The sequence below is a fragment of the Embiotoca jacksoni genome, unplaced genomic scaffold, assembly GCF_022577435.1.
Source record: "Embiotoca jacksoni isolate LCO1_2020_lvr unplaced genomic scaffold, fEmbJac1.0.p SCAF_1, whole genome shotgun sequence".
Lineage (NCBI taxonomy): Eukaryota > Metazoa > Chordata > Actinopteri > Embiotocidae > Embiotoca > Embiotoca jacksoni.
In genome coordinates this window covers 24,706,560-24,993,211 of record NW_027185229.1, presented here as the reverse complement: position 1 = coordinate 24,993,211, position 286,652 = coordinate 24,706,560, and the positions used below count along the sequence as shown (strand labels likewise).

Genomic DNA, 286,652 nt, shown 5'->3' with positions numbered 1-286,652 from the left:
GCAGCGGCTCAGGTAGAAAAAGCTTCCCTTTGTCATGCAGATGACAACGCAATCAGCCCCGCTTTGTCTCGGCCCGATGGGCTCCGCTCCCGGGGACATTGAGAGACAGACACTAATCCGGTGGGTTTGTGTTCTCCGGGCGCGCTCATAAAGGCAGTGTCACAGTACCTGGGGTGAGTGTGGATGAGGGTCTCTGAAACAAGGTCTGACCTCTCTCAGGGTACAATCCCTCCGCCTCCTCCCGGCTCTCTTTCTCCCAGCGTCCAAAGCTCGGTACGTGGCTTTGCTGGCTGGAATATTAGAAGCGCCATATTGTTAATGCGCGCGAGTCGTCGTTCACGTGATGGACATGAAAGGAACAGGGGTCACCACTGATCCATTAGGTCCATTTTTCTTTTCAGAAAACTCGCATATCATTTTCAGACTTATGAACTGCAATCTTATTGTCCGGGAAAGACATGAAAAAATACACAGTGACAAATACACCAAATTCACAGATCGCACATCAACAAATCAAACTGCACAAAGAGTTCAAATTCGGCCTAGATGTTGCGGCGCCATTTTGATTGTGAGTGCTTCCACGTTTCCTGTTATGAATAATGTCTGAAAGTACATTTCGCTGTCCCCTAATGATTTCCATTCCCAACGGGTTAGGATGAATCAGGCTCTCCTTAATAAATATGACTTACCAAGAGACTGCGCGCTGCCAATTAACATGTGCTAATTAAGATAGCAGGATATAAGAACATCCTTGATCTAGATTCCTATGTGAAATATCAGAAAGGTTACAGAGAGGTAAAGCAAGTTTCTTCCATAACTATCCAAACTAGTCTTTTCCAGTCAGCAAGAAAACAACATACGCCAACTTTATTCCACAGGTTTGAACCGGCCCGTTGATTTAATTTAATCGTAGACTGAATTAATTCATCACCCGTCTCCAAACTTGATGACGTACGACGCATGACAGATGCTTTCCGTACGAGCAAGAAAATGAACAGAAAAATCTGCTCTACCGCCCTGAGTTTGATTTTTATCTTCGTCCTATATTAAACAGTTAGGATTCGTAGTCCTGTTATGCAACCTAACAGTTATAATTTCCTTAGTCATACTCTTTCACTTTCTGACCACATTGTTTTGCCAACTACATGCTGGAACAATTACAGCCCTCCAATCAAAGGGCACACCTATCCTCAAAGCCCTGCAAAGAACAACAACTCTCAAGACCCATAATTCACCTGATCCCTACTAAATAATACATTTATATGTAATGCATCGCTTCACCATTCATAGCACACACACCACCTCCAGTGTTGTGCGAGAACCAAGTTAAATAGAAATTCTACACATTGGATGTTTTGAAATTGATATACTGTTTTCTGAATAGGGACTGGATTGTTCTTGACGAGGCCTCGCGCAACACTTCTTCAGTGTGCATTTGCTGCGTTTGAAACGCTGGTGGTGGAGTCTATTCGATTACGCTTGGTTTTAGTATTTGGAGACATTTTGTGTTTTAGCTTACAGCCACATGGATGGAAAACATAAGTGCCACAAACAGGTTTGTAAAAGTGCATGCCACCTATTAAACACTTTAAGAGACTACATCAAATGTTGAGTTATGTGTAGCTATTATATCCACCATGCAGGCTCTTGTTTTGATATCGCTAATCCTAGTAGGAGAGTGAAAGTAGGTGGGTACAGTTTATCCTCATCTGGTTATAGATTTAATCAGATTTGAGATTACTGTATCCCGTCAAATTTCTTTCACCAAGTAAAACATGCTGTTTCTGCACTTGTGACATATTTTCCTTACTAATTTCGATCCATATGATTAATATCTGTGCTATTACATGTAAAAAAATTATAGCTCTCAAATGTAATTCTTGAAAAATGCAAGCTATATGCACGACATTAGCAATGTGACTAAAGTACATGGCAATTTCAGACTGCAGTAAACATAATATACTGAACGGATAAGCTGTCAGCTATTGTTTGATTAACCGAAATTGTCTTTTTATGTACTTTTTAAAGCGTTATTTCAACAACACGAGGAGCAGAATCCTAGATTGGGAGCAAATATAAAATGGTATAAGGGAAACCTTATAGTAAGCTACCTCAGTACAGTGTCACTCATCTTTTCTACAGGTTCTGTGCATCTATCACAGATTACCAGTTGCTATATAGGAGTTACAACCCAACTTCTATTTGTAATATACACATTACAACATATCCTCTATGCACAGACATCTACAATTCACAGTAGAATAGCCCCAACAAAAAACAAAAAAAACTATTATTATAATTCATTTATATTAATTTAGGAGTAAGTGTGTTTTATATCAAAATTATGCAAGTGTCCTACTAATTAGGATTGAGCTATACAACTGATTTTATTTTTACTTTTTTTTTTATTTACATTCCACTTTTTCTTGTGCTACTTAGAGGCGAAAAGGAGACAAATGCTGGTCATATTTACTTCTACATAAATCCTCTGTTTTCAGTTTCAGTTGCTAGCCGTGCTCTGGCAGCATCGTGAAGTGTACTGAAAGATCCGAAACACCTGTCGACTGTGAAAATATTTTCATTTTCAGATAGCATCAATAAGCAACCGTATCGGGCCATCTGGTCTCTGCACACTAATCAGGGCTGATTAGAGACCAAAGTGACACCTGTTCCTTTTTAAGGAGATAAAGCAAAATTTAAAAGTCCATGTAACTGCAGTAGACCTGCAGTATATGAAGATTTTTTTTTTTTGATGAAAACACCACATTTGATGCAATTACGGCTTTACTGTAGAGTCCCTTCAACACAGCGTATACATGTCCATAGCAGCAATAAGTATTAAACCACCAAGTAGAGTCTGAGGAGGTTGTAAACACACTTTTGGCTTCGTTACTGGTTTTTTTTTTTGTATGTATAATGTAGTGCTACCCGGTGTGGTAGTTAAATTCAGAACTCAAGTAAGCTGATCCTGAGACACTTCCACTCTTAACTCTGAAGTGCACTCGTGGAAGTGAACATACGCAAACGTGCCTCAAAAATGAAACAAAATCCCAGCTTGTGGATGTGTGGGAGTCGAGCAACAGGGGCAACCGAAACGGTCACTGTGACGATGTGTAGACTTTCAGTGAATTCTGGGACGTTGTAACGACTTTCCATATTAACCTGCTGTGTCAGCCGACACAGTAAACACATCGGTTGTCTCGTCGTTGTCATTTTGGCCAACATGTCATTATTTGCACCTCACTCGGTTTTAGCAAAGTGCAACGCTGTCAACAAAGAGAAGCAACAACATGGCCATTCATTTCAGAAGTATTTCTGGCACCGCATACCCCAAAAGCCTTATCAATACTACTGCTACTCAACACCGTTTTCAATCCACCACAGAATTTCTTAAAACTTCAGTTCTTACATCCAAAATGTTCCCCAAACTAAAATGACATTCTGGGCGTCCCGTCTGCAGGGTAAATGTGTGTGGACTGGAGCGGCAGGGGAGAATGAGGAGTTAGCACATGACAGTGAACCGCAGCAGTCGGAAACAGCGTGGAAACAGCATCAAACAGTCCATCACGTGTTCAGCTGAAACCTAAGTTAAATTGGCTAAACAAGCTGAAGCCAGGAGCGACGTGGCCAACTATTTTGCTCGCAGAGCCAGCGACATAATAGCTGTAGAAATCCCCTGTGTGAAGCCAACTTAAAGCAAAACATCCGACTTTGTTGTTTCGCCTCCGTAACGTTTAGGTAGTTACCTTTGTAAACGCATTCCTACCGCACGTTAACGTGACCAAAGCTCTCGGTCGACGACGTACGGTGAGGCGAAGCAGCGCGGTCCCCGGGGTCTGCAGCCTTACGCAACGCTGGGAGCACACGAGTTCCGTCGTCAAATCAGTGATACTTCTTCCTTAATCTCACCCTAAAGGTAGCTGTAGACGTCTCTGAAATGTGACACACACCCCCCCCCCCACCCCCCCTTCAAGTGAAACAACTGGTACCAGCACTAATTGAAATTTTGCATGCAAAGTGACAATGCCCGGGCCCTCGGCAGCATGGATTAGGGCTTGAATAGAGACAGATTCTTTGTGAAAGCCTACTGTGGCGGTTGGCGTGCAGGCCAGCTCCCTGCATCTGCCCATTGGGTGGACTGAGAAAACACTGGATTGTATACGGTCGCTCATTTTACCTTTATCTAATCCCATTTCAGAACCCGCCTCCGTCTGTCTTTTGTTACTCTTCCACAAAACATAATGCTTCCATGTTGCACTCGCACCGTCTTTGCCTTACGAAACAATTCCGGTCAGAAACAGCTACCGGATTTACATATGAAAGCATCTTTACCAAACTTGGCAGGATTTTCTAACCATTAACAATCATACTGTGTTTTGAACTGTCAGGCTGTCCTATATTGTGTGAGAAAATTGTACTGAATAAGTAATGCAATATGGAGTGTGTAGTTTACTAAATAAGACGAAGAAAAAAAAAAAAAGAAAAAAAAAAGTAAAACGTCAACTTGGCCAGTGTTTGCCAACCGAGTGGGCTCCAGTGCTCAATAGAGCACTGAAGGAATGCAGCACATATTGAAATGCAATCAAATCTGCGAGACATTTTTTAAAAGCTCCATGCTGTGATCTCATTCTACCCCACTTCACCATCCTCGACTGTGGTTTCTGTCCCATTATGTTTCCTTCAAAGAAAAAGAGCAGAAAAAAAAAATGTCGTATCAAAGTGATCTATCATCCCACTGACCCCGACGACGACTTGCATACAAGCCTGGAGGAGGTTGTTTTTTTTGCATCATAGCAACACCAAACCTCCCAGAAAACGTTTGCTGTGCACAGTACAAACTGTAATACCGCAACAGAAAAGGGTGATGGGGTGGGGGTGGGAGGGAGAGGGTTTTTTTTTTTTTTTTTTTTTTTTTTTTTGGGGGGGGGGGGGGGGGTAGCGGAAAAGCCAAATGATCCGTCTTGTAAATTTCATCTCCTCCGAACAATACAGGCTACTAGAGTTTTATGGCCGGGGATGAATCGGAGAATTTCCACTCAACAGAATTAGATGAGCGCCGCTGCTGTTAGTGTGGCTGTCAACTGAGCCTTGATGACAATGAATGGGTAAACTAATGAAGGGATAAATCCACAGTGTGTTTTCATAGACATGTTTGACATAGTTAGGCTAATTTCCCTGGCAGTACTACGTCCATTAATTTTTGAGAAGAGGCTGTCTGTTCCCGTTAACTAGACCAATAAGACATGGCATCATCTTACATTAACACTAATCAACAATTTAGAGTTGCTTCACAGGGTACATTAAATGCCTTTGAAAAATGGTTCAATGCGACTGATGAATGAATACCATTTATAGCTGTCCAACATGGCGACGAGAGTGGGGTGGGGGGTGGGGGGTGGGGGGGACACGCAGTATAGTAATCTGAATAGAGACGAGATGCTGATGAAAAAAAGCCGTAGACTGAATCATTGCAAGGCCGGTTTCCAGTACTGAAGGCCTAGAATGGTTTGCATTGTTGTATACCATTTACGAAATGGACACTTGGGACACGGCTGGGATTTTCTTAAATTTGGCCCCAGTTTTAATCCGCTAATCCTCTTCAGCAGTGTCCCTGCCTGATTGATTGATTATTTGTATAACAAGTAGCCCTTTCATGTTCGCTCCCCAGATATTAGGTATAAAATGATTGCGGGTGTTATCGTTCTGTGAGGACTCCATTCAGTTTATAAAGTAAATTCTGATAAATAAAAAATAAAAAAAATTTAAAAAAAACTTTTCTGACATTGTACGTTTCTTTGGGTGATTGCCAGTTAAATTTGGCGGTACAGTATTATTTAGGACACCGATAGTGAAATTCAAAGGGTAGTGTTATTTAGGACACATTCAGTTCGTAACGTTCATCAGTACGAAGTAATACAAGTGTATGAGCATGTCACTCTCTATTAACCGAAAATAACAATGGAAGAAATGTAGCGTCCCGGCACTAAACGTGTCAAAAAGATCCAACGGAGGGTTCTTTACGGTTGCATGCTGGGACGTTTTTTTTTTTTTTTTTTTTTTCGGATTAGAGCTGCAGTGACCTCTTTTTCAACTCTTTATTTTTCCTACGCAAGCCATCCTTGCAACATCATTGGACAGTCGGCTAGGGTGATGCACAGGGTAAAATGGAAGGGGTGGGGCGGAGGGGTCTGTACTGAGTTGGCGAGGGGACTAGCTCTTTTTTCAAATTAAAAAAAACAAAAATGGAAGCACCGGAGGCCCGAAAGATAGTTCTAGAGTGCACGCCGTTTCTACCGAGTATCAACAGCATCATTCTTAAACAAGCAAGAATCGTGTTAGCACAACCGAAATAGCTATTTGAGGAACGTGCCAATCGGTGTTTGAGGCAATGTATGCTCTCAGCTTACACATGTTCTTCACAGTACATTTTTACAAGTAGACAAACAGTAATCGTGGCCATGTTTGCATGTTATAGACAAAGAGAAAACGAGGAAGTGGGACACCGGGCGGTGTGAATTTGTTGGTTATTTTTGGCATTTTTCACATCCTGTGTTTCCCTCGCTCTTGGACAGAATAGCGGGGATTTCATCAAAAAAAATAAATAAGCAATATAATCGCAATCGTGCATACATAATATCGGTAATTAAACAAAAACAAAGCGTTGTGCATGTCGTATATATATATATATGTATATATATATATATACACAGGATAACATATATACACAGGATAACAATATGGAGTTACCTATTACGAGATTTACAGTTTTTACTGAATATATTTGACCTAAAAACAGCATGTACTCACAGTACATATTTAATATACTGTTTAAAAACAGTGTGTGGGACATGATGACAATTTAGACAGCTTTAACACGCGTGGCTGCACGCAAAATAGGACGGGGGGGGGGGGGGAATGGACAATATATACATTAATACGTAAAAATTAAACATAAGATGTATGTTGTACAGCGTTCCCTGTATTTGTGGAAGTGCGAAGATATCGGATCGCACATATAATTTGCCAAAAATAATAAGGTTATCCGGGATCAATCTAATCTTGAACATACATTTTAAAGCTCCCAATGTGGAACGTAATGTCGGCCGTGGAGGTTGCTGTCTCTGGGCTTCAAACTGGTGCCGTCAGAAGTAGTCTGCATGAATACACGTGACGTTTGTCAAAGTCTTTGTCAGTCCTACAAGCTCGCTTATATATCTGGGATGTTTATACAACGTGTACAAATGATTATACAGTAAACACGGCTGATTTGTTTATTTTTTTTCCTCCGTTTTTTTTTCTTTTTGTTGTCGTTTTATCCTGCGGCTACGTTCGGTTTTGAGTTTTCAAATAGTTTCTTAGCTCCACCTGTAATTATGAGGTTTAGTTAAACTGACCAGAGGAAGAAGACACATTTGTTTTCTGAGAGCATCCTCAAAATAGACTGAATAAATGACTGGGCTGACACTTTCCACCCCTCAGTGTGGTGAGTGTCCCCTGTCCTGTCACAGAGTGCAGCTACACAAAATCACCTGCAAATTATAATTTAGAGTAAAAAAAAAAAAAAAAAACTGAAAGCCCTTAAATTAAAAGGAAGCAAGGCTTCCTTAATCTCCAAATCATGTTTTAGGGATTAAAGGGCAAATCTCCCAGTTTCGTGCTCCCTGTGTGTACCACTGACCTTATTTTGAATACCGTCACAATAGGTGAGGTAAAAAAAAAAAACCTTGGCTGTGCAGTGAGCGTCGCAGACATACCCACTGTAAATAATGAGTGTTATTTCCATCATTCAACCTCGTTTCATTGTGCGCTGAGCCACTGCTGCCCTTCACTGCTCGGCAAAGCACTGCGCACAAACGACAGCACGGAGTGAGCAAGACAAGAGACTTTTCGAAGTTAAACCGGACGATGTCCAACATGTATATATCTGCACATCCAGTATCAGGCGCACCGGAAAGGTTTCAAACGAGACGTCCTCGTTTTGTCTTTTATCGGCAACTGTTTTGACAACTGATACGGACACACCTCCCGAGGACACACACGGGATATGCGCCTTACCTGACTTGAGATTGAGCGTTTTTTTGTTTTTTTTTGTGCAACACAAAGCACCCGCAATAGTTCGTTTTTGTATGTTCCGCAATTTAACGTCACGGACGCGTAAAAGCGTCCGTGGAGCACACCTGCGAGATGCGGGACCATATGTTTTTGTGTCCCACGGTCATCCCCCCCCTCACCCCCCACCCATCCACCCCTTGCCTGCGCTGACTCCACGCTACATTAAATGCAACAGTAAAACCACGCTAGAAGATAATAAAGAGGAGCACGAAAAAAAAAAAAAAAAAAAGTTTTGGGGTTGTTGTCTTTTTTTTTTTTTTTTTTTTTTAATCGGAATAAGAAAACATCCCTGCACGCGCTTTGTCTCAAACTCCAAAGCCGGCAAGAAGGATGCGGCTTTAAGCGTTTTGGATGCATACAGTAAGTACCTTACCTTCAACAGCTATTACGGCCGGTATGCTCCATAATATCCATAGAATATCCATAATTGGTCACTTGGAGGGCCCAGACATTCAAATAAAATACGTCCCGAAAGCCATTGACAGCGAAAGCAGAGAGGGGACAGTCGGTCCTTCACCTCCAATAGAGCGATCCCAGATAGCAGAGAAAAACGAACTCAAATCTGAACCAAGTTTGGGCGAGACCAAAAAAACCACAGACGGAGGGGAGCACCGGGCGACACAGAAACGCAGCCGCGCATTTTAGAGCTACATTTACCTAGTCAGTTTCACGCAGGATAAAAAATAACCATTGCGTTTCGGTGTATAATAAATAATAAGGCGTTTTAAATATTTGTATCATCGATGCAGACGCTCGTCAAGGGGGTCGTTCATCCCCTTCAAAGCCACTTCAATTTACCTCGCTGTCAATCATCGACGGAAGGACAGTCCACACTGCCTTACCAAGCGATAATTAAGTGTTTGGGGACCATGCGGGGCATTTATAAAAGATGGAGCAACTCTGTTTCGCTGCCGCACCGCTCCAAATGGAAATACTGGTTCTTCTTTTATCAGACAAGGCTTAAATGTGTCTTTGGGGTTCCCTGCTCTTTCTTTTTTTTGGCGCTGTAACAGGTGACCAGCACGAGAGAAACATTAAAGTAAGTTCAAAGTTTTCTTTTCCATATTTTGCCTCTAATATTTTATGGTTTGACCAGATATCGTTTTAAAGTTGTCCACTTGTCTGTCTCTAACACCAATTTCAAGCTGTTTTGTCTCTTTCCTTTGTTTGTTTATTGGAAAATTGATGTAATGATTTACAAAGGTGACTGTGTGTAAACATTTATATCTGAATTACAACCATATGCTTTTATGAGATAATATTGTCTTCTGTATGTTTTTCAGTTTTAAGTGGTGTTTTTAAATTCTTGGTTAATTACCCATCTTATTAACTTACAGTTTATATAGTCAACTTTTTCTGCATTCAGCATTCATAATATTAATGATGACTTCATTTTTACATTAATCTTAATGTACGTATTTAAACAAATGCTGAAGCAAATATGGCTAAAATAGAAGGAAAAAAAAAGGTTAAAAAGATTGATAGATTAAAATAAATAAATGTTAGTTTGATTTTGTAGCCTTCATACATAATTATATATGTTTAGTCTTTTTTCAAGACTTTTATGATGATTCAGTTCAACAGCTAAGAGTCCTGTTCCCATAAAAAGGAGAATAGGAGACTGCAAACTGTGGTTCCTGCAGTTTTTCTCAAAACCAGTGCACGTTTTTAGGACTAACTTTGGGAACTGGTCATGCAAAGTAGCTTTCGGATGAACTTACTTAAAAGCAGTAATTAAGTTATTCAAAAGAATTGTTAGATGAAGTTGACTTTGCTAAGATACAAAGTCTACATGCTGTTTCTTAAGCAGTTTATTAAAGGTTTATATCTGAGGGAGAGTCATTTCAAAAAAGTGAAAATAAATGAACAGTGAATGTGTAATCAATGAAACTTGGCTGCATTGATTCTTCTTTCTGCATGCATAACATTTGCATAATGTAATACAGCTGCAAAATGAGTTTCATGTTAATTTGATCAGTCAAGCTGGAAGTGCTTTAGAAATATATTCAGATATTTGATTTTATCAGCTTCAGTAGTTAAGTAACTAACCACCTTTCATACATTGCTGTTCAGGTCTACCTAATTGATAACTATGGCTGTTCACTCACATGACTAATCCCATGCAGTTATTTTCCAATAATGGAGCCACAGAGCTAAAGTGAAATGTGACTTCCCCCAGAATACAAAAACTTTTTTTCTCCCTGTGCACAAATCATCATAAAACAATAATCAGTTGATGTGATGTTGGCTCGCAGTGCTTCAAAATTTCAAAACATGACAGTTAATCTTCCAGAATTATTAATATTGAGCTGTGTTTGCACTAAGTTGATTTAAGTTGGCACAATGGAGTCTGGCAGCAACATTACTGGCAATCATTTCCCAGCAATCAATAAAACTGCTATACGAAAAAATAAATATGCATATCAATAATCACAACACATTCAACTTTTATGAGTTTCTGCTGTTTTAATGGAATTACTCTTTACCAAGCAGGTCCAAGTCGTCAGTGACGGTTGGCATTAAATCTGAATTTATTGAGCTTCTTGCGAGCTATAGTCATATTTTTCGAAATTTCCTCAGAGCAGTATAAAACCTATTTCCTGCTCCAGAAGCTGCTAGTAAAATCCCAGTATCCTCGCTCATGCTGTGTAAAAAATAAAACACAGACGGGTTTTATATGACACAATGACAGGCATGGAGACAGACAGGGATACACTGAAGCAGCTGCAGATATTACAGATATGCACAAAAAAAAAAATTACTGTTTTGTTTTAAATATAAATATGTTACATGATATACGTGGAAAGATAACAGAGAGAGAAAGTATGATTAGATCATTTCAATATACAATTTTTTTTTTTTTAAATTCAAATTTCTTTTGGTGGGACAGACAACGAAAGCTGGCTTGCAGATGTGCTCAAGATGATTCACAGCACACAAGAAAAGGTTAAACATGCTAGAGGGGGGGGGGAGAGAGGATTACCTCCTGCATATGAAGTATGAAGTTACTAAAACTGGCTGAGAAACAAGAATTTAGAATAAATTGTTTGTCATCAAACATGCCTCTCCCGTTACGTGCCGCAACACTGGAGCTGTGCAGCAGGACTCTCAGGGGTTAAATGAACCAGGCTGATTTATGGGCCTCCACTGGGCTGGACTGTATTGATTCCAGGTCACTGGACTGGCTGACTTCAGATCATGTTCAGGTGACTACAAAACAGATGGAACAAAACGCCAAGGCACTGAGAAAGCCGCTTTTGCTCGCTGTAATGAGTTCCATGCAAGCTTAATATTGACTCGAGCCAGAAGAGAAGTGAAAGATGTTGAAGAAATGATATTAATACTCCTCTAATATTGCCCACAGAGATCTCTCTGCCACGCTATGTTATATTGGCTACGATGTCTGCAATGGCTATAATAAAATATATATAATGCAAAGCAGAAACGTGGCAGAAATCCGCGCTTGTTCGTCTGTGACTGTGATCCAAGCAAAAGCAAAACATACAGTACTGTGGCTACAACGTTCTGGAGCCCAGCGCAGCGTACAGTAACTCCCGACGACAGCGGTCTACACTGAGCACAAAACATAGCTCATAATACATGCAACAAATTACCCGCAAATGATCTGCTAATAACGCGTACAAGATGCACCGAGAAAATTATGTAAACTTGGACAGCGTTAAGAAAGTGTAGCATGCAGCTGAGGGCTATAAACACTGTCTATATGATGGAGGGCGTCACTGCAACCAACTGCACTCTGTGAAGTAAAGCTACGTAACGCAGACCTCCATCTTTCAATGAAACCATTTTTCTTTAAATATCTGTATGATTATTTTTCATTTTTGCGCGCGCGTCTGTTTGTGTTTTAACAAATACAAAGTAATCACGATAACGTTTTGACATATGTGTACTTAAATGTGAGATTCATTAATACAAAACGTTTACTATAGAATTAGCAGCATTAATTTGAGATGATTGCGATGATTATTTTATTCTTACGTAAACATATATTGCCACGCATTTTTTTTTAAATTTGTTGCATATTTAAAATCACGAAAAAGATTCATTTTTATTTTACTCTTTAGAACCTTTGTTGTAACCCGAATGTAACATTTGCATTGTTGTTGTAATTTATGATTTGATTAAAAAAAAAAAAAAAATGCAGCGAATGATTTAATAACAGTTCATATAGGCCATCAAAACTATAATTCAAAATACCCAGTTTATTCTTAGCATTAATGACATTTTAATCGCTTAGGTTTGAAATATAATTAACAGGACTTTAAGTTTCCTTAAGATGTGTTTATTTCTTTAAGCTTGCAGGACAATTTTATTTTTGTTGGAAAAGTTTATATCATTGTGTTTTGTTTAAATGAATCCGATTTATTAGAAATAATTGCATTTTTTATTTTTTTATTTCTCTAAATTAAATTCCACATATGTAAATATAAGCAATTTTGATGTTGTATACATTAAAAATAATTTAGATATTATTAGGAATAAGAATATTGATCTCTATGAGGCTGTTCAGACACAATTTGCAGGGATTTATTTTTTTCAAAGCTTATTATAATACAAACAAAGTCAAAGCAAATCAAGTGCAAAACTTGTTCGAGAAAATAATGAAATGCTGCAATATTAAAAAAAAATGATAATGTAACTAAGCCGTGGTATATAACTACCACTACTAATAATGTATTTTAATGTTTTGGTTAGTAGTGGATTTCTTTTCGAAAGCCATGTAATGTGTCATTGCATCAATACTGCCACCTAGAGTGTAAAGGCTGAACATTCACGGATGTCTGATTGAAGACTTTGGACATTTTCTACAAAAACAAGTCAGTGTGATTCTTTGTCCGAGTTTCGTTTAAGGTCTTTTTTTTTCTCTAAATGACTCAATTACCAGTGCAGCTTTTCATGAAATATTAGTTTTGGTATCTTTCCAATTGAAAATCATTATTTTGAAATTAGATTTATAAATTAAATAAAAATGCCCTTTAAACAAAGATGAGCTTGTTCTTTTTTTTTTTTTTTTTTTTTAAAACATTTCAAATAAATTTGCAGAAATAATTAGGATTCAATTCTGAATAAGCTTTGGAATGAAAAAAGGTTTATTTGTAATTAAAAAAAAAATTTAATCAAGTGTTTACAAGTTGAATGTATGAGCTGATGGTCACAGAGCTCCACATCAGTAAATGTTCATTGGTGTAGATGCGTTTTTCAAACACATCTTAATTCAAATGAATGGTTTAGCTGTGTGGTCAGATGAGATCTTGTGATAATTATTTACCTAAATGGATTTCAGCTTGAAATGAAGATGAATTTGACCCCTGCCCATCACTTAAGTTCAACACGTCCTTTTATTTGCCGGGGAGGGATGAGGCGAAGTTGATGAGGGTGACAATGAGTTCCTGCAGTTCATCAGCTTTTCTTATCCTCTGGAATATTTAGCTTGAATTTAAGGCCATTCAAAACGGCCACCCTGGGCTGGAGTCGATTTCCCCTCGAGCCTTAAAGGGGCTTACGGGGAAGTATTGCACCCAGTCGGCATGCGCAGCTGGATGAGGAGCGGGGAAACAGAATGGCCTGCTCTCCATAAAAGTTGGTGTGTGATCCCTGACCCTTCGCTGAGAAAGAGCTATGGACTCCTCTAATCCCGAGACCTTTTGCACGTGGATTAACCTTGGCTGAGACCACATCTTCACAACCAGGCAGAACAGAGTCGGCTGGATTGAACTCTGACAAGCAGAGGAACCAAACCTCACTTGGACGACCAGGCTTTTATGTTTTAAATTGTCTTAGCAGAGAAGGCGATTTTTTTTTTTTGCTTTTGACTTTTTCCTTTGATAAATTAAATCTCGCTGCCACCAAGGACACAAAGACATTCCAAGTTGTTTTGAAAAGAAAATATTTATTAAGTAGAGTTAGAAAAAAAAAAAAAAGAGGGACTCAGTGCTTATCTTTCATGAATAGTCTGCCCCACCCCACTGCACTCCAACCACCCACCGCCACCACCTTCCCAGCGTATTGGTTTACCCCTGCCAAAAATTTAATTCAATCCCACTAAGTTGCTTCAGCTTTAATTAAATAGACCAAAAGCCTCGGCAGGATTTAATTTACTTTCTTGTTAAGTGAACTTTACAGACACTGTAGAACTTTCACTAGTGTACTGCTGGAACCTGAAGGGAAGCACTTAAGTTCTTTCCTTCCTCGTATTTAGCATTAAACCGCACCGTTTTCGAGCACTAGCTTGTGTTTTGCTCGGGATATGAGGCTATGCTGAAGTCAGTGTCTCCTTTGGTTTATAGAGGGCCACCGGCTTATAGCTAAAGAGAAATGTCTTTGAATGGTGTACGCCTGTCAGAGGGCAGACAACACTTTTTATCATCATAATAAATCTAAACTATTGCCATAAAACAGAGGCCCAGTAAAAAGTGATTCAGCTGACAGTCATGACGAAATGAATGCCTTGATAAAATGGCAGTCGTCAATCACGGCTTTGGTTTTGTATGCTAACATCCCCTCTAAGCTCTCTACTAATTGATATGAACCATTCACATAAATCTGCCGCTGTGTGTTGATGCCTCGTGCTGTTGACGCTGTGGTTTGCATTTGAGAACCAAACATAAATTTTTTCCCCGAACACATGCTGAGCTGAAGTCTACATGTGTTATAGTCATTCTCCGATGATGTCAATAGTTTTTGTTATAACTGAAAAAAAAAGACTAAGATATGGATATGAAATGTTAAAACCGTTTCCTTGCATAAAAGTATGGGTTCTCTCATGTCTTCACTTCTCGGTTCGGGTTTGTAAATAAGTTCAGACTTCAAATTTGAAATGATTGTCAGCAGTTTTTTTTTGTTTTTTGTTTTTTTTTTATCTCAGGAAGGGGCTTTGTGCAGATCTAGGCTTCCAAATAAACCGCTCTCTCACGCAGGGAGGAAATGTGAACGGAAATACGGCTCATGAAAACGGTTTATTGACAAAATAACAGTAATGAGATCAATTTTGTGAATTTATGGCAGCTTTGTCAAATTCTCCAGTACATCCTGAGAGGAGGGGCTTGGACACCATACATCTCAAAATTGGTACTTTTAGATTTACAATTTTTATTGCGCAAGTAGGGAAGAGTCGGCTCGCTTTAGTCTTATGTAGGTCCTTTTCTTCTCCTTTTCGCTCAATAATTTGATAAAGGATTTTTAAAATCTGTGGTAAAATACAATATCCAGTGTCGTGGTAAACTGGGAGCCTTTCTTTTTTTCTTTTAAGCAGAACATCCGAACACATCACCGTGGGCACAGGGAACTTGCAGTCGGCCCGTGTCAGTATTTACTGACATTTTATAGCCAAAACACTTAATTATGAATGAAAATAACCAATAGTTGCAGTCCGAGCGAAGAAATGTAGCTTACGTTTCGTTAAACATAGCTCGTGTTTCGTAAGAGGCATAATTTAGCAGGACAGAAATGTGTTCTGAGTGCTACTATCCAATAAATCAAATCTACACAAATATTCGGTATTTTGCATTGGCTTTGTAGCAAATTAAACACTTGAAACCAAAGCTCAAATCCTGCATGTTTAAAATCTGTCTTTACTCAAGGAAACCCTGAATACTGCTCCTTCTTATCATTTTCTGCTTTCTCTCCATCTAGACCGCCGGTCATCAAGGAGCAGCAGATGGAGGTGCACAACAGGACATTACCACTAAGAGGATTCCTTTTTTTTCTTTGCCCGTCACTCCGGACTTTTCTTCTTTTTTTTTTTTTTTTTTTTTTTTTTGCAGGGACAGAGTCTTTCATCGTGACCCAGCTCGACTAGCTTACTGGAACTGGTGTAGAGTTGTCGGTTAAGCCCCCCCGAAACACGCCACTAGCCATGTTGACCTGCTTGGCAAACAGAAATCCCTGATCAAGTCTGCTGTGAGTAACATTAAAATAAGGAAGCAGGTAGGATTAGAAAGTTCTCGTGGTGTCCTGGGTCTCTGAACTCTGACCTTTCGCTCAGAACTCGGAGGTATGTGCCAGCTCTCAGTGCGTGAATGGCCCGGTGTCAAATTTACTCACCTGAGTACTACGACAGTAATACCCTTACAAGAAGCAGTGGGAGCCTCCCACGGGCAGGTAGATGTTAGAATTTCATTTGCAGAAATGATACGGTAAAAAAGCAACAACCCTGCTTTAAAATAGAATAGATTATCTCTAAGATTCCTTAATTCAATTGTCGGATTCTCTAAAATTCCCTTGCATTCAAAGAATTCATGGAAATAGTAAACAAAAAAAAAAGAAAACGAGCACTTTCACATGACAAGAAGTCATGGATTAAACACCACGTACTGAGATTACAAAAACAGATTAACCGTCAGTTGTTTACGCTCAATAAAATCACAACTACAGAGTAATAATGAGAATGAGTTTGGTAGCGATAACACAGCTTAACCCTTCTCAAAATTAATTTATTAAAAAGCATCTGAAATTGTGGCAACACGTGCTTTAGCAGTAACATGGGCCACTAAAAACAAAATGTAAGGTTTGATGAGGTTGTTTAAAGAACTTGCATATGTTTCGCTGTATTTAACCTTCCACGTCTACATTGCAGTTTGTTTTTTCTGACTAGAGCGAGAATTTTTACTGTACAGTATAAAAGGGATTGACTGATTCATAAAAACAAACATTTTGATACCACAAATGATCAAACCACTGAAAGGGTCCTTGAAAATATGAATTTATAGAAACTAAAAACGATCGACAGCGGCAGTTGGGTTCCTTCTCTAAACATCGCTGTGCCAGCGTGTTTCAGAGAACTGTCTCCTTTCTCATGGCTCACAAAACATGCTGACAACACACACACACACACACACACACACACACACACACACACACACACACACACACACACACACACACACTGTAAGTGTGCACATAAGGATGTTGGTTCCCTTGTGCTTTATACACACACATATATATATATATATATATATACACATATGGATTATATAAGAGACAGTTCTCTAAAAAGCTTTGGGAACACATAACACATTTGTTTGGACTCGAGTTGCCGTCCATCAAGTAGTTTTACCTTTTTTTTTTTTACTTTTTACTTTTGTTTTTGTGATTCCCGCAACTTGCAGCTTGCTGTGTATATCGACATCCAGGGAATGTCTTTTATCTTTTTTGTTTTGTTTTATGTTATAGCTTTTAGATGATGGTATTTTGTTTATTGCTGTGTATTTACCATAAAGACACATCCATCATACTGTTAATTGGATTGTTGTTGCTTACCTGTGAGTTTTTGTGGTGACATTATGAATTATACAAGTTGTTCAAAGTGGTGCATCAGTTCCCATACTCACAGTGTAGCTGCAGTCATGTCCGATGTAGTTTGTGTATCGTGAGCAACATTTTTCACTCCCTGAATTTACTTTTCTAGCCGTATTTCTCAAGCCATATCGTGTAAGTGGTTGCACACAGAGAATGGCCTTTAAAGGTAAAAGTAAAGGTATTTCATGCTTGCACAGTTCAATAAAGATCTAATAAAAATCCTACAGTCACTTAATGACTTAATGGGCTTTTAGATGTAGGGGCAGTCTCTGTTGAAAAACATAAAAATGGTTAATTTGACTTGGTTGCTGCTCTGAGGGATATTAGCTCTTTATTGTGTTTCCTTTGTATTTAACCTCAACCCTGAGAGGAAGGAGGGAGAGACACTGGGAATCTCCACGGAGACCCAATTACATTTAGTCCCGTCTTCTCTGCAATAGAATGACTTGCAGCGAGATCTTTCTCCGCTTTTTTGTTTGTTTTTCTCCCAGATTTGATCTCAGTGGACTTAAGAAAAGACGTTTATTCACCCCAAAGGACCCTCTACATTTCTTATCCTTTGGACATTTCACAATTTAAACCTAATGAACAGCATAACAGTAGAGTAGAATATACTTGCCGGTATAATCAGGTACCAGCTTAATGCTTGAGGTAAATCATCCTATTTAAGCGGTTCTACTTGCTGCTATAAATATCTAATTGTTGTCTTTTAATGGTTGCCTGGTGCACCCTAAAATTCAGAGGTGGATGTTTCCCCTGCAGAACATCATGTTGAATTCAGCCATGCACGTTTCACGTAGTCGTTCATGAAGCTTCGGCATGAACAGACATCGTATCTCTCCGAGCCCAATAGCTCCTGGCAAGAATTTGTCTTTGGAGTCTTGCACAAATTTGTCACCACAGATCCAAATTTGTCTGGAGGCTTAAGGATCCTGAGACGTTCAGCTAAGTTGGCTTACCCAAGAAGAATGACATTTTATGTTTATGAAGCACTTAAAATGGGACGCAAAGATAAAGGCAAGAAGAAGCACACAGGAATGTCCTGGTTTGAACATCCTGACCAGAAAGAGTGATGCATGTTAGAGTTTGGCTGTGTCGGTGTCGCTGCACGCACACACACACACACACACACACACACACACACACACACGTATGTGTACGCATGCGGGCAAATATCCTTAATGCCAATGCACGTGAGCATCTGTGTGCGAACAGGAGACAGGAGGGAGCTCCGACCGCGGAGCCGAGTGAGGAAATAGAGCAGAAGAATTCGGGCCTGACATAAAGAAATCCTGGAAAATTCTGCCCTGAGAGGCGCGAGGGCTGCAAAGAGCGGAGCGAAGCATCCAGAGGTCGTTCCCATAGCAACCTTTGCCCAGGGAGATCACTGACCCTCCCGCCCCGCAGTACAAGCGGAGCACAGATTGTAGGTCACATATGGCACCAGCGATCCAATCAGGCCTAATCTGGTTTGACTTGCGGGTCATAAAATATACTGGAAAGATGGTTTGCACTCTGGTTTATCTCATGACGAGGCTCAACTGTATGATAATGGATTTATTTATGGCGTGTTGATAAAGTGACCCATGAAATGTAAATGTCAACAAATACATGTTTTGTCTGTCCGAGAAGGGAAAACGTAGCTCGGGAGCATATGCTACCCCGCATGACACCGGCCTCTTAAAGATTTATTGGTTGAGATTAATGGTTTATATTCCTGAATAAATGTTTTATATTTTTCCTCTGACTGTTAATTCTATTAAACAGCTATTCATATTCAAAACCTGTTCTAACTGCGTGAATATTTCATATCCAACATTACAGTAAAAACAAATGTACAAATATTCTCACACAAATGTACCTATTTTCACCCTAAATCTAGATTACAGTATTCAAATAAAAATATATATTAAAATCTTTTTTAAGCACTTTTCATGTTGGCTGAAATTCTTGACAGTTCTTTCCAAGCGTAATATTTGCAGCTATTAGAGTTGGAAAGGTTACTTTTGAAATGTAATAGGTTACAAATGACTTGCTAACCTGTTAAAAGAGGTCAAAGTTACGGATCAATGTTTCCAACAAATGTTTTCAACTTTTCAATGAAGCTAAAAAGCCCCAAAAAATAAATGAAAAGAAGGCATCGTAAACCTCACAACAGAAACTGATTGCAGTTACATTTATTTTGTAGTTTCATCAAGAACCATTACATGTACCTAGTTACTCCCCAACACTGATTATACTTATCCTTGTGTTCTTTTTACAAAAATCTTGTTTAAATTAATGATAAGTGCAAATTGACGTTGAAACAATGTTGTTCTTTGTACATTGAAAGATGTGGAAAATAAATAAAAATAAAACCACGGATGATAAAGCAGTGTTTCCAATAACAGCAACAGAAATCCCTTTTTATGACAGTTATTTTGGATTTGGGAGGGTTAGTGCTACTTAAAAAGCACCATTGATTAAAAAGCATAACGACCTTTCGCTGATGTGTTTTTACAGTTGGGATCTCTGAGACGCTAAACGTTTTGAGCATGTTTATTTTTTTTATAAAGTTAGGAAAGGGCAACATAACGAAATAATAAAGTTGTTGATAAAAAAAAAAATAAAGTTCCTATTGAGGCCGTTAAAGAGAGAAGTCTGAGCGACCGCCGGGAAGAGCAAAGCGGGGAAGGATGCTCAAATGCAGGAGAATAATACGTTTCTTCACTTCTCTCTCGATTAAAAAATATCACTGCTGAAGTTTTCTTTAAACACGCACGTGATTCATGATTCTGACCTCATGCAAAGTCATCAGTGCGAGAAACCGCGGTGGAAGCACACTTATCAGGATGTGACGGCCATGCAGCAGAAACACAGATATGACGTGAATGATTTATACGCCATGTTTTCTGGAGTGTGGTGGGATAGTGTGGATCGCCAACCTCAATGGGGCTTTCCAGTTTTATGTGTCTTTTGTAAAGGGTTTCCACACACACACACACACACACACACACACACTCTCAACACCGTGGGAGCTTCAGACGCGCTCCCATTCTCCGAGAGCTGTTAAATCCTAGTTTACGTCAAGTCAGCTTCATCGTCTGGGTCATCTAAATTCTTAACTCACTTATGCATTAATAAAACTGTGAATTGTGTGCAGGAAAAATACTTTTTCTGCAGGCATGGCAGCAAGAAACTATCTTTTTTTTTTTTTTTTTAAATTTCACTTACACAATTCATGAATCAGTTCAGTGTTCACTACACACTGATAAAAACACCAGTTCTAATCTGGATGTAATACCAGAATGCTGGAGGACAAAACTCGGGGGGAAAAAAAAAAAAAGCTTCTCAGTGGAATGTAAATATTTCAGGCGCGTGAATTCAGAGGAACGGCATTAGCTGTGGGAGATAGGAGGAAGCAGAACATTTGCATGAGTATTTTCAAATTGTATCTCTTATTTTTTTTGTCATTAGCTGGTGTTTGTGAGGTGATGAGGAAGCACTCAGCGCGGGGAGTCTGGTAGGAGACAGCTCCTCGTCCTCGTCTCTCCTCGCTCTATCACTGCCCCGTGGTTCACGATTTCATGAGTGAGCTGGTAATAATCATGGGTGACTGGATATTCACCTTTTTTTTTTGCTGAGATCTATAAGTGAAGGCGCAGCTACACTTGTGAGACCTTCAGCTGCCATGTGGGAATGCCTGAGGTCTGAAGTCAGAGGAATCCTTACATCTGCTTCTCGTTGCCTTTATCTGCTTCTTACATGCTTCCAAGTTGAGGAAATAACAGCTGTAATTATTTTTTTTTTTTAAATGTAAATGCGACTTAATATGTAGTCCCAGGTCGGTGTGCACGTTGCTTTGATGATGGGAAAATTGTTTTTTTGGGAGTTTTTTTTTTTTTTTGGGGAGCTCTTTGAAACATATTGGAAAAGGATGACCATTTAAATAGCGAGACCATGCAAATATAATTTTACACATCTTGAAATATTCAAGAAAAGTACTAGCAGGTGTTAATAAAATGATTGTGTGCGCAGTCTAGAGTGAATCGCTGCTTCACACGCCTTTTTTGTTTGTTTCTCCTTTGAGGCAAATACTTCCGAGTAAATTAGAGTATTTCAGTTATTTAATACAGTTTTGTTATAATATGAAAGTAATTCAACACAGTGAGAGGGTTATTACTTTATGCAGCTGCTGTGGAAACAGACCCAAGACTATTTTGCTGTATAAAAGTATACACTGCAGTGGAATTACGGCCGTGACTCCTCCCTGTAAACTCAGACTTTCTTTCAGTAGTAGCTTCTATGATCCCCGATCTTAATGTCTGCCTCAGCAAGAATAATTTATACCATACACGCCGACCCTGTCTGAGTGAAAAAAAAAAAGTTAAAAAAAAAAAAAAGACTGAACTGTCCAATTTCTTTTCCCTCAAACTCCTCCAACGGTCTTTTATGCTTCAGTCATTTTCATTTGCCTGATACACTTGAAATCATTTTAATATATTTGAATAAAGGAAAACATCACTGTCAGGAAACACACACTTCATGTGGCTTTATAATTCAAATGACAAGAGAAGGACTTTACTATTTAGCAAGTTGACAGTCTGCCAAAAATGATAAACAAAATCTAAGAATCTAGAGAATTCTAAAGAAAACTAATTATGGTAATTTTCTTAATAGGACAGTCAGCAAAGATTTAAGTCGTTTCATATGATTAGTGGAAACGCTTTTTGGTGTGGTGGTTATGAAAACAGTAGGTTATTTCAAAGTTATTGAAAATGATTCACATTTAGTGGAATACATTTTCTACTGGACTGCCCTGTATTAAAACTTGTACTGGTGCCGTCGTGATTGATCTTATTGTTAACAATTTATATTAAATAAAGGTTCAAAAATGTGCTTTAATTTGTAAGTTTTACTTTACCAATCATTAAGTTGTTTGCATTTAGTTTTGTAAGCTATTATAGATAGACAGTTAGACAGTGTACACTTTTAATCTCGAAGACAAATTGCAGTATTACAGCAGTCAATTTATATAAACATATAAATAAGTAAAGACTAAACATGATTAAATTAAGTAAAAAAAAAAAAATTTTAAAAAAAAGGAATGTAAGAGGAACAAAACAAAATAATGTCACACTGATGCTGTGTACTGAGAATACACTGAACAATATGATTATTACAAACATTAGTGGAACTTAAGCGAATATTCTGGAGAAAGTTGTGCAGTAAGGTTGAACATTGTCCATGAAAGTTGAGCAGAATTATTTTTCACTTTCATTGCATTCCTTTCTAAAACATAAAATCATGTTTTGGTTTATTCTAAATGTAATTTTCACTGTAGCATTCGTAATTGTCAAAATGCTGCTGGCCAGACTGTAAACAAAGTGTCTCTTGAATTAAAGTTGTCTGAATTTAATGAGAGAATAACGTAAGACTGTAAATCTGACCAGTTGCCATCTGGTTCAGACATAACACATGTCAGTCCAGACAGTTTCTAAATCCCACGTTGTCCTTCTGAACTCTGCAGCTGTATCTTTAAAATGTCTTCAAGGTTCACCGAGCTTGATGGAACTTTCTGGTACAGTCAAGCGCACACAGCGTGAGTGATCAGGCCTTTTCTTGTTACTGAATCATGCAATGTTCAACCTCTCAGACTGCTTGTTTTAGTCCTCGCCGTCTGAATGCAAGGAAGAGGGGTACGACGGGAAGGAGGAGGAAAAGGTGACAAGAGCAGAACTCTGACACTAATGAAACCTGAAATGGCCTGTAATGCGCCGTTTCCAAATTGGAAAAATTGACCTTCCTCAAGAGAGGTGATACAAGCCTGCACTCCGAGATGTTTCAGGGGCTAAGTGGAGGTTTCAGAGCAAGCTGCAGCGGAGCCTGAAGGCCAAGCAAATATTTCATGAGTAATTTAATATCTGGAACATGAGAGCGCGCTCCACTCAGGATGCTGTCCCGGATATAGACAGTGATCTGGGAAGAAGGAGGGGGGACAGAGTCGAAAGGGCAGGCCAATGAGCAGTTAATACTGTAAGACTTCTCCTCCGAGGATGCTCGAGGGATGCATCAGCAGCACCCCCTCCCCCCTTTCAACGGTAAAAAAAAAATTAAAAAAAATCGGGCTTTCTGTAGAGTGCGACACTTATGGGAGCCCCCTGTTGAAAGGGACGTTCACAATTCGTTTACATGAAGCAGTTTCTTCTTTAAACACTACTGTGGGTCACAAAATATTGAGCACGTTATAATGAAAAGTACATTGATTAGTACACGTAGGGTGACACTATTATTACAAATAAAAATAAGACTACTCTGCGTTTGCTACAGCCAAGCTTACGAGCTTTAAACCAACAACTATTCAAAAGATTTTTAAAGACTATTGAAATGTTTTCTTTCACTACAAGTTTTGAATATGACAACTCATTTGAAAGGAAAAATAAATAAATATTCTCTTCTTGTGCATGAATCTTGCTTTGCACTCCATCCATGGGGCGTGTTGGGACATTTTTTTGGGGGGGCGGGGCAATCTTGGGTGCCTTACTTCATGAACTGGATCTCATATTTGGTGCATCATAGGCTATGATGCTGGCACAATTGACTGAATAGACTTTTTTTTTTTTCCCCACGGCAGACATGTAATTGGCTGAGATTAAATGTAAATACTCAGGTTACTAATACTTTTCAATTCTTTTACAACCTGATTTTATGTGTTATTTGTTGAATATGAGCCACAAACCCTGTATTAGCTATCAGCTATGTCACGTAATTACGACCAGTCTGTAGTAAACTGTATGATATGTAGCTGCAGCACCGGAGATATAACCTGACAGTAACATTAGCACAGTCACTCGGGTATTAATACGATTTGTTATCCGATTAACATTGAAAATACGAATCTACCGGATGGAAGACAAACGTCACAAAAAACACAATGTATGCCGGGACATATGACATCTATTAAAGTAAGTTTAAACCATGTTAAATGAAAGATAACTCAATATTTATACCTCTCTGTTAAGCACGGTGCTGCTGCTGGTGGCTATTATCTATCTGATGAGTCTAATATACCCGCAGGTGCAACAGTACAGTTACTGTATGCAGGTAATAATGACAGAAGTTTAATACTTAAAGCAGGAGAAGAGAAATTATTAAAATAACATTAAAATAGGGTCTATTTCTCCCTCATACATCTGTCTGTTTCACAAGAATAACTACTAGTTGTGGGTTTCATCACAAGGTGCACACACACACATATCTTATTACTTCTTAAATTATTATTTGGGATCTGTTGTCGCTGCAGGGAGTGCTTAAAGATTCACCAGGCAATGTGTTTATGTAAAAATACTCCATCAATTGTTCGACCTAACAGCATGTCCTCAAGGTCACATTTGCAAAATACTTGCTGTTCACAACAGTATTGTTATCAGTTAATGATTTCTGAGTTTTTATGAAGTTCGAATAGTTTCCAGTCCTCCAGACAACAATATGCAGTTCTCTCAGCATTAAATCTGAAAAGGATTTTGCCTCTTCTGAAATTATTTTCCTCATTCTTTAAACATTTAAAGGTTAATAAGGTTTCTCAAGGACTGTAGTTGTCATCAAATAATAGATTGGTAAATTGTATAAAAGTGATAACAGTTTAGCTGCTCAGCAGATGAGCCCTTCGAAAACACAAACGAACAAATATTTGAGATCAGCAGAGGTGGATCTGATGGAGGTCTCCAAAAACAGTGATTCATACTAATGAAAGCCAAGTGGCAAAAAGTCCTGGGGCATCATTTGGTACTGCTGGAACACACATACACAGACACGTATTGTTGTATGTATTCATGGAAGACTGTTTCCAGGACACAGAATGTCAACGCCTTGTTAAAAACAGAGATGTGAGTAACTAAGCAGACTTGATGTGCAGCTGTGTGTAACACGACATGACGCTGTGATATGGAGGGAGAAAATCTGCATAATAGATTTTGAAATAATGCATTTTTGAGACACATTTTAAACCATAATTTCTCAAAAGTGCAGCATACAGAGTAGTGTTACTTAATTGAAAGCCAGTACATTTGATTTTTTTTTTAATTAATAACATTTCCAAAGTCATGTTTCACTAATCCATTACAACACCAATGCCAAAGCCCGCAGCTTAAAGCATATAATGTGACGATAACTGGCCATTCGCTAAACTCGGAACAGAACACAAGAATTTTCACCGGTAATTTAACGACACCTAAAGAAATGCATCTTCAGAGAATATAACCATTGACATTAGGCTCTTTTTGATGGATTTGATTCTTAATTTCTATCAAAAAAACAAAACATGACTTGTTCTTTAATCTCACCAGTTGCGCCAAAAGTTACCGTTGATTTATTCCACAATAATATTGACATTGTCTTCAGTATTTGTTTTCCCACATTATATTATTTTAGGACAATCTGACATCTAATATATTTAGTCAATCTCAGTGTAATTATGGGAAAATATCACACTCATTTATCAAAGTATAAAGGCATCAACCCCTAATTGACCTTGTTTAGGATTTATTTAAATTATTTAAATGTGTAACAAACAAACCAAAAAAAAACACAAATTTATAGCTATGTCTATGTAGTATTATCTTAAAAGAATGTGAAGGGATGCATGATATTCATGGTTTGCCAAAGTAAATCTGAATAATAGCTTATTGATATTGATATGGTAGGTAGGTAGGTAGGTAGGCATTTACTTTATTAATCCCCGAGGGGAAATTTTTATATATATATATATATATATATATATATATATATATATATTATTATTATTATTATTGGTGAATATATGCCTGTGTGTGTGTGTGTGTGTGTGTGTGTGTGTGTGTGTGTGTGTGTGTGTGTATTTAGAGGTGTTTTCTCACATGCTGGTGTTGTTTGGTATATAATATGTTGTTAATTAGGACATTATTGTCAAAAAAAACAACTAACAAGGCACAACAGGTCTGTAAAGGTTTGTATTTCTCCACATAGTTAATCCGCTCTAATAAACTGGGTGTTGTCGATTAGCTTTTACAAAACAAAAACTGCATGAGCAAAAGTGTTTGTCCGCTAATAAACCTGCAAATGTGTGCGTGCACAGCAAACCGGCTCCCTGCCTGCATTAGTAAGCTGGTGTTACACATGTTATCAGTGCCAACATTATTTTATGGGGTTATAGGTTACATAAAGAAATGACCGGTGGTGGTAAAGATGCTCTAACGTTATATTCACATGTATGCAGCCATGTTGTGTGTATATATACGCTTTTATAAAACTCTCTATTTGAAACAAGTCAGCTGAAAACAGCCAGAAACCCATCTGCTACAGTGTTTTCGCCAGTTCACTGAGTTTAGCATGAGCGGTAGTCAGGGATGTGATTTCGTAAGTCATCGGTTGCACGAAGCGAAATTTGTATTGTATCGCTTTTGTTGTAACGGTTTTAAAAGACTAACTTGATGTAGATTCATTTCAGGAGATGAAAGTAAATGACAGATGTGTTTTAATTCACTCTTGTTAAAACAATATTGCCAGATAATCTTTGTTTACAACTGACATTTCCCCGTTTCTTTGTCCATATGATAAAACAAAACAGCCTTACGGCACTATGTTGATGTAGCATTAGTTTACAGGAGCTGGAAAGTTCTGTTACAATATTGGTTTATTAAACACTGTAGAGTTGAAGTCTGTTGAATGTCTCCCTTATTGGTAAGAGACGGTTTTCACAGCATTTGGACTGATTTGAACAGGAAAAGATGTAACACGTAGGATGCTCCATTTGTGTTCAGAGTCCTGGTGTTGCGCTCTGTGGCTCTGTGGCTTACAGAGATACCTCACGCAAAGCAGTTCCATATGGACCCAACCAGCCCTGTGTCACAATGTGATTTCCAAGATCAGAGCTCTTCTCTCTTCACCAAGTGGCTCTTCAGCTGGTGACTCTCCACGAGGCTGTGAAGCTGCTGACATTAAAATCGATCGCTGTCAACACGCTGTCGTTCCCGATACCACGAGGGACATTGACAAGTGTGGCTGGTGGGAAGACGTGCGGACAAGGACGGCGAGAGGAGCTGAGGGTGGAAGGGGTTTACAGGTTTTCACATATTTACCCGCCGCTTCTCAGTCCAAGGTGCTTCTTGATGTGACGTTAAAGGACACAGTTGGTTTATAAACCAGCGGTGAGATGAGTAAATAAAGGTACCAGCTACAGTTTCTGTTGAAACTGAAGTTCATACGATCACCTGAGTTTGGATGTCAGAGCCAGTTCGACTTCAGGTTCTGATCTGGTGAATTTGTCTTCCCGAGACCATCCAAACTGCTTTGTTGGGGTCGAGCCATTTGTTCTTAAGAAATGTCCTCAGAAAAAGTCTGCGTCATATTCACGCCGTGTTCTCGAACCCCGGATTTGTTCTCACCTCTGTTCTTAGACTGATGAATCCCAGGTCCTCCTAAGTTGAAAGCGTGTGGCAGTTGACCCTAATTAGCATACGTAAACACCCTGCCAATGCCCATAAAAGGACATGAGCCTGCAGGGCCGTGTGCACACAGTCACAGACAGCGAGTGAGAAGAGAGAGGTTGAGAGAAACCTAAATAATGCTGACAGACGGTTGTTGTTACGTAAGAAAAAAAAAAAATCCCAAATAAGAAAACATTGATGAATGCCAGAATCTTTGTCAAATCTGCGTAAGTGGGGTTTAAGAAGACATTTCTTCTTAAGAACGGTTGGTGAATGAGGCCAAGGAAGGACGGATAGAGGCCCACTGCCACAGGAAGGCCGAATATGTCGATCTGGTGGCGGAATATTTGGGTGGAAGACACGGCGAGAGCCCGTTGAGGTGGGCTGCAGGGGCTTTTACAGGTGAGTCTTTACATCGGACACTCAGGCTCCTTGAATCAGAGGACTGTGGGAAAGAAAAGCCATCAAGAAAATCATCAAAGCTGCAGAAACATCTGTGGATCGAGAAGGGTGATCCCTGTTACAGCGAGCTTAGACACAAGCTGGTGACTGGTGACACCGGACTGGGTCGCACGGGTAATGGTGCCTCGACTCATTATAAGTGGAAAAATATCTTGTTTTACTTTCTTATACTTAACATAATAATTTGAGACAAATAAGTGACTCAAATTAACATTCTACTGGAGAGTTTTACTGGCTTTTTCTTTTGTCGGAAAAAAAAAAAAGCAAATACAGATCTCAGTTTGATTTACAAACCCAATATATCAAAATGATATTCTCTAATTTACTGAACCACGTGATTATCTGACTAGATAATATCAATCAACCACTTTACAACTGTGTTTGTGTGAACTGAAGCATCCAAAAAATTCAGCATCCAAACTTCCATTTCCACTCGCAATGATCCGCTTCAAGGCAAGTGGGAGTTTCAAGCCCGGAGCCTGTGTTGCTTGTGGTCGTGGGTTATGTTGACAGCCAGCACTAGATGGTAAAGTGCTTGTTCCCCCTCAGCTTTGAGCCATGCCATACGCCATGGCTGGCTGGATCGGGAGTGTCACACTGGGGTCATGGAGAGTTTTGGTCCTCTGTACTCTGCGATGTTAGTTGAAGCATGTCAACATCGACGCCTGCAGCCCTCGAGGCTAAATCTGTTGCCAACCTACGTAAAAGCCAACGCATCTCCTCTGCGGTGCAAAAAATCACGAGTCGCATCGGCCGTTCGCCCCCGCTTGTTGAGGCTGATCAATGGGCCTCCCACAGTTATTATAAACAGCGTAAATGACAATCAACAAGCTCCTGTAAGTGTGAAATCACAGGAAGGGATCGGGATGGAACAGATAAAAACATTGAATGACTTCGACTTTGCCGTGTGTGACCTGATTTTTGAACGCCAATGAAATCAATGTTTACGCAGCCTTTTTGTGACGTGAAAGTCGAGGAAGCCAGGGATATTACATAATACGTTTTAATATCAACTCTGAAATCAATCCTGTGACGTAAGAGCTCCCATTAATCACAATCCGACGAGGAACTGACACCACTTTCTGCAGATTGATGTGTTTTTTGTTTTGTATTGTTGTTGTTTTTTAACACTATATAACAAGTCAGTTCTTTCTCTACAATTTTTTTTTTTGAGTTGCTATGTAACTATTAATAGGATGGTCATTTCAGAGAGAGAAATGTATTTGGTATTAAACCTGAATTGTGAAAGTTAGTTTGGAAATCTAATAAGTTACATATTGCTGGTTAGAAATGGAATGAGAAATATAAATATTTTAACTACTTAATCAAAGTAATGTGACATATTAAATTTGATTACATTTCTGAAAAATGTTTTAAACTGGGCAATAAAGCTCAACAAATAAATGTATACAAGGATGTGTAAACCTCGCAACAGTACTCAACACTGATTACTTAAAAATAACTTGAATTAAGAGGTGAAAGTTTTGATTTTAAAACAACAGCCACTGAAACAAATCACAGGTATGTGGGTCACAGGAAAAAATGTTCACATTAACCTCAAACCAAGTCTACATTCAGGTCAACTTCACGCTGAATGATGAGAGAAATATTAACAGGGCACCACCACACGCAGTCAAGATGGCTGCTCACCGCCTGATTCAAACGGCAGATGAAGAAAAACAGACCAAGAGCTGAACCTGATCACAACCTGGCATGACTATTGGATAAATTGTGAGAAAAAGCAATCAAATTAGGATCGAAACGCTGCTTCTTCCCTTAATATTAAACTTTGCAACATGAGCCATTTATAATCCCTGTCAATATTGTTGTGTGAACTTTACTTCGGGTCCTTTCTGCCCCCAAGAGGGCAAAAATATCAAAATTCTGCTTTCACCCTAAAAAATCCGAAAGGTCTCAATGAACAGCGAGACAAATAAAAAGTATAAAAATAATTTTTCCAAGAATACAAAAAGCTTTCAATAGCATTTAAGTCAAGGAATGCATGTCAAAAACAAATAATTACAGAAACCCTATGAATGGCTAAAAAAGCATGAAGCATGAAGAAGCACTGGCAACAGACGGAATTTTCCCTCAGCGCGGGAACATCCCATGAAAGGCACATCAACCCTGCAATTAGTCGGCTATACTCCTCTACCACAGCAACACACACACACACACACACACACACGCAAACTTTCATCCATTCTCGATCTGTTTATGGTTTGCCAGTGACACCGATGGCCATTTGGTGACCTACATAGACGGCGGTGTTTGAGTGGCCCGTAGTGGGAACGCCGCGTCCAGATGCCCTTCTCTTTGCTCTGGGCTGAAAATAGGTCGGAGGTCGGGAGAAAACCAATGAATAGAGGAGGACTCGCACAATCGACGTCATTGAGGAGAACAAAAGGCCTCCGGGCTGCTTGTTTACGCCGCGTTCGCTGCAGGCTCGGTTCGTCTGCGGCCACGCGTCACACCGAAGGCGTGAGCCGTCGCATCCGCGCGGGAGGCCGGCGGAGGGCGGCAGAGCAGGAAGGCTGACGGAGCGTCGCACTCACTGGCTCGGCACGCCTTAGAAATGTTCATTAGTCAGTACTTTAAAGATCTGACCCTGAGTGGTTTCTAAAGCTATTATGATGGACTCGGTGTTACACATTATGCTGCGCTTGTGGTGCCGAGATAAAGTGTTATTGCATGACTGCACATTGCAGTCAGGGCCACCTTCGGCATATGTTCAGCAATTCCTGCCGGAGCGTTGGGGCCAAATCCAATATTAGGAAGTAAAAAGAATTCAGATATAACAAATTCAAATGTGGTTATCAAACACTCAGAGAGCGACAGAGATATGTATCGGAGGCCGGGTATTTTAGTTTAATGAGGGAATTTATTGCGTAAAATGACATCAGTGCATTGAAAGAGTAAACGTGACTGGGAATGTAATAATTACAAATAAAATGGAATAAAACAAACGTGAATGGTATGAGAGTAATGAACAGTTTTCATATCGTGCAACTCAGACTGGGCATTTCAAGCAAAACTACGATGCGATATTCGATAGGAGCTATTTGTCTATTATTCAAAGACCCGCCCCCACTGCCACACGTATACACACACACACACACACACGCGCGCACACACACACACACACACACACACACACACACACACACACACACACACAGGAAGACAGAGAGAGAGTCCTTGAACTATTCGAGGGTTGTAGTGGTCTTTGCGTGTTTCTCCTGTTCGTACGGCAGCATCTAATCTCACAGCACCAAACGTTTGATCTGACAAAGCTCAAGCAGCCTGGTAGCAACAAGTTCTTCTTCCCCTTCTTTTGTCGATTAATGCGGCTGGCAAACAGTACCAGGCGCCCCTGCAGGACAGCACTGGTAGAACAAAGGGAAATACAGCGATACAGCTGCATTTGTGATAAACCGATGCCAGCTTATAATATCGGCCAAGCAATAAATCCTTCAAGCTCGCTAGATTGATCCTCCAAAATTTCTGCTGTATCGACAATTCCAGTCGTGCACCAAAACAAATAGCGTCTGCGATGTAGTTTGTGTACAGAAGAACTGAACTTTATTGTAGCGCGACACCGCAGCTGTCAGTGATGGAGCAAAATGATGATGATGATGATATTTAAGGGTCTGAAATATGAGTTCACTGCTCATTACCCAGCTCACCACTGAGACACACAGCTTTCCTCTGTCCCAGGCTCACACTAAATACTACGCTAAGCTGTTTTGTTCACCAGGAAAATCAACAAAATCTAGTGCACTCAAAGATGTCAGTATGGATTCTCATCTAAATCTACTTGAGCTTTTAGGCGTGTCGTTGATGGACGCTGGTGTCGAGCAAAGCGTTTCAAAAAGAAATTTTAAGATCCACGAACAGCTGCAAAAAGTTAAACTGCAGAAGAAATAAAGAAGCTCGGCCGTGATCTTAGAAAGTAAAAACGGTGGTGGAAATTGTTTGCGAAATCCTCATTTGGCCGCTCTCATTTCAAAGTCAGTGTTTTTAAAGAAGTCAATCAGTAATCGTTACGGCGTGTTTTTCTATTCGAACAAAGTAGAAGAGGACATTGATTTCTTGTGCGTTACCTAGAAAATCAGTTTAAAGATCTGTAGTGAATTCTTAGCGGGGAGAGACTAAAACCGAGACCTGACTCAATCAACGAACAGACAACGAGTACTTTTCTGTTTTTTACAGCAGGTGAAGACAAACTGAGAGCTCGGTGTTTTACTCACAGATGAGAGGAAATCGATCGATCTGCAGGAGCTCTGTTCCTCAACGTCCAACTGTTCAGACTCGAGAACACAGCTAATCAGTTCCTGGGTGTTTTGTATGCACAGTGTCCTCAGGTGAACTCCTTTAAAATGTTTGTCGTGTTGAGGCAAGGACAAATATTTGTTAAATTCAGCATCATTTAAGCTACTTAAAGGGAAACAACCTCCAGCGGAAACAGTTGCACAGGTGAGGTCACCGGGAAGATTCAGCTCACCTGATCTGACTGCCTTTTACACTTCTTCGTTAATGTATTTTGGTTGGTACGCATTTTTCAGACGGTAAAATAATAATAACAATTTACAAGACATCTGTGTATCCTTGCTTGTTTCTGACATTAAGCGTGAAAAACGTAAAACCAAAAATTATATATATGATTTATATATCATAGCAAGACAGCAGTAACGGAGAGAAATCCCCAAAGCTGTGTTGAATTTTGGTGTAATGAGGCCACTGCTGTTGGATAATTGTTTATCTCTGACTCCTCTGCAGTGGATTCTTTGTCTGATTGCTGATCATTTGTCCAGAAATGTTGTTTAGAAATAAAGTCTTTGCTCTTTGAAATTGAGGTTTCTTTCTTTTTTTCTTTTTTCCACCCCTACGTGCTCAAATAGTTCAAGGTCGATTTCCCCCTTCTTCTTTTTTTTTTTTTTTTTTTAATAAGAGCCCTGAAGCTCACTGTAATTGTTTCATTATCATGTCTGACCTTCAGTGTGCTGCGTGGGTTGTTTATATAGTTTGTGAGGTTTCCAAAAAAGTAAAGAAGAAAAACCGCCGAAGTTCTGTGTGATACTGTAATCGAGTCACATGCACGTTCCTCACGCAAAACCGTCCTCACCACAGCTCCCCGCTCACATGTGTTGCAGTCTCGTGATCATTCTGGCAATTGGCACCGGATAATTTTCCCCTTTTCCCTCTCTCGTGCTCCTGACTTGACAACCTGGCAGGCAGCACAGCAGTTTATTTTTTATTTCTTTTATTGCCATCCACAGAACATTACAAACGGAGACACTGCGCCCTGACTTTTCCCCAGGGACCAAACTTGATTGTAATTTTGCATCAAGGATGGAAAATCTTGTGGGTTTTGTGTTGGTGGCAACTGTTGGCAAGACTGCAGAGACTTGGCACACAACTATAGGCTATTAAAAAAAAGAAAGAAAGAAGGGAAGCCAAGATGCAACACAAGCCAACAGTGTTATTTACTTTAATAGTGTTTTCCTCTCTGCTGGGAAACAGATGATAGAAATTACCTGTATATTAACAATACAGACTCGTGAAAATTCATCACGCACGTTTTCTGTCACACAGCGTAGTTATGTTCTCCTGAGTTTACCAAAAGCACGGTGATGTAAGCCAGTCCAAGGTATTTACTCTCTTAAAACTTTAAACTCGTTCCCACTTCGTTTGAGGGCTCAACATTGCTGGATTAAAGGACCCCTGATTCAGAGACTGAATAGTGGAGTGGAGCACCAATGCCCTCTAGTGGTGAGAGTTTGTCATTGCAAATCAAGATTTCAGTGAAGACGTTGTCTTGGAAAGACAGCAAAAATATGTTATAGTGATGCAATAATGTCTGCAGAAGGCATCAATCTTTCATTTTTATTCTAAGCTTGCATGCTTGCAGTTATCAAAAACTCAAAACAGCCTTTTTCCTGTGCAAATTTTGACTTTTAAAAGCAGGGAATTCACAGGAAATAATATTAACGACAACACCAATCACGTGTCCTAGTAAGACACGACAGAGTGAACAAAACATTGGGACCTTGAAACTGAAGCAGTAAAACAAATTTCCTCCATAATCAATTTGTTTGCTTGCGCTGGTGCTCTCCCAACAATCAAAAGGTCTGTTGATGATATCGATTATTGCTGTCCGTTAACAATATTTAGTGAAAAACTCGGATTCTGGAATCTTAAGGCTGCTTTTCCCCGTCTGTGAAGCCTTTTTAATGCGGCGCTAGGCGGCACTTTTGTCAACTCTAAATCAACTTCACGTAATTTAAGTCTGTCAAAACTTAAACTACATCTGCGGCTCATCTTTGTGACACAATGATCTGATACTGACCTCAACTGAACTCACATAATGATGATTACAAATTATAGCATTAGATTATCTCTGAAAATGTCAACCTGAAAGCATAACTGAGTTAAGCAGGAATTTTTATACCAGTGATACTTTTCACTTGTTTTCCCATTGTTTATATTTATTGACTTTAATTTATAATGCCGATTTCAAGATACACATTTCTTGTAAAAAAAAAAAAAAAAAAAAGTTAAAGGAAAAATTGTGAGTTTAACATGTTTTTTTCTTTTACAAACAAAACTTGCCAACTAGTACCGAACAAGCTGAAACACGTTGGAGAGCTTTAGTGCCTCGATAGCTTTGACGTGCTGGACTGCCATCAGGAGCAACTTAAGGTTCAGTGTTATTTCCTTTTTCCCTGTTTCCAGTCTTTAAAAGCTAAAAGTCATAACATACATCCTTCAGTTATTTTAGCGTGGTACCCGAAATGTGGATCAGTTTTTTTTTCTTTCATCATATTTATATAGGTAGAATATAAAAGGACTGAAATTGTGATCTAGATTTGATCAGATTACATGTGATTTTGTTTACATCTTTTTATTTATTTCTTAAAATTAAATTGTCATGTTAAATTTCTATTATTCTGAATGAGCTCTCTAAAATGAAGAAGTCCAGATCCAACACTTTATGTCTTGTGGAGTAGTGAGCTGAGAACTGAAAATGCAGGAACAAGACAAAGACATCCAGCTTTTGAATAATATCGACGTTACGTCAAATGAATATTACTTGAATTCTTTAACCGAAATGAAAATCTATTTCAAGACATTGTATTAACTTTAATTATGCTTTAGAAGCTACATCTTAGACTTTGCAAATTCAAGGCGAGCCTGAAAACTGTAATTTATTGGCCTCTGATGGCATCAATCTGATCATTGAGCTCATAGAGACGAGACACCGACAGGCAGGCGTAAAGAGAAGCCAGATCAATCAGTCACTACAAAGCAGGAGGAATTTCTCACAAGTAATTCCTCAGTAGTTCTGACATTTGCTTTGAAATTCATCAAAGTTAAGACAGGAACCGCCTCGCTTCAGTCATCTTTTCAACCTTTTAGGACAGAGAACTTGAATAAATCCAGCGACATCTGACCGTCCTGTCATTTACAGCTCTGTTTAATATAAAAGTAAATGTTAAATATTACTGAGGCTGACCAAGGAGGCTACAACTGCATTATGATTAAAATGACTGATGTAAAGGTCTCAGACAGAGAAGGGTGTAGTATGCACTTTGTCCACAAGAGATCGGTATTCCCTCTTCAAGGCACAACAGACAGTTTGTGGACAACTTGACTTCTTCCACAGCTTCTACACTACTATTCCTCTGCCATAATGTGGAGGTGAACTACTACTTTCATTCAACCACCTCTAACCTCCGAGACTTTATCACTCCTTCTACTTTGTCACATGACCTCCTTCTTGGACCCGGGTCACACATGCGTGTACTTTTCACACTGAGGCGAAGCAAAATGTGACACTGACACGGTTTATTCTGGAGGATGTAGGGTTTGCAACCAGCAACAGAATATCTACTAAAACGAGCTACTGAGCAATTTGCAACACGTGCTACAAAATAAATATTTGTCCTTTGTTTGTTTTTTTCGCATGAAAAAAAATCACCTGTACTTCTTCCAAAATGGCAAATTTTTTATAGTTTAGATTTTGTGGTACTGAAACTATCACCCTTACAACCATGTCATATTTTCTAACAATCAATACAAATTTTATTTTAGTTTTCTACCTTTCTGATATCCCAATGGTCAACCAAACACCCCTCGTCTCAGCCTCCTCTTCCCTGCGTATAGGAGAATCTATGGTGGCTGTTAAACTTTAAAAAAAATTTAAAAAAAGAGGACCTGCTCTGCATGTCGCTATAAAGGGCTTAATTCTAATGCAATAAAAAAAAACACATGGACTCTTAGTTTCAGGTTAATTTTACACTAATGGCAACATATTTATGAATATTATATTCAATTTCTGCCAATGGATCCTCCTAAATCCTTCACACTAGTCAGTTAGGTTAACGGGAAAACTGAATTTGTTCGAATGATATATAAAATGTATGTTTTCCCACCAGTTTAGTAATGCACGCGACCATTATCTGTGATCGTTGATGGAAAACAAAGGATTGGATTTTTCTTTAGTATGTTAATGCTCAGTTCTGAGGATTGCTAACATCACCTGGAAAGACTAGACAGTAATCATACATTACATATAGTATTTCATGAACATAGAATTCATTAAATTGATTACAGTTAAGAAGTGGGGTGATGTTTGGCACTACGTAAGGTTTCGACATAGATTTACACATTATTAATTATCGATCAGACAACTGATGCTCTTCTGTGGATACAACTGAGGGGGAACATTATTCATTAAACACAACTCGTGTTTTCCGCTGCCTTTTTTTTTTTTTTAGAACAGTATTTAACCCGTTTGTAAGAACTTCACCAACTTAAATTAAACTGTGCAGTATTTAAATTTTTGTATTACATAAGAGTATTTCCAAGCTAACAGCCTTAACTTCTTCCTCTTTGTCCACAGCCTCTAATGTGATCGATTCCTGCAAACTACTTTTATCATCAGATGAGGTATTAGTGCGGGGATTGTGTAACACTCAAGTCATAGTGACCATTTAATACAGCCGACTCGTATCACGAGAGATCTTGTACATAATCAAAGAGCCGGCGAGCACAGCAGCTTGCGGTAAGCCTGCGACTCGACACAATAAGCCGCATGCACTAAAGAGAGCTGCCTACATATTCACCCACTTACCATGTCTGCTGAAAGTCCCCCCGAGAGCATTTAATTATTTTTAAAATGTACAAATCCATGCAGGCGCCATCATGCTTGTGGCCATGAGACGGTTTACAGATCATGTCTGCTCTGTGCGTTACTGTTGTCACGGACAAGAGGCCAACCCGAGCCCTGACACGTGTTCATCTGGGTTTAAATTCAAATGCACCTGACCCACAAGACAGTTTCCATGTGCCTATTCAACATGAAACAAAAGCATTGCGGATAATTAGGTCAGAGGTCGTCCGTAAATCCAAAACAGAGGCGGAACCGCAGGGGCAAAGGGTTTGTACGTCTTTAGATTCTTTCTTTTTCTGCCAATTTCTTTTGCATACGTTCCAAAACACGGTTCCAAAATCACGAGGCGAAGGAATATGCCGTTAAAATGCGCCAGGAATATTAACGAAACTCAGACAATATACAGCTCTTGCCCGAAAAACTACTTTGGAGAGTCTGCAGAAACCGACCAACATGAGTGAGCCACCAAAAGTTCTGCCACTTTCTATTCTAGGATTTATCAAACCAACAACCTCAAGACTCAAAACTTTAAATGGGCTGCAATCGTTCCTTGTCAGTAAATTTTCAACTCGACAAATAGCTGCAGTCAGCTTGTATTTTGGTTGCGTGAACTCGCGCTCCAAAAACCACACGCATGCAAATGAAAAAAAGAACGAAAAAAAAAAAAAAAAAAAAGAAAGAAAGGAGACACAAATGCTCACAGAACGCACGCCGCACACACTGCAAGGGCACCTATTTATGAGCCACGGCAGATGTGTCCATTGGCTGTGATGGTTAATCCAGAATACTGGGTTTGATACAAGCAGGATTTAGCCACAACCATGATACTAACATCTGTCAGGAACCCTTTTTCGAGCTCCCAAACCCGCACAGAACAAAAGCGGAATAATTTTGTCCCATCCTTTTGATAAAGATCGAGCAAAAAGCAGCTATTGGATTCAGAAGCTGAGGTAAGTGTACAAGGAATGAATCAATGTAGGATGTTTCATGGCCTAGAAATGAGGTGCTTGGTTCTCTGCAGCTTATGTAACATGTTTTCCCACAGGCTGGATGCTAGATGCGTCGTGCATGTGGCGCATTACTTTATTTACAAACGCTCTGTATTTCATATGAGCTCGTGAATATGATTTGAGTTTAATAGTTTCTGATTTCAGTTTATTATTACTTACTTTCATGACTGCACTTTGGAGAATACAACAAAGAGAACACAACAGAGTTGCAAATATACTGGGAGAAATTGTAGTTATCAGTGTTAAATTATTTGTATTGTTCATCCAGTGCACTGAAATATAATGTTGCAATAATAATGAATGCTACTCGCTCTCATAATCACTACATTGTTAACAAAGTATAATTTAAAGACAAAATGTTTTTCTTTTTTGGAGTGAAGAGGTTATTTGGTGTAAAGGGCTGAGTCGACAATTTGTTTTAAAGCTTATATTTAATCAGTTGATACATGCTTTACTTTAGTCTTATAAAGGCTACGTCTGATTAAATGAGAACACTCTGTGCTAAATATCTGCCTTTATGATTAACGGCACTGAAGCTAATGAACATACAAATCATTTGAGATTTGCATCTGCACAATTAAATAAAAATCATGTGAAGAACGAGTGTTTATCTTTCTCGAACAGTCTCTTTTGTAGACTGCGTTTTGCATTCTGGGATGTTGATTGAGGTACTTGCCTGTCATCACACAAACCTGCTATATTTTTTTGATTGGCTTTCATACTTTGCGGCAGCAGAATAAAGATTGGTTAAACGTTGAGCACACAATATGAGAATTTGCCTCGTGAACGGCATAAAACGGAGGGGAAAAAAACTGGGGTTGCCAACGGACATCATGATTTTATATTGAGTATTTATATTGAAATTTGAATGATCCTTGAAAGAAATTGGATCATCGCTGCTGCAGACAATAAAGGAAGATCAAGAACAGAGATACAAATGCTGACCACAACCTAAAAGGCAATCAATCCTTTCATTCCAACGTCATGCAAATTGATAGAAGATGCATAATGTGCTCAAAATCAATATGATATATCAATCATAAAAGCAAGCCAACGGCTGAGATATCAGTAAGTAAGATTACTGATATATGAATCACTTGTAAAATGTCAGCATATTCAACCACACGAGTGGTATCACAGTAAACTTCACTCTTATTTTAAGTGTCGTACCATTTTTTTTTTTTTTTGGTGTATCTCAAGCTGATAGCATGAAGGCAGATTAAATTGGTTTAGCGTGATCTTTTAGGTTACAGTAAGTACAGCCGTATCAAAACACAGCTGTCTAGCAAAAAAAAAATAATCATATCTGTTAGCCGTGTTGTTGATGCGGCTCTGAAGAGGGCATTGCTGGTCGAGTTGATCAAATTTTCCCATTTCTGAAAATGTCAGCACAGACATAAACTTGGTGCTTTCCAAAAAAAAAAAATCCAAGGTTATGAACACCAAAAGATGACCTTTTCTTGTAAACACAGTAAACACAAGCCAATTGGAACGCATCATATCCCACGTCAAACATCAACATATTGGTATTGTCACTGTGAATGGGTTAGCATGCTGATGTTGGCATTTAGCTCGAAGCTAAAGAGCCTAAATACAGCCTCAGGGCTTCAAATAGGCTATTGGTTTAACCATATATCGGTCATCTCCAGCTATTTGTTAACGTTGTTTTTAGCCACATGTATTCTTCTCTATATGACAAACTTGGAACATGAAAATATGTGTCTGAAAAAGCCCTTTGTTTTTTTTTAGCAACAGGAACATCCCTTTCAACATGAAGCTAATGACGCAGCTGAAATGAAGCAGCCCGGTCATTTAGCTGCCTTGGATAGAAGCAACGCATTTCCGCTCATTACCCTCGGCACATCGACTAAGTACCGAAGCGGCAGGTCAGGTTTTATCATGGCGCTGAATATCTGATGGATCTTTAATTAGTTTGGAGAACGAGGCATGCATGGCAAACTACAATCGTTCACTCTTGTGCTTCTGTGCAGTGGGGTTAAAGGTACACATGAATAATCCAGTTAATGGTTTGACCTGCTGACCTTACAGTCACACCTAAAACATTTTGCTCTGGCTTTGCAAGTCCGATCTGCAAAAATCATTTCAGCAAGAAAGCAACATCCAGTCGATATATTCTGTGAGACGTAGCATGTGCAGCCCAGTTTGTCTCCCGTTCAATTATCACGAATGACTGACTTTCATCTTGTATGTCATGTCAGTATTTAATAGCAAAAAAACTATTTTTTTTTTTTTTTCAGTCTTTTCATGAGCAGCTTTTTGTGATTTGCTTCTGCTTTGAAAAATTCCAAACGTACGCTTTTCAGACGTCCGGTTGAATGAAGCATTCACTGACGCAAAGATGAAGACTTCCTTCCTCTAGTTCGAAGAAAGCTACTGAGACTTCATTTTGTTTCTGTTAGGTTGAGTCTCTGCTTTTCATAATTACAACACTAGTCTCATGAAGGTCAGTCCATTTCAGAATTTCGAAACCTTTATAAGACCGGTGTGTCTTTGTTTAAGCAAATTGCTCCCACTTAAATACTAAAGCACAGAAAAAATAACCCTGAAACTCCCTTGCACTTAGAAAATAAAACTGCCAAGCAGACTCAAAGCTACTGATTGTGCTTTGTCTCTCAAGATCCTTGAGCTTAGTCACTGGGTTGTACACTATGAACAAATCATTCAGAACAGTTTCTGTTGCTGATATATTTGATGCAGTATAGTTTCTAGTTGATGCTGTTTTGTGTTCATGTCTTCATCTATACCTCAGGGAATGCTTCTCAGGAAATTCATTCAACCTGATGTCTGAAAAGGATATGTCAACCTTTTAACCTATACTTATTTAATCATTTAATATCTCCAACGCAACCAAAGCAAAAAAGAAACAGCAGTGTACTTCCAGTCTTGCCAATTGACGACATTAATTTGAAGGTCATTTGATGACGGCTGACAGACAAGGAATTTTTCTAAACACAATAGAAGCAAATCACATTTGATTTTGATCAAGAGCTGCTCATGAAAAGACTGAAAAAGACAAATAAACCCTGTGTAGTTTTTCTTCATACGGTTAATACAGTATCACAACCATAGTGAATGGCTCAAACTGCCAAGGAGCCTACAATCATCAAACATATCAGCATGCATTTTATTCACCTCTATGAAAATGTAGGACATTAAATACACTATTTTAAAAAAAAAATCAAATGACACTATACAGTGAGCCATATGAATGACGTATAAAACGTCTCACATAGCCAGATCGATCTTGAATGAGCTTTGCCAGCAATAAAGAAAAATGTAAACGTAGCAAATTGAACTCATTTACAAATACTGACAACTACAAAATGAGAGCGCGTAGCTGTCTTACGTAAGGCATTTCGGGAACATCTGTAAATAAAAACATCTGGGGAGAGATTACATGCGAGGTGTTTAGGGGAAATCTGTAAATTCAAGCATCGTCAGATTGCATGCATCTGAAGCATTTAGGGAACATCTGTAAATGATTACATTGAGGGACAGCTTGCATCCGAGGCGTTTAGGGGACATCTGTAAAACATAACATCTACAGACAGCATACATGTGAGGTGTTAAGAGGGCATCTGTAAAATGGAAAACCGAGTGACAGCTTGCAAAGGAGGCATTTAGGAGACATCTGTAAATCATAGCATTTGGTGACTGCTTGCATGTGAGGCGTTTAGGGGAAATCTGCAAATCGTAGCATCTGGAGCTCTATCAGTAGTCTGCAGATTAGTTGTTTAGGGGTTACAAGCTCGCCCTCTAAACTGCATGAAAACTTGTTCCCCAATGTTACATTTTCTTTTTCCCCAAATGGATTTAATTAAACTGTCAATAAAAAAAATATATTGCTAAAGAACCAGTATCAAAGTCAACGTATTGGTACGGCAATCAAAACTTTGTAAACAATACCCATCTCTACGCACAATAATCAAACAACGGTGCTAGGTGGTCTCTCTCGGGGCAATTGAGCTCAACCCAAGGTCGCCTGTAATTTGAACACTCCCTTTCATGATTCTGGTTTAATGCCTAAATGATCTGTTCCCACTGATTGATGTCCCGTTCAAAGGCACAGAGGCAGCAGAGGAGCGGCCGCTTTTTGATGTGTTTCTGCCCTTCATTCTGGGTCAGACAGCAGCAAAAGGTAAATCTTTCGGTGTCTGGCTGTCGATCACTGGGGGGGCTGTTGTGTACTTCCTGCTAGCGGTGGCCAAGCGGGAGCAGTTCTCTATCACGCTTGTTGACAGCGCGAATCATCCAGACTGAAGTTGGCCTCATACAAAAGGAAAGAAATTGCACCAAAAAAAAAAAATCTAACTGCCATTGATAGCATAGACATATTTACAGTCCTTCAAAAGATGCGCTGTGAATTCTCTAGATGATCTATAAGGTTTTTTGTTTTTTTTTGTTATGTACGTATGTCAAAGCAGATGCTCCATCTGGACAAAGATCAACGTCACAGAATGCATTTCAGCACAATACATGTAAACCTCCCATCTCACAGTAATAAAGCAAAGGACACCAGATTTTGAGCAGAAGGACTAACCGCTTGTTTTTGCTTTTCACGCAGCGGCTGGTCCGTTAAAACCATGGGTAAGACGGGGAGTAAAGTTCTCAGAGAAGCCTCCGTGGATGGGGTTCAAGCGCAGGTAAGAGCGGCCACAATAAACATGTATAGAAGCTGTACAAAGTCTTGCATGCGCACACACAAAACCCACACCCGCAGGACCTAACTGGTAAATCGTTTTTGTTTTTTTTGTTGTTGTTGTTTTTTTTTTATTCCAACCTGAAGTGTTTTCTACGAAAGTGGTTATTCCGTTGTAGAGATTCAAGGAAATGAAGAGTCGTGCAGAACAGTGCGTGACCGGCATTTATCGGGGCGACAAAGTGAGAGCTCTCTGCAGCTTTTCAGTCTTGACCGAAGGTAAACACAGACATTAGCACGCCTGGGACGGATATTTTGCAAAATCAAACGGAAGATGAGACGTTGTGGACATAATCAGAGGCAGGACAAGAGTATGCCCCGAAAGACAACGCCTGTCAGGAAATATCAGGTCTGCTGCCGATGGGGGAGGGGGAAGAAAACTTTTACCGCAAAGAGTTGGACCTGTTAATGCCAGACTTGGAAAATCTCAATGCGTTCATGGATGAATGTAATCCCAGCTGTGTTTCTATATATAATGAAAATACAAATGCCAGTGGTTGAAAAAGTATTCAGATCATTTACTTGAGTAAAAGTACCAATACAGCAAAGTAAAAATACTCCATTACAACTGAAAGTCCTGCCTAAAAAAAAAATCCTACTAAAGTAGAAATACATACGTTTTAGCAGCATGTTGTTAAAGTGTTGAAATACAAGTTAAGGTTTGGTCCCTCTGACTGATATATTATTACATATAAATAATATATGTATGAATATTTTGATGACTAATACTGAAGCATCAGTGTGTACGCAGCATGTTATTGTTACTGTTGGAGCTAGTTTGAGCTCATTTACATAAAGTATAAAACCCAGGGACTAATCTGAGGGGCGTCAGATGATTAATAGGAGAGGAGAGAAGAAAAAAGAAAAGTTCAGATTCACAAATCTAGTTTAATCTTTAACAATGTGTTGTAAAATCTTGTTATATTACCTAGAGTATTAAATCTTAAGTAACTAAAGCTGTCAAATGAATATAGTGGAGTGGAAGTATTTGTAGGAATAAAAATGGAAATATCTCAAAACTGTTCCAACTTTCCTGCTGGCCGTCACACCACGTGCTCAGTAAATAGTCACCTGTTTCCTCATAATTATAGTACAGCAAACAAGAAAACACACAAATAACGAGGGTCTGAACCAACATCACAGAGAAAACACCGCCACGGGATGCACAGCCGCCAAACGGCATGCTGTTATAGCGAGCTTACACCCAAAGATGAATGAACGTCAAAAACACGTCCACGGACAAAACGCGAGCCAAAGAGAAACACAAAAACGAATTACTAACAACATAAATCCATAAATCCAAAGGGAAGCGCGTCATTTCCCACGAAAGCAGGCCAAGTGCTAGCGGTCAGTGTAACTGACGATTAAAAAGTATTCAACGGACACAGCAACATTTGTAACCGGCGCTTAACGTGAGTAAAGGCTGCAGAAAAGTCTTACCTGCGCTCCCGGAGAGAATTAAGGGCTCGGTGCGTCACTGCGTCCTCCTCCCCGTCCTCCTCCAGTCCTCCTCCCCGGTCCTCAGAGCGACCCGCCACCACCGGAGTCTGTTTGTTTTTATATCGCGCAGCAGCCTGTCTATGAAAACCGCACGGTGAGTATCGCCTCGTGTTACTTTTGAAGCATGCTCGCGCCATTTTTTTTTTTTTTTTTTTTTTTTTTTTGGCTACCTTTCCAGAACACGCGCCAAAAAAAAAAAAAAAAAAAAAAAGGGACGCTACACTTAGCGTCACACCTGTAAACAAACCGGCACGCGCGGAGGAATTTGCTGGTTATGGAGATGCGGATATCACCTGTGCGTGACCTCGTTGAACTTCTGCGTGCGTCCGTGCGCGTGCGTGTGCGTGCGTGTGTGTGTGTTTTCATGGCCAGCCCTGTTTACTAGAGCCTGCTCCTGACAACCCTGTCTCTCAACAGCAGAGTTTTGCCTTTGATAATAGTCATCAATGCTAAGATGTTCCATTTCATGTCTTATCAATTTAATTTGTATTCGGTTTAGAAAAAAGGCAAAGACAGAGAAATGTTTAAAAACTAGCGCCTCTCACCAAATGTTCTGGTAACTTCTTGATATGCTAATTATAGCCTACATTGGGTACTTCTCTGAATGATAGCAGCCTCCACTTTCTCCTTTAATAACATGTTTCTGTTAATCAAATGAAAGATAATAATAATAATAATAATGAAACACTCAGATTGACACTGCAGTGAAAGGTGTCCATTCTGTGATGCTGTTGGTGTGATGTTAATATGACTATCAACAGATCTTCTCACCAGCGGTGGAAGAGAGAATCGGATCCTTTACTCAAGTAAAAAGTACCAACGGTCTGCACACTAAAACTTCAGATGACAAGTTGACAGCCGCGAAGCTTAAAAGTGTGCGACAGTTGTGCGGCCGTCGGGTGAGGTAAGCTGTGTGGCACGGGACTAATGCAATTAGCAAAATGTTTGTTAAAGGCAGCTCAGGTCTGTGTTCACTTTCAGTTGGACTCGAAAACAAACGATTAAAATGATTTATGTAAAAATGTGCTTTTTTTTTTTTTTTGGAAAGCTGCAGGGAGCTCATGCTCGTCGATAAACGCTATTCACACCGTGGGTTGTGCACCTTCTCCTTCCCCGAATGTAAAGTTGGCACGATAGAGCCACAGCAGCCACATTCATGGGAAATACTGCAGTTTGAAATAAACCAGAATTCTCCTTTAAACTAAAAACACATTAAACTGCTGTGTGTGTGTGTGTGTGTGTGTGTGTGTGTGTGTGTGTGTGTGTGTGTGTGTGTCCTGGTAAAATGGGCCAGCTGCTGTGCTCTCCAGCTATCACTATGTTATGCAACCAGGATCAGTCGCAGCTTGCTTTCACACTTCATTTCCCCACACGGCATCATCGTACCTATAATCATCAAAATACATTACTGAGCTTTGGACAAACTATTTCAGCCATTAATAGATTAGCGCGGACTGAAGGAGCGATAGTCACTGGATGTACCCAGTGATGGACGGATACTGTTTTCACCAGCAAGATTTTCAGAGGATCCTTTATAAAGACTGTATAAAGTGTTCACTATGGTTCATAGATGCTGTTACATTAATTTATCTGGAAATACAGTTGAGAAACAATTTTTTTTTTTTTTTTTAAATCTTAAATACATAAAATAAAAAATTTAATATCTTATTCCAGGTCCTGTGTAGTTGTTTGACCATTTAATTAATTAAATACCTAATGGAACAACTCTGGTCGAACTAAATAACGGCCAAGCATCATACAGATGTCTTTTTAAGACTTATTTGGTCTCTCTCTCTTATTTAATTAGCAGACATGACAGAAAATACAATATAAATGTTTAAAATATTCATTTCTGAGCCCCTTTCAAGCCTTTAAAGCGAATGTAAAGGCACACCAACAGACATTATACGCAAATATATCAACATATAAAAAAAATCTTTTACGGTGTGCATCTCTTGGACCATGTGCAGAATAAGATCAGCTTGGGGCTGGAAGTCTTTTCTTTGCATTACCCACAATGCCACAGCTTTGCTCTGAGATAAACTCTGGTCATGTGACCCATTAAAGGCCACATCACAATGAGCCTTTACCTACAGGACGACTTATGTTGGCATATTTTTGTCACATTTTTCTCAATGTTATCCTTTCAACATGTTACTTATTATATTTTGAATGGCTGTCTGAACTGAAATAATCATGAACTTGTCACAAACATCTCAATGAGACGGTTAGAGCTAACCTTTCAAAGTATCAGAATAATGCAAAAACCTAAAATTTCCCTTATTTCTTCCTGCTGGTTGCCTTCACACAAAAATGTGTTCTGCTCATTGTTTCTAAATTTAAATCTCTGGTTTCTCATCTTAAATCTGACTTTAACATCTGCTGGTATGAGCAGGATTTTATGACATCACAACTTGTTTGGAGCCGATCGTGATCCAGCTTGCCGCTTTCACAATTGTAATCTGGAACCTCGAAAGCTCCAGTTCACATTAAACTAAAAACGACTGTTCAGTCAAATAAGAAACAAATTGAAACCAGCAGATAAAAAAATATATATATATATTTGGACATTAATAAATATGAAGTATATTTTTAAAGAAGTGAAAAGATGTAAATTTAAGAATTTTTAATTTAGCCAGAATTTGTAAAACGATGGGTTGATTGGTATAGCAAATCCCTGTGATCTCATGGTATGGATCAGCATATTATCCAGCCGTCCTGCTGCATAAGAAGATAAAATGAGCAGGCTTAGCAACCAGAAACATTAGTTTTTAATCAAATAAGGTTACACTTTGAGTAATACTGGCACAGTTTGAAATAGTCTTACCAGAACATGTCATTTTTGTTTTTATTTATCTTGTATAGATCAATATTTTAACCAGTTTAAATGTATCATTGATACTACCATTTTGCTGGCCAATAAGGAACTAATAATTCATCCTTAATAGACGAGTGACAGGGTTTTTTTCACTATGCTTTGGTCAGTATTATCTATAAACAATTAAAGGGATCCATATCAAAAAGTCTTTAAATATTGTATTGGTCAATCTGATACTGGCCGTGAAAATCCAGTGTTGGGCAGGATGTCAAAACATTCACGTTCAGATGTTGTATCTGTGCGGTGTGTATGTCAGCAGTGGTTAGAGTGAAGAAACTGGAGTGCATGTTATCCTCAGTCATTATCTAAATTCCCTTCAGCATACCAAATTGTCTGTCATTTCCAAACTCAGTTGACCCAGATTTGCTGCACCCGAGTGGTTGTACTTTTCAGCTTCATGCTCTGGCTCCAAAGCGCACCCAAACACCCCTTCACAACTTGTGTTGGCTGAGCGGGTGCCATCCTTGTCAGCTTGTGCGGCTTGCTGGTGGGCTGCACAAGGCGAAGCCGGACTGAAGTGAATTGATTCACGGGGATTAGGGATTAAGATTTCCCCGGCCGCTTCGGTGGAGTAAATCTGGGGATTATGATGTCAACAGCCCGTGGCTGCCGGGGAGGAAATTGAATTGTGAGGGACAGGAGCGCCGATGGCCCAGGATTAAACTACAGTCAGTGAGAAATCAGAGATGGGAGTCCGTGCCTGTGCCCTTTCCCGGCTCAGGGAAAACCTCCACAGGGACGCTGCTGACTGCCTTTGTGGTGTAGGAATGCTTTACAAGGTCGAACCAACTTTGGGTAAATGTTTAGGATGTTGATTGAGTGATAAGAAGATTTCTATGTCACTGGTAATCCCGCCCTGACCTGTGAAGCATCAGGTGGCGAGTACCGTTAACAACAGGGATCACTTACACACTGAATGCAAGGTGACACAGATATCTGACTTGTTTACAACCGGAATCAACCTGGAGGAGAATATCTTGTCACAGGCTGAGACAAACAAACAAAGAATTTCATACATTCAGTATTTTGCTGCGGAACTTTTTGCCTATATGTCTCTACTTAAGCCAACTCCTGTGGTGGTGGCTCCTGCTGATGGCAGTAAACTGGAAGAACCGGCCAAAACCAACAGGATGAAGGTGAAATGGACGGAGATGGGTTTGGTGTTCTTCCTCGTTCTGTCACTGGTGATGACCGGATGCTTCTTCTGGCAATATCGTCTTCCGAAGGTTCTGCCAGGTAAGACCGACACCGTGATGGACCATGTTGTGTCTGGTTAATTCCACTGAGATGTTGTTGTAATAAGGAAAGTTTGAGGGGTTTCTGATTTGCGTTTGAGGTATTAAGGTGTTGTATACTGCCACATTGATAATCGACCGATTATTTTCTTATAATTAGGAGATAGAGATATTGTAATTAAGAGATAAAACGATCTGCAAATTGTATGATCTTTATCTTGTAATTATAAGATAAAGCAATAGCTCGCTGAAATTTTAGTTTTAGGCTGTTGAGCATGGCAAAAGTGTGTGTAAGTGGCAACATCACAAGTTCACTGAAGGTAGCATCAGGTTAAAATAAGCCAGACATTAGCAACTTGATAGAAAGTTGATTATTTGAATTTTCTCGCTGAATGCATGTTGGGTTTGAAAATTAAAGAATAAAGACAACATTCGAGACTGACGTGTGAAAATCGCATTAAATCCAGTAAAATCCGAGTTAAGGTCAAAACACAGTTGTCCAAGTGTTGCTTTAGATCATACGTTTAATTTAAATCTGCTGACATTTAATTACATCACCCCAACAGGCTCTCAGGTGTAATTTATTTAAAAAGAGCACACGAACAAAACACTTTGTCTCCAAAACACCGAGCAGGCTTTTTGATGTGATTCTGCACGAGCCAAGAAACATCAGGTCATACGGTACTATAAACTGGAAAAGAAAATGCCTTTGCGGGCTCTGATTCATATTTTATAATATGGATTGAGACACCTTTTTATAGTCCAATTATTTTTTATTTTTTTCATGTATAGCACTGCTTTAGAATGAAAATGCAAATAGTGGCCCAAGACTACAATGAGAGTCCCCAGCAGGACCGGGCCACATATCTTTTGATCCGCCAGTTATACACCATACAACCTGCTCGAGTCTATCCCATAAGATCAACGGGGTTCATCGGAATGCACAGAGATTTAATGATGCTCCAAACCAGCCAAATATACCACAACCCCTTTGTGCTATTGATAAATGAATGTTATCAAGTACCAAGTGGGAATTTCACTCCCCCCGTGTTCCCCTGTGGCTCTTTTTCTTCCTTTCTGTCTCTTTTTCTTATTTCCCATCAACCCTCCAGATGAAGCGATGGGTCGCAATGGCAACTTGGAGATGAAGTGCCCCCGCTTCCCCGAGCCTCTCCCTCTGGAGCATCCGATCCCCAGTCTGAAAGAGGCGCTGGAAAAGGTGAGAGAAGTTCACCGTACACAGGCCTTAATCTGCGTGTTTTTTTTCCATCATGCCCACTCAAGTCTGAGGAAATTTACCAGCTGGTCGGAGTAATCCTTCACACCAAATGTTGTTTCAGTTGACAGATGGAGATTAAAGATATACTGGATGAAAAAAAAGGTAATGTCTGTGAGCAAAAGGTTGTGTTTCTGTGCTCAGGAAGCAGCACTTTAGCACCCAGGAGAGACTCTGACGATATAGAGTAGTGGATACACATTAGTAATGAGCATGTAACTCCATTTGGAAAATTAATACATTGATATTAGAATAAAATTTGGATAATTTATTCAAAGGTGAGCAGAGGTCTGCCACTTACATGTCAGTTTGTACTTTCCATCCGTCCATTATCTTTCGCTTATCCTGGATCGGATCACAGTTTGTACTTTTTCCATCTTCTAAAATCAGCTGCTTTCACTCTGCAGCCATTAAACACTTAAAGCCAAACTCAAAATCAGTCGTGTGCATATTTTATATTGATTATAGTGAAAGTTTGTCTCGTGGAAATATCTGCCTTGTGAGCAAATATCGAAAATACATTCAATCTTGATTCCATTCATTTCTAAGAATAATATTTTACCTTCCTAAGTTAGTTTCAGTTATTTCTTCTGACAAAGTTAGAAAGTGGAATATCAAAGTAATATTTCTGTGATTTCATGTTGCATCAAACAAGTTACATATGCCAAAGTAAAAGCACACAAAACAAAACGTGAAAATATGTCCAAAAACAGTACATTGAAGCCATAATGATTATTCTAAAATACAAATGTATTATTTACCTGTAGGTTTAATGCAAACAGCATGACTGACAGATTTGACTGTCACTTTAAATAAGTTGTTTATGTGTATATAAAGAATTCATAATTTAAACTACTGTATGTTCAGCAAGAGTGGAGTAAATATTCCTTTATTCGAAGTACCAATACAGGGTATCGGTACTTAAAGTCCTACTGAAGTAAAACTACAGAGGTGTAATCAGTGAAAGCATCCAAAGTCAATTTCTGTTCTACAGTAAAATAGCAGCTGTGAATGATATTTTATTATGGCATTATAAAATTGTTAAAGTAACGCTGATGTGACTGTTGTTTGAAAGAAACTTAGTTTGCGGTTGGTTCCCATTATCGGGTTTGTGCGAACATGAAGGGTCACCAGATAAACCTGCGGGGTTGTGAGATGATGAATTGGCTTGGAAAGAAGGGAAAACAAACATTGTGCTTGTGCTACAAACAAATGAAACAATCTGAGATGTTTAAATGAAAAGTAACTTGCGGTTTTTTTGACACATGACCACAGCCAAACATCTGTTTGTTTGTTTGTAAGGGATCACAACCCAAAACAGTTGGAAGCATTGGTCTAATCTTGAATGATATATTGTGTTTTATATACGACTGGAAGCATATTGAAACAGCATGTCTTCCTTTAAAGTGTCTTTTTTATTCAGTTGTCTACATATACATTCATTTACTCTCGAAATATTTGTTGATTTTGTCTCTTCCAGGTGGACATTTTGCTTCGGAAGACCATCAACCCCATCAGCCTTCCTTCTCTGTCGGCCATCGTGATCTTAAACGACACCGTTCTGTGGACTGGCAACTTTGGGAAGAGGAATGGCAGCGACCCTCTGTCAGGAGCACCAAACGAGTACACAATGTACAGGTGGGTGCTGCTCAGAAAGACACATCACAGATGTCACGGACCTCCCTGTCAATCAACTTGTAAACTTCATTAAACCAGCTAAAAGTTTGATATTTTGTTCAGGTAAAATCAATATGCTTTTTGCATTGATAATGCATATATGATTGCCAAGGCAGTAGCCAAGATTTAAGAAACACTAAGGTCATGAGCAGAAGTCCTCCATGGTTCCCTCAAAAAACAAAGACAACAATGCAGTTAGGTGTCAGTTAGCTCTTTAAATATGAAGATAGTTAAAAAAAAAAAAAAAAGTGTTTTGAGAGCAAATTTCTCACACTGCAATCACAAATCAAGTTTGTAAGTAAAAATATATGAACTGAGAATAAAATTAGGACCTGCCCATTACACATCCATCCACCTCAACTCATTACCAAAGGATTTTGACTTGCAACCAAAGAGGTCTGAATTGCAACTAAAACATTTTGTGACACGAGAAAAATTCTCAAGTCTTTGACCAAAACAACACAAAGCTATAAGGGAGAGTTTGTTTGCAATACAATTAGTTTTATTATCAGTTCATATATGTCTACGTACAAACTTGATTTGTGACTGCAGTGCGAGAAATTTGCTGGGTTTTTTTTTGATAGCATAAAAAAGACACTTTCATTTTCAAATATATTTATACAATGGTAAACAAATGGAGACTTTTTGTAGTTACATTTCATATTTAAGCATTACAATTTAAATACAGAAAATCTAAAAATATTGTAATCATAAATCAGGAATGTGTAGGCTTATGTTTTGAAATGTGAACCTCCAAGCTTTTTTAAAATTGCAAAAATCAGAGAAATAATACAGAGGACACGGATCTCATCGTCTTCCGTGTTATCACTCGTCAAACGGCTGCTGTCTTCTTTACATGAACCCATTGCCTTCTGCGCAGCAAGGGAAGCAATGTGTTTTCATTATGGGATGAACATTGCTACATAATGTTGATTCATTGTAATGGGACCATAAACTCTGGATATAAATGTAACTCAACCAGCCCACGTCTGCGCATGTAGCCCCTGACTATAATGTGTAATTGATGGTCATCCTTGGTGTTACAAACCAAAGTCTCCAGAGCAAGCATTTGTAAGAGCAGATTGTTTTGAGTTTTTGAAATACTGAAAAACATGATTAACAAACCAAGTCATTTACAGTGGAGAAGGGGGTCTGTGTTGCCAAACCCAAGAAATAAAAAGTCTACTTTTCCATCTAAAGTATAATGGAAAAATAAAACCTCGCCTGACTGAGCTCCAACCTCTACTACTCTCCAGTGTACCACAGAGTGCCTCGGATTCACGCCCAGTGCAATTAATACATATAAAAGAAAAAGGGGACCCTGCGGTGAGCTGCTCACACTAGAGCTGCCCTGTGTTCAGTGTGCGAGTACGACACTGATGGTGTAATTGGTAGTAATTGCAGAGCTGTGCCGGTTGGAATGACTGTGGTTGTGTGTGTCAGAGTGGCACCAGGGCCGACGATGGACAATGTGTCAGTGGCAATAATCATTGACATGAAACCACAACAACATTAGGCTGTTTGAACACAAAGCTCAGGCACATGTAGTTGCATGTGGGTGTCACTACACACAAGATCTTGTTCAGACTGCCAGACCAAATCCAATTTTTGTATATCCAAATTGTATCCAGATTGAATTGTGAAAGTCTGGTCAGCAAAAGAAAATACATGAAATGCAATTTTTCCAAATTGCATTTCATGTATTTTCTTTTGCCTTTGGAGGTCTCAGTCCGGATGCTCTGGTTGCTGTGATTGGATTTGTTGTTTCACTCTCAATGTGACACACAATGATGACTTTATTTCCAGAGTGACACAGTGAGCAGAATCTATGCTACCACCAGCAGAGTTCTATCGAAGAGTGTAGATTTCGGCACTATGGTGGACAAGGAGAACATCAGTCTGTGGACAGACGCAGAAATAAATTGTCCCTTAGCTTCCCAGTTGCTTCCCTGTGCATGCGCCACTACCACGGCAACCCATGCAGACAGGTTGGCGATGTCTGGACATGCCAAATCCGCTCCGCTCACTTGCAAACAACAGTTAAGATCTGATCTGAGAAACAAATCCAATTTGCCTGCAGTCTGGGCAAAGCCAAAGAACGGTGGTGCTTTGAGCTAAATGCTAACTGCAGCATGCTAGCATGGTATCAATGATCATGCTAATAGGCTGATATTTAGTGTGTAAGATGTTTATCTTGTTAATCATCTTAGTTTAGCTTGCAAATGTGTTGATTAGCACTAAAGTACTGCAGAGGCTGATGGGAAGGTGCCATCAAAGTAATTACACTTCATTCTCTGGTGATCATGCTTATCTCTACTGTATAATCCATCCAACAGGGATTTCAGATTGGATCAAAGTGTTGGGCAGAGGGATCCTCATCCGACCCGGTGATGTAGTAACACTGAAAAACTCTTTTCTGATTACCTCGCTAAATCATTTGAAGAGGTATAAAAGTGGAGGATTTGTAAAAGACAGATTGATTAAAATCAAAACATTGGAAACCGAGATATGCCGACTTTAGATCCCCATAAGCTTCGATCCTTCACTTTTACTTTGCCAATTTAATAATGTATTTCATCAGATTCTCTTCGCCTTAAGAATGCACATCTCAAACTCTAATGCTTAGGTTTGTAAAGCCCAATCCTAGAAAACCCCGGTGACATGACAAGGGATTATTTTCTCAGACATTGGAAAGCTCTGCTGGAGCCACAGACGAAATCATAAAACCGTGCTTGCAGCCTGAGTAGTAGTTGTCGTTTATGCGTAAAATTACTGATAGATAAACAGTGATATTATCCCCACGTGTTGAAAATCAATTACAAATTTGATGAATGCCCACATTATATTGACCCTAAAAAAAAACAATGCAAACATCTATTAGGACAGTTTTTGTTCCAAACACACAGTATGCACACAGATAATGTGAGATACAGGACAAAACCAATATTCACAGCAGCAGTCTCCAGCACATCGTGTACCATAGCACACTTTTAGGTCTTAGAAAACAGGACATTTGACAGTAAGCACTCAAAGATTTATTGAATACTTTCAGGCGTATAAGTGCTATGTGGAGTTCACAGCTGCGGCTGAAAGGGCTGATGCTCTATTCATGTCATTTTTCCACAATTAAACAATTTTGTCACAGCTGGCATTTTTGTTCAATGCAGGGCGACACAGTCGAATTTACGCCTGTGAACTGTCAACATGAATGAATCTTTGAAAGGGAAGAAACGCTCACTACGAGGATTACATTGCAACTTTTAAAAATATAAAATGTGTTTCGAACCGTATTTGCCTTCAAACTGTGACAGCTGGAAGTTTGTGTATGATTGATGCTTTTGAACCCTTTTATGACCGACATACACTTCAATTTATTCTATTTATCTTGACGAATAATTGTTAGAATTCTGCATAGATATGTCTCAGATCATAAAAATTCACACATTAAAGTGTTTACAATTTTTTTTATAATACTTGAGAAAAGGGATTTCTTGCCTTTCTGTGTCTGTTTGGTTTAAACCAGGAGATATTGTTTTTTAAGTGACACTTCATTTTATTCTCTTTATTTGAATTTACGTTGTTTTTGTTTCCTTCTAGTCAACACATTTAAAATGAGTTTAACCTTTTCATTATTTCGGTATAACCATTGACACATGCTTTTTATAATTACCAGTATATCTCAGGACATTATGGAATAAAACCCAATTAAATACAAAACCAACAGGCAAAAACTCAAAATCAAAATACTCAAAATTCACACAATGCAACCAACAAAGACTGCAGTTAGTTACTGAGCCCGGCCAAGAAATATTCTGACATAACTCCCAATCAAACATCAGCTTAGCTCATTATTTATACGTGAAATAAACTAAGTAAATAAGATGAAACATAAAACTTTTTAGGACCAGTGTGTAGGATTTAGGGGGCTCTATTGGCAGGGATTGAATATGATATTCTTAAATATGCTTTTATTCGTGTAAAAGCGAAGAGTTTTGTTGTCATTATGCAGGAATGAGCCCTTTATATCTACATAGGTAGCTTCCACGGAGCCCGCCATGTTGCACCACCATGTTTCTAGGGAAGCCCAGAGGGAACCCACCAAACACTGGCTCAAGAGAGGGGCTTTAAGGTTTTTTGCGAGTTTAACTGCACCAGTAGATTCTCTTGCGCGCTTTAAAAGAGAGGGAGAAGCAAGTGGTATTAAATTGATTGCCATCTGCAACCTCACCACTAGAAGTCACTGAATTCCCTAACACTGCTCTTTTAAAGCTGCTGGTGGATAGATTTTTTTTTTTAGCTTTGGACAGACTGGTTCCAGTATTGGTGGGAAGCTAAGTTATCTGGCTGCTACACGTTGCTTTATACCTACAAGACTCATATAAATCCTCATTTGTAATACTAAGAAGGAAAGCATATACGTTTATATCCCACAATGTGGAACTGTTCCTCTAAGAGTCTTTAACTGTCCATATCATGTTCTTCTGACCAAAACAGTGAATAGTTCTGGTCTGGTCCTACAATACTTCAGATACATGATACACTAAGTTACATGTTTCTGCTGGGGAAAATTTGTAGTGTCTATATTAAGTACAGGCTAAATATATTTAACTTTGGCGCAACATATTTAGTTGTTTTTCACTTCTATTCAACCAGATATATCCACAATGAGTTCTTTTACCCTGACGGAGGAAAAGCAACATGTTTATGGAAAAGCACAGCAGTCAAGAGCATAAACCAGAAGTGTGCATCTGTGTGCCATCTGAAGGAAACTCTGGATGTATGTTCTGCCAAATTGAAAAGCAATCTCGGTTTAATATCTGTTTTTCAGAATTGCCAGTCTGTCCAAAATTTTCCCGACACTGATGCTGTACAAACTGTGGGAGGACGGGAAGATCGGCTCCCTCGATGATCCCCTGGAGAAATACGTGGAGAACTTTACCATCAAAAACCCTCTGGGGAAGATGCGGGACTCCGAGCTGAAATATGTGACAGATGGTCTGATATTTCTGGACAGCGGGGAGGTTCAGATCCGCTCCTCCACCGTCACCCTGCGCAGGATGGCCAGCCAGCTCTCAGGCATGTAGCAAATCACAATGAATGAACTTTAAATATCACTGAACCCCAGACAGCCTTGTATTGTCACCGGTGACACTAGTTTTTGAGATGTAACTAATCTAAAACAGCACTGAATGTACTTTTGCTCCTATCTGTATCCCGCGGTTAGTTTTGTATAGAAATGCCGGTGGTCTATTAGCCTCAACAAAAAAGAGAGACTGCAGTTTAGAAACTGTAGATATCTTGGATTCATAACTCAGGTGTGAATACAGACATGACTGAAACCACAGAAGCTGATTCAAAACTGCAGGGAGGATGTAAAAACAATGACTTGGACAAAAGAGAAAAAAAAAGATCTGTCATGGATTTGCTTGTTTACAGAGACAATATTTCTGGGGATTCAAGTTCTTTCTTTCTCTTTTTTTTTTTTTTTACTGATATTCAGTCTCTACATTTTTTAATTCAAATTCCAAACAATAGAAATTTCAGGCTTCTCCTGTTGGAAAACGTGTTATTTTTCCATGTATTACACTACGATCAATTTAATATGTTTGGCTTTTAAACTAATGGTTAGAAAAGCTTTTGGAAATTGTAACTGGAATTTTTCACTATTTCATGAAATTTTGTAAATCAAACAATCAATCAATTAATAGAGAAGATAAAGTCGGGAAAATCACCTGTACTAAAAAAAAAAATCATTACAGCTTTATTTAGTTTCACATTTACTTGCTTGCTACCATTTAAAGCCGCCAACATACAAAGAGACCCCAAACATCTTTAAAAATGTTTTGTGTTCTTTTGCATGAACCTGCTGTTTTAAACCTTCTCCTCCTCCTGTGCTGGTTAAGGATGAAAAAACAAGTAAATCCCCAGCATCTGTGAGATTTTCATCATGTTCGACGTCACAGATGACTCGCACAGCCACTGAGCTGAGCAAATATTTAACAAGAATAGGTCAAAGTGTCTGGCTAGAAGGCGTATTAAGCGCAAGATGGTATAATGGACTGCACTTGTTTGGCACTTTATCAACTGAGAAGTCTCAAAGCACTTTACAGTTTGCCTCCCATTCACCCACACACCCACACCCACACCCACACACCCACACACACACACCCACACACCCACACACACACACACACTCACACACACACACACTCACACATTAATGGCAGCAGAGCAACCGTGCAAGGTGCTCGCCTGACATTGGGAGTTCAGTGTCTTGCCCAGGGACGCAAAGGGTCCAACTACCAACCTTATGATTAGTGGGCGACTGTGTAAGCGTGCCACAGAGGGCTTTTAATTTGAAATTAGGGCTTTTATTTTGAAAACTCAGTCGGACATTTGGCTGTAACTTCTTCACTCACAGACAGACATTCAGGTTTGTGAGTCTGTCCCAATCGATCCAGCTCAGAAGCAGAACGATGTACCTGCAGTAGAGATGCAGTAAAGACATTAATCATTTAGTATCCGAGCTGTGCATATCCATAACATCCTGGAGGTTTTCCGCACACAAGAGTTGCAACATTCATGCATAAACAAGCATCTGACAGACTTTTTAGTTTGTAACGCTTCACTCTGTCTAATGAATCAATAATAAAAGCTGAGAGAAACACCTGAGGCATTAAAAATCCTGCAGTTTTTCACCAAAATATCAAAGCTGAACATAATAATCATGTCGGGAGAAGAATATCTGTCATGTGCTGCTGCAAGACAAGTAAAATAACCAACGACAAAGAGACATTTTTGAGGATTTTAGAGAGAGAAGAAGACATGCAGACAAATACAATTCAGCTGTTGCTATATTTACACATTTTAGTCTTTTTTTTTTACTGTGGGCTGAACCAGGCCTGCCCAGGAGACTCCGAGCCACCAATCTGCTTTGGAAAGGGAAAACACAATCTGCAATCAATCTTCTACAAGATGATGTTCTCGTCGCTGACCCAGGCACCAAGTGAGATTTGTTTTTGCTGTGTTTACTTCAGTGTTTTTAAAATGTACATTGTCGTTGTGCAAATAAGGATTTGCACTGATAAAAAATTTATTATATTTCTTATTTCTCACATTATTGCCATTTTAGGGCTTTCGGATTTTGCCGTTATTTTACAAATGAGACCAAAACAGTATAATCAGCAGTCAAGATATGTCACATAGAAGTGCATTATTATCTATAAACACATCCCACTAGAAGCAACAGTTATTTTGCACAGTCTAATTGGCACAGATCATTCTACACATTGTGTATTTTTACATATACTTGTGCAAAATATCAGACTTTTAAGTGCTCTGCATGGTGTGGTGGATACATTCAAATTCATAGCTGTTTTTCTTTTTATGCTCAGATTTGTGTCCAGATTAAGCAAATAAAATATAACGTCTTAATTAGTGAGCTATAGGACACAGAGAATAGTTCCTTTTTCTTCCTTTTCAAAACGCTCTCTGTTAATGTGCTTCCCTCCAGATGCCACTACAGTAACCTCGCCTTCTCGCTGCTCGCTCACGTGATGGCCGAGCGAGTGGCCGGAGTTGAGTACCAACGGTGGATCATGGACAACATCCTGGACCGGCTGGGGATGGAAGACACCGGCTTCGACCTGACCCCGGAGCTGCAGACCCAGTTGGCTGTGGGAGTGTACTCCAGTGGGAAACCGGCCCCGCTCTATGACCTGGGCTGGTACCGGCCGTCGGGTCAGATGTTCTCCACGGCCGCAGACCTGGCCAAGCTCGCCATGATGCTGCTGGGCGCTTATCACCGCAAGCTCCTGGAGCCGGACTCCTTGAAGATCATGCTGACGCCGCTCTTCAAGTGCGATAAGGACTACTTCGCCAACCGAACCGGGACACCGTGGGAGGCAAACGAGCTGTTGGGCTACGAGGTGGTGCGTAAAGACGGCGATCTGGACGGCTACTCCGCCACTTTCTCCCTCATTCCCAAGCTGAAGCTCGGACTGGTTGTACTCATGGCAGGCAGCCGCTCCCCGGGCCAGGATGTGGTCACGAAGGCCTACAACTTAATCATCCCGGCCGTAGAGAAAGCATTCAGGGAGGCCAAGAGGTTCCTCGTCCCTCCCCCGGTCCCAAACCCTTACATCGGCTATTTCACATACAGCAACATCACCTTCTACGAGATCAAAGTCGGGCCGGACGGAGTTCTGGTCATGCAGCAGTTTGGTCCTCAGATTGAAGAGCTGATACCAGAGAAGTACAGGACAATAAAGCTCAACTACCTGGTCGATCGTGTGTTCAGGGTGGTGTTTGAAAAAGAGTACCCTTGTCTTCTGCGAGTCGGCACGGCCTCGGTGTCCCTGGAAGCACAAGACGGCCAATTGTTCAACTTCTACGTGTTTAATAAGGCGGGTTTGTCCCCTGGTTTCGATGCACCGGGACTAAACACATATAATGTGGTGAGAATAGCTCGTAAGCCAACCTTCTCCAGCTGAAACTGCAGCAATGCAGTTGTCTAAACATAAGCGGTGTCTCCTCGGGACTGAAAACAGAAGGAATGCTGTGAATATTAAAAGACTGGATGTGAAAGTCTGGGTCACGCCGGTGATCGCGAAGAAGATTATGCTCCTGATTTACAGAGAAGGACAGCATTACATTTATTCAGCTGTATAATGTCTTTCACAGAAAATTTTATTAATTTCTCTGCTGAATGATGCATACGAATGTCCTCTTCACACCGCTCCTTCATTACGCCTCCGGACTGATCATTCACGTCGATGAACTGCTCGTGTCGTAATCTCTTCTGTTATTGAGTTTCCATCCGAGAGAAATGGCAGAACAACTCCTGTCACGGTCATTCACATGAATATTTAAGCACATTTTATTTCAAATTTTCCAACTATGATTGCATCAAACCCTTATCTAATTTTTATTCATCTTCTATCGGTGAGGGAAATAAATGATTTATCTATCATCTACTTCTTTAGGTAAAATCAGGACATTTTCATGGCTATTAAATCGTGACGCCGCCACAGTTTTGGAACTGCTGATTCAATGTCAACGATCATGTAATTATTTGTAACTGAGATGCAGATTTCTTTTGGCTCCGTAATAGGAGGCGATTAAGGACAGGAAGGCCTCTGGTTGCATGTGCGACTCCCTGCTATATAATCACCAAAAATGGACTCCAATTCATCCTGACCTCTTAACAGCAGTATGAATAATACACTCCTCTGACTGCTGCGGGGAAATGACACACACAAGTGAACAAAAATAACCCTCATAACGCAAAGGCTGTTGTATAGCTTGTATGACGATGCTCTGGAAATGGAAGAGGGAATTGAAAATCTCGTTTGGCTTTCAAGCATCCAAGTGCAACGAGTGCAATCGAGGAAATGAGAATGCAAAGCTGCAGACAGTGTGAACACATTGAAACTGTCATTCTGCTACGCAATGCAATGTTGTCAAAGCCGACAGACTAATGCTTATCGAGATGGGTGGCGGGAAGCAAAAGTGTGTTTGGCTCATGCCATACTGGAACGAAACAGTACTCGCATGCTAATTATACCATCTGTTGATCCTCTGTTGCTGTCGAAGCTTGTTATTTGGAATAAATAAATACATGTTGGATGAGGAAACAATCACGCAATGCAATCACGGCGATGACTAAAGCCCTTCGGCATTATGATATACTCGTGTTTCAATCCCCGAAGTCACAAAGCTAATCTAAAGTCACACATGAAAACTACGTATGTATGAACAGCTCTACATTTATTTTTTTTTGTCACAATTAGGCATCGCACAATAGCCAAAATCACTTTTTTAATCTTTGCAATCACAGTGAACAAAGAGCTTACCACTCATTAAAATTTTGATGTCTGGCCATATGAATAGAAACAAAAGAAAAAAAAAGCTCACAGTAAAGCTTTACATTCTTTGTTTACATGTTCCACTGAAACACAGAGAAATATTTCACGTCTTTTTTTTTTGCTGATCAGCAAATAATTAAATACAACATGTTGACATTCCACTCAGATCTGATTGTCCAACATTCCCACTGGATTCACCCTCTGAGGCGTAAAGAGGTTTCACAATAAGACAGCAGGTGGAATACAGGCACTGTTGAACGATATTTTTATAGAAACCAAAACGACAAAACCAAGATCAAATTATACATACGAGCTCTTCAATGACATGTAATAAATTTAGGAGAACAGTGCAGATTTTGAGAAATATGTACATTCACTTCTTTGTCCAAATTTATGAGCTACTACTGTCCGTCTGTGTTCAATATGAAGCTGGCGCTAGGAGACAGTTATCTTAGCTTAAACACTGTAAAAAAAAAAAAAAAAAAAAAAAGGGAACAACTGGCTTGGCTTGGCCAAAACGTTAAGAAAAAAAAAAAATCTGCCTTTTAGCAACTTTGAAGCGTACTTATTAAATCATATTTAATGTTAATCAGTACAATGAGGTGCAAAAACTTCAAGTAGTGGTTTTACAGAGGGTTACTGTGTGTGCTGGGATGTTTATAGGCCTTGTAAAAGTCATCACTGTTGCACTTCGGGCAATTTTTGTTAAAGCAAATGAGCTGTAATGTCTCAATATGGGAGATGAAGCCAGTTTTGTTGTTTGTCCAGAGCCAGGCAAATTATTTCCCCTTTTCCAGCATCTATGCTAAGCTAATCTAACTGTCTATTTCCGTCATATCTGTCATATTTACCATTCGGAAATGAGAGTTCATTTTTCAACCTTTTCCACGACAGCAAACAAACCTGCGATCCAAAATGTCCGCCTGTTCGTTTGAAGCGGTTCCTCTTCAGCTGCTACAAAGCCACAAATCAAATCTCAGAACACGGAGGTCTTGCAAGTTGTCTCTTTGCAGACACACGTGAGCATTGCGGTGTCCATGCTCAGCGTCATGTTGGGAGACAGCAAAGGGATGAAAGCATTGGAGTTCTTACCCTCCGCCTGCGCTCTGGAACTGGAGATGGAGCAATCCAGTAAAATCTTAGGGAAAGGTGGGGAGTCCCTGACGGAGCTGCTGTCCTCGCTGTGGGAGCACACGAGCTCCCGGAAACACTCCCTGAATCGCGTGGAGAGCATGCTGTAGATGACGGGGTTGACCGCGGAGCTGAGGTAGAAGAGGACGCCGGACAGGATGTGGACATACTGGTAAACGTTGTGCATCAAGTCGGTCCACTGGCTGATGGAGCTCCACAGGAGGCGCTCGATGTGGAAGGGCGCCCAGCAGACTCCGAACACGGCCACCACGATCGCTGGAGGATCGGGCCAGAGAGAGAGAGTGTTGTCACCAAATATCCCAATTGGAAAAAAAAAAGTTTTTGAATACTCTTTGTGAAGACTGTGTGGACCTTAAAGTGATACCGAATACACTTTCAAATAACTTTCCTTGTTTAACTGCCTATAAGCTATGCAATATGTTAAATAGTCAAACAAAAGGAAAATTAATAATAACACACAAAGTGTTTGTGTTGTAAAAGACACAAGAAACGTTTTATACCTTCTTGTTGGTGCTACTATTGGCAGACATTGAACCTCGTCTAACTCACCGGCTGTAGCCACAGGAAAAGATAACAACCTTCGAGTGAGCAACATATATGGTATAAATGACAAAGAATGGCTCATGCAGTGAGGCAGGCCTGCTTCAAAAAGTCTTCCGACCCATTCAACCACAGGTTGTTTGTTCCGACCCTATAATACGAACCGCAGGAGTGTTTCCTTGATAAGCACTCCAGCTCGGGGTTAGATTCAAAAGCCACAGGCTTAAAGGAAATGGTTTGGATTGAAATGATGAGTTGATGCTAGTTGTGCATATAAATGACTACTTCCTTTAAGTCGTGCCACCTTCGTCATCATGGCAAGCATAAACCTGGCTTTAAAAAAGCCCTCCGGCTCATGGTCGGAAACCGGGACAGCGGCCTCCTGCACCCAGCCTTATGCAATCCTCGTCATCATGGCAACAGTGAATGCAGCTTAAAAAAAATTGCTGAATTCACTGTTGTATGGAACCACCCACCCAACCTGCCTCCACCTAACCAGGTAAAACTCTTAATATATACCAGATTGTCCTCGCTTATACAAACGCTAGAACTGCTGGCACACAAATGGGCGTTTGAGGACGAAGAAGACAGTCTTGTCTACATTGGTATTTTTGGATTCAGCCATATTTGTGCCAGGGTTCGCCTCCCCACATCCAAATGTTCCACCAAAACAAGTTCCCACCACATTATTTTGACAGAACTGCTTCCTGGGCTTGGAGCCACCCAAGATGACTGTGACTGGTTTAAAGACGTAGCCGGAGCATTTTTTTTTTTTCCCCTACAGCTCAATGATGCACAGGTGCAGCAAGACCATTCTCCAGTGCGGGCACAGCGCAGTGAAGACAGGTCAGGCAATGCAAAACAATTCCTGTATCAGTTGTCTTGTATATAAGCATGTGACAACGTATGCACCATAAGAAAAAAGGTATGATTTTAGAAAATAGAAGACGTTTTAGCCAGAAGTTAAAGAATACATCAGACCAGAAGATGGAGAGGAGGAGGATGGGAACAGAAGTATTGAGATTGAGCAAATCAATTCAAACATTGTGTGCGTGTTTTTCTTTTTCTTATTATACAATTTAAACTTTATCCCGTTTTTCAACAAATATCATTTAAGAAATAACAAGGGAGTTCATGATAGAAGTATGGATTTGGAAAATGACAAAAACTTGCAGTGAAGCCTTTTTCATCCCTGGCAAAAACAGAGAAAGCAATTTCTTGTAAAAAAAAAAAAATACCGGTAGTGCACTTTAATAATGGGAAATAAAATGCATCACTCGTAGTAAAAAGCTATTTAGGAAAATGGGTTTTCAGACCTACTACTGCTTTAACTCTTTACCAGCGTTTGTCGAGAGTGGAAGAGTTTTTCGATGATGGATATGAATGTCGATAATTAAACTCCACATGCAAAGCTGTCTGGTTAGAAATAAAAAAAAAACGTAAAAGCATCTTAAACTGAGTATATGGACTGTCTACTGTAAGAACTGTGCTCACGTGGAAACTTGTCGAGCCACAGAGATTAGAGTGTATGAATCGATTTGACAGAAAGTCGCTCAGAATACAAATGATCCACGCATTACTCTGTTTTCCTCACGTTCAGTCTTTGGGAACATGTCTCGGCATTGCTTCCATAGATCAGAGGAGATATGCTTTCGGTTTAGAGCCGTCTCTCGGAGCAACGCAAGAGAGAAGAAGAAAAAAAAACACAACTCACAGAGCATCTTGATGACCTGTCTCCTGCGCCCGTTCTCCACGCTGATCTTCCTTCGACAGAAGTCCTCTCCCAGGTTCCTCCGGGACCGCCGCCTCTCTCGGCCCAAATGAAGGCCCATCACGAGGTACAGTATGCTGATAACCATCATGGGTACGAAATAGAAGCACACCGTTGTGATTTGCATGACCATGTTATAAATCCACAGGGGCTTCAGCACAGTGCATATGGCCGAGTCCTCCATTTTCTCTGGCAGGTAGAAGATGCCGTGCAGCGAGGTGTTGGGGATTGCACAGATCATCGACACCACCCACACGATGGTGATGACCCGTTTGGCGTGGTGGTTAGTCAACAGGTAGCGCGTTTTGAGCGGATGCACCACGGCTATGTACCGCTCCACGCTCAGAGCCGTGACGTTGAGGATGGAGGCGAAGCAGACCGTCTCAAAGAGGAAGGTCTTGAAGTAGCAGCCGCCCTCGCCGAAGGGAAACGGGTAGTTCTGCCACAGGTCGTAAACCTCTAAGGGCATCCCGAACAAAAGCACAAGGAGGTCCGACACAGCCAGGCTCACCAGGTAAAAGTTGGTGGGGTTGCGCATCTTCTTGTGCTTCGCCACCACTGCACATGTGAGTAGATTTCCGGACAAGCCGGTGAGAAAGATGAGAAGGTAAACGGTGGTCACTGGGAGGAAGAAGGGAGACCGCTTTGGACCCAAGATTTCAAAGAGGTTGACTTCGGTGAATTGGTCGTTGGTGTAATTTCCGGTGGCATTAACAGTCATGCTGGTGTTGTGGAGCAGTTTGGATGCGTTCAAAGAGAGCTCCATTGCAGAGAGGAGAGCTGGAGGAACGACGGGAGATGTCAACACATCCTGGGCTGATTTCTGGGTTTCTTCACCTCTGGGGGGACAGTTATGAAAAGAGAAACAGAAACATAAAGCAAACAGTACGATCAGATGAGAATTCCCTATCATGATGTTTATTGGGGTCAAACTTCCGTTTAGGCAAGGCAAAGCAAGGCAAGTTTATTGTAGAGCACATTTCAACAACAAGGCAATTCAAAGTGCTTCACATAAAACCATTAAAAGCATCAAAACATAAGGTAAAGGAAAAGGACATTTAAAAACAATTAAGAACAGTGATTAAACATTAAAAACAGTCATTAAAACATTAAACGAGCTAAAAAATATAATAAAAGTTACAGTGCAGTTTAATAAATAAATACAGTAGTAAAATGCAGAAATGCAAGAACTGAATCAACATCCTTAAATCTGGTGCAGTGAAAGGCAGCAGCAAACAGAAAAGAACATTTCTTTAGCATTTCTTCTTGCATCATTCATAAATTCATAAATTCCCACAACTTGAGACCTAATTGTATATTCGTTTTGTTTTTTTTATAAGTGGAAGATATGTTTCACTAGACTGGGGCTGCAACTAAAGATTAGTATCATTGTTGACTCATCTGATGATTATTATATGATATATATAATTATATATATATGTATATCAATCAAATCCCCATTTTGTTCACATCTGAAAAAAAAAAGAGAAATAATCAAAACAAGACTATTTGTTAAAACTTTTCTTATTTCTCCTAGATAGCAGAACTTTTGACATCCTAAAGATCTAGAACAACAACAGATGCTTCATTTTTCAGGGGAATAACAACAAGCAGGCAATGTAGGAGCCAAGTACTTCTAATGTCAGGAACCCCTGGTGCATTCATGCATTACTCATAATAATTCAAAACACGCTTTGAGTTTGGTTGTGTAGCATGCAGGGTATACACAGATTTATATTTCCAGCATACTTTTGTTAAAAGAGAATCATATTCGCTTTAATCTTTTTATTTTCAAAAAATAGAAACAATGAGGAAACTCAAAAAAACAAATAAGACCTAATGTTGTCCAAAATATGTCATTTTTTTGTGCTTCAGGCTATCACACTCTTAATGACAAAATATATTTCCTGTTGATCACACAGCGTGAAGAAACAACGAGAGCAAAAACTAATTTGTCCCAAATTGCCCTGCAGGTTGGACAATTTTGCTCTTACTGCAACAATAAAGTGGTTCAAACCATTCTTATCAACTAGTGAGGAGAAACTGCCATTACACACTGCACTGATAGATGCAAAAGACATTTTCTGGGAGGTTAATTATGTTGCCACATATCATGCATCACACTGCGAATGCAAGGTTGTGACTATAATGGTGTGAGCTGCATTGTTGGAGTTAACCTTAAAGACAGTTCACAGACTGTTCATAATATTAATTTCGGTGGTAAAGTATGATCTGCATGAGAGTAACAATGAGATTTAATGACATTTTGATTGCTATCTTTAAAGCATATTGTATATATTACTGTTATTTTCTTATTTTAAATAAGTTAAAGTTGACTCATGTAATTTTTGCTTTTCAAAAGCATCAGTTGAAAAGCAAAGAAAGATGACAAATACAACTAAAAATATGCCCAGCAACATAAACTCGACAAAAAATTAGCAGTGTATAATTTTTTTATATATATATATATATATATATTTACATCAGAAATGAATCCTCACCTGGATGCTGCTGGTCTGCAAGTCGCTTCTTATACTGCGCTCACTGTGCGGTCATGACTGCAAATGAGGAAACTAACAACGCAAATGAGGGAAATCAAAAGAATATCAGCTGAATGCAAAAGTTGGTGGACGTGCTTCTGAGAGAAGAAGAGACAGATGGACGGGTCCACAGAGGAGGATTGTAACTGCGCTGCAGCCACGTCCCCCTTCAGACACAGACTAATCTGGCTGGATGTAAAGAACAGAGAGATACAGAGAGGAGGAGAGAAAGGGGGGAGAGAGAGAGAGAGATCACTGACTCATGCATTTGCCTAATGTCTTCAATTTATATGGTTTCAATTAGAGAGGGCATAAAATCTCATTCACAGACACGAAAGAGGCAAGTAAGAAACAACGCACTAATCACATCATAAGCATAACATGCTGCAGCTACTTAATTTGTCAACAGGAATACTGTAGCAGTAGTAGGATTTCGGAAAAAGTCCAAAAAATACTACAAAAACATTTAAAAATGATCAAGAGGGAACGTATGGTGAGAAAGGGGAGAGGGTTGGTCTATTATTTCACTTTAGGGAGAATAGTGTTTAATTTTGAGACAGCAGAGGGGGGTGTTTTTGCTTTGTTTCACAGCATTAAAACCCCTGACAGTTAAAGCTGAGTATAATACCACTGTAAGTATAATACAACAGCCAAAACAACAAACACTCCCATCATGAGGATTATAATGTTCAGTTGTTATTCATACTGATTCAGAGAGGTGTTGATTTATTTTAGTTCTGTGGTGCTGTTTTAACTAACTTGGATTACACTAAGAGGCGTTCCTAATATTCTGCCAACCTAATTCATTTAAATGGGACAGGCAAAAGCTATACAATTCATTCCCCAGCGTTGTTTCTGAAAACTAAATCTCCAGCACAACAAGCTGGCTATAAAACACGTCTGCCATGCAGCATTTAGTTTGCAAACTCATTAGAAGACGACAGGTTTATATTTCTGTAAAGTAGTTGCAATTAATTCAAACAAGCCCTAATTGAAGTTAGTAGCACAATGACTGGAGAAGTAAGGCCTGTATGATGATGATTAATCTCGTTGTCATGGGCAAACGAAGTCGTAAATGTCAGGTAAGGTACCTGGCTTGCACCTCCAAATAAAGCAAGGAATAAATCCAAAATATGGTTAAGTCAAAGTCTCATGTAGCTCAACTTTATTTGATAATTTACCCAAATAACACACGTGGTATAATTGTCAAACCTCCTGGTTTTTCCATGTAATTATTAAACTTAACAATTTGTCCTTTATTTTGTTGTTGTTGTTGTTGTGAAAGTAGTGCTTGGTATTGTTAAAAAATTTGAAGATACACTATTGATAAAGCAAGGAAGATACTTTAGGTCTGGATAATCACGACCATTTTTGAAAGCACATTAATTCAAGTTTATAAATCACACCAGTTTAAATCACTTGGTTTTGAATCAGCTATAGCTCGTACAACATACTGATTATATTTTGGGATTGTAAATGACAACAGTTTAACGTGCAGGTGTTAAATATGTCTGCACATTGTAGAAATATGACACAAACATTATAGTGTTTTAGAGACTCGGATTTGAAGTGAAAGCAAGGAATGGCTGCACATTTTTATTTATATTTAACCAGGTAAAAAAAAAAAAAACAGTTAAGATAAATCTCTTTTTAAATGGTGACCTGGCAGAGAGGGCAACAAAGTTCCCTCAAGTGCACGTCGATTACATACATTTGATACATAGATAGTGTATGAAGCCCGACGGTAACAAAGGTTAAATCATTTTTTTGTGTCGTTTTTGAAAACCAAACATTAACCGGTAATAAGTGATGTGATGTGACCTTTGATGCAGTGCTCGTCCTGCCGGATTGCAGAGAAGCCAAATATGTGTATGTGTGCACAGTTTGTCAATAAAAGCCAAAGCCTTCATGGAAAGTGTAAAACTAAAATAAATGTCCAGCAGTTCTGGAGGAGATTTAGATTTCAACCAGCTCTTTGGGGAAATTGCAACCACGGTGTGAAGTTGTGAGTATCTCGCAGCACAGACCGGCCTCTCGGTAGGCTGCTGCGACACATCGCACCGACCGCACAGATGTTTGATTGTACCTGCTGCTGTGCGGAAAGCTTTAAGTTACTCTGATTTGCGGATTCGCTTTCTGGAATTTGTTGATTGCTAAAAACAAACAATGCAGGTAACCTATCCTCATCTTTTGTTTCTATGTAAATATGTCAGAAAATCCACTTTTACAACGGTTGGGCATTTTTTTAACTGAAGACCAAATAAACAACATCAGTGGAGAACATCCACAACCCATATTCATGGATGTCCCTCCCTGTCTGGCTGAAATTCATTGACATCGAGCCCTTGACTGATAACGTCTATTCTCTCTTTCTGACAGAAAAGGTTGCATGCAAAGGCGCAATCAATTCAGAAGCATCCATTCATACATAAAACATTAGTCTGCTTTGTTCCAAGTTCACTTCAACACTCAAAAAGCAGGTCGTGCCCAGGTCTGCTCCGTCAACACTTTGGAGTCCATTTGAAATAGACTAATGCGTGTATGTATGTGTGGGCTTTAATTATTCAGTCTGCGTCTTTATTTTGTGATGAGCATTCTACTGACCTACTTACTTCAAATTCATTCTCTCCTAAAAAAAAAAACCCATCATGATTTTCTAAGTAACGCATATAAAAAGTTGTGATTTTTATTCAGTGCTGGTACTACTTTCTATTTTCTGTGACGACTACGTTCCTACCTGCAGTGCTGCTTTCTCAAAATCCACACCTCAAAATAGGTTAACTGTTTGTTTTTTTTGAATAAATTCGTAACTGCTTTTTTTTTTTATTAATTAATTCAGTCATTGCGAAAATGCAGTCTTGAAGATAGTTCATCTTGGCGTAGCTCTAAATGGTTTGTTTTCCTTTATTTATTTTACATTAAAAAAAAAACAAGACAACAGGGAGTATCGAGAAAAAGAATTAAAGAGGGAAATATATGAGTTCTGCATGCTTTGTTGTGTAATAGGGTTTTTCTATTAGGTCTATATCTTGTGCACATTGACTTACAATCTTACTCAGAATTCATGCTGAACACAAAACAATCAAATCAAATAATAACTAACATTTAGTAGTGACTATATCGCCCCTGCTTTGATTAGTTGCATATACAGTGGGTACGGAAAGTATTCAGACCCCTTTACATTTTTCACTCTTTGTTTCATTGCAGCCATTTTCTAAAATCAAAAAAGTTCATTTTATTTCTCATTAATGTACACTAAGCTGTTGACAGAAAAAAACAGAAATGTAGAAATTTGTGCAAATTTATTAAAAAAGAAAAACTGAAATATCACATGGTCATAAGTATTCAGACCCTTTGCTGTGACACTCATATTTAACTCACATGCTGTCCATTTCTTCTGATCCTCCTTGAGATGGTTCTACTCCTTCATTGGAGTCCAGCTGTGTTTAATTAAACTGATTGGACTTGATTAGGAAAGGCACACACCTGTCTATATAAGACCTTACAGCTCACAGTGCATGTCAGAGCAAATGAGAATCATGAGGTCGAAGGAACTGTCCAAGGAGCTCAGAGACAGAATTGTGGCAAGGCACAGATCTGGCCAAGGTTACAAAATAATTTCAAAACCTAAACCCAATTGAGCATCTCTGGAGAGACCTGAAAATGGCTGTCCACCAATGTTCACCATCCAACCTGACAGAACTGGAGAGGATCTGCAAGGAAGAATGGCAGAGGATCCCCAAATCCAGGTGTGAAAAGCTTGTTGCATCATTCCCAAGAAGACTCATGGCTGCAGTAGCTCAAAAGGGTGCTTCTACTCAATACTGAGCAAAGGGTCTGAATACTTATGACCATGTGATATTTCAGTTTTTCTTTTTTAATAAATTTGCACAAATTTCTATATTTCTGTTTTTTTCTGTCAAGATGGGGTGCTGAGTGTACATTAATGAGAAATAAAATGAACTTTTTTGATTTTAGCAAATGGCTGCAATGAAACAAAGAGTGAAAAATTTAAAGGGGGCTGAATACTTTCCGTACCCACTGTATACACAACACCAATAAAACCACGCAGGTAGAGTGAGTAACATTGATTATTTGATTTAAATGGCACCTGTCAAGGCGGGAGACGTATGCGGTAACAAGTGAACAGTTGGTATTGATGTTGAAAAACGGTCAAATTGTCATTGGGATCTTCAAAACGGCGTGTCTTGTATAGTGCTCCCAGCATGCATTGGTGCTTCGTATGTGCGGGGAAGAGATGACGGCAGGATGCAATATAGGAAGAAGGTAAACTGACGGAGGCAGTGTGATACTCTGGATGATGGTCTGGTAGGAAACATTGGCATTCATGTGGATTTTATTTCATACATACCACCCACCTGAACATTGTTCGAGACCATACACAGACATCCATGGCAACGGTGTTCCCTTGATGGCAGTGGCAGCTTTCAGCAGGATAATGAACCCTGCAGATATTTTTCAGGAATGCTCGGAGGGAAAAAGACGAAGAGCTTAAGGCGTTGATTTAGCTTTGAAATATTCCAGATCCCAGTCCTGTCGGGCATATAATTCAGTTTCAATTTTATTTATTATAAAGTGTAAAATCCTCAACATGCTCCCAAGACAGTTTACAATTTCAAAGAGCTATAATAACATAAGTAGGGATAAGGTGACCTGAGCCAGCCCGAATACGAGCTTTATTAAAAAGGTGAGTTTTAAGCGTAACCTGTGGGATGAATTTAAAACCTGAATAATTTAAAATCTGCTGCTTACATCTTGATACCTGATGCAGCAAGAAAGATGGTGACCTACAACATAAGAAGGAGAGTCAATAACAGTAGTAAAGTTGCCATAATACCAAATACAATGACCTCATTGAAGTAGAAAATCTCCCGTGCATCTACAGACTTGGGTGTTAATTTCTATATTTTCATCCCTTTGAGTGACCCTTGATGGCAGCTATAAATTGGTCCTGTTTGAATATCTGATTTTGAAGAAAGCTTAAAGGCATTGATTACTTCACTTCTGTGCTTGTGCATAGTTTGAAAGAATGTTTAATCAAAGTACCATTCTGCAATCTGGTGCCATGTAATATTTTAGCATAAGAAAGAACGACGAGAGGGGAAATCTAAGAACGAGTGCGTATCAGGCGGCTCTCCAGCTTCACCAACTCAAAAGGTGAATTTTTGTCCTGCACTTACTTTTTATATTAACTGCCGTTCGGTATGTTTTGATCACACAGGAAGTGTGACTGCATTATGACACAGCTGGAAAAACTGGAATTGTTGATAGGTAATATATCAACAATTACAGTCTCAATAACATTTTAATATAACCTTTAAAAAAATAAAAAAAATGTCATTAAACATAACGCTCTGCACAGTTACATGGCAACAAGAAGCACATGATGCCACAAAAACCTTTGATAAAGCAATCGCACAGAAATTATGCTCTGAAATGATTGCAATAAAGGACACTAAAAAGATCCATGGTTCAGATTTTTGCAATTCCCTGAAAGATAATGAAAAAATAAACACGATTTCTTATCCTGACATATTCAGGCTTCACATGGGTCTGCAGCAGCTGAACAGGCAGGTGGTCTTCCAGATACAAAAACAAACAAAACAGTTGTTGCCCTCGACACCTGAGCTTGCCAACAGAGGGCACAATAAGTTCAGGTTGTGACACTGACTGTAAAGGCCTCCACAGAGAGTAATACATTTGTGTGCATGACGTGACTGCTGTGTGTTATTTAGAATCAAATGTATTGTAGTTATTATTGTCAACTGTTTATCAGTGAGGTGGTACTAGTAGTGACAAACTCACACAGCTCCCTTTCAGTTCTCTGTCTCGCAAATTTCATGTTAGGTTTTGGTTCACACTCGTTCCATCAGCCTCGTTTCCAGCTGTGGCAAGCAGCTGTGCTCAGTAAAAACAACAGGTTAAGTCACTGTACACTAAGCTCAGCATGCAAACATCAGACAAAGTTGCAGATATTCTAGTTTGTGGACATTTAGTAGCTTTGGAGCCAGATATTTCCCTCAGTTGATTCTTGAGACCATAAGAGATTTTTGTTGTTGTTGTTGTTGTTGTTGGACAAGTGCCCCTGAAACACAACCCAAAATGGATGTGCTGTATGTGTAAATGTTTGTTAATATGTTCGCAATATAAATTGTACACTCAATGTTGTGTTTTCAGCTTCTACTGCCGTCTACTCCCGAAACAACCAGTTAATTCAGGGTAAATGCTACAGCATGCAGTATTATTATGGACAGCAGTGCTTCTACATTTGTGGCAACAGTTTGGAGAATTCCCTTTTCTGCTTTCTGCCCCACACAGGAATAATTTTCCTCAGTTCAATAAAAGTGAAGAACTTGGGTGGCTTGCCAGATCCCTGACCTCGACCCCATCCATCCCCTTTTGGATGAAACAAAAAGTGGACTGTTTTTTATCAACCAACATCTGTGGCTAACCGAAGTAAAGCTCGTGGTTTGACACACTTTGAGGCCTATTATGACAAGCTCAACCTACATTAGGCTTAACAAATAATACCTCCGGCTAATGCAGGAAATGTCCCCTGCTTTACTGCTGCCAGATATTATAATTGATGCCCTAAAATGATTTGCTTGTATAAGACATCTGTGTTTCACATGCAGCAGGCAATAATTCAATTAGTATTAAGGCCGATGAAAGGTGCTTTTTAATATGCACATTTATACAAATGAAATTGTTAAATATTTTTGGTGAACGAAAGGAAAAAAAAAAAGAAAAGGAAAACAAGCATGTAGCCTCATTTCCTTTTCGCAGAGGTAAGCTGCCATGTCCTGCTCGTCATTACCAAGCAGTGTCAGGCACAGTAACATGTGCAACGCGTGACTGAGTGCACTGAGACATCAAGTTTAACCTTCCATTTTAATTCAAGAAAGTGTAACCGATGTAAAAGACCTCCTTCAACACGATGCACTGAACTGCCTGCAGAGTTATTCATCCTCCAGTTCCTCTTATCTTTATCATGTGAATACGTTTCACCAGTCACCACCCAACTGTTTCCACAGGTGTCCTTGAAAATGGTCTGACATGCACATAAATCAAAACAGCTGTGCTCTCTGCTTTGAGGTGATGATTTATAGAAGAAACAAAAAAAACTACCTGGACTGTGCCTGAAAATGTATGCCTCTATCTGCTTGGCATAATGCATGTTTTTCCTCAACCAAACAATAATAATTCTCATAATTGTATCACACGAGAATATGATAGTTTATGCAGAAGCAAGCAGCCATCAGCTGACACAGCCCCTCAGATGAGACCTTGACCTTGACATCAAAGGCTTAAACTGTTTTACTGTCATTTTGTGTTTAAAGGCCAACAAATACATTTTGACTGTGTAGCTGTTTTGTTTTATTGTGTGCGTGATCTGTAACCGCAGTAACACAGGACAAACCGACTGAAATTCCTCGGATAGATACTATAGATTTGAAAAGGTTAACCTGATGGAATTTACAGTTCAAATTTAACAAGAAAACGTAATCAGGCAAAGAACATGAAAGGAGGAGACGAATTACACGTCAGAGCTGATAAATGCAGAACAGCAAATCTGCAAGAAAATGCAATGAGCTAGAATAAGTTACGGTAGACGCGGGTTGTAAATCTTTTGATTCATTCATGCTTGTTAATCACTGTCATTTTAGAGAAGATGTCAACGTCCTAACCTTGATTTGTTGTTTTAAGTGAGAAAAAGCTGAAAAAATGATTTGATCAAATTAGAAACTTTATTAAAAGTTTTGTTGTTAGGTTGGATATAGTAGCACTAGAGTTATGAGTATCTGTCTGGAGGTAGTTTGCTGACTCTGGAAAACCATCTTGCTGTGCATGCCATGTTTACATTTTGCTGGTCACATCACGGTTTATATATATATATACATGCTTGTTTTGCTTCTACCATGAGAAATAGACATCAATTTTTATGGCATATAAGGTTGGAACGTGTTTGGGTCATTACCTTCGAAATGTGCGTCCATTACTTAGAAGAGCTAAACTACTGAAGGTGCGCCGAAGGGAGATGTGGTACTTAGCTGTTGAGTTCATATATCATAAACAACATCTTTCTCCAAAATCGCAGACTCCACCTTTAATGCCCTCTACGGACTCACTTGATCACCTTCAGATTCTCCCACTCAGTCCAAACCTCTTCTGCAGCACCATCACTCAAATGTCCTGTATTTGAGATACTGATTAATCAAGCTGATCGTCAAGTTATACCCTCTTGGTCAGAGCATGCAAGTTGTCACTTGTAACTACAGTTTATTATGTTGTTATTGTTGAGTGGCATTTCTTTTCGTATTTCACTTGCTTTGTTCATTCAAAACAATCCACTATGGCCTAGACTGACTTTGTACTGATTGACAATTGGGTCAATAAATTATTGAAGTGATTAATATGTAACTGAAATATCAGCAGCACAATCACACATCAAAACAGAGGAAAATTCCAATGCATTTATTGGCCTTGATGAGTGGTCCTAAGTACTGTAGCTGCTAATTTGTTTCTTGTAACTGAAAAGAAAAAGATTGAAACGGTTGAAATGACGGGTGGTCCAGATGTGTTGGTGCCTCCAAAGAAAGTTTTCCAAAAAGGCACCGTCTGGCTCTGATTAGCATATTATCTCATATCCAAACCGGGTCGTGAATGTAGGTCAGACAAGCATCAACAAATACCCAAACAAAAGCCCACTGCAGTCTGTGTATGAGTCTGACCGACTGATGCAAATGCAGTCTGGCTGCAAAACATCTAATCAATGCAGCTAGATAATAAATTACCTCATTTGGCCAGATTGTTGGACTGTGACTGTTCTGTGCTACGTGTATACTGGCACAACTCTGTTTTTAATTCCAATTACAGATACGATAGTATCAAGCGTGCAACCGGATCTGCTACTCGTCAAAAAGTACCAGTGATGATTCGAAGAAAACCATCACAAACAAACTGTTTTCTCAGACAAGGCCCTCAGTTTTAACCTGCGTGGAAAGTTATGTGAATGTAATATAGTTACAAGTGAAAAAAAAAATTTAAAATCGACACTTTTGCCTCTGGTTGCATATTTCTAGTATGTTTACCTATATTTTATATGCCAGTTATGTTGCGTACCCTGTGTTTTGTTTTTTGTTTTCTTTAAATGTAAGAAAAAAAAAACAGGAATTTGCCCATTGCATTTAACTCATCTGCAATTAGTGAAAACACAGACACCTGGAGCAGATAGTGGTTAAGTGCCTTGTTCAAGGGCTGAGCAATTACACTGGTGACCTTTTGATCCGAAGCCCTCGTTTTCCACCATCAGGCCATATCTGCCTTCACAGTTCAATCTGTGTTTTTTAACCCTTTTGTTTATATTATCAGTCTAAAAGGTCCATTCCAGTAAACGGGGTACAATTATTTAGTAATTCATAATAATAAAAAGATCACAGGAAAGTCTGCGAGTGTAAACCTCCATTTTATTTTAGAGAAATACATTTTGCTGTTTTTGTAATCCTGTAATTTCTGACTCCAACATAAGAAAGCATTAAACTAGATCAGTCATCAGTCATTAAATTCAAATTATTTTTATCACCATGTTAAGCTGCCATACAGTCTAATTGTGACTTCAATTATGACAACAACTTCCATCACTTTCATGATTAGTATATCCAATTTGTATAACTTTTCACGAAAATCACAAATCCTCAAAACATGACATGACATGGCATTTCGGAGTTTCTAGTGAGATACAAGGGAAAAGCAAATAGATGGGAACAGTGGCAGGAGATGCAACGCTGACAATGAATGACATCCGAGCTGCAGGTGAAGTATACAGTGTTGATTTATTGGCGAGGATTAAATCAACCGAGCATAAATCTGCCACTGCTGATAAATCTACACACGCTTAGTTTGCAGGAAGTAGTCGAACCCTCAAAGTCAATTTATGGCTCTGCAGTAAAGCTGCCACTGTTGGTCCTGCTATAACAAAAGGTTTGAACTAAAGCGTGAGACCAATCATCAGCATTGACAGACCTTCAGAGCACTGTTGATGAAGACCGGTTGTGAGCAGAAATCTGTAAACATTTGTAGAGCAGCATATTTGAAGTCCCAACAATTGTGTTTTTATACTGAATCTTAAAGTTTGAACGATATTTCTGTTGTGTTGTTTTGTGTTATAGAGCGCCCTTAGAGAGGACCAGGAATTACATTGCAAGAAACAGAATCCGATAAATATAATATTGCACTTCCAATCATCACAATTATAAACAGAAGCACATTTAACATATTAATTTACAACAAAATGATAAGGCAGTAAACAAAAAAAATACGAGACATGTACCTTTATTTCACAAATTTTCTCTGATATTATCTTTACTTGTTCGACTAATCCTGAAAACATATTGTTTGCATTCACGTCCGTTCCATGTCATTATCAAGCCAATGGATCAAAAGTGCTTCATTGGTTTTTCAAGTGTTTTAGTGTGGAGTTCATTATCTCTATATTGGCCCTGCTGTGACATAACATGTTTGACAGGGATGATTTGCCCAGTTTACAGCTTTGGGATGCGTCAGTGAAAGTTTGCTTTAAAATTAAAAAAAAAAAACACGGCTCAGATAAGAAGAGATCTCGTAAAAAAAATACAAAACTTCTGACACCTCGTTCATTTCTTATATCTTGATTGATTTTATGTGTTGACATTCAGTTAAATTAAACATCAAATCTATGATTTCAAGGATCATAAAAAAAAAACTCCTGAATGAAACCGATGTTTAAATGATGCAATGTTTCTTTGCATCATTTAAACATCACTTTTACCAGACAAGATATTCTGCTTTAAAGTTTAAAGGTTTAGATTTTGGGATCTACACTTTAGTCACAGACTTCAAAGACACTAGCAAATACTAAACTACAGCCAGCAGCTCATTAGCTTAGTTTTGCATAAAGACTTGAAACAAGGGGAGACCACTTGGTAATAAAATACCAGCACTTCTAAAGCTCACGTGTAGTTCTTCTTTAATCGTTTAAAAGAACAGAATTATGTAAAAAAAACAAAAAAAACAAAAACAAATTGTGCTAAGACAACTAGGACCATTGTAGCTCATATTCACCCTACAGATGAGAATCAATCTTTTCATCAAGCTCTCAGGAGAAAAGTGAATAATAATAAAACTATATTCTTATCTTATATCAGTTTGTAACCACGCATAATAATAATCACTGTCTGGTATTATCTGTTTCAATCATGGTTTTTGCATATCTATATGTTGACCGAGGGATAAACACTGTATACAAAACTTTTTGTATACTTTATTCTGTTGTAAAATGATACATAATCAATACAATTTTAATTTTCCATTAATTTACTAATGTATTAATAGTCCAAATCAGAAATCTCTCATTTAAAAAAAGTTTGCCGCGTCCTTCTCCAAGTAATCAGCTGCATCCTGTTGGCTTTAATTGAGCTTGACGTGTGTCCAGAACTTAGCGGCGTCAAACTGAATGAACTGGACATAATTTAGAAATGCACACACTTGTGTGTATAAAGTCCCACAATTCACACTGCATGTCGGAACAAACATTGATGTCCAAAGTCTAAAAAGTGAAGGAGTCTGAATACTCAAACATGGTAGCGTATTAGAACATGTGCACCATGTGACAAACAAGTCAGGCTGAGGAAACTGAAACTCATAACAAGGTTTATAGTCCTACTTAATCACAGGCAGCAGATAATTATTGGAGCCTGAGCACTGACTGACAGTTATAAACTTTAAGGAGAGTAAAGTTTAACACTATTTTGAATAAAGAAACGGACAATAAAGCGGACGAACCTTTTCAGAAACAGGTTCAGTATCTTTGAAATTAGTATTATATCTGCTTCAGTCACTCTCACTTTTATAAATGTCTTTTATCTTGCTGATAAAGCTGCTCCTTTCTGGCTTTGTCATAAAGGGTGAGTGTTAGAGAGATTTTGAAGGTTTTGTCTTCCGGTGCAGTAAAGCACGGATCCGTTGACGGGTCCGGAGGTTTGAATCCAAAAAGAAAAGTGAGACAAGGTCCATTTTAAGTACATTAAATGTGAAAAGTTTTTGCACTTCTTTGCTTTCTTTTTTTCCCCCCTCTTTCTAAGAAAGCATGTAAAATTGTTTCACAAAAATCTACGAACATATACTTCAAATCTTTTTTAGACTTTTTACATGACTTTCACTCCTGTGAAATGTCATTTCCTTAGTGAACATCAATTTGAATAAAAGTTCAAAATAATTGACCACAATTAACCTCCAATTTAAATGAAATCATAGGTGATATTTCAGCATATTTTGGGAACTGCTCGTGGACATTTTGGCATCGCACTGCTTTATTGATCACATCCCTCACACCAGACATGACTTCTGTTTAGAACATCTAAATAAACAGAGGGATTTACGCTTGGTTCAAATGGGATCGCATTTACTGTGTACTCGAGAAGAGTCCGCAAGAATGGCCTCCTCTTCTGGTATTCACTACGTTGGAACCCAAAATCTTCTCTAAGCCCCGAGTTCACGAGTTGTGACGTGTTTGCTGACATTTACAGAAATGTCAGAGGAAGTTCATTTTTTTTTTAGTTGGATGTTAAACTAATATATTCATTCATTTTAGTCATGTCTTCATAACTTCGACAACAGCCTACGTCTGAGGAAAACGTTGATCTTCCCAACGGCCTCATCTTTTCCCTCAGTGCCTTTGCATTTCCTGCATTACGTCGCTCCCACATCCACTTAAATTGTTAGCCTCTGTGGCTTTCAGACGCCGTCAACTTTGGTGTAGCGACGGTGAACCCGACTTTCAATGTTGTAACCACAAGCTCACGAGTTCCATTTGAACGCAGCAGTAGATCACTTTTAGATCACGGTCTACACCGGATGGGGTGGTGTTGCTGTCAATGCAGCTAATTTATCAGCCAATAGACATTTGAATCGGTACTTTCTTACCATTGAGTGGTCCATCTGTTTATCGGGTAGAAAAACTGTGACCTGTTTTTTTTTTTTTTTTAGTAATAGTTGAATCATGACTGAAGCTCAAAATGCAGTTTTTGTGCCCCGCAGATATTTGCATTCACAGGGTCACTGGTTCGAACCGTTTCGGGCTTTGTTCACACCTATCCTGCGTTAGACAATGCGGCGCCCTTATTCATTTAAATTCATTTCATGCAGCCGAAAGGTCACAACAGAAATAAATAAATAAATTTAAAAACACAATGTCGCGTGGCACAAAAAAGAAAAATGTAACCTGGCTCACCTTTTGCAATGTCACTTGGAAAGTACAAGAGTCCTACTTTCAGGCACCTTCCCAACAGTAGGTGACTTTGTGACGTGAATGACATTTTATGGTCTTTGCAACAGAACAATTGCAGCTGTGATGCTTTCCACATTTGAAAAACCGTCATAATATTATCATCCACTGGAGCGTATTTGACGTTTGTTAAGACCGAGACGTCTCAACAGCTTGAAGGAGTGCGACAGATGCTGCTTGCTGTTCCTCTTGACTGTCAGGTGTCCGTGGTGAAAGGATGTCAGATAAACACTTATTCAGATATTTTCCTTCATGCTCAGACTGATGATTTACTTCCCTCCGCCCTAAAATGGTTGCCATTCATCTTAGCTGTCTGAATAATTGCTCGCTCATGACTTGGAGACTATTTTTCACTTCTTGTCACAAAAGTAAAGTGTTTGTCCAGACAGACAGTTTTGACAAACGTTAGCAAACGGTAAATTTACTCTGAGATCAGTAAGCCTTACATTTTTGACCACCGATAACCGAGAAGCTTCTAACAACAGCACAAACTGTTTAGGTGAAGATGCACAGAGTTTCCTGAATGCAGTAAAATGGTGGATTCAGTCAAATAGATCAGCTGTGACCTTGAGCTCAACACTTCTTCACATCAGACAGTGAAAATGCTGAGTTTTAAATATTTCAAGACAAGTTTACCGTCACGCTGTACCGCCCCCACATTTCCTCCAGACAGCCTCCCTGTCGGCCCGATTTCAAAACTGATTGGCTAAATCCTTTCCTGTCTTGAGTGAAGATTATTGATTAACAGTGCAATCTCTCTGCTCCCACCTGTTTACGTTGGCTGTATGATGCACACAGTGCAACTTCTGATGACTAATACTGGTTTACAAGCATGACACAGGCTTTACTTTAGCTTTTCATTCATTCTTAATTCATGAATTCATTCTTAATCCATGCTTATCTGGTGTGAAGTCATAAGGAGTTGGAGTCTATCGCATCGTTATCTGGGTGAGAGGCAGTGTCTGTCATAGCAGTGACACATTTCGATTGCCAACCATTCACACACACCCACCATGCATTACTTCAGACTGGAGGCAGAAATCAACGTATCTACAGGTTAAAGCCCCCGGGGGGGGGGGGGGAATAAACGCTCTACGACTCCTTGTGTAGTGTGTATGTAGTTAGTGATCAGTAACTTGTTGGCGTCAACATTAACCTATTAGCAGACACGTATTCATTGCGTGAATATACGCGTCCGGTCACCCTCATGGGTGTAGATCTCGGGTTAATTTGGAAACTATTGGAGCAGCTTTTAAGCAATCAGCATTGACCACCATATGACATTTGCTGTGTGCCGATAATCACCGAACTGTAAACAACAGTAACTTTTCAACTGTCGCCGTCTTGTCCTCGTAGCCGTTTGGAGCCAGAAGTGACCATATTTGGAGCAGGGGAGAAGCGAGAGGTATCTGACTCAATCCAACTGGAAACCTGGCGATAGGACGTCCCGCCCACGTATGGCGGAAACCTGATTTCACCACAGGCCTGTCAAATTAAACAAACTCGCCTATTTTCTAATTAATGACGGTATTTTTTAAGAAACTAATGAGAAGGAGGGACTTCAGCGAACAACATCGTTATGACTTGTGGAAAATATTATTCTAAACGGAGTGCTTTGAATATCACTAACTATGAGATATGTGATAGATGTTGAAGGTTGCAGAGTACCAGCTCTTCATCGCGGTTCCTACTACAGAGTGATGGTCAGTCACGTCTGCATGTTGCAGAATATTCAGATGCTGCAGTTGTTTACTTCGTAGCAACCCCACCGGAGTAACTCTGGGGGAAAAAAAAACTTCCAACTGTGATGAAGAAAATTAATCCATTTATCTGTAAAATCCTGCGGTATTACTTTGTATGTGTTTTCGGAACATTTTAGACAAAAATCCAGAGACTTTGACGAATCACATTAAAGTTTGAGTTTTCTCAGGGGAGCCAATGATAATTAAGAATAGATCAAATGATACCATTCTCATCCTGTATTGGTTAAATCAACGGAATAACTGCAACTTCAGACATACTTATTAGATTTTACGCAATTAGACTCCTCTGTCTCGCACTATTTCTGTCTGCCTAAAGTTAAAGTGGAATGACTGCCACTGCCCGTCTGTTGGTTATATCGATGGGTCTTTCATGCTCGGCGTAGCAAATTGTGTTTAATGGGCTCATTAAGAGCCTCCCAGATGTGTCGCTGTCATGTTACACACTAATACTGCTGTGTGTGTGTGTGTGTGGACGCACGTTTGGTGCCACCCCGGGGCGAAATCAATTGATTTTTTTCGCATCTCCCTGCCGTCCTTGAGAAGTGCAGCTATTGGATCCTTGTTTCTTTACCGGAAGGTCACAGGTTTCAGCCGACGCATCTGTGTGAGCTCGACCACTGAAAGGAAGATGTTGTAGGCACTGCAGGGAAAAGCATCCATAGATTTTTTTTTTTTTTTTTTTTTTTTTTTTTTGCAGCAACTGAGCAATCCTCAAACGTCTTTTCCTATTTATGATTCACCGCACATCCACTTCCTGAAAGCTTTTACTGCTGTTGCACTGCACATCCAGTGTCCAGCAGACCTCAAAACCTCCAATGAGTGATATCCCACTTCTTTTTTTTTTTTTTTTTACATTTTTACTGATAATGAATTCCGATCTGGGCAGGCTAAATAAGAACACTGAACTTTGTTTTCTGCAGAAGAAGCAGGAACAGCAGTCAATTAATGCGCCAGCATTCAGTCAATACCATCTGAGTATTCTGCACCCCAGGCTAATGAGAACTTCGCAGGCATCTCACATGGGATAGAATAATATTTCCATAGAGATTTAATGGTTTGCTTTAGCCTAGTTAGGTACTTTTGGGTGTGAATTTGTCAATAATAAAAGCGAAAATGTGACACGAAAGCATTTGGCATTGAATTTATGAACCCTTTCTCTGTAAAAATGCAATATATTCTCTGATGTTGTGTAGCTCAAAGAAAAGAATATATTCTCATATAAATAGACTTTTACTTAACATAATTTTACCCACGCCTGGGAAAGCATTTCCCCATATCAAAGTCAATATTAAGTGTGTGTGTGTGTGTGTGTGTAACCAGACTTTCTAACAATGGGCTGGAGTGGTGCTCGTGGTAACTCTTTAACCCACCAGAGGTGCGATCAATTCAAGTCAGCAAGACAGGTGGGCGAGAGATCCATAAAAATAATGATACAGGTGATGAGGTCAAAGAAGGATTTGTGAATCCCCGTTTACGACCTCGTTAAACCTCGTCACTACTCATTAACCCGTGAGAAAAACCGTGCTCCCATGGGATGGCTGGCAAAACGGTTTAAAAGGAGGCTTGTGGACGGAGGGAGAGCAGAAGCACCGAGTTGAGCACCTGCTGAACATATCAAGAAACAAAGAGGCTGCAAGACCAACTGCTGTCAACTGTCACCATGAAGACCACACTCGCCACCGTTGCTCTCCTCGTCCTGGCTCTCGGCTGGACCTCTGAAGCCGTGCAAGTTGAAGTAAGTACCTGACCTGATTTACTCCAGCCTCCACAATGATATTTATTATACATACTAATGTTATTTATGATATGACTCTGACGGATTGCAAACTAAACTAAAGCTCTGCCAACTCATTGCCACGCGTTGTCATAATATATTTCAACCTGTGCTTTTGGGTTAAGTTCTCTAATGCAACGTGTGCTGCTTCTTCCAGGAGAATGGATTGTCTTTCTCACTGGAAGCCGTCAAGAGGCTTCAGGAGCTGACGGAGAGCAGCGATGACAAAGGACAACACAGCCCGCGTCTCAATGCGAGCGCCTTGTCCCTGTGCGCCCACCCCATGCTCCCACAGGAGCTGCTGCCCCTCTGCAGGCAGAGAGGAGCATCTGCATCCCTCGTCAGACTAGGTGAGGCGATTGTCAAGCGAACAGTCTGCCTGAGTTTGGAGGCAGCATGTCAGGTCATGAATATTCAGTTTACGGGTGATTCATCAGTGCAGCTGATCTGTCTTCTTCTTTGTCTTTGTATTAGCTGTGGTTCCCATTGACGTCTGCGAGATCTGCGCATTTGCCGCCTGCACTGGCTGCTAAACAAACACAGCAAGCCAGGAACACCTTGCTCAGCTTACGTCTTGTGATTTTTATTTTTTTTTCCTTCCATCCCCCTCAAACCTATTTGAATCTGCAAAGTTGGCCACTTGACACATTTTGTCACCAAAAATGTCCCCAAAAAGAAAAGAATCAGACAAGCTCAGGAATGTCTTGCAAACTGTTACTTAAAATCATATTTAGCCTTTTATTTTTTTTTTTATAGGCAGTTCTTCAGCATACATTTTAATTTTTGATTCTATAATATTTGTTACATTTCTATCTTACCTTGCTTTATATACGTTTTTAAAGAGATGTTTTCTTTTTTTCATTTTTCATTAATATTGTTTGGAATAAAAAGCATTCAAGTATAGATCATGTGTACATTGTGCTCTTTCCTACAAATGCAAACACTCTGGTACTATTTGTAGTACTACAGTACACGGTAACAACATGTTCTTAGTTGTGGAAAATGTGTCTTCATTTTTCTGTCCATAAGTGAGGGAAAACATGAAAAACTGACATTGTCCCAACCGTATTATCACCATAATGTATATATTATTACCAAATACTCAGAGCAACATTAACGCTCATTTTAACATTGTGTTTGTGGTCAGTTGATGACTCCTGAAAACCTCATCTAAATATTCTTTCTCTACTTTCTTTCTTTCAATGTTCCGGACAGTGAGTAATTTATTTTATGCAGCTAAACTATCTCATTACACAGATTTTCCATGGTGCCAGTGGACTATCAAAATTTAAAAAAAAAAAAAAAAAAAAAACAGCTCTGAAGCCTACTATATGTTTACTGGCTTGATGCCTGAATAATAATGATGTGATAAACTAAAAAAAAGATGCACACAAGGCAGAAGTTATCAATTTGAAATAACGTGATGCGTATAAAATGGAGAGAGAGGCTTTACATGGTTTGACTCCTATTAAACATGATCAAGGTGATAAAAACCGTCAAACATACCAGCAGCCATGGTGAAGAACTTAAAGTTCTGAAAAACAAATTCCTCGTCCAAGCATCAGTCAAACTAGGTTTACATGAGGAGACAAACTACACTGAGAAAGCCTAAAAGCTTTGCACAGTAGTGTACACCGTCCAGCCAGTTTACAGTTACACAATACATCCTTGGGAAAAAAGCCAATGAAAAGTTATCACTGTCTTTATTGATTTTTCAACCAATACTTGGCTTGTTACGTTGTTTTTATTGACAGACAATTATAGTCATTGTGTCGATGTGTATTTTAATGGAGACAGAAAATTGTGGTGCCACAAAACCCGTATTACAAAACATATCCTTATACCACTCTTACTTCTGTCAACTCCATAGTGAGTGATTGTCGCAATAGTTGCTTTTGCATTTAGCTCATTTTCTTAAATAGGATTTTGGAAATCATTTTTCATATAAACATGGGAAAAAGACAGGTCTAAAATTCTTGTTGTGATTAGAAACTTGTAATGCTGCTGTCCTGTCCAGGTGTCCTTTGAAATTGAGGTTGCTAATATCAATGGGACTTATGGGGTAATTAAAGGTTAAATTGAATAAACATGTATATACATTTTGAATGTCCTGTTATCCATCTTGTCCATTTTCCCACAGTGCATTGACAAAAAACTATTTAAATCATCAAAGGATTTGGGTCTCTCACGTAGGCTTTATATAAAACTGGTCGTAGTCTCCGGTTCTGAAATGAAAAGCCGATGCAGAAATGCCTTAAAGTGCAATACCACCAAGGGCCACGAGGGGGCCGGCCAAAAAACCTCTGGCTTCATTAGACCACTATTCAAAACAAGTAAACTCTGGGTCAGCAAATGTTTTCGACTAGTCACGTGACATCAGTCACTAAATTCACTGTTACTTGTCAACATTGTGGGGGTCCTTCTGAAAATAATTATATAATCAATAGCAAATGAGATATTAGGCCTCAAACAGAGCTATGTTTGGAGGCGTGCCTGGTTTGATTGACAGGCCTGGGGTGCAGTCAGGTTTCTGGCATCTTGTGCTCCAGTCACTTTATTCTCTTTGGTGGCAGCTATGGTGTTGAGGAGTACTTGCAGCTGTGTTTTTGGACTTAATCTCCCACAATTCAAAACAGTGTCTTCTGTATGATGTCTGTGTTCTTGCACTCGTTGTTGAAGTTTCATCATTCATGTAGTCATTGAACTTTTCTTTCTTTGTTCAGCCTTTTACACCGTTTACTTGCCACACAAGCAGAGAGCAAAATACATGTTCTTTCTTTTCTTCTTCATCTCTTTCTTCTTTTTCTCAATGAGTTGCTTCACCAGCAGCAAATGCAAGTTCTTTCATCAGTGGGCCACAGGCTCAGTCGCCATTGTTTTACCTAAATGGCGATAAATAGTAACTTTAGTGACAATTATATGAATGAAAGTTTTACTTCAAAGTGCACATTTGGGCAATTTTTTTGGGGCCCACTATTAAATGTTTTAAAATAAACACAGTGATGGTTTTGGTCTGTTGGCCGGTCCTCCGTGGCAGCATCACAATTGAACCCCAGTTCGAAACAGTCCTTTTTCACTCTCGCTTCTCAAATCAGTTGTTCTCAGTTTGGATCAGCATAAGAACAAACAGTCTGTCTTAAGGTTATAACCAAGAAGCACACATATCGAGGTTAAAACATTGATTTCCTCCTTTGACTCAGCGAGAGTGAAGCCTGTAAAAACAGGTCGATTGTGTGACTTTGACTTCTGAAACAATGCCTGCGGCTTCATACATACAGTCAGCCTGCAATTCACTGTAGATGGAAGAGCTCTTGACTCTGACTCACAATGACATCGTAAATTTGACCCTGACTCAATGTCGAACTTGGGAAGAAAGCAGCTCCCACACACCAACGTCATCTTATCTGTCTCACTTCTTACTTTTCTCATTTTTGCTTTTATTATTTTGAAATAAGTAACTTTTGACCTGGCTGTTTTTAGCATTTTAAGCTTGGAGGAACTTTGCGAGATCTACAAGTGTATAAGGGAACACATTTCAACTCCTAAATATAACAATTCAACTTTCTTAGAGGATTACTTATATTGAGGCAATTATTTTTTGTATTTCAAATTTTCAGAAATTTTACATTTTAAAGTGCAAAAGAGGGTTTGTTTACACATCATGCATAGACTGATTTATATAACATTTTAATATGCAAACTTTTTTGTGATTTTAGGGGGAATTTACAGAAATATATGGACAGTGTGGTAAGATAAACACCTAAATATGTTGTTTGGGATATTTTCTTTCCACGAGTCTGAAAGAGAACATGTTGTGGACACAAAATGGCCCAAAATATAAGAACTGACCGGTGCATGAAAAAACAGTTTCAGCCTTGCGCGTTGCCTTAAAGTGAATATCTCTGTCCAACCAAACCAAACAAAAAGTTATAATTTCTGTCCCGAAAATGACAACACATTAGGCCGAGTGAAAAAGCTCTGTACATACATGGCAGCTTCCTTATCAAGACAGCCCTGTGACGTCTATCTGGGAGAGAGAGAGGCGAGGTGATGAGATTTATTAGGTGGCATTGAGACATCTGGTGCGTTAGTCTAAAACCCAAAGTCAATAATGAAATTTCGTGCTGCCGGAGGAAACAACACGGATGGAGGCTGTAAACAAATTACAGAAGACTGGATGGGAACCAAACAAAAAAAGAGGATCCACGGCACCTGCAGTGTGGGAACATGTGGTTATATCTGACCAGTCGCTGCCCCTTCTACCTTTGCTCCCTCTCACACTGACACTCGTCTTTGTTAATAAATGACAGACTAATCTGTCTGAACACTTTATAAGAGGCAGCGCAGGTGTGCAGCGACCACAGAGGGAAAAAAAAAAACACTCCACTGAGCTGAAAGGCGTCTTGCATCATCTGAAAATGAGAGTGCTCAGTGTTGTCCTGGTTGTGCTGCTGCTGTGTGTGTGCAGGGGAGCTCTGGGTGTGCAGGTGAAGGTGAGTACAACTTGTTCTTAAAAAATACTGCTGGTTTATCAGTTCTTATATGAGAGTGTATATAATATCCATAGCAGCTGACCTGAAGGGGTAATTGTTTTGGACAAGAATGCACTAAAAGTGTACTTTTTATGTTCTCCAACGTATAAGTTTCTTGTCCCTGAAACTTCATCCGGTTGCTGCCTCTCCAGGTTGGAGACAGGAGCTTCCCCCTGGAGGCGGTGAAGCGGCTGAAGGAGCTGATGGATTTGAACCGCAGCATTATTCCTCACCTCTCCGGGACGAGCGTTGCAGCCGTTTGCAGCAACCCTGCCCTGCCGCAGGTCTTTAGGCCGGTGTGCCGAGAGAAGGGAGCAGGAACCGTTTTCTCGAGGCTGGGTAAGATTGAGCCGGACAACAAATTATTAGACATGGAAATGCAGGGCATATAGAGATTGTTTTTTTGTTGTTGTTGTTTCACAAGCAAACACATATTGTATAAAAAGGGTCTCCCGCTCAAGGCTCCATGTAATGGGTTTTGTAATTCATTTCCTTAATTGTTCATGCTTTTATTTTGAAGGCACAGGGCAGCAAGGGCACCTCAGGTGAATCTACATATATGGGTGTGTCAGACCAAATTCATCCCCTCAGAAAATGTTACTGTCAGAGCTTTGAAAATACTGGAGGTCACTAATAGCTTAATTTTTTTAGAATAAGGCCGCCTGATTACATCAAACAGTCTGGCATTTGCTTTTAGAAAACGTTTCCTCAAACAGGAAAGTTCGTCGAAAGTTTGGCTCAGAGGTTCTGGTTTGGACAACAAAGGCATCCACATTGATTTTTCTTGACATTGATTAAATTCTTTTTAAAAATCACCAGACTTTTCTTTAAGCTGTCTGGAGCCACAAAAAAATACAGTTTATCACAAAGTGTGGAAACAGAAAGAAGTTGACTGTCCTAATTTAACAAAATCTGCCTCCCAGCTACTCTGAAGCTCCCAAATCAGCACGTTAAATGTTGCCAGACCGTTTCTTTGCGAGCTGTTTCCCCCTGTTTTTGAGTTTTTGCGTTAATCAAAACTAACTGGCTCCACACAGCTTCATATTTGCCAAACAGACACAGGAGTCGCATCCGTCTTGAAAAATGAACTAGTGCGTTTCCCCACTATGTCGGACTACTAATTTATTTTACTGACTTTACTTGCCTCTTTTTGAGGCAGCGTTTTGAGGCAGCATTACATACTGTAAACTGTCGCTCTTCAAGTTGCTGTTTAACCTTTAGTTTTATCACTCAGGCGCACACACTCTCTCCCAGACTGGAGATTAAAGACATCAACAGCAGACGCAGGCTTCAATTACTTTGCTCGAATGGATTTCTAGAGTGCATTGTTTACAGGTTGTATAAAACACATCCTGTAACTGCTGCACCTTGAAGTGGCTCGATGACGATGCCAGATGAGAGGTCTGTGGAAAAAGTTGAGCCCTGTGTCTTTGGAGGCCGTTAAACCTCCTTAAACACCATTTGTTGCTACACTGAGATGGAAATGAATCCAATTATCACCATTAGCAGGATTTAATGTAACTTGTGTTGCATAAAAACATATTTTAGGTCAGAAGAATATTTATGTTTCTATCTTTTTTTTTTCTTTCTTCTTTTCCTTCACTTTCCAGTGCATATCATCTTGTCTTCAGATCTTTGTGAAATATGCGCCAACCCCTCCTGCTATGGGTGTCTGCTCTGAGGCTGCCATCTGCTCAAAGCACAAACGCGTCAACGGAGATCCTCCACGGGCTGCATCCTCTGTAGTTTTTCCACATCTCTATGTATAAAGCATCCGTGGACATAACAAAGCATGTCCTGTCACCCAGCAACCGGCGTACTGTTCAGCGTACTGCATTCTGGATAACAGTTACATCAAAATCTGACTTGCTTTACATTTTTATATTCGTTGGCAGATGCTGATATAATCCTTTTGAAGTGAACTCAGAACGTTTAATTTATTTTGTTTTGTGATTTTATTTTCCTCTAACCCATCATCATATTTCACATTTGCTGGTCTCTGACATCGATATACATGACATCTGTGACCTGCTTTCCGACCCCAGTGTTTCACAGCCATCACAGGTGTCACACGTGGTCGTTCGTCATCAAGGGAACTCTCATTTTCACTCTGCTATTCTGCGCAGTGTTTGGTTTTGTTTTGCCCTCCATTATCTATAAAACCCACAATAGTGCTTCCTTAACGGATTGATTCAATGGAAGTGATCAACCACAATAAATGCTGTTTTAAACCCTGGTGACTGGTGAGCTAAACTATCAATCTAAACTGTGTATTCATTTTACTTTTTTTGTCTTAGTGGTGGCCTATTGACTCCTGCAAACAATGAAATAAACTGCAATCTACAACAAAAAAAAAAAGTAGTGTGTATTTTGTTTAAACTCTGTTATTAAAGCATTATTGTAGTTTTTGCTGATTTGAGAAAAAAACAAACAAAAAACTGGCAAAAGGAAAAGAACAACAAACTAAACAAAGAAAGAAAAGCTTCATTCATTATTACATGATGCATAAAACAGAATCAATGTCAATGTAGACGTGGAAAACGGAGTACTGTAAGACTGAAGTTAAAACTGAGGGGGAAAAAAAAAAAACAATCTGATGAAAGAACAACAAATTAAAGTATTCTCATATTTAAAAGCCTCATTAAATAAATTTAAATTAAATAACACGTTGATTAAAAAAATAAAAATAAAAGACAGAGGCACAGCCGGACTTTGCAGCCTCGTCTGGTTAACTCTCGTCTCGTTTGGATCTTCTTCTTGACAACTGTCGACCTCTCGCGGTTTTTTAGTGACGTTGCAACAAACGTGCCAGTCAAAATTCAAATAACGGGATTTATTTATTTTTTATTTGGTCTGTTTTTTTGAAACACGTAACCGTTGAAACAATGTGCAATTTTTGGTGAGTATGTTGAACGTTGAGCTTCGCTTCGAAGAGTTAAAGTGAAGTTTTGTTGTTTATATGTCATGCCGTGTTTTCGGTTTTCGGAGGAAAATGAAACACTAAATCTTTGACGACAGCCCCGATATGACAACGTCAAGCACGTTAAAAAAAAAAAAACTATTAACCGAAAGTGTTAGTGTTTAATGAGAAATATTGCGGCTTAGACATGGTTTCGGGTCAGGGTGGTTGCTGTATTTTGAAGGAACCGTTTCTTTCTCAATATTTTAATCATTTTTACCACTAAAGTTAGCTCGTGAACTGTCGTCTCCTTCATGTTTGAATTTGTAAACGTGACGACTTGACGTCACGCGGCTCGTTGGTCTAGGGGTATGATTCTCGCTTAGGGTGCGAGAGGTCCCGGGTTCAAATCCCGGACGAGCCCTCCCTTTTCGCTTTGATAAATACCTCCACAAACACGGGATATAATCCAGTTTCTTAATGTTTTAAATTTCCATCCCTTAATAAACATGTTTTCCCAATTATTTCCCATTAAGTAACATAGTTTCACACTAACATGCTGTATGATGGTATAGGATGAGTGAAACAATTAAAATCAAACACATACTTTTCAAGGCTGCACAATGAAATCAATATGAATAAATTATAATAATATACTGTAGATAATGATTGTGCATAACATTTTCCCCAAAATTCGGACCGACAAATTTGGTATCTTTGCAAGCTTCATTATCTTCACTAGAATTTGAAATAAGCTTCCGAAGATTTGACAAGTAAATATTGATTTGTTCTTAAAGACTCAATTTTATCCCTATGACGCTGGATATTAAATGGTAATTATTAAGTTCACAAGTAAATTAATAATTAATTAAGGAAAACAACTGAGAATAAAAGGAAATAACAGACAGGCAATTGAAACAACAGTTAAAACTAAACCCTTAAAAATATCAACTCTTTCACAAATAAGTGTTTGGTTTCTTTTTTCAGCAGATATCTTAGTTACAACAAGATTGAGCTTAGCGAAGCAGTTTTGCGTTTCTGTGTGCTGCATTTATTCAGTTTGAGAAATCGTCTCCGTTGCTGGGTTGCTAAGGGTCAGCCTGCTTGGCGGAGCAGTAAAACATTGCACACGTTGCATACGTCTACCGACGGGACCGATTGTTTTCCAGTTATTAGCCATACCCCATGCATTGCCGTGGAAACGGAGATTGCGCTGACAAAAAGTTATATTTTATTAAGCTGGTAACATCTTTTTGTTTAAGGTGGTGGGTGGGGGGTAAAGGTGAGGGGTGGGTGGGGGGGGTAAAGGTGAGGGGTTGTTGAGGATTGGGTCGTCATGTTTTCTGGCTCCAGAAGTACTTCTTCTGCTTCTTGTTGACTGTGATCGTCTGTAAAGAAAAAGAAAACAGGTCACCGTGTGAAATGTGTTGTTAAAATCATGAAGTGAGATTTAAGCCAGTTTACCTGAGGGTGCAGATTTTCCTCGGCGAGGCGCTGAACGTCTTCCTTCCTCTCTGCTTCCTGTTGGAGACAGAACGTCTCTTTGTCCAGCAGCTTCTCCTCCAGGTCCCTTTTTTCCTCCTCCAGCTGCTCGAACTTCACCTTCAGACTTTTGGAGAGTTTGGTAAAGTCCCCTCTGACCTTCAGCAGCTCATCAGAGAGCTCCCTCAGACAGTTTTGGTCTTTCAGCTTGTTTTCGGTGTCTCTGAGTTTCTCCTCGAGAGCTGTGCACGCCAGCTTCCTTTTTTTCAGGGCCGCCTCTAAGTCGTTCAGCTGGACTAAGGTGTCCACGTGCGCATTTGTGCGTCTTCGCCGTTTCTCCGTTTCCTTGCGGATCACTTGCTCCTTTTCGTCTCTCTCCCTTTCGGTTTCTTGCTTTTGGGTGAGCAGGCTTCGGTGCAGAGAGCTGATTTCTTTCAACTTCTTTTCCGTCAAAACGGAGACGTGCTGTTGCAGAGCGCTGATCTCCTCGTCTCTCGTTGCCTCCAGAGCGGAGAGACGCTGTTGAAGAGAGCTAATCCTCTGTTCGCTGATATCCATCTCCCTGCGTGCCTCTTGGAGGTCGGCCTTTAGCCGTCTGTTTTCTTTTCCTGTGACGGACAGCTGCTGTTGTAGATTTTTATTTTCACAGAGAAGCTGCTGTCGGTCACTTTTCCAAAACGATCTTTCTTTCAGGACCATGAATTTTGCTGTGGTCCTCAGGTTCTCCTCCATCTCCTTCATCTTTTCCTCCATGCGGTGCCTCGTGACTTCCATCCCCCTGTTAAATTCCTGTGCAAAATTATGTTAAAAGAAATACATGAATTAATTGTATGTTTCACAGAGCAGGCGATATGTTAGTGAACTAACAGAAACACCTAAAAGGAGAGAAGTGTATATCAGGCGTTTTTAGTTCGACATTCACAAAGATTCACGTTTTCACTAAATATTTAAAACAACTTTCGAGTTATGACCACATGTAACTCATTAATTCTTGGGAAAGTAATCTTAAAATTGACTGCAGGTAATCAGCTGTAAATATGAATGCTTTTGAACAAATATATTAACACATTTGAAAGGAAAAGTGGCGTTGTGTATAGCTGCAGAATAAAATATGTCCAGCGTCTCCTGGTTTTCTCACCCTGCTGGCTCTGCTCTCTCTTGTTGACATGTTGATGGCTGGTGACGGTGGGAATGATCCAAAATGTGCGATAGTTGTGAAATATTGTGTCACGTATCTGACAAATACTTCTCCTCGAAGACGCCGTACCTCTCAGTTCAACCGCTGGCGCTCTCTGTGAGGGGTTGTTCTGGCTCTGAAAGTCTGTGACAGCCGATATTCTGTAGAATGTCTTTGATGACATCACAAACGCAACATTCTTCATCAGTTTTAAATGTAAACATCAATAGCGATCAAAGGACACTGAGAACTTCTTAGTGTAATGCAGACGTGCCCCAATTCTTTCCTATGAGGGCCCAAAAACTGATCTTGATGGAGGTCGGTGGGCCGGAAATAAATGTTTCTTATGTGAAATTACATTTCCTTAAGATGTAATGTATTTTACAGACAATTTTACATCTTAAATCTAAAATAAAACGTCAGATGAATTAAAACACTACTCTTTAATCTTCTTATTAGTGATTCAGAAGTTATAGTCAAAAGCACAAGGCATCCACATGATTCCTTTTGGGGAAATATACACCGAAACGCTGCGGTGGAAAGTAAAATAAAGTGTTTTTCATTCTACATCGGTAGAACGAGACAGGAAGGAGGAGAAGAACCAACACAGGGATGGAAAACATTTCTTTCTCTTTGACCTTCAGGGATGTTACTTTCTTGACACATACTCCCTGTGCTACCTCTTAAGCAGGTATTTTCAGACTGAAACCAGGCATATAAGAGTGCCAGGAAAACATGTGTCGGGAGCTGCAACGATTTTCTTTGCCATCTAACGTTTCAAACATATGCAGAGCAGTTCCCAGGACTCATTTCTTTAAGTGCTCTCAGCCATTCTGTAAGATTTGTTTGGCTTTTCAGAGTGCCTGTTTTGAAACTCTCCTCTTTGGACTCCTTTGCGCTGCTTAAAAATGTTGCTCACAATCTTTTGAAAAGCTGAAGATTGTTGCTCTGCACATTGCATTCAGGATCAGGGGAGCCTTAACATGCAAAATGGGACTGATTTTAAAATTTGCATCTATTATGAAAGGAATTATTCTACACTTTTGGCAATGCACATGTTTGACGTCTTTTCAACAGTGAAATGAGATGGCTGATAACATTCACATATTTAAGGTTAACAATAAACAGTTAAGGACATCTCCAAAAAACACAACATTGTTGTTTTACTTTTTTTTTTTTTTTTTCAGTTTTCAGTTATTGAAACGGTTTCGGGTGCATTTTTAAACAGGCAGTTTCCCCATTTCCAGAATGTGAACTAACTCTGCTTAAAAACAGACATGAAAGTAGAAATGATCTTCACATCTAAAGCTCAAGCAGCGTGGCTCACTGAATGGCAGATCGGGTCCCCCATTTTCCTGAAAAGGGTTTAAAGGGTTACTATAATTTTCTATCGGAAATCTCTCGTGTGCTTATTCCACTCAACACCCACCAGAGGGCGCATTTCACCAAACTATTTTACAACATACTGCTGAATTCACAGCATGTTTAGAGGATATGAATACACCCCAGGCATAAATCTTTTGTTTTCATTGAGTGTTGGTAGGATTTCAGTAATGCATTGAGCTCACTGTGGCTCTTTTTTTGGGGGGGGTTGTTGTTTTGTTATTATCCCAAAAGAGAAACAGCTGCTGAGTTGCATGATATCAGGCAAATAAAATTAAGGTTTAAAAATAGCTCACTCCTGTGGCACAGAAGTACCTCAAATACCCTATTTTGCAGTGTGCTGTTTATCATGTGCAACATAGAGTGAACAATAAATAAATACCGTGCAGTAGTTAATTGTTAATTTGCGTGTGGCTCAAGAATGTTCCTAATGTCTCATTTACAACGTCTTTTATAATGTCTACTTTACGACGTCCACATGTCCTTATCTTGTGACCTACAACTGAACTCAGATGTAAAGGGAGTGGGGGTGAGTGTCAACCACTTGTCACGCCATATAAAAGCTGACCTACGGAGGAGTGACGTTGAGCAATGCTGGACATCCTTCTTTGGGTGTACATGTATTTGCTCCTTCTTGCAAGAATATGTTTGATTTTGAATCCAGCCTCTGAGTAATTTTTCTAACAATTGCACTGTATTTATCTCTGACATTCAGGATCAGTGGTATCGGTTTCATCTGTGTACCCATGCCTTACCAATATTTCACTGGATTACCTTAAATTAATAATGATAATTAGATACTTGATTTAAAGAGAAGAAACGCTTGCCAAATGTGTCAACAGAAGCAGTTTTGTACTTGGTTAAATGTCCTTAGTGGCACATAATGGTCAGATCACAATATTGTTTCTGTTGTTTTACTTTGCCTTTGCAAAGGCGAACTTCCCAACGAATATTTAATTGTATTTTTGCTTAAAATATTCATCCCTTTGTTGGGCTAATTTGTAGTTTCATTTAAAGATCACTCTTGGCTAAGATTAAAAACCAGCCAAAAAAATAATAGGTCTTTCTTTGTCTTAGTCATTCTTTTGGTTTAGGACCCACTCATCCATTTTTTTTTGCCGCTAAAGACAAACATACTTACTTTGAACATCTTTATTTTGGGGCCTTTTGGTGTGATTATGTTCCCTGCTAGCAGAACATTTGTTTAGATGCTGCAGAGGTATTTGTGAGCAACCCTGGGCAAGAACACATTGTGACACAATGTTCTTGTAGAAATGAATGCATACAGCTTCATTGGCAATGGCTGCATGACCTGTATCATCAAATATTCACAAACTATATCCCCGCCTGTGTCTATTATCTTTCTTATATCAGAAGCTTTTTGTTCTGCCACTATTTTTTTCATATGATCTGTAAATGTTCTCAGTCATCCAGGTCATAGTCAATTTAAGTTTTATCCAAAGGCAACTGGACTTCTTTAGTTTCTTAAAGACTCATCTGAAAGGCTTCTTCAGTTCTAAACGACTGGAGGGAGTTTCAGGCTTGAACTTCTTGTGGGGGTGGTCAACACCTTGAGAGTCATTTCAGTCACGTGGGACCCACCGGGCCGTCCTGTGGATCATTATGCTCTCAATAGTGTGAATGGGTTTTGGGTCGTTGGCTCACCCGGCCATCATGTGAGTCGATAGGGTCCTGGTGTGAATTGTTTTGATCTTCCTTGGCAGGGATCTCAGGACTGCTGACAGTAGGTGTCTGAGACCAACTCTCTGTTCAGTGATGGTCTTTCCAGTTTGACGCACACGGCTCTCTTCACTCTTTCGAACCGTCGGTCTTGCCTGGCCAAAACGTGCACATTACCGTCCTCAAACGAGTGTCCCTTCTCCTTCGGATGAAGATGGACTGCTGAGTCCTGTCCTGAGGAGTTGGCTCTCTCGTGTTGTGCCAATGCGTTTGGAAAGTGTTTGTCTTGTTTCCGCAATGCACGAGTCTGATCATTCCTCGCCGCATGCACTACATTGCTTTACTTATGCCTGGGCGCTCTGTCCTCGGGGTGAGCGAGCTTCTGCCTCAGAGTGTTACCAAGCTTCAAATATACAGGGATGCAGAGTTTGTTGAAAATCCTCCTGAGTTTTTCAGACACTCCCGCAACATGATGCCTCTGTTCCCTTTGTTGTCCTTGTCCTCTCTGTTCTGTTCTGTTCTGTTCTGTTTCTATTCTTGGTTTTGGTGAAGGCCCAGTTTGGGTAACCATGAGCTTCAGGAGTTTCCTGGATGTGCATCTTCTCCTTCTCCTTTTCCTCATCCCAGTGGGCACATTGTGGGTTCTGATGATGCAGAGTTTTTCTGATTAACTCCAGCTGGTGATCCAGAGGGTAGCGAGAGTCAAATAGTAATGATCTGTGTGGCTTTCTGTATACCTCAATGGGGAGACTCCTCTTTTTCATGTCATTGATGATGATACTGTCAGAATAAATACTAAATAATTACTGCGGTATAATACACTGATTCTGCCATTGCCCAGTGTCCATGTCACATGTCGTTCCTTTTGGTACAGACTCCTCTTTATTAAAAACAAAACCCATTTAAAATGTCAGGACAGCCTAAAGGACCAGCACGTCAAATTTACAAGCATCTAGCAGTGAGGTTGAAGATTGGAACCAATTTCACACCCCTCCTCTCACGCCTCTCTTTCCAAGCATGTAGGAGAATCTACAGTAGCTTTCAATTCAATTCAATTCCATTCAATTTTATTTTTATAGCACTAAATAACAACATAAGTCAACTCAGGGTATTTAAGATAGAGAAGTCTGTTAACAGATCCTTTCAACAAAATTTTAACAATTCCCACATGAGCGGTAGCTGGAAGGAACATCTCACTTTTAAGAGGAAGAAAACCTCCGTCCGAACCCAGAGTCAAAGGTGGGCAGCTATCTGCCTCCACTGGTTGGGGCGAGGGGAGAGCGTAGAGAGAAAAGAACAGCACAGAAAGACAGCCAACAATAAACAATGGGAAGGTTGGTGGTACAAGTAACCACAGATCAGAAACGTTCAGAGACCTGCAGAATAAAGTATAAAGTTATAGAGATGCAAGGGTGGCATATAAATGCATGGAGGGTGAAAGAGAGAGGAGAGGAGCTCGGTGCATCATTAGAAGTCTCTCAGTAGCCTTTGCCTATAACAGAATAACTGAGATGGGTGGCTTAAGGTCACCTGAGCCAGCTCTAGCTTTAAGCTTTAACTAAAAGGAAATGTAAAAATGTGAAAGTACATCTAGAGTCTTTTGGTTTGTCTCTTCTGGACCAGAGTGGAAACATAGCGGTGCAATATGGGTTTGTGGACGAGGTCTTGCTCCTTACGTAGATATGAGGAGATCGTTCTTAAGCCCGAGAAAACACGAATGACAACATAATTATGAGTATTATATTCCATATTTGCCAATAAATCCCCCCCTAAATTATACACACTGGTCCTTTAAAAGCGTGCGTTGCCAACAAGAGTACAACTTCACTCTGCATGCTTTCAAAGATCACATTAACCCCAGTCCTGTTTCCTGTCGTAACAAACCATAAGAAATCCTGAGACTCTCTGGAACACATATCCACAGTTTCTCCTTTTTTTCCTGGAGGAGTATTTCGTTTTCACAGTTTGTTTTTTTTATGGATAAGAGAAACAATTCATCCGGCGGTTCTTCTTTCTTATCCTGTTCAAGGTTGAGCTGCTGGACCATATCCCAGGATACGCTTACAGAGGAAGGCGTGTTTACAGTCCATGTCAGGGCCAACAAACCTACAGACCGATAAGCACCATCACAATCTCCCATCGGATTTGGGAAAGGCATCCTCATGCTAATGTCTTGGGAGACCCAAACTGTGGGAGGTCCAGCGTCGCTGTTTGGGTCCGGTTCCAAGTGATCATGGAAACCAAGTGAGTTTATGTGAGTTTTTCACTTTGAAGTGTTTTCAAAGCCCTTAAGGCCCAATCCTCAACCCCGTTATCAGATTTAGAAAACTTCCAACCATTTAGGTAGGTAGGTAGGTAGGTATTTACTTTATTAATCCCCGAGGGGAAATTTTTTCGCTGGTTTACAGTGATGAGTTACGTGTTTTTGTGTTTGTGCCTTTCATAAATTGATGTCATTAATTTAATCAGAAAAATAAGAAGTCAGTCTTGATTTCAATATGTTGCTGTTGGTCAAATGAGTCAACCTATTACACTTCACCCATTTTCTCCATTGCTACTAATCTTAGATTAATAAATTAAATAGGTTACTGTTGCATTAAACCCTTCCTCCTTCAGTTACTGTCAACACACCTGTTAAACTAATTTCCCGTTCTCGTGTGTACAACTCATTTTAAAAAGAAGTAGATAAAAGCACACTGTTGTTGGTCTTGTTATCTTTTTACTTTTATGTTGTCAAAAAAGAGAGAGAACGAGGACTAGCCAGTGTGTTTTGTAAAAATTAGATGATAATAATGTTAAAACAGACAAACACACAATTTAATCCATTATTTACAGTTTTACTTTCGAGTTTGAAGACCACCAAACTCTAAAAGCTAAGTGTTTTCTCTCGGTAGAGCCTCACGAGGTGTTCATACATCTCAAATTTGACTGGTCTGCTCAGTGTCAATAAAGTTGCTGAGCTGTGATTGGATACCTGCTGTTTGGGGGAGGGATTTAGAAAATGGTCAGAATCCTGTCTTCATGTAGGAGGTGATGTAGGAGGTGATCATCTTTCACTTTATATCAGTCGTAGAAGTTGGTAACACAGTTTAGGCCTTTTGAGACACATTAAGGCATTAGCATCTAAAGTCTCAACACATCCACTAATTGTCAGCATGTATTTAACCGTGTTGATTCATTCTTCAGTGGATGTTTTCCAGATTAAAGGCTGAAAGATGAGCACATCAAATATATAATTAGTCCCGTGTGAGGCTATAACTTTTGCTAGTACTTGCTTGAATGTTGCCAGAAGTATCCAGAGTCACATTTATCCAGCTAAATGTTTTTTTTTTAGCTTTTTTAACTTAAAAAAGTTTATACTGCTAAATGTGTGATTGTTCCCTTTGTGACAGTCTGCAATAAGTGATTGCTCTATTGGTGGTTATCGCCAATACTCAAGGTTCTGTGCAACATTTTATACCCGTATTTTAAATCCTGCTCCATGCCGTCTGATTAAAACTTTTTTCACTTTTTAGAATTCAACTGGTTCAACTACCACCTTTTTGTCCACTGTGAATGTTTATTTTGTTTTTCTCGATCAGATCTTTTCTTCAGGGAATTTCCGAATTTGAGCAAGCTCCGAGTTCCTCCACATCCGACAGTCTTAATAACTCCGTATTACTCATTTTCCAGGAAATGCATACAATTACCTAACATGTTATGACATTGTGAAACGTCTCAATCTGCCAGACACTTAATTGTTCTCAGCTTCGCTTTCCAGTCCAGTGTTAGCAGGGCTTCATCTTGGCAATTATAATAACAACAATTCTTGTTTCAAAATATTCCGAATTTTGACTTTGTCCATTTCGCCTTGCCATATCAAGAAGTGTTGAGTTAGATATTGAAATACGGTCAAACCTCAGTAAAACAGGGCCACAATGCTCTCTAGAAGTATCTCTTCATCTTATAAGATTTATCCAAAGGAAAGCTTTGCAGCAGCACCACGAGGAGGATGTTTGTCTCTTGAATAATAATCACGGACTATGTGACCAAGTGTAATGTCAGATCCATCTGTAGTGTCTGTTACCTTACCTGCATTGAAAATGAATGTTGACTCACAGAAAGGTTGTTTGTTGCTAGAACAACAGCAAATCCTCCAAAAAGATACTTGTTTTCAAAAGTAGGCCAGCCTGTACCCGAGGTATTACAACCCAAAAAACAGAACATTTCTAAAGTCTGTCCTTGATGTAGTGGGACCGGAATGAGAAGCAGTGAAGCTGAAGAGGTGACGGTTCAATATAATACAGCTGCTATTCTTTTTCTAAATATAAAACATTGTGAATTTAAATGATTCTGAAAAATTTTGCTTTAATAATTGTATCCTTGAATGAATTATTATTAATATAATTATTAATGTTTTGGGGGCGAGATGGGCCGTCACCGACTTTTAGTGACAGAAAAGTGCATTAGCAACTCTCACACTGAGCTGGATTGAAGCGGGTGCACAGGAACTAAGTAAGGGGTAGATATTGGACGTAACTCCAGTTCTGTGAGTACATTCGTATTGTATTTCTTTCGGGGGCCCGCCCTCCCAAGACAATGGGTGGGGGGGGGGGGGGACATTGGTTATAATGAGTAATCTTTATTTCTGTGTTTACTATACAGGAATGAGGTGCAGAGTGGAACTTGGCAGCTTCATGTTGCAGATGTCTTTTTCTGAATTTTGTCCCATCTAATTAACTGGTAATTAGGTCATATTTCCTCGTGTTTTTCCCCCAAAACGCTAACTTGAGCCAATAATCAGGCAAACAACCTTTTTGGCTTTATTTCGTTTGGCAGGCTGAGACGTCCTGCCAGAGGTTTCACAGCCATAACTTAAGAAAAGGAAAGTGGAAGCCGTACCGCCCACATTCTCCCAGCGCAAATAGTTGTTCTCCTTTCCTGTAGAGTTCCCGACAAGAAAATATGTTTTCCTACGGAGAGAGATCTGAGATGACAGATCCAGAAAAGTGAGACAGAGAAAGCTCTTTTGTGTTTTACCTGAAGTGAACAACCACTCAGACAAATAAATGGCTCTTTTGAGGCAGAGATTTATAGAGATTTTATGTGATTTTTGTGTTCATGGTCGTGTAAGGACGAAGTCGATTGAGTAGTGCCGTCATGTGGTTGACAGTTTTGAAATTACATGCGTCAGCCAGCGCTTGCTATCCGGTGCAGAGTTCTGTCATATTTTCTACACAGCTACAATTACAGCAGGAATAACCTATTGCGCTATTGTGCTTCAGCTGTTTGGAGAAAGGCTCTTTTGTATGAAAAGGATCTCTGAGAGGTTTTCTGCATGAAGAGCTGCTTGTCTTTACTCTTTGCTTTAATTCAGCTCGATGTGAAATTAAAGGTAAAATTTCACAAAAAACAGTCATTTCATTCATTCATTAAAAATGTTTTCGTGAAGCTGTAATGTGTTTTTACCATCATATAGGTGTATTTGGGAAGCAGTTTTTGGCAGAAAAAATAAAACCACCAAGGGAGTCTGACCCTATTAAAGCTGTTGTAATGCCAGCTTGAAGTATCCACTGGTATTCTCCTTGATCCCTGATTTATTTATTTTTTACTTTTTAGGAAAATAGCAACAATAAAAGCATGCCATATATAAACAGCTCCATCTTGTACCCATGGATGTACAGGCATCTGTTATGATTCTGGTGCAACTCGTGAGGTGAAGATGAAAATAACAATGATCCTCATTTAGTGTAAGCCACACTAAATGGTGTCAATACGTTTTATATCTTTGTATTAGGATTTGACTGAGTTATGACTCAGTGTAAGAGTATTATTTTTGTCTGAATTTAAAGTATGCACAGTATGTGACTCAAGTCGCATCTGTCTGTCTGTACCTTCCTTTCAACTCTCACAGGGAGGGTTTTGCTCATACTTTAGGTTTTATGCGTGTATTTTAAAGACCATGACCCGTAATTTTTTAACGCTTAATTAGTGAAATTGCAGAGGAGTATTGTAAAACATGCTTTCTGCACTTTGCCCTGTAAAGTTTTGCACACATAGACCCTAACTGGGAGAAATCTGGCATTGCTAATCTTCATTTATATTTACTTCTACCATAATCAATGGTTAATTTCATTTTATAGCCAGATGCACAGACAGGATGTCTTGTCTTCAGCGGTATGGGATTACATTGTGATTAACAGGCATGTTTTGTAACTCCTCCTCTATAGCGGCCTTTTAACTCGCTCATTCTTAGGCGAGATGGAGGAGATTAAGCTGAAGAAACAATGCGTCTAAGGCATGAGGCTGATGAGAATGTCGGGAGACTTGTCTGTAAAACCATAATCTTGCAGCGTCCACAAAAAACAAAGCCTTCATGGTCCAGAGGGTTAAATACAAACAGATGAGTGTCTGAGTTTATACTCGACAGAAAACAGTATATTTGCTTTCATTGATGGCTCCAGTCTGTCGAAGGGAAGAATTTATATACAATGTTCAACACTCAAGGTTTGTTTGGGAATAAATGGATTCCAACAGTCACTCATTACCTCACATCAAAGAGTCCTCTGTTTCATCAGAATGTCAAGCAGCCATTCATATGCTGCCGTATTGAATAAGCAACTAGGAGCTATATGCTCGAACGAAGAGCGACTGGACCTCCTGGTAATTACCATGTAACAAGGCAAAGGCATCAGCTATTTTCTTTTAATTGGGGGCATTATCAACAGTAGAAGCTTGTGGGAGATGAGATTTGGGTTCAGCAATCAGGTTAATTGGATATTAACTGTACTTGGCAAGTAATTTTATTCTGCAACCATCAGATGAGTACAATAGTTTTGAGAGATCAGTCAAAGTATGACAGGCAATAATTGCCAGCTCTAAAAGATGGTGCAGTCCAGATTGTGATCCAGAAATGTGTGATTACTCATCAGCAAAACTGGTGTTGAGGGAGCAGAGGATGATGGATTTTCTAGTCCTGAAAGTCTCTTGGGAATTTGTCACCTTGTAGAACAGATCGACGTTGAGTCATGATGAACAACACTTCATTCTGTGAACGTCACAGATGAAACCACCTTTGCTTTGGCTGTCTGGTTAAAGTCAGATCCGTGTGACAAACCAGAATCCAGAAAATGTCACGTGCAAGATTAAAAAGACGCTGTTCTTGTTTTAGTTAATCGCCTGTCGAAACCCCCAAAGAATTGTTGTTGTAAAGCTGGATGAGACCAAAAGGTCACTTCATCTTTTCCGGATAAAACGACTAAGCTACGACCGACGGTGTGTTCGCTCCGCTGTTTATCTGTCATGCAAGACGTGTTGTATTGCAAGCAGGTATTGACATAACCACTGCCTGGCCTGCATCATTCTTTCATTCAGTTTAAGTAATATAGATTACAAAAGTGGTGATGAAAACCTTGGTGTTTGTGTTGCTCTTGAACGAAATCTTCGACCGTCGTTAGTCTGTTTTTCTGCCGCTTTCCTTATGATGTGCTCAGTTAAGTGCCTGCTACTCTAATGTACTGATGCGGTATGCTGAAGAATAGTAATATCCTTGGTGAATTCAGTGGAAATCTCCAGTCCGGTGTTGTGAACAGGATCTATCGGCCGATCTGCAATCGCAAATGTTCCCGGACCTCGAATACAGCTATCTCAGATTTCTATCTTTCGTTCCTCCTTCATCAATAGCAGTTACCGCTTCCTGGCATAAGAAGCTCATTAAAGGTTAACCTGGCGTCCTGACTCCTACTGGGTTTTTCAAGGTACAGCGCTACGTACGCATACACAATCAACTTATTCATGCAGCTGTGGAGGAGAGTCAAGCTGGTGGGTGGAGGGAGGTGATGGAGGACTAAAAGGAGAGGGCAGAGGGGATATGTGGGAGCCAGGAGACTACAAAAGAGATCAGCTCTGCTTCATTTCAAAGCTCTGCTCTCAGGAAACGTAAGAGAAGTGAAAGCCGGTGCAGAGATGAAGAATACAAGCCGAGCAGTTCAATTTGAAACAAAAGTTCCAGCAGTTCTGCGTCTTTTTATATGGACTTGTGTCTCTTTTTAATCGTGTCTCAATATCTTATGTAAAGCACTTTGTATTGTGTGGTTGTTGAAAGATGCCACAGCAATAAACCTGTCTTTGAATTTGAAAATAAAACATCTGAAACCATAAGTACACTTAATAGCTTCCTTAAGGACAGAGTGTTTGTTAGTTCTTACCAGACTTGTCAGTGTTTAAGGGGCAGGCTGCTCTTTTTGACTCCTTGTTCCACTTAGTTTCATGACAAACTTTGCGTTCAACGGTTTTTTTCATCAGTTCCCTATCTGAGGAAATTTCAAAATTGCAATATCAAATAGAAACTGTTGGGAGCATCTTGAAAACAGGAACAGACAATTAAATCTTTGCCAATTGTACATCTGCTCATAAATTTGCTTAATCAGGGAAGACTTTAGCCAAAAACCTTCTCAGCACATAAATAAAATCCAGTTCAAGATATCAGATGAGGGAGAGAGGTTGGTGTAAATGGATTTTCCTCAAAGACTTCTTTTGAACATGTGTTTTTCATGAGAGTGGACGCACTAAGATTCCTGCAGTCATATTACAGCTTTGGTATTCCTATACATCCCCTTTTTACTGCTTCTGCTTTATGAGTGTTTTTATCTGGGTTTTTTCCAGTTCCTTTTGTTATTTTTCAGACGTTTTTATCATTTTTATTTCTGTATTCGCAGGATTGTTTTGTATTGCCTCACTGCTGCACAGCAAAAGGTCTTTCGGGGATGATGAATATTTACTGTATTCTCTCTGTTCTGTCTCTCGCCCTCCCTTCATTTTCTAAAGGGCTACCACAATGGTTAAGTTATATTTAATGTGAGACAACTTACGGTGAAATTAATGAAAAACATCAGTAGGACACAGAATGCGGACCCTCAATCTCCACCGTAGTCACACAGTTTTCATCAACTCTACCTAAACCGTCTAATGCTTGGTAAAAGCTTGTATGGGAAATACACAACCCAATAGATACATTCAGGGTCATAACGGTTAAAAGAGGCCCACAAAACATTTCCCTGGAAGTAGATGACGTCACAAATTCCATCAGATGATTGTTTGAGACGTCAGAACAATACTTCTACTGCTACTGTGAAGCTGTTTTTAATATATATGATAAAGAAATACTCATGCATAAAGAAATAAAGAACTCAAAGAAATATTGCAACAAAAGTGCAAAAATGGCAAAAAAAAAAAGACCTCAATAAAATAAAATATCAGACTCATCTTGAATTTAAAATAAGGCAGACATTTCTTAACGGCACCAGAGCTAGAATTGCTCGAAGGAGAGCGAACTACTGATGTGAAATGTTGTTTTGGTTGTTAGCCAACTGACATCTGCAGCAAACAGCTAGAGCATGCACTGTGTCATGGGAAACCTTTGTCATCCATCCATCCATTATCTATACCCGCTTTATCCTGAACAGGGTCACGGGGGGGTTGGAGCCTAACCCAGCTCACTTTGGGCGAGGGCGGGGTCCACCCTGGACGGGTCGCCAGTCCGTCACAGGGCCGACACAGAGAGACACACGGAAACAAAGACCATCCGCGCTCTCATTCACACCTAAGGGCAATTTGTAGAACCACCAATTAACCTGAGACGCATGTTTTTATTGGACGGTGGGAGGAAGCCGGAGCACCCGGAGAGAGCCCACGCAGGCACAGGGAGAACATGCAGACTCAACACAGAAAGGCCCGGGCCCGGATTCGAACCCAGAATCTTTTCACTGTGAGGCGACAATGCTAAACGCTGTCCCGCCCAAATTCTGTAAACTCCCAAATATATGTGTTTGGTTTTTTTTTCCACGTGCACATCTGTGACCCAATCAAAATGGCCTCACCACCCACGTTTGAGTCACGACGCACAACTTGAGAACCACTGCCTTATAGTGAACAATTGAAAGAGATGTCGACACTCACCCAGTCAGATCAAAATCCAAAACCTTTCAACCCAAAATGTACTGCTTTTCTCAAAAATCCAGGAAAATGTAAAAGCAGAAGACATGTTCTTTTTTAATCCTGGTATTTATATACGTGGAGAGTTTCCAGACAGTAGTCCGTGCTGCCATCAATCGACTGTCTCTCAACTTGTTTCATCGACAGTGAATGGGAGACTGACTTTGCACAGGCTGTGACCGTTTGATAAGAGACAGCAGGGCAAAAAATGAAAGTGTTACTTTATGAATGGCTGCAGTTAGTGAGCACATCAGGGGGAAAAGGATTTGGCTGCCACACAGACAACATAAACAAGGATTCTCAGGCAGGAGGTCAGTCTCAACGTTTAAAAAAGTGGAAATCTACTGTATAATCACTGACGGTGGCTCGCTCAATTATTTATTTCCCAGCAGGACAACTAGCCAAAGAATAGGGGCTTTTTTTGATTAAATACCTCCAGAAGAGAGAGACCAGCCACCGACATAAAACATTCATGTATAATGCAATGTTTAATGATATCCATTATGGATAATGTTACTTTGAAAGAACTTAAATCTTTTTTTTTTGTCGGCTCTTTTGTAGGGAGATTAAAGCACGGTGCCATGTGTATGTAAATCTGCTGCACACACCACTTCCTGACTTTATTGCAAATTTTTTCTTCCATAAAATCGACCACTATGGTCTCACGCTCAAGTTCCCTCATTTCCTGAAGGCTGCCTTCCCTGCACATTTTTTTTTTTTTTTTTTTTTTTTTTGGGGGGGGGGGGGGGGGGGGGGGATTTTAAACCCTTATATTCATGACTTTTGCAGCTATACGGCGGGAGAATTGGAGAAACCAAATGGAAATGTGTGCAGAAGTCATGGCCTAGACCTGATTCTTTCTGCCCTCATTAGCTGCAGAGAGGATTAGCCCATATGGTCGCTGCCCTCAGAGGAGCGATGGAAGCGGTGAGGGTGTAGAGAAAGACGTGTTAGGATATGTTCACCTCTTCCCTGTAGGAACGGATAAGGGACAGATTATGAACAAATTCAGAAATGTGCAAGAAAATGTGGAGTACAGTCAGCATAGCATCCAAAGAATTAGCAAGTGTAATTACCTCTGTGAAATCCTCATGAATACACAACGTTAGATCCAAATTCATCACAATTTGGTGAGGAAGTAAATACCAAACTCGCTGCTTTGCATTTATGAGTAGGTAGTTTGCGGTAGCGAATTAGGTTGTGGATCATTGTTGGTTTTATGAAATGCACTCAGCTGAATTAGATCACCAAAGGGAGCGGGGTCATCAACCTCATTTTTGCCCTGAGAAAGATCGCTGCTTTGAAAAGGGGAGAATTAGCATCTTCTTGCAGCCTCACTGCTTCTTTTATACAGCTGCCCCATAGCTGTCAGCCTCGCCTTGCTTTCTTAGTTTGATCTGTCTGAGCCTCTGAATCCCCAACACACTCCTTTTTTCTTTTTTTCTTTTTTTTTTTCAATTATTCAGCCATGCTCGCAGGGAATCCAAGTTCTACAGATCATGACACAGATTGGAGACAGGGTTCCTTATACAGAGGCGGGGAGATTGATTGATATAAAACATCATAAGTCAAAGTAAAAGTGACCGAATCAAAGACGGGGAGACAGACAGAGAACATCGGGGGTGAAATGGAAAGCATCGAGCTGTCACAGCACTCTATTCAGCGTGATTGAGGTGAGGTCTTTGATGAGCGATTTCATGTCAGTCGTTTCAAGGCGAGTGACACTTTGATGACACAGACAGAACTTTTCAGGATGAATCAAGATCTCTATCTGCAGCAGAACATTTTCGGGTTTTTCTATTAGATCGAGACGCTCAGGGAAATCTCTGAGGCTCCATGCAAGCGATTTTTTTTTACATCTTGACTAAAACGAAGGTCAGAGAGGACAGAGATCACACCGATATCTGAAAGAGGTTTTTCATATTCATAAAGTGTGAGTTGAATTAAATGTAGCCTCTTAGATTTAAAAAAAATAAATCGTGAATGATATGACTTCGTTGCAGCTACATTTGTGTACATTTTATTGACATTTCTGCAAAGTTTTCCCCAGACGTATTTGTCAACTTCACAAACTGTAAATTCTTAGAATTAAATATAAAGTTCTGTGGTTTTGAACAATTTACAGCTGCACCACAAGTTTGTAATGAATGGCCCAGTGGCATTAATGTATAAAAGAACATAGCACTATGTACACATGTTTTACATATTTGCAAACCATTTTCAAGTGCAGTCTATAAAGATCTTTGGATATATTTCTACCGCGGTTGCAGAAACTGTGCGATTCTGTGCTAGGTTATGTTTACAATAATACAACATATATATATGCCATATCATATTACTTATATATAGGTCGTATTATCAACTATTAATCCTAAGGGGTAGACGAAAGGCTGTGTTTGTGAATGAAGGTGTAGACAACAGGGTGTGGTTGTGAATGAAGGTGTAGACGAAAGGTGGTGAATGAAGGTGGAGACAACAGGGTGTGGTTGTGAATGTGTGAATGAGAGTGAAAGTACTGCGCCAAACCAAAAGGTCACAGGGGGAGGTCTGCAACCTGCGGGGTCACATACTGTTGTTCTTTGAGGCATAAACAGGAACAGACGGATGTCTGGAGGACTGCAGGGTGTGAAGGAAGACAACCACCACCTCCACCAACCAACAAAGGACACATCAATACACGTGACTTTTTGGTGTCTGGACTATAAGAAGACTGGGTGAGGGAAAGTCAGGAGGTCAGACTTCGTGAACTGACACATACTCTGTTGCGGTCAGGGAAACATAGTCTGGACCCAGAGCTCTGTAAACTGGTTATTCTGCTGCTGTTAAATAAATATCTTGGAGCCTGACATATTCTCCTATTGCCTCATTAAAGAACACGCAGGACTGGGGGCTGACACATATTGGCTTTGTACTAGCAGGAGCCCAAGTCCAACAAAACCCATAAGTGATATAAGCGCATAAGTAACACTTCACATTGACAACACTGTACGTCTGCAGTATTTTAGGCCAATGTTCCAATAATGTAACATCAAGCAGACAACTGTCGCCGACACGGTTTAGTCAGGTTAAAACAACAAAGTTATTTGAATCTATTCTATTCGATTGAGCTCTATTCATATAGCGCCAAATCACAACACAACAGGATATTTCAGGGCACTTAACACAGTAAAGTCCTTAAAACAGATCTTCGCAACACTATACAACAGAACCCAACAATTCCCACGTGAGCATCTGGGAGAAAAAAAAAAAAAAAAAAAAAAAAAAAAAAAACTCCCCTTTAAGGGAGAAAAACCTCCGTCAGTATGAAGGAAAAACTCCATTTTAACAGGAAGAAACCTCAGACAGAACCAGGCTCAGAGGCGGGCGGCCGTCTGCCTCGACTGTCGGCGGGGCTTGTAATCGCAGACCAGAGACATGTGGCTCCATGGCCGGGGACATCCGCAAAAGAAAGCACACAAACTATGCGAGCGAGGGAACTGAATAGAGAGGCAACAGACAATGGGAGAGAGAAAGCATGAAGGTAGTGAGATATAATGGTGCTATATAAGTTGAAAGAGAGAGAGAGAGAAAAAGAGCTCAGTGAGTCATTTGAGGTCCCCAAGGAACCTGGAGGTAGAGGCTAGTGTGTGAATCTTTAGTCTGATTTTATTCAGGGGGTGCCTACTTTATCACAACAAATGACATTCTGGTGCAATTCATTAATTCACCTTAACGATGGTCACGTTAGGCTGATCGGGTAACAAACTGTAATAACAACATATTATTGTCATTGTTCTGCAAATATATGCTAGAAGACAGTTTCCCTTTTGAACATCCAGCAAGTACAAGCACAACAGAAGCACTCTCTACTTCACCCTCCTGTCTTCACCCTGATCTCCGCTAAACCCCTGGAGCTACGTGAAGTCCCCTCCCGCTTCAAACACACCCCGATCCCAAAGACACCCTCCATCACGGGGCTGAAAACGACCGCAGGTCTGTAGCTCCATCGTCTGCGGTCCTTTTGTGAAGTTGTCAAGAAGACTGGTATTGACCCACCCGAAGGACATCGCAGACCGCATGCTGCTGGACTCCCTGCAGTTTGTCCACCAGGTAAACAGGTCAGTGTATGATGCGGTCAGCATGAGACTGAACTACATCAACCTCGACTCCTCAGGGGGGTACACAACGATTCTGTTTGTGGACTTCAGCTCGGCTTCCAACGCCAGAAGTCCTGCTTTCCAAACTCAACCACACTTACTGTGCCTGTCGTCACCAGTAGATCAACAGTAGATCAACAGTCGGTAGATCAACAGTCAGTAGATCAACAGTAGATCAACAATCAGTAGATCAACAGTCAGTGGATCAACAGTCAGTAGATCAACAATCAGTAGATCAACAGTAGCTCAACAATCAGATCAACAATCAGTAGATCAACAATCAGTGGATCAACAGTCAGTAGATCAACAATCAGTAGATCAACAGTCAGTAGATCAACAGTCAGTGGATCAACAATCAGTAGATCAACAGTAGATCAACAATCAGTAGATCAACAGTCAGTGGATCAACAGTCAGTAGATCAACAATCAGTAGATCAACAGTCAGTAGATCAACAGTCAGTGGATCAACAGTCAGTAGATCAACAATCAGTAGATCAACAGTCAGTGGATCAACAGTCAGTAGATCAACAATCAGTAGATCAACAGTAGCTCAACAATCAGATCAACAATCAGTAGATCAACAGTCAGTAGATCAACAGTCAGTAGATCAACAGTCAGTGGATCAACAGTAGATCAACAATCAGTAGATCAACAGTCAGTAGATCAACAGTCAGTAGATCAACAGTCAGTGGATCAACAGTAGATCAGCAATCAGTAGATGAACAGTGGATGATCAGTCAGTAGATCAGTCAGTAGATGATAAACTCTCTGACTGACAGGAAGCAGCAGGACCGGACTGCTGTTCTCCAGAGATGTGTGCTCACCCCACTTCTCTTCTCCCTTCACACCAACGACAGCACCTCAGGAGACCGGCCTGTTAAACCCCTGATATATGCAGATGACACAACGGTTCATCAGATGAGCCTGCACACAGACAGGAGGTTAAACAGCTGCCGATGACAGTAGACTTTAAGAGGAGCTCCTCCAGCACAGCCTTCTCTTGGACAGCTCAGGAAGTTTAACCTGCTTCAACAGCTGCTGATCCAGCTTCGCACTGCAGCCATCACATCTGTTCTCGATCTCTATCTCTCTATCCATCATGATCTGGTTCTGGTTGGCCACAAAACAGGACAAGAAGAGGCTTCGATGGACACTCAAGTCTGCTGCACACTGTCAAGCATGCTCGCATATACTGTCGAATCTTTATTTCAGCACTCCATGCACACTCACATCTTTGCACTATTTGTATAAAATATATAGAAACAGTTTCATCTGCTTATTTATGTGTGTATATCTGTTTGCATGTTCTGTAACTCCGTAAGCACAAATCATGTGTGAAAGTAAACTGAGAGACATAGACCCAGAGTGAAATTCCTTGTATGCAAACATACTTTGTCAATAAAGATTCAATACAATTCCAGTTGTGTTATGATGGACCTGGGAATTTGTAGGTCTCTGCGTTGTTCGGTCTCCATAAGCAGTAAAACTTGTAGGTCATAAAAGCCAAATAGAACAAGCTGAAATACGCCGATACACTTTATGAAGTCTGGTCATTATTCTCTGTGGGCTGATCATCGCCAGCAGGTGAGTCAATATCAGAAAAATCATTTGATATGAAAAAACGATTATAGCTGCTAATGTTTTTCATATTGATCAATGAAATGTATTGATTTAAGAGTTATTTTTATCCTATCTACGCTTGTCGCCATGTTTTTAGTTCGTCTCTTTTTCTTTCTTTTTTTTTTTAAAGAACTGTACAAAGAAGAACTGAATCGTAAATGGCCGAAAATATATGAAACCACAGGTCAGGCTAAACGGGGAGAAGCTTGACACAGAAAATTACGGTGCTAGGGTTACAGCCTTAAACATGGCTGTGTATTATGAATTCACTACAGACCGTGACTTGCCAAAGAAAATTATAGTCTTGAAGCCACCTCGAGCGTTTCTTCCAGCTGAGACACGATACGGACTTCTGGCAGGAACCGTCGCCAGCTTTTTGTTCTTCATCTGAGCTGCTGGCCTTGTTGTTTCAGGATTGAATGGCGGTGCTCTGCCGAAGCAATCAATTCCGGGTACCATACACATAAGATCCCACCAAAGGGTTTTTCTGATTTCATCATCCGTTTCATCATTTTACAAAGCAGAAGGTTTTATTATTCTGGTAAATAAGAAGCACAGTGAGTCACGTACACACAGAGGGTATGAGGGGAAAGTTGGGGGTTGAAAGCCCACTCGAATATTCATGAAACACGATGCGATACCAATCATCACTATCTCTAAATATAGGATACAAAAGATAAAACAGGATTACAGGACAGTTCTAAGTTTGCCAAGAGCAACAGAAGAAAAATCCTAATCAGCAAAGAAAGTTCACATAAAAGCATGAGGTGGTCCCCGAGGCCCTTAAGCAGCCATTTTGTGTGCTCATATTGAGAGTGCACAAGTGACTTCATTACATACTCGCTTAATCTAAACCTCCCTTTTCATGCTTCAGCCAACGTGAGTCCTCTGTTTTCCCAATAACCGCATGATGCCAAGGAATGAGTGGCTTTGGTCCATTCACATTCCTCACACAGCACAACACAGTAGATGGAAAACTGTCAATTCTTTTTGTAACTCTTCGCTCTTAGAACTGTCAAATGTCAATAAATGTGCCTTTATTTCAGGGGAAGGTATCAAACCCAAATAAAATCTCATAAAAAAAAATAACATTAGGGGAAATTTGCAACAAAAATGACAACAAGAGACTCAGAAAACAAACATTTAATTTATTGGTGAAGAGATTTTACAACTTGTTGCTGGACACAATGGTGGGTGGGTTTTCTCATTGCTTTTTGCAAGTGTTCACGAGATGTATGACAACAATTCCAAGTATATTTTACTATTTTGTCAATTGTACATTCAGCTGCCTCTTGTTCAGCACAAACTTTAGTTCTTTCAAGGGTGTCCTTGTGAACGCACCATGAATTTAAGTGTTCTTTTGAAAGCCTGTGAGGTAGATTCTGTTGACTGCACATTTATAATATGAAACAAATTCAAACATTTGGAAATTCAATCTATCTATTTAAACCAAAAGAGTTCACATTGAGCAAAGAGATTAAACAGGTCCTAAAACCCTTGATAAAAACTATTCAATAGACAAATCACAATTAGATTCTCTGGTTTCAAGGTGATCTCTGCAACACCATTTTTTGTGCATCAAGGGTGATAGATTATTTTCTGATGTTTTACATATTTGGTTGAATAAACTAAAACGGATATAGTTGTGTTTTTGTCAGTCAAAAAAGACAAAAAATAGTCTCGAGAAGTGGTCCCGAAATCAAAATAGTGAAAAGAGAAATACAAAATTTAAATTGAATCTTGAAATGAAAGACTGGTTAAAACGGGGGCATGAACAGGAAGGTCAGCACAGAAGTCGGGTGATTGTGAGAAGGGCGGCGATGCTCGAGAAGACTGGGCGTAAACCGGCCGTCCCGCCGGTTGACATACAGTGTTCCCTGTTCTGCCCGATACAGGCTGCGTATGCCATCACGTGGGGGATGTAGTTCTGCTCGTGGACCCCATGCAACAGGTGAGCCAGGGGACCTTTAGCAAACACAGCCACATCCTCTCCTCCGTGGGTCTCCATGCTCAGAGGGACAGCTGCCTGGGCCTGGTAGTTGTTGTTCTCTGAAAGAAAAGGGCCACGGAGGACAGAAGTGAAAAAAGACATTAGTGTGTTTAGCTGCTGTGGAACTGAAGGAAGAATCCCTCCTAAAATAATGCATTCATCTCAGGAAAATCTCTCAGCTTAGTCCAATGTAACAAACAAGTAACTACTGAACTGAAGAAGTAGATTTTATTTTTTTACTGACATCTAAACCAAGCGGCAACCAGCAGTGATTTCACCCATTGGTTGGTGAACGGCCGTTTTGAAGCCTCATGTTCGGATTTTGAAGATTTTTTTATTTATTTTTGAAGCTCTTGTTTTCTCATTACTGGCAGAATTATTTTCAGATGGACTGCCAGAAAATTCATGAGAAGGAGTAACTTTAGCTAACAAAACAGAAATAAATGGTGGAGAAATTTTATTGACTTCGAATTTTATGACACTAGTTGAATGGGAGTCTGTGGAGCAAAAGTCTTTTGGAGCCAACCTCTAGTGGCACTCGGTGGTATCGCAGCTTAAGCTTCTGCATCGGCCTCATTTGTCAGACCCGGAAGTTACCACAACTTTTGTATACAGTCTACGACCTAAACACATATCCTGACCCAGTGTGGTTCAAATGTTTACTTACGGTAGTCAGTAGTAGAGACGTTTTCCCTCACACCATTGACAAGTTTGTAACCTGGACCGTTCCCATATACAATTGAGGTGAAGGGCTTCTGATCGACATCACTCAACATAGGGGCCAGACCTGTCGGTAGACGAGTGTTAGACGTTGTTATCACAACCAAATCTGCCTGCAAGCTCAACATGCAGCACTACAAGTCATGCACCACTACAGTGTGTATACATACCAAATATTGTATTTCCTCTGAACGTGTAGCCTCCGAAATTGAACACGTGAGAGTGGTCAGCAGTAACTACGGTCAGTGTATTGTGGATGTTGGTCATGAGATCTGCCCGGCCGATGGCTCGGTCCATTTCCACAGCTTCGTGCAGAGCCTGCTTAGCCTTGCCCTCGTGGTGTCCGTGGTCAATACGACCTCCTGGCAGAAGGGATAAACGGCTCCAGTTAAGGCAGAGGTAGTAGTTTGTATGACGTGTAATTCCACTGCATCTGTTTGTACACGCTGAAAGTGCCAACGTAGTTGTTAAGGATGACAGAAGACAGCGAGCGTGAAGCTCAAGCAATAGTTTCTCCTCTCCGCAACCCTGGCCAAACACCGCGTGAAGAGGGCATGCTCGTCACATTTTTGGTTTCAGAAAACGAATTAAAACCGTCAAATTAATCTCCCCAATGCCGGCATCATAAAGACGTAGAGGCAGGGCTTTCAGACGCTGACAGGAACTTACTTTAAAGCATGCAGACCTCTTTATTTTACCTGGCTGAGCAGTCGTATTGCAGAGTAATCATCGTTATCAACAACAAACTTCCTGTTTCTACTATATCTAATATTGTGCTAAGGCTCGCTGTGGAGGTTGGCATTTAATGTCAAAATAAATGATAATTTTGAGTCCAGAACAATGCAGAAAGTTTCTAGAATAGTAGATTCTACATGAACTGCCTAAAATAAAGAGCAAATTATATAAACAGCTCTTAATACCACTAGTTATTACATGTTTGTTTCCTATTTTATTTTTTTGTGTTCTTATGTCTTGTTATTTTTAGTAGACGCTTTTATCTCACTCATCTGCTTCCACTTTCCTGTTTACTCCAAACGTATTCCCTGTACTCCTCCAATTGCGTAAGTTTTTGCATAATTTCCAAATTCCTTTTTCTGTTCCTGTTGTAAATTTCCAATGATTAAATGCAGGGTTTTTTGTTGTTGTTGTTGTTGTTCACTTCTCTTCAACTTTTGAGTCCTTAACTGTTTGTCTTTTTGAACTGGCTGAGTTTTTTTTTTTCTAACTATTCAATGTGTAAATTATTTCTTACTGTATTTTGTAACAACTTGTGCTAAATTAGTTAGTCCAAAAGTAGCTGTTCCACTGTAAAAGTGAATGATTTATTGAAATTAACTGCTGAGTGGTAAATTGTTCAGAAAAGTACGTTTTCCAATACCCAGTCATGTTTAGAAGGACCTGAGTGGTTTATGATTTCAATAGACCCCGGAGAAATGTTGTTTCCATGGGAACACTACATATCAGTCGAGTAGCCTTCCCCTCTTGTAGCCAATATAAAAGAAAGTGAAGTCCTCCAGCTGAAGGGCAATCTCACTCATCACCGGCCATCCTGCTCTCTTTCCCAACTGTCCCTCATCTTTTCTCCGTTTTAAACTGCTGCGGGGTCGACGAGACCACGACACAAACAGGACATGATTTCACAAACAAAAGACTCGTAACTTAAAGGTGTGAAGCTCTTTTGACATTTTAGGAAAACAACCAAGAGTATATTAGCTTCACATTAACTTCAATTCTCCCAGAAAACTAAGGATCACAAAAAGATGCATCCTCAAGGAGCCACAAATATCTTTACACTATTTCATGATAATCCATCCAGGTGGCGGGCCGACCAACAGGCTGAGAGACAGCTCTACCCCGCTGCTACCGTGGCGAAAAAAGTAGACAAATCAATGCTGAATTCAGTTCCTGTTTTTTCTTATAAAAGCACCAAATGATTTTGAAAATGTTTTAATGGAAAAATGACAACCAATTTTTCCTTTCCTGTCTACGATTTTTATTTCTACAGATTTGTCAGCAGACTGCAAAAACGGAGACATGTTTTCCTCCTTCTTTTTTGGTCCAGCAGGTGAAATTCATTGACTGACTTCAGTTGTGTGGAACTGTCACATCAGACCTGAGTAACATAACAACACGAATGCAGATAGTTGATGAACGACTATACAAAAACCTTCCAACGCAGTACTGTATGTAGCACATTAACAGCCAACCTGACTCTGTCCAACAGGAAAAAAAAAAACACACCTGCTAATACCTTCTGAAGCTACAGTAACCTGCTCTATGGTGTTTGCTTAATCTTCACACAAACCAAAACATAAAAAGTATTTGGTTCAAGTATGTTGATCACCAACGTGGGAGTGGAGTTAGAAAGAAGAGGCCTCTTATCACCCACTCCTCATCTCTGCTCAAGGCTCGAAGCTACATTAACTTCCAGCACAACAGGACTGAATCAAACTGTGGTCAGTCAAGTTACAAGAAGGAAGGAAAAAAAAGATTAAAAAAAAAAATATCTCTGGTTAATCTGCATCAGTTTTGAGCTTTTTCTTAAACTATCTATCGTCGGTCCCACAATATAAGTTTCACTATTCTTTTAATAAACCTAATAACAGTATCAGGTCAAAACTGTGTCAAAAGACAAACAATTAAAACACCACACTCATCACTCATGATACCCAAAACATACACAGTCATAATTGTAATCATCTTGATATGAAAGCATATATCCTATCTTAAATTCACAGTTCAAACGGGCAATATCTCTGATTAAAACTACGACTTAACACAGTAAAACGTTTAAAATTCTGCCGTGAATTTTAAACGTCACTGGGCCCGATTAAAAGTAATTCAAAAGCAAAAATATAGTCCATATACTGTGGACTATTCTCACCGTGCAACAAACAAAATGCTTCCAAGATTTTGGTGTTTTTTTTTAAAGAGGGGGAGTGTAAGAGTTTAGTCACTCAGTACACCTGTCAGACAAATCATTGTCCAACCGGCTCCAGAAGAAAGACAAATGTGCAATTGCTGTCGTAAAAGAGACGACAAACTCACCCTCCACGAGCAGGTAGAATCCACTGGGGTTCTTCCTCAGGATCTTGATGGCCACCTCCACCATCTCCGTCAGTGAAGGATCCGTGTCAACGTTCCTCTCCAAGTCGTACGTCAGATCCCCAGGTTCGAAGAGACCTGCAATAACAGGAGGCGTAATTCAAGGAGAAATAGGTTATTACACGCAGAAAAGAAGCCTAAAGCAAATGCAGACACTTGTGGCTCTTCATTTACACTTCAATGAGAGTTTCATAATAACAGTGAGACTCACCCAATAAGTAATCCACGTTGGCAGGGTTTAGGGATAAGAGCTGCTTTTTGTCCCATACATAATGGCCCTTCTGTAGAAAAGGTAAAGCGCAGCACAGCGTTGCAGTCACTTTTAACTTCAAAATATGAAAATGTAATTGGGTCGATAAGGATGAAGCAAAGACACGAGAAGAGCAAAAGAAGAGGGTGAGTAAAAATGTACTTTAGCCGTCATTTTGTCAATCCACTCCTGCACCAGGTTCCGTCCGTCTTTCCGTGTGCCGTTGTGCTTCGCCATATTTGGGTATTCTACATCCGACTTGTTTTTGGGGAACATATATTTCCTTCCTCCCCCCATAACCACCTGAAAATCACAATAGGACCGAATATGTAAACAAGTCCTGTGTACGAAAGAGCAACGATTAAAAACATCAGCAGTAAAATCACAGCCGGCTTCTCGGGGCAGTTTCACTGTTTGGTTAGTTCATCGTCGATAGAAACCTAGATCTTCAACAAAATGTCTGTTTGGGCATCTTTTAGGTCAAAGCAAACCCAAATCACCTGAAAATCCACTGAACTTCTGAGAGCTTTTAGAGTATGAAAAATAGATGAAAATCATTTTTTGCAAACAGTCCATCTGTTAATTGTTAGGTCCATAAAATCAACAACAACAACAACAAAAAAAAGAAAGGAAAAGTAATCGTGCTCGTATCTAAGGTGATGTCATCAAATTATTGTTTGTTTAACGGGACAAACACCGAACAAAAGCGGTCGCTAATTATGTGAGATTACATTTAAGCAGTGGTACTTTTAACTAAACGCTAACACGTGCGCAAATCTGGACGGTTGTATTCCCATGTAAAGACTTACTTCCATCACTCACGCTGTTTAATGAGCCATTACACAAGGCGAATTAAGATCCTGCAGCCATGCGAACAGTTTTGTGAGGCTGGGCACCGCAGCACCTCCAACTCAAAGCCAAAATTAGCACGCCAACACCGTCACAACGCTGACGTGCTTGTGTTGCCGCGCGGAGCTATAACGCTCGCCATGTTTAGCCTGTCAGCATTTCACATCGTTCTGTACGGCTTCATCGGTGCAAATGTCATTTCTTGTGCAGTTATTTGGTCACAGTACAAAAAGAGAAACTGAAAATTTGGACTTGATGACGTTATTGAAGACATTTTAGAGGACCGAGTCATGGCAAGTCATTCTGAGTAAGACATAAATGTCTGCACCAGTTAACTGGGCGATATATTGCATAGTTTTTGGTTATTTTATCCATTGCAAACACTAAATGTGAACCTTAAGGTATTGCTAGACCGAGTCATGGGAACCAGGAAGTGTTTTGATTTTTGTTTTGTTTTGTTTTGTTTTTTTTGCTAGGAAATGTGCAATGACTCACATCAATGTTGGGAATGTTTTCGAAGAGTTGCCTGGCGATGTCCTTGCAGCCGGCCTGCAGTGCTTCCGCTGGCATCTCGTTGTCGGAGTACCAGTCTCTGTCCACAGAGTGGGCATAAGCGGCGCTGGGAGTCGCATGGTTGACGCGGGTCGTCGTCACTATTCCCACTGACTTGCCTGCAGAGTACACACAGAAGCAGCTGTCTGAATTTGGGCTAAGTTTCTGATTAATATACAGATTCAGACTCTTGATAAGTTGAACCCTTTTAAGTACAAATTCCCCCCCCCCCCTTTGTCTTCAGCGTCTCCTTGCTGAGCTGCAGTGGAGGCACAGAAACACAAAGAGGCACTTCTACGCTAACTCAAGACTGCAGCCTTGTATCAGCCTTGGCAAGAGCTGGAATGTATTATGGAACAGCAGGGACCAAATGGATGGACCAGCGTTTTTTTCCCCCTTGAACGGAGTTGTCTTCCAACAACTCACAGGGGTGTAAAAGAAAAAAAACATCAATGCAAAAACCAGCAGTGGCCAGCGTTAAAAAGTTCTCTTTTCCGTCTATTTGCGTTGTGCAGGAGGTCAGCCGCCACCAGGTATGTTCCCTGAAGAATGATTGGATTTCTAATCATCCGTGACCCCTGAACCCACACATCCTGATCCTCGCCCACCCTGAGCTTACCCCCACCACCGCCCTTTGAAAAACCCTGCTACTCATTCCTTTCACATCTGTCCTGTCTTCTGCGGTGCCTCTTATTGTTCGGTCTTTAGAGCGTTGGGTTACACAGCACGTGTTCGGGCAGCGTGCATACCGCCATGATGTATCCTTAAAAGGTAAAAGCGCATTTCTACAGAAAATCCCATCTTTCACTGGGATCCAAAGGTAGTTATCCTTCAAGCTTTTGATCACAACGGTGTGCACGAGAAGTGTCTTTTTGTTGCTTTCTCGCTCTATGAATACAACATTGAACTTATCATTGAACTGAAGCAACTCATAAACCAAAGGTGAAACGCTTTCATACATACTGACGGGATAACTTTAAAAAAAAAAAAAAAAAACTTTTAATTAAGCGGTACGGAGAAATGATGCTCAGATTAAGAATTTTGTGTAATTAGAAGTCACCTCCTGTCTCAAAAAATAACTCTTTTGGTCAAGTAAAGTTCACTTATAAATTTCCCAGAGGGTAACTTTGGTTAAAAGGATGAACAGCTGAAAAGGAGAATAAGCGAAAAATAATGAGAACATCGCTTTCAGGAACACTTCAAAGTCATTGCTTTGAGCGATCAAGCCGCGTCGGTGAGTATTCCCACTTCACATTTGCACAGCATTATCTTCAGACATAATTTGGTTACTTCAGACATGAAATGCATGAAATTCTATCATTAAAAAAAAAAAAAAAAAAAAAAAAAAAAGACTTCGGCATCCAAGTAGCTTAAAAAGAAAATCTGTGAAAATGGTTTGTGTTTTGTTAAGTTTCATTAATGTCCCTCTACCTGCTTCTTTAGCCCATTTGAGGATGGAGGTGACCTCGTTGCCCACCGTGGTGTTACACTGGGAGCGGACAGCGGCTGCACTCACGCCCACTGTGCCCTCGTTGGCTTTCACCCCGCAAAGGTACGCTGTGGCTGTGCCAGCGCTATCTGGCACCTGGGCGTTAGTGTTGTACGTCTGCAGAGACACAAAGCATTGACATTAACTACACTGATGTAAAGCAACAATATGGCAAAAAAATGTTTGACGGCGTTAGAAGATTGCCGACAGCACAGTCAGTAATGCATCAGTCCAACTCTCACTCTTTTCTAACTTCCGTTCACTTCATGTGGCTCTCAGCCCTTAAATGGGTCATAAAAAATATAATTGAATCCAAAGCGATGGGTATTAATGTGCTTAGCAGATGTTACCAACAGAAAAAGAAGCAGGATATTTGTGGGGACTGTTTTCAATCATGGATCAATGGACATCTGGGCTACTTATTCCCAAATTATATTTGGTTTGGCACAAACTTTAGCTGGGACTTTTCTATGTGAAGTTTGAATGACCTCCAGGTGCCTGTGTGAGTGTTCTCCCGGTGCTCGAGCTTCCTCCCACAGTCCAAAGACCTGTGTTGGCTTAATGAGTGATTCTGAATTGGCTGTAGATGTGAGAGTGATGGACTGGCGACCTGTCCTGGGTGTACAGGCTTCACCCTCCCCCTCCCCCTGACAGGATGATGTAGGTACTAGATAATAGATGGACAGCAGCTTTGTAGAGTGGGCAAAGTTCGTTAAATCCCTTCAGCCATTAGCAGGAATATGTGTGTTGCATCTGCAGTCTCTAGTTTTTTAACCCGTGTGTCATTTTACACACACTTTAACTACTGCAGGTACCTTCAATAATTAGGCCTATTTAAATCTGCAGACGCATTGTTTTTGCATGAGCTGTGCCATACAGATTACATGTTTTTACACTGAGATCATTTGAATTGTGTGCTATTTTTTTTTACTTTGAGCAGATCTCCTATCCCTGCGTCCTTTGGATAATCCTAATACATTCTGTTTATCAGTAGCAATATTACATTATTCTATGTTTATTTAACTATTTCATATAAGGCCATATAAGCTGCTGACGATTTAAGAAGCATGAATAATTTAAAACTATTTTGTGTTTTGTCGACTGCCTTTTTTTATCAAATCTGTAAAGTCTACACATCCAGTGTGATGTCACACACTGAATGACCTCGTTTACAGTCACAGTCCTGGTCAGGAAGCCTTTAACGAATGCAGCTGGATCGTTTACATTGTGCCATACTGTATAGTTGTTAGACCTTGGCCAAAGATACAAAAGGGAACTTGTCCATCTCCAGCTGCGTCTCTTCCCCGCTCTGTCCGCTCAGCTGGCCCTTCAGTATCCGAGCGGCCGTCACCGTGGGAACACCCATCCCTAAAAAACAAAAGCAGGTTGAGTTTTAGGATTGCTTTTCTCTCAGCGGGGACAGAGAGACTTCACATTTCAAACATTAACACGTTTCATTCACTGTAATTGGTTTGCAACACACGAACATTCGTTGTTTTCACTGACATATTAGAACAAGGTGGCTGCTGTGAGATAAAACATTTTCTAAAGATGCATATTACTTCAAAAAACAGATACTAACAGATTCTTCTTTGACTAAAAGTAAAAGAAGAAATATTGAGAAAATATTGAGAAACAGTGTGCTGTACGTTTTAGGGCTTAGCAAGCAGCGATCACTTTTAAAACCTGTGACCTGCTAGACTTGAATGAATTTAATTTTTCATTAGTTTCTGTTGTTCGGTTTCCAAACATGAATGCCTGAAATTAACTGCAAGTGACAGACTACTGTCGTATTACCTCACTCTTCTTGTTGTTCATAGTACATTTGGCCCCAGGTGTAGTTTGATTGCTTACATTAATGTTGAAACCTGCCCTGCATGTTTCACAACAGGGCACTTAAGAGGTCTTCAGAGGAAACCGTTTACTGTGCTGCAGAGTCTTGTGACTTCACCAGAATTCTGTAATTTTCCTGGGATAAACTAGAACATGCTCATGAAACCATTTCCAGTGACACAGTCACGTTGTGTCGTTCCAACTTTTCATTTTAATTTGAAAAAGTATGTTGCTTGTTATTCTGTAACTACGCTAACATGACCGTGAAGGCAGCAGCGTGCAAGAATGTCGTGTATGTAGTACAAACAGGGGGAGAGAGAGCGAGAGAGAGTGATAGAGAGAGCAGAGGCCTGATGGAGGATAAAAAATGTTGTGTGACCAACGAGTGACCCAGCACAAACAGAAGCCCAGTGATCTGGTGCGCTTGTTTAGTCTGCTGCTATTCATTCACCTCACGTTAGAAAACATCTCATTCATCTTCTGCTGCATTACAGGATCATATCATCCCAGCTTAAATGCAACAGCTCGTACTTAATCTTCGCCATTAAAGCGTTTGAGGCTCTGCACTGTCAGTTTGGGTCTCAAATCCTTTTGCGGCAACAGCTGACTTACACCTTTAGTTACACCGCATTTGTGGAGATTTCATACCTTTATGCCACAAATCAGGATGAAAAAGTAATGTTGTCGTGTCTTACCATCTCCCAGGAAGAGGATGACGTTCTTTGCTTTGTTTCTGTTGAGACTTTGCAGCGTCAAAGCGTTCTTCAGGGTCCGCTGGGCCCACATGTTCCAAAACTTTGGATCTTTCTCTTGCTCTGTATATTGCAATGAACAAGACTGGCTAGATTGAGATAGTTACAGAATCAACAGATGCAGGTTTTGGCAGTTGAAAAAGCTTGAAGTGTAATAAATGTGGAGGAAAACCATACTTATATGAGATCATACAGGGACACCTGACTGTCAAAAAATGTCCAAAAAAATAAGTGATTGCAGCTTCTCAAAAGTGAATATTTGAGGTTTCTTTGCTTTCCCATGATAGTAAAGTCAATATTCTTGTTTTTGGCACTTGTTCAGACCAAATAAGTTATTGTGTGTTAATTGTGCTGACACATGATAAATACACAAATATTTCCAACCGGGCAGCAGGTTGAATAGATTGTAAAATAGTACGTAAACTGTAAATTCCTGTTACTTCCTGAGGCACCTCCAAATTGAACACAGCAGCAAAAAAAATATCCAGTTTTCTAAAAAACAGGAAATCCATTCTGATAAACTTCCTTTAAAAGTTCTAAAATTTCTCCTGCAGGTTCTGGAGTCTGCCATGTGTGCTGGACACCTCTGGTCAGGTTACATCATTTATTTTTGGCCCCACAAACAAAGAACGCAGCGACTTACCAGGGAACTGTGGCTTCCCCGGACTCCCCAAGATCAGACAGGAGCAAACGATGAGCAGGGCTGTCACCTTCATGTTGTCGTCTGTGTGTGGCTGACGCGTCACTCTAGACAGTCATAACATGCCACTCTGAGAAGCCAGAGGAAGCCTGTCTGCAGTCGTGTCACAACTGCAAGGAAAATAAGAACACGCACTATCAATTAAGTGTGTGTCATGCGCTGACTCTGACATACTCATTTAATATTTATTTACTCCATGTTGATTTTTGACAAAGCCTGTTTCAGCCAAGTATCAACTCTGTGGTTGTGGCTGATGTGTATTATTAGCATTGCTGGTGGGTTTATATTTGTGTGTATTTCTTGAAAACCATATTGAAAACATTGTCCATAAAAGGAAGAAATTGTGAAGCTAAGCGATTCTAATACTTGTTTCCTTCTGTCAAATATGCATGCCAAATAAAGGAACAGGTAAAACACAATAAGGCCGCAGGGGGAGGCGAAAGGCGCAATAAATAGATCAGTTTTCTTCTCATCGCAGAGGCGTAAATGAAATAAATCTCTTTGATTTGTTGGTCTGACTTGTTCAAAAGTAGATCTCTCTCAGCCCACAAACACTTCGCAAGAGAAACAAAAGAAGTTAAGCTGGAGGCCTTGCTGTGAATGTAAGTAGTCACAACAGGGGCCCATATGGGTCCTGGCCAGTCAGGCTTTCATCCATAATTATCCACACCCTCCGCCTTTCTTCCCCGTGCTTATAGTCAAGGTCATTTTAATGGGATTGAGCTCCATAGCACTGAGAGGTTTAAGAGCCATAACAAAGCCGATTAACACCAAATGATTGACTGGACACGTCCACCCCAGAGCAAAAAAAAAAAAAAAAACGCAATATGCACAGGCTTTTATCACAAAAATCTTTTAACTATGCAGTTCTGACAAAAGAGGCTCCTGATTATTTCTGTAGGTACAGACTGTGTTGCATTCAAACATCTATGATATCCTCTTCATTGCAAGCATAAGTACAGCATTATATGGTGAATCGCTCTTTGTTTTGTTAACTGTCATTTCCCATCAACCCCTGGCCTGTTGTCAACTACTGCTGGAACTCCTCCTTTCCCACTAGCTTTCAGAGATAACCTCATCAGCACCTCAGGAAGTACGCTCACACTACAAACTGGGCCAAGCTCCAGAGTTACACAGGAAACAGACAAGTCTGAACCAACCAAGACATATCAAAGAATATTTTGGCACCAACCCCGCAGATGTTGATGGATACATAAGGCACAGTAAAAAATTCCAGGAGGTAGTTCCATTTCCATGCGGTGAGCCATTGGTCGTGAGTGGCCTCAAAATTTGCCAGGTCCACCCAGAGGCAGCGAACCGGCCAGCCTGCAGGTGAAGTAGCAGAGCACTGCCACGACTGCCACCACCAAGGCGCCGGACAGTGCGGTGGTCAGTATCACATGATATCCCACTTCAGTCATGGTGTCACCAAGCATTCGGCTGCTCCAGTGCGTCCAAACTGCTGTCAGATGGAGCGAAGTTTCCCAACACCACACGGCTTCATCCCCTCTGAGCTCCTTCCCAAAGCTGTCGTTGAAGCCTGAGGCAGGTCACGCAGCAACTTAAATATGTCACTCCAGCAGGTAGCAGCGCCAAAGCATGGATTAGGCTTTTATTATGTTCATAAGAGGACAGATGACAGATTAAAGCTTCAAAATATCCCCCAAACAAATGAGGGGACGAGTGTTGTTTTTGGTTTTCAGACTATGTTTCTGTTCCCTCTGATTAGCAAGGACACTACACACTGTTGCCTGTTTTAAATAGGCAACTTGTTTTGCTTCTCACACCAGGCTGCCTCATCCAACCTCTTGTATGCACACAGAATAACAAACTTTTCCATGGAATTTCACACACAGGAGGGTACACAATTGCCTTTTATTGCAGCATCTATACATTAAAGGGGTTTAAGAAATGCCAGTGGTGGAAGAGATCCTTTTGCTAAAGTACAACTACCAATGCAGTAATGTTAAAGATACTCTATTACAAGTAAAAGTACTGCATGAAAAATCCTACTTTAGTAAAAGTGCAGCAAAAACTAGTCAGGTTAAAGTACCGCTTTGGTCCATCTGACTGATCCATTTTTATATGACATCATTAGATTATTAAAACTGAAGCATCAGTGTGTCCGCAGCATGTCAATGTTGTAGTTGGAGGTGGAGCTACGGTTGAACTACTTTATTATGTTCAGGGACAGCAGAGGGGTTGAGAGAGTTTACTGGTAGATGAAATAAGAAAAAACACGGATCAAGGGCACACATCTGTTTTCAGTTTTTGGATTTATTATTTATTTTTTTTCCTCTAATCTTTGATTTTTGGTATGATGTTTGATTCTTTGAACCTTTGCTGGAATTAAAGAACGTTTTCAATTGCAATTTATCTGACTGTGACCCCAAACACACTGCTTTTTGTAAGATTTCAGAAGACAAAAAGATTGAAATCCACTGGTTTAATCTCTTAACAATATGTTGTATTTCAAAAGCGTGTTATCCATTGTGTCAAATATTCATCTGAAAAGTAAGTAAAGATGCTGCAGTGGAGTGGAAAGTAGATTATTTCCCATGTGGTGCAGTGGAAGTATAATGTAGCATTAAATGGAAGCACTCAAGTAAAGAACACGTACTTTAAAATTGTACTTAAGGACAGTACTTGAGTAACCTAAAATGTACTCAGTTACTTTCCACCACTGAGAAGTACCCATGAATCAATCACATGCATTTCTACAATCTGTAACTGTCTAAATGACCTCCAGGATTTTTGCATCATAAAATTCCGTAATAGCCTAATTAAAAAAAAAAAAAAAAAAAAAAAAAAAAAAAAAGAAGAAAGTCAAGGACCAGCCCTTAATCTTGGTGAAAATGTGATAAAACGAGGTGGTTTGGGTGCAACAGTTGACCGGAAAAAAAACAACAAAAAAAACCCCTCTTTTTCTAAAGTCCAGAAATGGATCATTTAACAAAGCTTTGCGCTCAGAATTAACCGGCAGCAATGTGAAGCAGATACCCGAGAGGAAAGATGCAAAGAGGGGAGAAAAAACAAAAAAAAACCTGGTTGATCAACCAATTTTCAGCCTGTTCTCCGACAGCGTGGTTCCTCTTGAAAGCAACCTGTTATGTGTGTGTGTGTGTGTGTGTGGGGGGGGGGGGGGGGGGGGGGGGGACAAACCAAGACAAAAATCAAGAAAAGTTCTTTGTAGTTTGACTTACTGCAGGTGGCTCCGCGGGGCACAAATCTACATCCAAACGCGCGTACAGTCCATTCAATCCTTCACCTTGAAATGTGTGTGTGCCCTTGTCGCTGCTTTCACGGTCCTTTTGATGAGGCCACACTTGTTCGACTGTGGCTCCTGGGTCTGAGAATAGCGGTCTGTATCCCACGAGGGGGGGGGGGATGGGGGGGAACCAAAAAAAAAAAAAAAAAAAACCCACCCTTAGAAATAACGATGCCCCGCCGCTGCTGTGGGAGTAGATGGACCGAGAGCTCCGCCTGCCTGACGACCCATGTGGTGCTTCGAGGACAGATAATTAAAGTGTAACTAACTGATTTCAGCAGTCAGTATATTCTACTGTAGTGGACCACAATGAAGGCATACTCTACTGCAAAGTTCGGGTATTCAAAATTTTGTGAGTACAGATGTCAGCAAAATGTATTAAAATGGAAGTGTTGATGCAGAGAATATACCCTGAAAGAAGCATTTGTTGTACAAATATAAATATATATACATGTGATATATAAATTATATATAAATATATAACAACGTTAGTATGTTGTTCGGGAGGAACTCATTTATATGTAAGAGCGTGTTTTTTGGGTTTTTTTTTTAAGGGTAGCATGGACCAATCTCGGGTATTTATGAGCTAAACTTTATGCCCACACGTCTACGGACCTTTTGAAATAGACAGAACTCGACAATAAATTATACAAACATCAACAAATTACATAATGAAACAGTAACCTAACAATCCAATAGAAGACGAACAGCTTGAACAAATTTACAGTAACTCTCCCCGAAAGGTAGCTGCAGACATCCATCACAAAGAGGGTCTATTTTACAACCTGATCATTTGTTTCTAGTCTGAATCTGTGACGTTAAAACTTCAGCAGTCAGTTAAATAATATGAAAGTGCAATTTCTTTTTTGAAATGTAATCGAATGAAATATAACCAGCTACTCCAAGTATTTTATATCAGATAATTAGAGGTTACGTGTAGGCTGTTGATTATAGCGCTGCTCAACGAATAACTAATACATTAAAATGAACAATTAAAAGAATACAGTTACATAAATACCCCAAAATAACATCCTGGCTATGTGTTGGTTTATTAAATGCGCCTTGCTGTTTCCCGTGACTTCCTTCAGATGTCGCTGTAAGACCTGCCGGTGCAGGTGAAACAGTCCCGATGACAACTCTCGTTCTTTTTAGTCAATATGTAAATATATGTGATTATATATAAAAAATGTATATATTCTGTTTACGTCCCTCCAACTCCCATTAGCAACATGAGCATCAATAAGTCAAATAGCCCCGAGCGCACATCCTGTGTTTGGACAACCTTTCTGCTCATTAATGGAATCCTTTTTTTTTTTTTGACCCACTATTGTCTTTTAAAACCCTACAGGATTGATTTTTTATTTTTTTTTTTTCACATTTCGATGGCTTTTGAACCCAACGCGCCCGGTGTTTTTGTCCTATATTCAGTCCTGTCCCTCTGTACAGCGCCGTGTCTGTCTGGAAAATCAATATTTACAGAGCAGACGCAGCCCGGCCGGTCCGGTCCGGTCCGGTCCGGTCGAGAGCTTTCACCGGAGCTTCTGCTGTTCTGACGCTCACGTTCACCACAGCTGCTTCTGGACGGATGTAGTCCATTTTAAACTTACTTTAAAGTTTATTGGAGCGTCCACAAAAAAAAAAAAAACCAAAAAAAAGTGCCGGCACATTGCTTCGCAGTGAGACGGTGGCTGATGGTCATAGCTCCTTTATGTGCAAGTCTAACATTTACGGTTTTATGCGACGGCACGGTGGGACAATTTGAATTTGCTGCGTTAACCGCGGGCAGCCGAGAGATTAATGCAAAAGTAAAGACATATATAATCCGTATCCACTTAAATGAACAGTACTTCGAAAGACAGCCATAGTTTAGACACGTGGGATGATGGGGGGGGGGGGGCTACTGTAGTTCAGGTGTGCAACCAAAGTGCCTGAAAGTGAGGTGAGCCGAGGTAAAGTTGGGCAGCAGGTCGTCAATTATTAATATGGTGCCACTAATGTGTAGAGCGGGGGGGGGAAAAACGCACCGCCGCGTATTAAAAATTAAATTTGCTTTCAGGTATTCGTATACATTAAACTTTAAACTGGAGCCCAAAACTTTTTCCACGCTCGATATCTTTTTAAAGCGACAACCCCCAATGGTTGAAAGATCGGCTTTACGTCGACGGTCCACCGCCTCTCCATTTAGCTGCAGAGTGTTTATTTTTGTATTTCTTTCAAGAGGTTTTTTTTTTTTTTTCTCTCTCTCTCTTGTCGGTGAGTACGTGATGATTTCCGGGGTAGCGGTGCGGCGGAGAGAAGTTTCAGTGGGCCGTGAACTATCTTGACAAGTGAAGCGCGCAGTCTCCTTCGGTCGTTTTTAAGTTGAAGCTCGCTCGCTGTGCGGCCAGAAAAGCGCACCGGAGTCACGGCGCAGGCGGCGGAACCTTTGACGGCACGGTAAGAAAACGCAACGTCCCCTTCTGGACACCGACCGTTTAAAGTCAATCCGTAAACGTTTAATTATCTTTATTTTTTTTTTTATTATTTTTTTTCGTGGAATCACACAACATCACGTGTGCTCAAGTTGCAACGCGGGGATTTGATTATCACAGGCTCGTGCGAGGTTGTTGACATGAGAACATGTTTTTCTAACGAAACAAATGTAAGTCTGTGTTTCTATTTTCTTAATACAACTACAGCTGTGTACCCCTTGCACGGAGATCGAGTGACCTTATCGGGGCTTTGCTGTTAGATTTGGTCTGACTTGTTCTGATTTCTTTTAAAGTCACTCAATTTCATTTCCAGAGTTGAGGTTTTGCTGCTGTATAAGTGTCCTTACATTGAAAGCAGTGCTTTGCTTGCCATCTCTAACTTGTCAGTAACATTGTTGCTGTTTGATTTCTTTTGTAATTGTGATTCCCAACTATGACATGACACCTATAAGGTTTGAGCCATCGCAGCTTTTGTTCATAGTGGTATACATCATATCCCACCTAATAGGTTTAATGTGCCTGCTGGAACCACAACCTCCTTTTAACCTTAAGTCTGTAGCCAAACCACAGCTGGATGTTTGTTTTGCTGTATTTTATTGTACCGGGTTAATATTTACCTTTTATCCTCTAAATAGTAGCTTTAATGACCGTGCGTTGCGTAAACTTGTGTGGTCTTGAAGGGGAGATTTTCTAAGCAACTACATAAATGAGATCATCAGTCAAAAATATTGGCAAGGAAACACAAACTTTGCATGTATTCCCACTTGCATCAATAGCAGGTCTTAACATTTGAGCTGCTGGTTTGTTTGAGTGCTTCTCTAAAGTATGCTTGGGAACATGAGCTGCCCAGAAGAGAAGTTACAAAGTGCTTTACAAGAAGACAACATTTACGAGAAATTGCGTCTTTACACATGAGCAAAGACTCTGTCACATATCCTCTCTGTCACATAGAGCCAATTTCTTGCCAAAGTAATGGTTGCATCACTTTTAAGTAATCTTTTTGAACCCTGAAATTTCTTCTTACAACAGGCTGGCGTTTCATTTACTTTTGCTTTGTGTCATGGCTTTTTTTTTTTCTTCTCTCTCCCAGGGCCAGTTCTGCTTTGCTGTGTGTTTTGATAATTTATAGGGTAACTAAAATGTCAAAAGTCAAGTTGATATCCATCAATAGGTTGTTAGATATATTGCTGGAATGAGTGCAAACACAGAAGACAGCAGATAGCTAATTGTGCAATGTCATGTCTGAATTATTGACCGCTATAGAAACGTTACACTCCTCTGGATGCTTCACACAGCGAGTTTGATTTATTCTGCAGTTATTCATTACGTCGGTGTGATCAGGAGGGAGCTTCTGGGCGCCATAACAACAGCAAGAACAGGTAATCTCCTGTTATCTGTGTGGGCCTGTGCAAGCTTTCCTGTGCCACTCCTTTAATCCTGACCTTATTCTGAAAAAGATTTCGTTTCGGAGCCATGAAGTTATATTTTGGAGACAGCTATTTTGAAACATAACGATGTACAGATTCTAAATATATATGGAAATATAAATTATTGCGACATGTTTTACTGTGCCCTGCATGCAGAGTTGGGCTGATTGAATGTAAAACGGTGCATCGTGGTAACATGAGACCAAGATGGGTGACATTTGATCATCGCACATACGTCAGAGTACCTGAAACGTGCACAGAATAATGACTTAGTCTGCTAACCAGGAATCTGAAGAATTTCAGGGCAGCAGCCTGCATATTAAAAACCATGTGAGAGAAAATGCAAGCTCTTTATTTTTTCAAAGCAACAGTGTACACAAAACCCTAAAAATAGAATAAAGTGTTACGAGCACCTCAGCTCCGTTCAGAGCGGGATAAAGCCGATTGCCTTGGAAAGTAGCTTTTTTTTTATTTTTTTTTATTTCATTATCAGGGTGTTTTCTCCAAAGGAAAAAAATTTCTGCTCCGTGACAAAAAGAAAATTTCCAGCGCCGTCTTGACGTCAGAGGTCAGCAGTTGGAGCCTGAGACAACTGTGTCTTATCTGTCGCCTTTAGGCGGAAAACAAGGGTGGACTGAACACAAAAGATAAATAAGAGTTGGAGCTGAAGTGGCTCAAGGATGCATCTATGAACGTCTGCACGTAGAGTCATCGTCCCAATTTATTTGTTTGCTTCATTTGATATGTAAACGTACGGACAACTTACACACACGGGCACGTCCTGTTCGCGGCACACGGTCAAAACCCCGCATACAAGTCAAGGGGGTCAGTACATGGCAGCGTGGGTCAGCACATGCCACTCCAGTCAACAATCGTACCCTTCTTATTACAGTTGCTGTGTGTGCAACCGGTTTACCTTCAGGTGGCGTAATGTTGAACTGGATGAGATTGTTTGTACTTGTTTTAAGAAGTGGAGTCACGTTTGTGTTTCACGTCGTGGTATTCCGGGGATCCTTTCCCAACCTCGGTGCTCTCTTTTGAGAATTCACGTGAAAGGGTTAACTAAATGCTTTAATTGTTGTTGTTTTTTTTCTTGTTGTGCTGTAGTTGTGGTTTGTGGGTCATCTATACGTGACCCAGAGAGTTGATGTGCATGCTGTTGGTGGAAACCGAGAAGGAGAAGTTGGATTTCAACAGAAATCGCAGGAGATCCAGTAACTTGTACAGAAGATGAGGCTCAGATTGTCACTTGTTCTTGCCATGCAGCTATTAATTACTGATCCCATGCGGTCCGGATCCACATCGAGCCGAGCATCTCGCTGGCTCACCACGGTGGTTGATGGTGGTCGCCTTCCTGCGCCTGCCGAATGTCTGCACTGTGAGCTCACGTCAAACACGCATAAATCATTTGTAGTCTCCCTTTTTCAACTTAAACATTTCACAAATGTTTTTCTTTTTTTGTTTGTCTATACATTCTTGTTCTCATTTCTCTCTTCAGAAAGAAACTGTCAAACACCGTACACCACAGTACGAGCAGCACCCAATCACCAAACACAAACATACTCCAGTTATTCTTGGAGACATGCCCCCTGCGCTGCAAACGATCGTCTGGTTTGCAGGATCAGTGACAAATTACTGACGCATGTTTGAGGTTTACAGGCTGTGGCCTCGCGTGATAGGATACTAACATTGCATACTATCAGCTCGTCTTTGGGAATACTTCCTCAGGCCATTTGGGACACTATGGGAGATTTGTCTGTCCAGAACTGACCTTGACCAACGACTGGTCCCGAATAGCTCCCACTTGTCCCTTAGCGTGACTTCCCGTAATTGAAGCCATCAACAGGATTCTCAGCTCCCTGCAGTTTTTACAGATTATATTTGTCGTAGCTCTCGTACCATTGCAGCTGATAATGTCATGCTGATAATTTAAGATGAATCTGTAATTTGTAAACAGGATTCGTGCTACAGTCTAGTTGAGGAAATTGTGACCAGTTGCATCAAGTACAAAAGTTAAAAAAAGAAAGAAAAAAAAGGCTTATATTAGTCAGCGACATATTAACAGGAAAAGGGGAGGCAGTGCTGTCACCAAGAAGTGATTAGGATGAGGGTGGGGTGGGGTGGGTGGGGGGGGGTAACATCTGCATCGACAGCAATGCCAGGAAAAGTGTTCAAAAGCAGTGGATGTGCAGTGAGGAATGTTAGTGCAACAACACGGCCCGTTCCAGTAGATCCTGCTATTTGTGGCTCTGCATTGTGATTCAGAACACAACACATGATCAAATAAGGCTTGTTTTTTTGGGGCACAAAATACTTTTGAAGGGTAATCATCAGTTTGAGTAAATCAGTAAGCACCCTTTGCTTCAAATCGAACAGCCGTAGGCCTTTAATGAAATGGAGGTTAAATATTGATTGAGCAAAGGCAGGATGTGTGCCAAAAGAGAAGAGCATCCTATGTGAGTTTCCCTATCAGACCCTTAGGTCATTTGAAACCATTTATGTAATTGAAATTGTCCCAGAACTATTGGTGTCCTCTCACTTTACTAAACCCCTCCCCCTCCCCCGTAGGTCCTTTTTCATAAGCTGATTGTGTGACTTGGCTGGCCAGCTGCTGGGCTTTAAAAGAGTTTATAAACACACACCAGCTCAGGAGGTTTTGGACATATGCATGATTTTACTTGTTGTTGTTGGCATTTAAGAGTTAAGGCTAAAGGCAGGTCCCTCCTCGCTGTGTTATTGCGATTGATTTGCGACATCTCGTCTGACAGAGAACATGATTTACCAGGAATCTGCGCTCCCAGTTTACTCGGAACTTTCTGGGATATTTGCGGTGGGAACATCATTTCTCTTCTGCGTCATGTTTACACGAAACAAGTGGGAAATAAAATAAAGTACGGATCTGCGACTGGATAGCTTCTTGCTGTGTTTACGGGAAAATCTAATCTGTCTTAATCAAGTAAACATTTATATTTTCGGTCTTCGGTTTTGGCGTTCAAGGGATTAACATGGGAAGACGTGAGCCAGAGCATGGAGGTAATTGTCCAGAGGGATGCAGCCTGAAAGAACGAAGGCTATTCTAGTGTATGGCTGCACATGTGATCTGTGTTCAAAATATTTAAGATCTGGCAAAAATATAGATTGTTTTTTTTCTCAGAGTTTCCTCTGCAGTGAGTTGCATTGTGTTGAGCAATCAGTTGAGAATAAGCTGTGTCTCTGTCAGTCTGACAGGCAGCTGAGGATAATTATCGTGCATTGTAGTAGAAGAATATTAAATGTGCCTCTCTTGTGTCTCATGTTTCGGCTATGAGACCTTTGTTTACTCTTGTTGAAATTTTCAGTAGTTTGTTGACCAGATAAACAGCGGGTCTTTTATTTACTAATGAAGGTTTTTTTGTTTTTGTTTTTATTATTTCACTTTATTAATCCCCGAGGGGAAATTTCTTCGCTACAGCAGGGGGGCTCTCAAGGGGGAGCTGCTGCAACAGGCTGCCACTAGCGCGAAGGTTGACTTAGAAATAAGAATTTTGTGTAAATAGGTTGATTATACAATCAAAAAAGACAGAAAATGTGTTTTGCCTGTGCTTACAAACATTACTGATGTGAATAAACCTTCAGCAGCATTAGAAAACAATACAAACTTTGTTTACGTTGTTGTCTAATGATATTTATAGTATTAAAAGATGTGTTTCAGAATTTTTAGGAATTCTCTCTTCAGTTTAGGACGTTTCTCATTTGCTTCAAAAAATGGACCGAAGATTATCTTCTTTAGAATAACCAGGGCATTTGTGGGCACATATGTTCAGTATGAATAATTGAATAAAGAAATATTGTAGATTATATAAAAGTGGAACCTAATATCTAAAAGATACAAAAGAGAAATCAAACAAATCCTTGTTATTTGTAAGTATTTTGGTAAACGTGACAGCAGCTATGGACTAACATCAGCTTTGTGAATGAATAACAGGTGAAAATATATAATGATAATATATGATAATACTTTCATTCATTCAAAGTAGCCTTTACTCAGGTTTCACTCAAGTCAAACCGAATCACTAACCTTTCTGACTTCTTAGTCAAAGGTCAAATCATCGAAAGCATATGCTCCAACTATTTACACGACAACTAGTTGGACACAACAAAAAAATTATGATGCACAAATTTTGCATGGACACCCTCGTATGGGCTTACAGCCAGGCTAGTCAGATGTTTACTTATAAACAAATGAGTTAATTTGCAAGCCTCTCAGCTAAACATCAGCCAAAATCATTCCACTAGGTTATAGTTTTCGGCATAGTATCGTCACGATCGTGAAATTTAAACTGACAACTAATTAACATGCAAAAGAATAATTTTAATTGACTGTCTTTTTCTGTCCATTTTATGCCACATCCGTAGTATAATTTTCATCATAGTTAGTTAATTACGTTTTCCCAAACCTTTAGCAAAGAAGGAATTAGTCATTTCTTTCTACTTTGTCCTGTGTATCAGTTAAACTTAGAAGATAATTGTGTTTGACATGCACTTTCTTTTGCTTTTTTTAGCGCACACATTTCAATCCTCTAACTGTTTTAGCATTTAATGAGGAGAAAACTATTTAAAAATGCAGTGTTTGGATGTCCCCTCTGAGGTGAGGGCTTAAACAGGAGAAGAACTCCCCACCACGCTTATCAGATAACAATTACCACGGCAAGCGACTACAACATGGGGTGGGCGGAGGATATTCTTTCTGTGCTCCTCCCCCGAGTGTATTGTGTCCTATAGAAAAGACAGTGGGTGTTAAACACAACTGTGAAATTCCCTCCCATAATCTAAGTGAAACCACATTTGGGGAACACACTCTCATAAACACACACAGAGTCACACAATCACTTCCACACACTCAGTCCTACTCATGTGAATCGCTCAAGCCGCAGCTCCTTCCTGTTTTCCACAAGTTCCGTCTTCTCTCGTGCCGTGTTTGCATGGACTGGGCTGAAAAGGAAGTCCAGGGAAAAGTTTGCCCAGGAAAAGAGGGAGCGAGGACCCACAAGGAGATCTCACGAGGACTTTCGGGAGGAGGCTTTTTGTTGGTGTTGTGAAGTTTGTGCCTGAAGCCATGGGGGGCTGTGAAAGGTGTTGACGGGGTTAGAAGGAGCGGAAAAGTGCTTTGAAAGAAAAGGACTGACGCGTTCTTTGAAAGCAAACTCGGTGTATGAGTAAAAGAACTCCAACCAGACAAACCAGATTCCTCCTGATGGATTTTAGAGGGCAACCCTACTCTGACGCCTCAGAGCCTGCTGAGGAATAGACGTCGGACACGAACACTCTCTCACACAACAGTGGGAGGACGGAGACTTGAGGGAACATGGAAGCACTGAGAGAGTCTTTTCTTTATTTGACTTTTCAGATGTCAGCGTATAAGAGAGCCACGCTGGACGAGGAGGACCTGGTGGACTCCACCGCTGATGATATCTACCCATCGTCACCCATGCAGGTAAGCGCGCAAACACCCTGTGCTAAAAATAATCATCGCTGTAGTGTGTGAAAAATGTCTAGGCCTTTGAAGGCTTCAGGAAACCTGTCAAAAGGGTGTGAAGTTACATAAAGCATTCAACAACAACACATGAACATCCACGAACACTGTAGAAGCTGCTTTGAAAAGTTTTAACCTTCGCACAGGCTCCTAAATCTAGCTGAACTCATGAAGAACCTGTGAGGCTTGTGACATAATATTAAATCTCTTTTCGAGTTAAAACATGCGTCGCTGTTTACAGACACCTGAATTCCTGAAATCCTCCATGAATTATTATATCTTGGCCAAACTGCCTCACAGATGATTGATGCTGCACTGCGAGGGTTGAAACAGGTGAAGTAGTGGCCGTTAATTGGCTTCACTGCTAATACAGTAATTAAATCATGTTAACTTGACATCACAGCTAGGAAACTTTTTTTTCAGAGTATAAGATAATAATAGCTATACTTCAGACAATTTTTCAGACGGTATAAGCCGTCTAGATTGAAGTTATTGAGCCATCGCAGAGCATCAAAACTAACTCACTGGCTTTTTCCAGATGAAATATTGTTGTATTTTCTGACTGACTTTTTTAAGAGACCGTTCAGTCACACAGCACAGCCAGTACACACACACACACACACACACACACACACACACACACACACACACACACACACACACACACAACTACTACAACACATTAATTTAACTATTAAATCCAATGCATTTGTTATGTTTATGAACACATAGTCTGAAGACTTTTGCTGATAATCTTGAGATTGCAGATTTGATCCAAAATGGAAAGAAACAAAACATTTTTGCCCAAGTCCCACAGTGCTTCAGAACATCCCTCTATTGTGTAGTTCATCCCTGCAGTTCATTCATTCCTGAAATATTTTATCTGACCAGAATCCCTCCTGAAGAGCTCAAACTGGGCTCTGATTTAAGTCTGATCCTACCTCCATCATTCTGCAGAGGGTTTTAGGGTAATTAAATGTAGCTTCCAGCGACTTTGATAAACTACAGATGGAAAGTGCACAGGCCTTGGCAGAGAGATTCTCCCAATCACGCTCAGAAATGCAGTTTAGGTCCAAACCAACCCAATGTGCTGAGCTCGGGTTGGATTAAGAAGCCACTGTGGCTTTGGCATTCACTTTGATCACATTAAGTTTGACTTTTGACCTCTTATCCCACCTAACAGCAGTATCGGATCCTTATATAAACACTTCAGGCATAATCGACTTCCACTGCCTATATGTGAGGTCCAAGATCTTGCATTTATTTACAGCAGGAATACTTTAAAGTCCGACCACAGTGCCAAATGTGCCCATTGAAGGATTTGTGAGTGGCTCTTAGACTCATTCCTGTAGAAAATAAATTCCCTTGGCAGCTTTAACTAAAGCAACATTCAATAGAAAAAAGTGCAGGAGCTGCGTGTGCTGGCGTAAAATTCACTTTACCGAATCAATGATTTAAATAATTTGATCACCGGCCACAAAACATGGACTTCTTCCATTTATGAATACTTTCAAGCTGATTTTCTCAGAAGCTCTGTATCATTTTTCAGAAGGTCAACATCTGTAAACAGGTCCCGTCTGTTCCGTTTGGTGTCCTCATCATTTACAGGTGAACCGCAAAGAGCAGCAGATATGGTTCAACAGATTTTCCCAATCTAGGCCAAAAGTAAAATATTGTTTTGTAAGTGAGCGAACAATAGAAGAATGCTTAACCTTTTCAGTGTGAGAGGGTTGAGAAAGCGGATAGAGAAGCAATTGTGCTCTGAAACCATACCCGTCATCCAATCCCTGAGAAACTGTTTGACTTTAAGCAGTATTTGCCACACTGTATTTGTTCAACCATATAACATTATCAAGTGTGTTTATGGATTTTAAAGCCGCGATAAACCACTTTATTACCGTTATCCTTGACCTGATTGATTGATAAAGGCACTTAAAGGATTTCTGTTTGTGTGCAGGTGACTCTTCTGCATGGCCGGGTTCCCTCATGTTGGCCCGACCGGACCCAGAGAGAGAGGAGGCTGCTGTTTTTACTGTGTCTGTTGTCGGTGGGCCTGTTCATATCTCTCATCACAACTGGGGTCTTCTACAAACAGGGTGAGCTCTAGCTTTTATTTACACTCGGTGAGACACACCGAAAAGAAACACCTGCTGTCTCTGTGAGTTACAATGATCAGGTGACTCCAGGAGAAAACTAATTAAATAAAAAGCAACCTTCACAGATGAATAAGTTTACAATAAAAACACAAACATACAGAAGGAGAAAGGCTTAAGGGGCTACTTTAGGATTTATGGAAATACTTCTACTTGCTTTTTGAAGATGTTCACTCTCATGTCTATCCAGCTATAGCTGCAGTATACATATTAAAACAGTGGGAAGCAAACCGAGTCAGCAAAGTGCCTAACAACACCTCTGAAGCGCACTAGTCAAATTATATGTAGTTGGTTTCTTTCTTTTTTTTAATCTGCACAAAAACAAAGTGTAAAATCTACAAATTGCTATTCTATTTGGGGTATTATGTTTATGTATTTATTGTTTTTTGTCACCAGATTTTGTATCCTTGTTTTCAGTCCTTATGTTAAGCTACGCTAACTAACTGATGGTTTATGATGATGAACCAAAGCTAGGTTGTGTCTATAAAGCTGCTCAATACAGAACAGGTATTGTAACAATTAATTTTTGAAAACAGATGTTTTTAATTTTTCTCTGGTCTCAGTGTATAAGAGGGAAGGAATAAAAAAAAGAACGTGTCCAAGTTAGAAGATGATCTGTAACCCCCCCTAACCCCTCCCCCCCCCCCCATTTACCTAGCAATCAAAATAATTCAATTTGGTGTTATTTTAGATAGAATAGGTGGTTCATTTATTTTTTTAGCTGAAGCCACACATTTAGCTAAGCTGCCTGAAAACAACCCTAAATCTCTCCCTGGAGCTTGTTCCTTACGGAAAGTGGACTTGTGGATTTACCACCCCACCCTGGTCGCGTCTCATCAGTTTTGGTTTCCTCAAATTTACCACGGGAAACATAATACCAGATCCTCCCATTTAGCTCCACATGTCAAATCACACTTTGAAATAATAAAAGGAACAAGGACAAAATCTCCTCGGGGTAGTAACCTCCTCACTGCTCGTAACTTTGTCTCAGTCTCTGTCTCATATCGTACATGGACAGATGATGAAAGTCTTGCAGTATGTCATGCGTTAGAGGTGAGTTGTGTCCTGGAGCTGTTTTTAGTTCCCTACTGTGACCAACACTTGCACTTCTCTAAACACTGGAGGCTGTTAAAAGCTCTTCTCGTTAAACATCTTTTGCGTTTAGACTTTAAAAAGTAACACAGATCAGCCAAGGGCCGCGTTGCTTCCCCTTCAACTGCTTCCTCCTGACATAATTCTATAGAACACGACACACAAAATATCCATTCATGGAAAAATGGAAGTCGCAGTTCGATGGTTACACAAACCCAAAAGGGAAATGGTATAAGCCATACTGTAAAAGTGAAATGATTCACCGGTACTTTAGTCTTGACACATTCAGATGTAATCATGCAGGATCCTTCCTCATCTGTTAATCTATTTTCTACTTAATAATCAGACAGTTACATAATCACTTGGCGATAGTTAACATGTGACATTGTCTATTGAGGAATTTTCCAAGGAGAAGTATTTCCTCCAGGTTGTATATCTTGGCTGTTACGACTTTGAAAATAATATTTTCGTGTTGGGCTGGAAACCCTCACGCATACTCGCCCCACCATGACATATTTTCAGATTGTCCACTGTGGTCGTGTTTCCCACTAGCTGAAAGTGAAGTACCTATAAATTTAACATGTTCTTTAACTGCTTTTTTGTAGCTCACCCGGGCCTGTGCCTAACAGAGCCGTGCATTACTGTGGCCAGTGCGGTAATGGGAGCGCTGGACCGATCCATAGACCCTTGCCAGGACTTCTACAACTTTGCTTGCGGGGGCTGGGTGAAGAACAACCCCCTCCCCGAGGGGAAGTCCCGCTGGGGTCCTTTCAGCAACCTGTGGGAACGCAACATGCTTGTAATGAAGCATTTATTAGGTAAGGGCCCTAAGTTGAGTACTGTTAAGTGTCCTTAGCTGCCTTTACCCCCAAGCAGAGGCGTACTGTGTCTTTTCCACCTCATTTTCCTGGGATGGAGGATACCAGCTTGTTTTTCATTAACAAAATTTTATATCCTTACTTTGGCAGAAAACTCAACAGTGAAAGGTTTGAGTAAGGCTGAAGAAAAGGCCCAGCGATACTATCATGCCTGCATGAATGAGGCCAAAATTGAGGAATTAGGAGCTAAGCCCCTACAGCAGCTAATCACCCAGGTATGCTTATTTCCTGTAGAAGTCAAACATCAAACATTGATTTTGATTATTTTTTTTGAAACAAATTTCCTTGCATTCATTAGTCTCTGAATGTCTGATTAATCCATCTCCGTTTCAGATAGGAGGATGGGCTCTTACTGAACCCTGGGACAAGGACAACCTCCAAGAAGTTCTGCGAACAGTGTCAGCCAGTTTACGTACTTCTCCGTTCTTTACTGTGTTTGTCAGCACAGACTCCAAAAACTCCAACAGTAACATCATCCAGGTGAGAGAGTCGCATTTGTATAAAGCGGGGGTCTCCAACCTTTTTTCCTCTGCGAGCTACTTTGACAAAATGAAACTGTCCGAGACAGTACTCGTGTTTAGTAACATTTATTCATTCACGTAGCTGAGCTCCACCCAAACCAGCTGAATCAAGTATTCTAATATAAGATTTAACCAGGAAAATCCAGTGTTTCCCCATTACAATGGGACCCCTTCCCCCACCTGGAAGAAAAGGATGTCTAGGTCAAAACCTGGTATATAGCTGGACCCTGTTTGAAACTGGAGGACTTTTAATTTGAAAAGTCGCTGCATTCCGCTGAACTGCGGTGTAACTTTGATCTCTCGCTCACTCAGTGACAGACACATGCTTTATAGCTCTGGACCCGCTGTTGTGGTCCAACCGAAAATATTCTATTTATTTTATTTGCCCAATTTATGAGTTCCCGTTTGTTTTCTGTCCTCTGATCTTTGTGTGTTTAATGAAGGGCGGAGCTCCACCTCTGCTGCACTGACACGTTGCTGCGCAGACGCAGGTGAAGGTAGCGAGGGGAGATTGTCCACTCATTAATCGAACGAGTTGATAGGTTGAAAAATAAGTAAATACAAATTCCTCAAATTGATCGCCAAATATACTTACCCGAGAAAGTCTACGTGTGGGAAGCACTGCATATTGTTAGAAACTTCAGCGAGCTACTCATAACCGGGTCGATGGCTGCTGGTAGTTTGCGAGTTATGGGCTGGAAACCCCCGGTATAAAGGTTGCTTTTATTGAATACATGTATGTTTTTGTCTGAAATCATAGATTTATATCTGAGAAAGCACTTCTTCAGTGAAACCTTTGATTACATGCTCAAAGACTTACATTCATTCTCAATTTTGGGGGGAATTTACATGAAATTCCCTCCAACAGAAGCAGCTTTTTACAGGCTTCCCTAAATGCTCAGACTTTATCTCTGTTGATACTCTGCTAACAGTCTACTCATTATTACAGCGGTGTTGGATTCACACAGAGTTCTTTCTTGGGTGTCATGAGATCATAACAAATGGTAAAGATAGTATCTTTGGTGAGCCTCTGCTTTTAGCCAGCATGCTGGTAACCCAGGAATGAAAACAAAAGGTTGTTTGTGAGTGTGGTGAAAGAGGGTGAACAGAAAGTCATGGGATGTTTCTCTCGACTCCAGGTGGATCAGTCCAGCCTCGGACTACCCTCACGGGATTACTACCTCAACAAAACAGCAAATGAAAAGGTACCGTGGTCAAGGAGTTCACAGCATGACTCGAGTTTTACAGTTGTTAAGCTGAAAATGTGCACACAAAGTTGAACAGTAATGAGAAGAAAAATATTTTTAATTCGAACACACCCAAAAGCTCTTTGTTAATTTGGTAAGCAAGTCAAGAAATGTTGACTATATTTTTCAGCTTCAGGGGATGAAATAGCTTGTTGTTGCATAGTTTAGGATTACTTTCCTAATTGAATTTTGTCACACACACACACACACACACACACAAAAACCTCGTCTCCACCACTTCCCCCGTCTCCACCTCATTGTGCTGCCTGCTTGGACTTTGCAGTATCTGACGGCATACCTCAACTTCCTGGTGGAGTTGGGGGTTCTTTTGGGAGGCTCAGAGGAGACGTCTCGGACGCTGATGGAAGAGATTGTGGACTTTGAAACTACCCTGGCCAACATCACGGTGCCACAGGAGGAGAGGAGAGACGAGGAGATCATTTACCATAAGATGGAGGCCAAGGACCTGACAGTGAGTGGCTGCTGGTTCGATGGTATCAGCGAAAATCAACATTGGTTCACAATAGCTGAGGAAATGATTTTCTGATTGATCTGAATAATTGTTTGACTTTCGTCACGTCATGATAGGGGCATTTTGGTACGAAAGACAGTAAAAAGTTGACGTGTGAATAAGCTATGCAAATTTTCATTTAGACTTTTCCTAACATGTCTTTATTGTTTGTTTTTGTGTGTGTTTTATGTTTGCCGTTGCAGACTCTGGCTCCTGCAGTGGACTGGATGCCATACCTCACGGAAGTATTTGCTCCTGTTCCACTCAACGACTCCGAGCCAGTGGTTGTTTATGCCAAAGAATACCTCCAGAAAGTGTCTGACCTCATAACTAAAACAAATAAAAGGTAAGATGCTAAGAAATGTAGGGCTGCAACTAATGATTCTTTTCATTATTGATTGATCTCGCGATTATATTCTTGGTTTGAAAAATAGTTGTTTGGCCGATTAAAATCTTTCAAAAAATTCCACCATTGATCCCAGAAGCCCAAGGTGCACCCTAAAATGTCTTCATTTGTCCTGTTTATTTTAATGGAGGAATAAAGGAACCAGAAAATATTCACATTTAAGAAGCTGGATCTAGACAATTTTTGCAATTTTTCATTAAAAAATTACTAAAACAAATAATCAATTATTTACAATTGTTTGCAATAAATTTTTTTTCCCAGATAAACCAATCAATTTATCATAAGTAATTTTTAAAAAAATATTTTTTCAATTTAAGTGTCAAAGACAGGTTGTATTTTGTTATGCAAGTGCAACTATGCAAATATCTGATCACGCTGATGTATGATGTTGCAGTAAAATAAATCAAATTTAGATGTAATTACACTGTTTACATTACTTATATGAGTTAAAATCCCTTTACTGAAGTTAACAATAATAGGCAACCAGTCGTTACTGAAGAGAGGAGGAAAATAAAGAATGGGATATTTTGTTTGTGCAGCCTACTCAACAACTACATGATGATGAAGGTGGTGAGAAAGATGGTTTCCATTCTGGACCAAAGGTTCCAGGATGCTGAGCAGCGCTTCCTTGAAGTCATGTACGGAACCAAGAAGGTAAGAGATTAAGACTTTTACAATACAAAACAAAAACAATGGTTGGCAGGCTGGGTTGTTGATTGTCCCGATTTTCTGGACATAGATGTTGTTTTAGTATTAAAATGTATTTTAAAATGCAGTTCTGTGAACACCACAAGTTAAAAATAAGTCCAGTGTATTGGTGTGGATGCAGAAGTAGTTCTACCCAAAACAATCTGCATTCCCAGACACCACTACACGTTGCACACCCTTTAATTAGTCACACAGTGATCACCTTCAAACATGAATACATGTCAGCGCTAACTGAAATAATCCAGTGAATTTATACTTCCTTCTTGAGTGAGTAAGTGTTTGACTATGAAGGCTGCAGTGACCCCAGCTCTTATCTGAGCAAGATCCTGTTCGCCCTGCCTTGTTTCCCACTGGGGTCAAGCTGTAATAACATAACAAAACCTTCTGTGTGTGTCCCTTTGTGTATCTGTTTTTTGTGGGAGTGCAGCCGTGACTTTTTTTTTCCATCTGTGACTGTGTGCCTCAGTAGATTTTACAGCTCTGCTTGCTCAGAACGCTCCTCATTTCCTCACTGTGATCTTGTTCCTTTTTACCTACTTATACCTGCAGCTCCATTTGTCCTTCCCTTCACCTGATAGTAAATTTGTCAGCGTGGCTGATTGTTACCGGCAGACGTGTTTTTCCTCTTGGAAGAGTGGTGGTTGTTAAGAATAGAATTAATACATTCATATCTTGTGAACTTTGTAAACAGTATTACTTATTAAAACAATATTTTTGATCATAAAAGTCGCACACAAATATGACGTTTTTGGAGAGAGATAAAAATAAGATGGTTCAAGGTGGACAGGTTTTTATTGATTTTAAAATGTGGATTTTCACAAATGACATATGTAACGAATTAAAGGATTTACTAGTGTTGCTGCTTTGTTATCAGCACTTGGAGTAGCACCGCAGAATACTTCAAAAATATATGAAATGCCACTTTGCAATCTAGTATCCAACTCTTTTTCCACACTGAATGATGCCATCTCTTTTGTCATTCGTTTCTATTTTGCCACCGCTTTGCTCTTCGGCTCAAACACACGTCTTCAGTTTTGACTGTAAGCTAAACGTCGGCATGTGGGGTGTCCTTCCGTTGCCATTTTGTCAAAAGGGAAACACTGTCTCTAAGCCTGCAGAGAGATAACGGTTTCCGTTTGAAATAACACATTGCAACTATTTCTTTCTCTTTTTTTTCTTTCTTTGATGATCTATTAAAAATATTTGAAATTCCGTAAGAGTGAAATTGATAGTTCATGTTGTAGGTATTGTATATTTCCCCAAAAGCCTGTGAAAACAAAAAACAATCTTAAATCTGCAGACACAGTTTTTGTAAATATATATTTTACAAATGACAAGTATAAAATGCACCTCTGGGAGGAATAAAATCAATAGAGTGTAGGTCTTTTCTTTGCATTTACATGCATACCATTCATCTACCAGTTTTATTTCCATGTTTATCCTGTTCAGAGCCACGGGGGTTTCGCAGCTGCACTAGCAGACGTTGAGCGAGGAGCAGGAACAGATTGCCCATAGTAGCACTGTTGTCTGTCACTGGAAGGAGCAGATTTATAACAAACTTCATTTCACTTCACCACAATTTCACAAACACCAATGTTCTCCACACCTACGCAAGTCGTTCTTGTCATGGTTTGTTACGCTCATTCTGGGAAATGTAGGAAGTGACTCATTAGAGCAGACAAAGTTGGCTGAACAAAATATGGCACAATAAAAAAACAATCTCAGTCCAAACATGTAACAGTGTAAGGCAGGGGAAGAATGCTCCGTTTCCCTCAACATGTCTTGATGTGTTGTTTTTGCAGAGCTGCACTCCACGCTGGAAGCTGTGTGTCAGCGACACAGACAGCGCCCTGGGCTTTGCTCTTGGAGCCATGTTTGTCAAAGCCACCTTTGCTGAGGACAGCAAAACCATTGTAAGTGTTTCAAGATCCTTTCTTCACAATAGCTGCTCCTGCTTTGTAAGATAATGTGAGCGTGATCTCGATCTCCTCTGTGCTTCAGGCTGAAGATATGGTTGCAGAAATTAAATGGGCATTTGAGGATAGCCTGAAATATGTGAGCTGGATGGACTCGGAAACAAAAAAAGCAGCAAAAGAAAAGGTGGGAGAAAGTTGTGTCTTTATTTTCGTGGAATTCCTCCTGCTAGTGCTTTTTCTGAGACATCTGTGTAAAAACTCTTTTTGGTGCTGGAGTGATTGAGAAATACAGCACTGCCACCTGGTGTGAAAATGTGTCTTTTACAGCTTTTATGTCTCATCTCTTACAGGCAGATGCAATATACAACATGGTTGGATATCCTGAATTTATCATGAATGCCACAAACCTGGACAAAGTGTTCAATGATGTAGGTAAATGTAAAGCTGTATTACATATCCTAACATGTCAATCTAATTTATCACACTGTCTCAGCTTGCCTGCATGCCATCTAATCAAAACACTGAAGTCCCTTTTCTTACTTTTGATTCCTCCCTTTTAGTTGGAGGTGGTATCAGAACTTTACTTCCAGAATGTCATGCAGTACTACAACTTCTCAGCCAGAGTAACTGCAGACCAGCTGAGGAAAATTGCCAACAGAAACCAGTGAGTTACCAACATCCCCAGCGCCCCTCAACCCCTCTTGCCACAGGGGAGGTGGCACGCTCCGACGGGAACACATTCCCATTATACTGACTCAGCGAAATACTGCTGCCATCCACAAATGTTCCCAGGCAACCAGCTTCTCTCCGCTGAACTGATCTTTGTCTCTAATTAGGCTGTGGGGGAGGGGTTAGATTAGGGTTCCCATGCCTTCCAAAACTAATCTGTAGTCAGCCTGGCACAGCAGGTTGTGCAGAATCAATATTCTGAATTTATTGTGGCCTTGATGTCAGCCTCATTCGGTGGCTCTGTGTTCCCTGTTTTTTGCAGGTGGAGCATGACCCCCGCAACTGTAAATGCATATTACAACCCAACGAAGAATGAGATGGTTCTGCCAGCAGGAATCCTTCAAGCGCCGTTCTACAGTCGCTCCTGGCCCAAGTATGTCTTCCACAATGCATTTCGAGTGCGCTGAATCATGTAGGAGGAATTTTAGTAAAACAGAGCAAAGATTCATTGCACGATAGAATGGACACTTGTCTTTAGCTGATGTTAATAAAAAAATAAGATAAAATTAAAAAAAAAAAAAGACTACCAAAAATACAGTAGATTGAAAAATACCCAACATTATCCACAGAAAATGTGATTTCACAGCTGTATTTTTAACAATACAAGAGAGTACTGTGGTGTGCTGCAGTTGTTCTGTAGCCTGATAATTACACTGAATTCCCATTTTGTTTCGCTTCATTTATTTCTTTTATTTGAATAATTTTATCAACTCAATGAGAGCTGGTTAACAAATAAAAGATGTCAGTAACAAGACACAGAAGCCCTCCGTAAAACCACAAATTGTTATTTTTGCACTTCAGCTTTTGTACAGAATAAAAAGATGAGATATAATATATTAACTTGTGAGGTTTACAAGTTGAATGGCTGCTAGAACCAGCTTAATTGGTTTCGTTTCATTTTACTCATTGAAAGCAACCAACTTGGTGTATTCTCCAAAATGTCAAAGTATTGCTTCAACGGACCTGCACTCGGTACTCACAAATTCTATGTTTTTAAGTGTACATTTTTAAAATGTTTTTACGGATGTATTTAGATGCCGTTATACATGTATGATGTGCTATGTGCACATATGCTTGTTTGTATGTGCACATTTATATTGCTTATATTTTTTAATGTTCTGACTTTGTGCTTTCCTGAAAAGGTGCTCTATAGATAAAATAATATAACTTGTTATAATAATTATTACAGAGCTCTCAACTTTGGTGGAATTGGAGTAGTCATGGGTCATGAACTGACGCATGCTTTTGATGATCAAGGTTGGTAAAAAAAAATCATATCTTTTAAACAATTTAGATTTCAGAGGATAAAAGTTGACTCTACTGATTCTAAATTATTAAAAAAATAATAATTATGTTAAGTATGAGTTGGCAAAAATTACAGGTATATTTGATACTTTTATTTAAAGGGAGGGAATACGACAAGGATGGGAACCTGCGCCCGTGGTGGAATAACTCCTCTGTGGAGGCCTTCAAGAAGCAGACCCAGTGCATGGTGGAGCAGTATGGCAACTACAGCATCAACCAGGAGCCTCTGAATGGAAAACACACTCTGGGAGAGAACATCGCTGACAACGGTGGACTCAAGGCTGCCTACAAGGTCTGATGTCACAAAGGAAGCACAAGACACCTTGAATATCTCAGGAATCGTTTTGGGGAGGATTTTTTTTTTTTACAGGAAAAACAAATTACCTTCCATGAGCAAAGTAGAAGAAAAATGCTAGTTGGGGTTTTATGGAAAGCTTAGAGCCTTGCTATTGTGTTTCCTACAGCAATGTTGTCAGATTGAATGTTTGCAGAAAACTATCACACAGATTGGGCATTAATCCCCTGCATAGTTTATTTGTCGAGGCTGTTGCGGATCACGTCCAGTAATCTGTATTGGAAAAAGTAGGTTGTCTGGTTTACAGTGAAGCCTGGAAATGCAACAGGTGCTTACGAGTGGCCTTGTCAGCCTCTGGTTTCTTCTTCACATGCACACATTCTTTCCATGTCATGAAAGGTCATAAGCTATGAAGTAGATGAGATAATCATATGGAAGTAAAAATGACCCCGCGTCAAACAGCACACGTTCCCTACAGCAGAATAACACTTAAGAGGATCTAAATTTCTTCTTCTCTTTCCTTTGCTCTGTATAGCTTTATACCTTTCTGTGCACAGAGGAAAACAGTGAATGCGCGCATGTGTAACATGATCATTTCTTGCTTTGAAGGCTTATGTGAACTGGATCAAACAGAACGGCGAGGAGGCCACGCTGCCTGCCCTGGGAATGACCAACGATCAGCTGTTTTTTGTAGGATTTGCCCAGGTTTGTATCAAACACGATATCTTCTTTCTTCTGACCTGATTGTACTTTCTTCAGACAAACACTGCTCCTTCCTTAACCTTACGGCTTAAAGCTCAACTCCAGACATAAAAATATTCTGCTAGGAAAAAATAACTTGTGTCTGAGATGGTTTTTCCACTAAATAAAAATATAGCTTCTCATTTTCCCTCATTAAAAAATCTATGATCTACGAATATGCAATACTCACAGATTAATTCAATCTAAACTTCAATTTCTGCACGAAATGAAATTTGAGGGATTTTGAGTCCAAATTTAGAATAAAGTAAACCTAAACATAAATGTATTCCAGATAGGACATTTTAAATAATACTTAACTTAAAATCAGCCACAGAGCTGTAATGACAGAAAGTAGTGCTGATTAATGTAAAAAAGATTATAAGAGATGAGAAAATTAGGTCAGCCTCTAAACATTTTTTTAAGTCGTCAGAGAAAATGAAATAATTTTAAAGGACTGTGTGAAAAAATGACTCCTTTATTTTGTGTCTCTTTCCCCTTTGTTACTCCTGCAGGTGTGGTGCTCTGTCAGGACTCCCGAGAGCTCACACGAGGGTGTAATCACAGATCCTCACAGTCCATCAAGGTTCAGAGTCATTGGCACCATCTCCAACTCGCGTGAATTCTCAAAGCACTTTGGCTGCAAAGCAAATGCTCCCATGAACCCCAAACATAAGTGTGACCTTTGGTGATCCCTTACTGCTCACTGCTGTTTTTTTTTTTTATTTTTTAAAGAGTGAAACGGACATTTGGGGGGGGGGGACGGCCTGAAATACTGACAAACTCTCTGAAGATGAATGCAAGAACCACTGAAACTACGACTGTCTCGCCACTTAATGCGTATCAGGCTTCTTATCAGGACAAAATGTGCCTGTTTTGTTTGGAGGATTGGATCTTCAGTGGCTCTCCACAAGGACAATTAGTTTAGAAAACAGCTCATCCCCAAACTTTCAGGTAAAATGTAGCTATAAATGTGGTTTTTGAACACTGGAAACCCAACAGACGCTTACAAATATGGGGGAACCACTCAAATTTAATAAACTGCTTGTTAGTCATGTACAGTGATAAATATGTAAAGTGATGTTACTTTTCTTTGTTACTTTTCACTGATTGGATCTGCACCGTTTTTTTTAAATGTTTTTTTTTTTTATTGTATTTTGTTTCTAGTCAGATTTTTATATAAACCAGGGACTTGCAAGATGTATAACCTAATGAGAATCTGAAAATGTGGTCCACATGTGGACAGTTTTAAAGCTGTTTATTAAGAAGTGGTATAAATATGTTGTAATGCAACAGCGACTTTGCCGTTGAACCTTTGTAATATTTCTGAAATATTTGTGTCCAATCTGGTCAAACTGTGTCATTCTGAATTTTATGGCCAAGCTATGATGTGCCAACCCTGTTTTTATGAGTCACAAATTATTTTGTATAATAAAACCAATCCTAAAATGTATTTCTCATGTTCACTGTTTATTTATTTGTTTCAAGTCTCTCTTTCTAACAGACACACACAAGCACCTGACCAGGTTCATATCGTATCCAGTATCTCCGATTTCATTACTTAATCAATTACAATAGATCTATTAGGAAAATGTGTTGCAAATTTGTAGATGTAAAGGTGGTAGAAGAACTGTAGATGGCGTCAATAACACACAAGTCCATTGTATAGTCACGCAGCTGGGTAAAATAAAATAATACAATTCGTACTGTCAATAGCTAAATACTCAATATTAGTGTTTGTGGCCATACAGACACAAATTAATAAAAACTCAGTGCAACTTTAACAATTAATTTTGTATGTTTATTGATGTGATGGTCGTATTCATAATACATTATTATTATTACATTCTCGACTTTAATCTTATTAACTAAATTAAACTTAATTGAGGTAATGAGAACGACATAATTAGAACAAAAATGTAATGTAAAATGTAGAGGCTATACATTACACACATTTTGGGAACCACGCTTGTGTCTTGTGTCTGACTGGAGGTTAGTTGATTAGCCGAGCGATTCCGTAACCGGCCGAGATTTGCCGAATCATCTGTCCTGCCCGGACTGCTGGAAGCGGCCGCAACGCCATGTTGGCGAAGTCTCTCATCTCTGTGAGGAAAAAAAAAATGACAGAAAACATACTCGCCGAGAAGACGAGGTAGATCGCCGAGGGGACAGGTCGAAGATCGCGGCGACCGTTTCGTTTGTTTTTTTTTTTTTTTTGGAGAGAGAGAAACGAACCGAGCCGGGATCCGCAGAGGTTCCGGACGGGCGAGGGGAGGCTAAAAACCTCCCACCGTCCCCATGAAAAGCACCGCCGATCCGAACAGCGACTTTCCATGAAAAAAAAAAAAGACGTTTGCGTCGCTGTTCGAGCTTCGTTATCCCGGTTCGTTCAGAGGGATCTGAGGCCCGCTTCGAGAACCCGCTACGCCGGCTCTATGCGCGCAAAGCTGGGCGTCGTTTGTATCAGTATTTATTACGGTATTGTTTTTATTTGTTGAATTTTTTTTTTTTTTTTTTTTTTTTTTTTTGTGGTTGTTTTTTTTTGTTATTGTTGTTTTGCGATGAGTTTGCCACCGAAAGTGGTCCCCAAACCCGCCGCTGTCGCAGTTAGCGGACCTGGAGTTAGTGGCCCCTCTCCGTCGAACCAACTGCGGACTACCCTGACCTCCGTGTCTCTGCCGCCGGGAGCCCCGACAGCTCCGCCGGGCGCCGTACCGCCACCTCAGTATCCTTTTTATTGACAACGAGAGGCATCGCTTTTTTTTTTTTTTTTTTTTTTAATTTTTTTTTAATGCATTTTTTTAACTTTGCTTTTATGACAGTAACACCCGGTGCTGGTTTTTTTTGTGTGTGTGTTTTTTTTTATGTGTGTTAGTGACAGATAATGGATGTTGGAGGAGGAGGAAGGAGGAAGAGGGGGGGGGATGGTTTCGGTTGGAGGGAGCCGGGGAGGGGAGGGGACGACCGGCTAGCCGAGTGTGCTAACGTTAGCTTATCGAGCCGGTTGTCAACGCTTATAACGGAAACGGTGTGATTGTGGGGACATCTGCCCGCTTCTACATGCATTTGGTGATTTAAAACAAAACAAAACAAAAAAACGTGTCTGTCCTCCGCGATATATAGTTAATATATATATATATATATATAGATATAAAAGGTCGGCGTTTACTCGGAAGAGGATAGCTCCAGTCATCCGGCGAGCTAACCGGGCTTAGTTTCCACACACCGGTTTTTACCGGCTTTGTTCAATATCGGTGGTTGATTAGCGCGCCGTGCCCGTTAACTACGTGAAGAGGGAGCCGATGTCGGCGGGTTGAGTCTGCGGATGTGGAGCAGCGGAGCTTCGTCCGTTTCAAAGGGGGGTGGTGGGTGGGTGGGTGGTGACCTGTGGCTTTATAACGGGGGCTAATGTTAGCCGGCACAAGGCCCGTCAGCTGGGGCTCGGCGTCTTTAGTCGTTGAAGCGGTGCCGGGGAGCAGCTCCAAAAAAAACAACAACAACAACCCACATTACAGTGTTAATATGACATTACTATTATTGTCAGTCAATGGTTTGATACGAGCTGTTAAAATGTCTTCACGCTGACATAGTTGTGTTTTTATTATTATTATTTTTTTTTTTTGGGGGGGGGGGGGGGGGGTGTCCTCCCCAGGAAATCGTTCTCCAAATGTTCTCGACTCCAATCTGCTTTTATTTTTTATTGTCACCAAACGCACCTTTAAGACCTTCGAGTTTCCTCAGCAATGGAGCCGTGATCACTCTTACCCTACTTTTGGTTGGAGTGAAGTCACTGCGGTTATGTCACCTCCTGTTTTATTTACAGCATCGGTGTCAAAGTCAGTGGTGTGAGCGAGAGGATTAAGTTGATGTCTCCCGCCTGCCAGTGGCACAGAGACGGGCGTCTTTTTTTTCTGTTGTGGCTTCAGCTTCTGGGTTTGATGTCTCGCCCTGATTTTCTGTGTTTCTGACATCCGTAAAGGGGCCCAGCGAGGAGCTGGTAGTGTAGCAGGTGGCGGCGTGAAGCCCTGTGCTGCTCGCTCAGATTTGGGATGGTTTAGAAGTTGTCTGCGAGTAAAGATGAGTCAACCGAACGCAGCGCAGAATATAATGGTTCCTTTATCGGTTGTGCCGGCGTCCTCCTTTGACTCTCAAAGCTTTGGAAATGACTTTTAAATTTGCCTAACCTACTTTCTGCTGCCGACCATTTTTGTACGGAGCTGTGCCCTCTCCATTTACTTTTTGGACGCCTTCTTTAAAGGAGAGATATACATAAGATCGAGTCGAATAATGGTAAAATAATTCTCTTTTAAAGATGTCACGCCATTTGGCCATAATTTGATGATTTAACTTTTTGGTGACTTTAGCACTGAAGCGATCGGCCTCTTTATTGTAGAATTTCTGACCCTTCATGATAAAGTTGTGGCTATTGCAGGTGCACTTGTCTCCCTATTCAATGTAACATTGATTGATACATTTGTTTTTACTACTACCTAATAAAGAAAGAGACATTTGTAATGACTTCCAATGATAATAAGCACATCATCGTTTTTTTTACTTTCTGAATTTAAAAAGCCTTTGGCTTAAAATGACAAAAACTCTACAGTAGCTGTGCAAAACATATGAAATATAGAGAACAAACGCTACATCCTCTGCAAAAATAACTTATTAAAATTTTAATATTAACGTAATTAAATTCAGTTTTATTTATATACCACCAAATCCCAACCTAAATCATCTCAGGGCACTTTACATGGCACAGGCCTTAAAGTATGTATAATGAATAATAAATAATTAATATTAATTATGAATTCAACACGTACTGTGTGTACAAAAACAACGTTCAGACTCTTACAAGTGTAAATGTGAACAAAACTCATGTAATTAACATACTGTGTGATAATACTGATGCAGGGAAGTGCAGTGGTTGGTAGCCTCATGTCATGACTGGACCACATTTCCCATAAACCCCATCACTTTCAATTTTGCCTTTTTTTGTTTTGTTTTTGTTATGAGTCAATCAGCCTGCTGTTCTGATGATGACAGGCAGGGGTTGAAGAGCCTTGCAGAGTTACTTTTATTGATTTAAAAAAGAAAAAAAAACAACAGTTACTTACTTTATGCTGTATTGCCTTCAGCAGAGTTTCTATTGAGAACTTTTGTTTTGGAGAAATTGCCGGAGTTTGCAAGCTCCTGCAAATAGTGCAGAAATGAGTTGACTTGGCGTTAATCATTGCGATTGCAAGATCGTGATATTCTGGAGGGACTGATTAACAATGTGGGTCGAGGAGGTGTTGTTTCGACTGGGTGGTAATTTTGCTGTGTGTGTTTTGTGGCGCTGTATAATTGTATTGGATTTTAGGTCTTCTGTATAATAAAGTAGGATTTATTCTCGCATTAAATAACCATCTGCAGTAGGTGGGGAGTCAACAGGAAGAAGTAAGTTCAGCCAACGTCAAATTAGTGAAAATATACAACAAATAAACGCGAATTTGTCCGGGGACCTTGTAACTTAAAAAGTCCTCTTGATGGTTCTTTGGACTTCGTTTTCTTTCTTTTCTTTTTTCTTTTTTTACCATGCAATTGATTCATGTCTACATGAAACCCGACCCTCAGAGTGTCGCCGCTAGTCCCGACTTCTCGCTCTCCCTCGGCCTCAGAGGTCATGAGTGTGAGAGCATGTTCCTTCTGTGTCTGGCCTGGGCGCCTGATGTATGGGAATTCCCACTTGGAGGATGTTGTGCTCTGTGTGTTTATGGAGTCCTGAAATGCGCCGGGGTTGAGAGACGCGTGTTCGTGTGTGTGCCTGCCTGCCTGCCTGCCTGCTGCCCCGCGTGGGGAACGGGACAGTTTGTTTCTATTCCTGGTTGCCAGAGAAACGCCCAGCGCATGGGTCTGCTGCTGCACTTGCCAGACAATAGCACTGCTGCTTAGCATTCTGAGTGAGAGGCCAAGGTGGCGCTTCTCACCATCTGCCAACAAAAGCCCAGGTCACCCAGCCCGCCTCAGCCCTCCCTCATTTCCTTCCATCCCCCCACAGCTCACCTCACCCCGCTGCTGGCCCAGCTGAGAAAAACGGAGGGGCTTCTCCCTCTTTTCCCGGGGCACTCCCCTCTACTCAGATCAAAGTACTATACCATGAAAGTGAAAGCTCTCTTTTGGAGAGGCTTCCCACAACTTTTCAAGTCTTTTTAAAGTTCGTCATTAATATGGTTTGTTTCCTTGACTTGGACAAACGAATGGCAACATTTTCCAGTAAAGATCAGTGATGTTTAAGGCAACCAGTGAGCAGCGCACGCAGCCGCGCTCACTGTTAGTTATGCGGACATGGCTACGTAATGCATGTACTCAGCTGGTAGGTCACACGGTACCGTAGTCCTGTATTTCAGGACAGGTGTGTGCTGCCTGCATGCGAAGATATTCTCATGAGCATACTCACTGTGGGATGTTATAAATAAACTGCTGAGTTGTTACGAGCCAGCATGCAGGACTGTTCTTTCCAGAGAGGGAGTGGCCTGTTGAAGAACACATCCTGCACACTGTCAGTTCTCTCCTAGTGTGCTTATCTGAAGTTTGCACACGTGACTGTGGACATTTCTTCTGCATCTACTCGACCAAAGGCATTTTAAATGCATCCTGTAATTAGTGAAAAAGACTCTTGTTTTTACTGTGAACTGGGTTTGAAGAGTCATCCCGCCCACACAATAATACTGGAAGGTCAGTGATGAAGTTGAGAATGTTCACATCCACTTGTCTGCAAGTATTCCTGCAACCTTTGACAGTACAACATCAATGTTAGTGTCAGCGCAAGAATTTATTTGTACAAATCCAGCATCGCGTGTACTGTATACTAAACCCAACCATTCGGTTCGTTTGTGTACAGCCGAGAAGGGTTTTTAAATGCAGTAGTTCTGGGAAAGTTGCTACTGCAAAGAGCTAGTTGTCCTGGTGGTGTTGAGCACATGTCCTCGTCGGTGCCGATCAGTTATTCGTACTCTGTCGTCACACATATTAGAAGCCTTTTCGTGCAAAACAGAATGAGCACTCGGGTAGGGTCATCCTGGCAAGTGTTTTTATTTTAATTTTTTTTTGTCAGCTGGCTCAGTGTTCATTCTTGTAGTACTGCAGTGCTGCTGTTTTAAACATAAAGCAGTAACGTAGTGAAGAAGTATTCCTGGCTGCTGTCTGACTACTGGCGTTTTTTTTTTTGTTTTTTTTTATGCTACATAGTCACCCAGCAAATTCTTCATTTATTGGTCATTTTTCTGTAAGTTGGCTCATACAAAAATGTATCGGCAACAATACTCATTGAGTTGTGTGTGAAGTTTCACAGAAAATAGCCGTCACTACAAATAAGGCCGAGGCTTTGTCCATTGTGGTTACTTAGTAACTGGTCTCGCAGAGCCGGACCTATCTGCGCCGCGCTGTGCCAGCACTGGCAAATGATCCGGCAGAACCCATTTATCATTCTGCTAGAGGGGAACAAACACTCCGGCTTGATTGTACGTCTTTAAACCAATCACAGTCGCTTCAGGCGACACCAAACCCAGAAAGCAGCAATGGTACAAAAGAGTGTACGAGCTTGTTTTGGTTGAACATCGTGGAGGTTGTCACTGTTGTTCTCTGTTACGACGGGGATTGTGAACACGGCAGATATTAGAAGTGGAAGAGAATCCAGCCTTAAATAGTTCGGCCGATGTTCGGCAGCCTCGTAGTCACGGTCTACATCCGGTGAGTCAGAATGCTTAGTGTCAGTAAGGGCTGTCGTTTTTGCGTTTATTTAAAAAAAAATGTTTTAATGCACCTTGCCTACATTTCAGAGGTACACAGCAGACTGGGGAGTTTTGCCCTCCAGCGAATATAAAGTTTAGACAAACTGCTGAAAAATTCTAATTTTTATGGTAAAAGAGTACAACATCTTTGTCTCTGAATTGTTGTTTGGAATTTCACTAACGGACTCGCCCTGTGCAGATTTGATTCTCCATCTCTTCATCGTGATTAAGTGTTTTTAGTTACAGAAATCCACAGTACGTAGTAACTTGAACAGGAATTTATCTAAGTCTCGAACACAGCATATAGCGGGAGTATTAATTATGTTTGTTTTACATTTTCCTGCATGAGCCTCCGTAGAAGTGCAGCTCGTCGGCCCCTTAATTTCTAAGTAGCATCCAGGTTTTAGGCATCCAGAGCTATTGTTGCTTAAGATTTGGTTTGTTAGCGTTGAATGCACCAACCAACCACCTATTGTTCATGCTGTAGTGAAAGAGCAGTCTCAGCAACAGCAGGCAGGCAGTGAGAGCTGTTTGAGCTTTGATTTTATCCAACACTGTGTGTGTGTGTGTGTGTGTGTGTGTATGTGTGTGTGTGTGTGTGTGTGTGTATATATGCGTATGCGTGTGTGTGCGAGAGAGAGAGAGAGAGAGAGAGAGAGAGTGAGAGTGAGAGTGGCCACTGAGCCAGCAGGGAGAAGGAGGGTTTGTATCTGCACCATCTGGGCCGTTGCCACTCTCTTCCTGTTCCTCCACTTTGAGCCTTCCTCGCTGAGATATCCAGGTAGGCTGCATCGTTCAAACGAGACGCAGCGGGTTCCTTTCAAGTTATCTGACGTAACATGCCGTGCAAAGAAATTGCATGTATGCTGTCGTATGGCAGTGCACACAGCATTATTTGATTTCTAACATTTGTCAGCGGACCAGCTCAGTCAGTTAAAACGAAGCTTTAACCCTCTCTGGCCTCTTTTTGGTCGGACATTTAATGGGATTTATTCAGAAGTTACGTCGTTAACTTGACACCTTTGATTCATTCATTTATTCAGTACCAACAGATTACACTTTATTGAGCTGTATCATCCTCTTGATCACACACCCTTGCTATTTGTAAGGCCCGTATCGCCTCCTGTCTTCCCCCTTTCTCTTCCCGTCTCTCTCACACTCATCACTTAAGTGGCTTTACAGTAATCTAATGATAAAGCCGGAGCCGCAACAGCTTTTCCCTCCTAAATGAGGCTTACAGGTCACTGTTGGTTCAGGGGACAAGGAGGAGGGGTTGAAGCTACTTTATGATCTCCCCGGTTGAGACTAGTCAACGACGGCCTTGTTTCGGACCTGAATTTGACACAAAACCGACATGCGTTTTTTTTTTTTAATTTTTTTAATGTACACATGAATGCGGCTGTTTGATCAAAGCTTACCGTGTTACAAGAAAACTGTGGTTTCTGTCTTCGAATGTCTTTTCAGTTGGAATATCTGGTATCTTTGAGGCGTAGTTGATTTAGGATTATGTATCTTCAGTCCTTCCTCATCTTCGCTCACCATTGGCGTATTTTTTGAGCCGTTGGTTGTTGCAGGTTAATTTTTCTGCTGCACTGACTCTCATTTTCCAAAGCGGTCACCCTTTTGTAAGTCTTTAAGTTGATATTGTGCTTGCCCTTCTTCCCCAAAGCAGAAAATGAATGGAGATCAAACAAATGACTAATGTCTAATTAGTGCAGTCACCCACTTCCATGGCTGCGCCTGATACGTGCAGTCGAGCCTGACCGCAAAGTGTCTGCATCCATCTGGTTGCCTGGCCGCCCACATGCAGGAGCTTGACATAAATGATGTTTTAACTCGGGACATTTAGCTTCCACAGCGTGATCACCTGGATGTGACACTGTAGAAACATTCAAGCGACCATCAGAGCGCTGAAATCACTGTTTAACACCGACATTCAACCTTGTAACTACACAAGTAACTAACGGTACTTCAAAAAAAGAATCCCTCTTGATGATGTATGCCAGCTAAATGTTGTAAACACTCAGGGCATATGTATATGTCCGAAACCAGCACACTTTATATCCTCCGATAGAAGAGGGGAAAACAAGAAGTGGATCAGTTCTGTGATTGAATCAGTCACGTGCTGTGTTGCCTAAATAGAGTTTGACATGGAGTCGATTTCATGTTTAGTATCAACTTTTAATGACATGTAAGAAGTGTTGTCCATCTAATAATAGTTTGTGGCAAAACAAGATTGCATGACTGCGGGTGGTTTTCTCTGAGTTAACAGAAATCTGCATGCTGGCTTTGAGCCGTTCACATAATTGCTTGATTTAATAATTTGGCCACAGTCGTAACGAAAATCTTTTTTCGGTTGATTTAGCTGTGTCAACTTACCTGACTGTTTTTGCATTTACTTTTCCCGCCCTTGCCAGTGCTGACCACAACCCATGACTTCAGGTAGAACTTTCGCCTGTAGTTCCCCACAGCTGCCTCTGCCAGCCACTGGTCATGTCGAGCAGACAGATCAGGTTGTCTCACGTTTATTATCATTGTGAGGAGACGGAGTCTTTAAGGTGGGGGGGGGGGGGGGGGTTGACAGCTGACAGCGATGGTGTGTTGTTTTTCCAAATTCCCCAGCAATGAAACAGATAACGCTTCCTGCTGTGTTTCTGCATTCTGAATCGCGGCCCTCTTTTTAAATGATTCTTTTCTCTCTGTAGCCCCCCCCCCCCCTCCCTCTCGCCCCTCCCTCTCTTGTATTGTTGAGCAGCGGGGCTGGCGGGGGGCCAGCGGAGATGACGGCCCCTGCAGGCAAGAGCAGAGCAAAGGAAAGAGGGTTTAGGGCGAAGGGAGATGTGGTTTGGGTGAAAGGAAGAAAGCCAGGCGTTCGGTTTCCCTTCAACCATGTGATCAGCAGTATGTGAGCCCGTCTGTCGCAGACAACTGCCCGAGCAGGTTATTAACCGCGGGGCTTCCCTCTTCGATGTGGCCATTACACATTCCCTCTTTTGTCTCCTCTAACATCTGAGTGATGTCTCCCAAGTGAGTCTCATTATTGCATGTTTCAGAAGCCGTAAAGAAAGCTATCCTCTGTTCTGGTTCCTCTTCAAACAGTTCCCTGAGCTTTAATAAAGCCTCTAGTCTTAAAGATATTTACAAGTGTCATGAGGTTTTTTTCTTCAAGCCATTATTATTCTACCGGTAGCACAGGCAGAATAAAGTAGAATTAATATTGAACGTAGTTTGCTGCTCTGGTGCAAAGGCTGATCAGTGGTCTAATCTTCTGCTCTGGCTGTCCCCCTGCCTGATGTAGCCCAGGAATCCAGTTCACATTTTCCCTTTAACTCTTGCAAAATGGTGAAGGTACATAGTGTACTCTCAGAGATGGGGCATTTTGGGCGGGGTGGTGTGGTCGGGGGATCCTCGAAATCAAACTACATAGGCCATTGGTGTTTGACAAAAGCCGAATGCAATAGAATTTTAGCACAGTTGTGTCGGTGTTTGCTAAAAGGGAAACGTTCAAAACATACCAGATCAAATAAAGCGGTTTAATCAGCATTGTTTAGACTCAACCATGTCTCTCTTGCATAGATACCTTAAAACATGACGGGAATCTAAACTGTCGAACTCTTTTCTACCACCCAACTTGTTTTAGTCTCCAGTTGCTTTGAGTTTTCCTGAACGCACCCTTTTCCAGAATCCCACGGGTTCAGCCATCACTGGACGACCGAATCTTCCCCACACAGCCTGGAGTCGCTGCAGTCTACAGCGTGAGTCACTGCACACAGCCCCCCCCCCCTTTTATCAAAAACACTCTCACATGCATGTGCACCTGTACATATGCTGCTGTACCTACACAGGAAGTGCACACTCAAAGAAAATAACACAAATATATATATGGGATTATAGTACATATGTAGCACCTTACACTTGGCTTAAACTAATGCAGGCTCACTCCACACTACCTTTTAAAAGGGTTATAATTTTAGGATTTGTTGAAACTGTTTTAAATATGTCTTGATTGAGTTAATGGTCATTTTAGAGGCAGTTATTCATTTGTTGGCATTGATAGTCATGAAGTCTTACACTTCTTTAATTGACAAAATATTAGAAACTCCCTGCGCAGATGAGCATTTCTAACCATTATAATCAGGCTCTGATGAATGTTTCATGCTGAAATTCAGCAACAATATCATCAACATTTTGATTATACATTTATTCTGACAACATGAATGTGTTTTTGATTACAAACAAGAGAAGGCTGTGATTAATGAACATTTCCCCTATCAGATCTTTGTCTTTATAATATTCCTGTAATTGCTGGTGTTTTTATTCTAAACTGCATTAAGCATCAACATATGAGTTAGGGATCAGATCGACATTTATTCGACCATTTACGGTCTTGTCCTGAGTGGCCAGCCACACCTACTGCATCTCCCCGGCGTCAAAAACAAACCTGACGCGGCATCCTCGCTTCCTCTGAGGCTCGGCTGCTGAGGATGCTGTTTTTACGACTCTGTGATCTAGAGTTAGTTCTACCATGGCAGGCCAGATTGTTGCACATGTTATAAGTGAATGTTTGCTGCAGGAAAAAAAAGATGGTAAGATTTATTTCATTTTCACATCATATTTTATTGATTTTTCTTGCAGGGTAGTGGTCATTTGTGGGAACATATTGGATCCTGTGGATTTTATGATATGATATGTAGCTTTTACAACAGTTTACCTTCAAATTGCCCATATTTTGCCATCACAAAGATGTTTCCAGTACTGATAACATTTCTGAAATGAGGGAGGTACAAATATAAAAGCCTCTATATGCTTGAAAGAAGCTATTCAGCTGAGAGCTTGCTCGTCCACTGTAACATAACAGCACTGAAAACATTAAAGGTTTGATGAGATTTTCGAGCTCAAGTTTGTTTTCGGAGGTCAGGCTGCAGCAGTGATGACACTGGTGGAAACAAACAGTGCTCATGGCAAAGGAACAGTTGCTCTGTATTGTGGATGTGAGGTTTACACAGTCAGTCCTTTTTCTCTCTCTCTCTCTCCCTCCCTCCTTCTCCCTTTCTCCCTCATGTACAGCCTCCATACAGCCGCTTACCTCCCCTCCCCCATCCCATCATGCTGTATGTCCTCGCAATCAGTCGCTCGCCCGAAGCGCAGCAGACTCCTCCCATGGCAACAGCAGCTAGATTAGTTGCCTTATCCCAGGTCATCTGAGGGAAGTGGGCCACACAGAGAAGATGTAGAGGTGTCAAGGGGAGGGATTCTATAGAAGCCGTACAGAACGTAATTGAAGTGTAATCTGGAGATGTTAGTTTTAAATATTAGTGTCAGTGGCTGTCTTAAGGAGATTATAAATATCTAAAGTCAAGGTTTGTGTGAGAGAGAGAGAGACAGAGAGAGAGAGAGAGAGAGAGAGAAAAAGCAGGCGTTGGAGGAAAAAGAAAAAAGGAGAGGTGACTTGCACAGCTTTCCAATCTGCCTCAATATCTGCTTACTGCTTTCTTCCTGCAGTATCCTGTCTGTTTCCCTGGTGTGGCGGGCCTGCTGCAGCAACAAGCAGCACCTGCAGTGATGCCAGCCCATCGCTGCAGCAGCCAGAGCCCATCCTGCCACACCACAGACTCAGGGCTGAATCAAATCTCATCCGTGCCTGATGCTGCTCACTGTGCCGGTGCCCACCTCGAGCCCACCTCGAACCCTCCATCGGCTAAAATCAATGAGGCTTGTTTGGCATGACTCGGCCATATATATGTACCAGGTGCTCTGGATCTATCACAGATGAGTGGGATTGTAATATGATTACACGACCCAGTTTTGCCATATGAGGTCCAGACATCTTTGCACAGCACAGTCTGGCACAGCGGGCTGCAGGAGAGGCCACAGCCGGGTCTTCAGCCAACCGCAGCGGGCTTCAACAGCCATGCACATCACAGGTCTTCACCTCTGCACACATACAGGGGCTAATCCTGCAGCTTGAGCGCTCCATTTAAATTCCTCAGCAGGAGGGGAGACTAATGACCTGTGGAATCCCACCACTGCTGTTTCTATTCTTCATCGGTCTGACATTATATCCCGTTTTGTCTAGATGTCTTAACTCTGCTGCTTCGTGTCACACAGGTACCCAGGCATGCTGGCCCTCCTTACACTGCTCACGACATCACAAAGGGACACCCCAGCTTGGCGGGCACCCCGCCTGGACATGCCCACTCCCCGGCGCTCACTCAGGTATCTTTACCCACAGCTTCCCCGTATCGCTACCCTAAGGGCTGGGAGGCAGGCGCAGGGGTGAGTTTGTCACTGTGACTGCCGTCATCCTCTCTGCATATTGAATATTTGTCTGCTTTCTGTACTGTTTCCTGTGTTATAAGGCCGGGTCGATCAGTTCTTAGTGTAATCACTCAAAGACAAAATTTCACATTAACACAATTTTTTTTTTCTGAATGAATCTTGAAGTCGTAATAAATAATTTTAGACTGATGAGACCCACTGACCAACCAACTGACTCTTTTTTCAAATTGAAAAGCACTTATTTCAAATTTGACATTAATTAAATTAAGAGTTCAAACCTATCTTTAATGTCTTTTCTTACATCAACTTTTCAACATCTTTTATTTTCATGTTTGTCATTTCTTTTTTTCACTATGTTTTTATAACACTTAAGAATATTTTTTTTTTGTCCAATGCCTTTCAAATGTGATTTAAAAGATGATGCTGATGTGGCGAGCCAGACTTCCTCTAGCATGTCATCCCGCAACCGAGGAGCCCTTACAGCAACATTCGGTTTCCTTTTAGTCTTTAATTGTCTGGTGGGAACTGTTAACAGTTTAGAATTTGCCATTTAGAGTTTTAAAAGAAATAAGTCAAATCTTGAAATCAATCCTAAAGTAATTAGACAGCCTGTATAAGCTCATCAAAATTGGAGTAATGTAATTTCTTTGGTTTTTGTTCGGAGTCTTGCTGCTGCCTGTCTCTTAATTGATTTTTGATTTATACCCTTTAAAAGACTGTTAAAGTAATCCAACCGAGAGGAAATAAAAGCCTAAATGATAGTTTGAATGTCATTTAAATGCAGCATTGATCGTATCCTACAGATATTCCTCAAAGCATGACTGGGTGACCTTGTTAATGTGTTTCTCATGAGTGAGGTCAGTGTGAAGGAGCGCAGCCAGCTTCCTGACAGTTAGTTTAACATGAACTGATAAGGGACCAAGAGAGGCCTGGATACTAGAATACAGATGTTCAGGTCCAACAACAAGGATTTCATTTTTATCAGAGTTTAATTTAAGGAGGATTTGCTGACACCCATTTTTTTTTTATATCATCCAGATAGTTAGGTCATATGTCTCAGTTATGTCACCGTGAGGTCATCATGTATGATCATTTGGTCAGCTTAGATTCAGAACATGGAAGTGTGTGTTAACATATTGGAGATCATACTCAGTAGACAAAACATGATTAAATTAACATTTTAAAGTGTTGCTTGGGAATTTTAGACTTGTTCTGTAAAAATTCAATATGTGGAATAATTAATTTGAATTTGGGACTATGTTAAAAGAGGATACAGTTATGTATAAAGTCTGGGATCGCTGCAGGGTTATGGGTGGAAGCACTCTGATGAGGTTGGATTCAGGCAAGATTGATTAATTAATTTGGATTTGAGATGGTTTGGGAGTTAGATAAGGGTAAAACATACAGTTTAAATCTAGCAGGGACTTCCATCTCTGTTTTTATCCACATTAATTCATACACGTGATGGAAATGGGATGAGGCAATGATGAAATTCAGAGAGCCAGAACAGAAATAAATCAGGGCTGAGTATCAGGGGAAGATTCACTTACTCTTGTCAACCTTTGGTTGGAGCATGCTTCACATCCGGTGGTTTCATGCTTGTCATTCAGGGGGAATACACAATATACAGGTAACTCTGCAAAAGGTCAATCCATTAATCACACAGACATAAACACCTTCAGACAGTGATGCTGATGCTGTACACCTGGCATCTGCTACCGCCTGCCTGTTCTCAATTACAAGCATGTTGACTCCGTGACTCAGCATCTCGGGAAAGTATGCGAGTGTGCTTGCGAGGAATCTAGTTTTTCCTCTTTACCGTTATAGCCTAATGGCCCACTGCCTTACCCTAACGCAGCTCTAATCTCTCACAAGCGTTCTATAAATAGTCTCGTCAGCCAGCTCAAACTTAAATTATCATAACCATACCAAGCAGCAGCTTGAAGAAGAGTACGCAGGTCTGCTCAAACCCACCTCTGCTCAGTTCCACTGCACACTAGATGAAGAATAAAGAAGTGCAGGACTTGCAGTCCTTCGGGGTACCAATTATCTTTTCGCAGAACATAAACCCCATTAAACACTTTCGCCCAGCAACATCCGAAGTAAGTTTGTGGTGTGATATTTGGTGTGCTGTCATGGAGTGTTATCGTTTAGGTCCTTCCTGAATGTTTTAATCAAATGACAAGTCGGTGCATAACGAACCCTCTCCTCCTCTGTGTGTTTCCATTTCTTCTTTCGACAGTCTCCATACAACCCCGGGCAAAATGCTGGTTCTGCACCTTTAGTGTATTCTCCCCAGACACAGCCAATGAATGCACAGCCACAGAGTCGCCCGGTGAGTGTCCCTCTGGTCCCAGATTTACAGCACATGTGCCTCCAGGTACCCAAACAGTTTGTGGTTTAGTGTGATTGTATTTGAAACCTGAGTAAGTGATGGAGAGATCTTGTATTTAGACACCACCATATGATCCTCAGTTGTTGACCGATCTTAGTTTGATCGCAGCAGTGATGTACTTTAACGTAGGCTGTGTTTAATGAGGTCCCCATAGAGGCTCCTTATGGGCTTGTTGTGTCGCTGATGGCATATGGGACATGACTCCACACTGGTGGAAACCTATACCATCCATCTCCACTGCCATGTAACCGCTCTGAAAACCTGAGCACACTCCGTAGGCTTCACCGTCGACCTTCAACATTATTATTATTATTAATGACAATCAAAATAGTGGAAAAAGATTATATCCTCAAAAATCTGGCGACAAAGAAAATAATTCAAATGCCAGATCAGTAGCTGTTGGAGGAGGAACTCTGTCAAACTAATTGTCAAACAATCAGCTGATGAGGTATTGTTTACCCGGAGGAGACCAATGTGGGGTCAAAATCCTGGTTCCGTCTTTACGGCGCCTGTCCAGCATAAAAGAAAGGAAACCACATTGTGGATCCAGTGTTTAGCCTGCTTCTTTGTTTATTGAAGCTTTTGTTAAGTTTTAAGGGAAATTTAAGCCATTGTGAAGCTTCTATTTTGTTAGCTTCTTATGGAATCTAAACTCAGAAAATCAAAAGGCAATATTAGACTTTAACAGTTTATTTCATGCAAAGCAATATATTTATTTATATATTTGATTTTTAATTTTTTTTTTTTTTTTTTTTTTTTTTAACAACAATCTATTAAATTGTGTCTAGCTGTGTTGCTGTTAGTTTTTCTATTATGTCTTCATGTTTGTGTGGAATTTTCAAGTAAAATCAAGCTGTCTCATCTCTTTTGTCAGTGTAGCCTTAAGAAAGCCGTTTAGAAATAGCCAACACCTTTAAAACCCTTCATGAAAAATCTCCCACCGTTAGAAGCCTTGTTAAAAAAATATATCCAAATATGGTATTGACTCTGCATTATTTATAAATCTTGCCTGGCTCCTGCCCAGCCTCCACCAGGAGAGCAGGGTTGAACCAGACCTCAGTCACTGTGTATTCACACAATGGTACACTAATGATTTTAATTCCACTACAATGTGCTTCACAGCATTAGATTATGCTCCCCCCCCCCCCCCCCCCCCATTCTCACGACAATATCTACGTTGCCCTGGCTCTTACAACCATTGAAAATTGCAAGTTATTATTTGCAAATACTGTGACGGGACTGGTGCTGCATCATGTGCCACATGTCGTTAAAGCTCTGTTGTACTGTGTTTTTTTTTAAATTGTATTTTCAAGCGTCTGCCTCCATCGCTCATCTTATTCTGTCTCTGTGTCTTTCTTATGCTCTTTCTTCTCCCCGCTTTGCCATCACTGCTTTAATCTCCTTGCTGGACCTCTCCTCCCTCCCCCACCAGTTTGCTACGGGCCCTCGACCAACCCACCATCAGGTAATTTACCCCTGCTGAACGCCCCTCCTCCTCCCTCTCTTGCATCATCATCATCATCATCAAAGCAGTTTGCTGGTCCCTGCTGGCAAAAAAGGCTGTTTGTGGGGCGTCTGCTGTTCCTTTAATAATAATTTTTTTTAAAAAGGCTCCGATTTGAAAGCCGTCATGTATTTTGGAAACAGTTAAGGAGGTTTTTAATTGTCGTGGGATGTTTTTGTGTTCAGTCAGGTGCACAGGCATCCTTGTACTGCTCACGTTTATTTTTATGTTGAGATCTCAGTTCATCCCTAAAATTGGTCTAAATCAGATTTATGTAATGTAATGATTATGATGTGAGGCTTGGCCTCTGAGTGGAACAAGTAACCAATGTTGCACAGGATTATTGTGAGTCCTCCATTCTTTCTCAGAGTACATGATTTTTACATGACAGAACCTCGTCCTTCATTGGATTTAGCTCTGTGCTGCTTCATGTTGTCTCATATTTTAACACGCGCGTGCGCGCGCGCACACACACACACACACACACACACACACACACACACACACACACACACACACACACACACACACAGAGTCTACAGCTCAGTGCAGGCTGACCAATATTGTACATTCTGTGGAACAAAAAAAACAACAAAAAAAGAATTATCCAAATATTCCACTTTTGGACTGTATGTTTGTACAGGCCTTGAGAGCCAATCGTAGTCATCTTAGTCTTGATTGACACATGTAAGTGCCCTCAGATACAGTAGCAATCAAACTGCATTCAATTATTGTATTTGAATTATTTTGTGGTGTTTTCAATTATCCTGTTTCCTGTTAAATGGCTTTTTATTCTTAAGTCTTTATAAGACAGGATATTGAAATAGGATATCAGCGCTTGCTCCTCTAAGGGGCTGAAACTAACCTGACTGTTAATGTGATATTTTTTCACTTAGTTTGAAGGCATCCAAACTGGTGGTGCAGAATATTCTTAGTTTTTTCTTTTTGCGCTAGAAAACAGGAGTTGAAGCGGCGTTGTTTCAGCACTTAAAGCAGCTGAATCTCTCAAACATTTTACAGTAACAACACCCTCATGAGACCAGGATGTCATTTGTTTCCAGTTGTAACATCTAGGTGCAGCAGTTAACTTGATTGTTTTATTGTCGTCCGTGGTCTAGATTTCTGTAACCACAACTACAAGACACACTGCAAGATCGTCACTGTAAGAAGTCGTCTTCAGCTGATACTGATTATTTCACATTACTTATTGACTTGTATAAACAAGAGGCAATCACTCTTTTTCGTGGCTAAAGAAGACAGTCAATAAAGGTTAAGTAGTTGTCAGTTAGGCTCTAGTCAAGGAAAGAGCCAAGAATGATTGTGTGTGGACAGGCCTCGGTGTTTGTGTGCGACACATCACTGTGTATGATTTTGTTTGTGTATTACCTTGTGGACACTAAGAGTCTCAGACATGTCTGGGTGCTGACAGTCAGTCCATGTGGCTTCCTGTTATCTCTGTGTTGGTTGATCCATGCCGTGAGGATTTACGCGGCTGCTCGTATTTCAGATTGATGTGTTATTCCCAACCCCCGGACCCCGAAGACGTGCCCTGTCGAACTTGTTGTCTAACATCTTCACCTTCTGGATGCTTCTGTGTGGACACATTTTAAACAGACTATTAATAGTCTGGTGTCAAAGTGTAACGGGCGTGTTGGCTGGCGTTAGCGTGTACACACAGACGAGTGGATGCTCTAGCTGTCACAAACTGGCGCTGAGATTCTTTGTGCCACCACGGAAGTGGAATCGGAAAGCAGATGAAGCCGAACAGTGGCCTTTTATACCAACGGAGAAAACAGCTATTGTTCCCCTGAAACACACTCGATTCACAGTGAAGGGTGCATAGAGATCCGACAATTCGTTTGGCCAAATTATAACGTCTCTTCAGACAAGGATCATCTTTATTTGCTTTAATTACGACTGGTTTGGAAGCAGAGCCAGTGGAAATTAGTTACCACAAAAACAAACAACTGTAGTCTCCTTCAGAGAACTCGTCAGAGTAAATTAATCTAAATTTAACCCGTGAATGTTTCCTCTGGTGGCCCTAAATATTGGAAGTGTCACACAGTTTAGTCAGCATTTCCACCTGAACGTGTGGCATGCGGGGCATGATGATGACACCGTTTGTGACCGGTATCGTCGGGTTATTCTGGCAGCAGTTTGCTTTGTTTACTCGCACTGTTATATCCGTCTGTGTTCACTGTATGTATCTTTTATGCTGTAAAAAATATCAACCCACACAAACAGACAAAAGGTTTTCGTTGAACACTCATTTATTTTCTTCTAAAAATAATATTTATTGAATTTTCTATTTTCGACAAAAATCAACGCGGGGAGTGAAGTGACACCTATCAGCTCCAAGATATAGACGGGTGTCCGCATGTCACCCTGGCATGCAGCCTTTAGCACTCCTCCCCGCTGCTAAGTCAGCATTGCAGGTGATAGCCAGATCCCACTGGGGCTGGGAAACGCCAGTTTAAAAAAAGCAAGAGGTCGCCTGGCACACCGACGCAACCTGCACAATTTGAGAAAGAACCTATCCCTGGAAGTAAAGTGCGTGTTTGGATGAGATAGACTTTCAGTATGTGCATGTGGATAACTGCAGCTGTGCATGTTATGTCGGGGCGGCACTTGGCCCCAAGTCAAACACTGATATGACACTTCGACTGTAAATTTGTCAAGCTTTTCCTGCCTACTGAATGATGCACCAACCTCCATTCTGTGGTTATTTCCTGTCGTACGTGTTAAGTGACTCAGAATCTGTCACTGTGTCAGGTAGATGGAAATAACTGGGTAGTTTCCTGTTGACTTGTGTGGTTGCTTAAGTCTGTCCAGTGCGGTTTCCCATTGGCTTTTCTCTCTCTCCTGCTTTCAATACCCAAGGGAGGATTCAGGCCCATCCAGGTAACATTTACCTCTCCACAAACCTGCATGATGGCATGATGAGGATCATCCTGAAATGATCCCATCCCTCCTAACTTTTAACCCCTTACACCCCCACATTTTCACTACAGTGTATGCTCCGTAGAGAGGTCTTTTATCATCGTTTTATTATCCCCATGTCCTGTCTTTTATCCTGTAGAGGAACGTTACTGGACTTTTCAGTTCATGATTTTGTAATTTTTTTGCTCCATCCGTTACTCATCTTTAATGAGCTTGCACAATTAAATGATCAGCATGCATAATGAGAGAGAAACAATATCTTCCTTCTGAAGATACATGTTTTTTTTCGTTCCTTTTTATGTCCTTGTGATTCAAAATAAGTGTCCGCTACATGTTGGAAATATGCAATGTTTCATGTTATTGTATAAATGCATCATGGATGTTTAAATGGTTTTGGTGTCGTTGGGGAGTGCACTTGTTTTTTTTAGTGTTGTTGTTTTTTAGTGTTTTTTAAGTTACAAAGCTACTTTTGTTGGCAGTGAAAGTGAAACTTTGTTTTGTCTGTCGACTCATATTTCTCGCTTTGCCAGCAATTTTACAGGGGCTGTCTTGGGTAAGCCGGTAATAAAGCGTTTCCTGGTCATTTCCCAGATATCCACAGGGCTATTTACAATAAAGCCATTGAAGCTGATTTATTATGTTACAGGTGATTTCCCTCCAGGGTATTTTTAGACTGTTTTATAGCATTGTTTATTCTGCTCTCCTCCACTGTAGCATACTGTGACTGCAGTCGGGTATTGCCAGCTTGAGCTCTAGTTGTTTGGAAGTTGGTCACAGCTGTTAGTAGTGGTCTTTCTTCAGGCCTGGCACACAAGAATCCCGGCATTCTTCACAAAGCCCATCCCATATTAAATCTTAAAGTGATTATGGCATGCGCTTCATATTCAGTGTAGCTGCAGTCACTTAGTCTATTTTCGATCTATTCTGCTCTCTGTGAGGCACCAGAAAAGGCCATATTGGTGCCTGATGAGCAGAGTCACACCATGTGTCGCACATACAGTACAGCTGTGAGGTTTTAACCTCCACCACAGAACTAGAATAAAAATGTAAATTATATTAGAAAAGCGAAGAGAAAACTGCCTTTTTATATATCTTTTAATGCACGTTTATCCTTTGCTAGACCAAAAGTAGCCCAACATTTCAAACCAAGATAACGACTTCACAGCAACACAGACACAGTTATTGGACCAGACTCCCTTTGTCATCCTTAAAGAACCACCACCTCCATTATGTGGAGGTGTCTCTTACCTTTACAATAGAAACCTTATGATGGTGCCATTGATTAGACTGGTTACAGTTATGTTTCTTTAACTAAAATCTGAACTCTTTTTGAATGACTTAATCATGCTTTTAAGGCTTCTGGTTAGATGGTTGTGGGATGAAATATTGTAAGTGTAATTTATATGCGTCTAAACGAAGCTGTAAGTGCAGACTGATGCTTCCTTACTTTGCAGAAATCATTTTATGCTGTTCATAATTTTGCTCACCAGCAGAAATATGAAATCTAAACTTCAGAGAGATGTTTAATAAAGTCACTCCCGGAGAATATTATTGGTTGATTATGGAGTGCTGCGGTGTAAAAGTGTGCCTGAGAATCGTTCTGCCTTTCATCCCTCAGAGTGGGTTTACTGTGGTGTTCAGCAGCAATGATGAGAGTTCAGAGAAAGTCGTGGTGGCGGGCCTCTTCTGTTTAAGCTAGGGAGAAATGCGTGGGACAAATAGTGAAGACATCTGATGAACTGCCTTCGCTTGTGCTGTCGATCCAGCATGCCGAGATGAGACCGCGGCCTCTGGGAGAGGATTTAATGTCTTTTCTCGTTTTTCTCGCGTGTTGCCTTCAGTTTTTTCAGAGGCCTCAGATGCAGACTGCGAGGCCCAACATCCAGACGAACACACCCTCCATACGGCCGGGCTCACAGACACCCACAGCGGCGGTCTACCCCACTAATCAACCAATCATGATGACCATGGCACCCATGCCTTTCCCTTCCCCACAGGCTGCACAGTACTACATCCCACAGGTACAACACATTACCATTTTCTACACTTGTTATTCATGTAGTGCATGAATTTTGACCGGGTTGGTTTGTCTCCAACTGACACTGCTGTTCTGCACTTACTGAAAATAACCGTAACATTTGAATGCATCATCTGCAGACATATCTGACACTTTTAAATGTGGTTATTTGACCTAAATATGGATGTGTTTTCATGCCCCACCCCACCCCACCCCCTCCCCCACCCCTCTCCGGTCTCATGCACACAAGAAACACCCTAATGGCACCTGTTCAACAACAGCATAGTGGTAATTGGTGAACAATAAACACCTGTGTAGTTTACAACTTCCCAAACAAGTGCCGCTTCCTCAGCCGCCGCAATTTAAAAATAGGTCGGGGGTCCCTCCCTTTCCGCTACGCAGCCATGATGGCTGAACCACATCCAGCGTTTCATACTCAATATGTGGTTCAGTGTGAGTCCACTAACCAGGTACTTGTAGTGCACCGCATGTATCCATACTTGACAAGTGTGAACACACTTATGCACTCAGAATAGTGAGTTTAAGTACTTACTTACAAAATATTTGAATGTCTCCTCCTCCATCACTTTTTTGTTTGTTGTCAATGAATACTGAGAAAATATTCTGTGCAGCACTTGTGTGTCAGTTAAATATGAGGCTGAAACCAACATCAGGTTATCTTATTTTAGCCTAGCTATAAAGACTTAAGATGGTGACGAGAGAGTTCCTGCATCTAGCCTGGTAATTGTCCAGAACATCCCTCTTGTAAAATCAATTCAACTATTGTTCAGTTTGAGCAAATGAAATGGAATATTAATCAGAGAGATTAATTCTGTAACCTTTAGACTTTACTTAGCTGTTTTCTCCTGCTTTCATTCTTTGTGTAAAGCTAATCCAACCACCTGCTGGCTACTGATGTTTATTTAACGGACAGATATGAAAGTGGTATCAAGCTTCATTTAATTTATTGCCAAGAAAACAAATAAGCATATTTACCAAAATTTATATTCTTTTAAAATAAGCAATTGTTCGGCACTTAAACTAACCACAGTTTCCAACTCTAGTTATATCTGCACATTAAACTTATAATGTTTTTTTTTGTATAATTATTTTATAACGAGCACAGATTCTAAACTTTAGCAATACTTTTCATTTTATCTGGAAATTCTCACAATTGATACAGTAAATAACCTGGAATTACTTTGTGTTGTGACTGAATGAGAACACAGAAAATACTGTATGTTCGCAGCTGGTACTGGTTTTCTTGACTTATACATAATACTGGTTTAGGCTGAATTTAGGGGCTTTGCCAAAATCCCACCAAAGAGCCATTAAAATCCTTTTAATGAAATCTGAATTTAAAAAAAATTGTTATGCAAAATTGTGATGTTTTTAAATTTAAAGTGTGCAACTGTCTGTCTCGTGCTCTCGGTCTTCGCCTGTCCTCCGTTCCTCCAGTATCGCCACAGCACACCCTACGTGGGACCTCCTCAGCAGTATTCTGTACAGCCCCCGGGGTCTGGCACCTTCTATCCTGGTCCAGGGCCAGGGGAGTACCCTGCCCCATATCGTGAGTCATTAATCCAACACATTCGCACATCCAGTACTGTTCCCACAGCCATAAAATCACAAATACACACTGCCTGCCGGCCCTTGTGGGCCCACAGAGCCGGGATCCTCACAGCGTCGTACTAAAATCCCTTCTCTTCTGTTTTGTTTCCCCTTTCTTGGAAACTCATCCAGATCCCCTCAGGTACCACCCGCCTGTTTCACCCTCTGTCCCTGCTCCCGTTCCCACAGCTGGCCCGCCCTACTACCCAGGACAGACTGTGTACCCCCCCTCTCCCCCTATCATAGTGCCTACACCACAGCAACCTCCACCAGCCAAGCGTGAGAAGAAAACAGTGAGTATCTTAGTAGTTCCTTTGGCTTTTTATTTTTTTATTTTTTTATTTTTTTATTATTATTCTTTGGGGGGGGGGGGTTTGCCACACATTGAACCTCCAGTCATAGTGTTTGTTTTATTTTATATATTTGTTGAGTTTAGTAGCTTTTCTGGAGGTTTTGATGGTATCATACGGTATGATCTTCGTGAGCAAATTGAAGACAACAGAAAAAAAAAACATTTAATATTTTGGATAAAATGTGGAATTGCTTTACAAATTTAATTAAAAGTTAACCATTCCATCCACTTTTTAATTCACCTCTATGAATGAGTGATGACGATCTGTCTGCCCGTTTTGACACATCATTCCTTTGATAAAAACTTGGAAAAACATCTCACCTTTTTTAGGCTTTTTATGTTTTAAAAATTGACAGAATGATGCACTTTCTAGCAATATCTAGAAATATAAACATGACAATCAATTTCATGAATTGAATTTCCGATTTTATAACTTAATAAAACTCTATATTTAGTTAGGGATTGACGAGGCTACAATTTCCAAATCTGTGAAAAAAACAAGTGAAGAAATGTAACATTTCAAAATAACTATATTACATTTTGTAATTAGTTGATAATCTGTGTTTTTAAGTATACACACACTTTTATGCGTAGGTGTCCTTTTGTTTTCCTAAGAACAAATACTAAGGCTGGTAATATATTCTGTTTTGCAGCCAAACATGCTGCTCTCATGCTGCTGCTTTGCTGATGAGAAACAAACATGAAATGTGGTTGATGACGGGTCGCTCTGAGACCTGGGCGCTTTAGTGAGGTCTGTTTTTTTTTTTTTGTGCCATTGTCCTCCCAGATCCGTATCCGTGACCCCAATCAGGGTGGCAAGGATATCACCGAGGAGATTATGGCAGGGGGTTCAGGGAGCAGGAATTCAACACCTCCTGTCGGCCCCCCCTCCACCACCCCGACTCCACCACAGGTAGGGCTCACTCGGACACGCTGACCCACCTTTCACCTGCAGCAGTCACAGTTGAAGTAGTGCTGCGTCGAGAGAGGTGGGAGCGTCTCGCGTTGCCCGGCGGCAGCGTGAGCTCTCTGCTCTAATCTCCTCTCGGCCACCGTGTGTGCGACAGACAGGACGTGGCCTCTGTGTCTTTGGTAATTTATTCAGCCATCTTGCCCCTTCGTAAGAAATTCATGATGGCTTTCGGTCCTGAATGTCACATGCCTGTTGTTTAATGCCAGGTCCAGTATTTAAAACACATCATTGCATCACAGTATTTCCCCTGGAACGACATTGTAGCATTGAAGATGAAGTGCACGTGCGAGATGGCGAAAGAGACTTTAGGAAAATAAGATTTAATAGAACATAATAAAAGTATAATCTTTACAACAACTATTTACATTTATTGAACAAAAAAATATATATTAACACACCGAACATATACAGTAAAATCTGAATGATTGTTGTTGTTGTTAGTGGAAAGAGATTATTGACATGTGAAGTGATTTTAGTGACACTAAACTGAAAAATACCAAAGTTATTGAATATTATTCTGAATAGAAATTCCTCAAAATAATGCAAAAACTTTGTTGTTTTTTTCCACACTATTGCAATATAACCAACAAGAGACCATTACACTGGAAAGTGATTTTGGTGACTACATGAAGACTGAAGTTATTCAATGTTTTTGTATTATGTTTTTTGGTCACTGTACATGGAGACCAGTGTTATCTGTCAAGCTCTGCAGACGGCTCATTGAAAATGAAAACAAAAAATAGGTTATAGCTAATTCTCCACCTCCCTGTGGTAAAATTGAATGATGATAAGTTTTTAATAAGTTCAAATCTGCCAATGTATTTTTAAGTTTACCGAAGTTGTGTTTCCTTGTTTGTTCCTATCAACTGAGTGTTTGCTGCAATGTTACTTTGCAATACTGCTGATACAATCGTTGTTCACTTTTCATCAGCTCAGTGCAAAGTTTCTCTTTTATAAACTTTACTCACTTTACTTTATTGACTTGGATATGAAGCATCCGAAGTGCAAAATTATATAAAATCTGCTTTTAAAGAGATGGGACGAAACCATCTCCTTAAAAAAATAAAAAATCAGCAGCAGTCTTATTTCAACAATGCGTCTAGTGGAAACACTGAATAATCTCCCTAGCACTTGTGTTAGTAGTTTAAAAAACTTCACGTACACAAGCGGTATTGTACATAATGTCAATGAAAAATTTTTTTTATCAACATCATCACACACCACATACTGTCCGTTTAGACATAGAGGTGCGAGGCCAAAGCTCGTTGAAATCATTTCACACTTCTTTCATAGTAATACATGAATTCACTGTAATCTCGTTAACAGCTTCTTTAATCTTATACCTGCTTTCTTCCCGTCACTGTTTCTACTCATCCACTATCTTTTACAGTAGTTTGCATATGTACTGTCTGTATACTCCTACTCCTTCTGCTGAATCCACTCAGGGCATTTTGAGTCTACTGAGACTATCCAACCTGTTCTTGCAAAAAAAAAAAAAAAGTTCTGAGTTCTGTTTGGTGCAGTAATTTGAATAATGATGGTAATGGAGAGGTGCTCAGTCCTGATAGCGTACTGGTACTATATGTAAAAATAAAGTGGCCTCATTGTAGCTGGATCAAATTTAAAAGTCTTGCTGTCGAGGCTGGAAACTACAGCGCTAATGCCATTGGTACATTTTAATAAATAAGTAAACCAATTCTGAAATCGACAGCTTTCGTGGATTCTGAAGAGGGACTTTGTGACTTCTTCCTCCCTGTGTCCTTCTGTGGGTGTTAACAGTGTCTTTCCTCTTTTTTCTCTGTCTTTTTGTGCCCCCTTGTTTTCATTTCTTTATATTTCCATCTTCTTTTCTTCTCTGTCCTTTTGCATTGTCCTGAGCCTTTTCCCCCTCCTCCTGCCATTCCTCCTGCTTTGATCTCCATTCTCCATCTTGTGTCTCCTGTCCTGTCTTCCAACGCTGTCCTCTTATTCTAACCATACCTCGTTGGACTCCCTTTATTTCTGCTTTAAACCTGCATTTGGGCTTGTTTATTTGTTTGTGTGCGTGCTTGCCTGCATCTTTGTTCCTCTCTCTCTCTCTCTCTCTCTCTGGTTTTCTGTGTTGCTAGTTTTTATGGCCGCACCCTCATTATCCTCACATTTTCTACCTCAAATCGCAGCAGCTGAGCAGCAGCCAGACTCCGGAGCAGCAGCAGCAGCAGCAGCCGTCGCCGCAGCCGCAGCCTCCTCAGCAACAGCAACAGCAACAGCAAGCCCATTCTGGAAGCTACGCATTGGAGCCACCACAGCCCCAGCAGCTCCAACAGCCCCCGCAGCCCCCACAGCCCCCACAGCCCCAACAGCCCCAACAGCCCCCGCAACCCCCGCAGCCCCAACAGCCCCCGCAACCCCTGCAGCCCCAACAGCCCAAGCAGCCCCAGCAGCCCCAGCAACCCCAGCAACCCCAGCAGCCCCAGCAGCCCCAGCAACCCCAACAACCCCAACAACCCCAACAACCCCAACAACCACAACAACCCCAACAACCACAGCAGCCACAGCAGCCACAGCAGCCACAGCAGCCGTTGACCACTGGAGCCTCAGACACCAAACCAGGGCCAGGTCTGCCCCAACACTTCTCTTCTTTACTTAAAATACATCTACAACTCCTAAAAAGTAGCGTCTCACACTTAACAATCTAACCAAGGCAATCTTTTGTGTCAGGAAATGTCAACTCTGTTTTAATGCCCCCCCCCCCCCTTCCCATGCGTAGCAGCGGCCACAGTGTCCCTTCACCTAGATATCTTTTGCTCAATGATTTACATTTTATGTATCACTTTTCATTTTTCTCACTGAATCCTTTCACTTTCATTTTACTTAGAAATCAGACTGTTGAGACATCAGGATTCCTGTTCTTCCTGTCACTAGCTGGAACATTTTACCAGCTTTTTGTTACGATGACCTGTTATGGTTTTAAACATTTTCGGTCATTGTGTTACAATGTTACAATTTCACATGTTTATGTTAAACAGGGCCAGAGTTTCAAATATTGAGGTAAATGTATGTAAGAGATATTAAAAAAAAAAAAAAAAAAAAAAAAAAAAACTCGGGGTTCACACTGTTCTGAACACTCCTGTCAGAGACAAGCTGACGTCAGCTCATCTGGAACAATTTTTTTTTATATTTCTTCTGCTCCATGCACAGCGTGCTCACAGTACTGACCAACAGTGGAAGGATGTACAGGTGCTAAAACTACTTGTTTGACAGAGGATGAACTGAGGGGATGCATAAAGGACCAGTTTAAGATGATGAAGGATTTTTCTTTAACTGTATATCATGAAAAGCATCTCTAGTGGAGTTCCAAATTATAATGATTCAATGAGCCTATTAGGTTTAAAGTAACTTAATTAATAAGTTTCAGTTTTAAACTGCAGATAAACACAAAGACATGTTTACATTTAATTATCTTAAACCTATTAATGCAGTATGATGCAAGTATTGCCTTTACCTTTACTGACTGAATTCTGAAACCATCTCTTCCTCTCCTCCTTTCAGACGATACGCCAAAATTGGAGCCGGTTGTCCAGAAGTCTTCCTCACCTGTGCTCGTACAGCCTGAAGCTCCCTCGGAGAAACCGGAGGCCAAAGCTCCTGTATCTGAGCCTTCTTCCACCGTTGAACCAGAGCTTCCCTTCCCCGTCCCACTGACCGCTCCCGTCACTCTCCCGCTCACAGTGGCCAACACCAGTGAACATCCCTCGGCCGGGGAGTCCGCTGCCTCAGCCTCTTCTCTTTCCTCCTCTGCTGGGGAGATCAAACCCTCTTTGGCAACACCTCAGACGCCCAACACAGACAAGCCTCTTTCAGAGTCCCCACGAACATTAGCTGCCTCCCCGGCTTTGGCTCCAAAGGCTTTCAACGGCCTTGCGGACTCTGTGACTGAGCTAGATGCTCCAGCTCATGAGCCTTCTCTTCTGTCCCCAGCTGCACTCCAGCCCCAGGCCTCGGCTCTGGCTTACAAAGAGGCCTCCCCCTCCGAAACGTTGCCCTCTGACGTGAGGCCAGAGGTGCCCATTGCTGCTGCGCTCTCCCCTATGGCACCCGTGGCTGTGGTGCCAGTCACCTTGACCTCAAGCCCCGTCCCGGCTTTGCCAGCTATGCTTCCCCCTGGCCTTCCACCTCTAGTGCAGGCCACAATAGAGGCCGACGAGCCGAGCAATTCCTTGGACACTAAAGACCTCAACTCCAGAGGAGGGACAGAGGCGCACGGTGGCATTACTGACAGCAAGACAGAGTCCCAGCAACAAGCACTCTCCAGGAAGAGTCCCATTACAGGTACTGCGTCTGCTGCTCTTCATTGCGTGTGACACTTTGTATTCTGAAAGTAAGTGGGGCTGTAGGTGACAAACCAGCCTAAAGTCAGTGGCTGTTTTATGAGCTCATTACTTTTTTATGGTTTTACACCTAAATAGCTTAATTAAGTGGCTGTATGATGTACCAGGGTGGTTTATGCACATCTATAAAGCACACATTGCAGATAATCTCTCATCAGACGATGTGCTGACACAGCTAATCCCCAGGAAATCACAGAATAACCGCAGGGTTGCCATGCATCCAGAAAATTCAGGAACTTTAGAGAAATGTGTTGTCCTGTAAGATTATTTTCACACCATGGTGTATTTATTCACCGGAAACAAACACAGGCCATAATCAGAACCACACAATGGATAACAAGTGGGCATAATGTGAATGGAACATTTGCTTGTGTTGTAAACGTTGTGAGTGACTGGAGGAACATCGAGGTAGCACACAGCATGTTGCAAATCAAGATTTTGTAAATTTTCTCAAATAAGAGGGGTTGAACATATGAGGACATTCGTCATCGTTACATTCATTTCGGTAACTTTAAAGCATATTTTCCAAACAAACCACAAACATCTGTAAACTGGAACCAAAACATATTTGCTAAGACCGTCAGACCTAACCGTTTTCATGTGTGCAAATACAAGCAAAACAGTTTTTCTTGCCATCATTGGTTTTAAAAATAAATGCAACTTTTAAATCCATTGTGGCTTTGTTGCGAACCGACTTGCTGCGATTGATTGCCTAGTTTTTCTGCCTTTCTGTTTCCCTGCAGTTAATCAGACTGCTTCTGCTATACCAAAGACCTGGAGAAAACCAAATGAAGGGATCTCTGCTGGAGACGCAGCTCCAAAGGAGGATGAGGTAAGAGGAGAGGACCTCAGCTCGTAATGCAGGATAAGGAGGGAGGGAGGGTGGGGGGGGCAGAAAACACAACGTTTAAGCTTTGAATTGAAATTGGTGGGTGTAGATGATCACACCTCCTAATTAAGTGTGTTTATTGTAGCATGTGGACACAAGTACCCCGTCCAGATAAATAGACTAGAAATCATCCCATAAACTGCTAGTTTTATAATCCGTTTGTAGCCTTTTCTTTTCTTTTTTTGAACGGTCGTGATTTCATTTTGGAGCGAGACTAGAAACTGAAAGCAGTGGGACAGAGCGGGTGAGAGAGAAGAGGAAAGGCACAATGTGGGCAGTAGTTCAAGTGGAAAATGTTTCCACATGTGTGGTGAGGGAAGCAGACGTAAAATGACTTCGGGGTGTTGTTATCGTCGGAGAACGACAGCGAGGAGTTATCCATCATCTTCATTGCTCACGCAGCCCGTTTGTACGTGAAATCAGCTCGTCCCGCTCTTGCTTTCTGTCCATTTATTGTTTTGCTGCAGGAGAACTTTCACATCAACAAAGTACCGGCCGACAAATAAACGGCTTCAGGTGGTTTCTTACAGTTGTTTGGTTCGCAAACAAATTTGACACGAAAAAGTTTTAAACATAATGTAAGAAGATACATAACCAGCCAAATTATAGTAACTTGGATTCTAGGTGCAATAGGTCCAGTATAGTTCGGTGTTTGTGTTGGCATTAAATGCTGTTTTTTATGTAGAAAAATATGGATTTAGAAATAAATGAACATTTCTATTTCTAATAGAAACAAACACAACACCCATGGTGAATAAATAGGAAAAGAAACTGATGGAATAATCCTCAAAATTTATAGAAAATTCTGTTTACGTTGTAAACTTTGTGGGAGTGGCAGCATCTTACCACTTCAGTGAGACTGTATTCTTGGACAGGAAGGCGGGCGGTGGAACGTGGCGTGTCTCGAGAGCCTTGTGCACGACCTTAACGGACAGTAATGAGCTCAGAGGGACGTTGAGTTAACAGGCTTGACGATTGAATCACATACATCATCTGACAGTGACGGATGTAAATCCTGCTGAGACACAATTTAAATTTATACAGAACCAAACTGAATCTGGCTGATCGTTGTATTTCTTCTAGCAGCCAAATTGTGTCTGATTTAGTTGCAATTTTAATTATCCTGCACAGTGAGTCAAGAAATTCAGAGCTTTTCACTGGGCTTTTTTTTTTTTTTACCGTTTATAGATAGTGTTGCTTCTACGTGATGAGGATAGCTGAATGGACTGGGCTTTTTAAATTATAAGTAAATGACTGCAGGCACAGTGTCGAGAAAATTATACCTTTGCACTCCATAACATCAATGATGCTGTCTGCTACTACAAGCCTGTTGCACCCCAGTTTTTCCTCTTTCTGTCTTTGTGAAATACCATTCTAGTTGTGCTCATATCTAAAAGACTACCAAGTGTCTTTGTTCAGATGGAGCTGCAGGGCAGCAACCACCGAGCAACAAGTATTATCTCGGATATTAAAGAAACAAGTCGTGCATTTCCTAATTGAATCTTCCCTCCACACAGGACGAGCCCAAGTCAGTCGATCAACCTGCTGGAGACCAGGCCCTACAGTCGGCTCCTCTGAGCAGCAGCCCGGTGCCCCTATCATCAGTCTTCACCGCCAACGTGGCTCCCGGTCCCGCCAGCAGCCCCGAGGCTGACGGAAAGCCCGCCACTCCAGAGGAGAATGGCGAGGCAGAGATGGAGCCGATGAGAAACGGAGCCGGCCACACCTCAGAGACGGAGAGCAGCGACAGCGGCGCCGCCCCTGGAGACAAGGAGAACTCGACCGGGGCTCCACAGGACATGGAAGGTTAATAATTCTGCTAATTCTGCTCTAATTGTTTCAAGTTCTGTGTTTGTTTTATGTATATTTATGTTTTTTTTTTTCTTTCCCTCTCTCTAAAAACCCTGCTCGGTGGTCCAGACCTGGCTGAGTCCAATGGGAAGCGTCAGTATCCGAGGGAATTCCTGTTGGGCTTCCAGTTCATGCCTGCCTGCATACAGAAGCCTGAGGGGCTCCCGCCGATCAGTGACGTGGTGCTGGACAAGGTACGCTACAGATAATATTCATAGACTTTCAACCAAAAGTTCAGTCAGTTTTTTCAGCAGAAGAACAGCTGTTTACGAGCAACCTCTAAACGGGGCTCTTAGAATGTAAAGTGGTGAATGAATTTTTTCAAATCTGTTGTCAAGGGCTGCAACTAATGTTTAGTCTCATTATTGATTAATCTGATGATTGTTTTGTCCATGAAAACGACAGGTATTTTAAAATGTATTGTATTGTATTGAAACCCCAAAGATATTAGTGGTTCTTGTCATTCACATAAAAAACGACTTTTGATGATAAAAATCGTTGCGGAATAATTTTCTGTCGACAGATTGTTTTCACGAAATATTTGTCCATTTTGGCTGCGTGTCTGTAAATAGAAATACGTTTTTACATAAACTATGTTTTTATTGGATCTGTGACAATTGTTTGATAAATATTTCATTATCTGCAACAATTTTAATAATAACTCATCAATATCGAGCAAAAATGTCAAGCCCTGTGGTGTCAGATTTTTAAATATGAAGACTTGTGGTCATCATAAATTCATCGTTCTTTGTGTTTTACATTGTTGCTTGGACACATTAGGAAACCTTACCTCTCAGGCTGTGGGATAGTGTGATGGGAATTATTCATCACAGTGTTTAAAAAGCGCTTAACCTTTTAAATGGTAAATGAGATGATCAATAATAACAATGATCATTAGGTGCAGCTTTAATCTTGAATAAACCTCTTTGTGAAACAGGATTTTACAGTATTGCAACATGTCAACAGTTGATACGAGACATTCTTATAGTTTGTGTGAACTGGATCAAAGATGCACCAGTTGGGTTTGTTCCTCAGATCCACACATGTGTATGGGTGGAGCATATGGCCGGCCGAAATGCTGTTTTGATTAAAATCACATTGCTATTATGTCACACTTGGCAGTGTTAAGCGCACATGCCCCTCCCCCACCTCTCTGAAAAAGAACAGCCAGACTGCCGAACAGTTGATTGGTACGATCCCAAAGTCTCATTTTCTCTGTGGGAGAAAGTGAAATCTCGGTGGACAAGAGTGGAGAGAAAGTCAAGGACAGCTGAAAGACAAAGAGCTGGATTTATTCTCTCCTCCCCCACAACTATCTCGCTCTCTCCTGCGTTCCTCTCCTCTGTCCTCCCCTTCCACATCTGGTTCAGACTTTTTCCTCACTGATTGGCCCGCTGAACAAGCCCAGCGTAATTTATTACTGGTACAGTAAAAGTACATAAAACCAAAAGCTGGTAGTATAGTGTCACTGTCATTTACAGCAGGTCACCTTTAGAGGACCACTGGGTTACAAATCCACACACACACACACACACACACACACACACACACACACACACACACACATTATGCCGACTCTTTCTGCCCTGTTGTCAGTATTAAGCGGGGATCACTGCTCCCCCTGCTGTTCACTCTCTCAGCCTGCGTGTGTGTGTGTGTGTTGAAGTATTGTGTGCGCTGTGTGTCGTTCAGATAAACCAAAACAAGTTGCCGTCCCGAGTGGTGGATTCCAGGGTGATTTCCAGAGGACCCGACTTCACACCTGCTTTCGCGGATTTCGGGCGGCAGATGACCGGAGGACGAGGCGCCGCGGTGAGCCACACACGCGCTGACACACTCTGACAAGCTGCCACAGTCATTCATAGAATCAAAGAAACACACTCTGTTTCTTATCCAATGTAACACAATTTCACCACACTCAGATTTTAGATTTAGTTTCATTAGAAATAACCTAAACAAGTGCAGCAACGCAATCCATTTGGTCAGTCACATGCTTACTTAAGTAGAGCAGATTTGATATTTCATAATGTTATGAGTCTTCTGGCAGACAATTCTCATGAGCAAAACGGCAGCAAAAATTACAAGGAATGATCAACTCCCTGGAAGTCATGTAGCTTTGTTTTAAATTATTTTTTTCTGTTGGTTTCTTTATTACTTACTGTCGTCACCAGGATTGTTAACTTCCTGTATTCTTTCATTGCATGCACAGCTTATGAACATTGGGGCACGGCGGCCTCCGCCCAGGAAGATCATCATGAACGTGTCGGTGAATGATGACATTCAGCTGAAGAAGTCAGAGAACGCCTGGAAACCCGGCATGAAGAGGGAGGTTCTTCCAGAAGATTCAGAAATGCAGAAAACAAAGGCAGGGATGAATATGCACACATGCAGCTGGCAAACACAGACGAGATATACACAAAACAAAGCCTCTCGCACCAAATTAATTTGTATTATTAATCGCTCTTAAAGTCTACTTTGATTATTTGTACATTTTAAGGTCAATCACTTTGGATTACCATAATCAGTGTTTAGATTTGACCTGACTGATCTCAATGATTAACTCCCTCTTCTGATGGATTCCCCACAGGACCTGTTCAAGAAGGTCCGAAGCATCCTGAACAAGCTGACTCCTCAGAAGTTCAACCAGCTGATGAAGCAGGTGACCGACCTGACCATCGACACAGAGGAGCGGCTCAAAGGGGTCATCGACCTGGTCTTCGAGAAGGCCATCGACGAGCCCAGCTTCTCTGTGGCTTACGGGAACATGTGCCGCTGCCTCGCCACGGTAAGCCGGCCATTGTTCCGATCAAAACGGGTCAAGTGAGGAGATTTTAGGACAGAGAAGATGTGGACTTGTGGTTTAAATTAGTCGGGTTTTCTGGAGGACCTTGGTGAGTCATGCTGTGACGTAATCTGTGGTTCTCTACCAGATGGGAGAGGATGACATGGGAATTGACTACGTACAGCAGTCACACGTAAACATTTTTGAATTCCTGAAACATGCGGTATGCTGCAGGTGTGTTCATCTTAACTGAATCCCACTCAGTGTGCAGCCAACAATCTGTTAAATGTTTAAGCAGCAAAAAAGTCGATAGGTTTGGATTCAGCTCGGCTTTGTTGCAGTATAATCCAGTGTGGTGTGATGCACTTCAATACAGTGTGATGATAGAGTGCTTTCAGCTGAAACAATTAATGTAAAACTCATTTGCCTCTAAATGAATTGTAAAATCTTATCAGTTGTGATGATGTTATAATTATGTGACAGAAAAATGAGCACTTTGGAGTTTTAGAGCGATTGTTGCATGAATAGAATCGGTTTGAAGACGTCACCTGGGATCTTAGGAAGTTATGACAGGCAGTTCTCACTCGTTCAGGACTTGTTATAAACTCAAAATCAGCAGATTATTCTGAAAAAAGAATATTAGTAGTTGATGTCTGAATAGTGTTAATGTTTTACTAAAACCTATAGCATGCATGCATATAAATGACTTAAAGTTCAATGGAGTGTAATGACTGTTAAAACATAAATTGGTGCACTGTTGTGTGGAAGTTTCTTGCAGTAAAACCATCTTAAAACTATTCTTGTGTCCTTGTCTGCAACCAGAATCACTAAAATCAGTTTTCAACATTTAACGCTTGTGGAGGTGCACTTCTATTCTTAACTTCATAAATGTTTCCTTACTCTTTCTGTACTTAGCTCAAAGTGCAGATGACGGACAAACCCAACTTCACGGTGAACTTTCGCAAGCTGCTGCTAAATCGCTGCCAGAAGGAGTTTGAGAAAGACAAGGTGGACGATGTGGTGTTCGAGAGGAAGCAGAAAGAGCTGGACTCTGCTGCATCGGTACGTGCTTAATGAATTGCTCAGGTGTTACTTTCGATTTTATTCTACACTGAATTATTTTCATCACAGGGAAGAAAGTTGAAATTCAAACTCTGCCTCCACTCTGGCAGATTGTTTTTTTTGGCAAACAATTGCTCTGCTATTTCCTGGTTTTCTACAGACGTCCGAGCGCGATCGACTGCAGGAAGAGCTGGAGGAGGCCAAGGACAAGGCCCGACGGCGGTCCATCGGCAACATCAGGTTCATCGGCGAGCTCTTCAAGCTCAAGATGCTGACCGAAGCCATCATGCACGACTGCGTGGTCAAGCTGCTGAAGAACCACGACGAGGAGTCTTTGGAGTGCCTGTGCAGGCTGCTCACCACCATTGGCAAAGACCTCGACTTTGAGAAGGCCAAGGTGAGCTGGAGAAGAAAGCCGATTTATTTAGTAGACAGGAGCAGTCACACTCAGTCTTTGTCCTTGAAGACAAATAGCTTGACATTTGGGGAAATACATGCGTTTGCTTTCTTTCTGAGAGTTCGATGAGAGTATCGATACTGCTCTCATGTCTGTACTGTAAATACGAAGGTACAGCGTGGAGCCTGTTGGCTTAAATTAGCATCTCTGTCCACAGGTAACAATCACCTACTAGCACCTCTGACGCTCACAAATCAACATTTAATATCTTTTTTTTTTTTTTGTTTAATCAGTTCCAAAAAGTGTACAAATGGTGTAAACACAACACATCCTGGTTTCACATGAACATGACCCAGACTATTTCCTAGACCCAGTAAATTCCTGGAGACAAGTGAAGAAACCAAAAACAGGTTTTTATACTTTTATTTTTGGTGCTAAATGAGAAATAAGTGTTTTAATTGTGAGCGTTAGAGGTGCTGGTGAGCAGATGTTTGGTTTTATTTACATCTGGACAGATCCAGGTTAGCTGCCTCCCCCTGTTTCCAGCCTTTATGCCAAGCTGGGCTAGCCATCTGCTGGTTGAAATTGAAATTTTACAGCATTTCTTTCTTGCAGATTTCTTTAAGAGTGGTATCAGTCTTCTCATCTTATTCTAGGCGTGAATTGGCCTATTTCCCAAAATATTAAATTAAGTATAACTGTGGATGTGAGTGTCACTTGCAGTCGTGTTACATTGATGTTGGTTTCTACTTGCTGGCTCTGTGCTGTTAGTGTGATGAGCTGCACACACTGCCTGCTTGTCTTTAACACATTTAGCAGCGCCCTGGCACCAGACCGAGATCTTTAATGACCTTTAACGATTATCTCTGGCTGTTTGTAAAAGCTTAAGAAACCCAGAAACTCAGTGACGGAATTCAGGCAGCGTTTGCTCGGATGGAGTCGTCAGGTGAAAGATTTATATTTATGCTACAGGAGCTGCACTTTACTGTCAGTATGCTAAAGTTAACCACGATACTCCTCTGCCTCGGTGGGCTGCGTTGCCAATGCAGCGAATATGGAGGTGATACAGCAGCACAGTTTTGAGAGACATAAAAGAGAGGGTTCTGGTGGGATTTGATCCCAGACCAGCTGGGCTACATTCAGTTCCAGAGGCTGAGGAGAAGCTATTTATGTAGGTTAGGAGGAAACAGGGATATCCCTCCAGTGTCCCCACACTAGATGCTCTACTTTGTTCTGTGTGACTGGCTCTCCTGTAAACATCAGTGACTCTCGGGCGGACACAGCGAAAGTCCTCCGACGCTTGGAGAGACCCAAAGACCTTTCTGCTCCATCTCTGCTGCCCTGTAATGTGTGGATTGATCCTTATCATCTACCAGGCGTCCTGTAAAAGTAAAGCCCTCTGACCAGCAGTGAAACTGAAATAAACTCAGAATAACAGATTGCCTTTTTTTTTTTTTTTTTTTTTTTTTTTTAAATTTCGTTACAAAAGGATATTTTCAGTTTACCAACATAAAAGTGCAGTTTTTGTACATTAAATTAGAAGGAATGTTGCCATAGATCAACCGTCTTGTCCTTCAGATGGGTTTCATCCTGTTTAATGTGGTAATTTTCTGAAAATGTCTGTTTTAATGGTGGGCCATTACAGGGAAGTGGGTCCATTCTTTTTGGGTTATTACAGCTTTTGTTCTGCGGCGCTCTAAAATGCTCCGATTTAACGTCGGGCGGTCAGGACAGCTACTGATCCCAGTAGTAAAGGAAACAATCCATCAGTGGAGTGAAATAATGCAAATATCCCTGAAAGCTGCTGTCTATGAGACTGAACAGAGAATTTAACCTTCACATCTCGAATGAACCTTCCCTGTCTCTCTCTCATCAGCCCCGGATGGATCAATATTTCAATCAGATGGAAAAAATCGTCAAGGAGAGGAAGACGTCATCTCGAATACGGTTTATGCTACAGGACATTATAGACCTGAGATTGGTGAGTGTCTGCTTCTGATATGTTGTTTTTTTTCTACTGTGCAGACGTAGAGTCCATCATGCCTGCCCTTGTTAAGGCAAACCTCGTGATAATTTTATCCCCACGGAGGTGCTTCATTGATTTCTCTGACCCCCTGAAACATTTTATTGTTGTTCTGGTCATATTTTACTAAGCTGATATCTACTATGGCTCTTGGTATTGAATTTTAACACCTTTTTCAGAGAGACTGATGGGAGAAAAAACCTTGTGGGAAAACACTTTGTAAGACGGAAACAAGCCTTGAACCTGAAGCCTATTAAAAACCTGACCGTGTATGTGCTTGATGTTCGAGGGGCTGATCATCTCGTACTGCGTCTAACGCATAGTAAAGGCTTTTTATTTGAAGTAAATGTTTTATTCTAATATTGTGAAATGTTCTGAACATTTGCAAACATCATCAGCACAATATGTCAGTTTCAAGTAGTGAATGAACACAGCAGGGGAAAAAAAATATTGAAAAGCTGTCTGCATTTGTTCTACTTCACTTATTAAAAATAAATATGTATTTTATTCCTTCTGCCAAAATCATTATAAGCTGCAATTAATTCTATTGAGTACTGTAAATGGGATTACTTATTATGCAGTTTACCACCATTAATGGCTGTTGGTTGGTTGCGAAGAAGGAACCATCAGACATAGTAATAATAAATCTGTAGAGTTTGCGGCTGTGCAGTGTGGCCATTAAATAAAACCTCTTTTTTTCTTTCTAAAGCTTTACCTTTTCAATCAATATTGTGTTCTGCAAAATGCCAAAATTCAAAAACAAAACTGACTACTTGAAAAGCTGTCATCCTCATGCATACACAGTGTTATAAATAGAGAGTATCGTCTCTGTGTTTCTTCACATTTATCAATCTGGAAAATAACAATCACGTCTCTCCCATGGCTTCACCTCTTGATAATATAAACAAACACAGCGCACTCAGATCAGGTCCTGCGCTCTTTATACTTCGTCCCTCTTGCATTGTAAAGTGCTAAAGCCACTATGAGCTGTAACCGTCCTGCATCATACATTAGTTGCACAGTTAATCCAACTATTCTCAACACAGTTTACTCAACAGTCACAACTCCAGACAGTTTATACAGCTCATTTCAGTTCATGTTCAAAAATAATAATTTGAATTAAATTAATGTTCAAGCAGCCAGAGTTTAGACATCAAAATGATCTGTCGACTTCATTCATAGATTTGAACCACTTTTATACACAGAGATATATAAGCGCATACACATGATGCCCTGTTTCATATTTTGTGTTGTTTTCATGTTGACTGTGTTGATGCAGTTTGTTTATTTAGGTTGTTTTAACCTGAATTTAAAAGCCTAATGGAAATGACATTGAATTTGAGCTTCTTTTAGATGTCACATCTGATCCACTGTTTTTATATATGAAGCATCTTTTTATTTGTATTTTTCCGGTTAAATAAACAGCGCATTAATAAAAAGCTGCGGGCAGATGAACATTTTCTGCTCTCACAACGCTGGCACAAACAAATGTATGAAATTGGGGGAAGAGAAACAAACAAGAAGCAAATGACTTGACGTCACCATTGTCATCTTATGCTTCTCCAGTTTAGACATCTGCATTGATTAAACTGAACTTCCTCTTTAGCTCTTACCAAACAAGCTGTTTGAATCAATATCACCGTCTTGTAGAGGATGCCGGAAACACAGATTCAAACCCCTGCTGCGCTGCCCTCCTGTCAAATTTACAAGTCAAATCAGCACGGCTGCTTATGCTGTACAGGAGACAGAAGTCCACTCTGTTTAAAAACACAACCTCCATGTTTAGACAGGCACAAATATTAATAGCAAATGATGGCTTGTCATGTTGGCGCAAACTGATAGCCTTGTTAGCACATCTGAGCATCATCTGTGACTGACAGCTTCTTATATGTGAACTGACATGTGTGCTGTGATATAAACTTGCAAACACGCCAAAGACGTTTAAGAAAATCAGTTTGAAACTAGTGAATCTGAATCTACGGTTTGATTAGGAAGTAATTGTACCACTCTTTTATTTCTATTTATTTCTATTTATTTTTTCCAGCACAACTGGATTTCCAGGAGAGCCGACCAGGGCCCGAAAACCATCGAGCAGATCCACAAGGAGGCTAAGATTGAAGAGCAGGAAGAGCAGAGAAAAGTGCACCAGCAGCTGCTCTCCAAGGACAGCAAAAGACGGCCAGGTCAGGCCCGCTTTCTAAATCCTCTTTAAGGCTTAGACTCACATCGGCACAGCCACAGTGACTCAGGGAGCCTACGAGCGTACAGACATACTTCCTGTCCCTATAGCCTGCAGAGATGCTATTGTGTCCAACAGCAGACAGGAAGCCCCCGAGACCCTCCCATCTGTCAGCTGACCTCAAATATTCCGTCATGTATAGCAGAAACAGTGAAATATTAAGACTGAAATATACCACTGAATTTCCACTGAGCTCATTTTTAAACTTTTCCTGCGTTTATGTGGTCCTGTAGATCCACGGGATCAGCGAGATCAGAGAGATCAGCGAGATCAGCGCGGACAGCGAGAGGAGACCTGGAACACTGTGCCTATGACAAAGAACAGCAGGACCATCGACCCCACCAAGATCCCAAAGATCTCCAAGGTGAGAGCTGCTGCCGTGGCACGCGGGAAACACCTCATGTGACTGCTCGCTGTCATATCACCTGAAGCTGCTGCCTTGTTATTGACCCATGTGGTTCAATTGCTCACGTGACTGCATATCAGCCATGTATACAATAATGTGAATACCCAGGTGCTTGTAGATAAATATACTGGGATGACTCTTATGACCAGGACTGTGTATGTTTGAATACACAGGAGCATCCTCTACTGAAATCATGTTGTAATAAGTCCGCTTTTACAGTTTTAATCGCAGGTTGTTCTTCAGGCTCGAGATCAGGGCCGTTTAGGGCATCGATAGTAGCGTATTATAGTTTAAGATAGTCTAGTCGTGTGGTAATCATAGCGGTATCTAAATAATCAGGCTTACTCTTGTTTTATTTCACATCCTGGATGTGATTATTACCAGGATTAGACTCCTGACAGGAGCACTCGTGTGCACGTGAACATATTCATTGGATGATATGTGTTAGTGGTGTGACCGGCTAGAAGTTATGTAAAGCTTAACTGAATTAAAATAAAGTAGCGCGATGTTTTTTTTCTGCATATGAAAAGGCACCTAGGGTATCAGTGGAGGTCTGAAAAAGCTCAGCATGCCCCCATAAGAGTTCAGTTAGATAATCCATTCAATCAACAGGTATCAGTGATGGTGGTGGGATCAGAGATTACTGTTGTTGACAGATCCATCACTGATTCATGCATGCTTCTGCTTGTATAATGACTCTGAACCTGCAGGCTGCTTCGTACAGTCACTCTTGGTTGAACTTTACCAGGTCTGCATTGTAATTTGGATAAATCGGCGCTGATGTTTTTCGTGTCGAGACAAGTTGGTCTCCTGTTTGTTCAGTGTTTTTCCACGTCGGTCCCTCACAGCTGGCTGCTGTTCTTCTGCTGGAAAGTTTGTGTACACAGAGAGGACATGTTTACACAACACCAGGACGAATCTGGTGGATCATTTTAACTGGGCTGTGCACACAAATGTTCCCTGTTCTCATCTGATCTACATTATTGTGGTTCACATGTTCAGTAGTACATGAACGACTCCCCCCTGCTGGATGTATAAAGTACTGCTGCTTTACATAACATTACATTACATTTCATTTAGCTGACGCTTTTATCCAAAGCGACTTACAATAAGTGCATTTCAACCATGAGGGTACAAAACCCAGAACAACAGGAATCAAGAAAATACAATTTCTTCAAGAAAGCCAAATTACAAAGTGCTATCAGTAAGTGTCATTTTAAGTGCTACTAAAGTTCTACTGTTCAAGGTAAAGTCGGAAGAGGTGTTTTTTTAGTTTGCGGCGGAAGATGTACAGAGTTTCCGCTGTCCTGATGTCGGTGGGGAACTCATTCCACCATTTAGGAGCCAGGACAGCAAACAGTCTTGATTTTGTAGAGTGTTTAGCTCGCAGTGAGGGAGCAACAAGCCGATTGGTAGAAGCAGAGCGGAGGGAGCGGGCTGGGATGTAAGGTTGGACCATGTCCTGGATGTACACTGGACCCGATCTGTTCACAGCACGGTACGCAAGTACCAGTGTTTTGAAATGGATGCGGGCAGCTGTTGGTAACCAGTGAAGGGAGCGGAGTAGTGGGAGTGAATTTAGGAGGTTGAAGACCAGTCGAGCTGCGGCATTCTGGATGAGCTGCAGAGGTCAGATGGCACTAACAGGTAGACCTGCCAGGAGGGAGTTACAGTAGTCCAGACGTGAGATGACCAGAACCTGGACCAGAACCTGGACCAGAACCTGCGCCGCCTTCTGAGTGAGAAGAGGACGTATTCTCCTGATGTTGTGCAGCTGCATGTTCTGCAACTTTAAAAAGTTGGTTCATTTTTGGAGCTCCCCCCAACCACTCCTGCTGGAAGCACTCTGACAGTTTTATCTGCTAGTTGAACACATAGGAGGACACTCATGGATACAATATTTTCACTAGCACTTTCATTGATTAACATTTAAGTTACAGCATTTGCCCAGTGTAAAAAATAAATAAAAAAGCGTACTTTTCACCGCTGAGCATTTTGACAGCTCAACTAAGTGACAGTCGTGTTACTGTAGATTCTGCTCTTGGTCATTTTCCTTGTCACATTTTGTCCTCCTGTTTTCTTTGTGTTCCTGTTTGAAGCCGAAATATTGAAGCTTGTTTTTAAATGACTCTCTTTCTGCAGCCTCAGATGGATGAGAAGATCCAGTTGGGCCCACGGGCTCAAGTCACGTGGGTGAAGGGCAGCAGTGGAGGAGCCAAAGCCAGCGACTCAGGTAAGACGCCACGGCGAGCTTCAACATCCCGGAGCTAGTTTTTTTTCTTCCTAATAATACCTCTGATCGTCACCTAGTCAGCAGTTGTCTTGTCGATTTTTTTACTTTGATTTAGGGTGTTTAACAAATAAACATTTTAAAAATAAGCATGTGGGTTACCAAGGAGACTGAGCACCACGGCTTTTGTGCTTTTTCACCGGCAAGTACAGCTGCAGCCGGCTCAAATTTCACGAAGTTCAAGTATCAGTATGAAACATTTCAGTTCGATTGACGTGTTTTCTGACTACGACTGAAGCCACATATGATGACGGCTCTTAAAATGGCAGCTTCCAAGTGTAAAAACAGAGCTTGAAAGGGAGGTTCGAACCGTGCTTGTTCCCTCATTCAGCACACCTGATTGGTCGCCATATGAAGTGTATATCAGATTGTCCTTTTGGGTGGAGGGAATAGTTGACAACATTCAATCATCCATCAAGCGCTGTTTATGAAGCATGCTGATACTTTAAGCCTGAAGCTTACAGAAGATTTCGCTCCTTAAATGACATTTCAGATTAAAATGACATTTTCTGCTGCTGAAATACTAAATTGTGATGTATGGCTGCATACTGTGAGCACTGAATGGATCTAATAATGTTTAGATCTGTTGTCTTGATTTGCTGCTTGTTGTCATTCACGTTTCTTACATTATCCCCGTAACAGAACTGTCCCGGACTGCCGGCCTCAACCGGTTCTCTGCTCTGCAGTCGACGCCCTCACCTCAGCCCTCCACCACACCTCCACAGAACCCGGACTATGACTCCAGGAGAACTCTGGCAAGGTAAAGGACAACACCAGCTCCTCAGGACTATCTTGGTTTTCCGAGAGATCCGTATGTGCAGTTCAATTTTTTTCCCTCCCTTCCAGCGGTCGTAGCAGCACAGGCCGAGAACGCAGTGAGAAGCCGCTGATCTCTGCCCCGCCGGCGGCGGCGGCGTCGTCACGGCCCGGACCGTTGGTCAGGGGGGGCAGTTCAAAGGAGCTGCTGGAGAGTGAAAACCCAGAGGAGCCGCTGAGAGACCGGGAGCGGGAGGGAGCGGAGCCCCGGAGACCGAGCGTCACCGAGGACAAAACGGAGACGGAGCGCAGCAGAGTCGAGGACCCCGGTGAGGACACGCTGCTGCACAACCAGAAGCAGATGACATGTGGGGTTGATTTTTGAAATGAAAAGAAGTGAACACAAACTCCTTCGGCAAATATATATTATATCTTTAAAGACACTGTTTTATTAAATTAACTTTTTTCTTTTTTTCTTTTTCTTTTTGTAGCTCTATGACAATCTTTCTGTTATCAATTTAGGAGTTTTCATCCACTCTTCCTTCCAGATCACTTCAAGTTCTGAGATATTTTAGTCTGTCTTGTATGCGCAACATGTGATCATCATGTTTATATGAATCAGAATAGAGGAAGGAAGTGTTTCATCAGAGCCGACCAGCCACGGAACTGAATCTGGCTCTTACCACAAACAGACCCGGTTGTGACTGTTGTTTATATGTTGACAGTGAAACCTGAGCTAGTGGTCCCGACCCCGGACAGGCCTGCCCTGTCTGATGAGGAGATCGAGAGGAAGTCCAAGTCCATCATTGATGAGTTCTTGCACATAAACGATTACAAGGTAATGGATTCAGCAGGAGGTGAAGCCTGAGTTCGGTCGTTTACAATAAACATCAACAACCTGCTGCTTACAGGAATTTAAACAAAAATAAATTCCTGCACTGATTTGGTAGAATGTAGATGTCGTGTTTTAGGTTCTCATTAGTTTCCCGGTCGGCCAGTCATGATCATATCTCTCATGTTTCTGCAGGAGGCTGTCCAGTGCGTGGACGAGCTCGACCTGGGCTCTCAGCTGTACATCTTTGTGCGCGTCGGGGTGGAGTCGACACTCGAACGCAGTCAGATCACACGGGACCACATGGGCCAGCTCCTCTTCCAGCTGGTGCAGCAGGGATTCCTGCCCAAACCCCAGTTCTATAAAGGGTCAGTTCACCTGTTTCAGGCACTTCATGGAGCAATTTCTCTGGACAGGGGGCCAAATCTCTGCTGACCCCTTTCTGTGAAGTCGGAATATTATTTGAAATACTTTTTTCTCTTGATAGATGTTCTTTTTGCTCTTTTTATTGTGTCACAGTTTTTTATTTGGCGCTGCCTTTTTGACCGTTGAGCAGAAAAAGAGAACAATTTCAAATGTTATTGCAACACGACTACGTCCGTCCTGATGTTTTGTGTCGTCAGGTTTCAGTCACATGTGAAACCAATGATGCATTGAAGTCTGAAAATGTATTACTTTCTAGCTTTCTTATTGTAAACAATACTAAATATAAAAGTGATATTTTCCAATTACATACAATATTCTCACAATCTGTCAATGTAGGAGGAACATTATGAGATAATGTGAAATTAATTTGGGACTGTGCATTTTAAAAAACACATTGGTATGAACATATTATAATTTCTGTGTTTCCTTGGAGGTTGTTTTCAGAGTGGGTCGATTTCCTCTTAAAGTAAAATTACTCATTTAGAGAGAAGGACCATAAAATTTGAACCAAGACCAGTTCAGTTCCTTTTCTGAAGTGGTGATAAAAAATAATAATAAGGGGCTGTTCTCAGACAGGACAGTCAGTTCATCCAGATGTTTTGAAAACAATCTTGAAGACTGCCCAATATGATGTAGGAAAAGATGACATTTTTACAGACTCTATATTCTGCTTCTTGACTACTAAAAACAACACTTTGTCGACGCTCAAAACGTAAACACTTGTCTGCGGTTTTGAACGTTTCCATCGTAAGAACCACTGTGTCCCTGTGTCTTCTCAGGTTTGCGGACACGCTGGAACAAGCGGACGACATGGCCATCGACATTCCCCACATCTGGCTGTACCTGGCCGAGCTGCTCAGCCCTGTGCTGAAGGAGGAGGGCTTCTCTATGAGAGACCTCTTTAGGTACTGACGTGTGTGCCGCTGAGGCCACATGCGGTAGCAACGCATATCACTGCTGCACATTTTACTGCAAACAGAGTTTTGTATGAAAAACAAAATGAAGAGCTTAATTTCATTTCTTTTATGTCTGTTTTTTTCACAGTGAATTAAGCAAACCTTTGCTTCCTGTGGGAAGAGCTGGGATCTTAATTTCTGAAATACTGCACATACTATGCAAACAAATGGTAAGAAGCACTTTCCTGCTCTTATTATAAAGCCAGTGGAGTGTCATAGTTTAGTTACAGATTTAATCATACACACTTAATGTGTAATAGCAAGTTCAGTGATTGATAAATGATATATATAATGTTCATTGATGCACCACAGTGGCATTCACGGGGACATGTTTTTGGTTCCTTTATTCACTATAATTACTGCAAGTATACAATAATTAGTTTAGCTTGCAAAGAAACAGGTGTACTTTGATTGTTATGCGCTGCACACTACATTTCATCATCGCACAATGATGTTGAGCACACTCAGCTACACAATGAAGTCTGTTATTTTTTTTTTGCTCCGTAGCAAATCTCGGCTGATTTTAGGAACATTTATTTAATCATTGAAATTGCTTACATTTTTAAATATTGGTAAACATCTATGCATCTACTCTTTTCCTGCAGAGAATGGTGGAAAACTGGATAACTATGTGTGATGTGGTCTCCTCTTGTTTCCACAGAGCCATAGGACTGTGGGTTCCTTGTGGAGGGAATCTGGCCTCAGCTGGACCGACGTTCTGCCAGAGGGAGAGGATGTCCAGGCTTTCATCTCACAACAGGTTGGTGATGAAGGCCTCCACTCAAATCAAGACTCGGTATTAAAGGAGAAGTCACCGTCCGTCAGCTGTGTGGATACTTATCAAACCTAACAAGCTGAAAAGGAGCCGTTTCTAGCATTCTCCCCATTGTTCCTTCTCCTTCTCTCTCTCGCTCTCTCTCTCTCTCTCTCTCTCTCTCTCTCTCTCTCTCTCTCTCTCTCTCTCCCCCCATTTCATGTTTTTTCCTTTATTTGTCGTCCCCTCATCCTATAAATGTCCCGTTGTCCCGACAGAAACTCCAGTTCGTTCAGTCGGACAGCTCCAAGCCTGAGGCGGCTCTGTCTAAAAGGATCCTGTCTCCTGAGGAGCTGAGCCAGCAGCTGGAGAGACTCCTGCTGGAGGACATGGCCAGTGACGAGCAGATCTTTGACTGGGTCGAGGTACACAGGACATTTCACACAAAGTTTTGACCTTTATATACTCGGTAGAGTTTCACTGGGAGCAGTTCTCTCATTTTCAGCAGCACATTCACACCTGGGAGCTCCCGAGAACAGCCGCAGACTCTTTCTTAAGAGCACCTCAGCGATTCATAAATCTCTTTTAATTTTGTTTTATTTTATTTAATGACACGTAAGACTATAAATTAGACAGAACTTGACTTGGTTAGTCCAACGAGAAAGACCAAGCAGTAAGAACTGAAAGAAAGGGGAGAGATACTCCCAGACATCGATATCAGTGTCAAGCCTCAAAAATCGAATTTTAGTCAGACTATACGTTTTTGTTATTGCAATTTGCAATATTGTTGATCTGACTGCATCATTAACTTGATGATGGATGCAAAACAAGTCCAATAAACTGCTTTCATTTGTAGCGGCCGGTACGCAGGTGGGTTCTGAATCCTCTTGCATACAACATGGCTCACAGCCATTTTAGTGTGCGGATATAATTACAGAGCACATGGAAGAGAGCGCTTCATCAATGCCGTCCAGTTACTGTTGTACAACTGCAAAGCCACCCGATAGTGGACATGAGCACCAGATTCATTCCAGGACAAGTAGCTGTCAAGTGACACGTTGGACGGTTGGAGTGTTCGGCCAGAGGACACCGTCCCAAAAATACCACATGATGTAAAGGGAAACCATTGTAAACACTTGTCCTGCTGCGCACACACAGTTGTGAGGATGGAGGATCTGTCATTGGGACTCCACGTTTCAAACATCCTGTACTAACTGAAAACAAACATGCCGCCTCTTTCAGTGTCGGCTCTCCGGAACATGTGTTTTGGTTGTGTTTTTTTTTGTTTTTTTTGTTCAATCGTTCCAGTGCCAAACTGAGCCACCTGAAACTGACAATCAGTTTTGTCCTCCCGCTCTGCGCTCCATTTCCCAGGCAAACCTCGATGAATCTCAGATGAGCTCGTCTCCCTTCCTGAGGGCTTTGATGACAGCTGTGTGTAAAGCGGCAGTAAAAGGTAAGCACTCCACCACCTGGAGGAGGAGCGTCCCTCTCCTGCAGAAATCGCGACGCTGATTGCAATATTTACACGCTGCCAAAGTTTGAGCCGAGCACTCACTCTCCCTCCTGCTTTGCTGCCCAGATGATAACGCCAGCTGTCGAGTGGACACGGCCATCATCCAGAGGAGATTGCCTGTATTACTCAAGTACCTTAACTCAGACACTGAGCGACAGCTGCAAGCACTTTATGCACTTCAGGCGCTGATCGTTGCCCTCGATCAGCCTCCAAGTAAGTGCTGCATCATAGTTTTCTCCCTCAAAGGAAACTTTAAATGTATTTTTCATCACTTCTTTTCTTCTTTTTTTTTTTACCTTCTCATCAGATTGATGGTTACAATTACAAAAACAGCATTCTCAGCTTTATTAATGGAGAGAAAAACAAACCTCACCACAAAGTCTGTTTAGTAGCTGCTCTGAAGCTGTCGATCATTTCACATGATTTTTATCCGCAGAAGAAGTTTTCATTGTTGTCATGGAAATGCAGATGTTCACATTTCTTTTCGACTTCAAGAACTGAAAAGCTGAAAGCTGATTCTGGATATTTAACCGCTGTTTCCAAGGTCAACAATGGATATTGATGGAATTATGAATGTTTATGTTGTGTGTCAGTGATGTGATCGACTTGTAGAATCTGGAGTTAGATGATGTTGCTGATCGTCGTAGCCGAGTGCAAACTACTATTTTAAATGACTCATATTTACGGATTTTTTTTTTTTTTTATATGTATAATTGTTAAAAGAAATCGAGAAAGTGAAATACAGCGTCGTCAAGTCCGTCCTGCTTCTATTAAGTGATCAGTGGATTAGATTTGATCTCACAACAGATCGAAACTCAATTTAACAAACTTGTTTGGAGGGCATGTGATGTATTTACAAGCCCTGATTCCCTTGTAACATATAATCATCCATTACAATCTTTATATTTAGTTTCTGATATAATTCGTCAATCAGAGATCAATGGGAAACGGTTATTAGATCAGCTCAGTATGATCAACATCATGTGTGTCTTGGCTGATGAAAAACAGAAATTGACTCGTACATTTACGAAAACTATTCACTTTTTTTTGGAAAGCAGATAGTGATTTCTTTACTGCCCTTTTTAGACATTAAGTATATGAACCACAGAGATGGAAAAGTTAGATTTGATCTTCTCACAGGCTGCAGCACCTTCACCATTATGAGCCGCATGCACGGCATCTCGTTTTTTTTCTCTCGTGTCAATCTGACCGTTTCCTGGTTTCTTAAGCTTTCTTTTCTTTGTGCAGACGACATAATTCGGTAATATTACTCTTTCCAAGATAAGGTCTACAAGAACCACATTTAATCTGTCTTCAAGCATGTTTTATCTGCACCCGATTCAGACATGATGCAAGTCTCTCTGGCTCTAATTCACACACGAGACCAGCATGTTCAACTTCCATCACATTCACGTAGCAACGGCTCTGAAGTTCGTGCAGTTTGTTGACCTTTGACCCATATTTGGCTGCAGCTCATACTTCACCCACCACGCCGCTCGATGTATTCCAGCTTCAGGTGCTTAATTTCGCGCGATTAAAAAGCAGTCAGAAGGACGCGAGGTGACCGATCTTCTCTCTCCCCCTCCAGACCTCCTCCGGATGTTCTTTGACTGTCTGTATGACGAGGACGTCATCTCGGAGGACGCGTTCTACAACTGGGAGACGAGCAAAGACCCTGCCGAGCAGCAGGGTAAAGGTGTGGCTCTCAAGTCCGTCACGGCCTTCTTCACCTGGCTGCGAGAGGCGGAGGAGGAGTCAGAAGATAATTGACGAGGGAGACACCCACGGGGACGCGGCGAAGTAGAACTGCATCCTTAACGCAGAACAAACTTTCAAAATGGGCGCGTGGGCAGGACGACATGTTTACGGCTGGAATTTTTTTCTGCGGTACGGTTCAGAAACATGCCGCCATTTTGAGTTTGGATTCCAACGGCGGACGCACTAAATACCTGTATTATACATAGAAAATATTTTTGTTTTAAATTTTAACTTACTTTTCTTTTGTTACTTTTTAAGAAGAGACTTAAAAGATACCTAGGTTCTGGACTCTTTAATTTATTATTTTTTTAAGGACTGCAAATATGAAAGTTATTTAACATTTGCAGATGCTCACAAAATGCGAACATGACAACAGAAATAACAATATAAATGAATATAATAACAAAATAATAATTGTGAAATAAATAGCCTCCCCGGATTCTACACTGTTTGGTTTAAAACAGGGTAAAACAAAATTATTTTGGGATGAAGGGGAAGCAAGAGATTAAAAAAAAAAAAAAGAATAAAAAAAAAAGGAGTGAATGCACAGGAACTATTAACGTTGTCTGAGGTCAAAGGTTATCTTGTAATAACCCGGAAATGTTTCCCTCAGCCTTGGTTTGCTCTGCGTTGATATGTACATACACCTCCTGAGAGGTAGACGTATGCATTCATGAAGCGATGCAAGTCGGTCCACAGAAACTGTCGCACAAACGCAGACGAACAAGCCAGATACATTCAGTTGAAATGAGCAAAAATGCAACTTTAAAAAGCAAATGGCCAGGGTCGCAGAACAACACGTGCTTGTAATACTTAAGACCTACAGAGCAGATTAAAGCTTGTAAATACATTAAAGACAAAAAAGGTATTTAAAAAAAAAACAGCTGATTCTCATGGTTTCTTCTTTTTGATCGTTGGAGATGTGGGTTGTCAGATATATATATATATTTTTTTTTGTGCTCGTGTCTCCTGCCTGATGTGTGGTGTGTGTCTAATAAACTGAGCCGGTGTTTTAAGTTTTCCTGTTTGGGAGCAGAAGATCTGAGCTGCAGGAGCAGCTGGAAGCCGCTGAAGCGTCAACAATCACAGTAAATTAACCCACGAACATTGCGATGGCTTTCAAATTGCCGCGGCACTAATTCTGTTTGGCGCATACAGTCGCATTCGTACCTCGATGTCCGTGTGATCACGCGCTTTTCTCGTCACCGCTTGTGGTTTGAGTGATTAGAGTCGTTAACTTCTCGTCACGGGCGCGCATCAACCTGAAAAGCATTTCAGGTACCTAATGTAAACATGGACACGGGCGCTAAAAGGATTAATCGGTTAAGTTGATCGACAGACAATTTAGTGGCAACTAATCCGATAACAATTTTTTTGTTTGTTTTTTCTAGCAAAAAAATGCCAAATAATCGTTGAATCCAGCTTTTTAATCGGGATAATTTTCAACTTAACCCCCCCTTCCCCTGTTGATTGAACAAAACTTAGGCTTTAGAAATTTGTGACATCTCATAGACTAAAGAAGTATTGGAGAAAATGATCCGCAGAATAATCCATGATTTAAGATAATTGATAGTTTACAGCGGGGATTGTTGTTCAAAGCGAACATTGAGATTCATCAGATCTATATTCACGATTACTTTGTTGGCTTTTGACAACTTTAGCATGAGCCTCTTCGTCTAGGTTAGCTTCGTTCCACTAATCATCAGGTCCTTGTTCAGCTCAACACTACATTTTTCTAAAAATGATTCAAGTTGAATAAATATTCATTACTGCAGACTAAACTTTAAAAACTTCAAAATTTCAACCAAAAATTGGTAGTTTTTAAACAAATGGGGCTTAACACGTTTCAGTGGTAAAAAAAAAAATAACGAGGTGTTCAGATTGTTTTGGCCAGTTTGGTTTGAAGTTCTCATTATGTCAGCTGTATTTTATAGCAAGCTTTTCTGACATATGTATATATATATATTTATATCCACAATGCATTTGTTTATTCTTAGAAAGCTATAAATTTTAACTAGTAAGAATTACCCAGTGACTTATGTGGGGAAACAAATTCAGGTTAAGAAATGTGAATTGCAGATATTTTCATTGAAATTATGACCAGTCAAAGCGCAAAGATTCAGATCTCTTTAAATCAGCATGTTTTTGGGATATCTGTAACTAGGATCATAAAATTGTAGATATCTGAAAACTGTAGTTAAGACAAAAAACATCTGTTGAGATATCTTTGGCAAAAGCCAATAATTGCTCATTTAAAACAAATCCTTTAAGAATATCTGGGACTGTCCCTCATTGATTTTTGTGTATCTAAAAAAAAAAATGACCTCAGGATGGGGGGGACAACCATGACAGTTGGGTTTGTTTGTTTATTTGTTAGACAGCCATGGCAGTTTATTTTAGAGTTGTTTTTATTTTATTTGTTTTCTTAACAGCTCTTAGTTATTGTTATTGTTTGTTTGGGAAAATATTGGTAATATATTGTTAGTTTTCTCCTTTCGTTTCACAGCCATGACGGTTTTTTGTTTGTTGTTAGTTCACTTTTGTTTTGTTTTGTTTGTTGTTGTATATTTATTTTGGCCAACCATGACAGTGTTTTGTTGTTTTTCTTGTCCCTCGTCCCAACCATACAGGCTTTTTTTTTTTTTTTTTTTTTTCATCCTAACCCTTACTTTAACCCCGACACAACGTTACAACTCTTCATATGTATACAGTCAAGCGTTTCAACCAATCACAGCGGAGCGTCCCTCCAGCTGATCCAATCCAGAAGCAGCCGTCTTCGACGTGCTCGATGACGTAGTACGTTACGTTAGAAACGGAACCAACGGGGCGGGGCTCGTAAACAGAGAAATCGAAATAAAGGATCGTGCAGAAATTATCCCCAAGGTATCCCACTTTTCCCCGACAAGTAGAAGGTAAGTTTGATCCGCATTGTGATAAATTGCTGGCTAAACCCGCAGTTGCACGGATGAGACGCTGGAAAAAAACCCGTTTGCCGGTAGTTTTTTTTCCACATGCAACTAAAATGAATTTCATCTGCCTTGTGCGACGCCATTACTGTGTGTATAAACCAACTGACAAAATGGCGAAATTGCTGAAAAATTTCTGGCCGCTCATCTCTCGGCTCCCGTGAGCATCATCGAAATGTGCCGGCTGAGGAGGAGGAGGAGGAGGAGGAGGAGGACGGCGGTGCTCCGGGCTCGGCGCTGCTCCGCCGTGCAACAACTCCCCAACTGCTCCTTTTCTTCAGCTCGAGGAGAAAAGGCCTCAATGAATGAAGTGGGTTTGGCAGCAGCGCCACTTTAAAACCACGCACATACACAAAATGGCAGTCCTGCCAGGATTTCATGGAGTTTTTTTTTTTTTTTTTCTCTCCCCTGTAATTGTTGTATTTACAAAATGCTTTCCTTCTACCTTTTTTTTATTATTTTTTTTTTATATATATATAAAGAAAGAGTCATATGCGATTATTCTCGGTGATCATAAGCATCCTGCAGGTCAGCAGAAATAGCTGGAAATATTTCACTTCTCACCTATTTAATTTTCTGAACTTTGCAAGCCATGGGCTCAAAGTTGCACAAATAAAATCCAGAGTCATTAAAGTGATTTGGTTTAAGTAAACAATCCATAACTACATTGCAGAATATAGAGGAGAGCTGCAAAAAGATATTTTAATTTTTACAGATTTCTTTTGCCAATTATGTCCTCAATCTTAACAAGTATAAAAACAAAACAGTTGGTAATTCATTTTCTGTTGATCAGCTTATCGTTGCAGCTTCTATTACGTAGCCTACATCTTCATGGGAGCTTGCGAATATTGAGATTGGTTGAATTTGTATTGGTTATAAGTGAATTATATTACTTTGTGGAGGGACTGAAAACGGTGCGTGTGTTTTTCTGGTGTTCAGGTAATTTCAGAGTGATGCCGATTCGCCGAGCAGCAGCGACTCCGACCCAGGAGAAGGCCCCCTCGGCTGCGGAGGAGAACGGTGAGGCTCGTCCATCACCTGGACTGCAGACCCACGAACGCACCGTCGCCACCGTGGTTCTTCAGTTCAACATACTGCTCTTTGTTTTCATTTTGTCTCTCAACGCAAAACCAACATTACACGATATGACGATGTGTTACGCCGCCGTCTGTAGTTTTTGGGAATGTTAAACACGGTTTTGCGTGGGGGATGAGATTCACTCAATTTTATTGAATGAATAGTTCAGTTTTGTGTCCGGAGATAAGAAATAAAAAAAAAGTTTGAGAACACCGTCTCTAAACTGTCTAAAACACAATAAATAAAGACTGAACTGCAAAATTAAGGGGGTGGGGGGAAACACGAGTGATATGCATGCACATATTTGAGGAGTGACTTTTGTTTTTTACCTCATTTTATGGCTTCCCAGAGCCCGAAGCTTCCTCCGAAGAGTCGCCCTCTGCCGACGAGGAGCAGGCCACATCTTCAGCTGCGACGGCCGAAGGCGAAGAGGGCGAGGAAGGCGAAGAAGCCGGAACAGCGGCCGGGACGGAGCCCACGGAGAACGGAGAGAAGGCCGAGGAAGGAGCCCCGGATGAGAAGGAAGGAGAAGAGACTGAGAAGAAAGAGTGAGTCTCACCCCTGAGATGGTCTGCGACTGGAAACACTGCGATATTTCACTTTGATAGCACTTTTATCTGTTGATATAATCCTTACCTCTGCTGGATAACAGCAGGCTGCTCCTCTCTGGGTTGCAGTCTTGCATTTTCCAAACGATGTGACCTGTCACCGCCACCATTCATTCCCTGTATCGTAGTTAGCAGACAGATGCGGCCGCGGTGTCGGAGGAGTCCGGGAGGAGAGGCCGGTGGCGTCGTGACAGTCTGATGATTTGCTGACACCTCAGCTCATATTTTAAAACTCAGTACAAATCCAGCCCTTCAGTTTAGCTGTAGGTGATCAAAATTGTTGGGCAGGTCGAAAGCCTGGATAATATATTCATGGATCTATGATGCAAAAAAAGGAAAGATATGTATGGGAAGCCTACCGTTCAGATGTAGGTCATTTAGTGTCGAGGCCATTTAATCTTTGTTTTTTTAACTTTTTTTGGTTTTAGTTTTGGTCCTCCTCCTCTTGTCTTCTCCCCGACCTTGACAAACCAAAGTTTCACCTCTGCAACACTAGCTTTACAGTTCAGTCAGGGTCTAACTACCATGGTGGTCGTTAAGACAGATGTTCTGAAATTTCGTTTTGTCTTTCCCGTCGGTGACAAACGGACAAAGTGACAAATGCAAGGACTGCACGGCTGGACAGTGCGCAACACACTGCTATGTTCTCCTACTAAGGTGAGGATGTGATAAAGATAAAGGTGGTAACGATCACAGTGAAATATCGCTCCCAACCAACCGACCCGCTTCACTGAACGCGTGTCTTCGCTTCCTTTTTTTTGTCGGCAGGTTGAAGGACGGCTACAAGTACGAGAAATCCAAAGTGAAGAAGGTGAAGCGGACGATTCCCGCGTGGGCCAGCGTCACCTCCGGCAAAAAAGTTCCTGTCACTAACTTCGCGGGCAACCTGAACAAAGTGGACGACATCCTCATCGAAGCGATCACGGTGTGTGCAAACTTTGTGGAAGCATCTCTCGACACCCGCCGGTCTCTTGGTTCACTTTTGTTTGCAAAGTCAGCGTGATTTTTTTTTTTTTTTTTCTTTTTCTTCTTCTTCTTTTTTTTTTGCAGACTTGCAATGACAGATCCGGGGTTTCATACCAGTCTGTCATGAAATATATTGTGAAAAACTACCCGGGGATGGATCTCGACAGAAAGAAGTTTCTCATCAAGAAAGCAATGAAGAAGCATTTGGAGAAGGGAACCATCAAACAGGTGGAGAACACTATACATAACAAATGTGTTGCTTTGTTTTATGGACTAAATGTTTCGTGGGTATAAAATGTGTAGAAAGCTGGTCTTATATATATATGTGTGTGTGTGTGTCTCCCTCAGCTGAAGGGTAAAGGCCTCTCAGGAACCTTCGCCATCGGGAAGCAGACTCCTCTATCCAAGGTATTACAACAGCAGACGTGGTCATGTGTTGGACTGTTTCTTCACAGGAAGCAAAACCTCCCTGGAGGCTGGCGGGTTGCCTAGCAACGGCAAATAGTTGTTTACATACTTGAGTTTTTGTACAGATATAACATGTTCATTTGAGGTCCTGGGAATTTGTTCCTCCTGGACGGAGTCACGCGAGCGGTTTCCAGTCTCCGCGCGAGCCTCGTTTTTAATGGACAGATATGAGAGATCTTCTCGCTGTCATGAATTATCCTCCTATCCTGTTAATCCTAGTTTGGACTGTATTGTTTTTGGTAGAAGGAACAAAGGTTGTCTGGGAAGCAGACTGCGTTCAGTAGAAGATCACAGAACAACATTTCATAGATTCATTTCTTGCATCACAGATTTAGTGTCAACAGCTTCCTTCTCCCCGTTCCTCCGTCTGACACCGGGACCTGTCTGGTTGTAATCGTCATGTCTGTAAATGGATGGTGTTTTAGAAAGCCGGCCAGAAGCAGGAGTCTCTGGGAGATGCTCTTCCTCTCATCATCACTCGGCTCTGTGAGCCCAAAGAGGCCTCCTACGGCCTGATCAAGAAATACCTGGAGCAGCACTTCCCGAGCTTCGACATCGAAAACAGGTACGGCGCATCACGGTTACATTTTCCCGCTGGGTGCTGGTCCGGAGGCTTCGCCCACTTCAAGTTAGTTTCAGGCATGAATCCAAAGTGTATGTTTAGTTGGAATTCCTGAATATATTTTTGATGTTTCACTGACGGCGGTTCGTCCACAGGCCGGAGGTCCTCAAGGCAGCGCTGGTGAAGGCGGTAGAGCGAGGACACCTGGAGCAAATCACCGGGAAGGGAGCCAGAGGGACTTTCCAGGTTATAACACTTGTTTTAATTGTCTTTGTTCAAATATCACGTCAGCAGCCGCACACCTCGACATGTCGGGACTCGGATACACGACGGGAGCAGAGAGGCTGTCAGTCATTCAGCTCCGGCATCCTTGTTCCGTTGTGCCGTCTAAATGAATGGGGATTGACCCCCCGGTGGCTGCTTGCCCCCGAGCGTTCACCCTCAAACGTTTCTATCTGACCGTCGCAGCTGAAGCGTACCGGCAACAAGATCCTGCTGAAGGGCGGCGCCGTGGAAGACGCCATCACAGCCGCCATCACCGCCATGAACGAACCGAAAACCTGCAGCACCACAACTCTACGCAGATATCTAGTAGACACCAACAAGGACAGAAAGGAGTACCAGCTAGGTGAGACTTCGTCCCTCCCCCTCTCTCTCTCTCTTAAGTCTCTACCCACCTCAGTGTTTACCTTCTATTGACAGGGAAGGAACTAAATATCATATTTATTTAGTGTTTCGGTACCTTTTAAGCTGCATAAACCAACACACGCCTTGCGGGACATGTGTGGGCCTTGTTACAGATATTTAGTCAAGTTTGTTCCAGATAGAAAAGGTTCTGTTGTTGACAAGAAACATGTTCAGCTGAATTATTACTTGAAGAACTTTGTTTATAATCGTGGAGTTTTAGTAAAGAAATCAAAGGAGACGTGAATAAACATCACGGCGTTTCCGGATAAAATGAAAAGATTTTGTTTTTGGCTTAACTTTGAGATCCCGATTCTCACTCACATTTTTTTTTATTTTTTTTTCCCCCTGTAATATAAACGTTTAGTGCATTCATTTACCTGATGAAGAAGAAACAAATCTTAACAATGCCTGATGCATGACGTCAACTTCTAAACATAAATCTAAACGTACATCCAAACCGGTGTCGCTAAAAGAGGAACTCTTTTCTTTAGTGGCCAATCTGAGGAGGACCCTGACGAAGTGCAAAGTGCTCGGATGGATGGAACAGATTACCGGTCACGGCTTCACAGGCACCTACCAGCTCTCGTTCCCTTTCTACCCGAGGTATTAAACCGCATGTGGACAGTTGTGTTGTGTTTTAACACGGAACAACTCGTTTGTTTGTGTTTTGATCTCCACAGTTGTTGTTGGTTTTTTTTTGCTTTGGTCTGAACTGTCTGTCCTCGCAGCTCATATCTTCTTTCCACCTCTATTTGTCTTTTTTTCTCTTCAGTCCGACCATCTTGTACCCAGACAAGTTCAAAGAGCCTCCGAAGAAAACCGCCGCAACGACACCCAAGCGGAGGCGGACAGCTGACTCCTCAGAGGAAGAATCATCAGAAGAAGAAGAAGAGGAAGAGGAGGAGGAGGAGGAGGAAGAAGAAGAAGAGGACGATGAGCCCCCGCGAAGAAGGTCAGTGTAAAATGTCCCACTGTGATCTCTAGGTAGTATTCCTAAATACACGGTTGGTAGCCTGCAGTCACAATGATTTCCACCTCAGAACCGTAAATACCAACACACAAATCAAGGAAGTAGTTCTGATGAAGGAAGAAAAAAAAAAAAAAAATCTAAAGTGCACTTTGCCTAAACATTTTTCATCGCGCCTCATATGTTCATCTGGTCCTTTCTTAAAACGAGAGGCATTTATCTTTTTTTTAGTTACGACCTACCACTCCGCAGACACGAGATGAAACAGACCCCAGATACAAAGATAAACACCCAGGGATTTTTGTATCTGTGAACTTTCTAGGGTCGTTTAATATATTGTTGACGCCGTTGAACTGTCGAGTTTGCAGTGAAAATGTTTCCGAACTTAAATTATCTCCACTTTAACTTGGCTTTGATAATCGGGCAGCTCTGATGTAAATTAGACAGTTTAAACCAAGTTAGATGTTAAAGTGCAAATTAAAAAATAATTCGGCTCCCACATCTATTGATTGCTTTTATTTCGGGTTGTTTTACCTGATAATGGCTGTTAGTTTTCAGGTTTTCTCTGTCTGTGAAGTGTTATCACCTCTTTTAACATTTACCTGTTTTAACCCCTAAATAATGTCTGTAACCATTTTCATACATGTTGATCTGGTAATGCTGTTTTTTTGTTTTTGTTTTTGTTTTTTTTTGGAGGGGGGGGGATGTTTTGCCTCCCATGCGACTATGATGCTCCTTCTACATACGTAACTTGTGTCCGTATGAAATTACCCTCAGGAAATCTGTGAAGAGGCCACCGCCCAAGGCTCGCCGTCCTCCCCCAGCCAAGAAATCTCAGAGCGCCAGTCAGTCAAAAGCTAAAGGCAGAGGACGTCCACTAAAGAAGAAGTCTCCGGCCAAGAAAGCGGCGTCCTCGGCCATCGTGTCGGGAAGGAAACAGTCTGCCTCTAAGAAGGAATCCACGCCATCGAAAGCCACACCCGTGAAGAGAGGCGCTCCTGCAAGAAAGCCCAAAACGCCAGCTGTTAAAAAGCTGAACAAAAGGGGGTCCAAGCGACCTCTGTCCAGAGAGTCGTCCCCCGAGGAGGCCGCGGCCCCGAAGGCGACGAGTCGCGGATCCAAGCGACCCAAGGCTGAAGATTCGTCCCCCGAGGAGCCCGCCGCCCCGGAGACAACAAGTCGCGGGTCCAAGCGGTCGAAGGCGAAGGGGTCGTCCTCTAAAGCGCCCGCGGTAAAAAGGGGGGCAAAGAGCAGCAAGCAGTCCACCCGAAAGTCCAAGAGAGGGAAATACTGAACCCAGGAGAACCTCCCTGGAACTGGGCTGCTCCGAATACGCAGCCGTCTGCCGCTTTGTTCGAGTGCGCTCTCTCTCTCTTTTTATCATTTTCTCCCTTTTTAACGGGGCAGTAGGTTTTTTTTATTTCTATTGTAGAGAACGTTATCCTCCCAACTCGGTTTTAACTGTACTTTTGAGAGTTTCTGAATTTCCTTTTTCCGATCACCATGTTTGTAGAAGAGCTCAGTTAGTGTCGTCGTTCAAGCTGCCAGCTCGGGAAAGCATAGCGAGATCCAACGTAACTGCAACTAGAGCCATGTAGTGACTTCTGTTTTCATATGTTCCTCATCGACTCTGTAGGTGTTGGCCGCACACATTCCTAATCTCATGAAGTGAGATGTCAGTGTTTTGGGAGAGGGGGGGAGGGAGGGAGGAGGGGGGGGGAGGGTCCATGTTTTTAGGTTAAAATGTCGGTTGATTCGTTGTTAATAATGACGTTGCCGTTTTATGAAACACAATTTAAAGCTGTTGTCCTGTATCCCAAGATAAAGTATAATTTCGGTCATCCAGGGCTGCATTTTAATCAGAATAGTTATTATTATTATTATTATTATTATTATGGAGAATAATTTAAATTTGTTTTTATTTAAAACAAAATAAAAAAAATATAGAAAAAGATTAGGCCTGCAGGTGTCAAGATGAGGATTTTACCGAGGATGAAACGCAATGTTAGTATTCAAGTCACATCGAGAAAAAGTGTCTTTTTTTAACATGTGTCTGTAAACAAACATATACATAAACTGATTTTACCGCTTCACGGCTGTAATTCAGTACCAAACTGTAAGAAATGTGTGTTGTGAATAAGAACAAGGAGGATAATAGCTCATACATACCCTGCATGCATGTATTCCTTGTGTTGTTAAGCTTTTTTCCAAGTCATTAATAAAATGGCTATATTTGTACATTCTTGCCGTTTTTTTTTTTTTTTTTTGGTTCAAGTAGTTTTATTCATATATTTTTAAAGTTTTAGTTTTTTGTTTTAGTTGGGCTCTAAACATTACCAGTATTTTATGCCAGTGGCTCCTGACTGTGACTGTGTGGAGTTTTCAGATTCCCGTTTCCTCCCGCGGTCTTCAGACGTGCACGTTAGGTTGATCGGTGATTCTAAAGTCGCGTTGGACGTGAGCGTGGACGGTTGTCTGTCGCGTGACCTTTCCCAGGGTGAAGCCAATGTCAGCCTGAATATGATCCCCGCGCTCAGAATAAAGTTCAGATAGTGGCTGGATGGGAAATGGAGGCCTTCAGTGGCCCTCGAGGTGCTGACGTGTCAACATGAGAGAATGTGAAGTTTAACATGAATCATTAGTTTGAGTTGCTCAACTTCACATCCACAGTGTTAACATTTTAAAAGACTATTTATTTTAGAGTACTTTTTTTTTTTTTAATTATGTTTAACGGTTTTACATTTTACAGTTAACTACAATACACTTTTTTAGTTAAAAAAAAAAAACTTTTCTATTGCTTAGTTTCTTTTTTGCATTGTTCACATACAATTGAATTGAATGGCATTAGAACTGAAAACTGCAAATGCCATTTTAATATTTAGTAATAGCATTTTTCGTCATAAAATAACAGATCTGTGGAAGAGTTTGTGCAGTTGAATTTTGTTTTTCTTCTATAATTAAAAATCCCATGATCTTCCAGATTTATCCTTTAATCCCTTTTATCTATGGTTTGTTTTTTTGTTTTTTTTCTAAAGCCTGCAATCTGTGGAGCAGAGTCCGTAAGAAAATGCCGCATATAATAAAATCACTTAAAGGTACTTTATTAAGCCAGTTATACTTCTAGTGGATTACTTGTACTGGAGCATTTATTGATTGACGTGTTGCCACTCTTGCTGTTAAAATCTCCCGCGGGACGGTGTGGCGTGGGTTCTGGTGAAATTGCGCAACGGGCAGGAATGTGCGCAGTCCGGACCCAAACAGCTGCAGGGGGAGGGCGACGCGATTCAACGCTTTATCTTTCGCTGGATTTCATTTGTTGGGCAGAGAAGTTTTCATATCCACCTCCTCCTCCACCTCCACCTCCTCCTCCTCCTCGGTTCTGCTTACCCTCGAGCCCCCCCCCCCCCCCACCCACCCCCCGCCTCGGGCCAGCTGCGCGCACCTGAACTCCGGAGCAGCGGCAGGTAAAGGTGGTGAGGACGTCGGCGTGAAGAGAAGACGCAGAGCGGGAGGTGCAGAGCGGGAGGTGCAGGAGGAGGAGGTTCCGACTCTGGACGGTGAGTTTCTGGGATTTAAAACCACGTTGTTTTTAACCTGTGCGCTGACATTCAGATCGAGGTGTGCTGCTTGTTGCCTCACAGGGCGGAAACGCTTCAGAAGTTGAGTCTGCCCTGGTCCGTGTCATGGTTTTTTGTTTTTTTTTCTTCCATATTTTGGATTTCGCTCACGTTTCGGGGCATTTCAGAAAGTATTTAGTTCAGTAAAACGGAAACCTAAACGTTTCTGGTGTATCAGCAGCCACTTTGACACATTTGCGACGCTAAAAATGGGCCAAAAAGTGGTCCGCGAACCAGAACGCATGCTTAGAAAAAAAAAAAAAAAAAAAAAAAAAAGTTGCAGTACACTCAATTTTAATATTTCGTGTCTTCACGTATATTCGGAGAAGAATATGAGTCACCAGGACTTTTAACTCTGTGTGCTTTTTAAACTCCCCTTCACGCCAACGGTTTGATTTACTAACTGTGTGCATGTTCTTCCAGGACTTTAAATGATGTTGTCTTCTTTGAAAGGTTCAGTTTGTTTGCTAAACCGGCATCATGGAAGAAGCACCGGTCAGAGAAGATGGCACAGTGACACGATCAGCAGAGGTATCTCCAGAAATGTTATTTTTACATCTGCTTCAGTGTCTCTCTCAGAGTGTCTTTGTGTTGTTTAAAACGCGTGTCTTCACTGGGAAAGTATGTGGGCTCATTTCCTGTGGAAGACTGCTGTTTGGACGACCAGATTAAGCAACTGCACACGCAGCTGAAGTCCTTCAACGTGAGTCCACGTCTGAGATTTCTTGACTCGTAACTGTGGCTGTGAATAGAAAACCTAATACGGAGCTTGTCTTCAATCAGGCGTGGAAGAAAAGGAGGCCCGTGTCCCTCAAATTCTCCATTAAAGGTGTGAAGCTGTATGACGAGGACGAGACTGTAAGTATTGGTCCATCTCCGATGAAAACACTCGATCTGGTCTGTGGTTCTTGTGTCTTCCTGCGTGACACCGTCCCCGTCTGCAGACTCTGCTGATGGCTCACGCTCTGCGTAGAGTCTCTCTGTCCACGGCCCGACCCGTCCATGCCCAGTTTGCCTTCGTCTCCCATAACCCGGGCAGCGTTGACGCCCAGCTCTACTGCCATGTCTTTAAAGCAAGGCACGCCAGAGCGGTGAGGAATCTCCAGTCATTTTTCTCTTACTACAACCAGCGTGGTTTTTTGTTTTTGTTTTTATAACAAAATAGGTCTATTGAAAGCTCGTCTTCTGTGGTTTTTCTTCTATCGCTGACAGAAATATTTGGCGTATCTGCTCTGAACAAAAACACCGCTACTGTCCCGTGCTGTTCAGGGAGTCAGTTTATCTGATTTGATCAAAGAGACTTCATTTGAAACACTGGAAAAGCCTAAAGCCTCGTGAATAAATTAAATCACCCCTGAGAAAATAACGATATAAAAGAACCAACTCTGAACATTTTACCAACATCTGGGGTTCTTTTCTAGACTCAGATCTTCAGTAAACTAAGAGATATTGATATCATTTTGTCTTTTTTTTTTTTTAATATATATATGCAACCTCACATGAATGAATTGTTTTCCTTTTATTAGAAGTATACATTCTTTCTACTTTTCTGAGTAGGTAGATGTTTGGTTTTTCTTTTTGGTCTGTCTCTATGTACATATGAAAAAAGAGGAATAATATATTCATTTCAAATATGATGTAGAGAGAGGTTTTTTTGAGCAGTGCTGGTAATAATTTAACATGCATCAAATGGAGAATATGTATTTTATAGAAACCCGTACACAAAAAGAAGCTAATAAAGTTCAAAGACTGTCAACAAGTCCATCAAAGTTGAGCTCAGTTGGATTTTTTTTCACTGCAGGAATACGTCTTCGAAGTCCTTTTAAAATTTGGTGCAACCAGAGGTATATCAAAAACTGATGTAGCTTGATGAAAATAGACATTATTACTGTTCAGTTGTTATTAAACTACTGATAAAACTGATGTCACACAACACTATCTACCAATGAGAATCCTAGTAAGTTAGTTCACCCTGACGGTCACAACAAACCTGTGACGGAGAGAAAGAAATATGTCAATGAGCTCAGTCTGATGACACTCGCGCCCTCCTCTGGGTGTGTGAAGACTTTATGGCCGTCTGCGTCTGGAAACGTTATCGGGACCAAGTTATCTGGATAAAGTTGTCAAGACTCGGGTCGTTTTACACCCGACTCGTTGTAAATAGTCTTTTATCACAGCAGACGTTCTGACTCGATGCAGCCGGAACAAGTAGAAATAAAAACACTGATGATGACTCGGCGCCCTTAAGTGTTCCCGCGCGCGTGTGTGTGTGTGTGTGTGTGTGTGTGTGTGTGTGTGTGTGTGTGTCCTCATCTCGTTCTAGGCCCAGTTCCTGAACCTGCTGCTGTGCCGCTGTTTCCAGCTGTCTTACTTGGAGAAGCACCCAGAGGAGGCCCAGGAGGACTCGGTCGGCTCGCTACCTCACCGCAAACCGTCACTGCTCAACCACGGCTTCCCTCTGAGCGTCAGCGCCCTGGTGTCCTTCAGAAGAGCCCCTTTTCGAGGGCTGTTGCCCGGCACCAAGGTTCGGACCTTCACGTCTCCTCTTCAAACTTTTAACCCGTTGAGCTCAAGGAGCAGTTCAGCCTGAAGCAGCTAAGATTGCTGTATGTTTGTATCCCGATGTCCAATTTAACCAAAAACCTGAGTGAAATATTGACACTAAATATTCATTTAAATGGCTGCTCTTTTACGCGTAAACTTTATCATCCTCATAAATTAAAGTCATTTAAAACTATCTTTGGCCATAAATAACTGAATTATGGGTTAAACTTGGGATCCGTAGTGTGAAAGAGTCTAAACGAACCAGGAGTGAATGAGAGGCAATTCAAAAGTTTCAAGACTGCTGCTGTTGTTCACAAACAAAGTGCAGCACAGTGAAGTGAGTAGAGAATAAATCTTCGCGACCAATTATTTTAAGTTGTGCTGCTGGAGATCAGCACCCGAGTTACACACGTTCTTGTGACCACCGGTCCACTTGTGATTTCACCGTGGACCTGAATCCTGAGCAGAAAACGCACATCGAATTTGGAGTTGAACACGGACGGAAACCTTTTGAAAGGCTTCAGAAAATCTGCTGCAATGGCGCAAAGGTGTTTTAAGCGTCGTTCTGGTTTTAAGAGCGACAGACTGTCACTGTTTGAGACCAAAGAGGGCACGTTAGGTCAGGAGTGTTTGTTTTTTCAGTTTCTTGGAGCGGCGCAGCGTGAATTCGTCCGCCAGGTTCAGACTGTCAGACTTCTGCTGCAGCGCTCTGAGGCGTCTGAGGGAAAACCTTCGGTGTAAACAACCTGAACTGAGGCACGATGGCACGTTTGTTCTGTCACTCCCCCGCCACCCGTGCCGCACACATAAACGAATTGAACGATCGGTCCTCCGACACGACGTCCGAGCTGAGCAAGTTTCTCGCCTGCAGCAACACAATCTTCGTCCGCGCCGGGTTTGACTTCCGGGGAGGTCTTTTTGTTCCCCAAAAGATTTGGCGCAAAAATTTGATGTGCACTCTGCTCGCGTTTTAAGTGCACGCAGAATCCCGGAAGTGCATGTGCCAGCACTCACAAAAGCACTCGCAGCGCCGGTGCTCATGTTGACCAGGTGACGTAACTTGCAAAAGTTACTGCTTTAGCGTTTTTAAGTTATTGTTTTTTGATCGCCCCTCACAGTGTCGAAATAACTTGCCTCAGATGATGACATTTTCTTTACAGAAAAAACAGAAGTCTCCCGATGACCCGCACAGCAGCCAGGATGAATTCTTCCCCACCTCCTCCCCCTCCCTGGTGCGCAAGAAAGCCATCCGCACCAAAGCGCTGCGTTCTGGCGCCTACCGCTCCTTCACGTTCACGCCGCGCAAACAGCACAACGTTCAGGAGCGACTGAGCGCCTCACAAGGTGGGCCGAGTGTTCACGGAGTGCTCTCCGGAGTCAAACAACTGATGAGGTAACGCAAACCTCTCGGCGGCGGGTGAAGGGCAGTCACTCACTGTTGTGGTGTCAGACGGTGGTTTTAGTCGTTTCGCCTGCGTCCTCAGGTGATGAATAATGATTTTTTTTTTTTTTTTGTCTCACGTGGGTCTGGATGCATTTTCTTCTCACCGATGTTCCTCCGAAGTCGAACACGCTGAAACACAAGCTTTGTTTTTAGATGTTATTTCATTCCCCCACTTCCTTCGCTGAGCGGAGATTACTTTGGATTTTTTTTTTTTCACCACAAAAAAAAAAAAAAAACCACGGCCCGTGGAAGAGCTCCACTTTTTGACCTCCTTGGAAAGTAAACAAACACCTCTCTCCTTGTATGTGAAACAGGAAAGGAGCAGGACCAGAAGTCGGAGAGGAGGTCCCGGGCTGCGAGCTTGGCCGAAACGGAAGAAGCGCTGGCTCAGGCGGTGTGGTGCTGGGCCGGCATCGCAACGTCAGTGTGTCGTGCACCCGACACGCAGCATCTCACGGTCTACAGGTTCCATTTGCTGGTCATTACATCGGTGCGTTCTCTCTCTGGTGTTACAGTGACAGCAGCTACTCCCTGCTGGCAGATGATGTTCTCGGCTCGTACCTGTTGTGCCCGCATCCCAAAAAAAAAAAATGTGGTTCCCTCATCATTCGCTTCCCGTCTGGCCTGATCACCCACCTCCTCCAAAACACGCACAAAGGGAAGTTCCTGCTGGAGGTAATTGTTTTGGATCTCGTGCGAGATTATTAGCGAGTTTGTGGAGAAAATGATTATATTTGTAGTGTAAACAAAATCAAGGTTCACGCCCTATCAATGTTTGATTTATTGCTCTTTTCCAGTAGTTTATGAACAACGTACAACTGAATACATAAATGATCTGAACCATCCCCACACTGTGCTCTTCCGTGACCTCCAGGCTTCATGTTGTTTTAAAATGTCCTTTAATATTGAAATTAATTTGTATTTTTTTCTAACTTAGTCCTTTTGTTGTTCAATTTCTTTTATTCTGAAAATTATTTGTTAATATGAGTTGTTCCTTGTGTTTGTTTATTTGTGTTAATATTTCCTATACATTCATGTTATTTCTTTTGTGTTTGTGAAGTTTATCGGAACCATGTTGCATGGTGATTTTACACTATAAAAAACTGAATTGAATTGTATTTTCAAAAATAGAATATGTATTTTGTTTAGACTTACATTAGCCACTTCAAGTCTGACCTTTCATACGTTTCCTCTTGGGTGACTTCTGATTTGAATGCACTTTTTTTTTGTTTTTTTGTTTATCTCAGAAATGCAAAGCTGAGTTCGGCTCCATCGCTGAGCTGATTGAACACTACACAGAGAGCCAGGATGAGCTGCCGTGCCTGCTCAGCTATGCCCGGGTCAACCACTGCTACGAGTGGGAGGAAAACGCCAGCAAACAGGTCGTGAAGCCACACAAGACCCTGAGCAAAACCAAAATAAAAAGTAGCCACAAAAAGGAATGGGTGTGAGCCCTGGACACTGGGACATGTGGAGTGCCAACCTCAGAGGATGCAAAATGAGTGACACGCTTTATTTCCTTTGCACAGTATTCATCTTTTACTGTTAAATCACGTGGTGTTGTGGAGATCCTTCACAAACTCTAAAGCATAATGCACCTAATGAGAGTGTTGGCACTTAATGTGAACAGGATAGAGGTGGTTTCATCAGAGGGTACTTTTCAATTCTTGCTGCTTATTTTTTTCAATCAAATTTTTATAGAAATATTTTTATATGTACCCGTGAGGCATCAGAGGAGGTTATTCATGTTTTTACACGTCAAACTAACAACCTAAATTCGGTGGAGTTGATCCCTGATTGTTGCACCTGATGCCGAAGCCATAACTATTTTTCTATTTTTCTTATCTTGTAAAGATATTACGCAAATATATTTTATCCAAATTTATAATTTCCTTAAAGTTTTATACATTGTGTGTGTTTTAGACGTTTGTACGCAGTGTTACTGACATTGACGCCTATCATTTTCTATATATTACCATCTCTTGAGTGTATTACTACGCTTGTCGTTGCCACTATGAACAGTGTGCTCAGTTTTTCTGTTTTAAAGTTTGTTTACAGTCAGTCTAACCCATGGCTTTGTTTGTTTCGCTAGTAATGTTTACACTTTAATATAACTAAAGCCACTTTTTTCTAACTTTTGAAACGGGGGGCCAACATTTTTTCAGCAGAACAGAGTTCTGCAGAGTTGCGTCGTGGGTGTTCAAATTTCTAATGCATTTCTCATGAGTCCTTTCCATATTATGCCAACTTACAATTTTCATATTGTCCACCCTTGTTTGACAATAAATCCAAGGCTTTTCTGTTTTCAGTTGACACCCTACTAAAATGTTGGTTTCCCTTCATATACAGCGGATTACCAGTCCTGCAGTTTATGATAGGGTCACAAAAAGAGTTCATATATTATTAAAATATTGAACAGATTTTAAATATAAAGTCCCCCCCTGCTCTTCAAATAGACTGAACATTTTTTAAACTGTAAATTTTGTTGTTAGTTGAACATTTATTGCTCTGTAAATAGAAAAATGTATCTAGTGTTCAACTGTTGCTTTAATTTATAGCATTTCAATGAAATGTTAGGGGGGGGGGGGACATTGTTATGGCACCACATCATGACATGTTTTCATGACGATATGTACTGACACATCAAACATAGAAAATAAATTTAGTTAGAATGGTGGAGGATGTTGCTGGAGACCCTGCATCATCAACCAAACTGGATTATATCCTGCAAGGGTCCCAGAAAGCCAGATTTAATTCATTTCAATTTTAAGTCTGTAGAACTTGATTAATCACAACTTTGCGCCATTAAAGAAAACACTAACATCTATGAATGGTCCTTGGTAGACAGACTCATTGTCAAAATGTAGTTTAAAGATGTACATTATTTTAGTATACAATTTTGCCAATTTTCTTTTTTGTGGTTTATCAGGTTGCTTAAAATTTTTCGTGTCAAGTCAGTTGCACAGAGAAAACCTGCAAAGTAGCATCATGCAAGCAGTGTAAGGCAGCATACCGCAAACCTTTTCATACTCTTACAGGTCATTTTCCTTCATTTTCAACTGATAGTTTGATTTACATTCATAGTGAAAGGAACATTATATTTTTGTGCTTCCTGGACAGCAGTAAAAAAAAAAAAAAATCTAAAGTTGTCTCGTGACCTCACTCTGTCCTCACCAAAATGGCCGCCCCTCTGGGGTCATCCCTCAACGGTTGTATATGGTTGCTGGGCAACATGAAAACGCCGTGGGAAGTGGAGCAGAATGCCACAGGACTCGAAACGACACCTGACCAGGTGAGTCGGCACCGCGTCTGGAGATACTTCCGTCTCCACTCAGCTCCTGGTCGTTAAGTGGACATTAATCGGGATGTGAACTGTTGGTTAACTCTCGTTAGTTGACAGAACTTTGTCTTCTGATTATCCAGGTTAGTTAATTAGGATGCTGCTGCCGCTCTGTTCTCTGCACATGTATTTGGAAAGCAGATTTTTTTTTTTTTTCCTCCCTTACTTGCCTTCTATCTGTTATCTACTGCACAAGCCAGCTGCTGTGGAGTGAATGTTGAGACATGGGGTCCGAGTCGGTGAAGGTGGTGGTCAGGTGCAGGCCACTGAATGACAGGGAGAAGGCTCTCGGCTCTAAGATGGTGCTGTCCATGGACCTGCACCGCTGCCAGTGCTTCATAGAGAAGCCCGGGGCAGTGGAAGAGCCACCCAAACAGTTCACCTTTGATGGGACCTACTACATCGATCAAACAACTGAGCAGATGTACAATGAGATTGCCTATCCTTTGGTTGAGGTAAGCTTCGTGTTTTCATTACCAGTGTGCAGAGCTAGGCATGGCAGAAGCTGCACGCTGGTCACTGGATACCTCAGTTCAACATCAGTAATTGCCCATGACTGCAGACCTCATTATTTACTTAACATTCTGCTGTCGGTCACTTTCAGCAGGGTGCCCATCCTTTAATGAAGCCTCATGCGAAAGGTCGCACTTCTGCCGTTTCTTTGCAGGGAGTCACCGAGGGATACAACGGCACAATTTTTGCTTACGGACAAACTGGAAGTGGCAAGTCCTTCACCATGCAGGGGGTGTTTGAGCCTGCAGCCCTGAAAGGCGTCATCCCACGGGCCTTTGAACACACCTTTGAGAGCATTCAGGTATGCTGTCCCCCCACCCCCCTCCCGCAACATATCCGTCCTATGAATTCATGAATTTAATGCCGAAAAAAAAAATTAAGTAGAAAAAGTCTTCCCCTTTCAATGTATGGTAATACGACCCTGTTACCAAAAAAGCTGGGACGCTGTGTAAAATGTAAATAAAAACATGATTTATAAATCACGTAAACCCATATTTAATAGAAATAGAACAAAGACAACATTAAATGCTGGAACTATGACATTTGATTGTTTTTTGGAAAATACATGCTCATTTTGAATTTGATGCCAGCAACACACTCTATAAAGGTTTTGGAACTGAGGTGACCAGTTGCTGGAGTTTAGAAAATGTCGTCCAGATATCAGCTGTATGAGGGACATTAGGGATATTTCACCTTGTCAACAGTTCAGGGTCTCTTTTGTCATATTTATTTTATTCAGGTTGCGGCAGTGTTTTCAATTGGTGACAGGCTGGACTGCAGGCAGGCCAGTTTGGAAACTCTCCTCTTCTGCTACGGAGCCATGATGTTGTAATACGTGCAGAATCCAGTTTAGGCATCGTTTTGCTGAAATAAACCTAAAAAGACATTGTCAGCATTCGTTGCTCCAAAACCTGTGTATATTGTTGAGCATTAATGGTTCCCTGCCAGATGTGTAAGCTACCCACGCCATGTGCACTAATGCATCCCTGTACTGTCACGGATTCTGGCCTTTGAACAGTGGAATGAGAACAAGCTGGATGGTCCCTCTCCCTCTGTAGCTCAGAGGACGCGACGTGCGGTGCAGTGCCATTTTAGGGCTCAAAAATCACGGCCACACATTATTCATTTTCGGCCTTGTCCCTTGCGTATAGAGATTTTTTTTCCAGATTCTCTGAATGTTTTTCGCATATGATGTACCATAGAGGATGAAAATCCCAAAATCTTTGCAATTTTTACATTGTGGAACATTATTCTTCGATTGTTGCACCATTTCCCCACAGCTTTTCACAGAGTGATGAACCTCTCCCCATCTTCCCTGCTGAGAGACTGACTCTGGGATGATTTTTTTCATACCCAGTCATGTTACTGATCTGTTGCCAGTTACCCTAATTAGTTATTAGATGTCCAACCGGGTGCTTTTTTTTTTTTTAGCCTTACAAAACTTTTCCAGTCTTGTTGCCCCTGTCCCAACTTTTTTTGAAAGGTGTTGCTGCCATCATATTAAAAATGAGCATATATTTTTCAGAAAAACAATAAAATGTCAGTTTCAGCATTTGATATGTTGTCTTTGGTCTCTTCAATTAATATGGATTTACATTATTTTCAAATCATAACACCCTGTTTTTATTGACATTTTGCAGTGTCAATTTTTTTTTTAGTAAACTGGGTTGTAACTTTCTGTATGAACAATTTGCACATACTTCAGTCTGTTGGTTCCAGTTTTTGTCTGGGCTTGTCTAAGCTTAGTTTTCGAGAGAGAATAATCACATCTATTATGTTGTGTGCAAGCTAGTGTGCAGAAAATACAAAATTCCTGGTGCGGGCCTCTTACTTGGAGATTTACAATGAAGAAATCAGAGACCTTTTGGGAAGCGACACCAAACAGAGATTGGAGGTGAGTCATTGTTGTTTCAACAAACAGACATCATGTAACAGTAGAAGCCAAAGGGATGATTGTTGTTTGGTAAGTATAATAATTTATGAAACCTGTTTCTTGGATTATTCTCTGACAGCGCAGAGTGCTTGTTTTGTGCACAAGACTGTAAATGTTGCCATGGTGACTTAAAAGCACTGTTGTTACATGATGCTGTAAAGGTCAAGGTGTTTGAACAGGGTGACTGATTTTGATTGCGTGTGTTTTTTTGTGTGGTTTTTTTTGTGTGCTTGATGAATGCATGTAGCTGAAAGAGCACCCGGAGCGTGGGGTGTACGTCCGGGACCTCTCCTTGCACACTGTGCACAGTGTGGGGGAGTGTGAGAGAATCATAGAGCAAGGCTGGAGGAACCGGGCAGTGGGCTACACACTGATGAACAAAGACTCCTCCCGCTCCCACTCCATCTTCACCATCCACTTGGAGATCTGCAACACCGGTGAGCACACAGAACAGATATACAGTGTAGTACCTTTGAATTCAAACTAAACACATCTGTCATGTCCCATAATGTCCCAGCGGTTCACCGTCAAAGAGAAATGTCCCATTCTTGCCTGCTATAGCGTCACGGATGCTGGCTTTTGAACTGTGTGCTTAGAACAAGCTGGGTGATCCCGCTCCTCTGCGGCCCGGAGGACGCGTCGTCCATGATTTCCAAAGAGAATGTTTTTTTTCTGCAGTGCCTTCTTTCTCAGAGAAGCGCCAATATGTTGCGTGTGATCAAAAGCGGACAATCTAAAAAAAAATACATCAACATGAAATGGTGTAAAAATATCACAATCCAGCTAACACGGCAACATACAAAGTTGGTCCAGAGAACATAACTTTATAGACCCAAAAAAATGTAAAATATGTTGACAGTAGCTATTTTCCTTCTAGTTTTAGTGTGTCAGGACCTTTTGCTTCATGTAACATACACAAACCTAATAGTTTGTAATTCTATCCATTTCCTTATGCTCCCCAGATGCAGCTGGCCAGGACCACCTACTAGCAGGAAAACTCAACCTTGTGGACCTGGCAGGAAGCGAGCGTCAGTCTAAAACCGGTGCCACTGGCGAGCGACTGCGTGAGGCCACGAAGATCAACCTGTCGCTCTCGGCCCTGGGCAACGTCATCTCCGCCCTGGTGGACGGACGCTCCAAATACATCCCCTACCGGGACTCCAAGCTGACCAGGCTGCTGCAGGACTCTCTGGGGGGGAACACGCGTACCTTGATGATCGCCTGTCTCTCCCCTGCAGACAACAACTATGAGGAAAGCCTGAGCACGCTGCGCTACGCGAACCGGGCCAAGAGCATCCAGAACAGGCCTCGTATCAATGAGGACCCCAAGGATGCTCTGCTCCGAGAGTATCAGGAGGAGATCAAGAAGTTGCGGGCCCTCATCTCAGACCAGCTGGGCACTGCTGACCTTTCATGTAAGTTATACATTTTGTGTTTCAAACTACAACAACATACTCTTTTATTTCAATATTCCTCATTAGGCTACTTTAAAGGTAGATAGTGAGACATGTTTCATTTGCATTTGTTTGTTTGCGGTCAGACTTAATTTATAACACGTTCTGTTTTAAATAACAACTTACAAAACTTTTTTTTTTTCTTTTGTTTATCATGCAGCTCTGCTGGCTGGCCAGTTGTGTGAGGCGTCCCCTGCTGATCCTTCAGGGCCACAATCCAGCACCACCGAAGCAAAGAAGGAAAAGATTAAAGAGGCAAACACAGACCTTTCCCACACCGATATATCACTTCCCATCTATGCATGCATTGTGTAAGAAGCCAGTGATTTATGGTCTGTGTTCTGCTCTCTCCACAGGAGTATGAAGAGAGGCTGGCCAAGTTGCAGGCTGAGTACAATGCGGAGCAGGAATCCAAGGCAAAGCTGCAGGAGGACATCGCTGCACTCTGTTCCTCCTATGAATCAAAGCTGGCTAATCTGGAGAAGGCCAGAGCCAGCAGGGGGAGCTCTGTCCCTAAAAATGGTACCAAAACCATCCACTCACAACAAAGAACCATGCAACCTACTTTATAAATTAGTATTGTTGCTCTTCACCAAGTAAAAAAACAAAAACCTTGTGAATGAACACTTCTGACAAAATCTTAAAAATACTGAACACTGACAAGATTGCTCTGTGTTATTGTGCTTTTTTGTTGAGCGTTCTTGTTATTTTGTCCACCCTGTGTGACCCCCCATTGCTTTATGTTGCCTCCCAACCATCAGTGAGCTCCAGCTGTATGACCCAGGTTGATGAGGAAGAGCTTTGCCTCGACACTGACCCCGTGTGTCACAGTACAACTGGAGCCACTTCCCAGACCAAGGTACAGTCCACCACCACCTTCCAACACGACCACTTACCATTTGAAGAACGTTAGAGGCATAAAAACACAACTATGGATCCGACTTATTGGATGTTATTCCTCCATGTTGGTGAGCCAGCCTGCTGAACCTGATGCAGCAGTCGGTAGTCGAAAAGGTCCAGATGGAGACGAGCTACAAGAGTCAGCAGATGTCAACACAGCAGAGCCTCTGGACCAGAAACATGTCCTGGAAAGGTAAATATGGTAAACTCACACACACACACACACACACACACACACTTTAAACACACTTTAAAACTGGACAACATGTGATCCGTATAATGAACACTGCTTGTAATTTATTTGTTTGAATATGTAATACGTCTCAATTGTGTGTTTTCAACGTTTTGCATGAGATATTAAACATTATTAAGACTGTCATAGTTATATCACTGGTTACGGATGGTTGAATGCTCAGTGTATTATTGTCACATATAAAGAGATGTAATATTTTCAGATATATTTACTCATTATGACATTATTTTACTTGATTTACAAAATGATGTAATTAGCAGAACATGTTATGTTTATTATACTACTGCTAGTATTGATGAGAATACAACGATATTAGGCACCTCCACTGATAATTACACTTGCAGCATCCTCGACTCTTCCATCTCCCCCAGGCTGCAGCAGCTGGAACAGGAGGTCGTAGGAGGGGAGCAGGCCAGGAACAAGGAGTTACAACAGAGACACCGGCAGAGGAAGAACCTCGCTGACCAGAGAAAAGGCCAGCTTATCCACGCCCTGTCAGACAACACTGAGGAGAGTGAAAATGTGCTGTTGAATGTCTACAATTCCATCCAGGAGGAAGTCCACGCCAAAAGCCAGATGCTGGTCAAGGTCCAGGGCAAGGTGGGTGCCAGTCGCTGTGGGACAGATGTAAACATTTCTGTGGGGCTTACAATTGCCTCAAAACTGGATTTGCCATTGGTAAGACGGGATTTGTATTATCTTCTGCATCCCCATCTCAGGTTTAATATGTTTTGCTACTCTTGAAAGCTTTTATATTTTCTGTTCATCTGGGCTTTTATCAAGTGCAAAACAGTTGGAAATTTGTCCAAACTGGATCAAAATTCAAAATATATGCACTGACTATTAGATTTGTTAATAAAAGTATTTTATTAACTCTCTTTACTTGGAAAAACTGTCCCTGATTCAAGCTTTTTCTCCTGCTGGGTGTGCAGCACAAACTACCAGAGAAATTAGTGTTCACTTAGCTCATGAGTAGCCTACCTGATATTGGTTAATGCCAAATCAAAATAGCGGAGTCTTCAGCCTTTTTCATGCTGAATCATACAGTTTCCTCTGTCATTCAACCATAAAACCACATCGTAACAGCTGAGAGCAGCCCAACTGGAGATCCGTGACCTGCAGGCTGAGTTTGAGGTGGAGAGGGACGACTACCTGGCAACCGTCCGCCGGCTGGAGAGGGAGGGCCAGCTACTGCACGGCCTGCTGGAGCGCATGGTGCCCCTGGTGCGCCGTGACTGCAACTACAGCAACCTGGACCGCTTGAAGAAAGAAGCTGTTTGGGACGAGGACAGCGCCACCTGGAGGCTTCCGGATGTGACGGTGCAGAAAACAACACTACCTTCGGGTGAGGCACATGATGGGGTTATATACTGTACAGAAAATAAAGACTATCAGCTTTTAGTAATAATGCAGCTGACAAAACTATAAATTCTATCCGTGTTTTGCAGATCGTTTTCCTTTAATATAATATTATCTCACTTTCTTCTGTCTTGTAGCAGTGGCTCCAAAACCCTCAGCTTGCAGAGGCTCAGGTCCTGATGCTGGAGACACAGTTATGGTGTGTGTATATTCCTCATTCATGGTCTTTTACCTGAAATGCACACACTGAAACGCTGACAGAGGCTTACTGCTGTGCGTCACAGCAGGTGGAGGAGGACAGGTACAAAGAAATGCTGGACCGCAGTGACAGCGAGAACATCGCCAGCAGCTACTTCAAGTCAAAGAGAGCCAGCCAGCTGCTGGGAGGAGAAGCTTCCAAAGGTCACGGTGAGTCAAGCAACTCATAAAAGACTCGTAGAAATAAGTACATACAGTAGAAACTGATCAGCTCTATTGCAGGATGTCACCTGATTCTCAGTGTAGTAAACCCGCATGTTGTCGTCATTCTGTGTATTTCTGGTCTTTATTTACATTCTGACCTGTGAGTTCTTTCAAAGAGCAATTAATCAAGCCAAAACAATAAAAATGTAAACAACAGTAAAAACGAATGTTTAGATTGGTGACAGTTAAGGAAGGTTGTTGAAACACGAATGTTCAGTGAGTCATTTTTGCATTTAATTTAAAAAAAAAAAATAAAAAAAATGCAATTTCTCAAAATAAAAATGAGAGGCTATAATTGAGACAACTTTCTTTTTGACATTTCCCGTCTTCTGCTGGTCCTACTATCCATCTGATGGGCCTCCTCTCCTCCAGCCGTCCACTCTCCTCCCCTGGTTGCAGCCCACCTGTCTCCGAGTGGCTCCAACACGAACCCGTCTGTCAGCTCAGACTCCGTGCCGCCTCGCCCCTTCCGTCTGGAGTCGTTGGACGTCCCGGTGTCCAATGGTAAGGTGAAGCGCAAAAAAAGCAAGTCTCACATCCATAATGACGGCATTTGAAAGAACTCTGAATTTTAATGCCCTACGTACTTTTAACACATCTGTGTGATTGAGGAAACACTATATTATATAAATACTGAATATTTGGTACCTACTGCTAACCAATGTACACAGGAGACACTTTTTGTGGACTTTACAGTTTTGTCACATGTATTAAATCATATTATGAATGTTAATTTTGGACTAAATGCTACCTACAAAATGATACTTTCCTTGAACTTTAGTTTAAAAGTTTAAAATGTTTGATTGGTGCTCTGTACGAGTCCAGCATCTATAATATATAATTTATTGTGTTTTATTGTAAACATTTAAAACTTGCTCCTGAGTCGATCAAATAAATGAATTTATATCTACTTTATGGCTTATTTCATTTACATCACAAAATTCGACCTTGACTTTAGAGTATTGTGTACAGTAATAATAAATAATATCTCAGTCAAAATGTCAGAGCAGTTTGTAGTGTCATGCCTCCGCTGTCACAACTGGGTCAAGGGGGCTGTTGTCAAGGCAACAGTGTTGACAGGTAGTCGATGTTTATCTCATGTTACATGTGACCTCTAGGGGTCATAACTGTAGATTTTAAGCCCAGTAAACATGAGAAAGCCTTTAATTTATATTAAAGCAAAAATACAAATCTTTGAATTATCATTCTTGACCACAAAAGACCACATTAATTGTAGAAAATATTTATATATTTAATTTATTTAATTAATTTATTTAATGTATTTAAGGTTAGGAATTATTTATTCAAAAAATAGTATAGTATAACAACCGTAAGGTTTGCAGTAGATGCACAAAATGCTGCTGTTGTTGAACATTGAAGTACAATTTCTTTTCCTCACTGATAAACTCAATCCTTTCCACAGCTGACTTTTCTGTGCGAGTATTATATTTCTCATGTTGGCTATGGCCTGATTTCTTCATCCATTGTTTAATATTACTTGACCGGCAGAGAGCCGTGTCAGTTTCAAAATTTGACACCATTTATTTGCCTGTGCACAGACACACTAGACACTAGCCACCGGTCCATTAGGTGAGCTGCTCGCCTCGCTGAGAGATAAAACTGAGACGGCAACTGTAATTGTGTCCTGCAATAATTAACCACACAATAATCCAGTGGCTTCAAGACTGTTGCATAACCAGCAGTTCAAATAGGCCAGTAGGAGAAATTAGATGCGTTACATGCGAGAGATATAAAAAAAAAAACGGAGAGAGGAAAGCACCGTGCGGCTAAGTTCACACGGAGGTGGGGCTCAAGATAATCGGATAATGGAAGAACAGCTGAGCAGGCGTTCTCATCATCCGAGCGGCGTGTAAGATGAGTAGCATTGCTGATAGTTGTTCTGTAACAGGAGCGCTGCATGAAGCACAGTGGTGAAAACTGTGCAGGTTTACGGAGATGAAGGTTTGACCCACGGGGTCTGTGGATTAGCTCAAGTTAATCAAATCACACTTCAGTCTACGTGGAGCATCCGAAGTAACTGTTTAGGAAACACGGCTGTGAAGTTCAAAATGTTGGCTGTATTTTCTAACTTGTACAGAAGCACGTGGACTCAAACAGTATACATACAAGTTACGTATGTATATTTACAATTCGTGAACACAAAGACTTAAAATTGCAACGTATTAAATGCAGATTGTTTTTTTTTTATTTTCAGTGACATTTATGGAAATGGGAGATTAGATAGAAGTAATTACATAATCCTTATTTTCCATTCTGGATGAACATATCCAGCTTTTAGACAGTAAAGGCAGTTCCATGGACATGTTTTTAAGACCATGTAACTCATGTATACAGTAAAAAATAGATGTAGAAAGGAATAGATGAACTATTGACACACAAGGTCTTAATAATCATGTATTTGAAATAGCTACTAAAAACTGAAAAATCACCCCAAAACACTTTTAAAATGTTTCACAATATTAAAAAGCTGCAATTGATCTGCGTCTTTAAGGGTTTGATCCAAGAAATGAACTCAGCAGTCCACTTCCAGGCACGTCTGTGAATTATGAAGCAATCAAACTGTGTTGATTTGAATACACCCTCTTCTACTCTTTGGCTGACTTTGAGTCCTGTCGTTCCTTATCGCATCATATCTAACTGAAACGCATTATAACAAACAAAAATAAGAGATTTTGGATTTGATTGCTTTACATTGACATACCTTTTTCATCAAATATGTAGAGCTACGGGGGTTTGAAATGTGTAAGGTGAATTTCAGTTACTCTTGAAACCTACTGCAGAAAAAAAAAATACCTGCTTAAGTGAGTGAGAATATAAGGTTCTATATTATAAGTGCCGGTGTTGCCTTTTAAATGGTCCTCTTCTTCTGCTTTGGTTTTCCAAAGTGCCAAGTGCCAGATTCCCCGTTAATGCTCTAACTCTCTGTAAGCTGATGGTACTCTTGAAATCTCTCTGAGCCGTAATGCAGGCAGAGTTCTGCTGTTTACCGGGTTCAGTCTTTGAGCAGTCCGAGCTTTCTGAGAGCCTCTTTTCGATCGGCTCCCATCCCAGGCACCACCATCACAGTATATCCTATTGAGTTTGAGGGTTTGTGGGGTACAGGCTGAGCTGCGGTGGTGGTTTCCGCTGGCCTGGATGATGTGATGTGCTGCGGTTCGGGACAGTTTCCAGTGTTTCTGTCGTTGTCGAGGGTAGCAGAGCGCGGCAGACCGGCCGGCTTCAATCTGCTGGACTGAGCAGAATGTGACGTTAACACGGGCTGCTGGTCGCGCCTGGAGTCGTGATGGAAGCTTGCACTGCTCTGCAGAGGCCTGTTCTTGGGCTCTGTGGGACCTTTGGCGTAACAAAACGATGGGTTCCTTGATGGATTACAGTTAGATGGATCTCTTGTGAATCTGTTTGGTGTTGGGTCCAAAGACGAGTGAGATTTAGAGTGAGGCAGCAGGGCCACCGCTTCATTTTCTGGCTCTTGGTCTTTCAGGAGGCCCAGCTTCTGCAGAGCCTCCAGTCTCACCACCTCAGGATCTGCTGCATGCTTGACACTGCATGAAGAGTCTGAGGTTATTGCTCCTCCATTTTGTGTTTTCACCAATATGTGGGAGGGGATCTTTTTGGGCTTCGGGGCCACAGCTGGAAGGCCCGCCTTAGGCTTCGGAACCTCTGGGTGGAATCTGTCAGATCTCTGTAGATTTCCAAAGCTCAGGTGTTTCACTGGAGGAGGAAAGTGCTTGTCCGAGTCTATAGTGTGATCAATTGCGGGACATAATGGGGTCTTCTTTGTGGAGGCACTTTTCTGCAGATAAACTAGTGCATCATAGGACAGAGGCCCTCTAGGTAAAGGACCCTCAGCTGTCCTAAATGAGTAGTCCCTGGGTTTTGTGGGAGGAGGTATCGTGACATGACCCTCTAAAGGTACCGTTGGAGAGACTGGTTTCTGGTTGTGACCGGGTTTGCTGTTGTTCGATGTGTCCTGAAGCTGAGCGTTAAAGATTTTATCTGCAGGAGTTCCTGGTTTAGTGCTCGGTGCAGAACGTGGAGGACTGTTTGTCATAACGAGAGGTGTAGGAACCAAGTAGCCCTGCATAAGTTTAACGTCAACATTTTCTCTGATGGGTTCCTTTGAAGCATGTTTCTGAGAACCTGAAAGACAAACGAGTACATGTGTGTCACTAGAGATACAACCTACCTTTCATAAACGTGTTTCGCTGGCTACTTTGTCTAATTCTGCATCTGGTCCCTGAGATTAACTCACCGTTGAGCTTGTTTTTGTTTACGGAGGCTGACGGGTCCGCCAGTTTGCTGGCGAGGTTGCCAGGTCTGCGCAGTTGGTCAGGTTCATCGTTGGACAGTCCACTATCCTCCTCAGTATCCAAAGACTCAATAGTCTCCTCCAAAAACATGAGACAAGCCTTCTCCTCAGCAGACAGGTGCTCCAGACTATCATCACTCTGAAATACATAAAAGCAGAGCTTTTACTTTCAAATAACTCCACAATGAGACATCCCAAAACATACACTTTTTTAAACAGAACAATAGACACAACATCTTTTAAACTTTTATGTTCCAGCTCTCAGTTACTGATATTATTTTGTCTTGATAATTTTTTTTTATAATGAGTTGGTGAAGAAATACAGAGATTCTCTGATTTAAGAAGGAAATCTTCGTTACTTACAAAGATAGAATTGGCACTGACGACGCTGTCACAGCTGCCAGCGCTGTCCATGCCATTCATCTTCTCCAGCCCAGTGCCGCCTGGCCAGGTATCGCTTTTGGGCATCTTAGTGGTCTACTTGTCCAAGGTTAGCGGCACAGACTGTTGTTTCCTTCTGTGAACAGGAAGTAAAATGGAGAGTTAAATTACAACTTACATTGTTCCTCTTGGCAGAGTGAAAATACTCTTTAGAAAAAGGACTCAAAAGTGGAGTCTTTTTACTCGACCATATTAGATGTTTTCCATATTTTCACCATGCCATTTATTCTTAATGGCCCTGTGGAGGATTTTCCACAGGAACCTAAATACCCAGATTGGCAAATTTCCAAAGAAATCCTGTCAGTGTTTTAGCTGATACCCTGCGGCAGCTTTTGTATCGAGTGCCAATCTGGAACGGTAATCTCTAATCAGTGTGGAAAGGTATCCACTTTTTAATACATTTTATTTTATAATGGCTATTTTGTTGATATTTCATGATCAGTATTAGCAACAGTCCAAATTGCTGGAAAAACATTCAAATACGTTTTTTTAGAGTAAATTTTACACCTGGACTGTGCGAATGATCAATCGAAACTACAGCAATAACAGCTAAATAATAAATACAACCTGTTGCCCTTCAATACCAAATCTCATAATAATACGTACTCGGCAAAAGAAGCTAAGTTCAATTCTCATCGACAGCATACGAAAACTCTATATGGCCCAAAATCCACGTATTGATCAGCAAAGCATCGACCACGGGGTCTGACAAACGGTTGACATAACTCAGACCACAACATTTATTAACAGTGAGCAACATGCATATTTCCTCACTGAACTTTCTCTAAATTAATCAGGCATATTATAAAAAATTCAAAGCTCTGACCAAGTCTATTTTTTTTCTGTGGGACAAGAGGCCCTGGCTTGACATTGTCTTTTATTTTAAAAGGAATTTAAACCCTGGTGCCTCGATAATTGATAAATATAATATAACAAAGTGCACAGATACTAATTAACAATACAAGGCCTGGAGTCTAGTGAGCTGCAAATTTGAGACACCACAGGAGTCTAGACATCTCCAGATCACTAAATAAATACAACGTGTAAATAAACGTAAAGATAACACAGAGTAATGTCAATCAAGAATTACAATAAGTCCTGTGCTATTTAAAATGCTACAGTAGTAAATGACGCGCAGCGTGGTTGGGCTGCGTATTGCCGATCCAAACTTCCACTATACAGTGTAATCCATTGCATTACATAATAATTGTTCTGTTTTGATTATACTTAGATGGACGGTTTTAGAAAACTCTTCTCTTTGCACCTAATACTTCAAAATTATTTGGTGCAAAAATGCAGCCATTTAATGCAAATTCCCTAATTTTGTCACAACATCCAAACATGTTCCACATAGTGTTCCTCTAGGTGTTATTTTCCGATAACATAGCTTGTAAAGGCTGTTTGCTTGAAGGCTATGAAGCTCACAAGAAGTTTGTAAAAGAATCCATGCTCACGCCTGCATTACAATGCAAAGAAAAAACAAATGTGAACCTACTTGATTTGAACTGTGGTAGATAATCTAGAAGTTCAGTGTGACACTTTACTGGTGAAAGAGGATACCAGTAGCTGCCTCAAAATACATCTAAAAAGGAGTGCATACTTGCCAAACGATATGTAGTTCACTGGCTAAAACCATCAGTGCTGTTTGAGACGTTGCATGTATTTAGTAAAGCATCTAGAGTTTTACACAAAGCTATTTACATCTCATCAACCGCTATCGGTGTGTCTCACATGCACGTCAGCTTTCTGATGATCGGACAGCCTCGAAGAATGGCAGGTTATCATAGCCCGGTGTGTTCCTGACAGATATCGAACTAGTCCTCTTACTACATGTGACTTGGATTACAGCACACATGCTACTCCTAATCTTCTTTCACTGGATCAGTTTCAGAGGGAGTGGAGGGCAGCAGCAATGATCTCCTGAGAGCTATATGATATCCCCTCTGACCATGTTGTCTTACTGTAACAGTCACCTGCTTGGACATTTATAAGGTGTTCGCTAAAGATGTCTGTTGTTCCAGAGAAAAGAGGCTCAGTAGTTTTAGCTGGTTTAATATAGGAAGAGGCTCCTGAAGCTGTGAGGATAAAAGCATCTCCCTAATGCGCCATTTCCTGTGAATGGCCTTTTAAAATTGAAATAATAGTTGTTATAGCAGCTATTTGATCGTGAGGTTTTTTTTTTTTTTACCAGGGCAAACTAATTCTAGGGAACAAATCCATTTTACTAAAACTGGCACTGTAGGCGAGAGATAGAGCTGGAATTTTTTAGAATAAAGAGACCCCTGTCTGATCCTGGTGAAAAGAAATTCACTTTTGGATAAGTTACAACACCTGAGAGGCCAGAGCGGCCAGACAGACCAGAGGAGGCACAAAAGCACTGCTGTTCACTGTTCTTGCTTTACCATGTCATCCTGTCCCTGTAAAGTTTTAAAGTCCCATTTGCCGAGGCCAATATGTAATTGTCCTCGTCTGTCCTGCAGCATGCGGGTCAGGATCTGAATCCGAACTGCTGAAACTCGGAGATAACGTTTATTGTGACTTAACCTGACGTAATCTGGGCTCACCAGCGACTGAAAACCTTTTACATTCTGATACTGGTCAAGTATTTTAGACTTACCCGTAGGTTTCTAACATGCTAAAACCTCAGACTAAAAAGACTGCAGTTAGTCATCAATGTTTGCTATAAATGTAACCGTCAAACTCCTCTGAACAGTAATCTGTGGTCCAATGACACAGTTGCGGCTTTATTTTGATTGTGGCTGTAAAAGAGCAACAGCCAAGCTTTTATGGTCTTTGATCATTGTTGGAGACTGATTGTGTAACAGTTTAAAATCATCACATAGTTTTTCTCAACTTAAGTTTTCTCGAACTTTCAGCTCTGCTTTTAGATTCCTCAGGGACCACGTTCATTTGGCACCGTGGCTTTTGTAATGAAGATTACCTGCCCCAAATTCAGTCTCCACAAAATATATAAACGTCCATTGATCCAAATGTGTTACATATACAAAAATTTTTTTTTTTAATGCAGTCTCATTAATCTGCCAATAAGTATGTAAATAATAACATTAATAATTAAGATGTATATAGGCTGAGGTTTAAAGTGTTTTAAACTCCCTTTAACAAAGCTGAAGTTAACCGGTAAAAACGGAGTTAGTCGACAACATACCTGTTTGAAATCACCGTCCGGCGTTCAGCGCGTCATCCTCCGCTCGGTGCTCACCGAAGACTCGGTGCGCGCGGCTCTGAGACACCTGCACGGACTATGTGCGCTCAGCCCGTTTATCCAATCAGAGCGCAGCATTACCATTAAACCACGCGTGCCCTCGTCGGGACTGTACCGACAACCCGTAATCTGTTTTAAAACTCTCTCTCTCTTGTCAACCGCAGTCTATTCTGTCAGGCTCGTTTCTCAAATGAATACGTCATCTCTTAACTCTTGCTCCCTCTAAAAGACAATATCAAATAATTACTCCATTGTGGTTAATCTCGAGTGGATAACGGATTTGTTTACACGTGTTTGGTAGACGTGTTTTGAATAAAGCGTCAATTTTAAGTGCGCATAGACCGTACAAAACAAGGAGGAGGGGGGGAGGGGGGGGGAGGTGATCTCAAGGTTTAGCGCAACTCATTACACCTCTGGGTCCACGAAGCATTAGAAAACCCGAAAAAGACAAGAGCCTTGCAAATACAGGCAGGAATTACATTTTTCAAACAATTTCCAAATCAGTTAATCAAACGATTTAGTTATCCAAACAAAAGTCTGTTTAATTGGTGTGTGTTAGTACATGGATTATTACTTTTTGACTGTAAGACTTTTTTGTGTGTGTGTGTGTGGTATAGGAGGGGTAAAGCCTTGAAAAAGGCTTATTATAAAGAAAACACACAAAAGCAAATCTTGCGATTTAAATATTATGTTTGTATTGATTCCAGTCGGCCTTAATCGAATATTCAAAATATTTCACCATCACTGGACCCAAACTAGTAAAATGTATTGCTACTCTTACCCTATAGGCCTCATTTTAGTAGCAGCAGTAGTCGCTGTTGGTCAAACAGTGAGTGAACAAATCTTAAATCCTATTAAGCGAAGGTAGATGTTCCTTAAAATAACTTAAGGAGTGTAATCCCGTGATGATTCCACAGGATCAAAGCTGTTTTGCCAACTGGAGTTTACTTCCTGCCATAATGGATTTCAAATAAGTGTTGCAGACAGGTGGGTGATGTGGGCACAATAAGATTCATAATTATGAATCATGAGCATTATGAAAACCTTCTATTTGTATCTATTAGTATTGAGAATTACTTAATATTCACACTACTTGTCCATTTGCCTCAGGTGGACAAAAATTAAAATGTAATTGCAATTAAAAAATAAATAATAATAAAGGTCTTGTATTGTAACGTTTCTAGTGCTTTATTTATAGTCCTGACATCCTCACGAAGTTATTTTTGTGTTTTTCAGTCACAAACACCATTTCAAGAACAAGCTGTTTTTAGTGGGTATTCATAAGGTTCATTATTATTAATGAGCATCTCTTCCGAGTGACCGCCAATCACAGGTGACGGACTGTGGCTCCCTAAACTGACCGGCAAACATGACTTTATCGGCAGAGAAGTAATGGCAGTGCCATCAGACTCATTTGAGCGGCAGACAACAACCAACCTCCTCGTCAACCGCACTTAAAAATGACGGTTACAGGATGGTATATAACGTTTTTATGACATTTTAGACAACATGTCAGGATCCCTGTCTGTCCCAGTGTGTTTTCCCTTTGTTTCCCCTGATCTCCTTTCCTCTTGTTTCTGTCATTCCCCATGTTTGTTTAACACACAAACGCATCCATCCCTGGACTCAGCCGCTCTGCACGCCTCATTCACACATACGCTCAAGTCTGGACTCCCCTCACTGACGACACAACCTGAGAGGGTGTACTACGAAGCGAGAGTTTGCGAGGTATGTTGAGACTAAAGCCAGGGTTGTCGATGTCACGAAGGTGGATCTTTTTTAAACTGGCTGAATCACCATGGTAACTTATTCTGTTGTGTGACATTTTTATACATTTTTGAACAATATACTGTACTATAGTATGACTTTTTTTTAATCATATTTCGGACGACATGCTATAGTATCACTTTTTAATTATATTTTGGACAATATGGTATAGCATGACATTTTTATAAAATCTTTGACAACATCCTATAGTATGAAAGTTTTATGATATTTTGGACGACACTATATCATATATAATGCACATATGTATAGAAGTATATATATACATATATATATACACATAAATATACACTATACTATGTTTATTAAAAAGTACAACCAAGGACAGTCATCTAAGTTTTTTTTTTATATCATGGCATCAGTTGTAATTATTTTGATTTTGATGACTTCATGCAGTGGGGTCACCCTGCGGGCATTTCATTCCCCCCAATGCTGAAATCTTGGTCACGCCCTTGCCGTGATGACAAGATATCATAACGTTACGGAAGTACTCACGGCTGGCTGAGAGGGCAGAGATACTGGATTAGGACCGTGTAAAAAACCCCGATGGTACGCCATCGGAGGCAACTTGGGGTTCAGTGTCTGGCCCAAGGACTTGGGCATGTTGACAGGAGGAGCCGGGGATTGTATTACTTAAATGTGAAACGTAAAAACTTTCACTGCAAGTTCAAGAGCAAACTTAAAAGTAGGAAATACTTTACAGAACATGACTCAAACTCAACTGTTGGCTGTATAACTTTTAATTGTGACACAACACTGAAAAATATCAAGTAAATCCAGTTATTCTGTAGTGCTTTGTGTGCAACATTCATTGTTATTGTTAGTCATGAGAACTTGGGAAATAAAAAATACAACAAAGCCATTTCATAGTTTCATCTTAATGTAAGCTGATTAATCCATAATCACTGTTAAAAATCAAATAAACGATCTAACGCAACGGATGAGGGGTAAGAAATCATAGCGGTTCACGTTCAACCAAAAATTCATACATTTTTCCTTTCCTTTTCTTCTACTACCATCTGAGCAAAATTAGGAAAGAAAGTTCTAATCAAGCTTCTTGCTGTCAAACATATTGTTTTTGGCAACAATTTAGGATGAATATTACCGTCGAGGACGCCCGAAACAAAATAACTAGTTTGCACAAAGTGAGGATATAAAAAAAACAATTTAAAAAAAAAACCCAGTCCCACACCTATCCTCGGGGTATCCTCCAGTAAAAACCTTTTGACCTGATGTTTAACATAAATAAGTGCATACTTCATCCTTAAAGGCAGTGTGCATCAACAGAATCAGTAGAGATGATGCTTGACTTTTGAGCTTAAAATGTGAGAACATGCTCCAGTTGTGCAAAACATGAACGGAGGAGTGGCACTCAATATCGAACCAAAATGTGACTTTACTCTGAATTCAAACACCCAACTTAGAGCAACAATTATGAGATGAAAAGATAAACTGCTTAATGTTGATTAGCGAAGAAGGTAGATGAATGAAGATCGACCTGAACAGGTAAAATGCATTAAATGCAGATGTTTTTACACTTCGCCTCCCGACGTGATTTGTTGCGCTCAAACGCCTCATTGCACTTGAAGTGTTTTTCAAAATATGCAGCTATTTAAACAAAAACTAAAGAAGTGTATTTTTTTAAAAGTTCACACAGCATGATGACATTTGAAAAACGTACACACTAGAATTAAAAATGACACTCCTGAAAACCTGCTGTACCCATAAGGAAAAACCAGGAGCTACAAAAGTTTGTAAAATGTTCGCTTACAGCACCATTACTTTTTATATGTCTAATTAAAACCAGCTCACTGATAAATGACGCAACATCAAAAAAAAAACAACAACAACAACAACAAAAAAAAACGTATGTATGTATTTAGGATCATTTTGGACCATAAGTTGCAATATGACATTGTATTTCAAAATGCATAACTCCACTTTTCAAGGGCCATGCTCAATGAATTCAAAAGAAAGCCACGAAGAGCACATCTGTATATAGGTGACTGCAGCTTAGCATTAACACTGGCCAGTTGTCCTGAATAATTCAGACATCTAAAGTTAACCAAATGATCCCAGTATTGGAATAATTTCTGACATCTATCCACGCACAGGAAATCAAAAAAAAAAAAAAAACATGCTACGTAACCGACATAATGAATAACAGTCAAACTCGGTGTGCTGCATTTAAGACAACAGTGAATGGGATCACATCGCAGCGCAAATAACCTCAGCGGTTGTCTGGAACTCTTTGCAGAGCCGTACAGCGGTGTTTTAATCAGTTTGGCGCATTTTCTCGCCGACGACGAGTAATCATAACGGATCGAAACCGAACCCAAGAATTATTTGCAGACGTGACCCAGTGAAACAGATTTCAAACCATCGGTGACGGACCAACGCCGTGGTTTAATGACATCGGAGCACTGCGGCGGTGTTTCCGACAGCAGGTAAAACGTAATACTGAGCAGGTGAGAGGCTGGACAGTGTCTGCAGATTCTCGAACGACGTCGCCGAATAATGTGAGGTAGAGGGTGATACAAGCAGACGGACCGACGGGGTTTGCCGGGTGTGGGGCGCGGGATCGGCGGCGGTTCTATTTTGTGAGGGGGAGGAAGGGGCGAGGCGACGCTCACACTTCGCCGAAATTGGTGTGGCCCGTCTCCTTGGCGTGCTCGCGCGCCTCCTTTTGTCCCACCAGGCCCGTCTGGCACACCATGCAGCGCAACGCGAAGCGGTTAACGTCCGTGAACTGCCGCTTGCGGCGGGCCTCGTCCGCCAACTCGAGGGCCTGGGCCAGGATCACGTCGTCGGTGGTGGAGAAGATAGTCTGCGGCGGGGCGTCGGAGCCGGGGATCTCTCTCTGCAGCGGGTCGTAGTGGATGCCGTCGTAGATGAGCAGCACGCGTTTGTGGTACCCGGCGTCCTCCCCAAATCGATCCACCCGGACCGTCTGAGTGTCCACCACGCAGATCTCGCACTGGTAAAACTTGGACAGGATCGACACTTCGATGGCCCCTCCCCAGGTGTCATCGCGTCTTATCCAGGCGCAGTACTCCTCGTTGGTTTTCCCCAGCACCGCTTCGGAGTAAGCGGCCGGGTCGCTCGACACTATCTGAGCAATGAGGCCCCGCATCTCGGGGGCGCACACGGGATCGTACACGCCACCTTCCACGACATAATAAACACTGGTGAAGAGGCAGGAGTTGTCAGCCGGGACCACTCGGCGTGCCAGCACAGGAGGGCCCTCCGGGCGCGGCGCTTTGGTCACGATCGGGTGATCCTGAGGCTTTGGCTTATTTTTCTCCTCCTCGACAATGAGCGTGTCTCCTGTCGAGGACGACACACAAACAACGACACGACACCGCGCATCCGGGTCAGACTTGGGTTTGGAAAAGAAAAGAGGACAAACGTAGTAACCTTGTTTATAACGTTTCCAACCGTTAACTGAATCTTTCGCGCGTATTTGAAATGTTTCCATCTAAATGCAAAGGAGGCGCGTTTACACGAGTCGGCTTAAAGCGCGCCCGGTAACAACGCAGCGGGGTTCAAGGTTATATTTCCATTTTGTTACGTCGCGTTTCTGCTTCCGCCTCAAAACAACGCAGACGAGCAGAATTTCATTTGGGGCTCTCGCATCGAAGCGCTGAAGACGAAAACCTCGGCGACTTTTCTCTCCGCCCGCTTCGAATAACCAACGAAAACTTTTCCGCAGCGCATTCATTTAAGACAAATGTATTTTAAAACCCTGACAACATTTTTAACCCGGTTTTTACAGCTTAAAAAAAAAAAAAAAAAGTTGGAACATGTTATTAAAACATCGACTCAACATTTCGGACGTCTGACCACATACCTGATTTGATGGGGTAGTCCTTGAGGTGGGCTTCCCCGTTCCGGAGGTCGAGGCTGGAGGGCGGGTAACCGACCATAATCTTCTGCACATCGCAGGGGATACCGGTCAGTTCCTCCACTTTGCTCTTCAGCTCTTGCACACACGACTGATGGGTCAAGCCCTGCATTATGTGGCTCCCATTTTTGGTTTTACAGCGTAGCCGCAACATCCTGCCTGCGAGAACATGGGTAAGATCGGTATTCGGTAGGGACGTCTCGTCCGCGAAGGACATTTGTTGACGAGAGAGTGTGGTGCCGAGCGATGTGGATAAAAAAAAAAAAATCAAACATCACAATGTTTTGACCTGATATCTTGATATCTTGATATCGCGGGGACGACCGTTGGTGCTTTCACAGCGTCCTCAAGAGGACATCTCAGATCAACGTCAAGTGTCACACAACTTTCCAGATTTGACGTCACCGCCTGTTAATTTACTTTAAGAAACACCAACAGTCGGCTTTGTGACCCAAATAGAAATATTAGTGTCTCCTCATCTGCGACATAAATAATCTAATCGTTGAGGAATTTAATGATCTTACAACATTTACCTTAAATATGCAGTCAAGCCAATATTCTGCTTTTATAATCTGGTGGTGGTGGTGGTGGGGTATTGCTTTGGTATTTACCTATTCATCTCTCACTTCGCCAACTACTTAATGTCTCTGAGGTTAATAAACAAAATTAATAATAAAAATTAAATTAAATTAAATTAAAAAAAAGCCCCCTAAATAACATCTTGCTATGGTAATGTCTCTTTTTGTGCCGTTACATCTCCCCCATTGTTGACATGGATCTGGTCTTTGTATATTTACTTCTGTTCCAAAACAACAACAACAAAAAAACAACAACAACAGAGCGACATTAGCTCGGGACAGTTAGCAGATGCAAAACATCCAGCATCGGGGTGTCACTTGCGCCGGCAGCTGTATTATAGTGTCACAATGGAAGTGCTGATGGAACAGCTGATGGAACAGCTGACGGAACAGCTGATCAGCGACCACGCTTTTGTTTTTGTTTCTTTGTTGTGTAACGTTGACGAGTTAACTCGACACAAACAAGACAGCAGCTCCCCCCCCCCCCCTCCTCCGTCGAGCACGACATTTCAGCCCCCCCCCCCCCAAATAAAAAAATGTCCCCGCAACTCGGAAGAAAAGTCGCAGCGCCGAGAGACAGTTGTCCTGGAGAAGATAAAAAAAAACAACAACAACAACAACAACATTTGCTCGTTCTTCCGAGACACGTTTGGCTAATTACAACCGCTAACGTTAGCACGCTAGCCTGCCCATTTGCGTAACGTTAACTCGAGACTGTTTTTTTTTTTTTGTGTTTTTTTTAACAAGCTTTCCGCATCCGTTCAACCTTCGACATCGTCGGTTTCTTTTGTCTTTTTGACAAATCTATAAAAATAAAAAAAAATAAAAAAGAAGCGAGGCGCAGAAAGCGGTAAGTTATTAGTGTTTTCTTACCTGCCGTTGACCGCAGCCCCGCCTGACTCGAACAATAAACACCCAGTGAGGACGACTACTGTATAGTGCGTCAGCGTACGTACGTCTGTGTGACGTCATGACGCTCGTACATAAACCTCTGGTAGTACGTTATTTCCCTAATGAGATCAAAAAAAAAAAAAAAAAGAAAAGAAAATGTGTGGCCAAATTACAAAGATATTTATTTTGAATGCAGAAACGGCACATAATTGTTGTTGTCCATCTGTCTTTGCGTTGTTGCCAAACTAAATCAATTACTTTACTTCCTGAACAATTCCTGGGTTTTAAAACAGCAGGTCATCACGACCGACCGCTCAACAGGTAGCCACGCAGTAAGGATCGGGGTTTTCTACAGTTTGTAGACATGGAGAATGAAACATTTATTTTGTTATGAGGCAAAAACACAGTCAAACAGTTACGTTTGTTTTTTCACTATAAAAAAAAAAATCTAAAGGTGGGTGTTTGCAGAGCACCTTGTCCCCCTAACCGAGACGTAAGAGAAGATCTACATTTCATTCAGTTCTCAAATAGTTTTGAGACAATTCTGCATCAATGGTTAGACAACTGGAAAAGTTTCATGTGTGTTTCCTACTTTTGAAAATAAGGCAAACAAAACAAAGCAAACCAAAACTCACGTCCCTTCAAAATGTACTTTTATTGTCTGCTTAAAAGGCACAGTAGGCTGCTTTGAGCAGGGCAATAACTTATCAAACATTATAGTCGTAGACCAAAAATTTGACCACTGTCTGCTATTAAATCAAAATGAAAAGATTTTGTGTCAGAGGAGAAAAACTACATTTGCACAAAGCAATTAAAACACATTCATGTTCATGAATGATAACATGAACACAAATACCAAACATACTATAAACATGCTAAACAAACTATTTTGAATTGTTGCACAAAATAACTTCCCAGAATACATAGGCAGGAACAATAGATGATCATTTAGGTGTTATTTGTGACACCAGCTGAACACATTAGGTTTGCAAAATCCTTAACCTCCCGCTGGTATATATTATGTCCAGCATTGAGGTGTATTTTCTGACAACACAAAATACATAGACAGAAGGATCTGGATAAAGTACTTTAATCTCTTACAGAGCCTGATGAGCACATTCCCTCAAATTGAGACAGAACAGATGATGTCATTGGACAAGAATCACCACTACAGATTGTTTGTATGTAGTACATGAGTGGTTTTTAATATAAAAATATTTCTATGGGATCTAGTTTTTGACATGATCTGTTTGCAATTGTGAAAACTGATTTTCACCATAATAATGCATAACTTGCTCTGATTACATTCAGTGGCATACGGAGGAACTATTTCTATAAACACAGAATATTTAAAGTTCAGTAAGGCATTGCAGTATTTACAATGAGAATTAGTTTCCAGTTCTGCAATAGAGCATGTTTCTGTTGGTTGGCTGATTTCTTTTGACGCACATGCAGATATTGTTTATGATACTAGATGATAAGGCTTCCAGTTCAAAGCCTCAGCATGCACAGTGAAGACAAACAGAGAGCTTGGGATAAAATGTAACATGTTACCTCGTGCATTAATGGCCTCATTTTTAAAAGGAAACTGTTCTTTGACTTCATACTGTAATCTCAAACTCCAGGAACTGTGAAAATAAAAGTGAAAGAAACATCTTTCGAGTCATGTCTGAACCCAGAACTTGCCCCAACTGCGAGATGAGGAAAGAGGCATGATGAGGATCCCATCTTCACTCAGAAGCGGACACAGCCACTCGTTTCGTCGGGGCTGTCAAAGTCGATTCCTTCGCACAGGGACTCCTTAAAGAAAAAGAAAGTATCACTGACTTTCACAAATGAATTCCTTACGGCACCAAATCCTGCTCGAGGCAACTACATAGTAATAGCTTCAATGGTGCCCCAGGAGACTTAAGTTTTTACTTGGAAATTTAGGTCATTGTGTGAAGTGTGGAAAAGTGGCCACACGGTCTCAGTATGATTGTCTCAAAATCATAGTGTTGTGCACGTCAAACACCCCGGGATTCGCATGATTTCAAAATGTATTTTCAGTACATTTTGTTTTGTTTTTTGTCATGAATTACTATTTTAAAATATATCTAGGTGCTTTAATCATCAAAGGCTTTCACCGAAATCAATTGATATATTCCAGCCAGTGTGTTCAAAGTGTTCTTGATAAGGCTGCTGAGATGAAACAAACCTGATAGCAACTTTTCACTGTGCAAAGGTGATGGAAGGTTAGAGAAACCCAAAGACTGAAAACCATAAAAATACACTAGTGTGACAACACATATTCACATGGGTTACAGTGACAAGAGTTGAATTATGGGAAAGAAAATTAAAAGTCATGTTCTAAGTCTCCAAAATACTCACAGACAACTGCTTCCTATCCGAGTCTGTAAGACACGTTTGGAGATAGTGGAGAAAGAGAGAGACAGATAGAAATGTGGAGAAGGGCTGAAGCACTTTACACACAATGCAAGGCCAACATACACAACACGTACAAATATGAATATGCATTCTAAAATTTCAACACTTTTTCTCTATCTGAAATGGTTCATATGTTTTTTTTTTTACAATCCTTGCAATGAGAATGATTGAATTATATTAAGCCTAGACAAATTATCAAATTGCTCTCTGGTTTTTATTAAACTAAATGGATGTATAATAGTTCTGAGCAAATTATGATGCATGTACATAATCATTTGTGACAAAGTGCTGCACTTATCTCTGACGATCTAAAATCTAACTCTGTGATGGGCTTTCTTCAGCAAAGAGCAGGCATGCTGTTGTGCATATTCAAGTAGGAGACAGCCCAGTGATGTCATGCAAGACAACATTAAAAGAGGAGGGAAACCCATTCAAGACTTTAAAACATGCCCTGAGAGAGAGAGATATTATGGAGAGGTGGGTTTCATGTACATCAGTTGCAACACAGACACTAAATCATCAAGAGGATCCAGAACTGTGGGGAGATAATGCCAAACACAGGGTTACAACTGTGGTGGGAGGTGACCGATTACAGCTGATGGTGACAAATTTAGTGGGGGAGCCTGCGACTGTCACTAACTTGGCTTTGCCGTCCCTCTGGCATCAGAGCCGATGGGGTGGGCGCGAGCGGTAGCCAGGGCTGGTTGCCCGCACTGTAGAGCCTGGGCCGCTTGAACTGGTCGTGACTGGACAGGGGAGTGTAACTATTCCGCCGATGTATGAGAGCAGAGTCCTTCGGGATTTTATCCTGGTAGAAGATGAAACACCACAGGTGTTAAGAAAAATGATCTGGGAGGATGTAACACCAGGGGGACACCTGACGGGACACAGGCAAGCAAAGAAGCCTGTCCTCCACCACACTGATCCACAGCAACAGGTAAGACAACTGAAGCCGTTTGTAGTGAAACAAACTGATTTCACCGACACTATTCCACCACGCAACACAAAACAAAACGATGATGAGCAGTGACAGCCCTGATTGGACGTGACAGACAAACACCTGCTTCAATCAAAACGGTAAAAAAAAGGGACCAACAGCTTAAATACAAAGTCAACATTATCTTAGTATCTGGATGCAACCAGAGGAATGGTAGTGATTAGAACAGCCAGCAAAGTAGCATGCTCAGCCATGGCTTCTATCAAGGTCAAATACTGCCAAAATAACATCTCACTTAACATTCAGAGGCTCACCACTTAAGCCAGGCTGATTAATTATGGCTAAAGATAAAAGGGATGTAACAAAACAGGGATATAAGGAAAGCGGTCAAGGAAGCAAAGCCTCACAATACAGGGGACGTACGGTAACTGCACTGAACTAACAGACACAACAAATAACAGCTGTTTGACTTTGAATTATTAGACGTTGAGATTTGGTGATAAATTAAGTGTAAGTAAACAATAAACACATGTTTTGCACAGATGACGACATTTAAAGCTTCAATTCAAACAATGCTGAATGCACATTCAGCTCAATTCAGAGCAACTTACGAGAGGCCGGTCTCGATGTGTGTTAACTGCCTCCACATTAAGATAAAACATTTCCACTTTACACCCTAAAAGATAAAAGATACAATCAATTTAAACTCTCTTCTTATGCTGTATCGGTCTCAAGTTCGGGTAAACACCTACCGTATGCAACAGGGGTGAGCTTGAGCACTGTGTGGAGCGGACACTTCATGTATGGAAGATCATCTGTGGAGTTAAGAAACAAATATAAAATATATCGTCATGTTCTTGTGGGATTTGCAACATGTAAGTGTGCGTCTATCTCACCGGCACCCTTGTCCAGGAAGTAAGCCAGGAGACAGCGCATCACAGCCTGGTGGCAGACAACCAACACATTGCCCTGCCTCTCTAACTCCATGATAACGGGCTCCAAACGCTGGACAAGATCTTGGTAGGACTAATGGGAAAGGAGAAACCATTACAGCCGTGAATGTCAATGCTATGCTTAAAAGAACACGAACCTGTGAGAGCTTGTAGTAGCAGCTAACAGACGAGAAATAATACACATGATCTGATGGAGAGAGACTTTTTTTTTTTTTGCTTAAGAAAATACAAATAATTGTGAGAAGTGGTTCAGGTCACCTCCCCTCCTGGGTAGCGATAGTGGTACTTGTCCTGGTCCCGCAAAGCAAACTCCTCTGGGAATGTCTCCTGGATCATCTCATAGCTCATCTCCTCACACACACCCTGGGAAAGCAGAACAAAACATTTGTCCTCGTCAAACGAAAAGGTCAAACATCTGCAAACTGTAAACAATAAAGAAGGAAAGAAATGCTTCAAGTTTCACACAAGTATAACAAAACATGAATCTATAATCCCACCCACATCCATATATACTCTATAAAGAAACCAAAACAAAGTGCTCAGGGAATTTTATATATAGGTCACAAGGAGAGAAGATATCAGAATATTAGTTAAAATGCTGAGAGATTTCCACCATCTGGGTGGAAACACTAAGCACGGATTAAATTGATTATGTATTAAAACTATTGAAAAAGTGCCTTTTATACACGTCTCCCTTGCGATGACCAAAGTGCTTAAGAATGTTTTATTTTCTGTAACTGAGGATCTTTTCAAAGTGTTCTTCTTTAGGTTCTTTTGTTTCTCCTCAGGATGCTTCTTGGTGCTTTGAAGCGATCAAAAAGCTGAAATGTGTGAGTGTCCCAGAAAACATCCAAAAAAGACTTTCTGTCCATCCAAACTAGGGCTCCCTGAAACTGTCATGACTGTAATAAAATCGCGGCGGTTAGATGACAGGTTACTGACAGCGTCGATCTCGTTGAGGATCTTCCACTGTTCATAAGGCACTCCGAGCTCCTCCGCAGTCTGGATGGTCCTCCTCAGCTGGCTCGTCCACACTTTTAAGTCCGACAGGCTGTGCTCTTCAATGAAATTGCGCAGGGCGTGGGCGAACTGGGATGAAAAAGACAGAAAGATGTTTCATTCTGTTCATCCTTAATGGGATTTCTGCTTCATTAGATTGAGGTTCAGTGGGTGGAGGAAAGGAAACCGGAAATGGGGAGGATTAAATGAAATAAAAGGTCACAACTCGGCTGTGTTCATAATGCTGCAGAAAAGTACATCTTATCCCACAGAGCTATTTTCCTTTCAGAAGACACTGGCTTTGCAGTTCATAAAATGGGGATTAGAGAGAAGAGAAACTGGGCCATCGTACCTGTTTCCCACGAGGGGAAAGTTCAGCATCTCCTCCGATGCGTCCTTCGACGTTGTGGTTGCTCTCCCCGTGCCGACACAGGTAGATGGAGTGAGAGTGCACGTGGATGTTCATGAGGTAGTAGACGATCTTGCTCTGGATGTAGTCCTGCACCCGGTTCACCAGAAATCGCCGGCCCACGTTTATAACCTTGATAAAAGAGAGGTCCCTGCAGGAGCCAGCCAGTCGTGCGGGTGAATTAAAGGGCTGCTTAATGTTGCCATCTAGTGTTTATTTTTTGAATTGCAAGTCTAATTTCCCCCACAGTCTGTCGCTTACTGATGAAAAATATTCATGACAATGTTTCAGTCTGTCTGATCTGATCCATACAGTTACATCTATATCATATATAATTGTTGATCTTTCTGGATGGATTCACTGAAAAATATAGGCATACTTTGTATTTAAGCAATGGTACATCATTGAGCTTTGACTATTCTGTTATTTATATATATGGTGGTGTGATTCTGGTCATTTGTGAAGGCTGAACATGCAGAAACACTGTAATAACTATTTCAGCAGTAAGTGAGACAATGTCTGGAGGACTCACCTGCTGCATATTCAGGTGCAGATATTTTTTTCTAAACATTTTGAAGGTCTTAATTCTCAAAAATGCCAACATTATTGTTGTTTACTCTAAAGTAAGCTTTAGAGGATAGATGCAGTCATATTTGTTTACTGTAAATGCTGATAATTCAAAGCAATGGCAGATTATTTAAAGAAAAAAAGAAAGATTTAATGAATCCTTACTTGTCATAGTCATCAGGATCTAACGGTTGATAAGTGACCTTGTAGCACTCAATTCGTTTGAGGAAGTCATCCATCACTCTCTCTCTGTGCCTCTCAGGGTAGTCTGGACTGGACACTTTCACTTCCTGTCACAGGTATTCAAAAAAATTCAGACGGTGTGAGCAGGCAGCACAGCTCTTACATAACCCTGGAAATAGTTTGAATATTAATAGCTTGTGGGTTTGACCCAGGCTAGAAGTCACGGTTTAATTACGTAGGTGACATTAGTTCATACCAGAATATTAGCAGCAATGACTTCTGGGTCGTCACACACGGACTCCACAAAGAACACCTGTTGGAAAGAAAGGAACTTAGAGGGTCAACTTTACCGTCCTGAAACTGAGAATTAAATCAACGTCACAACAGTTTCCTTGTCAGACATTAAAGGACAAGTTTGACATTTTGGTAAATATGTTTATTTGCTTAAATACGGAGAGTTTTAGATTAGAAGAGTTTTACAGGGTATTATGTGTTGTACTACTACATGTACTTATTCGGGAGCAATGACAGTCTGGTTGCCTGATGGTAAGACCGCAGGAAGTCCCCGGCCTGGCCAAAAAACTGCACAGCACTCTTTTGTAAGGATTAAGCAAGACATTACTTATGAATTAGTGAGCTTTAAAGGAGCTGGAGGGGAGATTTAGTTTACTTCAGACAAAGCTGGCTCGCTGCTGGCTTTAGTTTCATATGCAACATGACAGATATTACAGAAATGTCAAACTATTCCTTTAGAAGTAGCCTGTGGAGTTGTCGGGTAAATAAAGTTCAGAGACCATCAGTGTTTGATCTCTTGTAATATGAATTCTGACACTTAAGACAGGGAAGGAGGTGTTTCCTTCTTCATTAAACATTTTGAAAACAGATTTTTTTTTTTTTTTTTCCCCCCAGATAAAATAACATTCAATTTTACCTTGAAAGCATTCTCCTTCACAAAAGCTTGAATGAGGTCTCTTCGTTCTCTGGTTGTGTTTGTTGCATCAAAAACCTGAAAATAGAGAGAAAAAAATGTTTGTGGTGAAATGTTAGTAGGACAGTTTAGGATTAAGACTGTCCTTTTGCCAGATGTGTCTCTGCTCTAGATATTTTATAAATGTTGGAAATGAGCCAACACTGAGAGACACAGGCTGACAGAGAGTCGGATAAATGTAAAGGTAGAACGATGACTCACCGCAATCTGACCTCCCTCCCCTGTTAGGTATGACTTCACATCCTGCAGAGCTACCAGAGCACAGTGCCTGCAGGAGAGACAGCAAACATAGCAGCTCGACTCAAAAAGAGCCGTATTCACTGAGATTTACCGACAGTGTCAGAAATCACAAAATATTAGATGTCCCACCTGGTAGATGTCAGGTAGATTTCGATTCTCAGTGCCTTGTGAGTATTTGAATGTATTTTTCCTTCGCTTATCAGGAATACTGATAATCTCAAAAAAAAGATTTTGTGTGTAAAAGATGGCATTTTGGTCAAAACACTAGTTTTCTTAAACCACTAAATAGATTTTCTCCATCACCGTCTCTTGTTGTCTAACCATGGAGATACCCAGCTCTGAGATTTATGCTGCCGCTCCCAATAAAATTCAGCTATATATAATTTCACTTGTGAAGCTCAAAGCACTGACAGAATACAGTTTGAAAACTCAGCATTAATATATTTTTCTACAAAAGTCTTGGGAACAAGCTTGATAATTTATAAATATTATTGTGCACAGTTTGGACTGGGACTAGAGGTGGAATATAACTCAAGTACTGAAGTAAAAATTCAAAGTACTTGCACTTTACTTGAGTCCAATCTATGCAACTTTATACTTCTACACCAAAGAGGCTAATATTTGACTTTTTACTCCACTACGTTTGTCTTATAGGTTTAGTCATTATTTACTCCAAAGATTACAGTTTTTCATACCCTTTCTGTCAAATGTAAACCCCATATTTCCAAATTTTTTGCTTTTGAATCCGTATATTTGTATAAACTAAATAATTACATATTTCTTAATAGGTTAGGAGGAGTCTCCTACTTCCTAAACTAAATAAACTATTTAAAAACCCGTTTTGATTGGCTGGAAAAGGTTTTGTCACAAAACTGAAAACAGGAATATTTTTCTGAGCTTGTTGACTTTTTAGAGATACATGGTTCTCATAGGACAGCGACACTACAAATATGTTTTCCTTTATGTCTCCTAAAACCCCAAAATGATGAATTATTTCTCGATACCAGTGACACAGTTAAGATTCGGTATTCATTTTGTGTTGTTTTGTAAACTTCTCATCCAACTCAAAAGCAAAGTGGCAAACTCTCTGAATTATTTACAGTTAAAAGTTTGGTTTGACCCAGGCTGGATACCCATGCAACACAGCGGAGGGCTTGTGTCTGCTTCAGAGTGACAGCGGCAGCTTGTTTAATATCTAGGTCACAATTCAGCACTGGGATGCTGTCAAGAGCCTGTCACATTTTCAGGGTAGCCATGCAAGACAAACCTCATTTCAATACCACCAGATAAAACCAGGAGGAGGGGGGGATGGAGGGGGACTTTTTATTCTCAGTTAATCTTTATTGTAGAGCTCAGCGCTGATTTACAGTTGATATCTACAAGGATTGCGTAGCCATACCGTATGATGTGTCTGTGTGTGTGTATCTGTTTAAAGGTAGTATGAGCATTAGGCTGACCCAGGCTCAATATTGACTGTAGGCCAAAAAAAACAGCTTAGTCACTGATGCAGCAGTGGAGGCTACAGAATACCAAACAGACTTATGTTGAATGGAAGAAACGTGTTCCACAGATGTTACTGCATCTCCAACGGCGAGGCAGATAACATGTGAATGTCTTGAACAAGAGAACATCATGAGCACACGTGTAGAAGTGGAACTTACTTCCTTATTTTCATGGCTTCTTCATTGTCGTGGCGGAAGAAATCATAGGATTTATAAGCTCTGACGGCCTCTCTGCGGTACACGCCCAAATTAAACACTGCAAAATGAACAAATTACATTAACTCCCTGCTTGGCTGTGCTAACGGCTCTTAAGTTTTACAGTCACCCGTCCAATATATTTGAGTTCTTATAAAAAATATTCAACAATCACAGTTAATTTATTCCTAGATTAGGGAGAGTCTTTACAAACGCCGCTGTTACACTGTGAAACTTTCCTGTCATTCTTTTTCCTCATATCTAATTCTGTTACTGCTTCTCCTTTTTTGCTCTGTGTATGTTATCTTTTGCTCCTCTCTTCTGTTGCTTTTTATGACCTTTATCCAACCTTTTCAGGTTGTTTTTTGGGCTCTAATTAAAAATGACCGGTTTTGATTTTACAACAATACAAAGAAGAAAACCTCTGAAAGCTACCATTATTCCCCTCTAACCATACTAATCTATGCTAATTATCCTGCTGTCATCCATCTGATTAAAATCAGTTGGTTAAAACTGCACTAAAATCTCTATTTGATCCATGTGAGATGGTCCAAAATCAAGACGAAAATCAACATGCAGATTTAAAATATTGATTTAAAACTGCTAAATAATCATTTACAAGCTACAGTATACTGTACTGTAAATGAAGAAGCTGAATATAGCACCCATACAGCAAAGAACAGACACATGCTCATGGACAGATATTCATATCAATTGTAATTTAAAATGTGAGCAGTGAAGTGAACTTTCTTTCCCACGATATATTTTCCAGATTTCCAGATGTGACAAATTGAAACGTTAAGAGAAGGAAATGTGACATAATTTCCTACCTTTGGTCGGGACTCCGATCCAGTTGAGGTACCGTGTCAGTTTTTTAGACATGTAGGTCTTTCCTCTCGCAGGCAGGCCGATCATTACGATCACTGTTGGAGAATTTGTCATGTAGGAAGCCCAGGCTGCACGGGTGAGATATGCACATTAATTAAAGAGCAACACAGATTTATGCAAATAATACCAGATTCCTTCAATTTTAATCACCTGCATTACAAAAGATAACAGAAACGCTTCATAATAGAAAAAAAATGAAGTAGAAGAAAATGAACTGCATATTGGAAAGTGAGGCTGTATTTGAACACAAGTCATGAATAATCAATATAAATCCTGCATCAAAAGTGAATTTATATAATAAGCTCATATGATAAATAGGCCATGTGTGTACTGGACAAAAATAAATGTCTTTTTAGAGACAAATACCGTCTGAGGGCTGGGTTCAAATATCTGAAGAAATTAGAAGAGGAAACATCCTGGGAGAGAAAAGCAATTTCCTAAAGAACAGCGGAAACCACAGAAGGTGTCACGCCGAGTATTTTTATATCACTTGTCATCATTTATATTCTTCTCTCTCTCTTTTTTTTTGCCCACAGAGAAATCCACTCTCCTGAAAGCTGTCTTTTGCAGGTTGGAGATTAAATGAAGGAGTTCCACAGTCACAGAGGTGATTTAACAACTATTAGCGAACAATGCAAGGTCTCATGTTACAAGTGCACCTGTAGACTTGGGAGCAAGTTCTGCATAACTGCTTTCAACCTAATTGTGGGAAAACCTGGAGTTTACTTACAGCATTTTTTCTCATTCATCCTCAGGTCTGTTTTTTTGGCCTCTGCCGAGTTTACCGGGCTGCTGTCTCTCGGAGTGGTTGACATGTCGAAATCTTGTTTAGTTCAAAATCGGCTCTCTGAAGGACATTTCCCAAGGTGGTCTGAAACAGAGATATCACATATGACGAGCTGTCTCCTCTGTCAGAAGAGAATCTTGCGCACAGGGCTGTGGCTTTTCTATAAATGTGTTGTGGTTATGGCTTTCTGTATACCAGGCAACGTCGACGGCACAACTGGAAGCAGAGGAGCTTAAGAGGGAAAGACGCGCTGCCGCATCATCTGTCTAGTTCCAAAAACAACCACACCTGGCTGCACGCACTATATTTACAAAGCCGCACATGACCGACCGCACGGAAGGATGTCCTCTCTCTCACTGGGGGTGACTTGAGTTCAGTCGGACAATTTATGGCATGATCCACCTCGGACATCATCCACACAAGACGCATTCCCAACATTCGGCGTTTTCGTTTTTTTTTTACCTGGTAGTTCGGGAAACGATGAGTCCGCCTGCCAGCCGACGGCTCTACAGACGCCGTCACGCACCGTCAGCGCCGCTGCGGCCGGAGAAGCCAGTTTGGTCGGCCTGTCCTTGGTGCTGAGGTGGCTCCCCGGCCGGCTGGTGTCTTTCCAAGCTGGAGGTGTGCATGCACGTCAGATCTTTCCTCTACCGTAATGTTCATAATAGATCGGACAGCAGCAAACGCGCAGCCCAGTGTTACAAATTCAAAAGCCCCCCCCCCCCCCCACAATCATAAAGGGCTCTGTCGAGGATCAGTTGCAGCAGTGAGAACAAAGTGGTGGAGCAAAGACATTTCAAACTTGATGCCAACATCCGTGGATAAAAAACAGATCATTCACCTCTATCAAACATTTTCTTTAATTATAGCTTCTTTGCATAGTTATTTCATTCAACAATGAATACAAAATGCAGATAGTGGTCAAAGAGCCATGACTTATAGGTACCATAACAAGCCCAAGCACTAAAATAGAACCCCAAATAAATAAAGCACAATCACAATGTTCCTCCTTAAATAGTACAAAAGGTTGAAATTAAAGTTGAGTCCTATAAAAAAGTCGTTTAATACACCCGGCTGCCCATTTTGATTGACTGGCTTTAAGATAACACACTGCCTTTTTTTTTTTTTTTTTTTTATACTTTTTTGTATTATACCAATAGGAAACATCAGCGAATAAGACTGAACAAACTATATCTGCATATGAATTATTTACATCTGCACAAGACACGTTTTTAAATCTGGAGGACAGAGAAGCCTGAAAAGATCTCAGACCTTGACTTGCTGCTATATTTAACCACTTCCAGAGGAATATTCAGGGTTCAGAGGTCAGGCGCTGAGTTAGTGGCGCGGCTGATGGAAACCGTGTGATACCAGATCAGCTGAGCAGCCGGTGACGGTATGTGAGCGATTGTCGGAGCATCTCAGGCTTGTGAATGACTGATGGAACTCAGTTTAAAGTGGAAGGCACAGCCAACGTAATATACAGTCAGTAGGTTTGCACACTTTTGGTAGATGAGTCTGTCTGCAGCACACAGAGAGTTTCTGGTCTCCAGTGTCCCGACTGTTAGTGGGTTTTCACATTAAGGCTTGATTTTCCACAGCTGCAAATGAAGCAGAGAAGACAAAACTTTCATTATAAAAAAAGATGACGGTCAGTTCCCAGACATTTTACAGAACAAAACAACAGGTGAGAGAGGGGTGCATCCCTTATTTACATGCAAATCTTATTTGCTTGCAGAGTTTTGATTAACACCAGTCTCATGTCTGTGCAATAAGAAAGAAGCCAGAACCACGACGCAATGAGACTAGCTTAGCTTAGCATAGTATAGCAACTTTCCAAAGTATGACTTAGCATAGAGACTTTCCAAAGTTAAAAATGACAACCTCTCACAGCTCCAAATATCATTTATAACATGTTGTTTAATCCAGACATGAACAGAAATATAAAAACTGCCTTGTTGTACCTAATTACTGAGCGTTAGGAGGGCTTTAGGGGTTATTTGTTAAAATTTTTATTAAACTTAAATCAAACATAAAAACAAAAGGGCGAGAAGAACAAATCATGTTTCCTGCTGCCTCACTTGCTCTGGCAAAAAACAAAGAAACAAACCTCGTCCCACCTACTATAACCATGCTGGTCCTTTACCTTCCTCCCTACTTAAATAACCTCAGGTGCCCATAGTGTTACCAAATTCACAAAAAAGAACCTCCACAATAAATATAATAGCACTTAAACAAAACTAAAAAAAAAGCAAATAAGCTTAACAAATAACTAGCAAAAGAAAATATTATCAAAATCCAGCCGAAGTGAAGAAAATAGCAAAAGTAATCCAAACTCCGCTTTTCTAAAATATATTTTCTCTGACAAACAAACTAATAAATAGCTATGACACCGACTATATTACACAGACGAGGGAGGTATATAAAATCAATTTACTTTCATATTTCCTGCCTTTATTAAGGGTTTGTAATTGTAATTACAATACAATACAATAACAATATGAGAAAATGAACTCAAGTTCACTCTTAAGTACAGCACTTATGAAATAATTTTCTCATCTTGTCTACCAACCTCAACCAATGCAAGATTATGGCATCCATGTGGGCGGCTAACAACCCCAACACCCTGTGACAATTAACATTTATTGGCCACCCTGTTGATTTATTATAGGAATTCTATAAATTTAGGACAGACAGATTTGATAAAGTTGTCCATATTTGAGTAGCCGAGGTCAACGTGACTTTCTATCCTTTGTAAAGAACTGAAAATCAGTGAAACAAAAACATCAAGTTCTAATGATGCAACTTAATATGAAGAGATAAATATCCATGTTTCTAGTGTTCAAGCCAAAACAAATCTGTGAAGTTCCCCCTCTGTTCCACTTTGTTCTGCCTTTTTTGCAGAATCATCCCAGAAACCGAGGAGCTGTAACCTGAACATTTTTCATTTTGACTGGACTCACTCTGATGTTGAAGCCGAACAGGTCGCTGACCACAGCCGACACGGCGGACAGGATGACGACTCTGGTGATGTTGTAGATGAGAGGGTTCACAGTCAGACCCAGCAGTCTGAACGGAGTATCCAGCTCCTGGAGGAGTTAAGAGGGAAGTAAATGATGTTGACATTTACAACATTTACAACATTTACAACATTTACAACGTGTCCATACATACCATCAGGCAAAAAAAAAAAAAAAAAAAAAAGGCTCAGAGGCAGAATTGATTGTGATGAAAGACCTGTGACAAAAACAGCTCTATCGGGCAGTCGCGAGAAATTTAACAAGATTTTTTTTTTGATTAGGCTCAATGAAGAATATTCTTCCTACGTCTTTGTCTTTCCGCCAGTTCCTCCTCTCCTTAAATAATTGTTAAACCTCTTGAAACTCCCTGCTCCAAACAGTTTTTCACCTTCGGGGCTCTCTTTAGGGCTAAGATGTTTTATGAAAAATGTTTATCTTTACCAGGATCTAGTCTTAACCTTAAGGGGATTTTCTTTGAAAACATCATAATTGTGAGAACCTTCTTAAATTTTTGTTAACAGTAGCATCTCTTTGAAGCAGGAAGCGTTACAAATGCTGCCCTAGAAGTGAGATATAGAAGGGGATTCAATTTAGAAAGTGCCTGTAGAGAGATGACAGGAAATGAGGGAACAAAGGTCCCTCAGTCAAACTCAAACTGGGAACTTTATTGTTCATGTTGGGCTTCTTAACTCCTGAGCCCTGGAAGTGCCCATTGTTGAACAATTAATCATGGCTATTTAGGACACAACTAGAATGAGGCTCTCACTTTTGGGCAGCATTTGTAGGAGCTGTATGTTTGTAGTTTTGTTTTTATTTTCTTAAAATGAAATTAAATGCGTTTAAGAAAAGGGCTGAACTATCCCTCTGTCAAGTCAGAGAGTTTTGTTAATTGTGTTTGTTAGTAGAAATAGATTCTGTCTCAGCCGATATTGACTATGAAATTACTTCACTTAACCTCAAAGCAGAAGCCTTTAAGTATTTGCCGATAATGAATTAAAATTTTACAAATGTGACTTACAAACAAGATTATAAGATTGGGAACACAACTCTATGAACAAATACACACTGGAAATCCAGGCTGTAAAACATACCAGTCAAAATTCAGGCTTACCTTCATCAGTTTTGTAGCTAGTTTCAAAACGTTGTTCACTATATTGAGTTCTTCTTTCTTATTGGGCTTTTTCTCCATCTTGAGATACAAATTGATCTGCAAACCGAGAGCAGTTTTACACACCGTTAACAGTGAAGTGACGGCCTATTGATGTATTTAAACCTGCATTTACAATGCATTAGCTGAACATGTTGCTCACAGGGCTGCACACACTGAGAAATAACCTGAAAGGCCCTATGTTGAGCAGACCGGGGGGGGGGGGGGGGGGGGAGCTCACCTGCTCAGTGAGCAGCACTGACGAGTTGCTGTATTTGCAGTTGGTCTCCGAGCCCAGCGTGGCCAGTCGTAACAGAAAGAGGATGAGGGAGGAGCTCCACACCATGAGCTCCCAGTTAGTCAGAGACTCCAGGAATGTCTCGTGGCTGTGCAGAAGCTGCAGAAGCAAGTGTTCATCTTTGTGAAAATGAGGTTTTCTTAGCAACTAACAACCCTCCGTGCCAAAAGTTCTCTAAACAAAGCAGCTCTGTTCCTGCACGTATGACTGACCTGAGCGCAGATGATGAAGGAAATGGAAAGCGCTAAGAGGAAGATAGTGGAGACGATGACATCAACGGAGCGCTGCGGCCCTCGTCTCTGCAACGAACAAGTCAAAGACACTCTGTTACAAACAAATACCAGTTGATGACAACCCTCTAGTGGTGAAGCTGTGCTCAGTAATAAGAGAACAGGGGAGAGTTAAAAAAAAAAGAAAAAGAAGTAAGAATACAAACCCGGAGAAAAGAGCGTAGCGACAGCCACATCTTTATGTTTTGCACTTTCTTCAGCCTGAAATGAGGGATCTCAGACTTCTTGGCCTTACGAGCTGAAGTGAGGTGACTGAAGAACTTCGCAAATAAGAGTCTCTGTTGGGGAAACATGAACATACACTGTCAGAGATGACAAGTACTTCAGCAGTACGGAAAGTGAGCAAGTAAGCAGTCCTCTCTGAGTATGTAAAAAACACAAGTACAAACGTGAAGCCGTGAGTGAATGAAAGGATGGATGGATGGATTAGTGTCAGAGAGTTGCAGATTAGTCGAATTTATTTATTTAAAGCCTACAATCTACTATAAATAAACAATCAATACATTATTGGAAGTTGTTTTGATACACAGATATGAACAGAAAAATGCTTTTAACTTCATTGTATGAATTCCATTTATGTATCTAATTGTTATTCAGTTAAATAACATTTGATTTTAAGTGTAAAATCATGCATCATGCAACATGAAAACACTGTACATTCACAAAACAACATAGAGCAAGGAAACAAAAACAAAAAAATAACATCTCAATGTTAAAAAAGTAACAACCCAGCAACATTACTGTAGGTCTCTAGCTGTAACTAATAGATTTACCAATAGTTTTTAGCCTAGGCTTAAAAGTAGAGAGGTTCTGCTTCTTAAACCCAAACTGGGAGCTGATTCCACAAAAGAGGAGCCTGAAAGCTAAAAGCTACGTCTCCTATTTTACATTTTGAAACTCTAGGAACCACAAGTAGCGCTGTACTCCGAGAGTAAAGTATTCTGTTTGGATAATATGGTACTATAACATTTGTAAGATATATGATTTTTGTAACTACTGCTTGACCACAGAGGACATAAATGATTAAAGGTAGCTGAGAGGAAAGGAATTATTTCATTATTTATTCTATAAAATTGCCTCTAATGTTGGTCCAATAGTCTAAGACTCGATCATTTTGCCTACAATCAATGTAAAACAGTGAAAATCATCACTTTACATTTAAGAAGCTGGAACCAGTTTATAGAAATTGTTGCGGATCGAATAATGGACTCACGGCTTCAGCTCGGCCCGCAGTACGAAGTTACCACTCACCTGTTTGTATGTTCTCTCGGCCACGCACATCATGAAGAAGAAGAGCCCAGTGAGGCAGACTCTTTGCACCGTCGTGATGAGGAAAAAGGCGTAGGCCTGGGCGTCGCGTGGCTCCACCGCCATTTCCACCATCTGCGTCAGCGACTGGAGGCCGATGCTCGACATGTCCAGCCGCCGGGCCAAGCGGAAGACGAAGGGAAGCAGCGCCAGGGTGGCCGTCATGAGCCCACCGAGCACCAGGTAACCCATGCCCTGCTCCACCAACTTCACCTGGTCACAAGAAACACAAGAATGAGAGGCATCTCAGACAAGGGGACATCTACAGTAGTTACACTGACACATTTCAATACTCATGAAAGTCTTGAGAACATCTTTGTAAGAAATTAACACGCTGCAGGAGCTATAATTAATTTAGTAAATTTCATAATAATATTACGTTTGGGGTATTGCTGTTTGTGATATTGTTATTTATTATTGTGCCGTTAGAGAGCTCATTAAGAGTTTGGTCACAGAAATTTACAATGATATTCATGGCTGATACACACCTGTTCACCTGCATGCAGCTGGTATGAGAGATGGTAAGTGGGTCACATTATCTTTCGTTGACAGCCACTTTCACTTCATGTATGTTAAACGGTGTCAGAATAACACATTCTGCTATTATAATCCTGTAAAATTTGACTTGTAATGTTTGTCCGCCACTTTATTTCTTGCTCTACCTACAATATTTGCCACAGCATTTAAAGCCGCTGCTACAGATGTGACTGTGTGTATCTGTAAATATCACACACATTGTTTTGGTTTTAAATGTGTATTATGCCAGACAAACTCTTAAGGAGTTGTAACTCCATTCAGTTTTTAGACCAATATTAAAAAAAAGAAGAAGTTGCATACCTGTGTGAGGATGATCCCGCTGATTTCCAATACTGACATGTCTGCTTTCTTACACTCGCCCTGCTCCCATATTATGGCACTGACACGGTCCTTGGACGGGTGACAAGCCTGCAGCCATGACAGCTGGGTCTGAAATTAAACACAACAGATTACATCCTGCTCACAGTGCGTGTAAATGTAGTGTGTAATTCTGCAATAGGCTTTAATAGAAGAAGGTTATGGACATGTTGACATTAAATCCAGGAACGTTTTTTTTTTTTTTTTCCACTTATTGGGACTGCTTAATAATTTGTCTGTGAACACCTTGTTAATAAAACCAGTCAAAGAAGAATGTTACCACGGTGATTCCTTGTTGTAGGCTTTCATCATCACTGCTCAGAGTGATGGTTTGTGGGAGGGTCACCCCACCGTTGTACCTCCCGTTCCCCTCGCTGTCACTGCTCCCTGTGGAGGCGGAGTCAGGGCCTTGGAGAAGCTCCTCCCACATGGTGTCGTCGGTGTCGGAGGCGGGACGGGAGGCGGGACGGGGGTCCACGTTCAGCCTGAGGCGATCCACCTCACGAGGCTTCACCTTGACGGAAGCTCCACTTCCTTCCTGCCCTCAAATCAAACAGTAAATAGTGTTTATAACACACTGAAGTAACATAACACCAGCTGTAATTTTGTTCCACATAAAAATGACATATCGCACTCCAGTTTTATTACTCTGCTTCTTTGGAACAAGTGAAAACTTGTTTGTCAAAACAAAGAGCTTTGAAATGCATCTTGCACCTTTAACTTTAATACGGTCTGTACTTACTCTCTCATTTCTCAAAAAAAAAGCCTGTTGTATATAAAAATACATCTCTCGCATCTTTCAGGTCGAGTTTCAATAACATAAGAGTGAAACAAGAAAGTTTACCTGAGGTCTTGGCGTGGGTTTGGGGTTCGACTTCAGGGTTCTCTTCCTGACAGTAGGCGCTGGCGCAGTTGTCGGCCCAACAGAAGCAGGGTGTCTCTCGTCACGAGATGGTGGTCGAATTACTTCCACTGGTTTTACGCCTTCCTCTTCCTCACTGGAGAGCTCGTCAGACGCCCCAAACCCTGACTTCCTTTTGTTCTGTGAGACACATAGTAATAGTCATGTTCCGAAACATGCGCGAGTTACACAAACTACTTTGGTGTAATATGAAGAAACTTCCACAAAGTGCATTTGATCCAACTCACGTTTGACGTATTTTTCAAATTGCTAAAAAATGTCTAATAGCAGTTTATGAAGCGTTTTCTAAAAAGGTGAGACACATTTGATGTTTTCCAGTAATGAAAACAAATTAAATGAAATTTATAAAAGTAAACTAGGCCAGAGGACCTAAACTTAGTTACCCCTGAACGTATCAGTAGATACATCAAATAGTGGCCATATTTACAGTTATACAGAAAAAAAAAACAGACAGTCTTATGGAATCAAACACAACAGCCCTGGAGTAAATACTAGATAACAAAGAGTCTAATGTTTATCATAAGGGTTAGTTATGGTCATGGAGGTTTACTGTGCTCTGTCCTGTTCATTTGTATCTTTACTAGACTGTGTTTAATTTATCTGCCAACATTAACACAAATTCAGGTGCCTGTCTATAAACGCAGCAAATAAAAATATATGAGGAAACAAGAAGTGATCCGTTTGGCACCTGCACACCAAGACAAGCACATTTTTATTGTGTTAAATTTAGAAAATCGCTCGTGCTGCTGAGAATGACATTTTGACTTCTCTATCTGTCACAGCTCGCTGACACACGTCTGTCGACTCCAAACACTGACAAGATCGATGAGTGACTGTACCCTCCTCTCCTCCTTTCTGTACAACCGCTGGCTTTCTTCGAGCTGCCACGGCCCTTGCATCTCCGTGTCCCCGCTGTCATTCTTCTCTTCACATTTTTTCAACCCTCTGCCCTTCCTCGGCCTGAAGGAGACAAAATAAAAGAGTCAAAACAAAAAGATGCTAGATGCTGCAGGCGTTGCCTAAAACACAGTGTCCTCACCCCCATTATTAATTTTAATTTTTTTTACTTTATTAATCCCCGAGGGGAAATTTCTTTGCTACGGCGGGGGGGCTCTCGGGGGGGAGCTGCTGCAGCGGGCTGCCACTAGCGCGGCGCCAGGTAGCCTGACCTGAGGTGAATGTTTTTTTGGATGATGGGAGGAAGCCGGAGAACCCGGAGAGAACCCACGCAAGCACAGGGAGAACATGCAAACTCCGCACAGAAAGGCCCAGGACCAGATTTGAACCCTGAACCTTTTTGCTGTGAGGTGACAATGCTAACCACTGCACCACCGTGCCACCCCAATATTATATTATATATATATATATAATATTATATATATATAATATTATATTATATCATAATATATTTTGACGAGAAAAAAAGCCCAATTCTCTGAATAAACTAAAATGCTTTTTGGTTTATTTAATTGTCTTCCAAATTAAAACGAGTTCATACGTGGTGTGTAAAAAACAGGGATTTGTTTTCATGTACAGTACAACCAGGGATACGAGAACCGAAAGTCAAAGTAGCGACAGCGTCTGACGGGTTTAACTGCACGGCGCAGGCACGAGTTCATGAGAGGTCTTTGGATCTTTTCTGCATGTTTAATGTGGAAGTTGATGCATGAGCCTAGAGGAGAGAGTGTGTCAGCAGAAGCAAATGAATGTGCAGCGCCTAACAATGAGAAAAGCACCTCCTTCTGCGCGCAGGGCTGGTGGAGCTGCTGGCAGCTGGACTGCTGGAGGGCCAGCGGCTGCACTCGGTGGACACAATCTGGCAGTGCACGGTACCCAGCAGCAGCATCAGACACATGGGCCCAAACACCTCGCTGGCATTCGCCCCGGGGACCTCCAAATACAGCACCACTGCTGCCACTGAGGGGAGCAAAACATTTGGCAACAGCAAACAAAATGGTCTCTCCGGGGAGACATTAAAACAGAATGTATGATTAATAATGAGCTCTCTGCTGTGTTGCTCCGGTGTGACGGGTAACAAGTTTATCGTTCCATATCAAAGAAATGCAAACGTTGATCAATTCAGTGGATTAAATCAATGGATCACGGCTGTCGGAATGGATTCTAATTTAAATCTAATTGCAAAAAAAAAAATCAATATGAATAAAAAAAAAAAAAAAAAAAAAAAGCATCTTTCCCACTGAAAATAACAGGCAAAATGTGCTTTATCTATCGAAACGGTTACAGGACTTTCATGTCTCATAATAAAACCCGCAGCACCTGTGTGATTGTCACTCAAATTGAAAGCGGCGAGCTAACCTTGCATGAAGTAGAGCATGAGGATGCACGAGGAGATGGCCTTGGAGGTCACCTGGATCCACCACTGGAAGAAGAACGGGAACAGCAGCACTCGGACCAGACCCTTTCGAGTCAGAGCTGCCCACGGACTCTCTGGTTTGGTTTTGCTGAACGTTGATCCTGAGAGGACAAAAGAGACGGCCTGTTCCTCTGCTTCACTGAATACTAAAAATATGTATAAAGTCTGACACCAGTAGTCAAACAAACTACATTTACTTTAAATGATGAAGCAAGACAAAACTCTCATGGGTTTTTAGTAGAGATAAACACAAGACAGCATACATTTTGTGAGACATGTAGAGCATCACAGGTAACATGTATGTATAGAGAGTAGGGCTCATTTGGTTTTGTATGAATTTACATGCAAGCATGTCTTGACTCTAATTCCGACTCACCTCTTACTAAGTCAACATCGATGAGGTCTGACTTAATGTGACCCGTCCTCTTTGGTTTGCTGTCCAAACCCTGCGTGATCAAATGGAAAGGGGTACTTTAATTTAGAAGACAAAATAAATACACACACACATTTATTCCTTCCCAAAGAAATCTATGCGACTTACGTTTAGATCTGCCTTCTCCAGAGATTTCTCCCAGACTTGTTGATCGTAGGCCCCGATCTGTGACGAAAGTGAAACTTAAACAAAAAAATATCCTTTTCCTTCAAAAGCAAACGCTCTGAGAACACGGACATTTACAAAAAGATCGACCAAGTATTTGCCCGGATAAATGGAAGAAATGCTGGTGAAGGTTACGCATGTTTGAGCGCATGTTTACGGTAAATTATTCCAATCAAAGCTCGCCTTCAAACAGAATGATTTTTTTTTAACCCATTTCTGAACTAACTGAAGGAACACGGGCACAGATGACATCTCAGATGTAAAACTGGGTAATTAAATGCATTAATAAAAATGTATGTGAACCAGTGAAATTTGAATCTGCCATTTAAAGACTGTAAATTAAGAGCGTCGTATGTATCAGTCAGGCATTTCATTTAAAAAATAAATATACATAAAAGTATTGAAGGTGAAGTTTAGACTTGTCAGTTTAATATTCTGCATTCAGCAGTAGAAAACACTTTTCTTTTGAGCTCCATTGTTTTTCACACATGTCAACACATCAAATCTCATTGTTACTTGATGCAAATCAGATTATCTGGGCGCCTGGGCTCAGACAACCAAATGCAAAATTACAGTAATGCTCCCAACAGTAATTTACATCAAGCTCAGTAAATATCTCCCCAACGTTCCTACAGACATGAATTATATTTTCCAACTTGAGATGTACAGACTTCAACAATACTAGAAAAAGGTAAGCAAGAAACAACTACAACAAAATGTTGCATATGTTATATAAAAATATTTTGTTGTTGTGAATAACCGTCGTACTAATTGGTACATGGTGCATTCATGGATATAAAACTTAAGATTTAAAATAAAATTATGACCCTTGTCCATTTTCTTCTGACTTATGCATCCGTTAAAATACAGTACATGTTTCACTTGAAACTCTCAAAAAGTTCATAAATAATATCAGTGGTGGAAGAACTATTCAGATCCTTTGATTAAGTAAAAGTATGAATACAGCAGAGGAAAAATACTCCATTACAAGTAAAAGTCCTGCATGAAAAACCCTACTTCAGCAAAAGTGCATTAGTATTGGCAGCAAAGTGGAGCTAAAGTACTAAAGTAAAAGTAATGGTTTGTCCCTCTGATTGATTTATTATTATTATACATGACATCATAAATGATCAATACTGAAGCTTCAGTGTGTTTGCAGCATGTTACTGCTGTTGCAGGTGGAGCTAGTTTGAACTACTTTGCATCATGTTTTATACACAGGGACAGCAGGCAAATCTGAAGGGTCATCAGATGATTACTGGCAGAGGGAAGAAGAAAAAACGAAGTTCTGAAACAAAAATCCGTTTTCTTTTTGGTTTTGGGACTTTTTTTTCCCTCTCATCTTTAATGTTTGGTGAGACACTTGATCATTTGAACATTTATTGAAATGTAAGATTGAGAGACATTTAGGAGGAAAATTCACTGTTTGGGTGAAACTGTGGACAACTGAGTACACGCTGCTTTCTGTAAGACATTAAAAAAAAAGAAAAGGTTGGAATAAACTCGTTTAATCTTCAACGATGCGTTGTGTTGTGTTTTGTTGTGTCAAATCTGGATCTAAAAAGCAAGGCTCAATAAATGTCGTGAAGTAGAAGCATAGATAAGCATGTACAAATAAATACTCAAGTTAAGTACCAGTACTTTAACATTTTACTTAAGTACAGTACTTGAGTACTTCGTTACTTCTTCACGTGTATTGCTGACTAAAGGTCGGTCTTACCTTCTCTTGATACCAGGCTATTCTGGCCATTGTCACTAGAAACTGGAGCCAGTGAACTCGGATCAGGTCATTTCACAGGAGCGAGAGGAAGAAGAGGAGGAGGAGGTGGAGGAGGTGGAGGAGGAGGACTGGGCAGAAATCCAGATTTGTTCCCTAAACAAAGAGGGACACGCTGAGGCTGATGAAAGCAAAAGCAGAACTAAAAAGGAGTGGTCGACGAAGGAAAAACCAGACATACACGTTATATATATATATATATATATATATATATATATATAAAAATAAAATAAAAATCGCCCCAAGCAGCGTGTGGTCCAGTTATGAATATGAACCGAAAGCACCTGTTAACGTGAAACCCACCGGAGCAGCTGCACGTTAGGTAACCGTCGCCGCCCGTTACAGCAGCGAAAGCGTCTCACCTGACGTGAAACGGTGCACGAACTGGAAGAAACCTTCAGTGCTCATCACAAACCGATCGGTCAACACTTTCTTGTCATCATTGTTCAGGGGCGTCGCAGCGTGTCGTTGTCAAATCCAGTCGACCATTAAGCTCCTCATGCTGCTCGCTTCACCTCCTCTGCCAGGTTTCGACGCAGAAAATATTACATTTTAACAACTGTTTCCCTCATACGCGTACAGCTTAATAGTCGATACGTTTATTCCAGCTGTTCTGCACTTTTTTTTTTTTTTTTTTTTTAGCTCATTCTTCCGCTTCCCTTTTCCGGGATTTGTTGTGTTGGTATACGAGCTAAATGTTTCCCGAGTCCTGTCTCTCAGGAGCAATTTGCGGTCTTTCAGGCTGCGTTCAAAATCCTTTTACAGACGTGTAATTGTCAAGACAATTTTCTGCTGGCATCACCCCGTATTTTGAATAAACAATTTGTCTTTTACATAGTACTGTAAGGCCTGAAATGATGAAACTTGCACACCGGCAGAATGGAAATGTTGCCTGACAGACATGACCGAGGGAAAATAATTACGCTTATAATCCTAATATTTCCGCCAATCAGAGTGCAGCAAAAAGAGAGCGCCTAGGCAAGCAGCCTACATTAATCATGAAGATAATGGTTAGGAATGCAAGGTACGATCATTTTAAGTATTGATTAACCTAGGCAATTACTTTTACTGAAGAATCCTCTGGACCATTAAATTGTTCTTCCCACATCTTCCCACATTTTTAAATAATAATTTTACTTCTAAAAAGCAATTTAAGAGCTATTCAAGGCCAATAATATAATTCTGGTGAATCAATTCCAAATGCCATTATTCTAATTAATTTGTCTGGCCAAATTACAGAACAGTTTCAGGATTTTGACTTGGCTCAAACACTGAGCCAGGTTTAAAGAAAAAAAAACAACAACTACCAGATGAAATTAATGTAAAATTGTACAATATTAATTTCCTGAAACAATACTGACTGGGGACATTGTTGTATTTAACGGCGCCCACAACCTTGTTTAAGTTGCCTGTGTATGACCAACAAACCAAAACCCAAAGATCATGAGTTCAAGGCCACATTAAACTATTACTTGACTATGAAAAAGTTATGATTGACTTGTTGACACAAATTACGTTGCAGGTCCACACACCGAAGTATTCAATTTTAGTTTGATTATATTTTTAATGAAATATACACAATGCATACTGTGTACAAGAAAAAGCCCTGTAACACCACTGCAAGTCAGTATTCTCTACTGCTATCTTCTATTAAAGGGTCTATTGCTTAGCTAAATAACAGTCATCCGTGCACAAATGCTTAAAATGATAAGGTCTGAGAGAACAACTGTGTTGTCTTGTAGTGGTGTTGGCAGGCTGTCAAGGAAGAGACAGAGTCATTTGTCACTCGACTCCTGGGTGTCCGCTGACAGTTGGTCTTGCTCAGCTGCGCACACGATTTTCGCCTTGACCTTCTTGTTGGAGGAAATGATAAAGTAGGGGCTGAGAGAGGCGTAGCAGGACGAGAAGAACACCCTCATATCAGCCACCACCGGTGACACCTTTGCCACCGTCAGCATGTAGATCCAGATAACGTTATCAATCCCGAAGAAGACCACGTAGAGAACCACCAGGGTCACCACTGTTTTGGCAGCCCTGGTCTCTGGCCCGCTGCCCTGAGAGCGACGGATCCCTCTCACCTGGCGACTGTGTCGGTGGAGGAGCAGCAGGATGTAGCCGCTGGAGCCCAGCATCAGGGCAACAAATGCAAAATCCCTCACAGAGACAGCCACCCCGTTAATCACATAGGACAGGCTGTCTCTGAAGTCCACATGACAGAAGCCCAGGTTGAGGGTAAATGCAGGGACTGTGCCGTTACGTGGAGCCATGGAGAAGAAAGGGGCTGCGATGCATACGGCCATATTGAGGAACCACAGCCCTGCAAAGGTGGGCAGGACAAGGGAGGGAAGAGCATGTTTCAACCTGGACAAACGGGGCCCAGCCGGGGCGATGGTCACTGCCTGAAACACACTGAGCATGCAGGTGATGCAGACCGACAAAGCCCGGCCGATGCGGTAGGCGTAGATCACCACCTTACAGCCGGGATCATTCAGCAGGTCCTTCAGGCCAAACACAGTCATGGTCTGGGGGACGCAGCGGGTCAGTAGCAGCATCAGGTTGGCGAAGGCCACGTGGCACAGGATCATGTCCACGGGAAGAAGCTTGGGATCGGTGTAAATGATGTGGGCGTACGCCAGCAGCACCACGGCGTTCCCCAAGATGCCCAGACCTGTTTGCAAGAGGAAGGAGACTCCCTTGATGGTCACACACAGATCCATGACACCAAGTCCTGCACTGGTCAAGATTTACAAAACAGACAGAGAATCAAATCTGTTGCATGTCAAATAAAATGTTTCTAAGATGATAACGTCAAGTTGCAAAAACACCAGAAAACATGACTGTAATTGTGTCATCTATGTGTTCTGTCATGCTCACCTGAAGTTGCAGACAAAACGTTATCGTGAATTAACTGTTGGACAGTCTGTGTAATTACAATTTATAATCCTCAATGCCCCTCAAGACCATTGGCCAACATTACACTGTTCAGCCCACCGTTTGGCAAATTAATGCAACAAATCAAATACGACTCAGACAGTCTCAGAGGACGACCACAGCAAAGGAAAGCAGCACCTCTATCTTAAAATAATAAGATAAACAAAAGAGAAAACAAAAGGTGCCCATCTATATGGGCACCTTTTGTTTTTGTGTTTCTTTATAATTCCTCCTGTTCATACGTTACACGTTACACAATTAACATGCTTCCAACAAATGGGATGGGGAACAAAATCCAGTGTCCTTATTCTGTACCAAAAATAATTCCTATGTTCATTTAAAATTAACATGAGTTTGAGTTAATCAAGACAATTATCTTCCTCTTAATATTTTCCCAGTCAGTGTTTACTGCTAGGGGCAGTCACTCAGAGAGGATTTTACACCAGAGAGACTTTTGCTTTGAAAATATCCATCCTGATTTGTCTAACTCCCTCAGATATGCCATTATGTTAGCTATGGATGAATGTTATTTTTGCATAAAACCATGAGTGTGGTCTATGTCATCCATCATTGGATCATTGGAAGCAGTTACCAAAGAGATCTTCTGATGGCCAGATAAACAGGAGGACAAATTACAACACGCAAAATCTGTTTAAGTGTACATCTGGAAGTGTGTTTCTTAAAATTTTACTTTTCACAAAGACAAAAACAAAGGAAAGCCACAGTGAAGCCCAGCTCAAGAGATTAGTTCAAGGGTTTAGTGTTTTTTCTCATCATAAAAAGTACCGGAGTCGCTTTACATGATATAAATAACATGTGACTTTGTATGTAAGTTTAGTCATATTTTCTGGTCTTATATTCAAGATGTCACTTCTCAGTTTCTATTGACAGAGAGACTGAGTGTCAGTCCTTTGAAATATTACAGTGCTATTTCCCAACGGAGTAAAAAAAAAAAAAAAAAAAAACAGAATTAAAGAAACCCTGTGGAGACAACAGTATGTGGTATTGTTGATGCAAAAGCAAAACCTGATGATGCTTTAAATGAGCCATCAAGAGGCTTTTACATGCATAGCAGGTGCTTCAGCGCGGGCTCCCTTCCTGCTCCATGTCCTGGGAGCATGTTAAAAGACACAGAGGAGCAAGACAATTAGCCATATTACAATGCATGTCTGTACTAATTGGGGGCACAGGGACAACCGGTTGTTATTTATTTATATTGTAACTCTCTGCACTGACAGCAGGAGTTTGCAATATGTGCCCCGGCTTTCTAGAATTAGCAACTCCAAATGGCAAATGTGTCAAGAAAATAAAAGTCTAACCTTCTGCTCAGTTCTGGTTTACTGAACTGCAAAATTCAGATTGTGTGCTGAAACATTGTTCTGTGAGAGACTTGTTTTCTCTTGGGAGAGAACCTTGGAATAAATCACCATACGATATGTTATTTCCCTGTGTGTTTTTAACATGTTTACATGTTCAGAGAGCTAATTAAAATGGCAAGTACAAGCACGTCCTTCTCAGGGGATCGCAACATGCACAGTTTGCTTCGAGTTAAAAAAAAAACTTTTTTTGTCCTGGTGACATGGGATTTGATTTCTCTTTGTTTATGGCTGATCTAGATTGTTTTTCTTCATGGGACTAATTCAATTGAAATTTTAAACCGACTAATTCTGTTGCAATAATATCCTTTGAGATTAAGTACATGTTTACAGGTTTTCACTAAAACTATGGACAGTCTTTGAATCCACTATTGTTTTCTGTGCTTACCAAAATATAAGTGACATGTCATATTGCATTTCTGATTAAGGGTTGTCTTCATGCCTTCAAGTAATAATAACTAATAATTTTGCAGGTATACGACTTCGTGCACTATAGCCTGTTCATATCACTGTTTAAAAACTTGACAAATGAAAACAACCCTGTTCCATAGTGACTACCTTAGTGAACAGAAATGCACTCTCAAAATCCGGTCCCTCCTCAGGTGTTTCAGTGAGTTGTTTCCAACAACTCAAATCAGCTCATAGAAATGTCACTGTTTAACCTTTTTCTCCTTTAAGTATGCTTGTTGATGGCAGCAGCAGGGCTGATGGGTCGGGAATCTTCACTGCACCCCCCCCCCCCCACTGTGCCAGTTAATCTGTCCCACAGCAAAAATGTAGTTTAAGGAGCTTTTACCTTAGCAACGTCTGATGACTTTATTTGCATTGAAGGTGAGGGGACAAATGGCCTCCCATGACTTTAGATTGATTTTGTCTTATTCACTCTGAGACAACTTATTCATTCAAACATATACACAAAACAATAGATATGTGAGTAACGCTCTGTCAAAAGCACAAACTGAGCTTTAAAATATTTTTTCATTGCTTTGCCTTCACAGCCGGTCCACAGAGACTTTTCATCAATTTATGTTTCTGTCTCCTTTGTTCTTTGAGTGGTTTTCTTTTTCTTCTTCTTTCAACAAAATGGGATCAATTCATACAGTCGAGACAAGTCAAGTAGCTAAAAATCAATCTTTACAATCTGTACTACACTGTCTGTCTGAGGACCCTTGAAAAATTGAAGAAAACTCCAGAATAGTGGCACAGTGATCCCTCCTCTGCACCAGATGTCATGTATTCAGATGCCTGGATAATAATGATGAAACTACAACACAGTGAAAGATAATGACAACAGTAGATAAAAAAGAAAGTGCACTTGGACCAGAAAAAGTGCTTCAGAGGAGACATCAAGCAGCCGAGACCACAATAAAATGAACTAAACTAAACTAAAATGAAAACAAAAAGATATGTCTTCATATATAAAGTTTTATTTTATTCTAATGTGTTTTTGTACCTCCAGGTCTGCGTGTCCTCTGTTTCACCTGGCTGCAAGACAAATTTTCTTTCAAAGACAAAAAGTAGTTTACTGAAAAAGAAAAGCTTGATTTAAAGTTAAAATTTAAAAGTGCTGAATAAACAATAAGTAAACCAATATCACTATCTACATTCTGCTTACATGGTGTTCAGATGAGGTTATTACAAATGTGACCAATTTCATTAATGGCCACATTGTAGTAACATGACAGCAGTCTCTTTTAATTTCAATAGAGGACATGTGTCATCATGTTCTCATGAGATATTGTCTTAATATTCATTACCAATTCCCATGTTGCAGTTAAATCATGTTACCTACTCAGTGATTTGTCTTTACAACATGCCCACAGTTTAGGTCTAATTCCATTTTTAGAACTTTTATTGCTGTGGATGAATTACACAATCATAAATTGGATGCTATGTCATACTCTACAAATGGAAAATGTGGGTGATCTGTCATGCAGACTGAGTGGAAATGTCCTCTGGCTTTTACTCTTGTTTCATATTTCTCCACTGGAGGACACTGTGGCGTCGGTGTCTGACTAACCCAACACAAGAAAGGTCTCTTTAATTGGTCGTGGCTTTTAAAAATTGATTGCAGAAATGAAAAATACAAAATTAATGTCAAGGGTTTTACAGGGAAATCTATGTATGGGATCAATAATTAGAAAAATAACTTAGCAGCCTCTACTTAGTGAAAAAGTGACACTGAAAAATGATTTAAATAAAACAATTTTTGACAACAAACATGAGACTAAAGGATATTATCCTGTTACCAACACCATTTTCTATGTCCACCGACTGGCTCTTTGTGCTCTGTAAGTTATTACAAACACAGCTTTCTCTGTGTTATCCTGTTTGTCTGAAACCCAGTTGGGGGACAAAAGCAGTCATCTGAATTGATCTCAAGTAATTGGAGGCTGAGGGATGAGAAGTCAATGGACCATGCAAAACAGATCCAACAGCCATTAGCTTTTTGCAAATATAAGAACGCGAACAACCTGACTGCTTCAGGAAGAACAGGATCACAGTGTGTCAGGCACAAGGTCCACTTACATCTTAAACTTTGACTGTGTAGTGTAACCGTCTGCTACGACTTTTCTGATGTACTATGTGACATTTGGTGCATGACAAACAATTCGTCAATAATGTGATTTTACAGATTTTTTTTTTTACATTTCCTTTCATGTCTGCAGGCATGCCATCTGAGGAGTTTGTTCGAGGGATGCTCTATCTGTCCCTCACGGTTGTAGGAGTTCCGGGTAACGCCGCTGTGATTGTCGCATTCCTCCTCTTGCTCTTCCAGGAGAAGCGGCTCCTCGCGGCCGACGCCATCGTCCTGCACCTGGCCTGTGTCAACCTGCTGGTGGTGGGTGTGCGCTGTCTGCTGGAGACCCTCGCCTCCTTTCATCTGGCCAACGTCTTCGGAGACACGGGCTGTAAAGCTGTGATCTTTGTCTACAGAACCTCCCGCTCCCTCTCAATCTGGCTCACCTTCCTCCTCAGTGCCTACCAGAGCCTGAGTATTGCCCATCCTGGATCGCTCTGGGCCTCTGTCCACGCCTCGGTAGCCCACTATTTGTCTTTTGTGTTCCTCTTCCTCTGGGTCCTCAACACGTGCATGTCCTCGGCAGCCGTAATGTTCTCTGTCAGTACCCAGAATGACTCCATCCTGACGAATGACAGCATTAATATAGAATTCTGCTACGTGCAGTTCCCTTCAAAGTTGTCCAGAGAAGCCAACGGGGCAGTCCAAGTGGGCAGAGATGTGGTGCCGATGGCCCTCATGGCCCTCTGCAGTCTCATCCTCCTGGTCTTTCTTTACAAGCACAGCAGGCACGTGAAGGGACTCCGCAGCAGCAGCAGCGGCCGTGGTGGTGGTGGTGGCGGCGGGGGGAGCGGTGGCGCCGAGCAACGAGCTGCCAAAGCCGTGGTGGCCCTTGTGACCTTATACGTGGTCCTCTATGGTGTCGATAACGGGCTTTGGGTGTACACCCTCACAGTGAGGAAGACTATGAGCTCCTCGCTGATCTCTGACCTGCGTATATTCTTCTCCTCGCTGTATGCAGCACTAAGCCCTGTGGTTATCATTGCGTCTAACAGGAAGGTGAACAGCAGGCTGAAGTGTGCAACACAGGCTGTCCAAGTGAAAGCCACGTGTCTTTCTACATTGTGAGGGCCGCTGGGATGGTTGGTTGCTTAAAGAGCTGGAGAGGAAGCTGAAGTGTAGGTCATACGTGGGTCATTTTGTATTTCATTGATATGTGGCAGGAAATCTTCTCTGTCTTTGTAGTTTTAGAATTTGTGAGTTTAGAATTAGGTGGCTTTTTCTTATAAAACACTGTTCATGAGACTTTTTTCAGACATATTCCAATGTTGCACATAACTGATAGGAGTTATTGAGTTACTGTGTCTAATTTGGGAAGAAAAGTGTCGCAACAATCTTGCTACACAGAACAAGTCTGTACGGATCTCTGCTGATCGCTGATGTTGTTTGTGTTGGTTCATTTACTATGTTCCCTCCATCTTAATTGAGTGGAAGAATTGTAGTCGGATTGCTCAACGTAGCTGTCAAACGACTTCCAGCTGCCCATTTAGCTATAATTAAGGCTTTGAGTAGAATCTGACAAATGTCCCATGGTAACGAGGCAGGTTAATTGTGAGAATTGGTTAAAAAAACCTGATGCGAAAACGATATTCTTTAAAAAAAAAAAAAAAAAAAAAAAAAAAAAAAAAAAAAAGGTGAAAAAGATGTTCATTGCTCAGTAGTGAATTACTTAATACGATGCTGACGATGTTACCTTAGTTCTCCGGGTACAGTTCTAAAAGGAAGACCACTTAAGGGACACAAAAAAATAAATTTTGGCACAAGTTCTGAGGAGACTGCCGTGGATGTGGCTATGTGGGAATTTAGGAGTCATTATGTAATTGCCGTGTCTTTGGGAAGCAAGGGCAGGGAGACAGAGTGAGGACAAAACAACTGCTCTGAGTGACAGTCCAAAAGACATAAAGTGGGGCTGCCAGCACTCTATGATCCTGCAATAACTCTAAAGCGCAATCAGTGCAGCGCTATTCAACTGCTGTCGCAATGCAGGTAAGGAGGAGGAGGAGGAGGAGGAGGAGGGAGGGGGGAGGAGGGGTCCTCTTTCGGTGCTTGTGCAGAACTGTTGCATTCACCAGCAGGTTGACATCAATAGACATTTAAGGCCATATCTTTTTGTCACAGAGCAACATTGATATTTATTGTAAAAGATACAACCATTAAGCCCCCATATAATGTGATTATGCTTTTCGGAGCTCTCTCCAGATGACAAATTCCATGTGTCTTACTCTTCACACCACTGAAATCTGATTGGCACTTTATACAGACTCCGGTGGAATGAAGGATAGAAAACATGGATGCTTTCATGAGAGCAGTCGGCGCGCTGATGCCTCTGATGAGGAGGAACGTTGATGCTGTTCAACGGTTTCAGTGATGTCATTCTTTCGTTTTCTGTCAGGAGAAAAGTGGCAGATTAGTTAAAAGGAACAAATACATGTAAGACAGGTTCTATTGGTGTGTATGCTCAAGTGTGTGTGTGTGTGTGTGTGTGTGTGTGTGTGTGTGTGTGTGTGTGTGTGTGTGTGTGTGTGTGTGTGTGTGTGTGTGTGTGTGTGTGTGTGTGTGTGTGTGTGTGTGTGTGTGTGAAGGGTGCGCCAGGCAGGCCTCTCCCTCCACAAGACAGGACCTGTTTTCTCACCATTTTCTATCCCTCTGGAGTCTTTTGAGCCCGATGAATGCAAGGTGCTGTTTAACATGTGGAGACCAAACCCACACAAATGTAACCCTCTATTACTGTCTCGCTCTCGTCTCCAACACCCTTCAGCTCCAAGAACTAATCCTGCATATTAAACACAACTTGCAAGTGCCGATAAATGCACACATTTTGTTACCTGTTCAACCTCAACTCACCTGCTTGGCAAGGCAAGATTTGTGAATTGCACAAGCCATCTGGGAAAAAAATAAAAGAGATAAACCTACAAAATCTTACTCTTTTTTTTGCTCTGTCTGCGGTTAGACAAGGTAGACAACACAAACCTGTGCAAAAGCAGCGCACAAGAAAGCTGTCAAGCTGTCTAGAGTGTTCGGTAAAAATAAAAATCGATGCGTTGCACTTAATCCTGCCAGCCGATGAACTTCTGCCGTGCCTGATGTCAGTCTGTTTACCTGCACCAGGTACAGGCATTTTTGTCCCCCTGTCCACCAATGGCAAAGCAGCAGCAGGGTTAAACCTCCCCCTTTTTCTGCCTTGAAGCCAGTCCACACCCTAACTCAGCCCTTACTCAGGAACGTCATCTCCTCCCCCACAGAAAGCTTTAAGAAACACACAAACAACAGAATCTGAATCACAGCACCCATGATGTACAACTTTAAGGAGTTTATGCTTGATAAACAAAAGAAGTGGTAACAAGCATGATTGAACAACGACAACAACCGCCCAATGTCAATAATTTGACAATAATAAATGAAACTGGTTTACATCTACATTATCAGTTAAATCCAGAAACTTTAACTGGTATTTTGTGGACAAAACTACAAGTAAGGCAATAATCCTATAAAAAAAATCTTCTCACTGGTGTTTTTTTTTTCAGTTAAGAAGAGTTCTGGCTGACGATAGCAACTTAAAACTTCGGAGCTTGTTACTGTGGGGAAAATGTATCAGTAATAAACACGTCCTGAGGTACTTTCAAAACCCAAATTTTATGGAAATGACAGACGTATTAAGCCCTTTTTCAGTTCACTGATAACGTCTTTGCCTTTCCTTCAAAGGGATGTTTCTTTAGGCCTGTTGTTTAGAGGATTTATTCCCTGTTTGAGGGAAGCTACTGATGGAGACTGCCATTGAAAAACTGTACTTTTAAAAAAAAAAAAAAAATTTAAGTGCTGGGCTGATTGTAAAAATAAAAAGCACATCTTAGAAATGGCTTTAGTTCTTTTTTTCTTGTCATAAATGAAAAAAAATAAAAAATTTGAATTACGCCAAAGTAGCGTGCTGTAAACGTCCCCTCAAAATACCTGCCAGGAGTTAACCTGAGTTTAACACAGTTTTATTTAATTTCTTTTACACTTCTTAGGTGCAGAGTTGGATGTGTGTGACCCATTTCCTTGCATCCACCCAGTTTAACCGATTGCCTCAGACGGAGGACACACACGGTCGAGTCTCAGCTTGCCTGGAATGCGGTGCTGCACCTTAGCAAGGAGGTTTACATGTAAGATGGTGAGAAGAAGATTCATGCAACTGAGGCAAAAGTTAGGTTTCTTCTTTCTCAACAAACACACCAATACTTCTTTATTAATCCTGATTAACATCCATTTTGTAGGACAGGCTGAGATACAGGTTTAACATCCACATAAAACTGCCGGTTGTGGTGGTTTAATGGTTGACTTTATAGGTCTGCCAGTCTGATTTTAATAGACAATGTAGCAGCAACATTTAAAGGAATGGTTCTACATTTGGGAAATAAGGATTTTTATTTTCTTGATGAGTGTTTGATGATAATATTGATACTGCTCTCATGTTTGAACACAAACTATGCAGCTACAGCCACATGTCTAAGTTGTGAGTGTGAAAACAGTTTGTGGTTATACAGTTAAGTTTGGACAGAGCCAGGTGAGCTGTTTTTTCCACTTCCAGACTTTGCCAAAGGCAAACTGACTGCAGGCAGCTGCACAAGTATGTAAGTGAAGGTTTTTGAAAGGCACGGCTGTCCAAACTAGTATGAGCAGTGACATTAGTAGCCACACAAGCGCAACACTATCTGTATGATCTGTGCGTCTGTATAGCAGATCATGTGGGCTTCCAGTGCACCGATGAGGACACAGACCGCGCTGAGGATTGGGTAGGGGTGGTGTGGGGGTATGGCTCAGAGGCCTGGGGGCAGAAGCCTGCTGCAACTCCACCACTTTCAGGTAAGATATGCACCGCTGTGCTGAGACTTGAAAGTCATTCAAGATGCACGGCTCCTTATCGAGCCGTATATCACACTGCAAGGAACAGGAGGAAGAAGAAGGGGATATAAGGACTTGAAGAAAAAGATGGTGGAAAAATAAACTGTACAAAGCAGTATGGAAATGTTGTCATATGAACTTCTGAGAAAATAATTAATATTATTATTGTTTCACCAGAGAGACAGGGGTGACAGCTTGAATTGGCTGAACTGAAAGCAGAAACACACCCTGACATGAACCGAACCATCAACCGACATTTGGCTCATACTTTTTTACTCAGGGGTAAATTTGATTTTGTTTTATCTTTATATAGGTAGTCTCTCAGAGATCAAGATATATTTTTAAAGTGAAAAATAGAAATAAATGTATATCAGGCAGGAACAGGCTTCATTGACATGTCAGTTTGCTGAGATTTATCCTTTGATGAGCCAATCCAATGTTCCCCGGGGGACGCTGATTCATGATGAGTGTTGTGTGAAAGCATAAAGCAGCGCCTAGATTTTAATCTCTTTAAATGATCGCAGTTAAAAGGCAGCTAACACAGTGGGAGCTCAAACAGGGGGCTTGAAAGTTGAATTAAACTCTAGGAATGATACTGAAGCTGTATCTGCAACTACCTGCTCACTGCACAATTGTATTTTTTTCTGGGAAAAAAATGCCTGACTATTGAACCAAATGCAAAATGTAGCAATCCTAAAAAAAGGAAAAGAAAAAATTGTGACGTTGAGGATCTTATGCAACACTTGTCTGAACATACAGCAGGTACTCATCCCGAAAAAAGTTTAGATATAGATAATTTGTATCTTGAACAGGAATTATCTAATGTGGATTTTGAATCGTATGTTCAGCACTGTCAAAACTTTAAGCACTTTATAGTCGGTCACAAATTTATTCTTCAGAATGGCAACAGCCCCAAACATACAGGCAGTCATAAAGAAACAATCTTCAGTAACTGACAAAGATGAAGGAGTCCTGCAAAAGACAGTTTGTCCCACAATGAGCCCAGATCTCAACATGATGGAGTCAGTCTGGGATTACATGAAGAGACAGAAGACAAACTAAATCCAAAGAGGAACTGTGGAAAGATGCTTGGAACAACCGTGGAGCGTTGGTGCTGTTTTAAAGGTAAAGGGTGGTTACAGCACGTCTTTTTGATGTTAAATGTAAAGTACACATTTTATGTTTTTGCCAATAATTCAATGTGTTTGAATTTTAAATAAAAAGAGGAGTTGAAAACAAGGGAGAAATTATCCACTTTTATGAAATGGTCTTCACATGCATTTGCATTTTACTCTTCCACAGAAATGCTGTGCTTGCTTTCCTTCAACTGTCAAATGCAAAAGTAAGTTAACAACTGACTGACGGGTGTAACTTGTTACCCAGGTGTTTCCTTTTGCTTGTTTGTTCACACGTAAAAGGGCAGTGAGTGTTAAGCCTTTGCTTCAGTGTCTTTAGAAACTGGACAGCACACAGCAACATGAAGACCAGAGGAGGGACTATGACTGAAAAACTATGTTGGAAGATAAAACTAAAAATGTCATTGAGAAATGGAAATTGGTAAATAAAGTACAGCAGTGTAGAAAGTTCTAAAGTAAAATAATCACAGGACCCGTTTCATATGGAAAACAACTGCAGGCAACAACAGGAGTTTGTGACATTACTACCAGTCCAGAGAGCACAGATGTAAAATTAGAAGACACGGACTGCAGAATTACAGAAACAATACCCCGAGAATCAAACCTCTTATCAGCAGCAAGAATCAAAAGGATTCATGGAATTTTTCCACAAAATGCAAAGACAAGCCCGAGAGCAAAGTTTTATGAACGAGTGAGACCAAAGTTAAACCTTTTTCCAAAGTAAATGAAAGCCAAAAGTGTCACGAAAGGCAATGACTGGACATGATCCAAATCAGTCACCTCATCAGTGAAACTGTTTTTTTTTTTTATACCGCTCCCCCGTTTGCATTGCAAATATGAGCCTACAGAAAGCTCTGTCAACAGGCACAAGCACCTCCAAATGTCACAAATTAGTGTGTTATACACGATCTCTGTACCAATCCAAGGTGTAAAAAAACATGTTGTGGACTGTTTGGAGGATGGGGTGCAGTTCGTTTTTGGTGTCTTGTTGAAACCGTCGTGAAACCAGTTTTTCTTTCAGATTATACAACTGAGATGTAATGTGTTATTTAGTGAGTTTTAAATGTGATGGGTGATGGCTTTTTTTTTACCAATAAAAAAATCGTCAAACCAACTTTCCCCCCGCGTTTGCAGTTGTTTGTGCTTTGCTATGCTAATTATCTGCTGGTAGTTGCTTCATATTTACTGAATAGATACAGTGAGAGTTGCGCTGCAGCAGGCGTATTTCCAAAAATGTTAAAGTACTAATTTGTTGGTATCGTATCATTACTATGTTTTATAAATCACTGATTTAAATTGGTTGGAAATCAACCAGCAGATCCAACAAAGACCTTCAATTAGAGAGAAACATAACCTTTTTCCATGTTCAATTTTACATTGTTGCAGGATCCTGCCCTTTATCTCTCTCATCTTGCCCCCTAAATGCCGCAAAGGTGGAATTTTCCATGAGCCACTTCCCCGAGTTCGCTGTGGAATGCAGACAAGATGGAGCAGGCCTGCACAGCACGGCGTCTCAGCAGTAACAGTGTGTTGAGGTGCTTAGCTTGTGCACATCATGCCCACCTCCTTAATTCTCCCTTCAGGGGGTTAGTTAAGCTATTACTCAAACTGCAGCCCTGGCCTGTAGTGTCGGTGGTTGCCACCGCTGTTGTTGATTGTTGTGAGGACCCTGCAGAGGACTTTTTCAGGACCAGTTATCTCAGCAGACTGCATTCTCAGATTCTGTGCACTAACCAGTTCATAAAGTTTGAATGTTCTCATTGCATCATTCAGCATGTTTGTCCTACGTAACTCCAACAATTGGCGTGAAAGCAGCAAGATTTTTTAACACGACTCTAAATTAAAAGCTGTTAGAGACGTTTACGATTGCTACGACAGCCACAGATTGCTATCTGTGCCTCAGAGCAACAGACCTTGTAAAGTTATACAACACGGGGCATGTGCTAACATAACAGCTGCATATATCTCATCTCACCACAACCACCTTTCACTCAGCTGAAGGAAGTGCAGGATAACGTGTGGAGAAAATTACGAGCACATTGTGCCTCTTTATGGAGCCAAACCTGCTTTTTGTGAAAGTCTAACAGGAGGAAGCCTGAGGGTCTATACACATTTATCCATACACTGTATATGCATGTACAGAGAGCTTACATACATCACATAGTCCCACACTATGTAATATGGAATGTATATAAGATGACAAATTGCCCAGAGTGGGGAGTTGCTGGCATGTGATGATAAAGAGCGTTATGAAAAATGTAGTCTCCATGTGCTTTTTCAGAACAAGTGGTGTCACTCTCCCCACTTAAAGCTAAATAATAGATCTGACGGATCCTCTGTGCATCATACAGCTGCTGTCAGAGTAATTACAAGAGACATGAGTGGTACACTCACACTGCCGCATCAGAGTTTATACAAGTTGAGCGTATCACAGTATCAGTGTAGCTCGGAGGCTGACACGTTTCTGCTCTCCACGGTCTGCTGAGGTGGACGTTCTCACAAATTAAAGGCACCCTTGCCGGTTTTGTTGTAGCTGCTACTAAATCCTCACAAAGTCCAACCAGATCAATTTGGACTTGTGTGTTGACAATCGCAAAATTTGCCGTGAGCTCAGAGCATATTTATTTGGAGTTTGGGCTGCAACAAAATCAGGCAGTGCTGGAGATGGGGGAGGAGAGAGTGCCACCTGTTGATTTTTTTGAAGGTATTACAAATACAGGGGCAATTTAGAAAACACCAGTGGAGTGAAAAAAGGTTTCTAAATAAGTCGGGGCAATATAATATGGCTGAAATCAATATCACAATATTGATTAAAAAAAAAAAAAAAATCACATTATAACAAATGTATAGCAAAACTGATGGTTAATGAAGCGAACTGTGTTTCACTGTTTTACATTTCTTCAAACAATCCCGAGACAAACAGCACCGGAAACCATATTTATATAACAGCCACGGAAAAAACCCTATTGGCCTCAGTAACATTAATTTGAATGAAAGAGTGACACCACTTCCTGTGGTATGTTTTTCAATGCTTTAACTATATACATGTATGGAGTTTGTGCTGTTTGTCTATGTAATATTCACATAATTAAGATGAGTGACAGCAAGAAGAATATTGAATTTTTATCCAACGCACACATCTATAAGACTCTGATTGTCCGAAGAGCAACAGACTTAAAATCATAACAATACAGTATATGGCAACGCAATGCGAGTCTAAACAATTATTTTAGTGCTTCGATTTATTTTTGAAGTGCATGGCTGGATTAACTGGGCAAAATTGCTGCTTAGCCCTCGTTTCCTCCAAGTATAGCGGCACAACACACTGCACAGTTTCATTATATTTTAGACCCCAGATCCAGAAACCAACCAGCACTTGAATACCGATTCTGCCTGGATGAGACACAATTCGAAAAAAGAATATTCACCATGTGAAAACAACATTAACAGGTAATTCGGGTTTATAATTTAATTTTAACAGGTAGGCAACATTACATAGCAACGCAGGACTGAGTTGATAATATTCTTTAGTGGAGTAAAACTTCCAAACAAATTTGCAAGTATTAAGAACATAAAAAAAACACTTTGGTTGTTAGGTGTCCCTGTAGGATTCGGGCAGTGGCGCACTTAGTTCATTTTGCATAATTGGTCATTCGGCTTTGCTTTCTTGGTTAAGTTGTGGTTGATTTTGGAAGTTAATGTTTGTATTTACACCAACAGTACACTAAAGGCATATATTAACAGTGAAGGCCAGCAGCATGAAGCAGCTCTACATTTAAATGGTAGATTCGTGTCTTGCATTTGTTTCATTTTTAAAAGCCTGAAACTTTTTTTTAACAGTTTGACAGATTGGCTTAAAGTGGTACCATTTGCACAACTTTTATTCTCCCTAATAAATACAGCTTCAAAGTTGTTTAAGCTTTTGTAGGAATTCTTACATATTAAGTTGTGGCGCTGCCAAAAATCCACCTAACAGGCAGTTCTTCAGACCAGTTCTGGTCCCGACTGGACTTAGTGCATGTATTCCTAATTGTTCTACCTCACCAAACACATCCACTCAAGGATTTTTTTTTTTTAGCCTTGTCGCTGTCACACTTCAGTAACAATAGAGTAACAACATTGTCCTGGCAAAAAGACAAAAACATGACTTTCCACATAAGAAGCTTATATTAATGAGACTAGAGAAAGTAAGAGCTGTCAGTTTTACTGCAAAACAGAACAATGGAGGAATGTGCCAAATAATGATTCTCTCATGTTTTCATGTTATATCTGCTGACACCATGCAGTGCATTCATCCTATCCAGCTGTGTCTTAAATCGTTAAACAAACGAGGCTGCATTCATGCAACATATCCTGTGTTTACACATCTGTAAAGTGAGCATCATTTAAAAAAAAAAAAAAAAAAAAACACAAAGAAAAGGACGGAAAAGGCTGAAGTGCAAATTTGTGGCTCCATTTATGGTCATAAAGATATTGTAGGCAGCCGAAGCTACTAGTTTTCTCGAGTGGCACTGGTTTTTTAGGAGTAAAAAATGAACTGAATAATGCATTGAGTCATTTGTCTGGAGGAGCACCACAGTAAGCCAGACGATCAATGGTGCAGCAGCAGTACCCGATTAGCCTCCATTGAACTGCCACCAGCACAGTCTTGTTGGTCGTAGCATTAGAGAACTGTTGTGGTGATAATTTCTGAATTTGTTTTATAAGAGATATTTTTTGAGACAGGCAGTTAATGTTCAGCAACTGTGTCTTCATTCTTGAAAACAGTACTCTAGATAAACAGCATGCTGTCCTTCAAACACAACAGGTTAATACAGTATTAGATGTCAGAAGAAAATTTTATTATTTTTCCTCACCAAGGCAATCTAAAAAAAAAAATGATATAAAGCATGATGCTCCTTTTTCCAAAAAGAAAAGAAGCTTCTAGCAGCTGTACAACAGCATCAACATAAAACCCTCATCGAATGTACATCCCCTCTACCACCAACCTCTCCTCAGCCTTCATCACACTCACACATAAACACAGAGAAAACACATCTGGCCCATTTGTGTGGATGGTGTGAGACCCATTTCACCTGAACCCTACCTCTACCGCCTGTGGTCCTTTAAGATACACTCATTAACAGTAGAGGGCATTGGACACATCACCTCATCACCTCCCTGCAGGACCGAGGCCCTGCACCTGACCTTGGAAAACATCCAAGCCGGCAGCACATCAGGCCTCAGGAGGGGAGAGATGCTCGGGTTACATGATGAAGGTCAGCACACGGCAGCTTTGTTGCATGCTGAAGAGCTCTGCTCCTCTAGAGACAAGAGGACTTTTCCTGGTTTCTCTCTCCATATCATTTACGGAGAAAGTAACCTCTGAGTGTACAATGTTCTGACACTCTGACTGATCAAACCCTTTGTAATCAAATGTTCAGATCACTAGTCGGGCTTTGGTTACAGCCCGCATTCATAATTGATGGCCGATTGTGTTTCCCTCATGATGCTCCAAATGTAAAAATCCTTACAGCCGGCCGTACCCTTGAAACTCCATCTGGAAGCTAAAGCAGACATCTGAGCAACATTCCCATCATGAAGCAAGACCACCATTCACTGACACTTTCATCTGAAAATACCATCCTGCTTTCTTGGAACAGAGTAGGCGGAGACAGAAACAGAAAAGTCCATTAATAAGGAAGATAGAGTCTAATGTGGAATCGATCTGTAGGTCTTTTAATGATTAGTAGCTGTTCATTGATCAAGCACTTCAAGACAGGAACAAAGAATGTTTTGAGTGGGAGGAATCCTCTGCTCTACTTCAGAAATTAGTCATCAAACCTCCGAGCTTTTTTGTAGACAAAAAAATAAAAAAAAAGTATGAAGGTCTAATTTATTGATCTTTGGTAATCCATGATATGATATTATTTGATTATATATTATCTCTTATGGGAGACTCAATGTTAATCCACCAGCAAATATCAATATTTGGATGCATCTACTTCTGGTATTTATTCTACTTTAATGTTTTCAGTTATGCTAGCGGCATCGCTCGAGGATGGGCAGATTTTCATTAAACTAGGTTGAATCCAAAAACTGTGTATAAAAGTCAACACAGTCTCCAGGTTTGAAAAGTGAAGCCAATGTGGAAGTGCCTTGAAGTGCAGTACCACTGAGAACCACTAGGCACTGGCTTCAAAATACCTCTGGCTACAATAGACTTCAATTAAAAAAGCAGTAAATTCTATTAAATACAAAGTGGATAAATTCTTTCCACAAGTCATTATGGTGTCATTTATTAAATATATTTCTTCTGATCAGTGTTCTTGTGGTCCTTCTGAAAATAATTCCATCATTAACTAGATATTAATCCTCAATGAGAGATATGTTTGGGGGCATGCCTGGTTTGTTTGAGATACCTGGGTGTCGTCAGATTGCCGGTATAGGTGGATGCTCGTGGTGTTGTGAGATTCTCAGTCAGTCAGTCATATCCACACCCTCTCCTACTTGTCAGCTTTAATCTGCACCAAACTGAAAATGGAAAAAGTTAGCAATTCGCTGGTGAATACAGTGGAGCATTTCACAGCCAAACTTGGTGGAGACCAGGAAAAAGAAGAGTAAATATTGGACTCTAATTCATCAGGCACCCAAATACAGGACTCCAAAGTAATGGTGACATTGTTTTGGTTCTGCTACATGTGTAGTTTGATAACACAATCTCCATATTAACTTGAAAATATGATAATGGTAATATGTCTATTGATGTGTTTACATCTTGTTTTACAGCCCGAA

The 286,652-nt window shown here is 40.9% G+C and overlaps 16 protein-coding genes and 1 non-coding gene across 34 annotated transcripts in view; 9 read left to right on the top strand and 8 right to left on the bottom strand.

Moving 5' to 3' along the window:
* Positions 1–8,639, bottom strand: part of ephb2b (eph receptor B2b) — a 126,786-nt gene extending 118,147 nt beyond the window's left edge. For all 4 annotated transcript variants that reach the window (XM_069149643.1, XM_069149658.1, XM_069149652.1 and 1 more), the window contains exon 1: positions 8,486–8,639. In XM_069149643.1, the coding sequence (XP_069005744.1) occupies positions 8,486–8,537 (52 nt within the window). In that variant the 5' untranslated portion in view covers positions 8,538–8,639. The remainder of the gene's footprint in view (positions 1–8,485) is intronic.
* Positions 8,640–43,123: 34,484 nt separating this feature from the next.
* On the top strand, positions 43,124–60,357 carry lactbl1b (lactamase, beta-like 1b). 2 transcript variants are annotated; one of them, XM_069152332.1, is made up of 7 exons: positions 43,124–43,177; positions 48,682–48,853; positions 49,965–50,071; positions 51,609–51,766; positions 56,634–56,881; positions 58,706–58,811; positions 59,319–60,357. In XM_069152332.1, exons 1-7 carry the CDS (start codon positions 43,124–43,126, stop codon positions 60,295–60,297), a joined length of 1,824 nt encoding a protein of 607 aa, XP_069008433.1. In that variant the 3' UTR covers positions 60,298–60,357. The 2 variants fall into 2 exon arrangements, with proteins under 2 accessions (XP_069008433.1, XP_069008425.1); XM_069152324.1 differs by having other exon boundaries at positions 43,124–43,183.
* A 1,922-nt stretch (positions 60,358–62,279) lies between these two features.
* nmur3 (neuromedin U receptor 3) lies at positions 62,280–67,765 on the bottom strand. The gene is made up of 3 exons (XM_069152345.1): positions 67,636–67,765; positions 65,078–65,973; positions 62,280–63,078 (listed from the first exon to the last, which is right to left on the bottom strand). Exons 2-3 carry the CDS (start codon positions 65,898–65,900, stop codon positions 62,648–62,650), a joined length of 1,254 nt encoding a protein of 417 aa, XP_069008446.1. The 5' UTR covers positions 65,901–65,973; positions 67,636–67,765; the 3' UTR covers positions 62,280–62,647.
* A 16,674-nt stretch (positions 67,766–84,439) lies between these two features.
* Positions 84,440–85,086, top strand: LOC138199973 (guanylin). The gene is made up of 3 exons (XM_069152312.1): positions 84,440–84,514; positions 84,711–84,903; positions 85,028–85,086. The coding sequence occupies exons 1-3, from the start codon at positions 84,440–84,442 to the stop codon at positions 85,084–85,086; spliced, it is 327 nt and encodes a 108-aa protein (XP_069008413.1).
* A 7,250-nt stretch (positions 85,087–92,336) lies between these two features.
* trnap-agg (transfer RNA proline (anticodon AGG)) lies at positions 92,337–92,408 on the top strand. The gene has a single exon. It is a non-coding gene; the product is annotated as a tRNA-Pro (tRNA).
* Positions 92,409–114,562: 22,154 nt separating this feature from the next.
* alpl (alkaline phosphatase, biomineralization associated) lies at positions 114,563–129,008 on the bottom strand. Its single transcript, XM_069149631.1, has 12 exons — positions 128,878–129,008; positions 125,618–125,784; positions 124,918–125,037; positions 123,642–123,757; positions 122,332–122,506; positions 120,844–121,019; positions 119,662–119,802; positions 119,461–119,530; positions 119,193–119,327; positions 116,315–116,506; positions 116,092–116,211; positions 114,563–115,483 (listed from the first exon to the last, which is right to left on the bottom strand). The coding sequence occupies exons 2-12, from the start codon at positions 125,688–125,690 to the stop codon at positions 115,218–115,220; spliced, it is 1,584 nt and encodes a 527-aa protein (XP_069005732.1). The 5' UTR covers positions 125,691–125,784; positions 128,878–129,008; the 3' UTR covers positions 114,563–115,217.
* Positions 129,009–137,723: 8,715 nt separating this feature from the next.
* Positions 137,724–152,295, top strand: ece1 (endothelin converting enzyme 1). Its single transcript, XM_069149605.1, has 18 exons — positions 137,724–138,313; positions 140,310–140,448; positions 142,203–142,415; positions 142,566–142,690; positions 142,809–142,955; positions 144,136–144,201; positions 144,527–144,715; positions 144,958–145,100; positions 145,700–145,814; positions 147,671–147,781; positions 147,870–147,968; positions 148,135–148,212; positions 148,345–148,448; positions 148,776–148,886; positions 149,703–149,770; positions 149,920–150,110; positions 150,723–150,818; positions 151,367–152,295. The coding sequence occupies exons 1-18, from the start codon at positions 138,185–138,187 to the stop codon at positions 151,541–151,543; spliced, it is 2,301 nt and encodes a 766-aa protein (XP_069005706.1). The 5' UTR covers positions 137,724–138,184; the 3' UTR covers positions 151,544–152,295.
* Positions 152,296–152,890: 595 nt separating this feature from the next.
* eif4g3a (eukaryotic translation initiation factor 4 gamma, 3a) lies at positions 152,891–202,957 on the top strand. Of its 6 annotated transcripts, none has more exons than XM_069149585.1 (35): positions 152,891–153,576; positions 162,303–162,375; positions 164,729–164,896; positions 167,142–167,234; positions 168,727–168,759; positions 171,679–171,699; positions 173,580–173,759; positions 175,214–175,325; positions 175,499–175,659; positions 176,506–176,631; positions 178,854–179,289; positions 180,223–181,002; positions 181,805–181,893; positions 183,468–183,756; positions 183,871–183,995; positions 185,494–185,613; positions 186,011–186,166; positions 186,389–186,586; positions 187,499–187,645; positions 187,806–188,042; positions 189,919–190,023; positions 192,110–192,248; positions 192,538–192,668; positions 194,853–194,943; positions 195,643–195,760; positions 195,847–196,085; positions 196,482–196,594; positions 196,784–196,956; positions 197,794–197,919; positions 198,059–198,140; positions 198,632–198,730; positions 199,003–199,149; positions 200,099–200,180; positions 200,307–200,453; positions 201,829–202,957. In XM_069149585.1, the coding sequence occupies exons 1-35, from the start codon at positions 153,413–153,415 to the stop codon at positions 202,008–202,010; spliced, it is 5,682 nt and encodes a 1,893-aa protein (XP_069005686.1). In that variant the 5' UTR covers positions 152,891–153,412; the 3' UTR covers positions 202,011–202,957. The 6 variants fall into 6 exon arrangements, with proteins under 6 accessions (XP_069005686.1, XP_069005676.1, XP_069005652.1 ...); XM_069149575.1 differs by having other exon boundaries at positions 178,851–179,289; XM_069149551.1 differs by having other exon boundaries at positions 178,800–179,289.
* A 1,847-nt stretch (positions 202,958–204,804) lies between these two features.
* Positions 204,805–211,992, top strand: hp1bp3 (heterochromatin protein 1, binding protein 3). Of its 2 annotated transcripts, XM_069149529.1 has the most exons (13): positions 204,805–204,910; positions 205,904–205,984; positions 206,391–206,589; positions 207,244–207,306; positions 207,418–207,574; positions 207,700–207,843; positions 207,964–208,023; positions 208,509–208,648; positions 208,801–208,891; positions 209,114–209,273; positions 209,824–209,935; positions 210,105–210,284; positions 211,077–211,992. In XM_069149529.1, exons 2-13 carry the CDS (start codon positions 205,918–205,920, stop codon positions 211,591–211,593), a joined length of 1,890 nt encoding a protein of 629 aa, XP_069005630.1. In that variant the 5' UTR covers positions 204,805–204,910; positions 205,904–205,917; the 3' UTR covers positions 211,594–211,992. The 2 variants fall into 2 exon arrangements, with proteins under 2 accessions (XP_069005630.1, XP_069005638.1); XM_069149537.1 differs by lacking the exon at positions 207,244–207,306.
* Positions 211,993–213,655: 1,663 nt separating this feature from the next.
* On the top strand, positions 213,656–220,972 carry sh2d5 (SH2 domain containing 5). Of its 2 annotated transcripts, none has more exons than XM_069149498.1 (10): positions 213,656–213,856; positions 214,376–214,447; positions 214,539–214,619; positions 214,700–214,774; positions 214,861–215,007; positions 216,240–216,440; positions 217,621–217,804; positions 218,219–218,324; positions 218,420–218,579; positions 219,152–220,972. In XM_069149498.1, exons 2-10 carry the CDS (start codon positions 214,397–214,399, stop codon positions 219,353–219,355), a joined length of 1,209 nt encoding a protein of 402 aa, XP_069005599.1. In that variant the 5' UTR covers positions 213,656–213,856; positions 214,376–214,396; the 3' UTR covers positions 219,356–220,972. The 2 variants fall into 2 exon arrangements, with proteins under 2 accessions (XP_069005599.1, XP_069005590.1); XM_069149489.1 differs by having other exon boundaries at positions 214,370–214,447.
* Positions 220,973–221,468: 496 nt separating this feature from the next.
* kif17 (kinesin family member 17) lies at positions 221,469–228,973 on the top strand. The gene is made up of 14 exons (XM_069152299.1): positions 221,469–221,699; positions 221,912–222,058; positions 223,550–223,651; positions 223,938–224,127; positions 224,653–225,105; positions 225,305–225,399; positions 225,501–225,666; positions 225,906–226,003; positions 226,122–226,237; positions 226,669–226,897; positions 227,384–227,642; positions 227,794–227,855; positions 227,944–228,064; positions 228,518–228,973. Exons 1-14 carry the CDS (start codon positions 221,469–221,471, stop codon positions 228,673–228,675), a joined length of 2,427 nt encoding a protein of 808 aa, XP_069008400.1. The 3' UTR covers positions 228,676–228,973.
* A 1,340-nt stretch (positions 228,974–230,313) lies between these two features.
* LOC138199957 (specifically androgen-regulated gene protein) lies at positions 230,314–232,988 on the bottom strand. The gene is made up of 3 exons (XM_069152287.1): positions 232,812–232,988; positions 232,392–232,587; positions 230,314–232,279 (listed from the first exon to the last, which is right to left on the bottom strand). Exons 1-3 carry the CDS (start codon positions 232,914–232,916, stop codon positions 231,132–231,134), a joined length of 1,449 nt encoding a protein of 482 aa, XP_069008388.1. The 5' UTR covers positions 232,917–232,988; the 3' UTR covers positions 230,314–231,131.
* Positions 232,989–238,621: 5,633 nt separating this feature from the next.
* yod1 (YOD1 deubiquitinase) lies at positions 238,622–243,292 on the bottom strand. 2 transcript variants are annotated; one of them, XM_069149478.1, is made up of 3 exons: positions 243,253–243,292; positions 241,748–241,960; positions 238,622–241,224 (listed from the first exon to the last, which is right to left on the bottom strand). In XM_069149478.1, exons 2-3 carry the CDS (start codon positions 241,953–241,955, stop codon positions 240,527–240,529), a joined length of 906 nt encoding a protein of 301 aa, XP_069005579.1. In that variant the 5' UTR covers positions 241,956–241,960; positions 243,253–243,292; the 3' UTR covers positions 238,622–240,526. The 2 variants fall into 2 exon arrangements, with proteins under 2 accessions (XP_069005579.1, XP_069005570.1); XM_069149469.1 differs by lacking the exon at positions 243,253–243,292 and having other exon boundaries at positions 241,748–242,835.
* A 614-nt stretch (positions 243,293–243,906) lies between these two features.
* Positions 243,907–255,034, bottom strand: pfkfb2b (6-phosphofructo-2-kinase/fructose-2,6-biphosphatase 2b). Of its 6 annotated transcripts, XM_069149411.1 has the most exons (18): positions 254,808–255,034; positions 254,289–254,429; positions 253,501–253,626; positions 252,635–252,731; positions 250,935–251,001; positions 250,677–250,751; positions 250,002–250,058; positions 249,728–249,852; positions 248,939–249,146; positions 248,530–248,676; positions 247,846–247,950; positions 247,531–247,660; positions 247,387–247,449; positions 247,246–247,310; positions 246,338–246,505; positions 245,641–245,663; positions 245,468–245,522; positions 243,907–245,070 (listed from the first exon to the last, which is right to left on the bottom strand). In XM_069149411.1, exons 2-18 carry the CDS (start codon positions 254,371–254,373, stop codon positions 245,005–245,007), a joined length of 1,662 nt encoding a protein of 553 aa, XP_069005512.1. In that variant the 5' UTR covers positions 254,374–254,429; positions 254,808–255,034; the 3' UTR covers positions 243,907–245,004. The 6 variants fall into 6 exon arrangements, with proteins under 6 accessions (XP_069005512.1, XP_069005541.1, XP_069005523.1 ...); XM_069149440.1 differs by lacking the exon at positions 246,338–246,505; XM_069149422.1 differs by lacking the exon at positions 245,468–245,522 and having other exon boundaries at positions 254,808–255,033.
* A 152-nt stretch (positions 255,035–255,186) lies between these two features.
* phtf1 (putative homeodomain transcription factor 1) lies at positions 255,187–267,635 on the bottom strand. The gene is made up of 17 exons (XM_069149399.1): positions 267,336–267,635; positions 266,917–267,069; positions 265,140–265,196; positions 264,975–265,044; positions 264,541–264,699; positions 263,961–264,141; positions 263,064–263,184; positions 262,147–262,344; positions 261,583–261,840; positions 261,246–261,374; positions 260,352–260,621; positions 259,247–259,378; positions 259,023–259,109; positions 258,754–258,909; positions 258,477–258,572; positions 257,309–257,434; positions 255,187–255,946 (listed from the first exon to the last, which is right to left on the bottom strand). The coding sequence occupies exons 2-17, from the start codon at positions 266,944–266,946 to the stop codon at positions 255,926–255,928; spliced, it is 2,091 nt and encodes a 696-aa protein (XP_069005500.1). The 5' UTR covers positions 266,947–267,069; positions 267,336–267,635; the 3' UTR covers positions 255,187–255,925.
* Positions 267,636–268,597: 962 nt separating this feature from the next.
* On the bottom strand, positions 268,598–269,803 carry LOC138199949 (olfactory receptor class A-like protein 1). The gene has a single exon (XM_069152275.1). The coding sequence runs from the start codon at positions 269,688–269,690 to the stop codon at positions 268,749–268,751; it is 942 nt and encodes a 313-aa protein (XP_069008376.1). The 5' UTR covers positions 269,691–269,803; the 3' UTR covers positions 268,598–268,748.
* A 4,139-nt stretch (positions 269,804–273,942) lies between these two features.
* On the top strand, positions 273,943–274,929 carry ora2 (olfactory receptor class A related 2). Its single transcript, XM_069150908.1, has one exon. The coding sequence runs from the start codon at positions 273,952–273,954 to the stop codon at positions 274,927–274,929; it is 978 nt and encodes a 325-aa protein (XP_069007009.1). The 5' UTR covers positions 273,943–273,951.
* Positions 274,930–286,652: the final 11,723 nt, after the last annotated feature.

Excerpts from the sequence above, each read along its gene's own strand:
- alpl (XM_069149631.1), bottom strand. The coding sequence starts at position 125,690 with ATGAAGGTGACAGCCCTGCTCATCGTTTGCTCCTGTCTGATCTTGGGG. Across the intron at positions 125,038-125,617 it reads GGGGAAGCCACAGTTCCCTG|AGCAAGAGAAAGATCCAAAG; the intron begins GTAAGTCGCTGC and ends TGCAATATACAG. Across the intron at positions 116,212-116,314 it reads CAGAGGAAATACAATATTTG|GTCTGGCCCCTATGTTGAGT; the intron begins GTATGTATACAC and ends GTCTACCGACAG.
- sh2d5 (XM_069149498.1), top strand. The coding sequence starts at position 214,397 with ATGGAAGAAGCACCGGTCAGAGAAGATGGCACAGTGACACGATCAGCA. Across the intron at positions 217,805-218,218 it reads GCGACTGAGCGCCTCACAAG|GAAAGGAGCAGGACCAGAAG; the intron begins GTGGGCCGAGTG and ends TATGTGAAACAG. Across the intron at positions 218,580-219,151 it reads AAGGGAAGTTCCTGCTGGAG|AAATGCAAAGCTGAGTTCGG; the intron begins GTAATTGTTTTG and ends TGTTTATCTCAG.
- ece1 (XM_069149605.1), top strand. The coding sequence starts at position 138,185 with ATGGAAGCACTGAGAGAGTCTTTTCTTTATTTGACTTTTCAGATGTCA. Across the intron at positions 145,815-147,670 it reads TCATGTACGGAACCAAGAAG|AGCTGCACTCCACGCTGGAA; the intron begins GTAAGAGATTAA and ends TTGTTTTTGCAG. Across the intron at positions 150,819-151,366 it reads TTTTTGTAGGATTTGCCCAG|GTGTGGTGCTCTGTCAGGAC; the intron begins GTTTGTATCAAA and ends TTACTCCTGCAG.
- eif4g3a (XM_069149551.1), top strand. The coding sequence starts at position 153,413 with ATGAGTTTGCCACCGAAAGTGGTCCCCAAACCCGCCGCTGTCGCAGTT. Across the intron at positions 192,249-192,537 it reads GGACAGCAAAAGACGGCCAG|ATCCACGGGATCAGCGAGAT; the intron begins GTCAGGCCCGCT and ends GTGGTCCTGTAG. Across the intron at positions 198,731-199,002 it reads AGGCTTTCATCTCACAACAG|AAACTCCAGTTCGTTCAGTC; the intron begins GTTGGTGATGAA and ends TTGTCCCGACAG.
- kif17 (XM_069152299.1), top strand. The coding sequence starts at position 221,469 with ATGGGGTCCGAGTCGGTGAAGGTGGTGGTCAGGTGCAGGCCACTGAAT. Across the intron at positions 225,400-225,500 it reads AGAAGGAAAAGATTAAAGAG|GAGTATGAAGAGAGGCTGGC; the intron begins GCAAACACAGAC and ends CTCTCTCCACAG. Across the intron at positions 226,238-226,668 it reads CAGAAACATGTCCTGGAAAG|GCTGCAGCAGCTGGAACAGG; the intron begins GTAAATATGGTA and ends CATCTCCCCCAG.
- yod1 (XM_069149469.1), bottom strand. The coding sequence starts at position 242,018 with ATGTCCTTCGCGGACGAGACGTCCCTACCGAATACCGATCTTACCCAT. Across the intron at positions 241,225-241,747 it reads GGACTACCCCATCAAATCAG|GAGACACGCTCATTGTCGAG; the intron begins GTATGTGGTCAG and ends CGTCCTCGACAG.
- hp1bp3 (XM_069149529.1), top strand. The coding sequence starts at position 205,918 with ATGCCGATTCGCCGAGCAGCAGCGACTCCGACCCAGGAGAAGGCCCCC. Across the intron at positions 206,590-207,243 it reads GAAGAGACTGAGAAGAAAGA|TGACAAATGCAAGGACTGCA; the intron begins GTGAGTCTCACC and ends AAACGGACAAAG. Across the intron at positions 207,575-207,699 it reads TCCTCATCGAAGCGATCACG|ACTTGCAATGACAGATCCGG; the intron begins GTGTGTGCAAAC and ends TTTTTTTTGCAG.
- LOC138199973 (XM_069152312.1), top strand. The coding sequence starts at position 84,440 with ATGAAGACCACACTCGCCACCGTTGCTCTCCTCGTCCTGGCTCTCGGC. Across the intron at positions 84,515-84,710 it reads CTGAAGCCGTGCAAGTTGAA|GAGAATGGATTGTCTTTCTC; the intron begins GTAAGTACCTGA and ends TGCTTCTTCCAG. Across the intron at positions 84,904-85,027 it reads TGCATCCCTCGTCAGACTAG|CTGTGGTTCCCATTGACGTC; the intron begins GTGAGGCGATTG and ends TCTTTGTATTAG.
- LOC138199957 (XM_069152287.1), bottom strand. The coding sequence starts at position 232,916 with ATGCCCAAAAGCGATACCTGGCCAGGCGGCACTGGGCTGGAGAAGATG. Across the intron at positions 232,588-232,811 it reads TCAGTGCCAATTCTATCTTT|AGTGATGATAGTCTGGAGCA; the intron begins GTAAGTAACGAA and ends TATGTATTTCAG. Across the intron at positions 232,280-232,391 it reads AAACAAAAACAAGCTCAACG|GTTCTCAGAAACATGCTTCA; the intron begins GTGAGTTAATCT and ends TTTGTCTTTCAG.
- lactbl1b (XM_069152324.1), top strand. The coding sequence starts at position 43,124 with ATGGGTAAGACGGGGAGTAAAGTTCTCAGAGAAGCCTCCGTGGATGGG. Across the intron at positions 50,072-51,608 it reads TGAAAGAGGCGCTGGAAAAG|GTGGACATTTTGCTTCGGAA; the intron begins GTGAGAGAAGTT and ends TGTCTCTTCCAG. Across the intron at positions 51,767-56,633 it reads AACGAGTACACAATGTACAG|AATTGCCAGTCTGTCCAAAA; the intron begins GTGGGTGCTGCT and ends TCTGTTTTTCAG.
- pfkfb2b (XM_069149411.1), bottom strand. The coding sequence starts at position 254,373 with ATGTCAACCACTCCGAGAGACAGCAGCCCGGTAAACTCGGCAGAGGCC. Across the intron at positions 252,732-253,500 it reads GATCGGAGTCCCGACCAAAG|TGTTTAATTTGGGCGTGTAC; the intron begins GTAGGAAATTAT and ends TTCATTTTGCAG. Across the intron at positions 245,071-245,467 it reads CAGTGAAAAGTTGCTATCAG|GAGTCCCTGTGCGAAGGAAT; the intron begins GTTTGTTTCATC and ends TTTTTCTTTAAG.
- LOC138199949 (XM_069152275.1), bottom strand. The coding sequence starts at position 269,690 with ATGGATCTGTGTGTGACCATCAAGGGAGTCTCCTTCCTCTTGCAAACA.
- nmur3 (XM_069152345.1), bottom strand. The coding sequence starts at position 65,900 with ATGGAGCTCTCTTTGAACGCATCCAAACTGCTCCACAACACCAGCATG. Across the intron at positions 63,079-65,077 it reads ACAGGTCATCAAGATGCTCT|CGATCGTGGTGGCCGTGTTC; the intron begins GTGAGTTGTGTT and ends CCGATCCTCCAG.
- ora2 (XM_069150908.1), top strand. The coding sequence starts at position 273,952 with ATGCCATCTGAGGAGTTTGTTCGAGGGATGCTCTATCTGTCCCTCACG.
- phtf1 (XM_069149399.1), bottom strand. The coding sequence starts at position 266,946 with ATGGCCAGAATAGCCTGGTATCAAGAGAAG. Across the intron at positions 265,045-265,139 it reads TGGAGAAGGCAGATCTAAAC|GGTTTGGACAGCAAACCAAA; the intron begins GTAAGTCGCATA and ends TTGATCACGCAG. Across the intron at positions 264,142-264,540 it reads CATGCTCTACTTCATGCAAG|TGGCAGCAGTGGTGCTGTAT; the intron begins GTTAGCTCGCCG and ends TGCTCCCCTCAG.